General features: G+C 38.9%; 4 protein-coding genes across 13 annotated transcripts; 2 read left to right on the forward strand and 2 right to left on the reverse strand.

The window, feature by feature from the left end:
* Positions 1-1,832: 1,832 nt before the first annotated feature.
* Positions 1,833-23,075, reverse strand: IMPA2 (inositol monophosphatase 2). The gene is made up of 8 exons (XM_085052528.1): positions 22,941-23,075; positions 16,739-16,872; positions 12,227-12,331; positions 10,817-10,862; positions 8,486-8,594; positions 4,911-5,019; positions 4,650-4,801; positions 1,833-3,812 (listed from the first exon to the last, which is right to left on the reverse strand). The coding sequence occupies exons 1-8, from the start codon at positions 23,055-23,057 to the stop codon at positions 3,697-3,699; spliced, it is 888 nt and encodes a 295-aa protein (XP_084908654.1). The 5' UTR covers positions 23,058-23,075; the 3' UTR covers positions 1,833-3,696.
* Positions 23,076-23,151: 76 nt separating this feature from the next.
* On the forward strand, positions 23,152-51,875 carry MPPE1 (metallophosphoesterase 1). 8 transcript variants are annotated; one of them, XM_085052520.1, is made up of 11 exons: positions 41,476-41,490; positions 41,612-41,827; positions 44,205-44,582; positions 44,955-45,063; positions 45,295-45,398; positions 45,938-46,018; positions 47,790-47,898; positions 48,764-48,835; positions 48,946-49,068; positions 49,848-49,988; positions 51,396-51,875. In XM_085052520.1, the coding sequence occupies exons 3-11, from the start codon at positions 44,308-44,310 to the stop codon at positions 51,576-51,578; spliced, it is 1,197 nt and encodes a 398-aa protein (XP_084908646.1). In that variant the 5' UTR covers positions 41,476-41,490; positions 41,612-41,827; positions 44,205-44,307; the 3' UTR covers positions 51,579-51,875. The 8 variants fall into 8 exon arrangements, with proteins under 8 accessions (XP_084908650.1, XP_084908649.1, XP_084908646.1 ...); XM_085052524.1 differs by lacking the exons at positions 41,476-41,490; positions 41,612-41,827 and adding an exon at positions 23,152-23,272; XM_085052523.1 differs by lacking the exons at positions 41,476-41,490; positions 41,612-41,827 and adding an exon at positions 36,284-36,370.
* On the forward strand, positions 32,484-39,893 carry LOC146441843 (uncharacterized). Of its 2 annotated transcripts, none has more exons than XM_085052529.1 (7): positions 32,484-32,609; positions 33,542-33,681; positions 34,288-34,368; positions 36,280-36,370; positions 37,064-37,247; positions 38,130-38,227; positions 39,549-39,893. In XM_085052529.1, the coding sequence occupies exons 1-7, from the start codon at positions 32,577-32,579 to the stop codon at positions 39,675-39,677; spliced, it is 756 nt and encodes a 251-aa protein (XP_084908655.1). In that variant the 5' UTR covers positions 32,484-32,576; the 3' UTR covers positions 39,678-39,893. The 2 variants fall into 2 exon arrangements, with proteins under 2 accessions (XP_084908655.1, XP_084908656.1); XM_085052530.1 differs by having other exon boundaries at positions 34,288-34,360; positions 36,278-36,370.
* A 1,531-nt stretch (positions 51,876-53,406) lies between the features above and the next one.
* GNAL (G protein subunit alpha L) lies at positions 53,407-234,122 on the reverse strand. Of its 2 annotated transcripts, none has more exons than XM_085052517.1 (12): positions 233,412-234,122; positions 166,556-166,628; positions 165,650-165,704; positions 165,345-165,464; positions 107,931-108,028; positions 65,689-65,743; positions 63,191-63,264; positions 62,279-62,337; positions 61,910-62,030; positions 60,550-60,680; positions 59,202-59,269; positions 53,407-55,107 (listed from the first exon to the last, which is right to left on the reverse strand). In XM_085052517.1, exons 1-12 carry the CDS (start codon positions 233,875-233,877, stop codon positions 54,961-54,963), a joined length of 1,467 nt encoding a protein of 488 aa, XP_084908643.1. In that variant the 5' UTR covers positions 233,878-234,122; the 3' UTR covers positions 53,407-54,960. The 2 variants fall into 2 exon arrangements, with proteins under 2 accessions (XP_084908643.1, XP_084908644.1); XM_085052518.1 differs by lacking the exon at positions 233,412-234,122 and adding an exon at positions 166,954-167,652.
* Between the last annotated feature and the right edge of the window lie 54,236 nt (positions 234,123-288,358).

Below are 288,358 nucleotides of genomic sequence, written 5' to 3' on the forward strand. Positions count from 1 at the left end.
TTCCCTACTACCATAAAGAAAAAAAACAATTTAAACAGTCTTGGCAGCTCTAGGAAGTTACCAGGAAAAAGGTGTGGTCTGTGTTAATTTGATATAGTGGCTTAAGTCTTATTTTATTATTCAGAGATCCCCTTGCACTTCTCCTGTGCAGACATTGAACAGATCCAGCCTTGCTGAGGGAACAGCATAGCTCTAATTCCAATAGCAGAATGCCTACTGGGTAAGTGATATTTTTATTCCTTAATCGAAGCCATGGCTAACAGGAACCAAATTCTAGATGAAGCATGGAAAATGCTGCCTATGGGCCCCTAGGTAAGTGCTCCAATACATGTGTATTTTCTTCAATCTGATGAGATTAACTAGTATAATCAAGGGGAAAATATCAGTCCTTCACAGCACATCTGAAACATGCCAGGACTTGTTCTGCAAAATCTGACAAGCTCAACGACACACTGCAAAGGAATCAGCCACTGACCATTTTCCTGGAGTTCACAGCTATTTCCACGCTTTATTCTACCAGAAAGCACCATTTGAGAGCAGACCAGCAGACTGGAGGCTGCTCTCCACCAGTGAGCTGCTGAGGGATTCAGACATGAACTGGGCTAGCTCCAGGAAGCTGACCACCACTTGCTTACAGAGGAAGCACTCACTTTTTAGAGCACAGGCAGCTTTGTGCCAGTGTGCAGGGGAAAATCTTCATCTGTCTCGGATACATTATGTACTCCATAATGTGTGCAGTGGAAAACAGTAGAAGCATTTTACAACAGCTGGCAGGAAAAAGAGTCCACATGTTTAAGCATTTTGGGGGATTTAAGTTTTTGGCTGATGTGCTACACTATGAATGCTCACACTCACAGGGAGAGCTGCTGGGCACATGCTGAGCAAAGTTTCATTTGGCTACCGAGACATAAGGGAGGACAAACTCCAGGACAGTTTATTTCACTCAATTATTGCAGTCAAATAGTTTTAAGGCTGCATTTTGATGCAAACTCTGAACTGGGGTACTGTGGCACCATCTGAGAAGGGAGCTGTCTTGCTTGCCCCCTGCTACCCCCTTTGGTGCCTGAAGTCAGCCGCTCAGGGTGGCCAGGAACTGAATTGGCTTGGAAAAATGGTGTGCCTCGAACATAATCCCTTTGCTGTTTACTGGGGTACTTTGCAGGCAGATCACTTCACTCATCTGGTCCCCTGGAAGGGTTCAGAAATGTTTGTCCTGGCACACAGGCAGCAGAGGAGGTGGGGGAGATAGGATTGTTGCTCCCCACACACACGGTCAGTTTAACATACTTGGACTACAGCCCAAAAAAAACCCCAAACTGCATCCTGGGCACAAATTAGAACTTGGGAATGGGTTTCCACACTTCTCCCTTCCTGTCCTGCTTGGCTCCCAGCTTTGCAAATCGCTGGCATGTGCCATTGAAGTGGATGCACACATTTCCCTGCTTTGCCAAGCTCCGGGATGGCAGGGCACACCAGCCCTAACTGGGTCAGAGACTTCCTTTGTACAAGCGAGCTGAGCTGCTGGGAAACCTCGCCAGAGCCATGGAGCAGTTTCTCACACATGCTCCTCTCCCGGAGCAGCGGTGGGGGGAAGGGGTGAGGAGGGGGAGAGGATGAAGTGGGGCTGAGCTTCCACCACACTTGATTCCCTGCCAGCATAAGCTTCCTTACAGGGCTTTCAGCCACGGCACAAGCCCGAGCAAAGCCCCAGCTGCTCCCACGGCTGCCAGGGCTAAGCACCCTGGAATCAGAGCGGTGCCACCAAGCTCTGCATCTGCCACTCCCATCTCCTGTGCACTTGGGAACTGGGGGGACAGTGAACAAGAGACAAGTGAGCCCATTAGCATTTATTATTTGTATTATTAGAGCACCTCAGTGCCTAGTTATGGACCAGAATCTCATCCTATTAGCACTGTGAAAACCCAGAGCCAAAGCACTATAGTCCCTGCCCCAGAGGGTTTACAATCTTTTTTTCCAAACAGGGGTACAAAGAGATGGAGGGGGTAAAAGGGAGCAGTGACAAAGCATTGATCACTGTCATGGAAAGTGTTGATTTTCTGGCAAGAACCATCAGCTTTTAAATGCTTGGCTGGATTTAGATATTCCTCACAGAGTCAATATTTTGTATTTCTCATTTAAAAAAAATCAAGAAATCACACAGAACTTCATGTTATATTCAGTGAAAAACATTTTTCATTGCAAGAAACACACACAAGGTTATTTTTAAAAATATTGTTTAGTTTGTATCTTCTAAGCAGATATCTGAACATGTTTACAAAGTCTACACATGCAGTGTACAAAAAAGGTTAAATTTTTAACCAACTCTTTTGGCTCATTCCTTTATTCAATTTGCACTCTTACAGAAAAGAGATACCTTTTAATTAATTTTTTGAAGAAAAAATAGAAGTGATTTAATATCAACTGCTTTTCTCAACACACTTGTATTTTCCCTGTGCTCATGACTTAAAACACAGTCTAACTAGAAATTACTGGCTAGATAAAGGGATAAAGAACAACTGTGTATTTAGGAAATCTATGTAACAGACTTTACTGGTTTTTCTGACCAAAAAGTGTGATTACAACGTTGTGCAAGAAGGGCATGTGATTTACAACTTTTAGCAAGCTTTTCTTATGTGCATATTTTTAATAACTTGCCTGTAAGGAGCCAAATCCTGCCATTCTGTCCCAAGTTTCTCCAAAATCAGCAGCTCTTTGACACTGTGCTCTATTCTGCTGGCCTCCTACTGCTGTGTGTCATAGTTAATACTGTGAATAACTCAGTTTTGAGTTCAATATTCCTGGTTTTAACTATAATTACTCTATGGTAGTAAGTGTTTGGAGGTTTGAGTATCTTACAGAGGCCTACAGGACAGTATGATTTATGCCCATGCAGAGGGACGAAGGGAAACAAAACCAGCTGGGCAGTTTGTAAAACAATTAAACATTTTCCATGGTCAGCTCTGCTATCTGCCATTTGGGTAGCCCCGACTGGAATCACCTAAGTAACCTAAATCATTACCTGAAAATAGCTTCCAATATTAGCTTTCTTCTGTCTATGCATTCTCTAAATTGCTGTAAACATCCAGGATACCCATATATATACACATACACAGCTGGGTATGTGTGTGCATCCATGCATATACACATACAGGTGTAGATACACACATATATGTACACACACAGACACACATACAGGTACAGATATGGATACAGAGCTATGACGTCGTTAGGAAACAACAATGTCATTTTTATTGCATTCTTAAGTATCGTGGAACAAGGGTATTATAGGCACACATCTCAACTACTCCTCCTTCACTACAGTCCTAAAGCTCATTTACCTGAGATCTGCATCTGTAAAAATAAAGTTCCGTTTTTTTAGCTGCATGTTACAAAAGACAAAATATCAGCCCCACAGATATGAAATTACAACTTAATTTTCAGACTAATTTGCTACAAGTAAAATATTCTATCTTATAAAAAAGATACTGCTGAAAGAGATACATATTAAAAAGGAAACACAATTCTCAGAGGTTTAAAAATCTCCCTATGCCTTCCCACATTGTAATAAATTTATAAAAAATATTTGACACAGAAAATCTCCACAGAAATCATCCTGCTGAAATCACGTACCCTTTCAAGACACCCATCTTGCAAACGTTACATAGTTCAGGAGGGCAAACTGCACACAGTAAGTATCTAATTCTCATCGTCCCGTCTGTAGTGAATAGTTTGTATTTCCTGAGCTATGAACATGGCCATCTCTCTCGTGCCTGCAGCAATCACTCGGCAGGACATAAGATCCAGAGGTCCCCCTGAGGGCAAGAGGATTAACGAGAAGTGTCTTAAATATAAGCCATGCTGTAATTAGATAGGGTCAGAAACACTGAAACTACTTCATACAGAAGTATGCTTCGTACAGTAGCTCCTTTTGGGGTGGGAAGGACAGCCTAATTCAACAACTCCTACATGGAAATCTCCAGCAAAAAATTATTTTAGAAAATTCTAGATACACAGCCAAAGTATACAAGAGAAGCATAAAGTGCCTAGATTTGTTCAGTACCCAACAATAAACGCAATATTCACCCCTTCTAGCAATGGGAAGGGATAGTTGATTCAGCATACCCTTCTTAATCCACCAGATTTTTCCACAGTATCCAGGTTCTGGTCACCAGTAAACCATTACTCTGAGATGTGTACCATTTAAATTAATTAAGTAATAATCTGGAGATTGTGCTATCCCTTACTCCCTCTGAGTAGTTTCTAGTCATACATGTTCAAACTTGTACCTCAGAATCCTCCTTTCTTGGGAAGATGTCTCTGTTGAAATCTTTTTGGAATGTGCCTGCGAATCTCCTGGGCCAGTTCCTTACTGTAAATATGATGCTTCAAGGGAACTACTCAAAGTCATGGAAATACAGTCTGACTCAGAAGACCTTTGATGTGATGAAACCCCATGCTGGAATTACATCAGTGTGTTCCAAATAACCAGCCTGAGTCTAGTGGAGAGTACAGACCTTTCTACAGGATATTGCTAGAAATGAGGCAGAGCCCCAGTGGCAGGACTGCACTGAGGTGACACACGTTGCCCCAAGGGAGCCACTCACTCACTCCCCCAACAGTCAATGGAAAAACAAGGGCATTTTGCTCACCTGAAGTGTCTATCACAGTGCCACCTGCCTCTCTGATGATGACAGTGGCAGCTGCCAGGTCCCAGCAGTGTAACCCAAACTGGTAATAGGCGTCTGCAGCGCCGGACGCCAAGTGACACAGAGCCAGCGTTGAGCTCCCAATGACACGGACCCTACAGCCCACAGGAACACAAAGCAGAAAATGCTTTTGACTTCAACCTGTGTGTACAACACATGACTTTTTGGTCACAAATGTGAGACATATACTGCAAAATATCTTACCCATGTGCTTGGGCCTTGAGCAATCTCTCAATGTTACCAAGGAACAATTTCAAAGTCGCAGGGTCACGTTTTGGACCGATTTCTGTTAAAATTAAGGCCTTCGAGATATCTGCAATAGTAGGGAGATGTTTCCATTAATTCAACAACTTTCAGGTAGGTTCCATAAACTTGTTTTTAAATTAAACATTAATGGACTTTTCAGACAAAAATAATTTTCACATTCCTTTTTCTACCCCAAACTTTTTAATAGAATAAGCGACAACTTTGCATAAAAATTCAAGCAAGACTAAGTTTCTCCTATCAAATGGTCTGTTCTAATCACACTTAAAAAACCCAAAAAACAGGAGGATTAAAACCAAGAATGCATTCTTACATTCCTTCTCTTTCCATATATTTTTTTATTTCATTGACCAGTCACCTTTTGGCAAATTCACGAATATCAGCAGTCAACTAAAAATAATCCAGGAACCTTATAAATGTTAATGATGCTAATCTATTAATCTTTGAAAACAGGATAAATCTTGAATAGGGAATTTTAATTTAATTTGTTAACCAATTATAAACATTTGGGAACCCAGTAAGATGAAAGAAAATTTTCTCTCTAAATCACCAGTCACCTACTAATAGCTCATTCTGACATTTCAAAGACTGGAGACACCTTACAACTGAAAAAACCCCTTCTTATGACAAATTAAAGCAGTATCTTTATTAATAATAATCCATGAATGTTCTATTTTTCTTGTGTTCAGCAAAGGCAATGCTGCCCTAGAGCAGATGGAAATACCAGCCTCATGTACAGTCAAAGGAGAGACTCACAGTGACTTGAAAGGTGTTGGAGCAGTCCTCACGTGAGATCTGAATGCTGCCAGGCTATAACAAGCGTGTGCCAATGTAGGTGGAGAGGGTTGATCAAGTGTCCCTGCTTCTGCTGTGCCAGCTGAACTCAGAGGTGTTAAAGGGATGACAAAACTCAAAGGTTTAGTGGTTGAGAACTCACTAACTGGGCTGTGCCAAATGCTAGGTGTCACCTCCTACCCTGGGCTAAAGGTGGAGCTTTCATTAGGATAGGGAATGTCTATGTGGTTATTACAGCTGCCTGCATAAGCTGAAAGTTCTCAGCAGAAGGAGCAAGGAGGTTTTCAAAAGCAAATTAGGCTGGAGTGAGACACCATTTAATTAAACAGGCTACTAAAGAATTTAGTATTGCAGATGAACCTTGTGGATTCAAGCAATGTGGTAAAATGGTTGGTGAGTAACAGGTATGTAATTAGATTAAAAGATACAGGGTGTCACAAATCATAATTCTAGGAACATAGATTTAACTGCTGCTTTTTAAATTACTGTGTTAAAATAGAAAACACCAATCCAGGCATGCTCTAGGGTATTTGTTGCTTAGCCACTACTGAAAACTCTGGATGGTGAAAGCAATCTGCCTTAGATTATTTTGCATAACAAACCCAGTTTATAATTAGAGAACATTTAATGCCCATCTCATTGCTGAAGTGCACCAAGCATTCACACCACACCAGTCATAGTTAGGTTGTGACTGAGACAGTTGTTCTTTTGAGTGATTAAAGATATTTCTAGTGCATAAATGGATCTCTTTGATTTTCATCAAGGCTACAGTTAGAAATTGGATGAAGAGACTAAGGCACCTAAGAAGGAGCTCTCTGCTTAGAAAAAGGAGCTGGCTGATCATAAAACACTATGAGATTTCAGGAATACCAGATATGAGATAAAATTTACTGACTATTCCTCCTTCTGATAGAGGCAAAAAAATAAAAGTAGGCTTAGTAGAAAAGATTTAACAGTGATATGGATAAATTTATGAGGAAAAGATAAATTCTGTTGACCACAGAAGATGAAAAAAAGAAAATACATTTACAGTATTAACACATGTAAGGCCTGACATGAATCTGAGCATGAGATGAAAGTATCCCTCAATACAGCAGGGAAGATGAATCCTTGATTTAATTGTATAAAAACTGTGTGGACTCCCATACCAAACCTCTACAAAAATTGGGTGTTGACAAAGAAGAGAGTTTGCCTGGGCTGTGATTTCAGATGATTAAATCTGAACAATGAATGTACAGTGTAGATCATCGTCATACAAAAACCCCATTTCCTGAAAACAAATGGCAGGAAGTAACATGACAGCTTAGATCTCAAACACATCATGGCCACCTCAGTTCCAGTGGCACATACAGGGAAACACAGTCTCTCTTCCAGGGTTGGTTTACTTCACAGCCCTTACAGAGCAACTGTGATTTAAAACATTTAAAATACTGATTAAAGCAGTTCCAGCTTCACTGGTGAAAACTTCCCACCACCAAAGGATGTATCTCAAAACAAAAGAAAATTTCAAAGCATTTGGAAGAGCAGAAAGTCTACTTCCCTTGCTATGTTCTAGACACCCACACAGACTGGATGTCCAGAGAAAGGAAGACAAAAGTGACATGTGCCAAAATTGTTCATAGCGCAACTGGAAACCAGAACTCTCTGACTGCAAAAGCATGTGAGGCCATTTCAACAGTGGTTCATCCAGCCCAACTGGGAGCACCCCTAGTTGTTCCTAATAGTCTCTGCCAGTAAAGGCTTTTTTTGAATATGAGATATTTGAGCACTGATAAAAATACTTTGTATAATCAATTATTAAAATCTTAGTGCTCACTGACTTTACAATCTGTCTCTCCCAATAGGTAGATCCCAGCCAAACTTCCCAAATTTCAGGAGAAATTTTGATGCAGGGTCTGCTTGAGGCACTAAGGAAATTTACAGGTCAAGCTGCTTGAATTTACTGTGTTTTGAGCTCATTAAATCTCTCTTTGGGGTGAAATTTTTACCACCTCCTGTGTAGAGTGGTGTAAATTTTGGCATATGTCTGCTTCCACCTACAACTGAGTGCTGTTCTCTCCTCTGCATTTTGACTAAGTAAAAGAAAACTTCTCTAAATAATATCAAATTATTGCTTTCTGTAATCATTAGGTAAACAGACAGATCTGTGACTTGGTCTCCCAATAAAAGAGTACCATTAAAGTGTTGACAAAGTGTTGCTGGCTATTTGTACATGGAAACATACCTCACACACCAGAGCAAGCTGTTAAAGAACCCCTAATGAAGCATGCATCCTTTGATTTACAGTTAGCACAAATGCCTACAGACATCATACACTCTGTGACATACAAGTTCATTGCAAAATAAGTGAATAGCAGCCACCATAGTACTCTGAATTTGATTCACCATTCCCATTGCATCTTGCTTATAAAAAGTTATGCCAGTGCTCAGCTGAAATGAAACTGGTGAATCTACACATTCTACCTTATTTTAAACAATGGTTGTGAAGCAAAATAATTCAGGATCATTTAAATAGTTCATATGAAGATGTATATTTTAAAAAGAAAAGGAGGAAAGTTGTGATTTTTCAGAAAAAAACAAACACAAAACATCAAAATTATCATGCAGGTGAAATACTTTCCATCAGGATAATGACGTTCATTATCCTAATGATGATTTGCAACAACTCTGAAACAAAATTAACATATTCCTTTTAGAGTTCTAACAAAATCTAGACCAACCTGTCTCTTTTGATACCTGAAGCCTTTTGTCATTACAAAATGCCCCTTGACCTCTTCTACCAGTGTATAATCGTTCTTCAGTGCAGTGGTAAATTACACCAAATTCAAGCTTTAAGATTTTGAAAAGGAAAGAAATGAATGCAACTCAAATTACTCATCATAAATATACACAACTACTAATGGCAGAAAGATCAGCAATATTTTAATTGGTACACATAATAAAGATTATACTGATGCTAAAAAACTGGAATAATTTTACTATTACTGTGATACTAAGATATAGGTCATATAAAATTCAGTTTATAAAGAGAAGTTAATGCAATGTGTTCCTGATCATCTAAATTCTTACTTGCAGTTTGTTTCTGTTCACATTAGAATGGATTAAATACTGAGCTAATTTCAAATTCAATCGAATGTTTTTACTGAAAACACACAAGACCTCGGAGGGAAGACTCTGAATACTTTGCTTTCACTGGTGAGCAGTTACTCCTTGAAGCAACCCCACTGACTTCAGCTGGACCTCAAAGACTTGCAGCCCCAGGGTCAGTCAGGCATCCAAACTCAGGAGTCATGGCACCCTCTTTATTAACAGTGGATGCTTTTGTAGGCACCTCAACTTTCGTGGTGCATTTCATTTGCCTGCCTTTTCAATCAAAGCAGTACATTCTAGTCACTTGTTCAAATCTTTCTCTGCAAAATCCTTTAGTGAGAATCTCTTGAAGTCACAGGACTCCAAAAGGAGGAGTTTGGACAGAAATACCCTCAATGAAAGCTTAAGAACGTGCAACACTGGAATTTTTGTGGGAGATTCTGTTTATGAATGAAAAGAGGGTCAGAATTTAACTCTTGGTATTTAAAATTTCTATTACTTTAAAAGGCTCCACCAAACAACTTTAAAGCACTTTACTAACTTCAAGGGTCAGCTCTGAAAATCACCCTTAGATAAGCAGTATTAGCATTATTTAATTTAGGGGCACATAAAAATTAAGTGACTTGCCCGAGGTGTTGGCCACAAGGTCAAGAAAACATCTTAGATGTTCTAGACTCCAAGTCTTTCCCTGCTGCACTTGGTGTTCATCAGAGTCAATTCAAAGGGAATAGACTGTCCTGGCTCCCTACCTTGAGGTCCCATCTAAACCAAGGGGTTTGTTTTTGAGGAGCACACTATTAATAGACTCTTTCCCTAAAGACATCTGCAGGAATTTCTTCAGTACTGTTCAAGGCTTATAATCAGGCCAGTTCCCCTGTGTGTACTTTGGCTCCTTTTCAGTTTACTCTTTTTTCTGCATGTCCTATTTGTTTAACTAAGGGAGATTTAACATCATTCTTTACTTTTGTTTCAGCTTTGTTTAGTTTACATAACCCAAAATATGCAGCATCAAAATCACGATGGTGTTCTAGAAAACATAAATATTAGAGAAAGCTGTCTGGTAATAATATGTAGCGTTCAAAAGGACCTTTGGCAATGAATAAATTTCAGAAAAGCATGGAAGCATTTCTCTGCACTTTTCATGTTTGAAAAGTCTAACCAGAGAAGTACACAACACTATTCTGTTTAAATCAGTAAGAGGTACTAGCACATCTGAAAACCAGGTTGTTACTGCACAGAATTCTTGCTGGCTTCACTCAAAGCTATACATATATTTAAGATTGTAGAATTAGGCTGAAAGAAGCACATTCATTGGCAATTTGAATCACTAGTTATTCTGTAGATATATATCAAACTGTAAACCAGCACTATCTAGAGAAATTAGCACGAATGAGTATAACCTGGAAAATCAAAATGGCACATTGGAAGGCTAGGTACCTTCCCACCCTCACCATAAATCAAGCTCTCATGTAGTAAACATAGCTATTTTACTATGTTAAGAAAAATACAAAAGCAGATTAAATAAAATGGGCCCATAATTTTGCACTCTTCATAAAATCAGTTCTACATTGACTCATAGCAGGAGTTAGCTTTCACAGATACTGCTAGCAGGAAAGAAGCAATAATAATAACACAGGAACACTGGGAGATATTTTTAAATTATGAAGAGGCAGTGCTAAATTGAACTTATTATGATTTTGTCTAATTAAAATTGCTCACACTAGTACTTTCTCCAAATAAATCCCGTAATACTTACAATAATTCATAGAATTCTCTTTTAATTGCCAGTTTGTGTAAATAAGTTTTTCAGGACTACAATTTTAGATGAGTAGAGTATGACCAGATGCATTTCAAAAGCATGGAAAAACCTGAGTAGTGACTGATTTAAAAAATATTTTTATTTATTTAAAGTTCCCACATGGTTTTGAGACTTCTAGCTAACTCTCAGGTGCCCATCTTACCTCTTTGTTAACAGCAAATCCAATGCTCACTGCCACTGTTGGAAATCTGTGAAAAATAAGAAATGAAGTAGTACTGATGAAAAATCTCTCAACTCACTCCTTATGCAACCCCCTTAGGCAAAAAAACTCCACATGGAGCTCTGTGAGTTTACTTGTCAAAATGCACTTGACATTATACTATTTCTCCTTTGTCAGCCTCTTCAACTTTGTCAGTTCCTTTAAATATGTAAGTTAATATGGGAGAAGGCAAAAACTAAACACATGAAGACATCATAATTTTTATACTGAACATGTCGTATATGTTACGGATGTTTTTGCTTTAGTGTAATTGAATTACCCAGTATAAAATCACTAATTTTATAACAAGTCACTGCTTTTAAGAGCACATTTTGTTCAACCTATGCATCTGAGGCAGCAATTAAGTAGCATAGAGATACCTTGTAGCTGACACCATAAAAGCAAAACAGTTCCTCTGCGCTCTCCTTTTTCAAAATGATGATCATGTATTTAATTTGGTCCTTTTGACTGCAGTATAATTATTGCATTTTAAACAATGAAATAAATTAATTTCTTAAAAATACATTTTAAAAAGGCCTTCAAAGTCCAGAAAATATTGCTAGAAAGAGGAAATTTCACTTAATTGCATGAAACACCATCACATGACACCCCCCAACCTCCCTTAGAATTCCGTGTAATTACACCAAAAGTCAAGGAAATGCCTTTTTTTGGGTTGTTTTCATGAAAGCTGCAGTTATTTTAAGCTGCTACCTATAAGGCAGAGCATACTGAGGGTTTTTAAGTAGAAATATTATGAATAGTCATCAGTTTACAACTCCTAGCACTCAAACGGTGAATAAAAAGTCATAATTTTTGCAGTAATGACCCCTAGATTTCCAAGTCATAATTTTTGCAGTAATGACCCCTAGATTTCATTTTGTAGAGGCACTTTGGAAATTTAAACCCACTATCTCTATACAGCTTGGTTCTCAATGCTACTCTACACACACACAATGGTTGTGCTTCCCAGGGAGAATGAAGCGCTTGTGTGCGAAGGAGAGCAAACACCACTCCTAGAAGGAATGTGTGAAACCCACTGGAGGTGCTGGGCCAAGTGTCCTCACAGCACAGCCTTGTTCCTGCAGCTCTGCTCCAGTCTGTGCATGTTGATGTGTGGTGGTTGTGTGTGAAGGAGCTGAGAGCCAGGAGCTGCAGGCTGGGAGGCACCCAGGAGAAACTCCAGCTCACGCTCAGATAACAGCACCAACACAGCTTCCCTCAGATAAAGGGGTGACTCCTGTCTGAATCAAAGCAGCCAACCTACTGGGTAAAAGCACCTTTAAGAGGAAGGGAGGACTTGTGAGAAGCTACATGCTGGTTTTTGATGCGTTTCCCAGCCCGCTGTCCATTTACCTGTGCACAAAGTTGCACGTTCCATCAACAGGGTCAATAATCCAGGTCGGACTGTCGGTGAGGACACATTTTGAACCTGCAGCAGTGGATTCTTCTGCAATAAACCTGCATTTGGTGCAAGGGTAAAACAAGTGTCCCAGAATATTAGTTTAAATATGTGACTTGGAAAGTACACATCCATGTCTCTGGTTTTTATGAGATAACTTCTCTCTCTCTCTAAAACATTTCTGGATAGATGTAAACAAACACGTCACTTTTTTAATTCAGGAATTGGTAACTTTCATAGAGACTTTGAGGGAGAGTTCTTGACTCTACTGCATACTATTTTACATGGCAGAAAAAGTGCTCTACTTATGTTCACTTCCCCAATATACCATTAAGGAAGCCAGGAAAACTAATGCCGAAATGGATCTGAACTGGCATCCTTGGAACGCAAGGAGAAGACTTTTTAATGTCAATTTTAATTTTATGGATTAGGCCTGTCTCTTGCAGTAAGTAATATAAACTGCAAACTCTACCTGCTTCTCTTTTGTAGTCAAATTCAGTCAGCAGGAAATAATGCAGTCTTAGAAAATCCATAATCTTGCTCCTATTTGTATTTTTTACAGTAGTCTGTCTCAGGAAATTAAAAGGTTTACAAAGCTGGACTTTCTTTTTCCCATGACCCAGAAAAAAAATCAACAAATTATTTTTTGTTTGTTTGTTGTTTGGATGCACAAGGCACAAAATGAAATCTGAGATCATCTTCTCTTCTGCTGTTCTGTCCCAGTTTCTTTTAGTAGTTTTTTTTCTCCTTTTTCCCTGGGAAACGAACATCCAGTTCTTGCATGTTTCCTGTCGACCTTAATTATCCCTGCTCTCCCATGAACTGCCCAAGGTCTCTTTCTGTAAGAGATGTGCAGGTGCTACTCTCACAGATTTTCATAAAGCTCTATATGTACAGAAGCAGTAGAATCCAACTGCTAGTAATGAATCCTGCTGGTGGCTTCACACTCGAACAGCTGGTAGTGGTATTCAGAGTTCCTGCAAACGCTTGAAGGCAAAAAAGCTTCTCTCAAAGACACAAAAAGAAAAATATGGATAAAATAAAGAGAAAATGTCTTTTGTAGAAACAGTTGCTTCTCTAGCAGTAGAGTAGAAGCTATTTTCTTTGTGTTCTCAACCTGCACTTCACGATTCCAAACAACACTTGAAGCCATGAACTTAAAATGTTCTGCAGACAGTAGAGGAGGAGACTTCTTGAATTTTTCAAAACTTACTCTGCCCTGACCTAAGCAGAAACAGACTATTTTGTTAGCATTATAGACCCCCAGCTGGTACAAAGAGGGAATTAGGAAGTGTTTGTTACTATTTTCATCTCCATTAAAGTAAACAGCTGAAGGACAGTGTGCTAGTGCACAGCTGAGAAACAAGAAAGACTTGAACAAGTGTTTGAAGCTCCCAGTTTAACACTTTGCAGACTCCATGCTCTAAACATTCCATTATTTTGTCTTGTTGGTGATGTATCACTTGACTTTTGTTTTTACAAATCCTGTAATTAGCATCCAAACCCAACCATGCCTTGTCTGCTCTGCTGGATGCAGAGGAGGTTCATCTTGTAGGTGGAGCACCTTACATCCCACCTCAGATTATCCATATTCCACGTAAATTATACCTCTGCTTCAACCCTCTGCCAGCTCCTCCAGCTGGAGCTTGAACTGTAGCTGCTGTCTTGCCAGTCAAAGAGAAGTGAAATGAGAAGCCCTTTAAAGGCAGGAGTATTTGTGTGTAAGATGATTTGCCCTCAAGTATTATGAGCCAGAAATGCTAACCTGGAACTGGGGCACAGCAGTGCCACTGAAAAGGTCTTCATGCTCAAGACCAATTTTTCCAAATTGGGTGTAGGAGAAATTAGGTGCATGCTTTATGAAATCTGGGCTAATGGGTTACAAAAAAAACTCCTTTGCTGCTAGACAATACTGGGAAATGTGAGAGTCCTGCCAGGTCAACTTTGGGTGTGTTGCTCTGTGTCCTGTAAAAACCTGTAAACTAAGCAAAACACTCAGTGTGAAGTACTGGAGTAAATTCTAGGAACAGCTTGAGAAGTGGGAGGGGTAACCACTTTATTAAAACAGTTAATTTAATATGCCAGCCTGCCAGCTCCGCTGACCTCTCTTCAAATCTGGATTACAGTTTACTCCCACTGAAAATGAGTCTAGTAATTTTTGCCAAGCCTTAGACTACATCTGTTCATACCATGGTGCCACTCTGAAATTCATTGCAAGAACAGTAGGGAAGCTGTAATACACCATTGTCTGCAGCAGGAATGATATCAGTCGAGTGCAGGAGACTCAAACTGGGACTGTCCCTCACCTGTCTGCTTTCAGGGATCTGAAGACAGAAAGCTGGGAAGCCAGAGTTGGATGTCACCCTCTTAAACTGCTGTGTCCTGATTTTAATGTCTGCAGAACTAAGGCCACAAGTAACACAAAAGATGACAGCTTGTGTAATCATAGCAAGGGCAAATGTTAGGATAGCCTTTTGCAAGCAGTAGCCCCTGGTATTTTGGCTGTACCTTCCCACAACTCATTGATCTATCTGAAAAAATATCCTTTTGAAAAGACTCACTGGGGGCACATCAGAGCTCTGAAGAGTGAGCAAAGATTAAAACTTGAGTGAAGTGTGAATGAAGATGACACATATCACTTAGCCAAGAAGAGAGACGAAAAAAGAAACATGGGACAGAATTACTTTTGGAACAGATTTTCCTAATATTTCTCTTTACTTCTGAGTACATTTCCAGTATCTCAAGACTCCTAAGCACCTCAGTGCAAATGGCAGATGCTAATAAGATCCCTTTTAATTTTTCTAATTCCTAAAGTGACTTTTGATTCAGAGGACATAAGAATCAAGATCATTTAGAAGAAAAAGAAATAACAGAAATCTTCCATGCTGCTTTCAACAGCCAGGTTAGGGGAAAGACCAAATACAATTTAAATAATCTTAATATTTTCATTGTACTTTAATTTAACCCTTGACTGCTACTGTAGACTCCTCATTACAAGTGTTTTAATCTAGTCTAGCTGAATTTAGTTTTAATCTATTGTTTAATCTAAATGCATTAATTATCTGAACAAATTCTAACCAAATCCAACAACGAATATCAACAAAATAAAATTGTCTTGAAGAAATGGAAATTCTTTAATTTACTTTGTAAAGTCAGAAGTTAATAGTTCTGAGTCGAAAGTTGATAAAATCTGAGATTTTCCAGTTCCTAGGTCTATGTTGACCTTACAACTTTTGTTCCCATTCTGAGTAACTTGAGTGTGTCTGATGATTTGCATTTTATGTGAAATATGTATGTTTTATGTTCTCTGCCAGACTGCTCAAGGAAAAAAACTAACATAAGAGTGGAGATGAGCAAAGAGCACAGCCAGCAATAGCAAAAGGAATATTACACAAATAATAGGCTTGTAAAGCCTGGCACTCTCTTGAGAATTGCAGCCAAGAACCACACATTCTGCTGTACAGTACTGCTTCAATATGCCATCACAAACAACACATATTTAGAAAGCCATATTTAGTATAAAATATGCTTTCTGCTCCTTCTTACAGTGGTGCTTTTTTTGCCCAGCAGCATTGCTGACAATCAGATTAGTAGCTGAGCCCTCCAGATTTTCCTCTTTGCTGATTTCTGTGCTAGAATGCAAGACTCATCTCCATCACAGATGCCCACAGTTAGAAGGGAGTCAGGCAATATTTATGGGATACACAGGCTCTGCAGGAAAATTAGTTTTATCCACTGAAGTCAAATGTAGAAAATGATTGCAGAGTCTCTGCATCAAACCAAACCTGGCAACTAATACACACCCTCTCTCTAATCTGTGTATGCGCGGAGTTGTTATTTTCAAGTTGACCACAATAATTCAAGAAGAATTGACAACCTGATCTACTTTTAACACCTTGGGTTTGCACCCCATGTAGTAATTTATAGCCTGTTTATGAATAGGCATCAGATAATGATCATGACAATAAACAGCCCTGCTTCTCACTGATCTTCTCCCTATAGAACACAAGGTATATGTGATTAAATACACTTTTACTTGTCCTGATCTGGCAAATGCTTGTGTGTGATGGCAACAGGAAAGGTCTGCAGGTTGGGACCTTTGCTAGCATTTATTTCTGCTATATTTCCATAGATATCCTTAGCATAATTCTTATACAATAGGGAACAGACCAGTATTCTGAACATCATGAGATCCACAGGAAACCCTCATCCATGATGTCCCTACAGGGGAAACATTGCAATTAAATACATATATAAAGAGACATAACTATTAGAAAATATCAAGTACTAAGCATAAGGAAATGGTACTTTTTTGAAAATAGGAGTCCTATGAAAGTGTCCAACAGCAACTGGATAATATGTAAGAAAGACATACAGACTTAAAGCTCCCTTTAAATACCAGTCAGATATATAGCACTTAAAGAACAAAAAAAGGTCATTGATAGTTTCTTTCTATAGGAACTCACCTGTGGGAAGGAAACTTCTCTTTCAGAGCAGAAATAATTAAATTTTCCACAAAATGATCAGTTTCTGTCACAAGATCTGCTGCAGATGTCTTTGTGGACACTTGTTTTTCCTCTGTTAGAGCTTTCCTAATAATCTGAAACAGAAGTTTATAAATCAGATTTGTTGGGCATTCAGCCTGTGCATATTAAAATAATATCTTCACTGAAAAAAATATAGCTAATCCTGAAAAACAGCTGTAGGCCTAATTCTACCAGAGGCTGTTCTAATTTTTTGACAAAAAATCCTTCTGAGCTAATGAGTTTTCTTTGGGAACATGGCATTTTGAATCACTCTGCAAAAACCTCTCCTGACAGTTCAGAAAAGGATTGATTAAGGGATGCAACTGACGGAATAAAAGGATGATGGCAGTCATCACGATTTAGAAAATTACCAAAATACACACAAGGTAAGAAGAAGCCTCAAGGCTCAGCCATTTTTCAAGGAAACCCCTTTTTCTTCTCTCTCCCTCTTTTTTTTTTTTTTTTTTCCTAATTCACAGGGCAAATACCCCACTGCTGTCTTACTTTAAAAGATATGCAACAAGGCAAACTTAATAGGTTTCCATTTTGCCAACAAAGACACACAGTTTATTCTTCCTTGTGGGTTTTTGGAGCTTCAAGTGCTGACTACCCTCTGGTTCCCAAAGAATTGCCATGTATTTAACAAAAACAAAAACTGAAGCTTTCCCTAAATATGAAACCAATGATTTAAACCTGGATCCTCTTCTGGAAATGTCTTCATCTCATTCTCAAGGGTTTTACTGTTACAAACTCAAGTACAAATGCACATATGGGAAAACAGTTAATGAAAGATGGGAAAACATCTTTTCCCCATTTTCTTTCTGGTTTTTTTTTTCATTTCTTCATTATAAACAAAAAGAAAGGGGCAGGATGCAAAAGGAGATTGCTTATTTTTTAACCAGTGAAAATGATACATTATTTGAAATTAAAAAAGCCAAAACAAAGTAAAAATTGAGCACCATTTATTTGTTTAGAATTCTAGTATCAAAACCCAGCAGCAACAAGATCAATATCCCAAACCCCTTCTGGAATTTATATATTTCAATTGCTTAACCAAATTTCCTCTGATTAAAGTATTTTAAAACCATTGAGAAATATTTGATGACCAAAGAAAACAAAAGTTCTGCTGTATTATGCATGGGAAAGGGAACCAGAAACTCCCAAATGTCATCTCAGCTCTTAGTTTTCATAGCATAAAATACTATATTTGAAGGGTGTGCTAATTGTTCTGACAAGTAATGGATACTGCTGACTACTGCCTTAGTATAGAAGGTATCTGGACTAATGTTTCTTCTGTGTGAGCTGCAAAACATCAGTTGTGCCTATTTACTAAGCTTGTGAGGGCAGGTAGTACTTTTCAGTTTGAGGTCTTGCTAAAGTTCATTATTGTATATCAAGATATTAACCACACTTAATCTTTTCACTCCCCTCAATTCCCTGTATGGTTTTCTTGAAAGTTTTACCATAGAAGCATAAAAATGCAACTCCAGCAAGACCCTTGGGCTCCTCTTCAGCCAAAACACTCCAATCAGCCTCAGTTATGTGTTCTAAAAAACCTGCTATGCTGATACCTTTTATTTTATTTTCTCTTATTTACTTTCATATTGTCTATACTGCTTGGAACTTCACACTGTGAAAAAGATGAGGAATGTCCTCCTTTTGACAGAGAAGATTTTAATTTCTTCTTAGCAATGCCATGTTCTTGACTTCTATTCAGTTTTAATGCATAGCAGGTTGAGATTTTTGCAGCCATTTAAATCAGTGCCACTGCTCAGCAGGGCAGTGAGATCAAACCTGAGCCTGGCTGAAAGAGGAAAAGTGGAGAGGAAAGCCCTCTCCTGCAGATGTGCTCTGCAATCAGCTGATTTTGCTCCAGCACTTGATCTCTCACGTTTGAATACAATCTTTTGCACATCCCAGCTTCAAATTTAATATTTTTAATTTCTGATCCTTTACCCATTTGTTCACCATTTTTAACTTTCACCCTGTCTGTTTCTTTGGTGGCCAGCACGAGGCTCCAGCCACTTTGGAGGTGGGAGTAGCCAAGGGTGTGCCTGCACTATGAAGCGGTGGGTGACGGCCCTCTCACTCATCTCCTCTGCACTGCCACTCCAAGGAGCCAGGACACACATTTACTATTTACCAGCCCTACTAGGAGCTGCTTCTCCCCACCTCTTGTGCAAGCCATATGTCAAGAGGAGAGGAGGACAGAGGTCATGGTGCTGGGCTGAGGTCACCAGCCACAAATGGGAGGCACATCTCTAGAGGTTCACCCCCAGCACGCAGGAAGGACAGGTCTGATTCTGCCAATTCTTGCCTCTTACAAAGGGTCTGACTAAAGGGACTCATATGTGTTTGCTAAAACTTCTACAGGTATGCAATCCAAGCCAGAGTAGTCCCACACAAGGACCACCTCTCCTGCATAATTGACAAAAAAGCTTTTATTCTTTGGAAAACTATCAAATAGCTCAGAGCAGTGTAGAATTCAATTTGTGTTGAATAATCCCTAAAAGTCCCCTGCCTACAAAGGAGAGTTAGAGCCTGGTGGCTCAGAGTACTTTGAGGGCATCACTCAGCTCCTCTCCTTGCTGAAGCCTTACAAGAAGGTTTGTGGATACCTACTGCAATTGCCTGGTCTTTCCAGATGGACATGGGGCTCCATAAAAGTCTCACCCTACGGAACAGGTAGCAGGCAAGCAGAAACCAAGGGAAACACAGGATGATGAAATGGAAACAGCTGATTGCACCTTATCCCTATTGTACAATCAAACTGGCAACCAAGATGCTGTAATTTGGCTATAAACGTATTTTACTACACTTTATCCCTGTACTGGGGCTGTCTCTAGATCACAGAGATTTTTCAGCAATTTCTAAGTAACTGGTTTTTAGGAGCATGGTTATTTAGAGCAGAGCCATTTAACACTCTTAGCCCATGCTGCCTCTCCTCTAATGCAGATCTTATCCTAATACCCTGCTTGGGAGCATTTGGGGGGTTATGCAAAGTGAGGGGCATTTACACCATGACATGAAGACCACAGAGCAAGACCCAGGTTGTCCCTGCTCCCTCCTTCATTTGCCATGGAGCAGGGGAAATGGAGCCACTGGCACAGTCAGTACTGGACTTTTCCTTTTTCAATGCCTTTGTAAAATTTAGTCCAACGAAGCAGAATGAAAAAGACAGAGGGCCAAGATGCCTTTTCCTCCAATAGCTGCCAGGAGAGCCACCTACAGTAGTGTGCTCGTGTCAGATATTTCATTTCACCATACTGCTTGCACTCACCACACACTTCTGGGAGCTCCAAGATGGATTTGCTTGCTTGTAATACTGTCCTGAAATATTTGCTCACTGATAAAATCAAACACGTAGATAAAAAGCATAATAATTCAGCAATAATAAAAAGCAAATAATTCAGGAAATTCCAATCTGGTTTGCTAGAATATCTCTACATGTTCCATTGAAAATAGCCTAACAATTATCCCTGGGAGCAAACATGGGGGAAAGAAAATCTTGACTTTTTAGAATACCAGTGGAAATTTTGTCTTTTTATTTTTTAGTAGCATTCTGCTAGGTCTCTTATGCCTCACAAAATTATTTTCCGGAAAAAAGAGGAAAAAAAGAGGGAAAAATGAGGAAAGAAATAATAGTTTGGACTTCAATATACAAGGTTATAGTGTCAGTTTCTAACTCTTGTTTTCAGCTGGATGCATGTTTACTCATTTTAGAGAAGCTTTTCCAATCTGCAATTGGAGAGAACTGTGCAGATATTACTCAGTGCTCTCAGCAGCATCAAAGATAAACAGACTGGTTGTGCCTGCTTTTCTTGAGCAAAAAGTCATATCAATCCTACAGATGTACTCTCATGAACAGAGCAAGGAGGGTTTACTCACAGGAAAAAACAGAAGAGAAGTTTGAAAAAGTGCAGTTATGTGTGGCCTTATAGAGTGAATTTTAAAGCAGGTCAGAGATTACAAAACCGTGGCCATTCTCGTTATGAAACAGCCATATATATTAAATGAGAGCCTGTGATATTTCATAAAAATAATAAGAACTAAACAACAGAATGGGCAAGAGAGGCAATGATTTTAACCCAGTAAGAGAGATTACTCCAGCAACAACACTTTTGACATATATTCAAGCATCACTTCTTTATTGGCCTTTTAAGTTTAGAAGAAACTATTCCAGAGTATAGATGTCTAACTGTTGGAAACAGGATGTATTTTACTTACACTCATGAAACACAATGCAATACAAACCAAATAGTTGTATAAGCTAAAAGGGGAGACCAGAAAACTGTATCACTGGTTAACTTTTCCTATAAATCCAAAATCTGAAAGTGCACTTCTTTCTTCAGGTTGGCCTTTGCACCAAAGCCTCTGGTAGACACTTTCTAATGATTCCAACTCCTCCTAACCTGCCATAGTCCTGAGAAATGGAGCACCTTAAAAGAAAGGCTGAAGTGGCAAAATTTCATACAGGGATAGAAACAGGAGTTGGACCTGGGGAGACAGAGAGTGCAAACAGATTTCTGGGGGTGGAGGTGAAGGTGGAAAGGTCTGAGGTATGGAGGACAAGAAGAAGAAGAAGATTAACTTGACTAGTGGAATTGACTGTTTCTGGGGATCAAAATAACCCACATTTTTGTCGGTCAGTTTTCAACAAAAATCCAGTCCTACCAAACCCATGTTACACGGCATTTTGTGTCCTTAGCTCTAGTTTCTTTTGGCAATAGCTGGAAGCAGATTGACACTTAAATAAAAGATAGAGCCATATCTGCACTTTTTCTTCCAGAAGGATCTCCAATGGCTTTTGCAACCAAAAGGATTCCTTATCATGACAAAACTAATTGGGGAAAAAAAAAATCAAACCACTTTCCAAAGTCCTACTTAAACAACATCCTTGGTTTGTTTAAATTCGGCCCGCCAAGGAATCAGCTATTCCCTGCCAGCTGCAAGGTAGCAATGGCAAACTGTGATTCAAGATTCAAGGATTAGTCTACTGGGGTGTTTACTTCTTCCAGGAAAAGGTGTTCAGCTGTGATTTTCTGAGTGAGTGAAATGATTGGAGAAGGTTAAAGCTGTCTTCACAAATTGATATTTTGAGAAATTAGGTGTGGAGGTTTGAGCAAGCCATGAATCTCTCTTGTGAAATGGCTGGCAGAATGACTATGCTGGAGAAACTCCTGTTTCAAGAGTCTGTGAGAGCATGACCTGTCATCCTGATTTGGATTATCCATTTAGTCCCTGTATTATTAAAACAAGTCTCCTCTCCTCTGGCATTCTGTTCATCTTTGTGGGTGTTTTCTACTAAGGAGAAAATACGTTTAATAACACACACAAAGGAAAAGTTATGGGTCACGTACTCAAGATAGAAAAGGGGGCTCCTTAAATCATAGTGTACGGGTACAGAGTGTGTTTCAAAATAGAGCAGAATGGAAGCAAGATAGAAATACGTGAGGTTTGTGTTGTACCCAGTTTCTCAATCGAACAATCTGCTGATCCCATTTCTTGGCTGTTAGAGCTGGTGGAAGTTTTGCTGCTGCACAGAGCGGGGTCAGGCTGTCTCCTGGTATGTCTAACCTTCTGCTGTGTAAAAACACGGATCTGAAATAAGCTACTACAGACCATCGCCAAGCAGCTGTTTGTCCACAGCAAGATAATTTCAGCCACTCTGAAGACTCTGCCGTATGTAACAAGACAAAACCTCCCTGCCATGGTTGTTTTTCTCTGCACAAGCTGCTGAAAACAAACGCGGGCCCCTAAGGATGCAGCCCTCAAGGGATGAGGCCGAGGGATGGGGCCTCCCAGGGAAGGGTCCCCCGAGAGATGCAGCCCCCGAGGGAAGTAACCCCAAGGGCTGGGCCCCGAGGGAAGCTGCCCCGCGGGATGAGGCCCCCCAGGTCTGCGGCCCCCAGGCATGTGGCCCCGCTGCCGCCATCCCTCCCGCGGCCGAGGGCTCCGGCGGGGCCCGGCTGAGCGGGTGCCGAGCCCCGCCGCCCTCCTCCCCTCCGCAGCTCTGCGCCCCAGCCAAGCGCCCGTACGGCCCTTCTTGCCCCGGGCGCGCCGGGAGAAGGCTCCTCCGGCCGGGGGCAGCCCGACCCGGCCCGGCCCCATCCCGCAGGGCTGCGGGCGGCGCGGCTCTCACCTGCCCGGCGCGGCGCGCCAGCTGCACCGCCACATCCGCGCACTCCTTCCAGGGGTCCCCGGCACCGCCGCCCGCCGCCGCCCGCCCTTCCTCCTCCTCCTCCTCGCACGGCTTCATCGCGGCGGCCGCGCTGCCCGGAGCGGGGCCGGGGGGCGCGGGGGGCCCGGCTGCCCGCCCAGCAGCGCCCGCCGAGGAGGATGCCCTGGGCGCACACACCGCCCGGCGCTGTCACTGCGCGCCCCGGCAGCGCCCCGCCCAGCGCAGCGGGGCGGAGAGAGGCGGCCGCCGCGGTCAATGGGAAAGGCGGGCCGGCTGCTGGGCGCTGACTCTAGGTGAGCCCCGGGGGCGGAGGAGAGGCGGGGTACCGCGGAGAGCAGCGCCGGGGCCGCGCCGAGAGGGGAGAACGCAGAGGGCAGGATGCGGGATGCGGAGGGCAGATGTGCCGCCCCGCCATCGCCGTGGCTGTGCCCTGGCCGCCCCGCCTGACATGGCGCCGGGAGCGCCGGGCTGGGGCTTAGGCGCTCCGGTTTCCCCGGGCATGAGGAGCAGCCCCGCGCTCCCGGGCCGAGCGGCCCCGCCGGGGCTCCGCTGTCCCCCTGTCCCCCTGTCCCCAGGGCCATCCCGCGGATCGGGGGCCTGGCTGGCGGCGTTACCGGGGCCCTGGGGGAAAAGCTGACGGCTGGCATCGGCCATGTCGGGAATGAAAGGGGAAAAGTGGGGGAAAAGCTGCCTCGGGAGTGGGAAGGCAAGTTCAGGTTTTAAAGTTCAGCAGCTTGGGACTTCACGTGTGTGGTAAGAAATACATTGCCCTTTCCATTTTCCCCTTGTCTGCGTTGTGGATTTGTGAAGGGTGAGAAGAGAAAAATTCAGAGCCCACTGTTCCAGAATCCGTACAAGCCGAGTTGCCATGCCGGCAGAGTAGCGAGCAGAGCTGAGCGATTCTGGGTCCGCCTGGTGGAAGGAGGGCAGCCCAGGGTGAATGCATGCTTATGCAATAGAGCAGCCAGACTGTTGTGCCTGAAACACCGAGCGAGTGTTGGGAGCGCACACTCTATCTGTCAGAGGGAGGCTTTTCCAAATGAGTTGTTCTGATGCACACTTGGCATTGAATGGGAAAAAAGAGAGCCTAGGGACCGAGTCCGTCAGTGTAGCTTTTTGAAAGAGGCCTTAGGTACACAGAGTGCATGAAATTTATTTTTGTCTTTCAGCACCTGCTTTGTGGTTGAGAATTTGATTTTCAGGGCTAGAATAGAGAAGCTTTAGTGACAAACACATTTGCATGAAGAAAATTGTGTAACACCACCACTTACTATCTTTGAACACAAAATTTAATAATTTTCCTAGAGACTAGGCTGAAATAAATTGACTTGGGTATTCCATTTAATGTAACAGACCCTAAATCTAGGTCTATTTTCTATTATTGTTTATCTTGTAGGACACAGATGACTTTGGGATTAGAGGGACGTTTGCCACCTGTAGTTCACAAAAATAGTGGACACTTTAAAATAAAACACTTGGACCTTTTCCTTCTGAAGCAAGGGACTGAAGTTCATGGACTGTAGCACAAGAATTCAACTTCGTTCTTTAAATTTCTAAGCTGCATTCTGGCAGTGGCTGCCTTGACAGCAAGGCTGTCAGTCTACTTAGTGAAATATTTTTTAGTCCCCATTTTGAATCAGAAAAAAAATGGTAAGAAACTCTGAGAAGGTGAATTAACTACTAGACAAAGTGTAAAAGTTTGGTCGAAGTATGAAATTATTAAATTTTGTTGAATAAATCCTCAACAAATCTTTGTCAGTCTTTCTGCTGACTAATTATCCTAAGTCAGTTGTTTCCTCCAAACACATATCTTGTTTGTTCTTATGTAAGATCAGTTGCCTTAAGTGCAATAACCCTGCAAACATGCAATATAATTTGGACTAGTATAGAACAGAATTGCTCTGTGTTCTTCCTTAATCTTAGTCTCATCTAGGTTTTGGAAATTTGTGTTTTTTATTGCTGCCATAGCATGAGGTGGTGGTTTCAATACCTTCTCCAGAGAGTTTCTGTGCAGGGACAGATGGGTAAATGTATTACTTGGTGAGATTTGTGGACTGCTGAAATGTAGTATAGGCAGCTTTAACTTTGGTAAATAAGAAAAGGTACAGTTAACCATGGGTTTGCATTCTAGGAAGCATCTCAGACCATGATTAAGGTGTTTTCTGTATTTCTCTTTGAAATACAAAGTTTTAGTTACCAAATTCACCAAAAATAAAAGTCTGTACCTATTGGTGAAACAGGCTAGATCCTATTCTGATGTAGTGCAGATGGTTTCTTCCCATATGTCTCGGGTCTGCCTCAGTGCCTGGAGATTTGTTGTTATTAGGCTGCCACAGGGGCATTTGGAAGGCTGTTTTCAGACATGTTTTGAAAGCAGGCAGTGTGAATTAAAGTATAGTAGGCAGATTGCACAAGCCTCACTGAAGGTATCTACAGAAAGTTACACACACATCACAGAGAAGTACTGTTGCAAAGAGGGGGAAGTGCTCTCCCCAATATTTTTCTAAGCAGGAGTATGTCCTCTTTCTAAGTAATTTCTGGAAAATAAGTATTTGGACAGTAGTATTTCCCCAGCCTTCTCTTCATTCTGGTGGTAGCATATCGATAATAGGGTCACCAGAGGCTGAACTTGAGAGGCTAAAATATCTGAATGAACCTTCATTTTTCACAGATTCATTGCAGCTATGTGGCTCATTCAGGTAGATTTAAAACAGAACTAGAAGGCTAGCAAAGAATATTTCTTAGAAAATCAGTGACTGCAGCTAGTCTTTTAAAACCTTCCAAAATACTTTGCAAAAAAATACAGCTGCCTTTAAGGCCTGTAAATGGTAATATTTCTCTTCATCATTCTCCTCGTCCATGACAACTGTTAATTATTTTTCTGAAGTTTTTTCCAAGCCTTCCTTAGCCTAGACCTGCCCAGGCAATGTGAGCTTCCTCATGTGAGCTGCTGGCTGATTTTCAATATCCATTCACCTCTGAGCAGGTTGAGGCTGTTCTCTGCCTTGCTGGATCAGAGTCTTGGCACATCTTTCATAACTGCCAAGGTCTTTCATAACCTCTGATCTTTCATAACCCCAAACACTAGCCAGTTCCTCTCACATGCCTTTCATAACCTACACACATGCCACGTGTTTAATCTCGTCCACTTGGAATAGGCCCATCCTGATGAACCTGAAATACAAGTGTTTCTTGGGTGCTTTGTCTGCCTCAATCCTCCTGAGCCCCTGCCAGATTTGTGTGGATGTTGGACTTCCTTCCGTGAGACAATGAATGCTCGGTGGAGGGGAAAACCTGTTCTCTCTGACCTCAGAGGAGAAAACAGAGCCTAGTCATGGATTTCCTTCTCTCCCGGGGTGTGAAGCCCTAATTGACTTAGGGGTGGCTCAGCTGGAGGTGGCAGTCTCCTTCCCTTCCTGTCCTAAGCCGCTGTGCAGCGTTCATCGTGTGGCTGCTCTGTGTGCCACACGGGTCCCCACTGCGGTCTGCTCGGAGCAAAACCCAGGGTCACTCGGGGGGAAGCTGCTGCCGCTGGAATTAGTTTAATTCTGCCTCAGCAGACTGCTTGCTATTCTCTCCTTCGACAGTAATTGCAGGCTGCAGTGATGCAATAAAATGGGTTGTAGTTTTGCAGAGAGAGAGGGTTGACCTCGCTGTAGCTACCCGGCTGTCGACGTGGAATCCTCAGATGCCTTCCAGTGCGGATCTTTGTCACTTCATGGGTTTGATGGATGATCTTCTAATAGGGAAAAAATGGGAGGACAAGTGTATAACAGCTTTAATAAAAGGAGAGGGGGGAAGAAAAAAAAGAAAAAGGAAGAAATGTTTTGCAATTATTAGCCTGAGTGCGAAAGAGCATTTCCTCAGCGTGACAGCCAGAGGCTTGCTGCGCTGTTATTGAAGCACTTCGGTGGGAATCCATGCAGATGGCTTTTTTACCCAGCATAGGATTATATTGGATTAGTCACATAAAATTGTTGTTTACTGTCTCTAGCTCTTTTCCCCGGAGCTTTTATCAGGAATCTCACAAAGCATGTAGTTTGAGCCTGCCTGTAAGAGGTAACCCAGATGAGCAGCTTTTTGTTTGTGTAAACTGCTACAATGTTGTAGTTTAATGTGATTGTAATGTTGCAATTAGAGACTTTTTAGCTGATAAAAGAGGCTGTTTTGCCCAGATTTTCCTTTTGCCCGCAAGAAGAGAAGTTAGATCCTAAGGAGATGCTCTCTCTTCTTGCTGGACTCCCCAGAAGAGCTGTGCTGATCCCACTTCTCCATCAGAGACAATCAGGAATTCCTAATACTGGCACTATTTTTCATAATGCTTGCTAGTGAGTTTTTTGTGGCACAATGCTTGATTAACACACTGAGTGGTGTATGAGATGTTTCTTGTGTTCCCCTTCTGTCATGCACAGCTATACTCTGACCATCTTTCTTCTCTGTGTCCAGAAGGCCCAGGGATCACTGCTTAGACACAGTCCACATTTTCCCTCCTGCCACAAACAGTCTCAAACATGCAGTGCAAGGCTCTCCCTTTAGATCTACCCCGGGAGTTGGTTATAACAAGGAAATTTTTTTTCTCTTCAAGGCCTGACAGACAGCTCTACTGGTAGAATGGTGCCCTTCAGTTTTTTCAGGAGTTTTCAGACTGGCTCTGTCATCCTGGGAAATTTTCTCTTCCAGGAGGTATGGCTGAAGGAGCTTTCCTGAGGTTCAAGTGCCTTTGATTCTACAGCAAGAGATGTTTTCCTTCTCTGTAGGGGATTCTGTGACAAGGTAATACAGTCCCAAGCTGTTACTCTTTTCCCTAGACCATGTCTGTGGGTGTAAAATAAAAGGGTATTTTTTTCTGGCATTGAAAGGAGAAGCAAGAGACTGCCACATGCATCCCAGTATTGGTGTTTGATCCACTGGAAACATTGAACATTATCCACTGAAAACAACCTAGTGTTATAAATTGATGTTTCTGTCACTGAAGGGGATACAGACCTTCTGTCAGTTCAGCTGTGACAGGGATGCCTGTAGCCTAATTTTAATAAATATTACCTCTGCTTTTGTCAGCTTTAAGATTAAATTGACTTCCTCATATATTACGAGAAAGTATTGTTTTGTTTCCAGTTCTGCAGTAACCTTTAATCCAATCATGTCTTGGTGCTTTTCCTCTTGATATGCAGGGAATGTTCATGAACTGAACTCTGAATTTTTGCTTTTAGCACAAGTGGTTGTGCTGAGGCTTAGGAAATCCAGACTGCTTCTCCCTTTTCCAGAGAAGGTTCCTGAAGACAAATGGGATTATTACTCTGTGACCAAAGATCTAAACAAGATGGGAAAGGGCCCTTTTTCCCATGCTGGCCATTTTGTTCAAGGTTGTTACATGATTATTCAACTGGAATTTGTCTGTGAGACTGGCAGCCCTGATTATGCCACAGAACATATTGTGCAGAAAAATCACGTAAGTCTGGCCATCCTCCAGCCTGAAAGGGACTCAGGAAGAAGTCACTGCTGACACAGCTGGTGGATGGAGTAAGAGATTAATTTGGGGCAGGTGAAATTTGTACATGATTTACAAAGGCATATAGATTTTCATAGGAAAATTTTAACTCCTGGAAAATCAGATGAGGATGGTACCTCTCTCTGAGGGTTGAAAGGACACATACTGACCTTTAATCCATGTAGAAAAAAGGCTACACTTGGGTGTTATTGTAGGGTTTCATCAGGTAATTCCATGCTTACATATTTTGTGACAAATCAATGATTTTGGTGCACATGTAGCTGAAAAAGAGCGCTATGGGTCACATTCCTGCTGTTTGGCAGCAAGCTCAGCACTGCTGGAATCAATGACATTATCATTTGTGTGAGCCAGCATGAAATATGTCTTTGTTCATACCAAACTACATTAAAACAAAAATGCAAGGAAAAAACAATGGGTTCAACAAATGAGCTAAATAATAGTGTAGCAAAATGCTTCTGCTGTAATTGTTTACAGTGGAAAGTATCTTAGTGGCATTTCATACATTCACTGCCACAGAGAAGTTTTTTAACAATCATGTATTGTTAGGATCTTTGGAAACTTAACATGTTTCCTAATCAAGTACAATGAAGTCTTTTATCATTTGTATAAATGGTTTTTTTTGTATACATGTAGGCTAACATTAGCGTTTGATTTTGGATGCTTAGAAATCCGATGTCCAGTGCTACCCACCAGCTTTGGGACAATTTTACAAATTGATTGAGTATTTTTTTTTTGGAAGAACGGATGCTCATTTTTAAGTGGAGCCTCCCAAAGTCACTGGCCGTTTTGAAAATGCTTGATCATGATGTGCATGATTAAAGCAGCAAGACCTTCAGCTATAGCTTTTCCCAAGAGTTTTAAGGTACAAGTAGGGTTTTTTTTTGGTGTCATTTGGATGGATCAATGCTTGTTTGACAAAACGTTCATACACAGTGGTGGGGTCCCCTGTCAGTCATCTCAAGGCTGAACAAGCCCAACTCCCTCAGCATTTCAAGTGACCCAAGACTTATCATGGGCTTGTTTTCCCTGTTACTTCTGACCCATGCAGGTTGTTCTCTGAGTGCTGCCTTTTCCACGCCTGCTCTAGTTTCTGCAGAAACCCTGAATTAATCCATCTGGGCTATTTGTTTTACTGCTATACCCTTAGTATTTAAAAAAACCCCAACCAACCACAACCAAACACTTGGTTACCATAGGAGTGTAAGTCATATCGAGCCTTGCACATACTTTGTACAGTATTATTCCTTGATATTCAAGTGGCCTTGTCTTGTATGGTATAGAGTGATTATGACTAGTGACATTCCCAATATTGAGGAAAAACTGTTATCCTACTTGGACTGTCTACAGTGTGTAGGGTATGCTGGATTCCACTATCCTGATCTCTCTCCACCACTACAGCTTCTCTTTGTCACTGGAAAAATTATTTCTGAACTAATTTTACAAAGTTTTGCAAAATATCAGAATCTCTGTTATATCAGAGTGCATTTTCTTCTAAATCAATAACATAGATTAATTGAAATGTTGGCCTGGAAGGGACTTTTTGTCTATTTGCTCTATGCCACTGTGCTGTGCATATTAGGTGTACCTGTATTCAAAGTCATGCCTGATCATTCTCTGATGTGTTTATCAAAATATATAGGGAGGAAGAACTGCATGTATTTTTCTCTTTGATATCAAGAAATTTTCCCTCTCATCCAATTTAACTCATCTCGGTTAGAGAATAACTTTATTTCTGCTTGTTCTCCTCTGGAGGACACAGGAAACAATTACTACTGTCCTTTACAATAACCAAAGATAAAGTCAGTCAAAAGAATTCTGATTTCAATATCTCCTGATATGCTGTATTTTCTTCTATATGTAATTTTTATTCCTGTTTTACAGACTGCTCAGGACCTCACCTCAGGTCTTGTTTGTGTCGGATAAACCAGCATAGAACTGAGTAATTGCATCTCAGGGTATTGCTGCTTCATCTGAAAATGGGATTTCCCTTTCTCTACAGCACCACTGCATTGCTGGCTGGTGCTATCCCTTTCAATTTTGTATTTTCCTTGCTGCTCCTGTACCTAGTTACATCTAACTGTCCTTTTATTAAGAAGTGCCCTTGTGGTTTCCATAGTATGAACTGTCTGTTGCTAACTCATTCCATGTTAGCTGCTGATTGAAGTAGCAATTTTGATGCCAGGCAATTTGGAGTCAAGGTGACTTGTCACAGGCTCCAGGAATTAGCACTGTTGGATGGCTACTTCTTTGGAATCAACACAGAAGTCTTCACAAGCAGGATTCCTGGCAGCAGGTAACACGAGGGGCATGTCCTTCCCTCACATGGAGTCTCAGGTTGTTGACAGCCTCAGAGCTGGGATCTTGTGTCTGTTCAGCTCAGCACAGCGAAGGCTCAGCTGAATATAGACAAGGCTTTCACCTTTCACCGTGACCCCTGTGTGAAGTTCAAGAAGCTGACCAGGTGGGTGACTGGGTTGAGAGTGGAGGAGGAGAGATGCCAGGTTGTGCCCTGGAGCCAGAGGTGTGTGACAATTCCCTTAATCTGATTACAGTTCCCACTCACAGCCCAACCTGACCTGTCTCCTACCATGTTTTCAGTAAACTATGGACTCACAAGTAGGCAGTGGTGAGCTCCTGCCATCTCCACACCCTCTTCCCAGGCACGGCAGGCTGAGAAAGCTGGGACTGTTCAGACCTCACGGCAACCTTCCAGTATCCAGGGAGCCTACAGGGAAGCTGGAAAGGGACTCTTTGTCAGGAACTGTAGTGATAGGACAAGGAGTAATGGGTACAAATCGAAAGAGGGGACATTTAGTCTGGATATTAGGAAGAAATTCTTTACTGTGAGGGTGCTGAGGCACTGGAACAGATTGTCCAGGGAGGCTGTGGATGCCTCATCCCTGGAAGTGTTCAAGGCCAGGTTAGATGGGGCTCTGAGCAACCTGGTCTGGTGAGAGGTGTCCCTGCCCAGGGCAGGGAATTTGGGACTACATGATCTTTAAAGGTTTCTTTCAACCCTTAACATTCTATGGTTCTGTGATTGGTTCTGCGCAAAATTTGCCAGGCTCTGCAGTCAGGTGGGCTACATGGTCAAAATGTAGGGGCAGGTTGCATCTGGCAAAATTTTATGCAAGATTTTGTACAAAGATGGGAGATGCAGAGAACAAGAGAAGACCTAGATTTGAGACCTAGTGAATGAGAGAGGAACAGGAGAGGTTTTAAACTGCCAGTAACAAAGGCTTGGAAGACCAGCAGGCAATAAGTAGTGCTTTGGGTCAGTCTTGCTGTGATGGCTGGTCTTCCTGTGGCTGGTGAGTGCCTGCTGTTGGTGTCTGTAAGGTCCAGTCCTGAAGGGGGAGTGCTTTTGTCCTGGCTGTATGCCCTGCAGCCTGGTCTGCCAAAATACCAGAAGAATAAAAAACCCGAATCACAGAATCACAGACTAGGTCAGGTTGGAAGGGACTACAGTGGGTCATCTGCTCCAACATCCATGCTGAAGCAGGGCCATCGCAGAGCACATTGCACAGGGTTGTGCAGAGATGGTTCTTGAGTATGTCCCGTGAGGGAGATCCCACAGCCTCTCCGGGCAATCTGTTCCAGCGCACGGTAACCCGCACAGTGAAGAAGTTCTTCCTCATATCCAGCTGGAACTGCCTGCGGGTCACTTTCTGCCCGTCGCCTCTCGGCAATCTGCGGCCGGCAGAGCTCTCGATCCCCCCCAGCCGGTAGCTGTTAGTCACAGAAAGTCACAGAGCCACAGAGTGCGCTGAGATGGAAGAGACCCATCAGCATCATCGAGTCCAACTCGCGGCCCCGCGCGGGACACCCTCAGAATCGCACACCGAGTGAACCTGTGAATAAAACCAACGACAATTTAAGAGAGACTGGCGTGTTCTCCCGCCGGCTGCGGAGGCTCGGGGCCGGGGCACAGCTGCTCCCGGAGGCGCCGGGCGGATCGGGCAGGGCGAAGGCTGCGCTGCCGGGCCGCGGGATGGCGGCGGCGCTCCCTCAGCGCGCCCGGCGCTCGGCTGTGGCGTCACTGCCGCGGCCTGTCCCGGGGCTGTCCCGGCCCGCTGCCGCACACCGCCATGGCCGTGCCCGCCGTGCACCGCTGCCTGCAAGTGAGTGCCTCCGCCCGGCAGCGCCCGGGAGGCTGCGGGAGCCGCGGCTGGGCCCGGTTTGCCTGCGGGGCGAGCTCAGGCCGAGAGCGCAACGCGGGGCTCGGTGCCGGCCTTCCTTCTGCGGGCCCGGAGCGTCGGCTGTGCTCACATCCTGGGCGATAACCACATACAGTTCCATATATATATATATAAAATAGATAGAATAGTTTTTATATATACATATATACACACGTGCATACACACTCATATCTATCATATATATACGTACACTATCTAGTCTCTCTAGCTGTACACTAGAGAGACTATAGACTCTCTAGTCTCTCTAACTATAACCTATATAGTTATAGGTGTTATATAAAATATATATAGCCTTATAGATTGATATGTGTATATTATGTGTCTTGTTATACATTGCCTCATATATTACTATAAATATAATATGTGTTATAAATATATGACTGCATACTGCTGGGCAAGGTCCAGCAGACACGCACACAGTAAGTTCTGCTGGTGTGGCTCTCTTTTTGTCTCTGGTGAGGTTAAATCAAACGTGAGCACCAGCTTGGTTGAAGAGCTGATGTTTATAGTTCACAAGTATAATTAAAAACTTAGATGCTTTGTCCCTCTGTGATTAATTTTAAATGCAAAACCAGTTCACTACGTTCCTTAATGAATTATGAAGTCACACTAGACACCTTTTACATATATATATATATATATATATATGTTAAGGAAGCTTTGTTACAGTCAAATGTTCATAAAATGTGAAGCCAGTTGTTTTTCCTGCCATTTTCCTTTTAGATATTTCTATGGTTTAAGATAAATGTAGTAAAGCTTTTGGGAGAGGGTTTTAATATGAAGTGTTACCAGCTTAATTAATATTTGATTTGAAAGTGTTTCTTGCTTTGTCTTTTAATTCTCTTGCTTTCCAGCTCTGTGATGAAAATGAGCAGTTAGTCAAGAAGGTAAAAAAGCTACACATAAAAAATAAGGACTTGGAAAGGAATCTGGGTCAGATCCAAGAACAACTGCATCTGCAGCACTTATTGCGTGCTTGTGGCACAAGCAGAGAGTAAGAGTTGTCAAACGTTTCTTTTTTGCATCAAAAGAAGTGCAGCATTTCAGGACATTTATTTTCATGTTCTTAAGATGAACTAGGCTTTATCTGGTCTATATGTTTTAAGGAGCTATCTGTGAACAGGATGGTGGAGTGGAAAATGCTGGAGGCCTGTAAAGGAACAAAGGATGTCTGGGGCATCTTGTACAAAATTCATTGTAGTGAAAGAAACAGTTTTGATATCAAAAAGTACTCCTCCTGCTTAGCCATTATGCTCTCTCTGTTGAACTGCAGAGACTTTACACTAATTTTCCACCAAAAAGTAGTAAAATAAAGATAACTTGAATTGCATCAATGCTGTTTAGAAAGATTTAGAAACTGAGACCTTAGGATGTGAAAAACTGTAGTGCTAGTGGTTTGGAGAGTGCCCTTCCAGCATTTATGAACCAGTTTGCAAAAATCTTCCAACGTTTAAGTTTTGGTGTTTTTATGATCCTGCCTGGAAACCTCTACCATAAAATCAATCTGAAAAGTAACTTGGCTTTTTTCAGTTGCTTTGTTTGATCCAATTACATTTGTAAAATCTGTTTTTACTAAGCTGTTGTGTTTGTTTCAATGAAGTGTTCAGGTTCAAACAGAACCCCATTTATGGCATAAGGGTGGAGACAGCAAGGATCTGGTTCTAGAGGGTGACAGTGTCAGGTGAGTTCTTGGAAGTTGCTTCTTCGCAGAGTTGTTCTTCTCTGTAGTGTAGAAAATATTCATGGTTGAGTCAGTTGATTTTTTTTGTTAGCCGTTATGCAAGTGGCTTTCAGCCTTTGAAACAATGAGAAATCATTCACATTTGAAAAAAACTACAAAGTCCTGTATTAAACTTTAAAATAGCGCTGAACAAAGAACAAAATTGATTTCTTTCTCAAGTAATTAACTGAGAAAAATTTAATGAGCCAGGAACCTCCTTCATGTGTTTGTGCACACATGTGATCTTTTTTGTAGATTTTTTTAGCCCTGAATTTTGTGCTTTTGTCTTCTGTTTTGTGGAACCTTTCTCAGTTCATTTGATATTGCTCAGTGTTATATGCATGTAAAATTTATAGGCTGGTACTATTTTTGAGATAAGCCAGAGAAGCAGTTCTACTTTACAGTCTAATTAATTTTAGAGTTGAGCCACTGCTTACTGTGGTTTGCCAATTAATGATAGAATTAAACTCTTGAAACTGCTTTTCTGATGCAAAAGCTACAATTTTGTCTTTAAGAAAAATATACTGAAACATTTTAACAACTAGGCAAGCTACGTATAACATTGCTCCATCCCTCCATGACTTGCTTGTAAAATTGTAAGATAAACAGGCTGCTCCATCCATTCAAAGGCTGCTTTTTGTCCACTTACATAAATGGGCTGTGGATCTTACACAGATCTCTGTTGCTCTTTGGCCAAGTGCCCTGTTTTTAGTTTTTACTTTAAGTGGCTGTAGAAGACCCTTTTTCTTTTTCTTTTTTTTTATTTTTAATACTTCTACAGTGTACCAGACTCTCTTTGCAAGCTATATAACTGCCGAGGAAGGCTGGGTATCTGGCTCTGGGCTGGAATTGAATTCCTAGTTAGATGCTCATGTAGAAGAAGTCCAAGTTAGTCTTTGTGTTGAGTGCTATACCTGCCTTGTGTTAGATTGCATATAGATAACCTGACCTAGCTTTTTTCCTAGCATCTGTTTGTATGTTCTTTTACAAAGCTGTGCTGTGCTACAGTATTGCTCATCCTGCTTGTGATGTGCTGTCATGTCTTAGTATGAATGGCAGCTCTTATGGGAATTCCTAAAAAAATAGGAAAAATGTCTGCTCATGTCCATCACTTACATTGTGGGCCTCATATGGCCCACATATTCATTGACTGAATGCTGTGAAATAGGGTAGGATATTAGTACAGCAGAACTCGATGCAATTTAATATCAGAGGGAAAAATAACATCCCTAATCTGTTTATTTGACATTTATTTTACCCACTCCTTTTCACATAGATTGCATTCACTCATATCCTCACACCCACACACTTGGAAGCAATGGGATGTTTTGTGCTCAGAGAGCTGGGAACTGCCTCGTGTATCCTCATCATAGCTTCTTGGTTGGTGGTAAGAAACTAGTTTCTGGACAAACGTTTAAAAATCCTTTAGGAGTGTCCTTTTGCTGTTCCTGTTGTGCTAATGGGTAGATGAGTGATGGATGTGACCTGCTGCAAAGTCACTGCCAGCCTCCTGTTGCTGGTGTATAGGTCTTCCATCAAAGAGTGATTTGCACTGAGGTTTAATCGGACTGTGGCCATGTGTGCTGGACAAAAACAATGGTGTCCTGAGTCTGGCTGAGGAAAAAGGATTCTTTGCCATCCATACAGACCATTCTTTTAACTTGCTTTGCTGTTGCTTTCTGATGCTTTGTCTTTCTGTGTTGACAGTCACATTTCATTCACTCCTGTCTTGAATATTTCTATTATGAGTCTCTGCAGCAGAGCTACTGCCCAAGTGATGTCTGTGGGGCATCTCTAAGCATTTACCATAAAGGGTGCAGATTTTGTTGTCTTTTGAGGTTTACAGCAATTTATGCATTTCTTCTGTTTTAGACTACTTCAGATGTATAATGAGCTACAGAAACGTTATGTTAAAGAAACCAAAACAACCAAGGAACAAAGTGAAGCAATTAAAAATCTCACTGTGAGTAGAATTTGTAGGAGATGGTATCAAATAGCCAAACATAAGCTTTTAGGGAGACTGAAAAGTAATTCTTACATTTGTGAATGTAACACTATGCTTTTCTTTTTATACTCAGTCTGTTTTCTGTGACAGAGATAATGGAGGGTAGCCTGTAGTGCCCTTTAAAAGTGAACTCTGTCACTGGTGTGTCTGTAGGGGAAAGCTGTCTCCCCTTTCCTTGCTTTTTTCTTTAACCATCCACCTACCCATCCTTCCAATTGTGTAAGCACCTTGTGACCTCTCTTGCACCAGCCTTGGTATTGTTCTGCGCGTGTCATGAGCAGATTTTTCTCAGAAATCCAGCAGTAAACAAACCAAATGAAGGCAAAGAGTCTTCTTTTGGGTAGCAAGGTCTGTGGGCTTGCTGTACAAAGAGAGTGCATCATAACTGAAGTGAAGGTAGGGTTGTGTGGCCAGGAGCAGTCCTGGAAGCTTCAAGAGGGTATTGCCTCTTTAGGCACTGATCAAGCATTGCAGCTGACCAGTGAAATTTCCTCATTTGTGCTTTGTTTTTTTCTCCTTTCAGACCCTTTGGGTGAGTGCAGTTTTTAAGTCAGGAATTGAAAGCTCTGGGTTTGCATTTGGGATGTGTTTCCAGTTTTATTCAGTTGAACTGTGTTTTTCTATGCATTTTAAAAAAATTTGTCTTGACAGACTAAAATTCATGAGCTAGAGCATAATCTTCAAGAGCAGAGGCAAAGAATTGAGCAACTGGAATGTAAAACGGTTTCTTGGGAAACTAGTGAAAATTCTGGAAAAAGAAGTCGAACCCTAGAGGGAGGAGTAACTTCTCACAGGGACATTTCTGAAAAGGATTCCTGTTGCAGTAGATATTTAGGTAATGGTACAGTTAATTCTGATCATGTTCCTTCCAGTACGTCCAGCAGAGAGAATGCATTTAATTTCTGATCTGAAGGCCACTCCAGGCTGTTTCTTTTACTTCTTAGCATTATCTAAATTTTTTTTTTTTTTTTATTTTTGAAAAACTGTTATGTAAAAATGGCATTTTGGAATCTAGGATTCAGCCTTGCATTTGTTTGTGATAAAATGTTTGCTGTTTTCTTTTCCTGAAACTGGTCCATTGGTGTAACTGTGGGTGGGAGTGTGTGGCTGTATTTAGTGCTGGTATTTATTCTAGTAAGATGTATCTATGCAGATCTCTTAGTAATAATGTTTGCTGCACCATTCTTTGGTTTTCAGGCACTGAGACACAAAATAACCTGTTTTTAACCTTAAAAGATTGGACAAACCTGGGCAGTGCTGGTTTCAGCACATTCTTCCTCACATGAGTAAATGAAGAATTTAATCTTCTTCCACTTCAAAGCATAGAAAAGAGATGATGAGATCTTGTAATGTAGGCATAATGTTCAGGAAATGTGCTGTCAGCAAGGGCTGATGTGACCCTCTCATAAGTCAGAAAAAGGCAATCAAGGCATGTGATGTGTATTTTGCAGATTGTAAAGTAAAATAATCCCACATTCTAAGAATCTGGCAGATTCAGATTCCGGACTTGGCAGGTCCTTTTATCTTTCATAGTACCTGGGAGTGTGCTGGGCCAGTTCTTAAGAATAAATCACTGTATGAAAAAGGTACTTTAAGAAGCTGAGCCATAATTTTCTAATATCACAAAAGGTAGGCAGCTCTTCAGCTGTAATATGATTCATATGAGGGGGAGGTTGACTGTAATGGTTGAACTCTACGTTTTTTCATTTGAATATAGAGCTATTGTTGAAGGAGATTAAAAAGCTGAAGAAAAAAAATGGAAAGTTGTCTGCAGAAAAGAGAGCGCTAAAAAATGAATTAGCTGGATTAGACAAGGTAATTTATTTTAAGACAAGCTTAACAGGAGGTGATTTTTGAGAAACTGACTTTTCTGCCTGAGCTGAAACTTCCTTCTTTAGGCTGAACATATGTTGTTATCAAGTAAAATACATAAAAAGTCAGTGTATAGCATTCTGAGAGAGATGGAAATGAGTGATTCTGCGAAACATTCATGTCCTAAAAGGCTGCTTGGCTAAGGAAGACTGTTTTCTCTTGAACTTAAACGTGTCAAAGTTATGCCTCTGACAGAACTCTGTGCTTAGGGAGGGCAGAGGCTTTGAATTTTTTGTTAGATCAATAGGTGTAAAAAGTGAAAATGTGAACATTTGGTTAATTCTTAAACTTACGTAACAAAATGATGAGATCTCACCTAACTATAGAAGACTCAGTTTAATATACTGACATAAGATTTTATTTTCAGCAGCAAATTGTTTAAACTGGATTTTGATTTTTGTGTGTTCAATTCTTGCATGTTTTTATTGGTGGGGTGTTTTTTTTGGGTTTTTTTTAGAATCTGTTTCTTACCTTGCAGTCCTTTCTCCCATACTAAATGGTAGCTTTCATTGCAGGGGTAACATTAAAAGGGGGTGATATTTCACTGGATGTGTAACATGTAGAACATTGAGCCAGGGTGAGTTCTAGATCCCTGTGTTTGGGAATCAGGGACAGTTTGTGGCTGAGAGTTTCATCTTGCAGGAGAGAGATACATAAACCCGAGGTTGTGACTTTTTATCAGTGACCCTTTTTTAAGGAAGTTTTAAGTCACTGTGTTTAAGATGTAGCTGTTAATTAAAAAAAAAAAAAGCTGGAAGAATAGGCAAGAGAATATGACAAATATAGATGGCTGTACATAGATACATTGTCACTCTAGTACATAGAACATTCCAGGTTTGGTGAAATGGAGTCTTGGGTGATTATACTCTCCTGTCTGTTTATTTCTCAACAATTTCTGACTTCACGTACAAATGATCAGAATGTGACATCATTCCCTTGTCATGTTGGACTGTTGTTTTGTAGATGTCTGGTAAACCAATATTTTTTCCTTTTTTAAAATTATTCTTTCCTATTATTAGTCTGTATTCCAGGCTCTAACATAACTTGAATTCTGTGTGTTCAGGGCAGAAATTATTAAATTATTACCTAAGGTTGTAGTTGATTGCTGTATCTCTCACCATAGCTGTGTTTGCATAACTCAACCATACATTGATAAAGATATAGCAAATGTCTTTGAACTCTGGAGTAACTGAACTGCTGACTAGCTCTTACTGAGAATGTCTTTGAAAGGAAGTTTAAGGTGAATATTTTTGGGTTTTTCTAGGATTTTTTTGAAGAGGTAGAAGATCTAAAGCGTGCTGTACAGGAATCTGTGAAACTGAACAATGCGTATGGAAAGTGCATGAAACAAATAAGTGTAATGTATGGACTTCCTTTTACAGCATATTTGTAACTGCTGGGTAATTTAATGCCCAGTAGAGTTTCCACATATTTTTTATACTTACTGCAACATTTAAACCTGCCACTGCTTAAGTGGTACCACATTTTGATAATATCATAGATTCAGTAATATGATCTCAGTATGACAAGATCAGAAATATTGTATTTTGTAGCCTTCATTTTTTTTGTTTGTATGTTTTTAAATAAAGTGTGATCTGCATAACTTCCACTGAGTTTCAAACCTGTCTCTTTCACACTTGCAGAATACATTCATTGTAGAAGTGGTTGTGGGTGTTTATGGGAATACAGTAAAATTGTTTTATTTTGAAGAATTTCCCAATTTATCCTTTTCTGTAAGCTACATAAAATCAAAGTAGCTGTGTAGATTTGGCAGGCTTTGTAAATTTCAGCCCTAAGGATGTGCTAATGCAAGCAGAAATTAATTCTGTCATTAAATTATTGCAGAGGGGTACTTAAAAGAAAAATGCCAAATCTCTGTTTGGATTTTTTCTTTAATCACAATAATAAGTGAAAAATCGTGGATGAAGGAAGGATTTAGTGTTCAGAATTGGAAAGTGTATTCAGAAAGATGGGTCAGAGAGTTTTGCGTCATCAAAAGAGGAATTCATCAGAAGCTCTTATTTGGTTCAGGAGTGAGGTACTTGAAGAATCTGGTATTTGAAGAGCTGAAAAGGAAAGTGGGATTGGAGAAAGTCACAGTCCACAAGGCAGAAATGTGTTGCTTCAGAGAGGGCAAGCTTGGAATGAAGAGACAACTCCCAGTTGCAAGTGTACCTTGCAGAACCTTCTGAGATTTGAACCTAAACTGGTTTGTAACTACATTCTGCTAAAGTTTAACATAGTTACATTATAGAACTATATTTTTCTGAAAATTGTATATCTCTACCTTTGTGACATTGTGATGGGAAAGTTTAGTGAAAACTGCTTAGGCCAGAAATACTAAACTTGCTTATAACCTAATACAGCTTCATAAAAATACATGCACATTCCTGAGGAATAGGACTAGGAGTGGGATTAAAACTCTTGTACTCCACTTGGGTTTGTTAGGACAGTTTTATGTAGTTGTAATTCGATAAATTTGCCTCAAAGCATGTGAGGTGTTCAGAGTTGCATATTCACTAAGTGATAGAGAGGGTAAAGCTCCAGAACTCTTTGTTCCTGCTCTAACTATAGACCACTGTGTTCCCTTTCATTCTTGGCTCACTTAAATAAAAATTAAATTAAAGCTGGATAAGTTCTCAACAAGAGATGGAAAAGGGAAACAGAAGAGGAGCAATGCAAGTCTGCATTGCCAGTAAACTTGATGGAAGAAAATAAGGAGGACAGAGTGTATAACAGAAAATTTTAAGTGCAAAAATGTTTGTAACATTTGTTAATATGTAAAATAAGCATGAATACTTATTTTGCACATTAACAAGAAGGAGAAGGAAGCAGTGCTAATCACTGGAGCATTTTCCACCCCAGGTTTGTGGTATAAAGTTACACTTCTAGCATGTTTAAACTTTGGTCCCGTTGTTAAATGATTCAGTACTTGTCCAGGGGCTGATTTTTAAATGTCAGTCTTTTCCCTTAACTAAGATCTTCCAGCTCTGGTGAGGACATCTAGTCTGATGTTAATAACGAGCCGTGTAAGGGGGAGCGGCAGCAGCGCGCTGGGCAGCGACGGGCGGAGCCGCAGCTCCTCCTTGCAGCGAGTGTGCAGCCCCAGCCGGGATGGGATGGGCTGGGATGGGATGGGATGGGATGGGATGGGATGGGATGGGATGGGATGGGAGCAGCCACGGGCTGGCAGGTGGCGGAGCGAGGTGGGCAGGGATTTCTCTCAGCCAGTAGTCGGAGCTGTCTTTCAGCTCGATCTGCATCGCTTTGTTTTTTTTTTTTTTTTTTTTTAATTTCCCTTTCCGGCGCTTTTCCTTTCACTATCAGGAATGCCGGCAGTGTAGAGTGCAGATGGGACACCTCTGGCAACTTCCAATCTGCGGCACAACTCCCCCGATAGTAACAATTAGCAGCAGAAACGCCGGAGAAGGAATGTGTGTGGAAATGACCGGCTCTGTGGCATTGATTGTGTCTCTTGCTGCTTGTGACTTTTGAAAATGGCAGTTTTGCCTTGAAGATATTTTTATTTTCCACAGATTGCAGGTTTGACGGTATCATTTTGCTCTTGAAGATTTGATTTTTATTTATTTATTTGTTTATTTGTAAGACATGGCTAATGCAAGTTACCTTACTGGCATTTTCTGTTCAAATTAATACTGCTTTGTTGGAAGAGGAGACTGTCTCAGACTAACAAAGTCCACTTCCAAATAATTACTGCTTCCTCCTTTGCAGGATAAAGCCATATAAATCTGTGTGCTTTGGTAAGAATTTGCCTTTTTGTCCTTGTTGCTGTGCCAGTTAGCAGATACCTCTGCTTTAATCTTTTGTGAGATGTACAAGCAAGGTGTTGTTATTTTGGTTGCTAGTTAAAGTGCAGGTGAGATGAATATTCAACAAGTTAATCAGTCTGTGTGTGTAGTTCCACACATTATGGAATTGTGACACCTGGCCAGTGGCTTTCTCCTGCTAAACCAAGTTTAGATAGAACTGAATTCCATGCAATTAAGTATTAGTCATGCTACTGGTAGATAATGTGTATTAGAAATGTTTCATGGTGCAGCCTAATGATTCTTTGTCTCGAATAAGTACTTTGTAGTGCTGATATGGAAAGCTTGTGTTTGAAAATAAGTGGCTATTATCAAATAGGGGTTTTGGTTGGAAAAATAATATAATCATGTGTCAGTATGCAGTTTCCATGAGATAAATCAAATGGGCTAGTGCATAGGACAGTGATTTAGCAATTAAAGCAACTTGAGTTTGTTCTGTGTTCTGCATAAAACTGAGCCAGGATTTTAGAAATAATCCACTAATTTTGTGTGGCTCTGTAATTTTGTCCTAATTTTCCTAATATTTGGTGTATGAATTTTGAAAGGTACCGACTGTTCACAGCTGTAGTCAGATTTAGTCAATTCAGACGTGGGCTGCTAATCGCTGAATACTGTGTTCAGCAGTTGCTCACATCCTGGTTATTAGCCCTGTGTTAGGATTTTTCTATTGTAGAAAGCAAAATTGCAATCCCGCTGGTGGGTGGGGGACCACACTTGGTGGATTTTTCTGGAAGTTGTTGCTGAGCCTGTGAAGCAGCATCTCTCTATAGCTCCCCTGGAGTCTCTTTGCTGTGGCCATGCTACACAGTTTACCTTGAAAGAGCTGGACTTTCAGACCTGCAGAGCTCTTCAGACTGAGACCCTGAGAGGCTGGGCCTGAAAACTGAGGAATTTCATTTGACAGTAAGGACTGGTACCTCTGTCACCTCTGTCCTCCCAGCTGGCATACTTTCTTGTGGGCACTTACCCTGAAAAAGTATTCTTGCCAAGGGCTGTAGGAGAAACAGAAAAAAGTACTGGAGTGTAAAGGGGGTAAATTCCCTGTTTAAGGTACAAGGTATCCAACGCAGAAGAAAGTGGTAAATACAGTTACCTCACCAATTTAGGCTCATTAATTGTTTCTCTACACCTGTAGTGAAGTTTCTTTTTTTCTGAGGCTTAGCTGTTCCTTGTTTTCCTCGTTAGAAACGAAGCAGCCTTAGTTAATTAACCATGTATCTGTGCCTGTGTTCCTGGAAAGCTCCCATAATCTTGTTCTGGGATAGTGAATTGCACTTGGTTCTTGGAGATTACAATGAGCCATATTAAAGGTGGTAATGCTATTGATTTGGTGTAGTCATGTTCTGTAGTTGTGCCAGAAGATATCCCTGGGAGTTGCTCAGCCTGGAGAAAAGGAGGCTGAGGGGAGACCTTATGGCTCTCTACAACTACTTGACATTAGGCTGTAGCCAGCAGGGTGTTGGTCTGTTCTCCCAAGTAACAAGTAATAGGACAAGAGGAAGTGGCCTCAAGTTCTGCCAGTGGACATTTACATTGGATACTAGGAAAAATTTCTTTGCTGGAAGGGTTGTCCAGTATTGGAACAGGCTGCCCAGGGAAGTGGAGGAGTCACAGTCCCTGCAGGTATTTAAAAGATGTACAGATGTGGCACCTAGGGTCATGATTTAGGGGTGGACTTGGCAGCACTGGGTTAAGGGTTGCACTCAGTCTTAGGGTTCTTTTCAAACCTAAATGATTCTGTATGGATCCTAACGGATTTTTTTGTTTGTTGCTGCTGCTGTTCAAGCTAAGCTCTGTCTTTACCTGCCTTTGATCCCTATTCACAGTGTTTTCACTGTATAGTTCTAAAAAAACCATCACACACCAAGATCCTGGCTGGCTTTAATCTGGTTTCCTTGGTGCTGGTAGGAGTGACTGCAGTTCTGTGCTCAGCTGGCTGTCTGTGTGCCTGGAGGAGAACTTTACTCTTTAGGTCAATTACATATTCCCAAGCCTTTCAGGGTGACAAGAAGCTCACACAGTAGGCCTTGCATGGTAGCTTTCCCTAGGGAATGCTGGCTTAATGAATATTTTATTTTGTATTTTCTCCACAGGGATTTTGTGCTGACAAAAAGCCCAACGTGATCCTTTGAGAAGCCCAAGCTGTTTTCATCTGAGAGAGGAGAACTTGAGCCATTGTCTTATGCTGGTACTGCAATGCTGAGTTCGAGCTCGACCACTGTGAAGAATCCCCCTCTGAAGAGGAGGCTCTGTTTTCTGCTGAAACTTGTGTGCTTTGTCAGCTCAGTGTTAATATTTTGTGAATTTTTAATTTACTATGTGGTAATATTTCAATGCCGATGGCCAGATGTGAAAGGTGGAGCTCACAAGGGTGAAAAAGAGACTTCAGCCTCAGTTCTAAAGGCCATAATTTTAGCTGATACACACCTACTTGGTGAAATCAAAGGACATTGGTTGGATAAACTAAGAAGGTAATTATTATTTTTTTTAATAAACTCTACCCAGTTTTTAGAGTTTTTAATAGTAGCTAATGGGACAATAATTCACTGTTCCATTAAACAGCATTTCATTAGAGTTATTGTAATGAAAAAGTAAACAAGCTGGTATTACTTCTTCCATGTGTTGGTCCTGATTGTATTGTGGTAAAATTACCCATCAGGTAAGATGCACCTACTGTCCTTACACCTGATTTCTAAATATTTAATTTGAATTTCATAATGTATTTTCATATTTCAATGTGTAGGAGCCATTTTCCCATTCCCATTGCCAGGCTGTGTCTGTGTATTCAGAGTTGAGGATCCAGGGGTAAGGCAGGGGTAACTGGTTCTGTATTTTCCTTTCAGGGAATGGCAAATGGAGAGATCTTTCCAAACTGCTTTATGGTTACTGCAGCCAGATATTGTTTTTATTCTGGGAGATGTTTTTGATGAAGGAAAATGGAGCTCACCTCAGGTATGAAATCATCAGCGCTCTTATTTCCAAAAACGAGGATTTCTTGAACGAAATGGATGATGGAAGGAAGCAAATTAGATATGCAAGGCTTTGTTTAATATTGCTACAGTTGTTTAATATTGCTATTGGTAGAAATTTCTAGTTTTTTAGAAAGGAGTTGTAATGTTGTGATTCTCTAGATTCCCCTTTGATGCTGTGGAACAGCACTGATTTCTCCTTATTTTCCTGCAGGCATGGGCAGATGATGTCAGGAGATTCCAGAAAATGTTTAGGTACCCAGTTTCTACAGAGCTGGTGGTCATCGTTGGGAATCATGACATCGGATTTCATTACGAGTAAGCCTTGTCAGTGAAAGGAGTACACAGGTGCCAAGAATGAAGTGTCAGCATGCACATAATAACTGCTTTTGTGCCTGAGGGACCTATTTTGTGGTTAGATGGAAAGTTTTTGATCATGATCAAATCAGAAAGGGTTGTAATTTAGAGTAAGGCCTGTGCACAAAACAGGTTTATGCTCCTCTGACCAAATGAGGGTTGTTCAGAGCTGATGCTTCTGCACTGACATGGTGTTCTTGCAACTGCTTCTCCTTGTATTTGGCCTCCTCCTCAGAAAGATGTCTGAGTATATATTTCCTTTCCTGTTATCTCGGCAGAGAGGAGTTTGGGTGCCCTCACTCTGCTGGTGCTTGCACTGATGGGAAGGGCTGGAGGACACAAGGGGTGTCAGAGCATCCCTGTGAGTTTCCTGAATGATTGTGTGAGCTGGAGGATGGGAGCAGCAAGCTGCATGAATGGTCAACAAACTGTAAAGCAACTGTCAGACGAGTTCCAAAGGCAGTTTCTTACCTCAGTTGTATTTTTGCTCTGTGACACAGAATGACTACTTACAAGATAAATCGATTTGAAAAGGTTTTCAACTTTACTTCAGGAAAGCTGATAACTCGGAAAGGAATAAAGTGAGTATATTTGATTTTTTTGCTAATGAAATAATATGGGAATGCTTAAGTTAGAGCTCTTTTTTTTTTTTTTTAAATAATCTACCTTATGATGTGTTAAACCCCAAACACTTTGTACAAGCCTGTAGTTTGATACTTAGAACCAGGTAAATTTTAACAATTTCCTTTCAAATGGAAAATTACCACGGAGTCAGAATACATTTCTCTGGTTTGCCTTTATACTTCCTTGCAGCTGGTAATGAGCCATGGCTGTAAACATAGCAGGATTCATGAAGAAACACAAACCAACCCCCTCTGTGTTTACAAATTAGGAGTTTCATTAATTTTAATAACTTCTTTAGTCTGCAGAACTTAACCCTTGTTTGAGGAATTCGGGAACAGCAGTTGCGTGTCCGCGGTTTTCCCACAAGGTGGGGTAATAATGCAGAAGCTGGCGTTAGCTTCGAGCAGAGCTCGGTGCAGTTTGTTCTCACAGCTGTGTCCCCGTGGCTGCACTTGTCTGCTGGGTGCCCTGTCACCTCCAGACACCACGCAGGAACCCGAGGAGGGAATGCAATACTGGCTTTGTGGAAAGGTGTTTGTCTTTAAGTCTCAGATTTAGGAAGGGAAGGACCATTGCCACTCTGTTTGGCATGTGTGTCCTCAGGTTGTACTCACCTGTGGAAATGTCAGATTCAAAACCTAAAGGTTTACACCAGTTCCCTTAATAGGCAAACATTAAAAATGTTTAATTAAAAGTTCTGAACAGGTCTGGAAATGGTTGTGTCTATTTTAGGAAGATGTCTGAGCTTTGTGAATGCTCAGTATAAAGCTGTTGCTTATCATGCAGATGTGGGATTCTCAAGATACGTATTTTAGCTGTTTAAAAAATAATTATTAAGGAACATTTCCGTGTCTCCTTTGATAAAACAGCTCAGCAGAATTTTTGCATGCAGTTGCAGATTGTATGTCTGGTATCCATTAACTGAAATGAGCTATACTATTAATGAAACATTCCTAGATAAACTATTTTACAACAAATCTCTGGTATAAAAGCAGCTTAATTTGCTAAAAGAGAGTTAATTTTTGTTTTACTATTGACTAGTTTCTCTTAAGTGAGTGCATTCAGCTGATTTGTGTCCCTTTTAAACAGACTGAATTGAACTGGGGATGTAAATCAAACTACAAATGTGTGATTAAATGGGTATGAATCTTGTGGCATAAGTTCAAAGTTGATTTGAAATCTACAGAGAAACCTTCTATTACAAATAAAATCCTGTTTTGTGTGTCAGAGACTGCAAAGTACAAAACTAAGTTTGTTCAGGGTAGTCATGCAAATGCAGTACTGTTCTTTTCAGTTCTGAAGAAATCCAATGTCTCAAATTCTGTCTCTGAGGTTTAAACTGCATGGGGAGAGAAACAAGTTCTCCTTTCCCTCAGAATTTAGTTTAGTGTTGAACTTCTAACATTCCACTAGAATACAACTTAAGTATCCATTAAAATATAAAAAAAATTCTGAAGTGTAAACATGCCGCATGAAGGATGTTGTGCAGCCTAATTAACAACTGTCTAAAGGAGCCAGCCAGGCAGAGACATGGCTAGGGTAGATACTCAGAGGAGGTTTTATAGCATGTGATTTCAGGAGCTGTTGCATTCTGCTGTTTTGTTGAGCTGTGTCCAACTTAGGAACACTTGCATTTTATAAAATGAAGTTTATCCCACACTTGTGCTTGTACAACAAATGCCTTCCTGTCCTCCTCACTTCTGTTTGCTCACCCCTGGTATTTTCCAGCTTTGTCTTAGTGAACAGTGTAGCCATGGAGGGTGATGGCTGTGCTGTCTGCCGTACCTCAGAGGCAAAACTTGTGGCACTTTCTCACAAACTGAATTGCTCCCAGCAGGTAAGAGATTAGTAAGGATCTGATTACAGCCAGCGACTCCTCTGCCACAGCAGGAATACTGATACTGTAGCATAGTCAGGATATATCCAGACTCCCCTGAAAAAAATCTGCTTCCAATTCACATCACAACTTGTTAGCAAGTATTTCTCTCCCTTATTTCCCTCTTAATCCTTTTTCTTAACTATTAATTGTGTTGATTTGCCCTAATGGTGTTAACTTGTCAATGCTGCCAACAGAGTGTCATTTCCTCTGTTCTGGAGTGGCAGAAGTTCTGTAACCTTCTCTTTGACTCAAGATACATAATCCTGAATATATATTTATGGATATTATTCTGTTTTATAGCCTTCAAGCATATGCTTTTTGTTTCCTGATTCTACTACAGTCCTTTCCTCATAACCTAGTAGTGTTTTAGTTGTATTTTTTCATCAAATCCAATTGCTTCTTGTATTTCCTTCCTCTTCCCTTTTTCATATGCATTCACCCTACTGGATGCACAGTAGGCAGCATGACTGACTGGGCTGGCAGTCAATCAGGAAACCAGCTCCCAGTGGAAAAACTGCCAGACTGTATCTCGTTTGGGCTGCCCTCAAACTCCTTTGCCCTGTTGGTGCAGAGATCCTGCTGCTGCTTTCTGCACTCAGAAAGAGCACAGCTGTATTTACAGCATATCCACCATGGGGAGTTACACCAGTCCACAGTAAAACTCTTAGAAGTCCATACAGTGGGTAGTATTTCAACACTACTCTGAACTAAACTGCTTAACAAAAAACCAAAGCAAACAACAACCCTGCCCTCCCTAACCCCTTAAAACCTAGCTATTGCTTAATTACCTTCACCCCTTCTTATGGCTTGATTTCATTCACAGAAACCGAATCATTCCAACAAAAGATGCAACGAAGTGGAAAAGCTTCCAGCTTCAGAACCCATCCTTTTACAGGTGTGTTAGAGGTGGGGTGAGGCACCATATTGACATGTTTTTGTGGATTTATTACTGGTCCAGACAGGCTGGATCATTAACAACTGATCCTTGCTTTTAATTACTCCCAGCATTACCCTCTCTATCGGAAAAGTGATGCTGAATGCACTGGAGAAGATTCTGCTCCTCCGGAGGAAAAGAACATCCCCTTTAAAGAAAAATATGATGTGCTGTCTCAAGAGGCATCACAAAAGGTTTGATTTATTGGGAACTTGAGTGTGAGTGAGTGGGTGGGTAAGGGGGGCTCATGAGTGTAGATAGATTAAAAAATTGTGGTAAGGCTGTTGGCTGAGACAAACAGAGCATGGCTGCTCCTCTCTGAGGCCTGTGAGAAGCTGCTTGTTAGAGCTGCTCCCCTGAAGATCCTCACCATCATGGCCTTGGTCCTGCTGGGTTTCCCAGGTACAGCTAAGTCCTGGCACTCTTTAATCTGCTGTGGTGCTTTACCTCCACTTCAGCATTCTGTACTGTGTAAACTATTGACACACCTGGTAGGAAGCCACAGTTTTCCAACACTTTGAAAGCATTGCTTTTGCTGAATTAGTAACTACAAGAAAATGTATTCTCTGAAAACTTAATGGTCATTATTTCTTTCCTTCTGCACAAATGTCTTCACTCAAGATTGCTGGTACAATATTCTTCCTTAGATAAGAAAACAGCATTGCTTTACTAAACCCAAAGTTTTTCTCTTTGTGATATTCAGAACATGCTGTTGCTTTTGTTCTTCTGATCTTTATGGCAAAAAAAAAAAAAAAAGCGCCCAGTATTTGGTATCAGGGCCAAATGGGTGTGATTAATATTGCAATACCAACACATTTCTTACTGGAAAACAGAAGTTTACAGAAAACACTTTGTAAGAATATTAGAATTGCCATGATTTCACTCTGTTCAAAGGAAAAAAAAAAGGGGGTTTTAAGTTTAATTTCTTTTTAGCTGTGACTTAATTTTTGTGCTTCACCATTTTGTGTTCTAGCTGCTGTGGTGGTTTCAGCCCCGTTTGATTCTCAGTGGGCACACTCATAGTGCTTGTGAAGTGCTGCATGAGGGGAAAATTCCAGAAATCAGCGTCCCGTCATTCAGTTGGAGGAATAGAAACAATCCTAGTTTCATCATGGTAAGTTTTAATTTTTTTTTATTTTTGTCAGATAACTTTCATAAATAAATCAACATGGCAGTCAGCTATATTTTAGAACTGATTCTACCTGTAAAAACGAAAAATAAAAAAAAAAGTTGCCTACCCACCCAACCCACTCAGTACACTGCATCCACTTTATAAAGTACATCTGTGGGAGCCACATGTTCTGTGTGGTACAAAGCAATGCTGTTAAAGACCTAATTAGTATCTGGGTACATTTTTGTAGAAAGAGGGTGCATTGTAAACTATTGACTTGTAAAAATAATCAGTATTGTGCACTGAACAGTAGAAAGACCAGTTTGGCTTGGCTGATTTACCAACTATAAAAACAAGACTGTATCCACCTCAAACCCTTTTGCACGGTGGTGATGGTTTTCAAACATGTGCATTAATGCAGTGAAAGTGTTTGTGACGTGCCCACAATCTGCCTTCTCATTGCCAATTCACATTGTATACAGTGTGTTGGTTATGCTTGTGCAGGCAGTTCCAGTGCTCAGTATATCCTTAGAGGTAAATCAATTAGTTCCCCAGTTCAAAGATAAAACAGAACTCCTAGAAACTTGGAGTAAGAAGCAAAACCTACCATCTGTTTACAGAATAGTCTGTGAATTGGAGGGGGAAATCTTTCATGTATGTTCTACTGCTGTCGAGTTTAGGCTGCTTAATACTCTGATAACCCCAAACGTTTAAATTCATTTTATGCAACTATTAATATTTGTTGTTGAAAGTAGTTCTGTTTATTCCATATTCCTGAGAGTAGCTGCCTCCAAACTACACACACTCTCTGCACACGCCAGACAGTGCATCTTCACTGCAAAACAAGAGGTTGGCTAATTAAAGTTGCATCCTCTTCACTACTGTTCTAATTCCTCAGCCTCGATCCGTTGTAAACTTGAATTTAAACTGCAAAGTCAAGCCAAAACCCAATGAAGTTCTTTATTGTTGAAGTTCATATTTCTAATTTGGATTAGCCAATGTGTTTTTTTGCAGCATGTACTGGGTAAGAAGGAGGGCTCGGGGGAGGAGGGGCACATTCACAAAACCTAACTTTAGCCTGGAAAGGCTCCTTCCAGGTGGATTTACAGCAGCTAAAGTTAGGCTTCTCTTGAAGGCAAATCAGATGAGGAGCCCAGCTCTCTGTTTATGCTAGGTGGGAAGATTGGCCTCTGGGCTAATGTTGGCCTGGTTAATGTTCCAGTTAGTGCCCAGCACCACAAGGTATGGACTCTTCAGCCCCCCGAGAAGGCACTGGTACTAGGAAACTGGCCCCAACCCTTGCCACCCAACACAGGATTTAGAAATTGGAGATCTGACAGCTGTGGTGTTTACTCCTGATTCAGACCCCACGGTAACACAGCAAAGTGACAGTCTTCATTTCTTTTCCAGGGCAGCATAACACCAACTGACTTCTCCCTCCAAAAATGCTTCCTTCCATTTGAGAGCAGAGTCTTCACTATCTACTGTGCAGCAGGTGCTCTGCTTGTGATCCTGGTACTAGCTCATGTTCAGCTTCTCACTCCACCGTTTTATTTTGCTCAGCGTTTAATCAGTAAGCATAAAGCAGTATGAAGAGCCAGACATCTGCATTCAGTCACTGAAATACCAAAGCTGAGAACAGTCAAACATCAGACTATATTCATGCCAGCAAATGACCTAATTTGATTGCTAGTCTGAAGGCAGGTTGCATTTACACATACCATAGAAGTCCTATACAGCTGATATGACTACTACAGGATAAATAATTAACTGAAATGAACGTTTCATGCTGTACAAAAATACTGTATTCGACAATCAAATGAGTCCTTTTCCTGCTATAATTTTTGTATCAAATATGTATATTAAAAGTGTAACTGTACATTATGTAAATCCTATAGCCTCATCACTTGTCTGCACTTGTGTCTTACCCTGGTGGAGGCTGAATCTTGCAAACTGGAAACGTTTCTCTGTTTTATTGCTGCATGGCCCTTTGAATGTCATACTTGTGTTTGTTAGGGTCAGGCAGAATCTGGATGCATCAGCACTGAGAGATGCGGATTTCTGTAACCTTTTTAGGGTGTCGTGTGTAAGGGAGTGTGGTTTGGGACAAGAAATCTTCTGGTTCCTGACACAGTGAATTGCTAGCTGACTACAATTTGCAGTTATCCATCTACCAGACAACAAGGGGAAGAAGCTCGAGGAGCCAGTTTGCTGATACACACTTGAAAACTGCTTAAAAAAAAAAAAATCAGGGTGACACCTCAAGCTGCTGCTTTCAAAAAGATGTGCTATGATGAGCTTAAAAAAGAGGGCCCTATTGCATCCCAGAGATCTGTGTGGTGAGGGGCCCTCCAGTTGCTGAAGAAAGGTCAAATACAGCTGCAGTAACATTATCTTATGCCTTGGCCCTCAGTCTGCAGACAGACAGGGATAGGAATGTGCATTATTTTACATTCCACAAGTTCTGTTGACTTCAGTGTAGTGTCACATTTTGAACTGCACTAGCTCCTCTGTGGGGAGGCAGAGGCCACCAGCTGTGCCACAAAGATAAAATCTGAGCTCAGCATCTTCACTGTGTGGGGGAAGGTGGGACAAACCTATTGCTGCTCCCCACCCACCCCAGAAAAACACAGGGACTGCTTCACACCAGGACCACTTTTCCTGCTGATGTTCCTGCAGAGGCTGGGAGCACTAACCTGAACTCCTGGGCTGGGGCTAGTTTTTAAAAAAATACTGTCTTTTGTTTTCCTATTACTTTCTTTGGCATGTGAAATAAGATAATTTTGGGAATTTTGTTTACTATTAGCTTATTCCACCCAGCCTTTCACTTTTTGGGAAATATGACTAAATTGAACATACAGATTTCTGGGAAGAGAAAATGGTCATATCATAGTATCTAAAATGGGACTGCTTTATATTCAACTGGAAACAAGTTCTCCATTGGTCTGTAGTCTGAATTTAAAAAGATGACTGATTTGGGTTTATAACTAATAACAATACAGTAAAAAGTTAATAAAACCTGCTGATTTATATGCCAGTGTGGGGACTGTGTTAGCTCTTCATCTCTCCCTAAATTTAAAATGAAGTGGGGTGAATGGTCCGAAGTGTGGTAAAACACTCTATAAAGCAATGTAGTCTAACACTTCTCTAGATTTCTGTTATTGCAACTGTAATTTTAGACATTTGTACAGGTTATCTTGGACACAGGAAAAGTATATAGTCACAGACATAAAACACCTATGTATAAAATATAAAGCAGTGTTATAGTTACTAAAAAGGACATGCCTTATTGCTACAGCAATTCTTGCTTTTTATATATTGTACTGTACCACAACTTGTTTTGAGAATGTCATTTGCATAAATTATTCAAGTTTGAGAAATATTCACACATTTTGATTCTACAATATTTAAAATAAAACAATTTTCTAATGTGTCTCTTTATTAAAAGAGAAATAAAAATGTCATCTTGTAATTCTCTTAGGCCAGACACAAGGGTTTATACACCTTTTTTTTTTTTCTTATCTTCTTTCTCGCTATTTACTTGCACAATGAAAGCTGCTGTTGGTACAAAGATTGAAGAGCTCTATATAATGGTGCTTTACACATTCACAATCGGTCTGTGCAATTGTGAAGTTCTATGAATGACCAAAGAATTACCAAACATATTTTCTAAGTATAAAGGACAAAATTAAAAAAAAAGAAAAAAAAAAGAAAAGAAAAAAAGAAATCCTTGGTTGCCATTAAAACAACACCAGGTTGCAATTTGGACACTTGAATGAATTCCAATGTTTTAAAGCTGAGACTTCAAAAGAGAAAGGCATGTTTGCTGCAACATCCGGTGACTGTAATACCTTACTTGGAAAGGTAAGTGGTTAATTTGCATAATTTATAATTTTTATACTAAAGAGCATTTTTATATAAACCAGAAAAAAACCCCTAAACTCTACAGATAAAGTTCTTACCTCCAGTCACTGCTGCAGGTAAGGTTGACATCAAGCTGTACAGCGCAATCAAAAACATACTTACATCTTAGCTCATTTTACAGGTACAGCCATAATCAAGGCACAAAGATCTTCTACAAGTATTTTTCTTCAATAAAGTTGTACAAAATAATATTACATTTTACAGTCTGTACAATATAATAAACCAGCAGTAAAACAAAAAAATATATATAGGGAGAGGACTGTTGTCCAAGAATGATCGGAACTAAAAGGATCATTTGTGGACAGCACAAATAACATAAGTGAGGGTGGTAAATTTTCTGCCTAGATGCAACAGGCTGAAAAGTAGCTGTAATTCAAATGCCTGAGGTGTGCAGAGACACTTAGCTCCAAAACCCCAGAAAAATTGCTTTGTCTTCACTATTCCTCTCATTATCTACTCTACTTCCTGTGCCAGTAACGGCTTAAAAGAGGAGGTCACTTTATCAGTTGACCTGCAACTCAGAAATGCTAAAAACTGTGACAGAGTAATAAATATTGTGGTGCTGCTACATTGTGTGTCTACTTCCTCAACAGTATTTAATAACCTGATACAAAGTGCATTAATCTTTTTTTCACCCATCAAGTACTCTTCAATGTCATGTTAAAAAGGAAACCCACACAGAGGGATAGGTATGACTTTAGTGTCATCCAGCTGACATACCGGTCTGAACTGAGGTTAACCCGCTGGAAAAAATTTAGCAGGTCACGTTCAGTTTGAAAAAAACAAAACCTAAGGGAACAGAGGTAGCCAAAGGGCTTAGTGGAATGACGAAGAAGTGGCATGTCAAAATAAAGCACAAAAATAGTCCCGAAAAGCATGAAGGGAAAACAACCCAAACTTGCTTCAAATCAGCTTTAAAATTAAACAATTAAAAGTAAACGAAGTGAAGAGACTGACATTTCTATAGTATCTTCCACCCTGTGTGGGGTAGTATCAAGAGAAAGAGTAAGGAGCAAAGAATTTAAAACCACAGGTTCCACGGTGATCCCCCTCACAAGAGTTCGTACTGGCGGAGGTGCATCCTCTGAATGATGTCTCGGCAGTCGTTGAACACTCTGCGGATGTTTTCTGTGTCCACTGCACATGTAAAGTGTGGGTAGCAGTAATGCCGGCCGTCCCCACTCGCCGTACTTATCCTCTGTGCAAAGAGGGAGGCAAAAAGAAAAAAAAGGATCAGGGGCCATGCCATGAGAAGTTTCACATCTCAGCAATCTACAGACTTAGGGAAAACCAGGAACCCTGGGAAATCTCTATAGATCACTGAAGTAAGTAAACAAAAAGAAGGGAGGGCTGTAGTCTGGTCCAGTCTGAATGACAATTTGAAATAAGACTACAAAATGTTATGGATACTATTATGGGGTCAGTACAGGAGTCCTTTGGGGGAGCCATCGATGCCATCCTCAGCAGCACAAGCTGTCGCCATTCGCACATCACTGTGCAGCTCAATCCGTGCTGCTGACAGCTGTGCAGCCTGCCGTGCAGCTGTCCCAGGAATTACTTTCTCTTCCTTTTTTGGTGCCATCATGTGGCAAATTCTTGAACTCTTGTTTTAAATCAGCAACACAAAACAGAAACCCTTCCAGTTGTGGAGGCAGCAGTGTCAGAGAACAGCATTCTACTGCTTCTGCTTCTTGTGTGAAGGGCCCTTAAGTTACCTTCCCTTAGAGCACCTAGTAAGCCAGCTGAAGATTTGGTATCATCAAGGAGCCCAGAATCTGGTGGAATTATCACCAGAGTGGCTGGGCTCACATAGAGCAATACAGCATGCACAAATCCAGTAAACATCAGACCATGCAGAATTACATTTTCTCAAGGCGACTGCACAAATTTTTAGGTTCTAACTTAAAGCTCCGGCATCACCCTGCCCATTGTTATCTTGCTAAAATTCCTCAGGATCTTAAAAATTATATTTAAAAAAATCTTAATCTTTGTTCTGTATTACTGTAAGAGTGATAAATAAAAATCCATTCTAGATCATTATCTTGCAGAATATAGATGGAATGTCATGAAAGCAGAAGGTCAGTTTTTAGGAAAATAATTTTTATAGCTTTTTTCTAAATTTTATTATAAATTGCACTGGCTAAACAACAAAAGACAGTGTTTTATCTCACTCTGGCTACACTATATATTTTTAACACAGAATTTATTTTTCACGTAGATTTGACCTTTTAAATATCTGCAGCTACAGATCTGCAAAACTACAGACATTTAGAAGCCATGATTCACATAATTAGATCAACAAGAAATTGCAGATTTTTTTTCCAGGTAATTTAGGTAATATTAGACACTCATCACTGATTACACAGCAGTGTTCCTACAGAGTCTAAAAATTATTTTCTTACCATGCTACTCTCCATACCTAATTCAAGGCTTACCCTCATGAAAAATACTAATAAATGTCTGCTCGTGTTTATCATGCACTGATTTCACTCATGTCTATGGCAATAAGCTGCCTGCAGTGTCCTAGTGACACCTGGTTACATACACAGTATGCCAAAAGACGGATTTTCAAAATATTAGGGGTTTGACTATTTTTGTCACCTGACAGCACTTGCAGTCCTCTCATTTGAAGATAAACGCAGAATTTTCACCCCTACTCGAAACTCATTTTGAATAGTAGTGTGTTACTCAGCACCAGTTCACAGGGGGAAAAAAATCCCCTGGGACACTGATGAAAGAACATTTGCTTTCCAAGTGGGAATATCTAATATTGGCATCCCTACACTGCAGGGGTCAGGATGACACACAAATCTGTGGAAGCCTGGTCTGTGTGTTTGAACAGCAGCTCCTTCACTTCCCAGATTCAGGCTTTTTAAAAACCAGCAGGAATCAGAGGGGCCATGCCACTGTTGTAACAGGGCTTACGTTGGGGATGTATTCAAACAAACCACCAGCAACTGGAGAGCCCTGTGTTCAAAACACCAAAACAGGGCTGGGAGCAGCCTCACCAAGGAGCACACAAGCACACTGCCTGCAGGAACAGTCTGGGAGGAGAAAGGGTGTGCCTGAGCAGAAAAGCAGAGGATTTCCTACAAGATACATTTCCAGGACCAGGAGATGCCCTCGCCAGCCCAGCCCTGAGGTGTGGGCACTGGCTGGGTTTGGGTCTAGCCATTCCTCCTGTGTTGCTCCCCAAGTGAAACCCCACAGATCCCAGCCCTGCTGCCCGACCCCGAGGGGCCACAGCCCCCACACCAACCCTGAAACCATCAACCATATTGTGCCTTTCTAATCCTCATATACTGCTGTGTAGCAAGAGTTATTGGAAATGTGGTCAATTTTAACCTCCTACTAAAATTCCTCCAATTACAGGCTTTAAATTCTCCACAACCATTCCTACAGCCAGGCAGAGTTTTAAGGAGTGCAGCGCCATGGTGGTGATTGTCACACATACCTACAGCTTATGCAGACATGCTACCATGACAAAAATCACAATAAAGCATAATAAACCCAGGTTTCTCTGAACCATGCCCGAAAATTTAACGGAGTGGGACATGGAAAAGGTCATAAATCAAGAGACTTGGGGAAAAAAGCATAAAGCAAAGCCAAGGCAGACACAGGTAGAAAATACAGGTTTCCTGGCACCTGGCTAAGGCAATCAGATCCCTGCCAACCTGTGTTTCTCCTGTGCCCTTTATCACCCTCTCTCTGAAACCTCAGCCTTTTGTGCCTGACCCCATGGAACTGGAAGTGACCATTTCTACTTGGCCTTCTCCCACCTCGCCCTCTCCAGGCATGGCCACGTTTCTGGGGGCACACAGAGCCTATTCTCACCCTCCGTGGGAGGGTTCACTTGCAAGACTCTCAATTCCAACAGCCCAAGAGTTCAAAGCAACTGCTTGGATGACTCCATCCTTCCGTTCCATCACATGTGCAAACCAAGCACAAACGCAGGGGACAGATGTGTTACAGAGGAGATGCTCTCTGCCAAACCTGCAGCAGTTGCAGGGAAATGAGGGAGAAGCTGTTCTGGCCCCACACCTGAGCCCCAAGGACTGCCTGGCAGCTGGGAGGTGCTGGCCCCAGCCCAAGTGCTTCCCTTGCCCCCAGCACCCACACTGCTTCATAGGTGGCCTCCCTCCATAATGGCAGTGAGTCACGGCAGGGTAAGGACCTCGCCCTTGATGTGTATTTTTAAATAATGAAAATAGATAAAGGTGAGATGTTTCACCCTAGATTCCCAATAACTTGGATCTCTCAGAGCCACCCTCCTTCCAGACTGGAAACAGTCACCTGCTTCACAGCATTTCAGCATTCCCAAAGGAGAGATTTGTCTTGAAGTGAGTTTTTTTGGTAACTCTTACATTAACAAAGTGCAATCTGACATTTTTCCTTGGGATCCGGAAGGCTAAGGCAGCGACTGGAAATCCCCAAAGTATGAACACAGTTAATTGCTTCTTTCTTGGTGCGTCAACAGCTGTAAATCCTAACAATGCTCGTAAATGCATAATGACTTTAAAATTCTTAATTCTAATGACTCAGTTTGTTATCTCAAACACACACATATAGTTTCTACCAGTAGGGCATGACGGATGAGCTTTGGTTCTGGTCTCTGTTACTGCTCTGCACTGTGGGAACAACTCAGAATGAGTGAAGCCTCAAGTGATACTGGATTAAACTCTCTGTTTCTGACAGCAGAGATGGGCTGTGATTGTGTGCCTGACAACTGCTTTCACCTTCAAAATGTAAACAATACCTCTTCAGCTCCAGCTGTAGAGGAAACCTTAATTGCAAGAAAAATGTGACCAGACAAGGAAACTTTCTTATGATGCCTCAGTAGGGCCATGACACCAGTCTGAAGGTGAGGCAAACCTCCTAACTGGTATACCAGAAATCGTATTTAAGCATAAAATCATAAAATCTGCTTTTTTTTTTTTTTTTTTAATCCCTGCTGTCAGCTGATCACTGCCAAAGTCTTTGGAGGAATGCAGGATAAAAGTAAAAAAGCCTATTTTGTTTATGCATGGACTGTATATGACCATTCTGAGCACTAGCACTTACTCACTGTGTGACAGTTTGCATGGCAGGTGACTTTATATAAAATGGGCATATAAATGTGCAAGCACTGAGGAAGGCTCTGCAAGATGGGCAGCTGAAAAGAATTAGGGAATTGCCAGACATTGTCCTCTCCTTCTAGCCTTCTGCAAAACCCCATCAGTTTTCCCTAAATAAACTGTGCCATCTGTCAGTATTTCCTATGATGGAATCACACATAAGATGAAAATTACTCACTAAAAACTCATCCCGGATGAAGAACTTGGCTCTTGTGACTTTGGGGTCTTCTCCTGCATCTGGTGTTGCTGTTCAATTAAAAACAAATGACATCAAAAACATGAAAAGCAAACAATCATCTAATTGTTGTAACAAAAAAATTTAATAAGGAGGAAGTAGCCCTTCACTACAGAAATTGAAATGTTAAATACTGACAGGAGACTCCCAGTAGGTTAATTCTAAAATGAAGAGTACTGTAAAACTTGACTATGCATACAACATATTTTAGGAACCTGAAAATTACTGAAATCATTGCAACAATGTCATTGGTCATATCACAAAAAGGCTTACTCACATCCACAAGTTTGTTCATATAGATATAAAACAAGTGGGAGTTAGGGTTTAGCTTTTATCAGAAAATATGACTAGAAAAAGCAGCTGAGCTATTCAGTTTCTGCAGCAGAACAGTGTCTCCTCAAAAAAGCTTCTGCAGGCAGGAATGTGGGTTTAAAAATGGTTAGTCCAAGATGACAGCTGGAAAAAAAATGATAGCATTGAAAGACCTTTTGATATATATTTTATTTCCAGGCCCCAAGTCAGCAGAATACTTCAGATATATTGTCCATCAAGGGGCCTTAGGCTAAATTCTTGTTGAGCAGGAGACTTGTTGGTCAGTATTAACTGTTTGTTGGCAGATGAAGTTGTCACTATCTAGGCCATGCAATGGCTGTATTTACTGTAAGTGTAAAAAACAATACAGTGAACAGATAACGTATTTATTTCCTTTCAGTGTTATCTCTCATCTAGGATACCAAAATCAGATGCTTATAAACATAATATTGTATAGGGCAGGATTTATCAGAATATGAAAATGTATCTTTCATCCATAGTGCAGGGGGTAAAAACAGAGCAGCAGCACAATCAACAGAATACTGGAATTCAGTGCTGCTGCCCTTAAATAATGTCAGCTGAAATTGAAGAATAAATGAACAACTATAGGATAAAAATAGAGCACTGCTTTATGTGTGAATATTCTGGATCACTCTAGATACCCACTGTGAAATCGCTCTGAGAAATACCAAAAGCTACTTTTTCCTGACAACTGGCTTATTATAAAAAAATGCTGACAATTCACTCAAACTCTATCTATGTGGCGTATGGTTGAGAAGAGGAAATTTGGGTGATGGAGGTAAGATTTCTTCTGAAATCTCTTAGCATTACAGAGCAGGCACCGGATTTTAAGACAGTTCAGATTTTAGGACAGTTTATTTATCCTCTGTGCCTGAAACTCAGAATCCCACTTGTGAAGTTCCAGGCCTCAATGAAGGCTGAAAACAGCTGATCACCATGTTCCCTTCCATAACCTTACCATCCTCAGGTACAGTATAATGCGCGTATTCAGGAAAGTAATCTTCAATTTTTGATTTCCCTGCCAAGACTTTTTCAGCCAGCATGTCCTGTTTATTCAAGAATAAAATGATAGAAATGGTCCGTAACCACCTGTCAAAAGCAAACCAAAAGTTCATGTTATCCCTGACATGTTGATCAACAGAAACATATCACATTGATAGAAAATTTACTGTCTATCCCTGTGTGGATAGAGAGTGAAGTAGTGTGGAACACGCTTCAACAGAAAAAAAAGATAACCTAAATGATTGTTGCAACTGGATTGTACCTGTGATGGTGGGTATATTTTCTAAGGTCAGTAAATACATTCATAAAAACTGCACTGGACATTGCTGAAGGGAGCAGTTTTCAAATTTTTTCTTCTAAATTCTCTTAGATATCAAGTTGGGAAACTGATGACATTTTCTAGAAGCATCACAGTTCACAATCAGACATTACTGTCTGTTTTATTTGGTTGTGATAAAGCAATTAAAAAAAAAAGCTAGAAAGCTGTCTTCCCTCAGACTGCTAGGTCTTAACTACTGCTCATCCACATGGATATACCATCCTTTAGGGTGGCCTGTATGACACCTGATGAATGAAGAGAAAATAATCTCTCTTTTCTTCCTCAATTAATCCATCACTCTGACAACGTGCCTTGGGACTTGCAGTTAACATTCTTCCTTCACTCTACCTTCAATCACTTCTCTGTGCAGAGCGTCCTCACAGGTACATGCTGAAAACTTCACTACCTTACTTTGCTCATTGTTTTAACTTGTTCTCTAGCAGGAACCCATTTGGGTTGCTACTTGGTTATGTACCTACAATTTACAGGCACTGTGGCAGAATGGCAATTCAATGGCAGTTACAGCTAGGTTAGATCTGAAGCATCACCCCCAAGGCAGAGGTACTCTGTGCTCTCAGACATGACCCTTATGAGAGCAGCTGCCTGCGTAAGGAACAAGCACAGCGAGCTGCTCCTGATGCTGTGTGAGCAGGAGACCAAATGTTCCTCAGAGGATCTCGGTCTTAGCCAAGCAGCACAGTGATGGCAGGAGAGGGTCTCCCCTGCCTCCCTCACAGCAGCCAGCCTGGGGGTTTGCCCTTTCCAAGCTGTCTCCAGGCCCTGCATAATTTCTGGCAGGAGTGGTGAAATGTCACATGACTGTCCCTGTGCCACAGCCCCTGCCAGGGAGGGGTGCAACAAACACCCTGAGAGCTGGCCCAGCCTGGGCATTTTCTGAATAAACAATCTGAGCCTACAGTAAGAGGAATCCTATTTTGTAAGGAGTTGAACTGTAATTAAACTGGGGAGGGTGGGTGGGAAATGAGATTTGTTTTACCTATTATTCCAGATACTTTTGAAAAGGTCCAGGGATTCCCGTAGTCTGTTTGTGTTATTGTCTTCCCTTATTACCATGTTGTAGCTGCTGCAAGCCACAACGAAGATGATAGCTGTGACATCTGGGCAGAACACACAAAAGAAAGAAAGAAGGAAAGAAAGGAGAGAGAATAGAACATCTCTGTTATCCCATCACATACTCCTCAGGGTAACACTGCCATTACTCACCAATCTGCCAAAAATACTACAAAAAAGTTACCTGTAACACTGGACTCCTGTACTAGTGAAATACTTTGTGTGGATATGAACACTAAGCTGCTCACCCCGTAGAGACTAAGTTCAAAATAAAACATGGAATATTTTTACTTACCATTAAAGCATTGGATCCATTTTCTTCTCTCATCTCTCTGGCCACCTACATCAAACATGCTGTTAAAAAGCCATAGGATGTTATATCACTTATGTGCACTAGGGAAAAATCACATGAAGCATGCACAGCATGAGGGTTCAGTTTAAAAATCTGACAGCCCCAAGGACAGAGGCAGTAAAATATAGCCTGAAGAGGAGAGAGACCTGCTGGTGCTGTGCTGCATGTCAGAGACAGCTGCACTGCTCCACCTGCCCCACTCTGCCACGAGAAGGCTACTGAACCCATAAAATGAGAAATACACTGTTCAAGGACAAGTGCTGACCTTTCCAGTCCACAGAAGTGCGTATGGCATGTAAGGCTGGACTTACTGTGCTATAAACAAGGACAGGTTTCAGGATATTTTGAAGGGTGGTGGGGAGAGGGCATCTCTGTATGGAGGACATGGAGGCAACTTGGCCCTGTCAGCACTGTCACCTTTCTGGGCAAGAACTGGTGAGAGAAGCCAGTCTGACTGTGGGTGTTTTACAGAGACACAGCAAAAAACTTCAACAAACACAGAGGTTGCAGGCCACTGGAGGAAGGAGGATTCACACTGACTTCTGTGAGCTCTTATCCCCAAAGGTATTTTATGGTTTTACAGTGCTGTACCAATCCACCAGCTTTTACAAACAGCCACACACAACCCCACTAAAGAGCACTACCAATATAAATAACTAATAAAAGCTCTTTTTGCAAAATATGAGGTAATGTTATTAGGACCTATGGAAAGAGAGCTAAAAAGCCAAATCAAACAACTAAAAACCATCCAGTCCCACCCTAAGCCAACTATACCATGCATACATGAGCAAAGCCATCTGAATGAAATTGTTAAAAATTAGTACGAAATTCATAAATCATTACTAAGAGACTTACTGGAAATTTACTTTATCTACTTGAAATCTTGTTTCAAAAATCCCTGATGTCAACACTCTGCATCTTAATAGGTCCTGGAAATGAGAACACAGAAGCTGATTAGTAAGGCTTTTTACCTAACCTAATTTTGTTTTTAAAAGCTTGGAATAGTGTTTTCCATGAAAAGTCTTAAATGTTTCATTTAAAGTTCAATCAGACCAGTTGGTAAATCGGTGTTTGTCTGTACTGACACGGCAGATAAACTTGATCATGATCACTGCATTTGGTTTGTGCACAATCAGAAAGCAGGAGACCCCATCTCTGTTCTCCTTACTGCCCACTGAAACCTGTTCTTGATGGTCATACACCTTGGTACGTGATGTGGATAATGAATTCTGAAGTTACATAAAACTAAGAAAAATGTTATTCATGTTGTAAAGTCAAGCATTCAAATGTTAGAAAACTCCAGATTTACAGTTGCCCAGGCAACCTTAACTCTGCCCTCTTTTGTACTGAATGAGACAGGAACCCTATTGAAATAATAGCTTATAACTGAGTAATTAAAGCTCTGTTACAGAGCACAAGGGAACAGAATTTAGGTTGTACAGAAATGTGGCATTTCTTTCTCATTTTTCAAACTAGCGATATTTTACAACTTAACCAACTCTCTTTAAATAATGAAAAAAATAATTACTTCCTTGATTATCAAGGGGAGTAGGCAAAAGCAATTTAGGAAGCCTCATCCCTGAATGGAAGGAGGCAGCCAGTGGTGCAGACTGCAAGCACAGCTTACTTTTTTTCCCTACCCTACCATCTACCTGCTTCTGGTAGCCAAGGCAAACCTTGGCTGCTTTGACATTTGTATGCACTCAGTTGAAGGCCACTTGTTTAATTCTTTGAGTTATTTGATATGTTACTGTCATTTTCTGTCACTTGCGGACATTTATTTGTTGTGGTGCAAAAAAAGAAAAAAACAGAAAGCAAGGGAAAAGAGAAAATTGGAGATTTTTACCAGTTAATTCAGCAAGACTACTGACACAACATAACAGGATGAAAACAAAAGCAAAAGAGAATCTCACACTCAGAGCAGAAGTTTTCCACCTGCCAAATACCAAGTGCCCTTTCTGATCTTTGGAGATACAGGACGTTTCTTCCCAGAGGAAACATCAGGAAAAATTTCTAGGTGATGAAAGACTGCTTCAGGTAGAGAAAGGCCTCCCAGGAATAAACAGGCCAACACTAGCATAAATAATGAAAGCAAAAATGAGGCTTTGCTTCACTGACTTTTCTCTCCAAGGTGAATGGTATTGTTGCTTAAACCATGAGGTCTAGATGGAGCAAATCCCAGTGCTACTGCTTTGGTCTGAAAATGTCTTGAGTGCTTTAATAATCGATCCTATATTGGGCCAACTAAAGGACATGCTTGTGGTTATGGACCTAAACTAGGCCTGAAGGAACAGGCTCTGCTCTGCATGCTTCCTTGGGTGATCTCTGGCAAGTCACTTAATTTCTCTGAATTTCAGTCCCCGATTGCACACTGAGATTTGACAACTCTGTTTTTCTTTAAGGGCATCCACCTGTTATATGCCTTGCATGGTTTGGCTGAATTATCCAGTGCAGGGATTCTCTTCTGCCACCTGTATTTGCAGTTTATGATGTGGCCCACAATCTTGGCTGAGACTGCTAGATGACAGTGGGATGGCAGCACTGAAAAATAACAACTTCAGAATGTTTACTGAAGAGACATCCAAGGAAACCACACAGCCTGAGCTCAGAGAAGGCAGCTGAAGCCAGGCAATGTGGTGATGCCTTCTTGAACCTTCTTACTTCAAGGCTGCACCAGTTCAGCCTTAAAATCAATGTATTTGTCTCTAGAGCACTCCATGTATTTGTCTCTAGAGCACTCCATCAAGATGTATCACAGCACCTGGGAAAAAATTGTACTGTTCTGCAAATAAGGCTTAAATAGAAACTCTGTTGCCCACAGGAGATGGGCATGAACTGGAAAGAAGGAATCTGCACACCCACAGAGAAGTCTGCAAGGTCTGCTGCTGCCACTGGTGCTCTCCCCTGAATCTGGACACCAGATCCACTGCAAGCTTTTGCCTCTGAAGGACCCTTCTGATAGACATGGGAAGTCTCCCTCTGGGATCATCTCCACCATTGAAATAAAGCATTGCTTCTGTGTGGCAAAGGCTGGTGAGGGAAACCATAAGCTTTTTCATTTATGCTTTCTGTTCTTTGTTCCCTTCACCTTTTTTTGTGGGACACAGAATCGGAAAAAAGAAGACAAAACTGATGTATTACAGGAATCACCAACCTAGATGTAAAAAAGTAAAAGACAAGTCTGCACCACCAAAAAGCCTCTCCTTTAATATCCATTACTAAACTGCTAGACCATATTTTGCTATTTTGCCATATGCCCTATTTCAGCTGCAGTAGGGACTAAAATAAATTACACAGGCAATCCAGATGAATGGGAATCTTGGTTCAGACCCTGCCCCATTACTTTTACTAACCTGATCTGTGGGTGTGTAGTCATCCATGCTGACGCTGTCAATTCTTTCTAAAAAGCTAGAAGAAAAATAAAGATGCACTTAGATATGCAAAATACCATCTAGTAAAAGACATTTCACTACCTTTTCTAGTTTAGACTCCTGCTGCGAAGTAAAACACAACTTGAATGGCAAAGTTATGAGCCTGATGATTTCCTTATATGGCTTTAGGTTACATTTTATAAGCCATACAAACATTTTACCCAGACTTTGTTTCAATACAGCACTTTTCCAGTTACCATTATGCAGTAGTCACAAGTGGTCCAAAATGCAGTTACAATGTTACAATTTTGTGAGGTCCACTAAAAAATACTATGACTAACCATATGGCATAACATCATATGGTTGTTAAGACTTAAGAAAGATTTTGGGGTTTAATACAGAAAATGTGGTGAAGGGGTGCCTTTATTTAGCACAATGCTAATCAAATATAATTTTTGTTAATTATGGTCTCAGTAACATTAGCAGAAACGCTGGTTGGACTGACTTGCTACCCTCCAACACTGCAACTAAAGCACAGAAAGTAGAGGTAAACAAATCTTATTCTCTATGTCACCAAAACTCAGTGAGATGTACAGAATGAAAGACAGACCACTGCAGGGAAGTGCAAGAGAAAAGAGAACCAGAAAAACAGGGGGGAACTACATTCCATGATTATTTAAAGGATTTTTCAAGCTTTAATTATTTCCTAATACACAGAATGGCAGCACTTAGGGACATAAAAATGTGATTTTATATTCATTGCTAAAAAGAGGCAGGTTCTCCCCTCTCACTTCCACCCATTTCTTATATCTGATGTGAGCCCAGCTGGCTCATTTTCCCCAGACTGCCTATATGACTTAGAACTTTTCTTGAATTTCTGCATTGTTATTTGGTATTTGGCAGTGAATATCCCACTGGCTGACACATCCCACTACAATATTATCAAGATTCTTTATCAAAAGGCAAATTTTCCTCAATTTTACTTGAGTGTGCATGTGGAACACATGTCCCACTTAACTGCAGTGGGAAAGAAAAAAACAAACAGTGAACTCTTGACTTAAAATGTAACTCACTGTTAACACAGGGGTCACCCACACTGACCAGTTGAAAAATAGCCCCCTAAAAGCTGCTTGTAATTCTCATAGCAGTTTCCCATGGATATGAACTGAAAGGAAAATACTCTGCATATGTATTTACTTATAATATTTTTCCTTTTCCAACCTCCATTGTTATAGCAGGGAAACAAAACATTCCACAGTTAGAATATTCAGCTTTTCTTTCTGGATGATCAAGATGTGATAGCAAAGTACAGGGTGTTAAAAAAGCATCACTGTTCAGCACAAACAAATGGGTACCTGATAGCAAAATTATATGGAAGAAACTCTAAAGTAAAAGCATATTTTCACAAAACCACCTTCCTTGCCAGAAGCCCCATATATTTATATAAGGATATAAAAATACATTTTTACAGTCAGTTACAGTCACCATGGGAAAGCAGCTGTATTCAGGCTGAACCTTTTGGTCAGATGATTTTCATCACCTTGAGAACCTTGATCAAGCAAAGTTTAACTTCAGTTAAACCACAGTTTATGCAGACACTGGAGCAGAGCAATGCATTTTTAAGTGGCACTCCAATTACCAACAGAACTCTCATCTCACACTTGAAGTACAGGACATGAAAAAAGAAGGCAAAAAAGACCAAAGCAAAAAAGCCTCCAGGCTGAAATTTCCTGAACACAGAGTAATTTTCCTTCACATGGCTGTGCTTCTACATCTGTTCCAAAGTATGGACTATGGCTGACACAGAAAGGGCTCTAGTTAAGAGTGTGGACTGAATTCAGTGTTTGTGAACAAATACAACTCACCCGGTGTGAACTGGTGGCTTTTTTTGCAGAAGCAATTATTGTGAAGGTGGTTATAAATCAGAGACAACCCATCTCGTCTCCACAATACCAGGACCATTTTGGCAGAATTTATCCAAAATGGTTAAACATAGTATTTAGTGCTCAGTCACACCTTTCTCTTCCTATACAACAAGTACTTAAAGAAGGTTATTGGTTTTTAGCACTTGCATGTTTCAAACAGGCAAACTGTGGTAAGGAACAGAGGAGTCAGGAGTAATGCAGATACACTACACACAATCCATGACAGGCTGGGAATGGGAAAGAGCTAAGTCTCCTAATTAGATGTCCTACCTAGCAGCTAAAGCCATCTTCCACCTCCTCACAGTAGAAGGACCAGTTTTGAATATCCTAAACTGCAACATCACAGCTAAGAGAAAGCCAGCTCTGACAAATATAATGTGCTTAAAAAATATAATTTGACAAAGCAGCTTTACCATTCTATGTTTGTAAGGTTGCTGTCTGCATGTAGTCTGTATTAAAATAAATGCAATGATTTACAAGGTTTTACCTGTCACCTTGCTGTAACAAGCTGGAATGATATCACTAGCATCCAGTAAATCTACAGGCAACTACTATTAGGATTAGGATAAATTTTGTAGCTTTGCAGAAAAACGAACCTTTTCAGTGTGTGATAGACAGGCTTCCTAAGATTTCGTTTGCAACTACATCCATCATTAACTGTGCACTAGGATTTCTAAGACAGCGAAACACAGACAGTTACACTCTTACCTTTTCAAAAGAAAATAAATTCTTCAATATCCTTCATATGAACTCCTTACCTGGCTAACTAGCACCAAAAAATAGTTCTGACAGGTAAATGTACTTACTAGGTAAAAGTAACGGATGCCAGACAAGATGAAGAGTCAGTACTGCCTCATTTCTAAACACAGTAACTTCACTCTCATTACTGTATTAAAATGGCAAAACAAATTACTTTTCTAAACTGCTTTCCAGAGAACATTAACTTCACCTAATCCTAATTGCCTTGAATAATTATGTTCTGACAAAATATAGGTTATTTTATACATATATATATATATTTACAGATCAGCAAATTTTGAATTTACATGACTGAAAGTTCAATTTAAAGAGCTTGAATTACAAAAAGATCTCTCAACTGTGGCAATGCTAATGTCTCAACTCAAAGAATCAGCGTGAGGAAAACATAATACCACAAGAATGAATAAAAATGGACACCAAGCATCACTTACTCTCTTTTTAGATCCTGGTTTTTTCAGTTTAGGGATGTAATTATTTTCACAGAATTATGCCTTTTTACAATACAGACAGGCCTTCTATTTATGTAGCTGCTATAGAAACCCATACTCAAGATTTATGTTAATTCTGCAGTGACTGTTTTGCATGCATGTGCAATGAACTTTGAACTCACACATTCAATTCAACAGTGAATAAAACAATAACATGATACAATTTTAGTATTTCTATTTTGCAATTGTGGTTTTATACAAAGGATTCAGTCAGATATTCAACAACATTTAGGTTCTTAATTTTACAGTAGAGTGTTTTACATTTCCTTACATGGAACAGCAGAAACCACCTTTTTTCTTAAGAAATTAATTAGGCAAGGTATTGGAAGGAAGGTCTCCACTGCTCAGTTTGGAAATGCAGTGGCTTGGTTTAGCAACAAATTAAAGCAAAGTAAAATGGACTGATAAAGTTAAAAAAAATCAGGAGCTACTGACATTATTATATCTATTATTAAGCTGATCTGTAGTTTTATAAATATCTTCAGTGAGTTTCCTAGGAAACTCAGCTGACACTTAGTTTGACAAGCAATCTCTAAATTTTATATTATGCAAGCTGTGAACACAAAAGTACAGGTTTTAGATGTGCCTGCCAGTGCATGTGGGAACTATCAATAAGCATTATTCTCTTTAAAAACCATGGCAATTTAAGCAGCAGTGGCAGCTATATAAGAATTTCTGAAAAAAGGATTCATAAATGCACAAATAAAGAGGAGGCAATCGTACATGAAAATCCTTTTCTCACTGAATAAATCACTACATGGCTCTGTATAGATATTTTGACTCCACAAACAAGATGACAATTAAAAGAAAAATCGTGTCTTGAGAATAATATGATAAGACAGAAAACCCATGCTATATTTGTCAGTGTACTTTGACATCCAAAGAATTGGAAATATGAAGTGCTAAATTACAGATCAATACAACAAACTAGGCATTTTAATAAATCCTTATCTACTTCAACCCTTTTTAATGCTCTCACCCTAACACTTCCATGGCCTTGTATCAAAAAAATGCCGTGGAAAACAATAAATCAAACCCACATTAAAATGCATGTCTCTTTAAAAGAAAAAAGTATCACGGCAAATCTTTAAGGTTTTAAGCTCTCAGAGTGAAGAATCTCAAAATTATCTTCAAGTAAGATGTTGGGGTCAACAAACCTTTACAATTTGGATGAACCATTAAGAGCTTTGCAAACTCTTCAGTCAGGCTCAAACAAACACATATATGTAATCATCCAGGACTAGGATTTTTAATTCCACTCTCCTTGGATATGAAGCCACAGGTAAGGCAGACATTTTACAAGAAAAACACGTACCCCAGGTTTCTAGGGAGGTGAAATGATTTTTTTTTTTTTTTTTTAGTTTCTGCTGCATTTCTCAGGGTCAACATCAATATTGAACTATTTTCCCCCCATCTTATATATGTAGATACTTCCTTTTTTAATCAGCTAAGGCATTATAATCCTGTTAATTCTTCCTGCAACATTTGAAACAGGAAACTGTGGATTTCTGTTTTTGAGAATACCTTAGTTTCCAAGGCTGGGCTTCAAGCAAACTCACTCTGTTCCAATATATTTCTGGGTAACTGAGAAAGACATAATGAAAACAGCCTCCAGTAACATTCTAACCCCTAAAGGATTCATTTTCCCAAGTCATTTGCTGAAAATATCAGCAGAAATCCCTCAGAAGGCTTGGCAAAATTTAGCGGCTAAGGATTTTCCTGCCAAACTTAAATCATCACTATATTTTAAATACAGCTTCCATGTGATAGAGGAGTCCTTCCCTTCCCTCTCCCCACCCCACTCTGCAGTCACGTCCCACCAGGAGCCAGCACGGCTGCGAGGGCACAGCGGGGCACAGGGAAAGGGAGAACCAGACCTTTCCGGCATCCACCCTGGCTCACGGATGCCGTGCCCCACTTCTGAAGCACCAGTTGCCGCATAAGCTGTTACGGGAGGAAACACCCCAAACAAACACACACACGAGTACTAAAGATGCTGCTGGAACAGAGCGCCGCCTCCAGAAAGGCTGGGAAGCCTCGAATGGGCGCTGCGCTTGTCACACCGCTCTGGCACCTGCCCTGTGTGCTCCCGGCTGTACGAACTCTGTGTTTCAGCAGCACCCCTCCAGCCGCGGTGACACGGGCGGTGACACGGGCGGTGACACGGGCGGTGACACGGGCGGTGACACGGGCGGTGACACGGGCGGTGACACGGGCGGTGACACGGGTGACAGCCGGGAGGGGGCGCTCCGTGCCCGGCTCCGCTGCCGCCCCTCGCTTCCCTTCCCTTCCCGCCCCTTTCCCGCAGGCGGAGGGAGGCTCTGCTGCGTCTCGCCCGGAGGTTTTTGCTCAAACACAGGTAAAACGCGAATTTAGTAAAGGTTTCCTGAATTTCCCTTGCTTATCCCTTTGTTCAGTTTTCACTCCCGTACTTCCCCACGGCCTGCCAGCCTCCCAGCCAGACTTCATGCTGCGCTGCCCTGGGCTAGCAAAGGGCTGCGTGGGGATGACCAAAACCCGGTGCGATTTATCCGCAGAAATGCACCTTCATCCATGTGCAACTTCCAGCTCGCCAGCCAGGAGAGCCTGCTGGGTCAGGAGATGAAAAGGTTAAACAGGGAGAGCAAAGTACAGTCATGCCTGGAAACCGCCAGTTCCTTATCCGCCCAGGGCAGCTTAAGGATCTGTGGTTCAAAGCATCTGCCCAGCCCTCTGCTCCGGCCAGGGGGGACGCAGCGGCTGGACGTGGGTCACCGCCAGCCTGCTGGGGACCACGGACAAGCCATACAATTGTCCAACCTTTGGCAAAGCCACGTGTTTCCCCAGAGCAGCACCAGCCACTGAGCTTGCTCCAGAGGCAGAGGGGCAATAAGACTGGGAAGGGTCTCAGCCACCCATGGTGATCTCTCCTGGACACTCAAGCTTTGCTGCACGAGCAGCTCGACCCATCTTGTTTTGTCACCCCAGCCATGGCTCCTGCCAGCTGTGAAATCTCATGACAGCAGTGCTCGTGATGATGCTTCACTGGTACCAGCAATCAGTGCTCCCTAACGCATTGCACGATTCCTAGTGATTGCACAAAGCAGGGAAACTCCAGCTTAAACCCCATTTACTGATGACAACTTTGGCCAAGACATTAAAAGCAAAGACAGATGATGGCTGCAACCAAGGGCTCTTATACCATTCATCATGGTATATGAGAGGTGACTCTCTCCTCCTGCAAGGAGCTAGACTGCTGGTGGCAAGCAGGGGCACATCTGGCAATGAGAAAGAAGGATGGCCAAAATCCATGGTTTTCCTGGTCCATGGGCTTGGTTAAGGGAGTTTCCTAGCAGACATCCATTTTAACCTCACTTTCTCCACTGCTAAGTATGTACTGCAGAACATCCCTAAGCTTCACAGGCTTTGGCATGTGTCCAGCTATTAACCTAAACAAACGCACAAAGAGTTCAATTGCATTAAACATTTCAGATATATGAGTAATACCCCTTTCTGTTTAATAAGAGCAACCTCCCTTTTAACTGAAAATACATGAACTAAACTAAAAAATGAATAAACAGTATGACTTCCATAACTGCTTGCCCCCACTGGTTCCCTAAATTTGTTAAGAAGCAGTGTGAATTTTGGGAAATGCATTTCTTCCATCTAAATTTAGCAAACTAACCACTTTTTGGCTTAGCAGATGTTTTTGCTTTCTGAGCGAGAGGCCTATGGGGATCATCATTAACCCTCTTCTTAACATAAACACTGACTAAGACTTAAATCTGGAAAACTGTCATTCACACAGAAAGGTTAACAGGCTCCAGCAGAAATGAGGCTCATCATCTGCAACTTCTGCCACATGGGATCTCAGAGAAGAGGAAAGAAGACAGGCAAAAAGAGAAAAAAGAAGAAAGGTAATTTATTTACTCATTTTAAAAGGGACATTATTTTTCTACCGTGTGTGTTCAGACATTTTATTCCCAGGGGTGTACATGGTGGAGCTGCTGCAATACACAGATTAAAAATGAAGCACTGATAAAATCTGAAGCTTAGACTGGCACATGCAGATCCTCCTTCTGACCACATTTACACCAGCTTGAATCCACTGAATTCAGTGTACCTTCTTCTGCCTTGTGAGTGGATAATCTTAGGCAGACAATCATTATGTGCACATTGACACACTCATGGAGTGTTTGTACACACACATATTCGAGTTCTGCAATGTAAAGGCTACACAGAGCACATTCTGCAATTATTGATGCAATTTTGAACAGAGGACCCAAAGATAATAACCTGAAAACAGAAAGCTCATATTGTGGTATCCAGAGAGATCTGGATCCTGAGTGCTTTGTGAGCTGATGTATGGCAGATTAGGATCTCTTTATCCACGGTCTGAATGAAACAACTGTTTAACATCTTCCAGCAGCTACACAGACTGGTGCTGGAAGGGAGGCTGAGAATACCTGAAACATCAGATAAGACACATGGGCAGAATGCAGCTGTCCCATCACAACCTGCAGAATGTGCCTTTTGACAGAATGATAGATCAAACCCTTAGGTTTATGTCCCGCTAACTGAGGTGCACAGAAGACCTCACCTCCATCTCTTCTGGTACGTTTTTCACAAAGAACTTGGACTTTTATGTTCAGGAAACTGAGCTGTGGGGAAAAGCCTTGATAATACCCAAAGCTATAAAATGCATCAGGTTTACAAGCACCAGAGACATACCGTAGCATTGCCAGGGGATGTCAAAAGTTAACAAAATGTATTTTCACTGGAGGTTGCAAATAAAACTTCCCCTCTTGCTTACAAGCTTATCTTGCTGTCATAATGGAAAAAATATTTCAATGCAAACTTAAACATTCTGGTTCATGGTTTTGTTTTCAAAAATAGTTGCACTGTGGATATCTTCCTAGTTTACACAAATTCACCAAGTACTGGGAGCCCTGAAGAATGCCATATCCAGGTTAGAAACAGCACTGGTTGTTGGAAATTGGAGATAACTTACTCTGGTGGAAGTGGTTTGGAATAATAAATCTGTTATGGAGACTGCCAGAAAGGAAAAACCAGTTTGACTGGAGTTTTCTATAGAAGAGAAAGCAGAAAATCGCCAAACAGGAGAAGCAAAGGTAACAAAACACAGACTGAAAAGGAAGTCACGAGAAGTTTGTGTTTACCTGTGGCATCAGTCCAAACTCAGTACAAGAGAGCTTGCTGCCAAAAGTTCTCAGGCCTAAGATCAAGCCAGATGATTCCAAAAGGAGGATGCTAATACTCTCTTGAAAACCCAGATGAAGAACAGTGAATTATTTAAGGTGGCAAACGCTCCTGGCCAGGAAAAGCACATACGCCTGTTTATTACTGTTTTCAGACCTGTGCATTTTTGCTGACATGTAAATGAAAGAAACGGTCTGTTAGAATCCTGAGCAAAATGAGAGTGTATCTGTTTGCTTTCACCTATCATGTGTTTGTCAGGCGTTGACACGACCCAGAGAATTGACATGGCTGAAGTCCAAGTGAGTGCTGGGGTTAAACAGGAGAATGGCAGTAGTTTCAAGGCTTAACATTTGGATCACAGGATTAGCTCTCATGAGAATGTCTTGGAGGCTCCAAGACATAGGCATGATCTGGAGCTCCTACAGGTAACAGCCATACAAGGAATATGAGGGCTCCTAACAACCATCAAACCAGAGAAGCAGCTGTCTGGGATTGCGTGTAAAACCTAAAGTGTGCCATCAGTGCAAACTAAGAAAACAGAAAGATTTTTCTAAGGGAAATCAGGAAGGTGACCAGCTTCCTGCACAATGGGAAAAAAGAAACTCTTAATGCCGACCTTGCAGAATACCTGGTACAATTTCTTTTTCCTTACTGCAGCTTATGAAGTGCAGTGACAGATCATTTCTCTTCTGCACGCCTTAATCCTTGTCCCAGCTTTAACAGTGCACGCTCATACCTTTACCTTGTGTGAAGGACATGCTTCACAAAAGGTAAGGGTCATGCTGGACACAAACTCTATGAGTAATCCTTTAATGTGCCAGGCTGCTGTGTGGTTCACCAGCTTATTCTCAGAGTTACTGAAATAGGATATTACCCTGTCAATGTTCAAGGCAAGAAAACTTGCACAACAGGGCAAAAATTAATGGCTCAGGAGTAAAAGGTCAGAAGGATGATGAGGACTGACATTCTTCCAGTGGTTCCTGAGCATTCAACCCCCAAACACCAAACAGAACCACTTCACCCATCATTCAGAGACAGACCTGTTGCCTTCCCTTTAGCAATCCAAAGAGACATGGCAACTGTTCACTTTCAGTGGGCAGGAATCAAAGCTTGCTCTTCCCAACCTTGGTTATGCCAGGCACCAGAATTTATTAGGGCTTCCCTAACTGTAGTCTAGAGACAGGTTATCCTTATTCCCATGCACAACACACTCTAGAACTGTTAATGAAAAACAGTATCAGGTAAATATCTGCTTATGATCATCTGCCTTAGAAATTACCAAGTGAAAGTAAGAATATCAAGCAGAGGTCTAACAGTACAGATACAAATGCTACACATAACCATTAGAGTCATAAGAAAATTCCTGTATCTTTGCAAATGCTGCTGCTGAGACGTTTTCATTAAATCACCATTATCCTGCCCATTTTAGAACAGGATATATTTAACCACTGAATGTATTCAAGCAATTGGTCACACCACCTACGGCTCGGCTGAGTGATTACCTCGGGTAGCTGGAGGAAGGCATGGAGCTAAAGCAAGAAGATGAATTGTTACTACAAAAATGGAAGGAGAAGAATGCAGTGACTATGTCCAACTTGCTAATAATTGGCCTAATTCCTTTTAACAGCTATAAGCTATTTAAACAAGAGCTATAAAACTCAGTGTTAAAAACCAGCCCTACAACCTTGCTACCTGTACATTTGAGAGGAAGTCAGGTTAACACTGTTTACTATTAATAGAGCACTTTGTGAAAATCAGTCCTAATGGTGCACTCCGTGTATGTTTCTTTACATTCTCATCAATTTTCCTTGACTTTTTCAGTGCACAGTGCATTTGTACTATTAAAACAACATACAATGAGTTGACTTTGAGGAATGAGGAAAATAATTACGCAACAACCTGATTATGTCCTGCTTCCAGTTACTTTAAAGATTAAGTTATGCTTCTGTTTTTAATCTCTCTACCCTGTTCCCAACAGGTGGTTGTAATTTTGTGGGTCTGGTTTACGAAAAGCTGGAGCAACAGGGTCTTGGCTTGTGGCTAAGAGAGCATTTAGCATCACAGGCAATCCTCTCTGCTCCCTGCATGGCCTCCATGCCAAGACGTTGGCTGCCAGTGCTCACACACCATCTACAGCCCGAGGTGGGAGAGCTCGAGAAGGAGGGAGCTGAGCAGCACTGGACACGCTGGGCTGGTGCTGCAATACAGCAGCGTGGCTGATCCAGCCTGAGGACCTGCAGGGAGCCACCTGCAAGCCTGGCAGCTGCAGCTCCTTGCAGGATCATGGCCAACATCACCTCCCCTGAGGGTATGATGGTGCCACTGTGAGAACAACTTTGGCCTTTACAGCTGAAAAGTCACACTGCCACTTCCTAGGAGCCATAGCACATTTGCATATGCAAGAGAGGGCAGAAACTTGATAAAAGCTAAGTTACAAAAAAAAAAAAAAAAAATCCACTGAGGCTGACTTCAAATCCTGGAGTACTTCTAAAACTAACAATAGGCACCGAGAAGGAAGTTGAACTTCCCAATTTTTCTTCACCCATACAGTTAGTGGAAAAAACATGGAAGATTTATGCAATAGCAGCTGGAGAAGGCTGAAAAGGAATATACAAATAGGGCATAAATGTCAGAAACCCAAAGCTACTTGTCAGTTAAAATCTCAAGATGTTGTCATTTTCTCTTTTTCTTTTCTTTAAAGAGAAGACTAAAAATACCATTCCCAGCTTAAATGTAACCTGTGGAAATGAAAACCAGGAATCATTTGTTCTCTAAATATGGAACCATCACTCGTGTTTATGTAATGATTTATAGCTGGCAATATATAGGCAGGTCATCCTGTGGTCAGGCTATGAGGGCAGGTGCAAGTTTTGTATTTTCAGGGAGAAAAGTAGATGCCTTTTTATCCTTTTGCTTCTTCTTTCTCACTTGAAACACGAGGATGCCTAGAACAAAAAATTCCCTAAAAGGTTCTCTTTTCCCCCATCAAACTGTATGCATGACATTGCTGCTCAGATGCTGGGATATGCTCTGAGAAGGAGCATGCCCAGCACCTGTCCTCAGGGTGAGAACAACTTTCGTGATGGCATCTAAGGATCTGACCTTCTTTCACAGGAAGTCTGAATTCAACCAAATTTCTAATATAAAAGCTCTTCAGGCTATTGCTCAGGAGAGGTGGATGCCCTCAGGAGGTGGAGGCAGAAGGATGGTGTAGGGTGGGTGTGAAAAAGAAGGACCTTTATTCTCTGATACTTTAGCCTCTGGGATCTCAGCTCCGCAATGAGATGAAACTCTCAATCACACAGAGTTGGACATTTTTCAAACAAGAAATCTGGGAAGCTTCATTAAGTGATACCAGACCTAAACTGCGAAGTTACTGACAAAGCTTCAGTCAGCCCTGTGCAAAGGAATATCCTATTGAATTATTGTCTTTGCCCAGTACTTAAAAATTGAATTTTTAAATTAGTGGTATATTATTTTAAAAAACGGTCTTCCCTCCCCTTAAAAAAACCTTTCTTCAAAAGAGCTTTCAATAATAAGGTGTACTGCAATTCAGTGAAAATTAATTAGAGACTAGACATTGTATTGAAATCATCAGAGAAACAGAATCAAACCACTAAGTTTTGTTGTTTGGTTTTTCTATTTCCAAACAAACGGGATTTCTGATCCCAAATACCAGAGCACAGGTAAAGCAGCCAAATCTACAAGCAGTTATTTTAATCAAATAAGCACACAGATAATTGCTAATCTTATAATCCCTTCAAATTGTTAGTAACCTCCTTAATTAGATTACGCATAATCCAGTCCTAACACCAGCACTATAAATACTGATCTCCTGCCCTTAACAAATGTCTGTTCTGCAACAGGGTATCACACGTTAGATGTCAAAGCATCCAAAGTTTACACTTCCTTCAGAAAAACAGTAACTTTTCTTTGTGGGTGCATTGACAAAAGTTTTAAGTAAATTCAAAAAGTACAGGTTTACAATGTAAGTGTGATATTTTGAAAACAAAAGCCATTTGTTACCTCAGCAGACACTGACACTTCATCCGGTTTGTGAGATGTTTTTTTGAGAAGGTCTCAGTGCAACTCACTCAAGAAGTGAAAAATAATAACACTCATATTTAAAGGAACTGTTTTCATCTATGGTTTTTTAATTTCAGTATTTTAAAAAGTATTTCTAATACCTTGAAAAACCCCCCAAAAAAAGAAAAACCAAAACCAAAACAACAACCAAATCAAGAAGTGTAAGTAAACAACCACACATCTTTAGGACATACATCTTCATTTATTACTTGCGTATTGGATTTGGAGCTGCTCTGACCTAAATTCAGCTCAAGCACTGCAACGCACTTCTGAGCAGATTTGGTGGCAAAACATTGTGTGGACAAAAGCCAAATCAGAGAAGTGAGAAAATGGGGATGTTTCCAGCCTTTTTTAATGCCTTGTGCTTGTGTTTCTTCCCATCTCAGCACTGAGAAATTGTATGACACGCCCCACCACCACCCTTCGTGGATGTCCTGGGCCATCTCTGCCCCTCTAGACAAGACATGGGCATTATGCAGACTGAGCCCATGCCAGTAGGAAAGAAATGATGACCAAAATTAATCTGGAGCATGCTGAAAGTGCACTGAAAAACTGCTGACCCTTTCCTCGAAACTGACACCATCTTCAAGGTGAGTTGTTTTCTCATAGAAGCTATAAGAGGGGATTTTAATAACTATTGAACAAATGTAGATAAAATAAACATGAACAAATGGCAAGATATTGACTACATGGCAGTTTTGAGCTTCCCTCCACTTTTTTATGTCAGAATGATTAAGCACTTCAGATATACAGAAGGACTAAGAAGTTCAGTGCAAGAAAAACTCTGATTCTACCAGGACTCACTTACAAGCATAGGTTTAAGGACGTGAGTAATCCTACTGAATGCAACAAGACCTTGGAATTCAGTGGGACAGCTCACATGCTTAAAAAATCAGTAAAATGAGCAAAATTTTGGATATCTGGAGCCTGAATGAAGGTTTTTCCCTGAAAACAAATGAAGACCCCACTCTTTGCTCACTGCAGCCCAACTCCAAACCCCACACTCCAAACTGTACTGCCCAACACCACGTGACACCACACAGCATGTCTCTGTACTCAGAAAGTACAGAGGTGGCTTTTTATTCTGGGGACTGATCATAACTATGTCATTCTCCAAAAGTGTAATTATCTTGCTATTAAGAGTAACCTGTAATTTTTCCAAAATCCAGCTTTAGATACAGATTGTTACCCCTCTCTCTTATCTCCCAGTGCTTAACACAGGATATAATAAATACAATAAAACCAGTAAAACCACCCTACCCAACAGTGGCTTTGCCCACACGTGATCCAAGGGAAACATCAGTGCACATTCCAATGCCAGCACCAACAGGCTCCTCTGCAACCTCAATCCAGCCACCAGGAACAAGCCAAGCCAGGCCCCAGCTTTATGTCCTAGTGGTGGCATGTTGTATTTTAAATACTTCTCCTCATTATAACATGGATGATCCTATGAGGACACTGGAACAAAGACCCAGCCTAGGTCACTTTTTAGGAAGTGCCTGCTGTCTCACTGGTGACTGCCATGGGCAGTATCATTTGCCACACCATAACAGGGGCTGGTCTGCAAGCTGAGGGCACTGCTTTATAAAGCAAGACCTGCACATTGATTTGTTGAGAGAGCTAGGAAAACTAGTACTATGCTTAGGCCATAATTTACCATCATTAACACCAACTTGCCTTTTGAGAAGAACAGCCTCACAAGTGCTACGGAGGTTTTGTTAACTATGCATGCAGAATTTGTTTTCCAGTGTAATTGATTTTCTTCAGGAGTTCACCTTAAAATGTTTTCTGTTCTGGCAAGGAGTACAACATCGTGCAACACCCGTGCTCTGCTTAATTAAAGCAGAAGAACAAAAAAAGACTGGAAAAGTGAATTAAGCTATAGAAGCTCAGCACTTGACTCATCTACCCCACCTCTATCCTTTTATACAGTGTTTTTAAGATAAAATTTGTTTGCTTTGAGAATCTGAATGACTATGGTCTTTATCTTTAAACGTGACAGAAGAGAGAGGTGCTGGGAGTAGAATACAAGAGAACAGCATTGGTGACCCAAGGAGATTTTTTTTTGTATTTACTGCTTCAAACACAACTATAATGATTATCACCAGAAATCCGGTAATAAGCTGGCTACAATTAAAATTTAGTATAGATACCATATAGACACCAACAGTCAAAGCCATGCCCACGCATAACACTGAAAATACAATTCGGTACCATAAGGGATTTGTAGTAAGAGTTTTACAAAGGAGCCAGTGCACTGTGGCATCATGATTTCTACTAAAATGACCAATGTTATAACATTAAACATGATCTACAATTGTTAAAGCAAAGAATGGAATGAAAGATGTAATGAGAATGCAACGTTTTAATAGTAATAAATAAAAATAATAGTGCCAAACTACACCCAAGTGAGAAAGTGAATTATGACATGACATGAAATACAGATGCAGTGTTTTGAGGGAAAAAAAAAGCATTTCCCATAAACCCACAACCAATAATTTTTAGGCAGTGCATATTCCCTGTAATTGTTACTAAACCCATTTACCTAGATGAGCACCAAATCGAGACAAGAAGTCTTTTATTCTGAGTATCCCCCCAACACACATGCAAGTGATCAGGACTGCCCCAGCTAGCCAAACAGCAAGTTTAGAGTTTCACAGATATATACTGATATACATTTTTATCAGTGTTGAAGAGCTTTGTTCTGTTATTTACATCATCTACTGAGTATCTGAAGGAACATCCCTGAACACAGCTGGATGAAGGAAATCATGGAATGAGCAATTTAGACAGAAATGTATCAAAACTGAAGCCATGAAAGAAGGAAAGGTTTGCATATTTATAGTACAAAAGAAATTCCATTTGGTCAGGCTGTGTTTTTTTTTTTTTTCTTTTCCTTGTAGAAATTAAACAGGAAATTAATTTCTCCCCTTCCCCCTCTTACAGAGCAAGGCATTTTCACTTATGATGCCAAAAGCTTGGTATTTGTAGATTTGTCTGTCATCAGTCATTAATCAGCCTCATACAGTTTATAGGTAGAAGGATATTTCCTGACAGATATAGAAAACAGATTTAGAACCAAAGCTGAAAATTATATAAAGACAGATATATAGATACACATCTTAGCACCCTGGAGTACATTTCCAAAAATAAACTAGTCAAATGGTTATCTTCCTAAAAAAGCTGATTGCATAAGCATAATTACACTAAACACAAGTACCTGCACTATCTCTGTGCATGTTATAAATAGTTCAAAGTTACATTATACAGTCTTATTCTAAAACGCTATTGTTCTAAGTTCATGCCTTCTCTCACAATCCTTTCAAAAAAGGCCCTCAGCCCTCACCACTAGCTCAAGTACTATTCTCTGTCACTGCTATATAACTTGTTAGAATCAAAATATGCTATTTCCACCTTGCAATCTGCACTCATTATCCAAAGAAAAGTTGCTTGAGCATATCACTCTTTCTCTCTTAAAGACCAGGATTCCTCTGCTTGCTTACAGAGTCTTAATCTTGTAGCTCAACAGCCTTTTGTCATCTTGGAAAAATCAACTGGGAAAGGTGTGTGTTTCAGGATACAATTTATTCAAGATCCTCTTCAGAGACCTTAAGCTGAGACCACTGAGAAGGATATTCAGTTGGATCCAGGGATCTGAAAAAACCCCTCCTGCCAAGTACCAGATGAGGGAAGCACTATCTGCTGGATGCACATTGAGGAGAGAGTTCTGGGGTTTTTCCCCACCTGTCTTGCTTTGTGACGTAAAATTCTACTTACTGGATTTGTGGCAAAAAGGACTGAATCCCAGTCTAGCAACAAGTAGAAAGTGAGCATGAAAAGCACCTCTGAGAGGAGGGAAATGAACTGGCAGTGCCAAGCATTACCACATAGCACTGTTCATCAGTGCCAACGCAGCACTCAGACAATCACCACTGTAAATAACTACAGCATAGGTACATTTTTCACTAAAGTCATTAAATCCATCAGCAATAGGCAGCTGCTTGATATAAAGTCCAACTTTAATTCATCTGTGATTAGTGGGTGAAGATCAGGGGGCAAAACTAACCCCAAGGATGAAGTTCTTTGCCAGCAAGAGCAGTTTCACTGTATGACGCAAGCATGACAACGCTGTGGGATGGGATACTTTGCATGATGTTTTGCTGACAGTAAAGGCTTTGTTTTGGAATAGGATACAGATGAGCTGTAGTTTGTACCACTGATGACAATTCAGAAAATATCACCTCCTCAGCTCCATTTTTGCATGGTGTTTATGCAGTAGGTAATTCTTCCTGTATGTGGTGTATAATGATGAATGTAACAATTAAAAGCAAGCCAGCTGATAATACTTAAAGTTACTGAAATAACTACATATATCTGAGAAAATGCACAGAGACTCAAATAAACAAAAGACAATCCACAACAGCAGAAAAACAGCTGTATGCTTCACTCAATTATTTTACACAAAATAAGGATACTTCTGCCTTCTGATGGGTATTTATAACAAAGTTTTTTTGATGTTTAATCTCATAGGGGCAGACTTCTTTTTTGCACTGTGTCTATCTTATGAAACAGGTGTCTACCCATGTTTCAGATACCGGAGGTATTAAGTAATTTCTTAGCGTGGTCAAGCATTGAAATAGGTTGCCCAGGGAGGTGGTAGAGTCACCATCCCTGGAGGTGTTTAAGAGGTGTCTGCATCCAGGCCTGGGTGATGTGGTTTAGGGTTTACAGCAGTAGTGCTGGGTTCACAGTTGGACTTGGTGATATTAAACATCTCTTTCAACCTTGGTGATTCTATGATTCTAAGTAAACATGCAGCTTTGAGCTTATTCTAATCCCAGTGGAATTCATGCAGCAACCTGACCTTCTTTCCTAGAAGGAAATCAAGCACACTTTGCAATTTACCTTTGAAGCTCAGCAAGGGGTGTGGAGGCTCCTAAATACATCACATTTGCTGAACAAGTAAGAGGGGTTTTCCCAATGTGTTAAGAAACATGATTATTAAAATCCAGTTCATTATTTCAAATTATGAGAGTTGAGAGTAATGGTGCAAGATGTGGAAATGAAGAAAGAAAAAGAGATAACTATCAAAGAAAAGACCATTTTGATAAGGGAAGAGGAAATTCTGAACTAGAGCTTATGAAACTCACATTACAGGAAAAATAAAGGAAGACACCCACAGGATAGGTACATAACTAGGTACTTGAGAAAATTATATCTCAGACATTATCTTCATGGTGATCCACAGGCATACAGAGAATCACTGCAGACATCTACTGAAATTTAAATGAGCTAGCTCAATTATGGATAGCAGTATATCTGCTATGTCAAGGCTTTAGCACTCGAGCCTTGTATTTTAGAAACCTGGCTGTATTTAAGCTTCTTTTTTCTGCGCAGGTGCCCAGACTGGTTAGGTTAATGGCAGGCTGGGTGTGTCCAGACGGGCAGCAGTTGCACCTGTAGTCTGTGGCAAAAGATTCAATGCTCCTGAAAAGGAGCTGGCAAGATAAGAAATCTGGAAAAAAACTTCTGAAATACATAAATCAGTGGAAAATTAAGACTCATGTATTGCAGCTTCTTCACCAGAGACTGTGGAACAAGAAAATTACAGCTATTACAAGCTGTTTACAAATATTATGTCCTTGCAAAGGTTTTGCAACTATATATAATGCCAGCTTTGATCTAGTTGTATTTAATTCACTACCCAATTAAAGCAGTTCTATCTGCCAAAGTTAATTTAAGCAGTCATATGTTAACCCAGCATAATTTTCAAGAAATCTTCTTCCTTTACAATTATATTGCCGTATGTTAATATGCTGGCTTTTAATAGATTTTTTGTTTACATACATGTCATAACTGACCCACTGAAAGATTGTATCCTAGTATCCAAGTAAAGGAGCATCTGTTCTAAGTTCCCCCGTAGCTAGCAGATTCACAGCAACTATTACTCGAACTTGCAATTTTTTTTGCATCACTAAGAGTTCAGTGCAATTACTTCCTAAGTGTGCCATCTCTGCTCTATGCTTCATTCAGTAAAATCTGTTTTATGGCTGTTTTAGTGGCGAGCTGAGCTGTAGAAGCTATAATTTGTGAGCTGGATGTGACGTACGGCTTGGCTTCACGATGCCTCGCAGGCACACCGATTTATTTATTTTGCTTACTACTGATAACACTGAGGTGTGTGTCTGAAAGGCCAGCATGGCATCGAGTGAGCAGGAGATTCCCCACCCTTGCTGCCTGCCTTGGTTTCCTCCCAGGGCTGGGACAGGAAATGCGGTGGTTGCAGTACATACAACTCCCAGCCCTCCGTAAGCAGTGTCAGCCCTGCAAAGGCTACTTAGCTTGGCCACAAACACGTAGGTGATTAGTGACTTCTGTTTCGGTGTGGCAGTTCTGCTGGGAATAAACAGCAAGTTATTTGTTACAGAAAGCACAACGTTGTTCGCTAGCATCGGCCAAATCACAATTAGCTCCTGCTCTCCAAAGTCTGTTTTTCTGAGGCCTGAACACACCACAAAAATTCTAGCTGACAACCAACTACTTTCCTGTGATTTATAGTTACTTCAAATCAAAATGTTTTCAGCTTATTTGTGCTTTGAAGTTACAACGGTAGAAGCCATTCTAGCAAAACCAGGCATGAGAATGTGTTGTTGCTTGTTTTTTAAAGAGGAAGAGATGGGTACTGGAATAAGGAGGCAGTGAACCTGTGCAAGGGAACTGGCAAGAAGCAAGTTCAGGGGTTTATTCTGAGATATTCATGGCCATATCTTCTTATTGTAGCTTACAGTAAGGCAGCATGGGACACCTGGATTCCTAACTCTTGCAGCAACTGTGGATTCTGAATTCAGCTGGATGTTCCCTTGGTTTGGCTATGGGCATTCAAAAACATTACCAACAGAAAAGTTGTTTTCTTTTTCTATAAAAAGTGATTTCTATAAATCATATAAAATATTTTTACTATCTTTGTATAAGAGAATGTTGAACATATAGCAATTCCGGCCCCCAAAGTCAAAACACTTTCCTTAAAAAAAAGAAATACTAACATCTGAATGAACAGTTTACAAACACTTGGCTCTAAGTTCACAACTTTATCATTACTGAATGAATTTAGGGTGCATGAAACATTCTTTAACAATTTACTGTTTCTACTCTTTGTTTTTTAGCCTTTCCTACTCTCAACATTACATTCTATGGCAATTTTTTTTCCTGGCTGCAACTTGCCTAAACCAAAAAGTAAGCAAAAAAGTACAGCCAGTGGGTCAGATGGGGCTACAGCTCCTCCTTGACATCAGTCTATTAAGCTCACAACTCCAGGAAGATTTGCAGCACCTATACAGGACTCCTGCCATGTCTGATGTGCCTAGGAGCCTGCATGACTGTTCCTTCCAAACCCAGATGTCAGCTTGAGTGACTCTTCCCCCAGCCCAGAGGGAAAACCCAGTCAGGAGCAGCAGGGAAGTAACAAGAGGGACTCACTGCTCTGAAGAGTTCTTTTGCACCGTTAGTGACACAACTGGCGTTGATATTTGCATTTGTCTTGATGTGCCTATTGTGTATTAATCTCATCTAACTCTTTTTTGCATAGGTTGCTATTGTAGGAAAAACATATAATTCCACTTAGGCTGACATCCTTTTCCGTAAGTTTTTTTTCACAGCTATTTGCATTTACTGTAAGAGCAACAATCACTCTCCCATTTCCCAGGCTCCTGAAAGAGAAACCCCAACAAATTCAAGCCCTGTAGTTCCTTTAAATATAGCCACCTGCAGGACCAACAAAAGATGCATCACCTGAACAGATGGTTTTCAGGATGAAGGGAGGCTGCCTTGGTTTTTTTTTTTTTTTAACTATCAGTTGAAAATTTTCAACACCTTTTTTAACCTCTATAAAGGTTGTGCATTAACTGCCTGAGCAATAATAGGCTGATGCTACAGACTGACTATAAGCTTTCACAGCATGGCCTTGGCAAGTGATTCTAAGTAACAGACAGACACTCTTGAAACTACTGAGTTAAAACCTATTTGTACCTTTGATAGCATGCAGACACATGGAAACCAAAGTAAACTAAGAAAAAGTTAATCTTTGAAAGGCTCACTGAGTATTTACTCAGGTTAATGTATAATTTCTGAGGAGAGATGCATTTCACGCAAAAATCCCACAAAATAAGAATACTAATTATGAATGGAAAGCCTCATAGAAGAATATGTCAATCCAATTCATGCGTAAGACGGAAGTATTTACTGATACTGCTCTTCTACTTCCTGAAAAACAGCATCTCCCATGCTGTAAAGCAGTGCTTTCACAGCAAGGACATCCCCTGTGCAGTGGCTCTGCAGAGAGCTGCATCTGGCTTTTGCTACGCTCATGTATCTTCAGACAACGACTGCACTCTGGATAAAAGATAGAGAGAAAATTACTACATAAAAGAGAAAATTTCTAAACAAAATGCCTAATGGTAAAGACTGCATCGACTGAGACAATGGGATACCAGGAAACACGGGATTCTTATTAGGCTCCCATGTTTGCAAAATAGGAAAATCTCCTAAGAAACAGGGCTGGTGCATTAGCCTCTCGTGTGAGGCTTTGATTTGGGCTCTTTCAGTACCTGAAGCTTGTTTTTTGACAGCGCCCTTGTTTTGTTTACAGCACATTGCTGGGATACTCCCTTTGATTCAGCCTGACACACGTGACACTCCGCCAGCTTCTGTTCTGCAGTGCTGCTGCTGCTGCTGCTGCACTAAAAATAGCTTCCGCTTGCTTTGGCTCCACATCTAATTTATGGAAACTCACAGAAAAAAGGCCCCTGTTAGTGGGTGAGCGACGTACGATGCTGCAGCTTGTGCTGCTCATCTCGCTCGGCCTCCTGAAATGCATCACTGAAAACTGAAAATCGGAACCTGCAGTTAATGGTGCTTAAGGGGAAAGATGAAAATGCTTCATATGCTTAATTTATTTTTAAGGTGCTTTAATGAACTGAAAATGTCACAGCTGGACTATGCTATGTAAAAATGCCTAGAACTTAGAACAGATATGTATAAAGGGCTACTAGTTTGGGCTACTAGTTCCCACACTTGTTTGGGGAAAGTGTGGTAAGGATTTTCTTAATTAGTTTAGAAATCACAGTAAAATTACAAACCTCCTATTTGCTCTAACAGCTTTCACATGTTCTATACGAACTATTTCATTGTGCCATGAAAGTCATCATGTAAGTATGCCCTTAAAGAAATGCTGATTTTACAAACTTTGCCACAGAACTTGACTCTGTGCGAAACATTTTGCATCAACATAAATCTGACATAAATCTTCCTCTGAAAAGCATCCAAGCTTATGTTAAAACTCAAAATCAAAGTTCAAGCAAGTGGTTACATCTCATCCTACAAAAGAATGGGTTTTAATGTTCTTGAGCGAAATTTTTCACATGTTCATTCATAGCACCATGTCTAGGAGTGTCACCAGCTGAGCTGGAGTTAGTTTCAAGGGAAAACCAAATTAGAAACAGGGATGGCAGAAGTCTGGTATCTGTATTAATACACTGTTTTTTTAATGGTTTAAATTTGAAGCACTGAAGTAATAACTAAAACTTCCAAAACTGAAAAGGAAGGCCTGTTTTAAAAGTTTTTAGAGTGAGTAATGAAGGCTGTAAGGAAATTTGGATTCAGATTTTATTTTAGATGCAAACTTTAAGCTAAGGAAAATTCAGATGGCTATCAGCAGCTTAAGCAGAAAGAGATTTCAAGGCTTTCTCTAGTAAAAACCAGCAAATGAACTATCTGGCTTTGTCCAGAAAGGCTCCCTGCATAAATTTAGCAGTCTGTATGCAAGCTATCAATTTAAGGATTGGTATCTAAACTGTTATCCAAGTAGGGACATTACTTAGCAACTACCACAGCTAAAAAGGAATTTTCATAAGTCTCAAGGGAGGTTATGAGTTATTGACCAAAAAATTTCAACAGAATCCTGAAACCAGTTTAGGCTGGCTACAGTTAGCTGCTTATGAGTTACATGACTAAGTAATAGTCACAGTGAGTCTATATCAACCTATTTATGCAAAACATACTGTGCTGTGTTACCATTAAAAGGTCTTTAATTGAACAGGCAATTATTAACTTCAGTCAATCTTTTGGGGCAAACCCTTTTTTTAACATCCTGCTGTGGCGGGGGGAGGAAGGACAAACAAAACCCCTTACATGCATATGTGTTCAGAAAAAGGGTATAGTCTACGAGAAGAATGAAAAACAGCGGCTCTGCAGCAGAGCTTTTTGTGTTCAACTGTGTGTGATGGAGAGCGAGAGGAAGAAAGCAAGGAAATGGTATGATTTAATGCTTGCAGGAGTGTCATTTTCCTTTCACCCTAACCACTGAATTCTTTTATTTCTGAGGAGTTCAAACCGGAGCCTTAAAAGACTCTATTTTTTTTTTCTTTTTTAAATATGGGGCATATAAACATGAAATTCTGTTTACATTCTTAATTATGAACATGTATTGAAAATCCCTGGTCTATCTCCAACGCCAAGTCAGTTTGATAGCATTCAAATCAATGTTTACCGTCTGGCACTTGTTGCCTTTGCAGCCTCAGCTCCGAGCCTCTGTGCTGCTGATGGAAGTGTGAAGCATTAAGTCCCACTGCCTTGCACTGCAATTGCTAGAAAGCAAATGAGAGATGGGATGTAGATCTGAGGTCTTAAGTTTAGGAGAGAAGAGAGAGCAGGGGCAGCCATCCCTTTAACCATCTCACAGCCTGCTCTGTTCATCTCCCCTATCAGCACCAGGATAACAGCATGTGAATACAAAGCTTGGCCCTGCCTTAATATAATTCTGAATGTTACTTGAGTGCTTGATAAACAAAGCAGACAGCTAGAAATGAGATAACCTAGCCATGTGTATATTCAGCTGACTACTCACTTGGACTTCTAGCTCATATGCTGTGACTGTGACAAAAGGCAAGAAAATGGCCATAAATACCAAACTCTTAAGGCATTTTCAGTCCTTTTAGGACAATGTAGTTTTCAACACCATGTGCAGGATAAACATGCCAACATTTTACATATAGCCAGAATACACTTCTTATTTCCTTTTCCCTCTCCTGCTCCTAAGGAGTAAAATGATTGGCAACACAGGAAGCATTTCAAGACCATTTTCTGGCCTAGCCACAGCGACACAAGACAGGTCACATCTTTTACATGCACCTTTAAAAACATGCTAGAAACTAAATGGTACTTCTTGGCTTTGTCAGTTTAATTCCAGGGAATAGTTAGGGTGGAAGACACTATCTAAATGTCCCACAGTACAAAATACAGGTGCGGTGTTATGGAAGATCCCAGGAAAAACCTCAGACGCACAATCTCTAATGTACACCACTCCTGGTCAGGTGAGAAACACTTAAAGCGATGTCCATTGCATCTCTTGTTTTACTGATGAATGAAAAGAAAAGCACGAGGCTGTGAAAACAAAGGCCATGAAAATAAAAGTGACCCAGCCTCACACTGATAAGCAGTGATCAAATTTATTATGTTTCTAGTCAATTAAAAACAATTTTAAAAAAAGTTTACAGTACCTTTAAACAAAAGCATGCTGCTCCAGAACAGCAGCTAGAAAAGCCAGGGAAAGGAAAGAAAAAATGCATGGAAAGTGCTGATAAAAACCCCCTAACAAAGTGAAACAAACCAAGAACCCCAAATGAGAGTTTAAACATAAGCTACACTTCTAGAAATGTTATCTTAGCTGTACTAAAAATATACATCAAAATGCCCCCTACTGCTATCTGAAGCTCCCTTCTGTTGGGCCCTCTTCCTCTAGTGCAAACAAAGTCGTAGTAATAGTCAGCTTTCTTCCAACTTCCCCTGCAAACAAGATCTGCTGGTGGATGTAAGCGGTCAACCACTGCCACCAGTTCTACAAACTTCCACATTTCTCTAATCCTAGTCATTGTCTTGCCTCATAATATTTCTAAGTGGTTTAAACAGCACATGCCAGTATTTTTCGTAACTCCCTGGAGGGGTGCCTGTTACTTCTCACCATCACCACCTCAGGTCAGACAGGAAGCATTGTCCAAACACTACACATTTCTTATGAAGTCCAGAAGAAAAAGACAATCCTGATCTTTTATATTCAATACGATTGGATTTGTACTTTCTCAAATGTTACAACTTTTTAGAGCCACAAACCATTTTTGGCTGCCCTACACTAAAAAAGGAGAAGCACATTCTCCCATCTGGCACATAAGACAGTGTTTTTCATGAACACAGTTTTCAGGGATTTTTTTTTTTAATTGGTTAATAAATCTAAATTTTTATGCATGTGTCTGATGCAACTGATGGAAGGAAATTGCTTGCCATGAGATTTATCTTGTAGCTACAAAACATGTCCTGTGGCCATCTGGTCATCTGCTGCAGAATTGGGGTTGATGAAGCAAAGGGATACAGAGACATGTTTAATGACCTCTATCCTCTGGGGCCAGAGAAAGACTTTACTGACCAATTGTATGCCTTGGTTTATCTCAGGCCCAAGCATGGGAAGAAACAGAGACAAAATTTATCTATGCATGGGACCTTTTGAAGGATTTTAACTTTTCTCAACTGAGAGAATGTAATTTTTTACTGTAACTTTGGGACTAAGTGTTAGGGTCCAGTTCCAGAGGAACAGGGACCACTCATCAGAACTAGAAAGTCTGGCAGCAGCCACAACATGGTTGAGAAATTGGCTGTTGCAGCAGATGCACCAGGCAGGCCTGAGGACTTTTCTTTCTGTCCCCTCCCAAGTTCACACACTGCAACCAGTAAAACAAAAGAAAGACAATACAGCATGCACAGTGTATCATACTGTGAGATTAAAAATAAAACGTGGCATATTTGTGAATTACAAATGTTTGGTGGTGCAACTCTTCAACGTGCAATCAGCACTTCCCATAAAGAACTAGCGTGCAATTCAACTATGTTGCCATTTGTGCTATACCTTTCAGTCCTCAGAAATTATTCTCAATTTTTTTTCAATTTCCAGTAATACGTTCTTTTAGGAGGACTAGCCGCTACACATGCACAGATCTGCACAGGCAGAACCTCCTAATATCAGCTGGAAAATCCACATTAAAAATAGCAACTTTGGTTGAAAATCCAGTGACAACTCTGGGAACTGCTTAAATGCGAACCTTAAATACAAACATGATTTATGTTGGGACTACTCATTGCATGACAAAGAAAACAGTTTAAGCCTCACCACTGGAAAACAAGTTTACATTAAGAGTTGTTATCACTATTAATTGCTTTCCTTCCCAGTTCTATTGGATCACAAATAAAATATGTAGATCTTTTTCTAACAGCTTTCAACTACCAAGCAAAGCAACTAGAAGAAAATATTTATTTTAAGACAATGAAGTATTATATATGAAAGTGAATGCCTACACTGTTTGTGCTCTCATACCAGGGTGGGTTCCCCTATAAAAATCACAGCCACTCAAGAGAGATTTTTTTAAAGGTCGATCAGATCAAGCAATAGACCTAATTAAAAAAAAGTAAAGAAGACCGAGCCAGCTTAGAAAAGGATATTTATGAACTACAAAACAAAGAAAATAATTTGAGCTTTAATGGTAGGCTTTTCAATTCTTCTGAAAAGTCTCTTTACTTTTTGCAATTCTTCTTTAACTGCAAGATTTTGCTGCACTGTCTGCAGTAGATGGGACAAACAGCAAAGAGTGGCTGCACTGTCTGCATGAAGAGGGATTGCAGTGGGGCTGCTTTCCTGCTAAAAATGCTAAAAGTCATCCCCACCACAGCCTGTGGATGGAGGAGATTACTGAGTATGTTCCCCTAAAGCCTTTCTGGAAAACCCTCTCAGGAACAATCCTTGTATCAATGCAGCCATGTTGATTAAGGGTGTGACTCTTCTCAGGCTCCTCTTCCAATAAAACCTCAGAAGAGGCCAAGCCTTCCTGTAAGGCACAGTCCACCCACCTCTATTGCTTCACATGCCTAAAATGGCCAGGTGGCAGATGAAACTGTAATATAGTTTAATCAACAGGAAATAATCTTAGCAGTCAATCCTACAGAAGGACACTTCATTCAAACACTGCCTACCTGCACTGTACTTAGTAAAAGAGATGCCTTCCTGTATCTATTCTAAATGCAACAGACACAGATTACATTGAGTTCCCCATTTTAGAGACAGATTATTGCAGCTAACAATTCAGAACCCTGAATGGTCACTTCCTCCCTAGGCTGATGGATCACTGGAAATCCAAACAGCTCCTGCATGAACTCTTCTAACTGATAAAATGGATATGCTGGTATGCTGCCTTCTCTGATGCTTCTGAAATGCAGCCTGAACTAACTACCACACAACCTTTTGAGGACAATATTCTTTGGTGAGTTAAACACATGTAGGCTCTTTCTTATCATTTAGCTTGGCTCCCCTCAAGCATCCTCCATGTAAAATACTCTTTCTATTAAGAGGAGCATCTGACATTTGGATGGCTGTATTATGTTTGTTTTACAGAGACTAAAGCAAATAACCCTCAAAGTCATTACTGGAAAATATCTACATAAATATCTACATTGTTCCCGACAGTTCTACAAGCATTAATGTTGGTCATAGACTTACCACATTTAAAAGCTCTTTGGTGTCTGCATTTCCCAATGAAAAACTCAGGCTTTGTCTACATTTGGCACACAGTAAAAACACACTGACTAATGAACACAGTTTAACTGTTATTATAGACAGGGAAAATAGTTCTTAATGACGTTTGAATTGGTCACATTTTACACACTGGTCCTTATGCACATTAAAGACAAAACTATGAACTAATCCTTTTCCAACATGGTGTATTTTACCAGTGTGGACCCAGAGTTGAGCTGGTTAGGGAAAAATGTTCCCCAATCACTTTCTAGATTTTCCTCTGCTCTTTAGAGGAACTTGCAACAATCTCTGCATCACAGATTAGATAAAATGGTTATGCTGCTTTACTTGTGTCCTTAATTCTAATGTGAATATTTTTCTAACAACTTGAAAACATCTGCAATATTAAGCAAAATTTAAAAATATTTGAATTATAAAGTGGAACTAAAAGATTTTGGCCGCATTCATTTTACTTTCACTAAATCTGACTATTAGGATTCACATCCCAGCTTTTACAAACTTTTAATTTGCTCTCATCTAAAGCTGTAGTGAAATGGAGCAGAGTTCATTTGATGTGCTGTACAATGAGAATTGAGAAGGACCAGACCTGTATCTGTACCACACCAAACAGCAGGAAGTACTAAAGCTGTACTGATATTTTCTAGACAGAATAATGATGTCTTCAGCAAAGAGTGGCACTAGCAATTATTTCACAGCAATTGGAAAGACAACCTGATATCTATGACTACACTGTACTGAAAAAGCATATGACTCCTCCACAGTAACCTTTAATATCAAACACAGTAACAGCTTTTACAAGGTCTTAAGAAAGGCACTACCCTTTTTATTTTCACAGATAGCTGAGCTGAAAGACATGTATATGGTACCCAAGGCCAAACCAGGTAATGCATTCTCGATTAAAGCTACATTCCAAAGCTCTTCTTCCTGATCTAGTTTGCCCTTTTGCTTCCCCTGTGTAAATAAGGAAGACAAAAGTCATAAGAAACTGAAGTAATGCATAACAGATACCACAAATCAGCATGATACATGATTACAGCCTGCTGTGAGCAGCTCACAAATTGGAGAATTCAAACAATAGCACATGTTCTGTGATTTGGACATTGAGAATTCCCTTGACTCCTTTTCCTGTGAGCAAGCTATTGAGAAACACTGACATTTGGGCAATAAAAAACACACCAAGAGAACACTGCCCAATACAACTGCCATTGTAGTTTTCCTAGCTGTAAACCGATTCCTCCCCCTTCATCTCCACTGCTGATTTGTCACAGCTTCTTTAACCAGTGCTGACAACAGGCCATTCACATCACTGTGCATTGTATCACACACAGAGTTTCAGATTCATCCTTAGAAAGGCATCTAACTGTATCTCAGACTACCAAGAAGAAAAATAGAAAGCAACATGTCATAATTTGCAAAGGACAGCAAGCAGGGCATAAAAGAAATCCAAACAGCCAAAAGAGGACAAATGCTTTCAATTTAGTCCCATTCTTTACATAGAGCAGAATATTACAAACAGAAGAGCCAAAAGATCCCCACATCTGTATACTTTCACTACCTGGGCTTAGGAATAAGTCTGCCATAAAACCAACAAATGAGATCAGTGAAAAAACAGTTTTCTTATAATTTTATCTTACCATATTCAAATAACTTACACTGGCAGAACAAAAATCAACCTTGAGCTCTGTGAACAGAACACAATGCAACATGGGCACAGTCATTCCAAGAAACGAAAGCCAATTTACTCCTAATTTCATCTTGCACAAGAACCAGAAAGTCATGCAGTGACCTGAAAGGATTTTTGTTTTTAAAATGGCAAAACACTGCTGTTTGTGATATTCTAGGAATATACACAATACTGGACCATCATACCTTGTTTCCGAGTCTGCAGAATGTCTCAGGTATGATCTGACTACAGTGTGAAGCTGCAGATTTGGCTCTATATACCACATCTCAGCACACTCTTCTGAAAGGCATCCCCCCCCCAGTAATCCATGGAATATTTATTAGCTGTGCCTTGGGGAGAGAATGGTGTAGGGGAAGTGATAGAGGGGACTGGAAGACAAGATGAGGAATGAAGAGGCAGAGCCACATTTGGTGGAGGGGGAAGAAGGAGGGGAGGAAGTTTGTTTCCAAAGTGCCCTTACCTTCTCAAGTTGGTAGCAGATCTGGAAGTCATGACTCTGGGGAGAAATACTGTATTACCTGCACATGTGTAACATGTGCACTATTGCTCACACAACTACAGATACAGAAAAATTTTTGCTGCAGAAAACTGCATCTGGTAAGTCACTTCTAGCTCAGAGCACCAACCAAGGCATGCAGATGAGTGAGTCACAGATCTGAATTGATACCCGCAACTGTATTCCATTTAACTCAGATGAGATACAGTTGAGAAAGGTCTTGAGTTTAAACATGTGAGCAGCTCCTGGGAAGAAATGCAAAAGCCGAACTGGGACCCCAACATGGCACAAAAAAGACAATGAAACAGCTGCAAATAAAGGGAAGCCTCTCTTGGCACAGCCAGTTGCCCCAGTTGTGCTGCGCAGTCCCCTGGCACAGCCCATGCCACTCAAAACCTTCCACTGTTGGTGGGAAGCATTTTTATTGCTTTTCCTAAGTATGATGAAACTTAATACAATTCCATATATTTCCTCTCCTTCGCACTCCTTACTGTCTCCAGTGCACAACAAAGAGAAGATTAATTTCAATGCCCTCTTCTATTTTCATTTTGAGAAACAACTAGGATTTGATTATTTAATCTTTTAGCAAGGGGGAAATAAGTGAAGAGTCCCCACATTCCTCAGAAACGAACACAAATGCTTCATCCAACTAGGCACTTTAGAATTTAAGGCCATACAACTGGAGAAGAAATGCTGCTTTGTTGAAAAGGTAGCTTCTTAAAGACAAAGAGGACTTCACAGAAACAAATATTTTAAAGGATTATGGTTCTAGGAAGTTTGTATCCTGAAGCTAGGTTCTACTTGTTACTTTATTTCTGTCATCATCTGAGAAATAGGTATGTTAACTACCTATTTATAAACTACTTAAAAGCAGAAATGCATTTAAAGTGTAATCTTTGATTTGTTAATAGTTTTAATATTTATGCACAACACCTGGAATTTCCAGCGTACTTCAAAAGGAGTTTCTGATGGACTCTTTTCACTTAAGAATCATGAAGGAAAAATGAATTTACTAAAAAGATGAAAACATCTGTTCTGAAAGAAATACCCATTTCTCCCCCTTTTCTCCTGCTTGTATGCTTTGTCTGATTACATTGATACATAAAATAGAAAAGGATGAAATGATTAAAAAGACATCAAAGGAGGATTGGGAAAAGCAGATAGATAAACCAACCTTACACACTCAAGTAGATATCCAAGACACCTCACTGTGACTGACAAAAATGACACATTACCTTCTATCTCAAGAGGCCAGAGGCCCAAATCATAGCAAATGGTCAATCTGACAAGAATAAAACAATGAACAAACAAAGCAGGGTAAAGCAAAGCAACAGATCTGATGTTATTAGTAAGTGGAGAGCAAAAAGGGAAATATGTCAGTCACCAAATTTAGATCAAGAGCAAAATTAAGTCACAGGTCTGTGCACTGAAACAGAGGAAAAAGGCAATGCAAATAAAATCCAAACATGCTGGATTCTGCTTGGAAGACTTTCCGCCAGTGTTGCAGTCACACATCTGTAAGGTGGAAAAAGCTCCAGAAAATAAGCAGCTTTTATGCTGAAATCTCTACAAAAGAGTGTGATAGCAAGATACGTTATCACATGTGATTCCATTTTAAGAGAGAAAATTGATAAAACATCAATCATTCTGAACTTTTCAAGGGCTGGAGAAAGTCAGTAAGTCCCCTGAAGAATCCATGATCTTTTGCACAAGTTTTCATGGATTTCTATGGAGGTACAGAGAATTACTGAGTGTTGTGCTCACAGAGCACTGTTCTTCACACTTTTGTAGGGAACTTCTTTTCAGGCAAAGAGGACAGCAGCATTTGCTAAAAGAGAAGCACCTTCCCCAGTGCCCTGAAGTCCACACAAAAATTTAGACAACTACAATGAATCCTGATAGAGGCAGAATGAAACTGGGACTTTTCACTTGGAAAGCCTTTCCGATTTTTCCTCTGGAAAAAAGTGTAGTTGTGCTCCTCGCCTACTAGTGTAGACAATACCCATCTTCTAGAACAACGAAGATGAGATGAAGAAATCTTGCCTTGCTAGTGAAGCAAGAATTTGTTTTAAGCTCATCCCACAGGCTGAAGGGTTCGGACGAATTAAATATTTTGCAACTGCTCTTCAATTACTTCCTTTGTAAAGAATGCCTATACTTTGTAAAGAATGCCTATAGAAGATTACTTTTTGCAAACTTTTTCTCTTTTAAAGACTTTTTTTTTCTGTATTTCGGTTCTTTTGGTTTTCTATAAATTTCTGACAACTTCACGGCATCCATATTTATCTCATGTTTATTGTAACTGACTTTCAGCCAGGCTACCTAATTGCTCGGAATCCAACTCTGTATTTTTCAAGTTTCTGAACATTCACCTGTGCTGTGCTCTTCAAATGGTGTGCAAATAGAAGATTTCACTAGCAATGTCTCTCTTTGGTTGTTTCCAAGCTCTTATGTGGTGGTTTTTTTCCTCTCCTCATATCCATTCTGCTCATTTCCATCAGGACATAGGCTAAGCCCCTTCAACATTGTGCAATCCCATACATTTAACATTTGCTGCACTAAAGAGACAGATTGCACTCCTGCCAAAAATATTTGGTGTTTTATTACTTTTGCTTTATTTGTGAACCCATGTTTATTATCTTCACCCACCTACAATCTTCTCTTTTCATCCTCCAAATAGGTATAACTTGTTTACAACTTAGCAAGAGCATTCCTAAAATAATTTTTAATCATCATTTAATCATTCTTTCAGCATATTATATGTTACGATGATCTCCCTGACAGAGGTACAGAATTGTATATTTATAAATCATTTAAAAAATTCCACAAGTAAGCTTTAATAGAGGTCTCACCCTTATTTTTACATAATATAGTTTGCTGGTTACTACTTTGGAAGCACTGTCAGGTCAAAACCCTAAATTTTGCCTGTGTTGGTTGTGCACTCTGCTGCACAACCTCCTCGGGAGAACCTCCCACCTTGACGTCAAACCTTACTCACATGAGCTGCCTACAAACCACAGAGGAAAGGGGTGACTAACCAGAGCACAGCACATGCTAAAGCAAAACAAAACGAAACAAAAACACCAAACTCCCAAAAACAAACAGAAAGACTTCTATGTAGTTAAGAGAAAATGAAACTTGGGAAAACTGGTGACTACATTTGACCCCTTTTTTTTTGAACAATAGTAACAATGCTGATGTAATAAACTGTAGTTTACTATGATTACTTCAGTTCTGTATAATGTAGCAAAATGTTTGTTCCCTGGCACCTGCCTCTTTAGAGAAGAGCTTTTCAAACCCAGGATGTTTGTGGTGAAAAGCAAGTTTTATGGCAAACTTGCTGGAAAAAAATGGTTTTCTAAGATCCTGACAATGTAAGGAAATAGGACAACCAACTGAATGAATATAGAAGTCATACTGGACAAAGAAGTTCCTTTACACCCTCCAAGCTTACTTCTACATTGCCTAAACAGAATAAACCCTCAAGGCAATACTGCTCTTTAACAAACTGTTTTTTAAAAATTGCTATAGTAGTGCTGGCAATTACACATCTGACATAGTTAGGCCAATAAATAGGTGGAGGCCAAGAAATTACACCCATGCTGACCATTAAGCTTCTTCACAATGTAGTTGGAAGGAAAATTAATAAAGAATAACTATCCAAAATCTGTACCACTGGACTTTCAAGATGCTAATGCCCAGAATGCAGATTTTCTTAAACTCACATTCACAACCAGAAGAAAGGTAATGAATCCTTCTTAAACAAAGACAAAAAACAGCAAGGAGGCAAATGCAGGCAATAAAGAAATGTAGCAAGAGGTTTTGGTCAAAAAATGTTCGTAAGGGTTGTTTTGATATTCTGTCCAATTAATTTACACAAATGAATACCTGAAAAAAAAAAACCCAAAAAAGAAAGCTCCCAACCTCCCTGCCATTTTCATGAATGAAAACCAAAACTGGAAAGTTGTTCTCAGAAAATCCATACAACTGATTCCAAGAGTCACTTTTTCCTGCATTAGCACTTATATGTGAAAACTCCTTAAACTCATCTCTCTTTTTTGTTTACAATTAATGGAATTATCAGGGGAGTAGTAAAAGGAGGAACAACTAATTTTAAAATCAATTCTAGAATTAATGATCTTCCAGAAATTTTATTATTTGGTATGTCCATTAAACAGGATGTCTACTGATATATCTTATAATTATTTTCTTTTCCACTGCTTAATTTAGGCTCAAATTAAACTTTGTGTAAAACCCCACAATGTAACAACAACTTCTAATTAAATCAGAAAGAATACTTTTACAAAAGACACAACTGAAATGGTTTCTCTAAAGTCAAATAAACCTTTTAAAAATTCTGGCAGCATCACTGTTGTCTTGTACTAAAATGAACAAAATTAGCTTTAACTTAATTATGAGAAGTAGAGAGACACCCTTGAACTGCTTAGTTTCCCAGTCATATTTGTCTCAAAATTCGGATTACAACCAAACTGATAAATACCATGACTCTATTTTGGTTTAGTCTGAGGTGTAAAATTTATTTTTCAAGCATAGATGCTTAGTCTTTAGACTTCTTAGTCTTTAGACTTCTTAAACACAGTATCAACTGCATTTTATTTTCTTATTTCTTAACTTCTGCATTCCACCATATTTCTTTTTCCAAATCTGTCAGTGCAGCATTAATTTAGAAAAACACCACCACCCAGACCCTGGCTTCTTGTAGATCCTAACATAAACAAGGCTGTGTACATATATTAGTGCAGAGGAGCCTGTGTATGCAGAGTGTGGCCAGTGAGCAGTTTCTTAGGGAAGAAATATGACTCTTGGCCTTTCTTTATCCTGTCATGTGAAACTGACTACTTGAAAAAAAGAAAAACTGACCATCTCTTAGTGAAAAAATGCATGTGGCATTTAAGGAAACTCAAACCTCAAGTGGAAACAATTTGACAGTATCCCATATAACATGCCATTACATTTTCAGTGCTCTTCTTTCTTTTTTAAGCATTCAACTTACAGTTATTGTACAGTTGTTATGTTAAATTTATTATGTAGACATGCATTTCACAGTAGGTTAGGTATAAAGTAGCAGAATATGGAACACACTTTTTCTATAGAGCATAGTAAAAAAACCCCACAGACAAAACTTAAAATACATTTGTGTTACATAATGACAAGCTTATTAATAAGGTGATGTATTCTTTAACCAACTAATCTCTGCCACTGAGATTCACTCACTCAGCGAGGAACTGTAAATGAACAGACAGAATTGAATTCTGTATCAATTCACATATGATGGAGAAATGGAATAAATATAAGTGACTCTCGATGTTCCCTGCAATATAATGAAGCTGGCTTTGGTCATAGTTTACTCTTTCTCCCATGCATACACTGGAAGAGTCCTAAACCAAGAACAGCATATAAATAACACTACAACTGACAGAATGACCCACAACTTCCTTCTGAAATCCACTCATAAATTCTGCATGCAGATTCTAGATAACTAACATTGGCAGTTTTACTTCATTTGAAGACATTTTGAGATGCTGAACAATGATTCATAATCAGGATTTCTGGAGTTAAGCTGTATCAGCATGTTCACTGTACTCTTTCTTTCACTTGCCAGTAGGAATACACAGGTTTTAAGGTTCTCTTTATTGGCAGTTATCTGTACTCTAGATATGACATAAACTTTCACAGCAACTTTCAAAGTATGCTGATTAACTTTGCTATTTTCATTTCCTATATTTTAATATGACCACATATGATTTCAATATGCAAAATTCAAGCAAAATGTTGCTCAGTGCAGTCCAGTCTTCCACAGAAGCCTTCCCTTCCTGCTGCTCAGTATCCCACAGTCTGGTCATTTTCTCCAGTCACACTGGCCCACTGTGCCAATTCACTGATTCAGCCCTGTACCAGTACCAATTCATGTCTGTCCCCCACTGCTCTGATGCAAAATAAACACAGTCTTTTCTCTTTTACTAATAAATGAAACAGAAGGCTCTTTCATTGTTATAAAGGATATTGATGCTTTAAGAGTGTATATGCTGAGGGTGACACTGAGTGTCTTGGTGCTTCAGCAGTCTTTTGCTCAGGCTCTAAAAGCTCAAGTACAAACGTTGCACTGCGAACACAATTGCAAAGGCCTGCAGTTTAACTCTGCAGAAAGGATATGGCAAAATGTATCTCCAAGTTAAATTAGGATACAAATAGAGAAAACTAAATGCAGACAAGCTCAGCTGATGGACCTACTTGCAATCCTCCAATGTGCTGATTGGATCACATTTCCAAATTAGGCTGAGTTGCTGTGTTACACTAACATGTCCTGCACCCATTATTACCTCGTGTGTGCAAACAGTCAGGAAAAAATTCAAGAAAAACATTCATCAGTTGTTCAGGAAAAACTGAAGAATTTGATGACTAGGGGAGGAAGGAACTGTTTCCTCAACAGAATAAAGCCAGCTTTGCTGTATTTTTTCAAAGGAAGCCAACACTGTCTAATAAAACATCTTAAAAAAAGTCAAAGTGTACTTTCATGCATCTGTCATAACTCTGGTCTTTAGATTTTATTTAAATGGAGGTTAAGGAATATTTTATGTTTTTCTGCCTTCCCCTTTCAACCTTTTTCCTTGTTCTGAAACCACAGGAAACAGACCCAGTTATACACAGAGAAGCATGTGGGAAAATGTATGGTTTAAATTTATGTTTGAGCTGCCCATCTAGGGCTGCCTAAAGGGTTCTCCAGTGGTAATTAGTTAGTAAGAAAAAGTATTTGTCACATTAATTTTAAAAGGCAGAGAAGGTGCTGTGTTTATAAAAACTATCTTCTATCTTATTTTTATATTTGAGAAGTGTTTTTGTCTTCTCTAGATCCGGAAGGCATTTGTGAACTGAAGTGGCTTGAACAGGGGGTACATGTGTGTATGCCATTCTGGCTATTTGTGAATGGTATTTTCACACTGCTTTGTCCTCCAAACTGAAAATACAAAAGCATTTTGGAGGTTTCTCCAGCTGCTTCTAATTCCATATTTTTGTACTTCTAACTACTAGTACTAAAACATGGTACTATATATATAACATATATAACTATAACATAATTGTCACGTTTTGATTACCAGAATTAAGATAGAATTGGTAAAATCTAATGATTTTTGTTCCACAAGTGAAGGCAAAAACGGGAATAGGAACAACAACAACAAATCACAGCAACACATGAAAAGGTTATTTCATAGAATTCCCGGTGCATATTTGAAGAAACCACAATTCTGCGTCTCAAGAGTGTGGTCTATTAGTTAGTAAACAGTGAAAAATGCAAGCGTTACACACTGGAGAATGACTTCTGTCCTATCTGGCAACCACCTCTGTTTAGAAGACTCGCCAGTAAGGCTAAAGTGATTACTCTATAAAGATAACCTCTCTCTTTTTTCTTCTGCCATTAAATAACAATTTACTGGTTGGTTAAGGGTTATGGTTTAGATCAGGTAAATGGAGAAAACTTGTTCATGAATTAACCAAACAAAATTTGCTTCTAACTTAAGCAATGAATTTTTAAGGTTTGAAAGTGATACTGCATGAGAAATCTTGAAAAAATGAAGAAACTTCATCATCACAGTGAGTTGTTTATATATGAACCAGAAAAGAACTTTACATGGAAGAAAATAATGTTATGGTTTTCCTATGTCACCATAAAAATCTAGTTAATTAAACATTTAGAATTAATACTTTTCCCTTATTTTTCTAAGTAAGAAGTATTTGTTCTATGTTCAATAAGCAGTTACCAAGTGTAAAAAGAATTGCTGCTTTAAAAAATAATGTTCACTAGATAACAACAGCAACAATAATGGGAGCTTTTAGCTTAGTTTATCATAAATCCATCCACATTTACTTCACCACCCCTTATGAAGAAAGAATTTACCAACACACCTGACTGCAATGCCACACTAGACACAAGAAGCAGAGAATGCCAAGGCAGCTTTTCTGACCTCAGACTATAAGAGGCAATTTAGTGATGACTCTGTGCATGCCATCAATTAAACCTTATGCCTAGAAGAGCACAAAGTCAGAAATATGCTTGGTTTGAAGAAGTGCTGCTGTTGAGGAAACAATTACCTTTTTTCTCACACTAAGAGTTGAATCTGTAGACAACACCACAAAGAGCTTTTATTTTTTTTTTCAATTACTCCACCTAATACTAGGATAGACATCTCAGAAATTGGCTGAAACCCTTCTCCAGGACAGAATAACTGCAAAGAAAAAGAACATGTGTGTCTTTTCCATCTATATCAGCTCAAATATAAAATCGATTTTCTTTGGCTAAGCTCACATCCCTTGTGTTTGCTTTCCAGAGAACTTGCATAATCAAGTTTTATTAGCCCAAATGTTTGCACAGAGACCAATTTAGGCTTTCATACTTAAGCATACCAGAAGTGGTGTATTTTATCAGGGAAAGAAGACTGATAGACAAAGTGGAACAAAGTACTGGTTGAAGGCAGGGTTCCCTTAAATCCTTGGTCTGCTTTCTATTTCAAGGAACTCAGTGAGCTGAGTACAACCCTTCCAGCCACTCATGCACACACATGCTGCTATTTCCATGGGAATACAGTGAGAAAAAATTCAACTCTGAAACCTTCTAATAAACCTGAAAGGAGGTGGTTTTTTTCCCAACAACAATGCCTTGAGCAAACTGTGTGGCATAAAAAGCGAATTGGACGTTCTGCTGCTGTCTTGCTTCTCCCCTTTCCAAAGTGTCTAGTTCTGCCTGTCTGCTCTTGTGCTCTAATACCACCTCCTTTCCATGACATATCTGAGCACTGTAAGCATCCCCACACCTTTTTTCTGATCACTGCAAATCATTTTACCAAGTCAACTGACAGCTGAGTAACCAAAACTAAGTTAGTTCAATGCTCACTTTATTGAAATAACAGGAGAATGTCACCAGACGGGGGGTGCCCAATATCCTCCAAGGATGACTGATGTTCTGAACTGAAAGGAAATTTTATACCTCTTCATTGCCACAAAAATTAACTTAGTTAAATTTATGAAGTCTTTAAAGACACATAATTGACTCACCAGCTTTTTTTTTTCTGGGTAATTTTTTAAATGAAGGCCATTACACCTGAACCTTTATTTGTTTTGATCTGTTCTACATTTATAGAACTTTTCTTTGCGGTTCCCTTCCATGGATACAATAAAATTTGGGTATTCAGTAACCAGTATGAAGAAACTGAAATGTTAAAAATGGAGTTGCATTCCTGTCGTAAGAAACTAACTTTTAGAAAACTGTCCTAGAATCAGAGGAAAATTTCAATTAACATGTTTCTGGCTATTGTTTATATACTAGACCGTTCAATGCCCAAACTGCACTAGATCACAATCTGAACATTCCTTATAGACCTAGAATTTGCTGAATTTAAATTATGTGAATCCAGACAAAAATCACAGTTTGAACAGAGTTCAAATAAGTTAAAGTTAGATGTGAGATTTATCATCATAAACAGAACAAATCTGCTGAAATGTGGCTAAGTCAAATCGGGACACTACTAAATAAAATCAACTTTTCAAAGTAAGTATTAGTTTTTGAGATTAAACTTGGAATTTAACTTGTAAGAAATACTAAATCAGAAGACAGGGAAAACAATAACCTGTCAGTTTTATGATAGTAATCTCAAAGAAATATATGAAGGTCATTAATGAAAGAAGATGTTTGATGGCCATGCAGTAATATCCCCTCCAAGAATTACATAAATGTCTTTGTAGCTGATGATGAAGAACAACCCTGATCTTTGCTGACCTCTGGCTTGGTCACAGATTCATATTTGTTACAAATATGACATAGTGCATCAACATGGTGTGTGCGCTAAATGTATTCCTCAACAATGAAAGAAGTGCAGATACATAAAGGCTCATGTAAGAACATTAAAATGATGGGACAAGCAGGCCCTCATTCTCATCCCCGTGAAAGAACAGTACTCTGGAAATTTGAAAAGGCATTGAGGATCAAGGAAAATTAACTTTCAGGCATAATGTAAATAAAACATTTGCCTCTGTGTCTTTCTACTACCTCTGATTCCAGCAAAATATTTCTCCCACAGCAATAAAGAAAATTAGGTTAAGTTTTAAAAATACAGAAGCTCTGTACTGCAGCCAAATTAAACTATTCCAAAATACACTGTATTTGTAACGCATTTAACAGTCAGCAAATTTGGCCGCTGACATTATAATTTGCTAATAATGCTTTTCAGTATTTTTAAGTCAGCTACCCAACTTGTAGTCCAATGATATTTATAACACACGTTGGGATTTTTTAGGCTTTGCTTTGTGTTTTTTTAAGCTGAGAAGTAAGTGGTGACCTACTGATAATGTTCTTCCTTCACCACAAAGCAGAAGATTAGGATTTAGCTGATGGCGTGGGATGCATTCTCCTAAACCCAGTGTAATGGAAACACTGCAGATGTTTCAAAATCCCACAGTAAGCATGTGTATCAGCATTACACTCCTTCCCTTTTCCCCTTCACCAGTTAAAGATGAACATGGACAGGTTCTGAGAGAAATGCCAGCTTCTGCTGAGCCAGACAACAGCACCCTCACCCTCAGTATCTTCTGAAGTGCATGAAAGAATTAGTGTGTGGGTATCAGATCTGTATTTCCAACCTCTTCCCATACGCTGTCAGTTATGAGGAGGATGTGACCCCACCACCCTGACAAACGTCCATCCCGTGCTAACAGAGTAATGTTCTTCTGGGAAAAGCAACTACTGTTGTTGTGCAATACCTCAATACACATGTGCAGCAAAGACACAGAAACCTTTAAAACTCTTTTTCATTGACTGTATTAGTATAATCCTAATTTTCAAGGAACTATGGAGGGGCAGATAAAAGTCGGCATATTTTTAGCATCTTTCTTTCTGTCAAGATTATACTTCAGTGTTTTAAATAATCAATACCTGTGAGAAAAAGGCTGTTTGATCAGATCAGTGACACAGCTGTTCCTGAGTTTCAAGTTTCTGCTCTAAGACTGAAGGTGTGTAAACAAGGATAAGTCACTCAGCTGTTACATTTTCAGGCCATCACACCTGAATCTTTATTGCTTCATGACATGAAAAGCACAGATATACTCAAGGAATATTTCAGTATCAAATGATACTTCAGAAAGGGTCATGAAGGTGAAGAATTATGCAAATGTAGTTACTCCCATAACAAATAATCTCAAAATAAAGAAAAAGCAAGCCAGTTAGAAGATATGGAAGGAAGAGATACAGAAAAAACCCTATTAAACTTCCTTTAACCTTTTACAGAAAGAAGTAGTAGGATTTGGTTTTATGTTCCAAGACAGTGGATTTAATTCTAGATCCAATCTTTTTCCTTATTTGTCTTTTGGTTTTGGACATGAGACCTAACATTCTTCCTGTCAAAGCCTGTAGATAGACATAACTTTTTTTAAAGGGAAAACACATTACCATTACCACTATAATTTAGTGTATTCCTGGATTTGTCTGGCCCTTTCAGTACCATTTTTCAAAGCAGGATTGTGAGATACATTACTGATCACTGAAGTAAGGTTCACATTCACTTATTTTAAATATGTGCCATTATTCTATTTTCTTGGTCTGATGTCTTATTTGAGTAAGGGCAGAGATATGATAAACAGTCAGTCTGCACTTTTCAGCAAGCACAATTCAGATCTGTACTATCTATGGTGGTGGTGGTGAGTGAGGGCAGAGAGGAAACCCACTGATTACAATCTAGGACAGCTGTCTAAGTCTCTCTGTGTACAACCACTGCTTTGATTTCTAGCTACTCCGGACGGTGAGCAAATGCCCAAGTTTTGGTAAATGCACTGAGGTCAAATGAGTTCCTTCATACACATATCTAATTTTCCCTCGCTTCCATGTGCTGATGAATCATTTTTTCCCAAAAATGGTCTGGAAAGAGGGAAAATAAACTATGACCCACAACACCAAAACTCCCCACTGTGGGAGAAGCGCGACAAGTCCTTCAGAGGCATGGACCTTTTCCTCTGCCTCATGCTCAGCACCAAGAGCAGAGTGGAGAGAAAAGCAAAACACTGAGTGCTAGAACAGACTTGTGGCATTGCTACTGACCATACTGCCAATTAGACAAATCCTAACACACTAGAGCATGTTCTCTGAAAACCCTAAATCACATAGCAACTGTATGAGTATATATTTTCGTAATAGCAGTTCCCATGAAATGTGTATTTTTGGTGCAAGTCTAATTCAGACCTGTGTTACTACTGAGGACAGCCGAGTTTGTAAGCACTTGCAGCATTAAAAGACTGTTTTTTGATTAATAGGTTTTCATCACTGTACTATGCATTATGATTTGCACCTTCACAATCTACTACACTTCTCAGAACATTTCTGACCAGACTGAACCAGTTAAGAGATTTTTGACTGTGTTATGTACATGTATGCTGCTTCACTATGAAGGACAGAATACCAAATGTACTACTGTCTTTAATTAAATACTGCTTATAATTTTTTTCCACCTAGGAAATATATTAGTAATGCAGGTATGCATCTGCTTATGTAAATGTCACAGAAGTTTTAATGGAATGTGAAAAGACAGAGCAATTTCAGCACTGTCTGGGTCTCAGAATTTTAAACAAAGCATTCTCCTTAGATTGACTCAACATTTTTCAAACTTAATAGTTTCAATTGAAATGATTTTATGTAAGTCAATTTTGAGTGGAATAAAGATACTTAAAGTTATTTGATTTTTCATACTTTATTACGTGTGAAATATTTGAAGCAGAATATTTAGTTGTGTAATAATAGGAAACTGTGATAATCAATTACTTTTGCTATACATGCTCCACATATACAGAGAATGAAAACATTAATTCCTACATTGCAAAACTCCTGAATCTCACTGATATATTTCCTAACTTGTTACAGATAATCACATGATTGGCTATAAATTTCATAAAAAGAAATACTTACTACTGTGCACAGTCGATCAGTTGATATTCGTTTGACCTCTCGAAGCATGCCTTTACACCTTCATCATCCCAGAGCTTTTTTGCATGTTCAAAGAATTCCTGAAAATCGGAAATGCAATAAGTAAGAGAACATTTCTCAATTTTTTCAATCTCCAATCCGCGTTGCGCCTTCCCCCAACCTTCTTCCTTTATATTTTGCAGAATGATAGATTATACACTTACAGAAGAAAAGCTATAAGCATTTATTAGCAAAATAGCAATAAAATATACAAAGCATAAAGCTGCTGAGAATTTCCAGCACAAGATATATAATGAACGCCGTCTTCAAAATTCATGCCAGTCCATATATAAACTTTAAGTACAAAAGTTACCTAGAAGCATGTTCACTTCATTTTAAACTACATTTATGCTTCTGTCATGGAAAAAGCATAAAAAATGATGCAAAGAGCTGTTCATCTTACAAACATTAGCTTCCCAGAGAAAGAACCAGCCTGTAGCTTTAAAAAGATTGCGCAATTTTTCCTGAAAAACACAACTTTCCGCTATTTGGTATTTTCTCATGCAATATAATAACTTGATTGCAAGACTTTCAGTCTTTGCTCAACACCACTTCCTCCAAACAGCTGCCTGGCACAACGTGTTTTTCCTAGCAGCTATCCCAGGCTACCCAATCCAGAAATATCTGCCAGCAAGTATATTCAGATTTATTTGAAAGAGGAACCAAAGCCATCCTTGGTGCTGGTGAAGCCATAGCTCTGTTGTACAAAATGCTCACATACAGAAAGGTAGGTCCAACCCTGCCTGCTGGCTCCTTTGTTTCTCCAGCTCCAGCTCTAGAGACTCAAGGATCCAGCTTGTTTTAAAAATGAGAGTCCATTTTATGTTGTATCATTACTGGTAAGTAACACTGTAACAGAGTTTTCCCAGCTACATTGTTCTAAAAATCAAATGAAGGGTGGTTAGACGAATTAGTATTTCCTTTATTATGATTCTTTCCTCTCTTGAACAAAATTGTTAAAGCAACACGTCAACTCAAACACAGAAGTTGTTTTCTTAACACCTCAACACTGCTAATAAATCACCAGAGTCCTTTGGTTAGTCACAAATTTGTGAAACCTAACAAATTGCTTTTCCACAGTTCAATTTGGCTCTGTGTAAAATGGGTGTAATACCACTATTCACTTCATGATCCTGTCAAAATTTTGCATAAACATCTGAATTCTAAAACTTTCTGAAATTGCTTGCCAGTCTCTCCCCATATCTTTTCAGGATTAAAAATTTCTCTCTAGAGACAAAACTCACAGTGAAAGACCTTGGCAACACAGTGAGCTCACTTTCACTCTGTAGGGGTTCCCAACCTTGCATGCCACCCCTGTGAGGTGTCCCAAAAGGTGACACTTTGCCCATCAGCAAATGCCTCTGACCTGCTGGTGACATTTTCTGGGAAAAACAAAACTACAAGACAAGATTTTCAGAACAAACAACTACTGAAAATTTAGTTAGACTTTGAACCTGGCTACAGAGGTCCTGAATGACCCCAGAAATGCTTTTCCCCCACCAACTATATTGTGTATAATGTAGAGAGAGAGAAAAATCCATTCTTTAAGAAGTTTTCAAAATGTTAGAGAAAAGAAGATATTAAAGCAGGCATGAAAAACCTTTGCAGAAAATCTTGGAAGAAGAGAGGAGGCAAAACTAGAGATTAGCAGATGCTTTTACTGCCCTTAAAATTTATTTTTTCACTTAGTGAGGAGATGTTTATTTAGTCTTTGTTATTTTAATGACTTATGTAATGATTGTTTTAAACACTGCAGATCCACCTTTTGAAATTATGCTACAGCTGTTATAAACTCTGTGTTCCAATAGCAGAAAAAAAGCAAAAACAAGCTCAAGAAAGGACAAGATATCAAACTAAGTAAGTAGAAGGAGAAAGCAGACACACATAACACAGAACATGACGACAAGAAAGAACTAGAAAAGTCACAATGATAAATACCAGAAACCATGGAAAATTCCTCAAATATGAAACTAATGCATGATTGATACTTGGGGCATCAGCTGAATGCATCTCACTCACTAGCATCTTTGGCAAAAGCAAAGCATTGCCTTCTCAATGGAAAGAGTAAGCTGTGGGTAAGTGTCTGATCCTGAGGCAGAAGGAGCCAGCTTTACATGCCCTCAAACGGGAGCAATGTCCAACCTCAGCCTTTCCTCCCACAGGCACTCACTGTTGCAGGTGTGGGGTCTGAGCACAATGCAGCTGCCTTCCACTCCTCCCCATCCGGGGGTTGGAATTCACACCCACCTGGAAAGCCACCTCTAAGGGGAACGAACATGTGAAAAACAGTCCCATTCAGCCCCACAGAGACTACAGGAAGGGGAAGGGATGAGGAGAAGGATGTCAGTGTAAAGGTATCCTTTTCTACAAGCTGGGAGGCACTGAGAGATCAGTTGAAAATGTAAATAAGGAAGTAAATAAGGAAACAAATAAATAAATAAAGTTACATAGCTACAGTTGTTTTTAAGTTCACTCCTGTTTTTACAACCTCTGTATGAGCTTTATTTGCTCTCAAAAATCTCTTCTGAAAAAGAGGCAATCATTTCAGCTCACCTTCTTGAGACCCTACAAATATGTTGTAAATACAGGGTTTCCATATCATATGCTTCAAATATTTCCACCTGACCATTATATCTCAAAGCAGTCTATTTAAAACGACTTCCAGACTTCTAGTCCAAAGCAAATCCTATAAAACGGAGCAAATATACTTCCCTCATTAAAATGTACCGATCTACTGCAGAGGAGTACACTTGCCTGCAAATTGCCTCCCACACAGCTACTCGATCCTTCCTTCCCAGGTGACTAAAGCCTTCCAGAAAAATCCTGCTTCATTTCAAGATGCCAAGTACCACGATCCAACTTCTCACACTTGTCTTTAACCCCTCTCTCGTCTGCTCCAAGTTCTTCAGTATTTTTTCTGCCCATCTGCATAAGGCCCCCCCATTGCCAAACACAGAGGAGGATTCTGCATATTCCAAATGTGTCTCGATGCCTGCCTCCTCTCTATCACAGGACAATATCCAGCTGCTCTGGGGCTGCAGTATCCTTGGGGTGGCAGCCACAGTTGGCAATTCCTGTCACGGGGAAGAGCCAGGGTAATTCAAAGGGCAGAGAATTCAGATTAGCTCCAGCTGATAAGGGAAGATGGCCTAAAACATTTAAAAATGTTATCTTAGGTCAGGAAAACACAAATAAGGCTTTTAAGGGTAAGTTGTGACCTTAGTAGCTTACATTCTGAGTTGGCCAAACTGAGACTTTCCTAAAGGTCTGACTTCTGTAAAATGGCTTTTCAGTTCTTGGAAGTTATGAGGCAGGTCCTTTAAGAAACCCCAACTGGGACAGAAGAAAACAGGGACATGGTAAACCACTCTGGTAATCTGATGCACTGTACTTGCAAGCACATGCAGTTGACTTCTATCAGATCAAAGTCACCAAAATCTACTGAAAATGTTTAGTATACTGAAGAGAACCAGGAAATAACATACTGTGCCTGAAAGCAAAAAACCACCTACATCATGACCAAACAGAACAGCTGCTTCACCCAAACTCTTCCTTAGGGATGGAGGCATACAAATAGTTGCATCTATTAATATATGCATAAAATAAAACAATCCACATATTTTTATGTAGTATTTTAATTGCAGCATTTAAGGAGTAAATGTTATAATGCTTTAGGTCTCATGAGTTATAGGTATCCTAAATTACAGGTACTTTTTACATTGCATGCATTAATTTACACCATTTGTCTAAGAATTCATAGCAATCATTAGACCATACAAAACCTTGATGTGATACTTGGATGTCATCAAAATGAAGATGTGACATTCAACATCCCAAATATTTATTAATATAGAACTACTGGAAACTTTCCACTCTTCCTGAGACAATGCAAAACCTCAATCTCACATTCCCGAGCCTTCTTCTCACTACCAGAAAAATTTTGCTATAAACAATCACACATCATCTAAAAATCATGACAACCCAAAAGCAGGTTATGATTACTTTTTTGTTTTCAGAAGAAAGCAAACTAAGTACACAGCCTGAGCTGATATCATGGATATAAACAATAGGCTATTTTTACTGTGTTTTAAAAGGGTCTTGTAGGAATATTTTTACTCACCTAATTCAGGGAAAAAATTCTAAATTTAATTTATTCCCATACATAGCATTCCAAGAAAACAATACAGGTAACAAAGGCAGTGTATTACACCTAAGCCTCAGGGCACTGTTTTTCAACTTTGTCTTAATAGAAATTACAGCTTGTTCTAGAAATTCAATTTTCCTTATTTTGGAAATAAACTTATTTATTGGTAGGTTGCCTTAGAAACCTCCTCCCCCTTATAACTCCTACAAAAAATTTTCAAGTAGCTAAGAAATGGACTTATTTCACTTTTTAGATGCCTAAATTCGGAATAAATAGTAGTGATGATTAAACAATGACATATCTATATGAACAGATTTTTATGTATTTTGGAAAAGGAACTTTTCATCTAACTGCTTTACAAACCACAGAAGTTCATGTTAGGTCAGGAACACAATTTTTATTCTACTAAGATTCTTTCTTCCTTTCTTCTGGATGGAGCATACATTTAATAGCTATCCTGATGTCACCTTTCAGTCTCCCAGAAACTGGAATGTGGAAGGCTCCACTGTATTTTCTACTTCTGTTAACATGTTGTACACATGAAAACAACTGCTTAGATCAATGTGAAGTCAATCTCCCTCAAGCCAAAATTTATGCTCTTATTCTTCTAAGCTTAAGGACTGTAAGACAATTTCTCATCTAAAACACCGATTAAACCTGTCTGATTACCTGACAACCACTTAAAGAAGTGGCAAATGTTACACATTTTCATAGTTCTGCCATTGTGGGTGTGAAATGAAGTCATCACTTCTATTCTGAATTTCAGTTACTACTTCTTCTCTCGTGTACTTCACCAAACAAAAAATAAATCACACAATGCATTAAAAATTCCCACCTAACACCTCCCCATCTCCCAATGACAACTGCAGAGCAAGATGATCCAGATAGTTAATTCACACAGGAAGGGAGCTATGTGCCTCCCTACCAGGCAGGGAGGGAGTCCTCCCTTGTACTTCCCAATGCACAGTGCAGGGGGTATTTGTATATATATACACCTACAGGCAGTCCCAGTCTCCCATCCACTGAACTGTGGAAAAAATTTGTGGAATAAAAGAGTGACAGCTGATAGGGAACACTGTAATACCATATGGATAACATCCAGTGGAGTCAAATGGCGTACAGGCAAACTGTATGCAGGGTTTTCTAAATGTGGCATGTTTGACTCCCAAATTGAAACAATATCCTTTGAAGCATCCTCTTCTGTAGCAAATCTGTCAATATTGAACCAGATCCATCAGCCTGCAGCCCAACTCATGGAATATGACAGCAACAGCAAACAGTGGGACGCTGCGCTGTTATGGAGGAGGATGGACAGCAACACGGTCTGGGAGAGACTGACTGTGAGGAAGAACTCTACCACTTTCATCACTTCCCACACAGCTGTGAGGAAGCCTTTTTCCATGTGGTGCCCAAGGATAGTCAGTGACTGCATTGTGGGTGAAAGGAAGCTCAGCTGAGCTCCCCCTCATATTCCAGAAAACTTCATGGCTCCTGAGGCTGTCCGCTGCTGCCCTGGCAGAAATCTGATCAGTGTATTCAGTATTCTGTTAGGTTTTGCAGGATAAGCCTTGTAAAGTAACAGAAGAATGGCAAATTTAAAAGGTTATATTTGAGCCAAGTAAACACCTGGAATTCACAGTATGAAGCAAAAACTACTTTTGTGGCTCCAGGACTCTCTTGCAAGCCTCTACAGCCTCTACTCACAGTAGAGAGTCTTCATTTTGAGAGCCTGACTTTAAACTTGAATCCTAATCCAGCGTTTAACTGAGGTGGTTGTAAACTTATGTTCCAAGAATCCCGCAAGACACAGCGAGTGACAATTTGCCCCAGTGACTCCAATTATTACTGGTTTGCTTGTACCAAGAGTAGCAACTAATTTTCTATTAAAATTGCTCTTCATCCCCAAACATTTACTGAGTGCAAGTGCAAGCTGTGTTAACAAAAAAATTTTAAATGGATTTAATGACTGGGTGAAGTACCAGGTGAGGCACCCAAGAGAGAAGCAAGCCTGCTCAGTTACCTCTTCCACAAACAAGTACAGTCTCTCGATAATCAGCCTCTTGTTTACGAGTTAAAAATGTCCCTGATGGCTCAGTCAGCTCTCCTTAATCCTTTATGAAATGTTCTGCCTAACAAGGGAGCTGTTTTGCTGTAGGTATACAAAACGCAGCTGCTCAAACTCCGAATGCCCACAACAACGACAGGCAAACAGTTATAATCTAAAAACAAAAGCAGAATACATTACTTGAATTTCCCCAACAGCAGCGATGTCAAAACCTGCATTAGCACCAAACCAATAGCATGAGAAACACTGCAACCACATACGGAGGGGTGGTCAACACAGGGATGTGCTCAACAGTAGGGTTCAGATGTTTCTGAAGAACCAGCACTTACAGTAGATTAATTATACAGAATCCTTTAGGAAAAGTACAACCTCCACCCCCTGCAAAGTATTTTCTGTTGTAATTTGTGGGTGTGCAATAATCAATGCAATTACTTTGCTAGTTAGTGACTCATTCTGATAGGCACAGCAGCAGTTTGGCCTCTAACCCTCCTCCAAAACCTAACTTTGGATCTGTCAAAGAGAATTACACAATAATACATCCAGATCTACCTTCTATTCCTTTTCATTGGGCTTATTCTGTCTTTTTTTAGGCTGGATGCAATAGTCTTCAAGCACGATCAGTCTGCACTAAGCATAACCTCAGTTCACTAGAGCTGAACATGGGAGGCGAATACCACCTTCACAGAACACAACCTCTGTTGGAGCATCTCATATTCCAAGAAAACAAAATTAGGTTTTTAACTCCTAGGAGAATCTTATCCAACTTGCAAGTATAAGGAAAGGAGCTGCGGCAACAAACGGCATTTATAAACGTATAAAAGCACCATTTTCACATAGCCACCACATGCCACCGTGTGACACCAGTGGACAAAATGCACCAATTGTGGAGCTCGCTGACAGTGTTCAAAAACCACAAGTGCGACCAGCAGAGATATATTCTACATCCCTTTCTAGAACTATTTCTGTGACTTCACTTTTAAGCTCTTACTCTACACTAAATTTCCAAGAAGTGTGTGCAGTTGAGGTATCAGCCTGATCGCCCTTAGCAGTTCTATTTTTGCCTGCTAGAAACATGTTCCATCTGCCATCTTATTTTATAGAAATCAACAAGTTCAACTTTCATAGATCACAAAACACATTTGCAAGGTCTGAGAAATATATTAACACATGCTTTAAACTTGTATCTGTCAAATACTAAAAAAAGTCCAAAAGGTCTTTAGATCATACTAGCAAAAATAAAAACATGATTTTGTGCTATCGTAGTATTTTGAGGCTAGCACTGTGCTTTAGATAGGTTTTGAAAATAAGAATGCATTATAAGTCAAAGAACATTTCCATATTTTTCCTTCACTACCTGTTAAATAGTGGTGCTTTTTTTCTTTGTTTTTTTTAGAAAACAAAGCATTTATCATACTAAAACCAAAAACACTCTGATTCAATCTTCTAGTTTCCATTTTAACTGTGTACTTTCAGTTTTAGTCTGCCATCACAAATCCTTGAATGTTGTTGCCTACCTGCTATTTTAAGAGGCCACAAAGCTCTCAACTAAGAAAAGTAGGAGAGATAATTTAAGCAAATTACTTAGTGTATATAGTGTGAAAAAATGTGTCGAGGATGGAAGCTCACACCCAATTTTTTTCCTTGAAATTATATTGGTTTTGGAGAGTCAAGACCTCTCCCTGAGTGTACATAAAAGCTCTTCATTTGAAAAAAAGCACCACCTCTCAAATTATTTGTGAGAGTAATTAAAGGTGCGTTACACAATCCTACAATGTTTCTGCACTTTGCATTTCTGAAATACTTGTGAAAAGAAAATGTAAGCACTGTTATAATTCCCTCAAGGAGAATTTTTTTGTGGACAGATGATGACAAAGCATGAAATTAATTTGCAAGTGCTGAACAAGATGCAAGAAGAATGAAAAATATGTAATGACTTGACAAAAAATTGGAGCAGGTGGTTTATCCCTGCTATCAAGATGCTGCTTACACAGTTGTCCTCACAGAGCACTGAGCCTTGAAACTGGAAAAATTACTGAGAAACACATAAACTGTATTACCTGTACTGGGAATTGTTTGCTTGGTGTTTGTTTATTAAAAGCAATAATGGCACCATGAAAATGTACAGATTCTGTATGTCAAAATTTGTACGTTTATCTGACTAGGTAAGACTAGACAGAGCACAGCCTATGTGGAATAAAGGAGAGCTAATCAGCCCACAGCACTTTTGTTACTGCTTCTGGTTCTGCAATAATTCAACTCCTGGGCCTTTGCAATGAACACCATATTCAATTTTAAGTCAATATAACATCCATTCAGTGAATATGTACAAACCACTCCGCAATCCTTGATGAAGGGAGTGTTATGGAAGTGAGAAGTGCTGCTGTAAGATATTTATTATAAAGTGGTAAACTTGAGGCATTCCATGGCAGGGAATAGTAACAAGATTTTTATTTTCAAAACACTGGCCAATAACAATAACTTATGTGGCAGAATTGGATCTGAATCCTCCCTAATTTTAAATCTCAAGTAGTATTGTATTAGATCACATTTTTTATTAGCTGTATAGTAAGGCAGTTGTCTATTCCATGCCACAATGTATTTGGGCACAAATCCGTACCCAAGAATTGAGATCCTCCAGTGGATTGTTATTTCACTGAGTAGTGAAAACCACGAAGTTAATTTTCACCTGCTGCTTTGAAGAGATAAATCTAAATGTGCACTCTGTCACCTTTTGACAATGAGAACCTGACCCCCTGTTCAAGTTCCTCCTGTGTGCTCTCAGCCTTTCTTACAAGTCTGCTTCGGTTGTCATTACTCAGAGGGTGGAGAATCCCGCAAAGATGTCAAACGAGTGGAGTACAACGCGGAGGGAGGCAGCTCTTCCCTGTCCCCAGGCAGCTCTCCTGCCCCTGCCCATAGGGAACCCCTGCTGCTTCTGTAAATACAGCTTCAGAGTGAAGACAAGCATCCAGCGAGCTGTAAAAACACAGGACAGCAGCCTGTAATTCTTCCAGTACAAGAAGTTTCTACTACTCCCAGCCTCAACTGTTTTCCTTAAACCAGTTTTGAAGGTCATACATCAAGGAACTAGTTCATGCTCTAATATGCACTTTATTTTTTAAGTGATTTCCTACTAGACAAGTGGTTTGCAAGGACAGAGAACTCTGATTTCCTTTATAGATTTGATTCGGAAATAAATGCTGGCAACACCATGTGACAAAAGGGCAGCATCCATAACTTGAGCAACTCTCATAGTTGCAGCAGAAAGTAATGGAAAAGCCAGCCTGCTGCTGTCAGATCTATCCAGCCTACCACTCCTCTGCCCAAGTTTTATCTAAATTCTTCAGCATTAATCTCTCTTCTTTTGACACTTGTTCCTGTCCTTATCCATGTGCAAAACCTAGCTTCAGCACTCTAACTTATTCATTCTTAAATATTTATAATAGTAGGCAAAGGAAATACAAGTCTCTATTTCTCTGTCACTAAACTAAATTGAGTATCAGGAAACTTTTTTTATTAAGTTAATAACCACAAGTGCAGATATATGTATATGAATAAGGATTTCAAAGAGAAAACTTTTTTGATTCTTCTATCTGATAGCTGTTGCCTTTTAGAGCTATTCTGGGAAATGACTGGATACAACTGCAGGAACTTGTAATTTTGACTATATCTTAAAGTTAAGTATTTTAAAGGAACCCCATCGTTTGAAGATGTGCTTACAACGTTTATGCATGCAGGATCACCCTGTCCTTTTATTCAGTAAGATTAAGATTAATAAAGCTCGGAGTAGTAATACAAATATATGCAAGCAAATCTTGGCTGCAATTTATATAACTTTCAACAGTCTTCTAATGACAGTTCCCACAAATCTGGTGCTGATGAGCCCCAGAAACCAACCCTATCAGACTAATTTAGAAGAAATTTAGCTAGCAACTTCAGAAAAGTAAGATTTGTAATTCCTAGTATTTGGTTCTCAATTTCCATTCTGCATAGTATATAATTGTCAAGAACTATGATAACAACTATCCTATTATGCATAATATGGAAAGAATGCATATAGAGTAACAAATGAAATTGTTGAGGCATCAGAAGCTAAGTATTTTCTGTTAGCCCATAAATATTTTTACAACTCAGAAACTATTTAGAAGTCAACAGAAATCTGTATTCACAGGAATAAAAATCTGTGTCTTTATGAATTTAGATGACTAGAGACAACGGCAAACTTGATGGGAAATTCTGTCGGAACTTCAGAGCTGAAAATCACTAAGGGGGTCCACCTGTTTGGGATGCAGATGTTTCTAGGGTACCTGAAAAAAACCCCAACTTTATAGAGCCCAAGATAGCTTCTTCCCTTCTCCCCTTCTTCCCTTTCTTCCCAGTCTTTTATTTACTATTTGCTGCATGATTATTTCTTACTTCAAATGTAATCTAACATGTAAGCTGCTGATCAATATTGTAAACAGATGATTAGTGTCTTGTGACTGCCAAAGAACTGTTAATGAATCTCAATACATGATGCTGAAGCAGGGACGTGAGGTAAAATAATTGAATTGAGGGAGATAATAAAAACAGGTAATTCCTTCAGTTTAAAAGGCAAATATTGCCAGAGCTCCTTAAACAGAAAGAAATTATTTACACTTGTCTCAGAAATGGTAGGAAATTAATTTCTTTGGATTAATTAAAATCAAACTGCCACCAACTGCAGCACTGCCTACTGAAGCAAAACACAGAAGTAATGAGTTTGAGGTCATTGATATTGGACCCCTCCAACCTGCAACAACTGTGACCCCCAAGGAGCCTCCCTGCGCCTTCTCTTCCTTCTCTTTTCTTCAGATACTACTCATGCTGTAGAGCCTGCCAGGGCCACCACAGGGCCATCAGCAACCTCTCTGCAAGAGGAGTGGTTGCACATGAACAAAAAGCCCCTGCTGGATGTTGCATCTGGTGAAAGAACTCAATTCAGCTGGATCCAGAGGGAAAACCTGACATACATGTGCCAGTTGTGAGCAAGGCTTCGAAACAATGCAAACACAAGTCAGTCAAGGACTTTGGTTGCCTTCTGTTACAAGATCAAACCAACCAACTTCAGAATGAAACAAAAAGAAATACTGTCTTCCAGCAGCAAGCACTCTGAATTTCTAGGGTAACTCCATTCCACAGACATTCAGTCTTTTCAGGTCTGTTGCTTCCTGTGAATGACCGAAAGAGATGGCTGAGCAACAAAAGCACACAGGTTATTCACAATTCTCTAAGTATCTCCTTGAAGAAGGCCAGGAACAGGTGCATTAAACACTATAGCTTTCAAGCAACCATAAATTTTTGAGAAATGAAGGTAGTAAAATCACCAGTGGTTACTTTTAATTAAACAACCAACCAAACACAAGCCAAGTTTCTCTTCCTCTCTACCAGCCCACTGATTCATAGGTTATTAATCCATAGCTTTTTCAATTTTTCAAGTTGAAATACACTAGTGAGGGAAAGAGCCTCCTGCATTAATTTCATCAAAGACTTTCTTGGCAGTTAAACCAGAAAATGTATGTAAACACCAGAAGTAAAATTCTTGATCAGTGGTAGCAAGTCCAAACCTTAACATCCTGAAATAATCAAATATCTGCATTTAAAGCAAACAATAAATATCTGAATATAGAAAGGAAAAGCTGTTTATTTCCAGGAAAAAAAAAAAAAAGGTATTGACTTGGAGAACTCAAGACTATAAACATTACTTCTATCTGTCACGCTGGGTGTATGACACATTTGGTTAAACATAATTGCTTTCCTGATATGGAGATGTTTCTGTTTTCAAGCTGTGGCTTTCTTATCTACCTTTTAATGATCAAGGGTTATTTTTAATGCAATATAATTTGATTAAACAAACATTTGATATACATTTTTAAGCTATTTATACAGATAAGTTCATGATAGATTCAGTGTGTAAGATGAGGAAATTTGTGTAAGAACATTGCTTTCAGAATTTGCCTTCTACAGGATCACACCTTGAAACTGTATTTACACTGCAATTAAAAAGGGAACTAAATAATAAAGTCTTCTGCCTAGTATACTTTCGTTACTGTGATAATTTTTTCACAAATACATGGAACTACAATAAAATGTGGATAAAGAGCAGAGTGATCTTCGCAAGAGAACAACAATCCACAAACCAAAGTTTTCTGACTTTTCTATTCAAAATCAAAGGACACCCACACCCACTGTATAAGCTACATTTTTTTGTTGCTCAGACTCATTATAAAAATCCAGATTAATTCTCTAACACATTCATCGACTTTTAGAAACCATATTGAAACCTGGCAATAAGCAAGTATTTTAACTTGCTGGATCTTCAGTGCACTGTATTTGTACAATTTCTACTTCTTAATGTTTACCCACACAGCTGAGTATTTAGCACTGTCCTTGAGTGCTGGATGTTTCCCACACAAAATGACTGCGCTGAGCACACGTAGGCTGCAGCAAATCTCAGCAAGCTTAGAGGACATTTTGCTTTTGCACCCCCAGGCACTTGGTGCAATGGGACCCTGATGTTAATCTGAACCTTTAAAGTACATGAACTAAACTCCTGTGCAAGGCTCCAATGGTCATCTGCATCTTCAGACACCCCAGAGGGGCAAGACTTTAACCATTGTTAGCCCTTGGTGAGCAGGTTGGCAGAGCTGTACTCTCAACACAGCCTGAACAGCCTGCTGCTACCTTGAACAATTATTAAAAATGTAGAGAAAACGCTGACTTCCTAAACCAGCGTTTTAGTACAATGGCAGTTGCACTTCTGCTAATGGTGACTGTTGTAGACAACTATGAATACCTTTTCCCAACATTTTTAGTAGGAACAAGCTGGCAAACGCACTGTCCTGGCTGATTAACAACAGCTATGGGATCCATACAGGTACACCACACATGAAGATGAAATGTAGGTGTGCAAAGAAACCTTAAAATAGCAGAAATAAACATAGTTCTGTTGTCAGTAATTGATCTGTGATCATCATGTTTATTATACACTTTTACATTACAAGTCAACGCTAATAGTCCCTTGATGCACAATTATTATCTGGTTCACTACTACATATACTTCTAATGGCACCAACCAGTAAACTAAAATATATTTGTTAACAAGAGAATACTGAGAAGTGGTTTTCCTTTTAGAAGCAAGCAATGAGATAAACAAGATAAACTCATCTGCTTCTACTGAAGTAAACTGGCTAGCAGGATTCAATAGACACTTCAGGTTTTTGGTAAAGCAAGAGGCAGCCATAATATGTATTGCTGTATTTGCCATGTTTCAGTTAGATAAATTATAAAGACTCATTCTAAAATAGATGCCAAAGATTAGACAGCTATCTGAATGGACTTAATATAGTTCACCAAATATGTTAAGTGGTTCCTGTTGCTCCAGGTAACCTGACTGAACTAAGTATTTCCAAAAGGAAAGTTGCATTAAGTTCCTAAAAATACAGTAGACAACAATTTGCAATAGAAGAGGACAACAAAGGTATGATGGAATATCATGAAATAAATGTGTTCTTTGAAATAAAATAGGTAACTTTGTTAGGTAACAGCCACAATAGAGTTGCTGTGTATTAAAAAAAAACCCAAGAATTTTTATAGCAAAGTTGTAAATTGTTCTGATTTTTTTTTTTTGCTTAGAGACAGATATGAGTTGTATATCACAGAGTTTTGCTAGATTAATTACACTTAATCAGCATGTGAGAAATTCAAACCTGTGAATAGCAGCAGTGTAACAGCAAAAACCTAATGTGAATGGAAGTATTTCACAGGAGTGAGCTTCTGATAGCTTAATTGCATCATTCAAAAAGAAAGCATGATTACAATGGTGGAAAAATTCCTTAGGTCAGAATACATATGATACCTTGATAGATCAATGCAGATGCACTGCATTCATATGCTGTATGAGTTTAAGAGATGTAATTTAATTGGCACCACTTTTTCAGATATTATGCTCCCATGGCTAGAACAAAATGGTTATTAAACCTTTTGGTGAAATTGTGACATTCATCAAACTCACTCATCAGTTCTACATCTTGCAATTTTAATTTTATATTTATATATTGTTTTTATATATCAACATATAAAACCAACTGATTCTTCTTAAATTTCAGTTCTCAAAATATATCTCTTTTCAAACATAATCCATACCTATCAGTTTTTAAATGTTACTGAACTATGTATTTGATTGCTAATTTAAAGCAAGAAATTCTAATGGCAACTTCTAGAACTATTAAAACTTTCTTCTGAATATATAAAATTATTCTCCACTAGTGTAGTACAAACCAAAATGCAGAGTCAATCCTCTGACTTTGAAGTTTCCTGTTTGCAGATTTACAGCCACATCAGTAACTACGAAATGTCATTAAATACAGATATAGATACTGCATTTGTATGTAGCAACTGACACTTACCTGCTCATAATGAAGATTTCCAGGAACAAAGTTAGAAAACTACTGATTAGCTAACACACCTCCCAGAAAACAGCTGCTTTGTGACCATATCATTAGATTACAAGTCATAAACCAGGTGTATGATTGTATGTCATAAAATATAGACACAGACACATCCATCTTGGAGTCCTTTAGTTGGAACACTAAATCAACAGATAAAGTGTTGAAATCTGAAAGCATTTCTCTCATCATTTCTATTTTGCTACTCATCTCAGACCTTAAGAAAAATCAGAAATAAAATGTATTGTAAAATAAAGTTAGCACATGCATATTTAGTACAACTATTTGCATATTCAGCATCCAGATGCTCTTCCACACCCAGAGCATTTAGTATCAGCACTAACAACTAACTAAAATAAGTCTTCTAAGAAAAGCCTGCACTTTATTTGTGGATGCACTGACTTTTCCCTAATGGCTTGCAAAACAAACCAGTCACCTTGTCTAACTCAGGGCTCCCATGCTGTCCTGCCAAACCGACATTGCCCAAGGAAACACCAGCTAATGCACATGCACAGAATGTGCTTTAATTGACTTAGAGTTAAAACCTTTGACAGAGATAAATCAAACACATCGCTGAATAATGGGACAAGAGATCCCATTCTCCTTGGCTTTACATAACCACTCAGAATTCTTATGATGCATGAAAAAAAACCATCTATTTTTAGTATGTTATTAAAGTCCTACACTGATATACCACGGAAAACAAGTGTTTTCCATATCTCTAAGTATAAACAGTAAGAAAAAAACTTGTGCTCTTCCAAAATGACTCAAGCACAGGTCACAAAGTACTTCAGCTGCAACTGAAGCATGTCATAGCTCTATACTGAATCATTACACTCACTTTTCAGATGGTTAAATTTATCTGTGATTATATATCTTGCTTACGCTACTCAGAGAGCCAGGGCAACCATGTAAGAGAGTCCAAACACTTAATTTCCACCATATAACTCAATTCTTTGCTGAAAGAAATACAGTATGCCTTTGCCTTTTCTTCCAGAGTTTCATCTTCTTTTTGAGACTTTTGTTTAAAAATGATTTTTAAAAAACTAGTTATCAGTCTTACCTGGATCACTGCAGAATTATAAAAAGAGGGAAAACCATTGCTGTCCATTTTATTAACTAATTTATGTTAGCTGGAAACCACTAAATGTTCTGTCAAGGCAATCAATTCCAGTGCTGCATCTTACTTTTTCTGAACAGTTTGGACAACGCAGTCTATGAATTTACGACACTACTGTTACAATTAAAAAAAAAATAAAAAATTGTAACACTCCTATTTCAGTATTTAACATAAATAACACTGTAATAAGCCAATTATGCTGCCAGAAGTACATTACACTACTGGCAACACCTGTTCATGGAGGTGATTTGGACTGAACGACTGGGTAATGCTTTGGACAGAAGTTCTACAAGACCCTGTGGCACATTCAACATGAGCGATTTAAGTATATGGCTAGATGTTGTGTTATTTTTTGCAGTTCAAGAACAGTACAAATATGAACTGAGAATATTTCTCCCATACAAACAGACAAATATAAAAAAGAAATTATAGACATATCAGTGATGAAAAGAAGATGAAATACAGAATGAATGTGAGTTTGCATGTAAATTTCCATGCAATGATCCTAACAAACTACCTGTGAAAGTTTCAAATGCAGCAATAATGGCTTTTGGAGATGACCTGGAAAACAAGCTCCGCTTATGAAACTCCTTTTGTATTAAGCTTTATATATTTAGGCCAGATTCCCCAAACCACTGAAACTACAGGCAACAGGCTAATGAAAGGGAATCATAACACTTAAGACTGTGGTGTACTAGGACAAAAACAAATAGCTATTGCCAAAGATAAATCAGTTTTTCTAACCCAAACATCCCGGGGAGCAGAAGATTGCCTAACTGGGGATTTTGCCTGACAAAATGCGTAGATGTTGTAAAGAGAAGTTTCTCACTGGCTTCTTAAAGAAAAAGGCAGGTAGCATATGAGAACCACCAAACTAGAAAGGCACTGCGGGGGAATGATTCCTTCCTTTCTGGAGGATAAGCCACCAACAAGGGCAGCAGAAGCAGCAACAGCTTTACAAGCATTTGCCTTTAGCTGAGCAAATCCTCCAGAACAGACAAGAACATGCGATGGAAACGTGCTCACTACAGTGACTGTTTTGGTCCAGGGCTGGTTCCTTTCCTTTTTTTTATGCTAAAAGTATAGGTTGTGGGGAAAATTCTTCATAGATCTACATATACGCCCTCTGAGAAATTGCCTGAAGAACATGGCCGTACTTCAATTTATATCTGATGTAACATTCCCCCATTTAGAAAAAGAGACGTTTTTGAAACACTCCTCAAGAATATGCTTAGGTTCCACACTCAAGCAGCACTGAAGTTTTGAATCAGTAGCACATTTTACCCTCCAGAACGTTTAATTTCTCTCCTATTTGTAAAGCTCCTATGACATGGATGAGATCTAGCCCATGACTAGTTATTTAAGAGATCTTTTGTACCAGCTAGTAAGCAGGTTCATATCATTGCCTAGTATGAGCTGCTGTAGCTTCATGGGCCCATTTCAGGAAATGGGATGCTGATACAATCTGTCTGGTGCCCAAAAGCTGATGGACCAGGGCAGGCAAGAAGCTGACCCACATGCTCTCCACGCAGGGAGCACAAGTAAATCCTGAATGGACTAATCAACAGTGCTACCACAGGGTGTGGAGAACTAGGCAGGCTCAGGGTAACATCTCCTTCAGCTCTGCATGGGAAGGCTGTGGTACATCATGATAGTGAGGATCTGGGGAGAAGCAGGTGTATATTCCTGAGAAAAGAGACTCTGACCTTTGAGTCAAATTGCAGAAAGAAAAAATCACTGGAAGTCTCCTCAGGTGGGGAGCTCCCTCTCCTTATGCTAGCTCTCAAGCAAGATACATGTTTTCAACGATTTTACTTGATGTACTGTTAAAAACCAGCTCACTCTAACATGAGGAGTAGACGGGAGGTTATTTTTTAGTCTAAATTGGTTACCTATTCCACTACACGGCTGGGAGAAGGAGAAGGGAGAATTTGGAGAGAAATAAAGCATTCCAAATAATCTGAATAGGAGAAAAAAAAAGTTTCTAACAGAAAATTAAGCATTCTTAAGAGGAACTTTCGAAACTTTAAGGAAAAAAGTCAATTTTAACGACTAATTTCTTCACTTGACAAGAATTCACAACCATCACAGCTAACCCTCCAGCAATTATAAAAATGCCCTAACTGGTGCTTGTCTTGTGACTTCAACAGTATTTTGCAAAAAACTGTAACATGAAAGAGTGATTTTTAATTATTTTTCTCTGGCAGTCTAAAACCTTTACTTTCTTCATTTGATTTCTGAGATCCTAAAGACCTCTCATTAAACAAAGAGTTTAATGTGGAAAGTATTTCACTTGAGCCCCATCAGTGTGTGTAACTCACTTAAAATCTACAGCAGACATTCTGGTTATTTTAAAGGGCAGGGGAACAAATACGTAAATTTGGTTATGATGGTTTATCTTCAGATTTTATCAATATAAAGTATTGAGGAGAAAATAAACAAACAGTAAGAGACAAACAAAAGCTTCTCAGAAAATGTCAGGAGTGGATGTAGTCACGGAAAATTTGTTTTTTCTTTCATCACAGTTTCCAATTGGACATCCCATGAATCTGATAGAGAATGTCATAACTCTGTTTCCTTGCCAATAAAAAAGGAGAAAAATTGAAGTAGTTAACGTAGAGAAAATAAAAAAAATTGTAAGCATTCTGTTATTTCCAACATTTATCATGGAAATAAATCTCTGCTCTGTAAATCAGCCTCAGCACCTACCCTATGCATCAGCCTTATAGTAACTATGGGAAAAATACTCATAGGACCCATTGGTCTTCTGGAATCAGCATGGCTGGTAACAGGAAGAATGGTGTTGGATCTTAAGGATTTAGCACTGAAGCTACCTGTCTTTCTAGTTCTCCAATTGTAAAATAGCAGAAAACCAAATGTTATTAATGAAAGCACTCTAGTTGAGAGGGACTAAAATATCTACATTCATTTCTGCCTATGACTCTTAACAGTGATCACTGTGAAAAAACCCAACAACCCCAAACATTGGTACCCATAGCGTTCTGCTCTCCCAGTGCTGTGGGTTATTTAAGGAAGCTTTATTTCACCTTAGCTTACGTATTTTCACGTATCCCCATTTTGTCACTTGGGCTTTAAGGTATTTTTAGACTTTCTAACTCATATAATCATTAATCAAATTTAAAAAACGATCCTTGATTTTGTAACAATACACATAACAGAGAATGACTTTACACAATAGTCTGTGTTACTAATCCTAAAAGCCAAAATGTACCTATTATGTTTTCTTTCTACTGCCAAATTTTATCTCGCTCCTGAAATACTAATTTAAAAATATTCATTAATTATTTACCATTGAACTATTTCTCCCCTTCTGACTTGCCATTTCAAAAGTTAGAATTATTTAATACAAAATAAATTGAAATTCAGCTGTGGCTAAAAATGACATTTTTCTCAATTTAGTAACACCACTGCATGAGAAGAAAGTAAGCAATACCTTGATTTCTATATATGCTTCCATAAAGACAAGGCAAACATTTTGTAAAACTTTCACAGAATACTCAACCCAGCAACTTCTAATTATCCTAAATGAACTGCAAAAATGCACTCAGTGGAATGTACACGTGCTTACACAAGTAAGATTATTATGAATGCTATCAGTAAGAATGATAATTTGCAAATGATTAAACTGCAGAGATAAATAGAAGGTCAATTTTTATAACTTGATTCTGGCTTTGCCCAAAAGGATTGATGAGAAGCTGGTACAATTGTCAGATAAATTCATGCATCCCCATTTTAGGCATCTATTTATTTCAACAAAATTCCTGAGAGATACTCCGTTTATAAGACTTAATATTTTCTACGGTCAAGGAATTTTGAAACTATTCTTTATATGAACATCACTTATTTATTTTTATTCAGTTTCTCACACAAGACTTGAGACTTTATTTATGTGGTAGTTTTATTTAAGGCTATGTTTTTCTTGAGATTCAGAAACAGGAATGCTCTTACATTTTTTCACATTATCCTCCCAGCATACCCTAGATCCAACACACATAGCCTCATCCTGAAAAATGAACCATGACTATTCTACATCCCTGTGTAGATGTTCTTTTGCTCTTTTAATTTTCTAACTTCTCTGTAAGAATTAAGTCCAGAAGAGTTGTTTTTCACCCCTCTCTTTACAAGTTGTTACAGTACTTAAAAGAGTAATACATCAGACTATGGAATCACGTATGGAAGTATGCAGCACGTAAATGATTACAAATCAGCACAACACATCAGCATCCAGCCATGCAGCACAGGAGCCAAGACCCCACCCTTTTCCAACCACAGCCCTGGTGTGCCTGGCTGTGACTCTGGGAGGAAACTAGCTGAGGGCGAAAGTGTTTCCTAGCAAGTGAAAGGGACGAAGAGTGGGATAGCTGACCTTGTTATTTCCTGGTTATTGCTCTTTGTGCAGAGGAAATAGGCATTTTGGCAACATCAGCTCAAGTGAGTTGAGATTGTCGGTGTTTTAATGGATTTAGATAACTTTTTCTTACAGAGCAATCTTTGTTTTATGTTTGGACAATAAAATCACAACACCGTGATCTGCTGCTGTGTTTGTTCATTTTTCTGGCGGCAAAGTTTTCTAAGATACATGTGCTTAAAAATCCAGTATGTGCATCTTAACATACATCAGTTAAGCCCATATTTACTATCTAAAACAAAGAGAATTCCTGCAATCCAGTGAGTTGGTGGTCCTGTCAGTCCTCTGGGAAAAGAGATATCTCATTCTGCTCTCTGACTGAGAACCAGGCAGAGCAGAAATCCAAATTTCCCAGAAGACTGCTCTGAGTGTCTGCCTTGGAAGCTCTCCCTGGCTGCACATTTAGCTGACAGTTTTGTTAGGAAACACTCTTCCAAGTTTTCTCAGATTCTTAAAATCTTTTGGTTTCAATGACTCAGCATTTCCAGAGGAAAGGCTGCTGCACTGAAAAATTAATGAGCAGCTGTATTTATAATAACCACTGAAATTACATTTATCAGTTTTGTAGTTCTGACTGAAGAATTAGCTATCTATTAGCTAACTTGACTGCTAGAACATGCCCTCCCTTCCCCTCCAAACACATTTAGAACTTAAGAAAGGTAATTAAGAAAGTAATTAAAAGTAATTAAAAAAGTAATCTTATTATCTTACAATCTTATTGATTCAAATGAACTGTTTTTTCAAGAATGTGTATTCTTATGACATTGATGTATTTGTGTCACTATGGAAAAAGCGGAGAACTACAACTTCAATATGTAATCAGTAGTTTCCTTATGGCTGCAAAATAAGGGACCTCACAGAAGATACCCCACTGCAATAAACAGTCAAGGTATATTTAGAATGACCAAACTGTACTCTTTAATTTTGTAATGTTTAAGTACAGGTAAACTGTAAGGGATTTAAATGATTAGAATATTTCATTAAAAGTATATATACTTCTTGTTGTTGTTGTAAATCGAGATCTACAGAAGAATGCTTACTCATAGTTTTCTCACTAGACAGTTTGAAATGTTTATTCTGGATATGGTTAGCAGTATTTTCTGATCATGTCTAAAGGCCTATGTAAATATTGAAGATTAAAGCCTGAATATAATTTTTTGTGGACTTCAAAATACCATTTGTGGACTGTCAGAAGACCCACTGAGACTGTGTTAAGGCATTCATCCTTCTGCTGCTTTGAAGATCCAGGCAAATACTCCTGTTTGCCGCGGCAAGAGGGCAAAGCAGTGGTAATGTAAGTGGCAGGAAAGAATGGACACCTCCAAACATGAAACAAACCCACATCTTTACACTTGCAGCTCATGAAACCTATTATTTGTCCTAGCATTAATTCAAGGAAAAAAAAATAATAATTTCAAAATACTTCCTCAAGATCAATGATGACTGGCATACAGATAATACATTTGGTACTGCCCCATCCACACTGGATACACAGTAATTACCTGGAAATTGGTCAGTGCTTTACGTGAAGAACACAGTAAGTCACTACAGTATCACTTTTCCATTGTTGCTAAGACGGACATAGATAAGCACAATCCCTGGTAATTTGTAATTGCATGTGATACATGCATTCTGACATTACCATAGGAAACCAATTCCTTAAACAGCAGTAATCCTTTTAAACTAAGTTAAATCAGGCTATAGTAGCTAAGTGCAGCTTCTATCTCTGAAACATCTGTTATCACATAACTTTAAAATATATTTTTTAATTATATATTAAATCAGAGTATTCAGAAACATGGAATACACTACTACAAAACCAAAATCTGTCCAACACGTTTCTATGGAAAAAAACCTTTTAAACATAAATATTTATTTTTACACTTCACTTAAGAGGAAAGAAAAAAAATAATATTGTGTCATGGCACATAAACACACTTTTGCACTTTCCCATATGACTGCCCTCTCAAGACAGCACAATGTTTCTTCAGCCGCTGAATTTCTGAAAGCACATGTAGGTACACAAAGCCACAGTTTCTTACAAAGGTTTCATTACTACTAAAATAGTCTCATGCAGCAAAATCATGTTCAGGTTTCAAGTGTCCTCCTTCAACTGCAGTGGTACATACTGTTTTTTATGAAGTATTCTCAAAGCATGCACTGTCTGCAAAGCACAAGTGTGACACATAAGTCTAAGTGACATTCAAGAAATGCCCAGTACCCACACAGAAGATACAAGCTTACATGTTATATTAAGAAAACAATGAAAAGTCATTTAGAGAAGTACCATGGCAAAGTCCTGTAGTTTTTCACACACACACACAAACACACACACACACACACACACACACACACAAAAGACTTGGTTTATTTCAGAAAGACTCAGGAGTATTTCTTAAAACTCCCTCCTATCCAACTCCTCTCTGTTCTGATAGATGTAGCAGAAAAAAAAGCACATGTATGGTATCACTCTCACTGATCTACCTTCAATTATCAGACTGAAGCAATTATTTTAACTCCTAATCTTACATTATCTCAGATTCCTAACAGATTCCCTTAATCAACGTGAATACATCACCTGATTTTCAAATGATCCCACAGAATACACTTCAGTACTCGACGGATTTCTGTGGAGAAGGGATATTTGAAGTGAGCAATGTGATTTTCCTGTTTTTCACCTCCCAGGGAAGTTAAACTTGCAAAAATTTTTGCTCAAATCTTAACTCTTTCCTTTGCAAACTGTCACAGATTAATTTTCCTCAGTCTTAGTTCCTGATGTAGCTTCATACTTCATTACATCGTATCTGTACTTGGCCAATAATGTTGCAACAAACAGAATGCAAACTAAGAGATTTAAGTTTCCATTTTAAGGAGAATGAATACAAAATATTGTTCTATTTAATTAAACCAAAGCCCATCTTAAAAAACTGAAAAAAAAGAAATATTTAAATTGTGCTGGAACATTAAATGATTGCTAAAAATTACTATACCCACACAGACCACCAAAGCAAACCTTTTCACAATCAAAATGAAAGTTGAAGAATTACTCTTCTTTGGCATCATAAAGCAGTTAAAATAAGATTATTTCAGGTGTACAAAACCAAGTGAAATTCTCAGTTATTAATTTTCAAAGCCTAAAAGAAATGGTTCTGCCCAGGAGAAAGGGAAAGCAAAACGAAAAACTGCGTTAACACTCTTGAAACTTAATCTGTACCAATTTCTAAAGAAGTCTACCTTTACTTAAAGGAAAAATGAAGGAAGCAACCCACCCAAACCAAGCACAGTGTGGTGCTTTTGAAGTCAGATGACAAAACTGGCTAGCCAGCTTCTAGACCAATTCTGAGTACAGAGACTCCATTTCCCTCTCACTGTGAATGCCAGTGGTGAACTCTTGAACCTGGAAGCAGCAGAAGCAGCTCTGTGTCCACGGGCCCCAGCAAAAGTTCACAGACCTCCTGATGAGAAATGCTACCACAAACTCTGCTCCAAACAGTGAGATGACTGCACACTCCCCAATATTCATGACCCCAACTCAATCTTGCCTGATTCCTATTTGAAGACTTGACTAAAATATCTTTTGCCACAGCTGTAACCCTTGTAGCATGTACATCTCATGGGCATGTGGGCTCACAGTCAGTATTTTTTCATTTTAATAAGAAGGACCTAAAGAAGATCAGGGAAAAGAATATAAACACAAAAAAACTGATGCAGTTTTTTATTGTCTGTGCCACTCCATGTGACTGTGCCCTTCAGAATAAACCTAAAATTTCTAATTACATCACAGCTTCTGCAATAATTAATCTATTTAAATAGTGTTTGTTCCACCTCACTCATAATCCTAGCTTTAAAAAAGCGTGTAAGTCAATGAAAATAAAAAAATAACAATGAAGAAGCAGAATGTCCCTTTTCAAAATGTTAGCATTAATACAGAGCTATAAACTGTCTCAAAATAAGCAAAACTCTTCTTACAGGTTTCTAATGAATTCTTAATTAAAATCCACTAATTCACAAAAGCCTTTGTAAGAAAGCCCAGCAAGTTCACTTTCTCTTTCCTACAGAGGAACAGACTTAAGTACAGAAAAATCACTTGAAAGAGTGATATCTGAGGGATAAAAAAGAAAGGCAGTAAGAGGCATGTAAAATACTTTGCCCATATTTTGTCAGGAATTCCAAAGAATTAGATCAACTGAGTAAAAACTGAGAGAACTCACACTTCCACGTGTGCAAAGGTGTATGTTAGACAACACAGCAACACTGACAGTATCTGTTATTGATATGGGCATCTTATGATTCCCTGTGTACTTGGTTCACAAGATGTAGATTCCACCCCTTGAGGAGTGTACTATGTCCAGCACAGCTGAGTGGGGGACACTCCTCCCTAACCACTTCCATCATACACTGCTATCCTGGGGTTGCCGGCAACAGTTCAGACTCTGCAATGGCAGAGATGAGGGAGAAAGGTTTGACTTGGCAACAGCTTTCTCTCAAGCCCTGGCCAAGCCTGGAAGTGTTGAGGCAGGAGACACGAATAAAGTAACATTTATGATACAGCTGGGAAACAACTGTGTCATCCTGGCTCAAAGGAAGTGACCATCTGACTCCACAGATGCAAAGTGCCACTGAAGTCCAAAAGAAGGAACTTATTATCAGAAATCTGTATCATTAAGAAATCCTTAAAAAACATCCTCTTGAAGAGAATCACATCTACTTGTGCACAGAGCAGAAAGCCATGCTGAAAAAGAAGTTAAGAGTGGAGAGCAACTGTGACTCCTTTCAGGCTATGCCTAACTCTTGTTTCTGAGAAAGGAATACACAGTTGTCTTAGATGGTATTTAAGAAATCTGAGTCAGGAGCTTAAAACTATGACAACATGTAAAGGAATAATTATGTATCTAGTGAGAAAGGAATGTATGAGGGAGGGATACTCTGTCTGGGTGCCAGCACCAGTGAGTAACAGCAAATGGTTCAAACTGGAAGGGCCTTTCCCTTAAAGAACCAGTTGGTCTCCTTTGTGTGGAGGATCCCTGAGCATTTTGCAGGTTTAGGTTTTGGCAAGAATCTGCTCTGCACTTTCCTTAGATATTGTCTGATCCATTACAATTCACTGAATCCTGCATCCTGAAAACACCTTTTTTTTAAAAATTTTTTTGGTAATACTTAGTAGGCATCTCACAGAACTAAGGGGAAATGTACTGCTGTGGAGCTGCAATTTTTTTTACCTCATGCATCTTTACACCATTATACGTCTTCATTTTTCATAGTGCCTAAAAGAGTTAAAAAATACATCTATGTTCATCCCTCACAGTAAATGAAAATTTATCGTAAGGTTAAACATAATAAACTAATATAGTCAATGTTTTTCTTTAAACAATCACCAATACATTTTACCTTGCACTTATTTCCTATATGGACGGAAGTGATTAAAAAAAAAAAAATACTTGTATTAGAGGTGGAGCCTCTTTTCCCAACAGCTCATGCTGATAGTCTGATTACTGTTTCTGGGCTTTAAACACTAAGGTCCGATAAACATAAAATGAAACACATCCATACAGAAGTAAATAAACAAAAACATTCCAAGTAAGTGTTGTCTCTGATCTTTGTATCTTTCTTTATGATCTGGGCAAAAAATTTCTTTTCTTTTTCATAATTACTAAAATAATAATAGTCTTAGATTATTCAATTTCTCTCCTTTCTGTTCAGTTGTAGGTGATCTCTACTTCTTTCAAGTTTTGTTGAAGCAATGCCACGAGGTGCATGTATGACCTGAGTAGTGGGAAATTTTTTTTTGAGAACTTTATTTTAGATTTCACTGACAGTTTTCCTATGCCTTCAAAAAGCATCTGGAGACTGATTTTCTGTCTTCATGGGCACCTATCCTTTCACTGGGTAGTCTCTCTAGACAGTCCAGTTGTTCAACACTTTTGATTTTAGAACAGGAACTTCCTCTCCCAGATCATAAAAAGATTTTTTGCATTCCCTCACCACCCAGTTCAGATTACCCCCCATAGCAGGAGGCATCCTGAACACATTGAGATGAACTCAGAGTTTGTTTTCTAGCTGTTTAACTTCAAGCTAACATCATATTTAAGCACTGCACCAGCATTCACTCTGGCTGGAGCAATTCTGCAGAGAGACCCTCTTGATGGCTGCTGCAGCCCTGTTTGGCTAGGTACTGCTGAACTTCTTTCTGTTACTTACAATCATTATTCTTTAGATATATTTGACAATATTTTATAGGTTTTCATTTTTTTCTAATGATTTTCTTTGCATTTGCTGTTCAGATCATCTCCATCAACTGGAACTTCTTATAGCTATCCTTAGTTTCTGCAAAGTAAAATAACTTCACAAAAAGAGATACTAATAGAAAAAAAACCCTCAAATCCACCACTTACACTATAAAACACCTTACAGGAATCAGAAAACTTTGAAACACTTTGAGGGCATCTTGTGCAACAAGTCCACTAGAAAAAAATGAAAGCACCAGCTAAATTTCTTTTGCTCTGTTCTACTGAGAGTTTTGCATTGCCTTTTCTTTCTTCCTTGACAACATAAAATATAATTCAACAACCTGAAGATTTGATTTGCTTCTGACCAATACTGTTAGTAAAGTACCTTCCTGTCCATAGACTTCTCTACACAACAGTTTAAATTCTAGTTGCTCACCTCCCTCTCTGAAGAGTCACACACATCAACTAGGGTCACACCATTTGAGGGAACTAGAAACTAATACATTATATTTGGTGTCATTTATCTGTGTTCCTGATTACTTTTTCTACATGTGCAGGAGTGAAAAAAGTTGGTTTCCCTCATTTCTTGTATTTCTCCAGAAATAAAAATGTGATGTTGGTGTTGGAATGAGAAGCCAGGATCGCCTTGACTGGCAAACCTTGGAGACTGAGCCCTGACTCCATCTGACTTTCTTTCCATTTAACCTATAAAGCAAGGGAGGTACTTCAAAGGGAGGAGGGAAGTGGGACTTCTTTTTTTTAGGCTGCTTTGTCCTTTAAGTTAGGATGACCTTTCGTAGCATACCATCGCTGCCTTCCCACAAAGAAAGGAAAGTACTTCTAAGAAGGTTTTTTAAAATATTATTATTTTAAGTGAGAAAGATGTGGAAATTGGTTTGTTTTTCAGTCTGATGAGAGTGCAGTTTCTCATGATGAGTTAATAGTATTGGATGGAGCATCCTCATTTGTTGAAGCATGGTCAGTGGAATCCCTCAGATTTTTGTTTTCACATACAGTGTGCAAGAACCCTTTCAGACGGGAGATCTTGGAGATCTCTGGAGATCAATAATAAAGAAGAAAACATGCAAAAAACTGGATTATCCCTGTTATCTTCAAGGAAAAGAAGCAAAAAATTTATGAATGTGGCAGACCTAAGTAAAGAAACAGATTCAGGAGACCTTGGTGTCAAAACCTCTTTCCCAAACAACACTTTGAGCTTTGTGCCCTCTGCTCAGGAGTTTCGTGAACTCAGCATTTTCAACAAAGTGTTCCCATTCAAGCCAGACTGCGTACAGAGGCCTCAGCTGCCAAACAGAACCAGGCATTCTAAAAAGGGGAGTGAGTAGCTCTTGACCCTATAAAATCAGGCACAGAAGGTCAGTCGCTGAAGAAAATACCTGAAACTAGGCTACTAACATTTCTCTAGAAATAAAACCTCACACTAACTGGTGAGTCATTAAAATCAAAGATCTCTGCTTAAAGCAAAGAATATTTGAAGGTAAAGGTTACAATTTAGAATCCTTAGGGTTTTGGGTTTTTTTTTTGCACGAGATGTTGTAGGAAGAAACCAATGAGGTTATAGTCTCATCTTCTTCCTTTACGGACTCAGACTAAAAATGTTTGTGAACAGTGAAAAGTAAGGCAAATAGGGCATGCATGAACACATTTGTGTAAAAACATGACAATTAAAAATGCTTTTGAAAGGCTCTGCAACTAGGATCATGGAGAGGATGAGCAAAAAGAAAAAAAAAAGAAAAAGAAAACGCAAAAGAAAGAAAATAGTAGCCTAGATGCCAACTATTAGTTATCTGCACTGCTAACACAATAGGTCCAGTGTTTTTCGTGGACACTGTCAATGCTCTTAGTCTTAAATTAGAGCAAGCAGCTGTTTTAGTGTACAGCTGAGCGTGACATAAGCCTGTGTAAACACTTTTCTCTGCCACATTCTTCTAAGTAGATGAGGGTTGTATCTTTCTCCCTTCATGTCGAATGATCCTCTCCTCCAGAAGTTCCAAATAACTTGTAAATTGCACTTCAATTCTACCATTAGAGCAACCAAAAGATCAGGGGGACAATATAATTTGTCAGGTGGGTGTGTGTATCATGCATCAAAATGTCTACTTTTAAGGCTAGCAAACTTGACAGCATTCCACAAACACATCATCCTTGCTCTCTTGAGCCTACATTTTCCAATGTCAACACACCTGGCAGATTCCAAAGTCAATTCTGGTAATAGTGATAGGAAATCCCTACCTCTTGTTCCTATGGGTTTCATATATAAAATAATCATAGAGCATGATGATACATGTCTGTACTGACAACGAAACACTCTGCAAAAAGCAACTGATTTGGTTTCAAAGAATTCCTTGCAGTCCTTCCATTTTAAGTGGACTCAGTTACTGCGGATTATTAAAATCCTTAAAATTGCACAACCAACACTGGTAAAATTTGAAAATCCTGGTAGAGTTTTCAATAAACATCTCTTTCCCTTCTCCTCCTCCTCCTCCCTTTAGTTTTCATACACTTTTTGGGGCATCTAGAGGTCAGCAGAGAAACTTGAGAACCAACTGCAACAAATGAGCAACAATTTGCACAGTACCAAAATTATTAAGTTGAAACCATGACATTGATTTGCATGAAAAGGCAGCTGACGTCCATCTCATGATTATTTGGTTATTTTTAAACCAAATGAACTCTGACAGACAAAGGCAGATAAATTGCCCTATCTTCCAATTTTCAGTTAAAGCCTGTGGAGATGGAAGAACTCATAGCAGAGTAGCCTAGCTCCTTTACTGTAGAGAGACAAAAACAGTGGTTGAGGACAACACCAGCCAATAGATAAGACCAAGAACTCCTGGAAAAGTTTGAGCAGAAGTAACAGATCACTGGGAGATCTTGCTAATGTGGAAATTGTTAAAGCAGCCAGTTTAATACTCAACTCTCACTCTTACCTTCACATGCTACATTTTTAAATACACTATCCTTTGAAGAGGGACCTGTAATGTCTGTGGTATGTGATTACTATATTGTTCTGGCCCTGCGAAACTGTACATCTTACTTCTAGGTGAGTTGTCTTCAGCTTGTTAAGGATGGTGGACAACACCTTTGCAACAGGAGGGATGATGCAAGAAATGTGCTTGCAGTGGGAAAGAGTTTCAGCCAGGCTACCAGAAACAGGGGAGCAAGTCTTACATCAGTAAATGCCTTTTCTTTCTGCTACCTTACACCATCACCACCCTGGCCACTTCTTCACAGGTGTACTTGGCTCTCGAACAACTGGGATCTACACAGCTGACTTACAACACTTCGTCTGATCTAGATGCTTTTTGTTGGTGATTCCATCCATACAACCTGAATGTTGTTTCACAAGTGCTCTTTCTCTTTTGCCAAGTTCAGGAAAATTTATAAACCAACAGAACAAGCTCCATCTTCAAGTTGTTCAAGCTCTAAGTTTAGGTGAAAACAAACAAAAAAAAATTCAGGCTGCATACTGCTTTAGACTTCTTGACTGTGTGACATGCATTCTATATAGCTGTATTTTGTTTGCAAGAAAGATGTATATAAATCTCACTGGTTACAGGTGCTGGTTACAGGTTACAGTCTGCCACCCCACAAGAACATGTCTCTGTCATGAACCAGGTATACGCATAGAATCACAGAGAAATTTATATTGGAATTTGTTTCTGGATCACCCAGTCCAACCTCCTTCTCAAAGCAGGACTCATATCACATTCACAGCTGAGTCTTGAAAAGTCTCCATGGATGGGGATGCCTTTCTGAGCCACCTGTTCCTGTCTGGCCAAAGTGATTTTTTTTTCCTAATATGACCTTCCCTTGTTCCATGTAAGTCTGTTATCTTTTGTTTTACCCCTGTGCACCTCAGAGGAGTCTGGCTCTGTTTCTGTAACTCCTTGTATCTTTTAAACAGAGGCTGGTTGTGATGAAATCCTGCCTTTGCTTTCTCTTTCCAGGCTCAATCATTTTCCTCACTAACTTTGTTAGTGGTTCTGCGGCTGGACTTGCTGCAGCTTTTCAACATTTTGGGGTGGGTGCAGAATTGGACACAACCCCTAGACAAGGTCTCATGATTGTTGTGTAGAAAGGAATAATCCCTTCTCCTGACCAGCTGAGACTCTTCCTAGTGCAACTCAGTATGCACGACACTGCTGACTCAATGCTCACTGTCTCCCTCAGACCTCCAAAGTAACTTTCAGTGGAGACACTACTTGGCCAGCTGGTCTCCTGTCCACACTGATCCTCAAGGTTTTTTTTTTAGTCCCAAGTGCTTGACACAGCACTTCTTGTTGCTGAACTCTTGGAGGTTTCCAGCAGCCCAGCTCTGCAGAGTGTACCAAGGTCCTTGTGAATGGCAGCCCTGCCTCCAGCCAGTTATCTGCTTTACCCAGTTTTGGGGAATACCAGTCAAAGGTCCATTCCTCTCAGCTGGCTCATCTGCCCTGCAGCAGTGAATTTGCTCCTGCAGCTAACTGTGTGGTTTTGAAAAAACTATTTTTTTTCCAAAATACTGGTAGCACAACGATGGCAGCACTGTGACTTGAAGAAAGCTGCTGTTGGCCAGCATTTAGATTTCTGCTACTAAACTTGCCAATAGAAGAACAGTGGCACACAAACGTTAGTTCAGACACTTATACACGAGGCACATGTTATTGCATAGGCAACATTGTGAAGAACTGAACAGCCATGAAAACCCTCAACAGAACAGATAGAAAAAGAAGGCATAGAAACTAGGAAGTGAAGAAGTGATTTAAGAGAGACTAGAAAACAGTTTGTTTTGTAGTCATGAACCTCCTCTCCCATCTGGTATTTATGCTACACACACAGACACACAAAGCCACAAGTGCATGCATGTGTATTTCTAGCCTCTGAATTTCAAGGCACACAGAAACAATTAAGTCACCCAGATTTTAAAAGCAGATAAAATATTTCCTTAGACGCTTTTCAGACATCTGCAGGCAGTTAATCAGTTTGTTTTTTTTCTTTAAATCAGATTGTTTGCCTCAAGCATACACATAAAAGTCTTACACTAAAAAGTAAAAAGCTCATTGAGATGAAAAAAGAATTGCTAAAAGCAGTGGCAAAGAAGAGATTGTTCTGCCTGGTAAAACCAGAGAACCTGCAGAGTAGAGGATTGCTCAATGGGGCCAGCTACAGCATTACCTGCCAAGTCAGCCACTCTCACAGACTGGGAACTAGCAAGCGAGAGACACAGCCAGTTGGCTTTGGCGGAATATTTATGGAGGATGCAGAGGCTTATTTACTGAATAATCTGGAGACCATCTGGTGGTATCCAGTGACAAGAATACTGAGCTGAAAGTAGAAAAGCCTGAGCTCTATTTCTGTCTCTGCCAACTATTCTCTGTGACCTCTGGTGGCTCCGTTTGCCCATATAAAAATCAGAAAAAAAATCCACTCTCATCTCTAGGAAATTTTGATACTCCAGTAAGAATTCACGCTTACTACTATTTCAGTATTATGACTATTTATTTACATTATTAATAATCACTTCAGAGTTAATTGCTGGAATATTTTTTGAATCTGAGTTTGCCCCCGTATTAACAAAAAGATTACACCAACATCAACCTCCACATAAGGTGGAGTTAAACTAAAAGAATTTCAAAACAAGCTGAACAGTTTTCTTAATTGAGACATTTCTAGAATAAAGTGATCTTTTTTTTTTTCTTCAGAAGAAAATGCACATCAACCACATGAAGGAAGGATCTGTACATCTTACTGGACCTTCCCCATACCCAACCTAATGCTCACTACCATAACTGAGCTGAAAAAAGGATAATCTAAAATACTCCACAGTATTACCATTACTTACCATTTTGCTGAGTCTTTAACTTATCATCTGTAGGGAGCAAAGGCAACTGAGTAACCAGATCAATACCCACATGACATGCTGAGTCCCTTCACCGCCAATCTACTCTTTTCAGAGTCCCACAGACTTTCAGACTGATAGCAGTAGGTGGGCTTTCTTAGATATATTGCTAGATTTGCTTCCTTTTCTCCAAACTCCACTGACAATTTACCATGCAGGTAATGCAAAATCAACACTTTGGGGAATAACAACAGAAAAAAAATCCCACCAAGGGACAAAGGAACAGTAGCTCTCTGAGAAAATCTCCAGAGGACTAAAATCTAGCGCTAATCCAGACCCTGATTCAAGTCAAAGAGAAAATTTCTGCTGCAAGCAAGAACCTGCTATCCCCATTGGAAGTGTTTTGTTGGATTCTTCCATAGGTGATAACACAGTGGAAGGAGAGAGTTTCTGCCTACCAGGAAGATTCCCATGCAAACAGAACCCAGAAACCTCCTACTTTATTCCCACAGAACTGGTCAGCCTTGTCTAATCTCCTTAAGTCATCTGGTGTCTCACTGGGGAAGTTCTATCTAGGACAAAGAAGTCTGTAGGGATGCTGGCAAGAGTGGAAAGTGAATCTTGTGACCGAGTGCACTGGGGTTGAGCTGCTCAGGAAAATGATAACGAAGTGAAGGAGCTCTGTTTTTAATGGGGGACAAAGGCAGAAGAAAGGTAGCAGGAGGACCTGACCTCCCTTGGTGGGAGGGAGAGGAAGAGAGAGAGGAAGGAAGAAATGCACTTCTTTTCACAGATACACGGGTCAATAACTAAACACATAACAATGAAGTTTAAATTTAAACACCAAGTTATTTTTTCAACAATGGTTTTGTATATGATAGCTCCACACTAAGACCTTTCTTTCCTGACGCTGGAAGAGATCCAAGATGTTTCAGGAAGAAGTTGGGTCTTCAGGTAAGTAGATTAACTTTTATATCGTATGTAAGATTTTCCAGACAATGTGTGGATTGGAAAAAGGCTTGTGTCAAGATCCACGTTTCTTAGGAAGTAGAATAAAAATAACCAGAGGCTGTAGCAACTAAACCAAGTCCTGGAAAGTCAGCACTAAACTTTCAAAATGAAAATAATGAATACTGCTTGGAAAGGATTTCAATGGGAGAATAACACAAACGCATAAAATCGAATCTCTTTTCTTGTATTGCAATCATAGGACTGCCCGAGCCTGCATGATACTATGTATTTTACAATGTTTGCATCTCTGCAATCTTATGCAGAGAGTAACAATGTATAGCAGGATATACTTACGAACTATTCAGGCAGCTTTACAATTCAACCAACCCTGATGACAGGGTAATAGGAAGGGGGAAATCACTTTATTATTCACTCACTGGACAGAAAAAAGGACTGTGTGACATGGAATGTCGTTAAGAGGATACTAGGGACATACAAAAAAATTTAAACTATGTGCTTGCTTGTATTCTTTTTCTAAAGGACTTCTAAAATTCACACATTAGAAGTCTGTTTATAGTATCATATTTTGTATATATTACAGTAAGATCATATTAAGGAAGATGACAGTCTTTCAATGTATTTATTTTCAACTCTGCTAAACTAAGATTAGTGCAATAGATTTTTGTGTATGTGTAAATCCATCTCCATGTTTTGTGAACTAATTCTGTACTGCAAAAAAATAAGGCTACAAATCATTATTCACTTATTGTCGATACAGTATAAGGACTCAAACATATAAACCCCATACTTTTCCTTTTTCCATCTCTTAGCTGAAATTCCACTTTCCACCTTGAAAAACTGTTACTGCCAGATTTTCTCACATTTTCAATCATTATTTTCACTTTTCTAGCTACACTGAATGTTTTCAGAATAAGATTTGCCCATAAGAAATATAAGTCTATGATATGAAAATAGAAATCATGCTGCAACTTTTAATGAAGACCTATCATGTTTGAAGAAAGCATACCTTCAAACTACCTAGCTATGAACTGAATAATCTCATCTGGAAATTCATTAAGTGCTCAGTAATCTGAAAAGCACTATATGCTCGTGTCTTATCTGCAGTAAGGAAAAGCAGAGCTCTGTTGTAATTCACTGAAACACAGCAGTATCATATTACACTTTTATTTGTAAAATGGCTATTTACTTTCACATATAAAAGAGTGACCTTAAATTACAAATTAAAAAAAAAAAAGTAGTATTAATGTAGTATATCACGCATCAAACCAAGTTTTTAAACACTGTTCAATGTACTTAAAATATCAAACCATCAGTACCATGCAGGACAGAAGTCTAACAGCACTGTCAGGAACTCTGTAAATTTCCCTCCAGCAACAACAACTTTCCCCTACTTTGAATAACACAGCATGAAAACATGGCTACACAACCCTGTATTCTGTACCACCCGCAATCACTTCTGCCAGCCCAAGGCAGGGACGAATTCACACTAGATGAAACAGACCTGTGACAGTGTATCTTTTCCTGGATGAAAACAGAGCTTGGCTATGTTGCAAGTACATTGATTGGCTCCTGATGCCACCGGCAGTTTTGTCACTGGAAGGCATTGTCACAGCTTTCCAACTAAAAGATGTGGCTGAACTGAGCTTCAGCTCAATGATTTTTCAAATAAAAACCTGAAGCATGTCTGTTTAGCCATTAAGCTCTACTTAATTTAGAACAGCTATTGAGGGTTATTTTTGTTTTAACACACCGTAAGATCTCATGTTTTCTGTATTTTGTAGTAACAACTTTTCACAATAGATATCCTCTTTCCCTGTTACATTCATTTTAAGACTCACTAGAAAAAGCTACACTTAACATTTCTAGCTAGCAGCACACACTTTGACTGAGCAATTTTTTTTTGGTGGATGTATGTGTCAAGAACTATCTTACTGTGGACTCAATGATATGACATTAAAAGGGACACCAATTAAGATGTGGGAATTCATAAATTTGTAAAACTAGTTAAAGACCTGTCATTTTACTGTTTGAAAAGTTGTTACTGTCTGTAGTGACTGCATTTTAAAGGTAGTTTAGAAGTGATGAGACCTTAAAAATGAGGCAGTCACTACAAATCTCACTGGCACTGGTGATGATAGATTTCAATGCCAAATTGTCGCTGTTGAGCAGCTAGCAGAGTAATGAAGGCACCAGTTCTCAGTGGCAAGAAGGAATGACCTTTATTGTTTTGATTTCATCACATATATAGAGTTCTCAAAAGTCACCCAGATCGGTCAGTCAGAAGCCTTCCCCCAGGCCTGATTGGCCAGGCCTGCACTGTCCAAGTTCTGGGACACTGTTCCAATAACATCCAAACTTTATCTTTATTTATAAAATACAAGAAGAATTCTCGTGGGAAAAACCTGTGCTAGCCACACCAAATCCTATGCTGTTCTACAGCAAATCATGCTCTTTATGTTGATGATACTGCAGCTGTAAGACAGGATCTTTTAATGAAGTACAGGACATAGAACATCTTCTTCCACAGCATGCTCAGGGAAATTAACTTCCTCATCTAAAATATACTTAAAACCTGTTTTTATAGTTAAGAACTATTCCCTCTCAAATTAGGCGTGTACAATTTGAATGTGCATATACTTCTGAAAATTAGTGTTGTGCTTTGTGCACAACTAGAAGGACAGAAATTGAGATGTGTTATGCTTGACTTGAAGCAGGCCAGCACAAAAGTCCATACAAAAACAAATGAAAGGACTGAAATGAAAGCTTAGGTAGCCAATACAAACATTTTACAACTTGTTGAAAAGAGCAAAAAGATACATTAACAAAGATGACACAAGATCCACTTTTGTACTGAAGGTTATTTAGAAGACTCTGTACATCTAGTAAAGACAGACTTGTGCAGCAAAACACTGGGGCCATGCTGCACTCAGCATTTTGCACCTGGATCCACCACTCCACCCACCTGTTTGTAAGAATTAATTTATTTAAACTTATGAGCAGAAAACCTTCCATTCACCTTGAGAATGAAAAATATTATGCAGCACTCCACAATTCTTAAAAAATATACAGTCTTGAAGGAGAAAGGTTATTGGTAGCCATAAGCATAAAATGTGACCATAAGCACAAAATGTAGATGTCACATTTAAATTTCAATTGTAGCCTAACTTACCAATCTGTTTTGGCCCTACTGCCAAGGTATGCTGTCTCCTTAGCTTTGTTTCCTAAAGAATAGAGACTTACACTGTTGGATCATCTGTCTGACAATCCACCATGCCTTTCACCTAGCTCTGCAATCCACCGGCCCATTCCAAACAAATGCCACAAAAAGGCAGAGGACTCAAAGAACAACTCCAAGTCTAAGAATACTGCCTTTGGCTGGAGGAAGGGGTTGGTTCAACACCTCCTCACTGAAAGGAAGTTTTTAGTATGATCCTAACAAGTTACCTGTTAGTGCTGAATTAGCTGCTGATGGACACACATGGTCTGACCAGCCAGCCAGCCAGCCCTTACTCACAGAAAAATGTCCTGACATGCACTGCCTCTTGTCCACTTGGAAGGGGACTGGGTCTGCTCCGAGGAAAATCAAGCAATAGACCTGAAGCAGAAACGGGCCATTTATTGTCACTGGAGAAGTAGGCTGGGCACTTACAACATCCGCAGACAACCAGAATTTATTACCTCCATTACTTACGGAACAAATTACACTCTACAGGACTGAAAAGAAACCACTTAGAGCCCCTGGTAGAGATCAAAAGCAGATTATGCCAAGCACATACCATATTCTGCTCTAGCTAGGAAGAAAGGCAGGAGAAGGAATGAAAGAAATGAGATTTATGTTACTTGCTGGAATTGTACAAGAGAACTGAGCTGACTGCCAGAATATGTTTATTTTTTTCCATGAAGGACTATCTACTGACTCAAACTGTAGTTTAAATGCTAGTACCATGTACCACGGGTGGCAATATAGAACTATGTTAGCTCATTTTTGTAACATCCATATATAGCTATATTGAGTCACTCTTTAGTACTGTATATTACAATGATATTATATAATATATACTACGTAAAACTTGCAGAACCTTCCCCTCAAATCTAAGAAACTTTTATGATGACCATCATAATCATCATAATTCCACAGAACAAATTTAAGATAGAAACCACAGGTTTTTCAGCAGCTTCAGCAACTTCAGAACACAAGAGATGTTTGGGCTGGCTACTTAACAGAAACCTCTGTAATCAAAGACACAAACAACATGGCAGTGTTTTAAAGATCTAAAGATTAGATTTAAAGTTAAAATTAGATTTAAACTGGATTTCAAAACTAAATTACCCACCAGAGATATAGCAGACTTATTGCTATAATGTAAAATGTTTGAAAACTGCTTTTCTGGCAGCAAACATTTATTAACTGGATGGAATGTTCCCATCCCATGAAAACAAGTTTTTGTTTTAGAGCGTTCAAGAGTCCAAACCACAACATTAGTTTTATGCTTAATGTCTAAAGTCAATTAATATCAGAATATCAGAAGTTAAAATTTAGTTGAGTCCTAATGAACATGGTTTGCTGCCACCACTTGCTACCAGTCATCAGAATTTTCAAGATATGTAGTGAGTGAAGATAAAAGGGGTCCAAATAGATCAACGACAGAAAAAAAAGGTGTCATTTACACACCAGAACTGCTAATCATTTTGAAGTCTACAACTATGTTTACAGGAAAATTAAAGCTGGAAGTTATTCAGTTGCATATTACATCTAAGGCTATCAGTTTACAGTAAATTATTTAAATTGTCTTCTTTATGACAAGGTGTAAACCAGCATTTCTAAAATTCATCTAGCAGAAAAGCGCAATTTCTTGACTAGGTAAAAGCATGATTGTCTCTGTAAATGTGGGTGATATTTTTTTTCTAGTATCACAGCCTGCTGTTTGTTTGCTATCAAGCTGTTTTGGTTTTTTTCAAATACATTTTGATACTTTTAGACACGGGACATGCCTCCAGCTCCGAAATGACCTGCAGTGCAATTTACTGTAGTGTGTACTGTACAAAGTTCTTTGGTATCCACAGGAACAGTTACCAACTGATGTGAACTTCCTTCCCTAAAGAGCTTGTTTTGAATAACAAACTACTCCAGGGGGAAATACATTATCTTGTCTAATCAAATGTTCAAGTTAGGCTTATTTAATTCCAGGGTTTTACTATGCATTGTGGAAATGTGTGTGACACTGACCTTTAATTAAATCTCAGCCTTAAAGGAAGACAGTAAAAGCTTAGCAGCCCAGATTGTGCATATGATTTCAAAGCCACATTCAAATGGTTTAAATACTTTATCAAAATCTACTTTTTTAGTGACTATGTTTTCTAAGATGTTGCTTTTATGTAATCTGTATAAAAGGTTTTTGTAAATACCAGCACTTATTTGTTCTTACTTTGTTCAACTAGGTTTAAAATACAGATGTTACTGATATATGGTTTGTATTACCAACATGCTTCCTTTTATCGAAGGAATTTATCCAGTGCTTTCTGATTAGCTGACAGTGTTTCACACTGAGAAACATGTACTTTAGACAGAAAACAATTCAACAGGACACTACCACATACATGTAGGGCAAAAGTTCATTTTTAACGTCAGAGAGCTTGCATCAGGTAAAAATATAACTTGGCCTCTCATGATGTCTCCCCAGGTGGCACGAAGCACAAACAGTCAAGCCATTCCTGAGAGGCTTTCTGCTGAGGAGATATCTTTGGGGGAGTCTACTGCCCAGCTCCCACCAGGGAAGGAAAGGACAAGTCAAGGATAGGGAGAAAGAAGAGAAAACCAGGGGAGATATTGGGGTGCCTTCTTCGGCATCCTCTTTCTTTCACCTCAGCCACTCCAGAGCAGATGTCCCTGAACAGGAGAAGAGAGTATCTAGCATGCTCATGGGGAGTTGGGAAAGCAGAGCAGGAAAGCCTTTCTGATGCTGTGAAAAGCACTAATACGTATTACTCAAATATGCAGTGTTGATTATGCATATCCACAGAAAAAAAAAAAAAAAGGAAAAAAGCCTACATAATTCCTGTTGTTAAATATTAATGCTGAAATTTTTTACCACTTCTCTCAGACTACTGTCAGAAAGACAATATAATAACACTATAAATAAAATAAGCAGTATAATAAACAACATCTCAAAAACTGGTGGAATGCTCAGGTGCATACATTTGCTGTAATGGTCAAATACCACTTTTACAGTAAACACTTTAATGCATACAAGTATAAAGGTCTTGGAAAATCAGAATAAATCCATTAAGCCCCAAATACTATTGTTTTTTGGATTTTTTTGCAACTGATACAAACCAATTGTATTATGTTCCTTGAACATTCTCTACTTGCAAAGAGTCACAAGTTTCAGGTATTTTTAAAAATGGTGCTAATGATTCAGTTCCAAGCTTTATTCTGTTTGTTTTTGATGTATTTTTCACACCCATTCACGTAAATGGGAAAACAAGCTACTTACTTCTCTTCTTCACTGCTAATTTTCAGTTCTAGGTGGCTGCAGAGGTTAATTCTAAGTTGGCTGGCTTTCAATCATGTTTTCTATCTACCACTTTGTAAACTTTCTTGGAAGCTTATTCTGATCTTAAAAAAATAACAACATAATAAAACCTGCTTAAATTAAACCTGTAACTTTGGGTAAAATGTCATTATTCTTGTTTTGCACTTACTTTGAAGAATAAAGTAACAATATTGGCTTCTATTGATGTAACATTGTACTAGCTTTGAACACACTGTATATTTATGTTTTGGATAATTTACGTTTAGACACAGATGGAGAGTGATTTTATTCTAGTCTAAAGAGATTTTATTTTTTTTTTTTTTAACGAACTTGGTGATTAACATATTCATGCCAGTATTTTACTCCACGTAATAAAAAAGTGAACTTCCTTCCCAAGTGTCTCTTTACATGCTCAGGAAACATCACTGGTACATTTTCCTTGTAGGAAGAGAGGATTCAGATTTTGGAGAACTGAACACAGACACTAAGGTAAAGGATAGCAGTAATACAATTTAAAACAAATTATAAATACTGCTAGATGCAGAGAAGCCTTCAGCTTGCCTCCACAGAGTACTTGTTATTAAGTATTCAGCTTATAATAATTAATAATAACAAGTATTCAGCTAAGATGGCATCTGTATTTTTACAAAGACTGATATATTCCCTTTCCATTTTTTCTGGTTACATAAATCCAGGCTGAAATGCAAAAGAGGTTTAATTTTTCCTGCTTTTTCCTCCATGAGAAAAGAGAAGAAATACTTTAATGCTTGAGTTAATACAGGCACAGATACTGGAGGTCATATTTAACGTTTTTAGCAGGAGTTGAAAAGTTCAACTGAAAAACTTCACTGGACTTTATGAAGACAAAACATTAGATCGTATCGTATTTGCTCTCCATTTATCTCCTGAACAACACAATTTAGCTTAGCTAAAATCTGAATTGACCCTCAGGCTTTTGAAGTGTATACATTGTGAAACTTCAGGAGCCTCCCTGCTCCTGTTGAGAGCAGTTTGCCTTCTGGATAGTCACTCACGTTATCAGACAACACCTTTTACAAGGACAAGCTGGTAGAAACGATTTGATCATTTTCTGGTGGTAGAAGCCTCTTCCAGCTCACAGAAAGAAAACCATCATGCATTCTGGCAAGAAAGGCAATGTGGTCTCTCACACTTGCTTTGGTACAACTGGAAAAATTAAATAAGGGTTAATAGGGGAATCTCACTGGCATATAAGGCAAAACTTTCACCTGATCAACAGCTATGATTCATTTGTTCTTTTAGTTAACCTATTAAAAATGAATCAGCATAGTGCTGATATGGGATATATTGGAAAGAAATCTCTTCTGGAAATGACTTCTTAAATCTTATATCAAGAAGGCTTCTTCAGGGTCACACCAGACTTTTTTCTAGCGCACTATCCTTTTTCCAGCAGTGGATGCCCACAAAGAGATGGGCAAGGTCAGGACAAGGATAAGTAACAACAGTCATTGAAGACTTCTCAAGAATCTAAGCCAAACAGGCTTTCTACATACTCAGAAGCTCTCAGCTGCCCTCTGCTCTGTTTTGTGAATTCTGAACTCAACCTATCTCCCCTAAAAGCCATGTAAACTTCAGAAAATAGCTTTGATTCTACAGACTATCACTGACATGGCATGCACTGGAACAATGCTCAATTCTCACTTCACAACCACAGGAACACTTACGCTGCCTGATCCAATATAATGGGAAAATGTAAATGGGAAGTTAAATGTATCTATAGGTACCCTCCTCTGCCACACCTTTTGTGGTCAAATGACCACTCAGGGGATTTCTGCATACCAATCTAGCATATTTTCAGTAAAAATAAGAGAGTAGTAGAGTGGAAGTGGCTTGCAGTTACACAACAAAGCTAAGAGAAAAGTTCTTGTGATGTAAGGCTCAAACAGCTATGTAAGTCCTTTGTACACTCAAATTCATGTGAGTCGATTGCTTTTGAAAGGCATCAGACTAAGCCTTAAAGCTCCAGTCCACAAAGTTAAGTTTAGAAAAAACTGCAGTGAATGTAGCTGTGTTTACTTATCCAAAAGGGCAAGAGTGAGCAAGACAGACCTGTTTTTATACCACCTAACCTCTGCAAGGAATGTCAATCTTCTCATCAGAAGAAGCAAAACCAACACACTGCACTGGGTTCTTCTGACACACAGATTTCCAGTGGCTTTTGGTCTGACTCTAATCTCTGCCTGTAGATACAGAGGTGGAGGAAGTAAGCCTGCTTGTTTAGATATCCATCACCTTCCCATTACATCCTACTGCTTGTTCCCATCTCCGCTTTCTTCTTCTCCGTTTTGTACCACCCGCCCTCAGTTAAAACCACGGAAATGATCCGCACTAAAAATAACCTCTCCCTCCACCTCATTTGGTCAGGCCAAACAAACAGCTTTACCAGGACACAGCTGAGGGCACAGTGCAGGCATAAAAATGGGAAAGTGGAGTGGATAGTGATGGGGGAGGGTTGGAGGAAGGAGGACAATGGCTTAGCCTGGCAGCATTGTTGGAACAAATGCACATGAAACTAAACGTAAGCACTCCTTAGCCTGCACTCTCAGAGCAGCGATGTGATTCAAAGACTGATGACTTGCTTAAAATACAAAACCCGAGGAGAGAAATAATTGATGTAGAGACATGAAAAGGGTATCACATGAGCATAAGCATCTCAAAAAAGTTTATGAATTCCAAATTCACTTGGCCAGTGATATACCCTACAGTTTTGAAGCATCAGGTCCCAACAAGAACCCAACCTTTCCACACTGGAAAAACCCGCCCAGAAAGCGTATGCACTGACACAACTCAGGCAGCCCTTACCTACAGCAAACAAAGAGTGCTCAGAGCAAACTGTGCTCTCTTGCTAGGAGCAAATGCCTGGAATTCCCCCCAAGTCAAACTGACTGTTAAGAGTCAGGATTTTCTCCCTACTACATCCTCATGTTCCACAGAGCAACCCTCCATAAAGTGCTTAAACTTTTTATTTTAAATTTCCCTCTTGGTATCTGGAAGCATGCAAAACAATATGTTTTTTATAAAAAAACCCAAAACAAACCCACCTAATTATGCTATTTGCAAAGATGTTTCGTTATTTCTATTTTGGAAAAAGTAAAAGAAAAGAAAACCTTGATTTACTGCATACTTTTTGTGTCTGTATTTCCCCCAAGATTCCAACTGCTGAAGTTTAAGTATTTTCACATCTCTCATGGATCAGGAATGGTATTAGCATGACATGTGGCTGTACTTACAACAAGCTCACCACTCCTAACAATTACAGAACCAAAAAAAAGATATGCCTTTCAATGTGACAATCCTTTGAGTCTACAACATTGCAAGATGCATGTCAGCATTTTTTCCCTTTAAATTCACTCCATTAGGAAAGTAGGAACTAGTGCTAGTGGGAATATTAAATGGAAGTTGTGTCTTTTTTCAACAGATTTTGCTATCACAACCAGGAGAACTAATAAAACCTGATATACTGTGATCTGCGTCTGTAGTTCTTAAACCTCTCACTAGCAAAATCAACAGCTTTGTCTTAACTCTGCTCTCAAACCCCTCTTCTGAAGACAAATGCAAAACACACATCTCCAAAAAATCTGCAGACTACCAAGGATGGCACTTGCCACAGAACTCTTGAGTTCACTTCCTTGTGGTGACAGCTGGGAGTTGTCATCAACACTTCAAAGCTACTCACCTGCCACCCTCCACCTGAAGAACTTTCTCACTGATGCCACAGACTTGAGACAAATTTGTTTTTTTCTTCAAATTCTGTTTTCATTTCCACATGCTCAAGAGGCTGCAGCTAACAGCCTCTGAACTGGATTTTTCACCCCACTGTTAGCCACCAGATGTCCTAGTTCTTGAATAGATTAGGAAGACTGTACAGAAGTAGGAAAAGTCTCATACTTAAATGCACATATGTATGCCAGTGCACACATGAAAACAAAAACTCTTGCTTGCTGGTTTTAATTGAAAATATCTGAAGGCATGCTTTTTGAGCCTTTAGAGATAATACTCCTGACTGCATTACTTCCCTTAGCCATTTTTTTCTGCTTTTAGGGAGGAAAATGTTAGGCCCTGTCCAATTAGGAAATGTGTGTAACCTTCCACGAGAAGAAGTGAATCATGTGCATCTTGTCAGGAATTAGTTTTAAAACAATCAACGTGTGGAAGCACAAGAGAGTTTTGCCTGTGCTATGTTATAGTCTGCTACACTGTCTGAAATAGCATCCTGGAAGAACATGCACTATTTAGGAGAAATTATCACTGTCTGTTTACACAACATAGCCATGACAAAATCAGTTAGATAACTAATGAAGTCCTAGATTAATTCAAGACATGATTACAGAAGATTTAGTTTTGGAAAAGAAGTCCCAGAGGCTTTCAACCAACATGCCCATAGAAGCTCTCTGAGCAGAAAGTGGCAAATGTGAAAGACCAACTGACACAAACTTGTGTCTTCCAAAGTTTCCCAGATTTTAAGAAGTTTTTAACTTCTTGAGCATGAGGTAATTCATGTTACTGAAAATACAGACATAAGTGCCTGAAACTGGGCAGTTATATCTCAGTGTATTTGTGAGATTGTGATCATTAAATTCACTGCTGCAGAGTATTCCAAACATGTGGACTACCATGCACCACGGAAAAGAGGAATTTTCTCCTCTCCTCAATTTAATTTCCTCCCTCTGAAAAGACAGGCACAAGAATATGTAATTACACTTTTTAAACACTAAAAATTGTATTTGGCTCCCTTTCCCCTTCAACTTGGAGCGTTCTCTTTCCAAGAGTAAACATACCCAGTTTACTTTGTCTCCTCTTACTCTTGATGCTCTCCTCTGGACTCCATTTGTGTACTTCTTTTTAAGTTCAGTTCCCAAAATTAGACACAATACCCCAGCTGAAGACTCACCATTGCCAAAGAGAATAGCATAATTACTTCATGCTTTTTTGTGTAACAGACTTGTTAATGCATCCCAGAATGAGTTAACGTATTGTTTGTGGTCTATTACTACAACAAAGAATTTTTCCTGCACTACAAGCAGTTTCTTTGCATCCTGTATCCTCTTCCATTCCCTTCCCTAGAGACTTTCTGTTTATTCCTGAGAGGCTACAAGAAGGGGATGACTGGTTGACCTGCTGGAGACAACCATGTTTGACTGACTTTAATGTACAGGTTTAGTATTACCAAGATCCTAAAACAACTTGTTCTTTATTCCTTGTACCGCTAAAAAAACCTGAAAAGTGAAACAGAATTGAACTATTTTCTTTGAAATTTACTAGTCACAACTGAGAGAGAAAATATGATGAACAGAGGTACAGGTTTAAAAATGAAGAAAGTGAATCAAAAAAGGTATTTTAGCAGTAAAAAGATGCCTTCTCTGGTAGCCACTCCTTACTATTTTTGCTTCTGTAATCACAATCTACAATACTTTTTCCCACAAACCACAAGTGCTGAATCATGTAAGACCTACACTGACATAAAAATAACAAAATTCTGCTACTTGCAGCGTTTCCCCAAGGGAGATCAAAAAGTTCAGACCATTTTCTCTCAGTGACACACAGCATCAGAAATTGCAAAGAAAAAAAAAAGTGGCATTTTGTATTTTTAAACATTTTATTTCTCTAATGAGAAAGGGTCCAAACAATGGTGTTCTTTTCTGCTAAATCAGGCAAACTGTAATGAACGATTAAGGAACTATGAGCAGATTTGAAAGCACAAATGTCCTTTGTGGTACTGTAAACATTGCCTCTCCAAAATCAGGCTGAAGAGCAATTTATTTTCCATTTTAAGAACAAAAATAAAGTGTGTTCTCCGTCTGTACGGAAGAAAATATTAGTCATGGTAGGTAATTTTAAAAATGTGTCTTCATAAGTCATACATGGCAGTATAGCAAATGAGAGGACATGTCATTACACATGAAAGAATGAAAAATTGAAGGATTTTTTTAACAGACTAGCCAAAATGTATGGCAGGTCTGAAAATACGCAAGATAAGGATAATTATCATTAACAGTACCCTTTGGGCTCTGCTAATGTTAGTACAGAGGCCTTCATGAATATTCCTCCTGCAACTGTGCTCAAGTTCTCATGGAATTATAGAATAATCTAATCATACAAAGATATCAACTCAGTGTCAAAAACTCCCCAAACCCCACCACCAGCAAAATAACAACAAAGAAACCCACCCCATAATAAAAAAGACTAGATAGTGAAGAAGAAAACATAACACCTTGAACACTGTTTGTAGTTCTGGTTTCTCACTGCCAACAGGGTCCAGCATAACTAGAAGATATATGGAAGGGCAACAAGAATGAGCAAAGACATAGAACAAGCCCTGTGAGATAACCAGTTAAGGAGACTCTTTAAGTGAAAAGACAAATATTTGAAGGTGTAGGATGAGAGGGGCAGTGCAGAAAAGATGAAATATTTCTAACAGAGAAACTAGGGAAGACTAATGGGCAGCGGGCAGCAGGGCAGCTCTCCCACAGAGGGGAAAAAAACCCCAACAAAACAGAACAAACAAAAACCTTCAAATCAATCAAGTGGCACTTCCTCATACAACACATACTTAAACTGCACAACTCACTGCTGTAACTGAAAGCTCACACAGGTTGGAGGGGCAAAAAAAGAAAAAAAAAAAAATCCTGGAGGAAAGATCTACCAAAATTATTAAATCCAGAAATACCACTCCCAGTCAAAAAATACCTCAGCCATAAATCTGTAGAGACTAGGACAACCAATGTGGGAAACATTACTATGTGTGTGTCCCCTTCTAAAACTCTTTTTCCTATTTCACCGTCAGTCATGGTCAGAGATGAGATCTGGTGCTAAATGAACCCGTGATCTGAGCTGGTACAATGTTCTTATGGTTTTATTGAGCTGTGCAAATCAATTTAAGGTAAATTATCTAAGACACTGTGCATAAAACCTTTCCTTCTGCACAGAAAGTTATGCTGCTGCAGCCTACTGTTCACCAAGCCTTTTAAAGATATTATTATTAAAAAACCCACAATATGAAAATGAATCACAGTGATTGAAAAGACCTACTGTTCACAGCTTAATAGCATCCAGAGAACTGTCACTTATCTGAAAAAGATTTTGCTTATTTCAAGATCTGTGCCAATCTCTAACCTACACAACTTTACCCACCCCCAAGAAAATCCATAAAAGTGCTCATCGACCTCCCAAATATAAAATTAACAGGGAAAAATTATTTGCTTGTTTTGTTTTTCAATTGAAAGTATTTATGATTTTTATATTAATATCACTGTATAACTGGAAGCTCAGCTGCATGAATGCTCTGCTGGCAGTACTAGCTGTGCATTTAGGTCCATATATATCCAAATGTTTAAGCCTTTGCAAGATTAGACCCTCGGGAATATCGCTGCTTAGGATGACTTCTGTATTTATGGAATATAATAGTTCTTGCCAGCCTTTCATTCATCAGTGAGAAGAATCAAAACCTGCTCTGTAGAACTGAAAGCCAAGGATGAAATTTAATCCATTACTTCTTCAAAATCCAGTCAAAGTCCTCTGTGGTTTGAATGGCTGGCTTTCAGAAATGTCAACAGCCATCTTCCTCTACTGACATGATTCTTAGTCCCTAAAATTATTTTAAAATTATGATCTCTCACACATTCCCTAATTACTCTTTTGGTCCATGGTATACCCACACTCTGCTGTTGGTGAGCATGTTAAATTTGCTGCTGTTAAAATCTAGGGAGAAGTTCAGCAGATAACAACAGTGATTAGAAATGCTAATTCTAGGGGTGGGAAAAGAAAAGCTCTACCGTTCAACTCAAGTATGCTATCCTAAATAAGTGAGTCTTCTCTTCCCAAAAGGAACGGACAGCATGGACATCCTGAGATGGAAAGAGAAGCTAAAGTTAGAGGACACCTGCCTACCTGAAAGAATATTCTCACTCAAATTTTACAAGCTACAAATCCTACCATGAAGCCTCACTCTGCTGTGATACCTCCTGGAAATCTAACAATTAATGACATGGTTTCAGTAACAAGTGATGACACCTGACCTCTTCCTCTAGTGACCATATATTTGTGGCATAGTGTTTTCATTCACATATCTCCTCCACCTTTTTTTTTTGTTTTGTTTGTTTTTGCCTGGAGTTGGTATGTCCTCAGGGAGCACAGTCTGCACTCTGGAGCTCCCTGCAACCAGGTCCTGCTGCAGTTTGTGGTGAGCTGCAGGTGCGTAGGCAAGGGGCAGTTCATTGCCTGCACGGAGGGCAGTGAGGACAATGCTTTCCCCTATTTTAGTTAACTATTCTTTGCCTTTTCTTGTTTTCCTACCTGACAGTTCTTAAATTTGGTATTATTTAGCTCCTATGAAAGAAGGTATGTGGGTGTATGTTAAGAAAAGAATGATCTGCACAGCTCTGTCACTTAACATCCTATGGAAGTGAGGGTGGACGTGATCAAAAAGCATTCACCAAATTAACAGAGATAAGAGGGCTTGCATATCTTTAGCCTATTTTATCTTGCTAAACAATTTCAGTTCAAAACAGTGGGATGATTATTTGCATTAAAATATGTTTAAGTCCTACTGACAGCACCAAGAAAACTCAAATGTAATGAATTGGCAGAAGTGTCAGAAAATGTTTACTTTTAAAAGATTTATAAGGCAAAGTTCATCTCTAACGTCGACGTAACAGAAAAAATCCCAATATTCTTCTTGCTTAAGGATAAATATCCTTTCAAAACATTCAGCATAGGTTTTTAAAACAAATACTAGTAGATTAATTACAAGAGTACACTTTAAACCAACCAAAATTAATCTACTGATTTAATGCAAGAAACCATAATCTGCATGCTTCATGTGATAGCTGGCATGCTTACAACCAGAGGTAGCTCTGTTCCAAGAAATTGTTACAAGTTTCCAAAGTAAAAGGCAATACAAACTTGAAACTGTGTTGTACAAATTACATTCTCCTTCTCACTCCTTTGAAAGCGAAGGCCCTGAAACTTGAGTATCTTTAACTACAGAAAAACAAATTATGTGACATGGGTGACAGAACAAAACCATAAACATTGTATGGAAACTTTTAGCAGTTAACTGCAAATGTGCATTGTTCTTGCCTTTTATCTGCTTTATAGGAGTCCTATTTATATTTATTATAAAGAGCTTCTTAGGTCCTCAGGGGAAAAAATTGTTCATAATACTTTTTGGTTTGCATCCTATTTACTTCAGTGTATGCAAGATACACATAGAACCTCCTGTTCACACTGTTTAGCTTGTTCTCTGTTCCTCAGCTCAGGTTGCTACCTTCTGGAAACAAAATATCCTGTCTGTGTATGCAGTCTTTGTTGACAATAAAAAAGATAATCTGCTGTTGACAATAAGTACAAGCCATGGATGAAGCTATGGAGGTGATGAAAAAAGCAAGCAAAGGTCTAAGCTGGCAATGCTCAATACTGCTGCAGAAAGAGAAGCTGTGATCTCATCCAGGGCTGAAGAAAGGGGAATGCAGCTCTTCACTGCTGTGTACATGAACACTCACTTCTTTGAAACTCTAAAGAATTACACTAATATTATCTGAGTAGGTGACAGTCTCTGTTCCATAGCTCTCCTCTGGCTTCAGTGACAAGATACATATATGTGACAATTTATCCCTGATCTGTGCACTTTTATCATGGCCACTGAAGTAAAAAACAAAGATTCTCCCTGACTATTAAACATATTACTCTTACAGAACACTCAAAAATGGCAAAAGCAGCAAGTCAACCTGTTATTTTTGGCTTAGATATTAAAAGAATTAACTGATAATAAAGACAATTCTGAAACATACTCTGCCATGTCTACCTTTTCTTTGGTTGTGATGGAAAATCTGTTTTAATGTAGTTTATAAATAATGGCAATACATAAAAAATTTCAATACCCTTCCTCTGAAAACTGTCACTTGTTAAAGTCTGAAATGTCATTATCTGTGGACTAAATAGACCGTGTGTCCTCTTTAACAGTGTGGCTACTTCTTGCACTTATTTACATTTACTTCTGTTATAATACAGTTTGATTTACATATAAGGGAAAAAGCAAGGGAATTTCTTGCAATCATTTGAAGCTCATGTTAAATCTTAATATGGAAACTACTAAGTAATTAAATCTTCTACAGAGGTTACAGTGCAACTCAACAGTAGTGGTAAAAATTACAAGAATTTCTTTTGTTTCTTCCCTGAGGAAAGACTGGAAATCAGGATCAGTTTGGGATTCTGGCCAGGCTACTACACCTCTGTCAAGCACTAACCTAGGGATCAATGCTACTCCATCAGCTGTCTTGCCAAGCCTTACCTCCCAGGATGGCACAGGACTGCTGCCACCTCTGCATCGCAGCTATCCAGGGGATACCCTGGCAGCAGCCACAGTTGGGAAGGAATTCAAAACAGCAGATCCCCAAAGCAACCACCGTTTAAAATAAACCTTCACAGACCTGTGGCGAGTCCAAGATAATGACAGTACAGGCTTTAACCTATTGATTCGGCCTTTCTCAAATTCAAAATTAGGGTGTATACTGAAAAACACCTCATGAACGAAAACATTCTAATGCTCAGAAATGATCCTTTAATACATTTTTGGTTCTGTGAGGAGAATCAGTCACTCCTACTTAAAATGATAATTCAAGCTATTAGTCTTCCTGTTACCATCAAACCTAATATCCAAATTTAGATGTAAAAATATTTTTATCTTAGTAAAATGCAATATAAGTATATGAACTTTTCAGCTCAAATTGTGGCAAAAAAGGCAGAATGTGACATTCATTATTAATAATTTGCAGTAGTTGACTGGTTGCTGGACAGACTGTCAAAAACCCTCTAATTAATTTTTATTAATAGGTCCAAAACTTGGAAGTAATACCAGAAAATGTCAACAGGTCTGGAGACTACAGAAATAACTTAAGTTTTACTTAGCAGCAATAATAATAATAAATGACAATATCTTTCCAGTTTCACAATGAAGGTCTCTGTGTTGTGTGATGATAATAAATAAGGCAGGCTGGATAAAGTGTGAATACCACCTCACTATCTGGGAAATCAGACTCACAATATAAGATAACAAACATTTAATTTGGTGTTACTATGATGATGTAATATTTAATGTAACATTGAACTTGATTCACAGGCAGCATTGTTTGTAAGACTTTCTCAAATAACTGCCTTTTCAGAATGAAATTAATTATTTTACAATGTGAGCTATGAAAAAATATACTCTAAAAAATGCAAAGTACTCATGAAAAAGGTGAATCTTTTCCAGATATTTTAAAGCTGAATCTGTTCTTAAAAATATGAGATAGGAAGGCTTAGAAAAAACCTCAAAATTTAATATATGCTTATTTTAGTTGTTTTTCTGAATACGACTTCTATTTATTAACCTCAGATTATTTGTGATCATGTACAGGATTTCCTATGGCTCCCAATCCCAGTATTTCTACTGTTAATTGTTGAGGGCCTAATTAAATTCCTGATCTCCTTTCCTGTGATACAAATTTAATTCTTTACTTATCATTGGTATAAACTGTTGTGGGTCAGTGTGTTTGGAACAAGGGGAACAAGAAATATGTTCCACTTTTATTACAGAATGATGTTCCACTATAGCAAAAAACTTACTTTATGCTTGAACATCAGGAATTCTTTTGTCTAAAGCAAGCACCATCCCAAACACAAACTGTGCACCTTAAGCAGAAAATTCTGTGCTTCACAGGAGCAGTACTTTACACAAACCTCTCCAATTTTAAGCTCCAGTTGCTTTCAGTAAAGTCAGAGTATTTATTAAAGGGATAAAATAAAGGAATTAAAGAAAATCATGGTACAATTATGTAATTTAACAGTGCCAGTATATACTATAAATTTGAGAAATATAGATTTTTTTGGGGTTTGTTGGGTTGGAGTTTCCCCTGCCACCCCCCTCCACAATTGTCCTATACTTGTTCATAGTATGATACCAGTTCCAGTCTTGTATTTTTGAAACTACACAGTTAAAATAATTACTGGTTATTTCTGAAAGCACTACTGCTGGATTGACTGACCCACCAAAAGCAAACTCAGTGCTTACAGAGAGTAAGAACAAAATAAAAAGTAACAATGAACTATTTTTCTGATCTCATGTATGACATGCTTGTAACTTTAACACTGACTAACAGGAACATTTAGGACTCAGTTTGCTGATTTAATGAAAGGCAGACACATCTGCATGTGAACAGGTATTTCATACGGAAGGGAAGATATTTCTGGGCTTTAGCAGAATCTGCTCTTCACATGAAAAGAGCTCAAATTCAGTATCTCCTGTTAATTCATAGTGTACAGCATGAAACCAACTACTACCACAACAAAGATACTTCATGGGTTATGTGATTGCTTCTTCTCCCCAACACTCACTACTTTCCAGCCTCAGTTCTCCTGACAATTTTAACCTTTGTATGAAGACTAAGGAGCTGCCAACAGCTGTAACAGTATATGTGTTTTCAGTAGTCCTTCTCTGACAGCCATCTTCATTAATTCTTCAGGTGTTATTAATTCAGGGCAGTAATAATGTTGTCAGATCTACACAACTTTATCATTGTGTGGCCTTTCATACACTTTCTGTGTTTATTTAAATAGGAAATTATGTACTTGTATAAGTATGAAAAATTACCAATGTGCATCTTAGACCACAAAACACCACAAATGACTTGATTTTTAAAAGTCTAATTGATTTAAAAAAGTTAATATTGACCATAGCAATGTTAAGTGTCGCTATCACAGGTAGTTATAAAAACTTGTGTTCATTCTATGCAAAATGGTAAACAAAGCCCTAAAGTAAAAATTTGGATACAAAGAAAAATCAAGTGAAGCTATTTGAGTGGCAATAGTCGCTGCATTCTCTGATCTATGTTATTTTCACGTAAAACATTGTATATTTTCACACTCATGAAGAAATGGAAATTTCATGAGTTATTTGACAATCAAAAAAATGAAGATGATGCTATTTTGTAACTCCTTAGGGCTACATCAACCACATTAAAGGGAAACTTAAACAATTTGTGGTCCAATTAAGTCACAGTGTTAACTGCACAACCCAAGCAAGTTCAACCATATATGAACCATACTTACCAAGTTGTTTTTTTTTTAATCCAGGATAAAGATTTTCTACAGCCCAATACTACACTTCACCTGAGCAATGTTTTCAGTAGCTGCAAACACTGAGATGCACACTCTGAAAAGCTGCCATCACCAGGCATCAACACAAGTCTGAATTTGAATACCAGGTATCATAAAAATTTGAAATTCCTAACAAAAATCTATGCAACTTCAACTCCTGAGCAAAAGTATTTATCTTTCTTTATAATGTCTTTATATTATGAATACAAAGTCCTGATTTTTAAGAAGAAAACCTTAAGGAAAATTAAAGTCATCAGATAGAACTCAAATTGCAATATCTGAAAATGTAAAGCAAACTGCAGACCTGATTAATCTAAATGCACACATGAACATTTCATTCTCAAGAGCTAAATTAAAGAGCTTGCCTGACTAAAAAAATAGCTGTAAAAATTATATTTAAAACACATACTAAAATCAGCACAAGGGTTTGCATCCACACAATACACCACTTATGAAGTTTCCAAAAAATACTTTGCCTTCCCAAAACATTCTTTGCAAAGGAAGATGAATCTTTTGAAAACTCTCCCTGCTCCCTAAAACCCATTAAGTGTTTACACATCCTCTACAAAGCAGATGATTCACATTCACTGGCAATTGGTTCGTATGGCCAAACATTTGCCTGTGCAGTCCAGCGGCAGGTAACCACTACCTGCGATAAACCCACACGAAACTGAGCAGACGAGCTTCATCCAAGACGTATTTTATACAAAGCAACTTAATTTGGCTGCATTTTTGGGGAAGACAGAGGGCAAAGGAATTATGCACCAAGCAGTTTTGTAGTGGCCACAAAATTCAAAAACTTTAATGAAGACAACTGAACTTGAGTAAACACACACTTACATAATGCACCACAGCTATCAGCATAATATGGCCTTAATATGTTCACTCTGATTCACAAAGGACAAAATGAATCCCCATCAATAAAGGATTATAATTGCAGCAGGTCAATTCCAAATTCAACTTTAGCAAATATCAGTCAACATGTTGCCAAAAATAATTAAAAAAAAATTCTTTCTGATAGGGCTGCATGATACAATTCCAGTGCTAAAGCACTTCTGCTGATTCCACCTTTGAGCAAAGATTATGCCTAATCTAGTTGGACAAAAATTTCTCTTGATACCTACCACGACTTCAAGGAAGAAAATACAGTGGACACTTGACTGATTTCTATTTATTAATTTTGTAAAAACTCTAGCTCTAATTCTTAGGATTTCTAGAATTAGACCGCATCAGTCAGCCAGGAACTACTTTGTAAAAATTGTACAGTCTTCTATAAAAGTAATGAAAGACTACATAAAAATTATAAAAGAAATCCAGAAAGCTTTCATTTTTTTTATATCATCTAAATGAATCATCAAGGTAACATAACCAAACCAGATTAAATAATGATTTTTTTTAAAGTAAGTAAAACTATTGTGGGGGGCACTCCACAGACTCTTAAAGTAACGTTAAAAGGCTGTGAAGAGAAAACCATTGATTTTAAAATTTGTATTACTACTAAATAAAATGTCCTGCTTACATTTTGTAGAGAGGTATGTAATTTAAAAAACCAGACAAACAAAGCCCCAAAATGCCTTAGAGGCTAAATATGAAGTCCCCATCTTTACTCAAGTTCTTGGAATTTCAGTTGTAAATTGCAATCACGAGTATGATTTCACCCACAGGAAAACAGTATTTTCATATGCACTTATTTTAAGGATAATTTTCACGATTAAATGTGTATTAGTTAATTTGTATGCAGTTTAAGAATGTCTGTCCAAGCACATCCAATATGTCACAAATACGTTTAAATTAGCACCCCAGGAGTATTGGTGATATTGAGCCATCAGTGAAATGTCTGCATTTCATCAGGGATCTCTCTTTAAAGACTCATGATAAGGTACAGTTATTTTCCCCATTTGGCATGCAATGTATCTGAAATCCATCTTCAACTAACACACATTGATTTTATGACAAAGATTACATGGCTAATGTCATCCAAAAAATGACACATCTGTAATTCAAATTGCAACACTAAGGGTCTTTAACAAATCATTACCATTCATACTGTTACAAACCCTAAAATTGCCTCTTCCCTCATTCAAAGACGGGTAACCTTTGTCACTTCATAGAACGTGCCAAAATTTGCCCCAAAGCTGCCTAAGTCAGCATTTTTTCCTTTACAACTATTTTGAAGTAAGGATGACTAGACCTAAAGTCCTGAATGTCTATTGCTAAATATTGTATCGGTTTGGACTCACTGCGTTATTCCATACATGAGCTATTAATTACAGAATCAGTAATACTTAGCAGAGGATGCCTGACTGATTACTATCCAAGTATTTATTTTTGTATCTGTCCTTATCCAAAAATACTAAATGGGTCAAAAGTTATTTCAGCTGGAAACCTAATTTTACTTTATCGTTGGCTTAAACTGGAATCAAATTCAGCCCTGAAGCACAATAGCATTTTTTTTTCAATCTGCCTTGTTCACAAATCCTCCTGGAGATAAATAACATTCTAAACCAAGAAAAACTCAAAAGCCCCAGAAAATCTAGGCATACTCTACATTTTACAAATATTAAACCTATGAATTGAGCTGAGAAAAAAACAGAAGGGAAAATATGAAAGTGACGCAGAAATATATTTACTTCTAAACCAGAATTAGATTTCTCTTCTTCTTTTGAACTTGTAACAACTTTTTAATTTTTTTAAAAAAATATTAGGATTAGTAATTGACACTATTTCAAATAACATGATGGTATTTTCAAAACACCTACTTCATTGAAAAACACTTATTAATATTTTTATTTTAAACCAAAATGGACTCTGAATTGAGATTTCAAATGAATTATTAATTGTTTCAAAGTCCACTGGGTCCCATTCTTTTCCCCTCCAAGAAGGCTAAATTTTCCTCTGTATAAAATACCAAGTCATGAGCCAAATTTGACTAGATATAGCCAGCTTCTGTGAAAAAAGGGAAAATTTGAAAGCAATAAAAATAAAAAATATCTCCATCCCTATGGGAAGTCCACTTTAGCCTTCTTTTATTCCAGAAACTCAAAAGAACAGATGTACTATAGAGAACTGCAAAGTATATGTAGCACCAATTTTTTATACTCAAACATCTGAGGGTCAAAATTCGAGAAAAAAAACCCCAATCTACATAAAATGAGAAACAAAGGCCTCAGAACTGCAACACCTGCATAAGACAAATATTTCACGTCAAGCTCACATTCCATTTCTAAAAGAGTTTCTCATTTTCACTAACTTACATCCACCAATTGAGCAATTATGCAATATGTGGGTGTACCTTGCAGTCGTTTTTTTTTAACATCTGCATTCTGTGTTAAATTCTAACTGTACAAGATGTCTGATAATTTTTCTTTATCTTGAACCTTCAAAGTGGTGGGTTTACCAGAGGCAAAACCACACATCAAGAGAATATGAGTCACATAATAAAGAAACGACTCTTCCCCTTCTCCCCCTTCCACCCTGAAGCAATAATAACCTAAAGACACTCTATTGTAAATGGCTTTTTTGTCAGTATTGATAGAATGTACAACTTGCAATCATTTAGCCAACAAATGAAGATGTTTTTAAGTCCTTACTGTATCCATAACAAACTGTTTTCCATACCATTTTAAGGCAAATTAAAAACTGTGCTACTGCAAAAATAAAATTCAGAATGTCTGTGCACTTGCTTTCATGTCATGCATAAAATATGAAACATTCTATGCACGTACCTATAAATAATAACATTAGAAGACAGAAATGATGTAAGATGCCTATGCAAGTTAATCTGAAAAGTATCTCTGATTTGTCTACAAAAGACTGGCTTCCACGCAGAAATTCCACATTGATTCCATATCAAATTAAAGCAACATTTACATACAAGCAAACCACTCCTCATGCCAACGACAATACATGAGGAAGCAAAGCACCTTATTGATCACTGATTATGCAGGTTTCCACTCTGAAGTGCAGTAAGTATGGGAAACAACACTGAGGCCACTCTAGCCTTTTACTTCCCTTTATATCCTTTTCTGCAGGTAGACAGTAACTCCTCAGACTAACATCCTGCATCTAATTCCACATAGGAAATAAGCTTTCAACACAGACTTATTTGATGTGTCAATATGTATGATTGCATCAGATAACTTGAAGAGAACTAAATGCAGAAACAGCATTGACACACAGCAGCAAATAAATCCATAAAAACAAAACCCTGCACCACTAAAACAGGTGCAACCACCACAGTCTTGTAAGAAAGTTAACCAGAGGCGATGCTGGCATAAGATCTTCCCATGACTATCTTCCAGAAAGTAAAAAACCCCAATGTTTCAGTAAATCAAAGTGAAGCAACACATTCCCCCTTGAAGCAGAATAAATCAGTGGTTTCTGTTCTTACCTGTGTATAGTCAAAGTCAGAAAGAGGAGCTATACTCTTGATGTAGTCCATTCGAAATTGGTTTTCTGGGTTGGCCAATGGAACTGGGGGTATTAAAGTGCTCATAGCTGAAACTATCGTCTACAATTGGATAAAACAAAAAAACAAATACATTAATCTGGATAAATCTAGGATACAGGATCAATAGAAGATAATCCAATCTGATCAGCAAAATGGGATTTCTCTCATCACAATCTTGGAGAGCATAATCCTTATAATTTCCAGTACAACCAAGCATTTAAGAACAATATAAAGTGTATTCTTACCACAATCGCATCTTTAACATTTTTCCGAATATCCAGTATTTTCTGTTTCTTTTCTCTGCATTAAAACAGAAATATTGACACTTTGATTTTTGATTCCAAAACAGTTCAGTCACTTGTATTTAATTTTTTTCACTGATCGCTTGTTTATCTGCTCTTCAATCATTAAAACATACTAACAGAAAAAAAGCAAGGCAAATACATTTTCCCCTTATCCATTTTCTTGTATGGATGAAGAGCATCCATACAATGAAGAGCAATGCACATTCATCCCTAATATATTTTTTTAAATCAGACAATCATAGCCACATCTGCAAAGCCTCCCCTGATGGAACTGGAAGTCATTCTTTCATTTCTACAGCATGCTGTAAACATGCTCTAAATTAACAACATGTAGTTGAAGGTCAACAAATATCTAAAATTATGCTATGGATTAATAAGGATTTCTGGGAAAGAGTTCTTCAGAGAGAAAATGATGTAGCCTCAGAAACAGGATGATTTCTAGCAAATAGGCAAGATTAGTTTCAGTTTTACGCTAACCCCAGCACCGGAAAAACAGCACACAGTGTCATCCTGATTATGACTTGACATGTATTTTTGTATTACAGACAGATGCAATATTTGGTTATTTGCTTCTATGTAAAAAGTAGTCGCCATGTTGTTGCTACATAGGGGCCTGTCAAGCGCTGCAGTAGCAACAGTGTAAAATACAGTAAAGGGGCCAGAAGGAGAAAATGCAAACATACAATAGCAGCAATTTCCTTATTCTCACTCCCCTCCCTCCCTCAAAACACAGTGTCAAGCCACCAAAACACAGGGGTTGCGAGGAGAAATTTCCTAGCATATTGGGTGTTAACCTATTTCCAACATTTAAGGAAAAATAAGTCACAAAGTGCCAATAATTCTTACTCTGAATTAAATCCATTGACATGTAGGATTCTCATTTGTTTCACAATAGTGCTTTTTCCTGACTCACCAGCCCCTAAAAGAGAAAGAAGGGAGAACATTGTGATACACGGTTCAGGCTGGGGGGGTCGGAGCGGCTTTTTTTTCTGTTGCTGTTTTTGGACGCGACAGCATCTCCCACCTCGGCAGCATTTCTGTATGTGTGCATCCATGTGGCTCAGGCGCCGAGCTCGATCTGTGCTCGCCTGGCTCATTGCTCAATCCAGCAGCCTACATTTTCCATAGCTAAGGCGCACGCCGCATCTCCCGTCTCGGCTGCGCCCGCCGCCCCGGCGGGCTGGGGCTGCTGCCCCTCCTCGCCCTGCTCGCCCCGGCCCCCACATCTGCCCCTTCCTCCTTACCCAGCAGCAGCAAGCGGTGTGTCGCTTTATAAGCCAGCCTCTCTTTCTGCAACTGCTTCTCTATTTTTTTGTTGGCTTCTCGCTGCGCTTTCTCATCGATACGCTGATCCTCCGTTTTGCTGTTGCCCAAACACCCCATAGCCGCTGCTCAGGGTGGATGTCAAATCGCTGCCTTCACAGATTTAGTATTTACAAGGGGGAGGGAGCGGGGGGAGAGGCAGAAGACAAGTCTTTATATCCGTGTGTGTCCCTGCGACGGTTTCTCTCCGCTGCTTCCCACCCGGCAAGCTCACATAAAATGGTCTCTGGCCGCTTTCCGATCGCAGCGGAGTTGGCTGCTTCGCTCCCCACCAGAGATGCGGAGAGCAGGCGGCAGAGGTAACCCTGCCCCGGCGGGGAGGGGGTGGGGGGAGAAAGCCGTGCAAAAATGCCTAACATGCAACGAGAGGGAGAAAAGGGCTCCTCCTGGAAACCAGCCGGGTGCCGCTCTCCGCTCTCCCTCCCCACCGCGCACACAATCCCTATATTTCTCTGTAAAGGTCTATTTTTGTCTTCCTAACTCAGCACTGCCTCTTTCTGCGAGACCAGGAAACAGCCCCGCTAGCAGCCCTACGCGCAGGAGGGAAGCCGAAGGAGAAAGGTAAAAGCCGGACGGATCTACCTGGATCCTGCGGGGCCGGGGCCAGGCGGCTCGGCGGGCTCCGCGCCCCTCGCCCGCGCCGCCCCCGCCCGCCCCGCTCTGCCCCGCTCTGCCCCGGCCGCGCCGCTGCCGCCAAAACGCGGAGCTGCCATCGCCTCGGCGGCCCCCGCGGCCTCCGGACCCCAGCCCGCCCGCCCGCGGCCTGCCGCACGGGAACGGAGCTGCGGGACCCGGCGGGGCTCTTCCCGATCTTTCCCCGCGTTCCTCGGCGCTACTGGAAGAGCGTGGCGGCTACCAGAGCACGGGTTGGCAGTCCCGGGTGTGGAATGCCAGGCTGGCACAGGTGATGGCTGCCATCGTGACCGACCTGCGGAGCAGCCCCTGGCACCGGGCTGCGGAGCGGCCGGGGTCTGCCCGCGTGTGCTCCGACACACCGAGCCCGCAGATGCACAAACAGCCCGCCTCGACTTCTTCACAAACAAAATGTCCCTTGCAGCAAGTTGTCACGGCAGCACATGGGCCGTTTTTTCCATCTGAATATTCCAAATTCTATCAGCTGAACCAGAAAATGAAGCTGTCCAAACAGCTCATGATAATGTGTAATCTGAACACGATAACATGTCTAATATCACTGCAACAACAAATGCCGACAAGAAACCATATCTCTGGTCCTTCATTTACCTCCATTTTAGATCCTAAAATGAAACTTCAAGCCAGGCAAACATATAGGTATTCTTTTTCCGCTTCAGACCCCATGCTTTGCAAAGTGGCACCTCAGTGCAAAAGCAGCAGTACAGCACCTGGCTCTTCCCAAACCTGCATAGAAACCACCTGCATTGCTTGAACAGGGTGCTTGATACATTGAGGCACAAGAACACGAGAAAAAGGATGGCCATTACTCTGGAGTCCCAAAATACTTTTCAGCTTTTATCTCCAAATATTATTAGTCCCCCATAACTTGTAAAGATGGCTTACTGAAAAATTGGTGTTTAGATAGCTATATACGTGTGCAAAATCCTGGTCCCGACTAAAATCAAAGAGATTGCCATCTTCAATCAAACAAAATAGCATTTTAATCTGAAAAGTCTTGAGATGTGTGTGTCAAAAAGAAATTAGATTTTACAAGCAGAAGGATTTAGTTTAGTTGGGGTTTTTTTTTCAATGGCTCCCTCACTCCGGTGGGAAGTGCTGAATCAAGGAAGAGAAACTGGTACTGTCTACTTTGAGCACACATCAGAGGAAGGTGAAAAAGGCCAGGACCCAGAAGAGAAAGATGTGCTGCTCCACCTGTGGTTTGGTGTGTGGAGTTTTCAGGAGACTATGGAATTCAAGTGCCAGATATGTAGTTTTATGGTACTGCTTGATCTTGACTCTGGAAGCTGTTTTCATCTTCCATCTTATATAGGTGGAGGGAGCTGGGGGGAGAGGTAATACACTACAGGATTGACAGGATCTGCCAGGCCGAAATACGCATTTTTTAAGTGTTACTGAGCTGCATTTTTTTAGGACAGACTGCTTTTTTTCCTATTGACATTTTCCAGTCTGAAGAGGCAAAAAGCACCTCAGATATGAATAGGTTTGGAAGCACAATTCAGGGTATCTGCTGTTTTTGGAGGCTGTCAGACACAGGATATATGATGAATAGCTTTTTGAAGAGCAGTCATATTTGCTCCCTGCCACAGTACTGTGAGAGCTCAAAACTGAACAGGCTTGGTTAGAAATAACTAACTGGGCCTGAATTTTCATAGTCTTTCAGTGTCAGAACCTGTAATTTATGATGCACAAGATGTGTGTAGCCATATTTATTACCCAGGTAAATATCTCAATTTGATACCTAAGTCGCAAATGTTGCTAGTGTCATTTGGTCCTAGGAGATAAATCTGCCTTGTTTCTTCCCCTCCTCTCCTCAGAGGTTTTCCTCTTTCACATACTTGCATTGGGATTTTTGGTGCAGACTTGTTCCCAGCTTTGGAACGGCTCAGTGCCAATAAACAGAATTTTACAGGATCCTGGTATATCCTGCTTTTACCTTTCTCCAAAAGAGGGAAAGTGTTTCTCATTTCCTCTCCCCCTCGAAAAACCCCATGACCCTTTTGGGTCTCTTCCTCTTGAGAAAAGATCACACAGTTCAAGAATGACACGCGCAAGCAACCTGTGCCCAGAAAGAACTTTTGGCTGTAATTATATTCCCAACCCTCCCTTTGCTTTTCCCAAACACAGCACTTATCCCGACATAATTGAACTACAAAATCTTAGAAGCAATAATAAACAATAGAGAAATTTTCACCCCCTTTGGACACAGCTCTGTTTTTTTTCTAGAGGGAAACCATAGCTATAGTATGAATATGTCTCCTCGGCACACAGAAAAATCTGGAACTATAAAAGGTTGCAGCAGTGCTGTTTCACTAAACCAACTTCAAGTACAAATTGTACACAGAAATAAAAACAAAATCCCAGACAAAGCAAAGAAGACTATTCCTGGTCTTCCCCTCTCTTTTGAAGTAACCAATGTGGGATCCTCCTTCAGTTCTTAATCCTCCTGAAAAATGAGGTATTTCACATTGCCTCTCCCCCTTCATATCAGGCAACATACGTACACATACCTATATTTATATATGCACGTATATATAAATATAAATACACACTGAGTGGGTATGTGTGTGTGAAAAATGAGATTCGCCTTTTACTTTTGTGCTCAAACTTGGTACTATCCCACTGTGAAACCAGGCAATACAGCGTAAGCCCTCCTGGATGGAAACTGGAGACACCTTTATTTCCTGCTTTCCTCTGTGAGTTTCCACCTCAGGGTGTACTTTTTGTGAGCCTCAGGCTGAATGCTGGGGAGCCCAAGCTGCTTGCATGAGGCCATGTTTGCATTCTTATATGGAAGAGGATTGACAACCCAGCTGAAGCCATACTGGGTGCCCACCCCTGCCACAAAGTCGGTCTTTTTCTCATGCCTGTTCTGTTTGGGGTAAGGAGGGACAAAACCCCAATAAGAATTGATGGGGAGATCCTACAGATGCAGCTGAAGACACCTTGTTGCCCCTCCAATCCAGAGCAGGACTGATGCAGAGCTTTTTCTTGGAAACACTAGGTAAAGGTGGAGAAAATTTCTCTACCGAAACCCTGCAGCCCATTTACAGCCCATCTTCCCTTTACACAGCCTCTGTTGTGGCTTTGGTTCTGTTTTTTAAAAGAAGAACAAATGGAAAGACTGAAGTAATCAAAAACCTAGGAGGAATCTAAGCAACCAATAAAGAGATTCTTCCTGCTTGCCAGGCTTCCTGCCCCAACTTTCACAAGGATCTCTGAAGTCTGACACCGTCCTCAAGTATGGGCACTGAACTAGGTGGGTAACACTCTGGTGACCTGACCTCTGCTTCTCCTCACTGACCTCTCTTTGTCATGTAGCCCATTGCTGCAAATCAGGATATGCAACTCACTAGTAGGTGAGATTTTACTCCACCTCATCATCAAACTTGGGAGAAAAATAAAAAAGAAAAATAAATTGTAACTGCATAGGTATTCAAGAAAAAGAATTCTTTTTCCTTAGTAATAAATTATGGGTAAGTTTCTCTCTCTGCAGATGTCAAATATTAACACAAAAATACACACTCCCTGGAAGGCTACATTTGGAGTTTTATAAGATACATGAACCAGGAACCAAAAATATTATGACTCTAACTGTATTAAAAATACTGACTAAGGGTTTAGAAAAAAAACCAGCACATACTTTGCAGAGAAATGGATGTCATGCTAAAAAAAAAAAGAAAATTAAAAAAAAAAAATCTAACTTCCATCCTTTTGTTTAAACCACTAATGTCAAAAAAGTCATTAAAATTTTTTGAGAGGGGCTCATCTGTTTTAAGAAATGGGATGGGAGAGATGCCAGAAAAGATGAGGTATGCATTTCCACAGCGACCAGGGACCTGATCCCGAATCGCCTTCATGTCCATGGATTAAGGACAAATTCACTGATGCAGAAGAGGGTCAGGCAGTGCTGAGGGGCCTGGCAATGCTCTGAGTAGTTCCTTGGCTCCTTGACACAGTTTGCTGTTCCTATTCCCAAGCCCTACTCCTTTACTTGGCAGCTACCACCATGTAACTCACCTCACAAACCAACTTCTCCCATGCCCACAAACCACAACACACTCTGTCTCTGTGCAGCACAAGGGAGCAAAAGGGAGAAAGCAGCAAATGGGAGAAAGCAGGTGATGTGATGTGGTAAAAGGCTGTGGGCTAAAGATAATAGTCTGAAGAGAAGGAAGAGTTTTCTAGAGAAAAAACTGCAGGCAGCACTCCACAGAAATGACAATGATAGCCTTTAGCCCTGAGAAAGCGTTTGTGAAGGGGAGGATTAGATCTAAGCAGGAGCCAGATGCTCCTTGGGAAGCCTGTGTGGAAAAGCATCAGGTGAAAAGCAGATTTGCAGTATGATTGCACTAAAGAAAGAGGACAATCCTCTTTCATCCAAGCTAGTTATTCCTCATCCAAGCTAGTTATTCCTCATCCATGTCCCGCGAGAAAACAGAGGGAATATGGAACTTCTGCTATGGCCATCCCCATCAGCTCAGGGTTTCCCTTTAGACCCTGATTAGTAAAATAATTCTGGTGTTTATTCCTGTCCTTTCTGACTAGAAGTTCCTTATCTATGAAGAGAGACTCACATGGCAGCATTCCACACACGTCCATCTGTTGGTACCAGAGGCAGAAGCTGCTGATTGAAACTAACATAAATCCAGCAACGTCCTAGTAGCATTTAAAAGACTAAGTAACCTCCTGTGGTTTAAATATTCTTACATATTAAATGAAATAACATTGTTAAACAAAATTACATGGATGCTTTTGCAATAAGCAAAAGGGACACATCATTTGATGAATATGCAAGACTGTTATAGGATATGTTACATTTTTGGCAAAACAGGAGGCATTTTCCTGTCAGTATCCCAGTTTATGAAGAATTTCACTTGGCTGGACACTCCAAGGGCACTTCCCCAACTTTCCCTCCTCCCCTTGAACAAAGAAATACATTCCCATTTTAAGGCAGAGGAAAATTGGTTCTAATCAGTTGTTTAGGAGAATCCTCAGGATTACATAGATTTAAATAAAGCCAGGAATAACATGCTAATATTGCCCTAATTTAGAAGTGCATTAATCAATAAATAAAGAAGTCAGCTGGAATTACAGCTGAAATTACCACTTTCAAAAAAGGAGTAAAATCTATACAGGATACATGTCCTGGATTCTCTGGATTCTCTGCAACATGCTGACCAATATCTTGCACAGCTGTAACAGCAAAGCCAAATAATTTGTCTGCAGTTTATAAAAGGTTTTGTATGTCATATAAAATTTTGCATTTAATAGTGAATGCTCAGTTCAACTATCATGATCTCCCTATTTGGACAGGAATAAAAACCTGGAAAGCAAACTAACCTGTGAGATGCTGAACATATGTGTCATGTGCCTTAACCTCACCTGTAACTCCAAGGCACACCTCTCAGCAGGACACTCGCAGTCACAGCATGCCTGCCTCCACCCCTGGTCTTTAGACAACATTCTGCTGAGCCAGATTATCTCTACATTCACCCCAAACACATCTGGGATTTACTTGTATTACCCCTCTATCTTGATATAAATGTAGAGATGCATTTTAGTTTCTCCTCAGATGTTTTAACTTCTCTGCTAGAGAAATTGTTTTAGGTGGGAAATGGCTGATTTTCAAACAAAAAAGGAAGTCTCTACAGTTGAAAAGTTATGCTCTACTTCTTTTGAGTGCCTGCATGGTGAGTGGTATGCCTCAACAGAAAATTCTTACAAATACAGAAGATCATTGCATACAACTACCTTAGTGTGACTTGAGGAATTCTGTCACTGTTTCCTAACCCCGTTAAGGATCCCAACATGCAATTACACACAAGAGCAATCATTAAAAATTCACTTCAGGAAATAATGTTGCCAATAAGTGGGTAGCCTCATGAACTTACAACCTGATTTAATAATATGTATCACAGAAATACAGCTTTTGCTTGACTGCATGACTAGCAAATCCAGATAAAATATCAAAACTTACTGAATAAACAACACTCTCTTTTTCTCCTCATGCATTTATTTTTTTAAACTATACATCTGCTTGTAGCAAATACCTGTTGAGTCATGTTCCACTTGGCCTTTTGTGATATAGATCTTAAGTTTCCAGTAAGCATTTCTATGGTATATTTGTACAAAGCAGATGATCCCTGGATTAAATAGCTCTCACATATTTGCTTGTAATTGAAGAGACATGGCTTGTTGACCCACGTGGTCCTTTCCACAATCAAGTTTGTGTCACAATTAAACTTCAGCTTTCATAACATGAATTTATTTATTTCTCGAGATAGAGAAAATGGTCAATATAAAGACTAAGCAGATATATTACTTATATAAATGACTATTCCATCTGGGAGGGGGGGGGGAAACCGATCTTAAAGTGTGATAATCTCTTGGAAAGTAAGTCTACCTTTTTCTCTTTTTCTTCTGTTTGCTTTTTTACTTTATTCACTGATAGTCTCAAATGCTATTATGATAGAATGAGTTAAAGAAATTCAAACCCATATGATTTTACTGACCTTATTTTTACTAAAGCCCAAAAGTTTTTTTCAGCATCTGCCAGGCTGCTTGTATAACATGGGCTAGATTCTTTGGAGCAAATATTTCTCACAGGATCATTTCACTTGGGGTGAAAGGTGATAAAAGCATTGGTGCACAAAGGAGAAGGGGGAAAGGTTGAAAAGTCCACAGAACTTGCAGACATTTTGGAACAAGCCATTTAATGAGTTACTCAGGAATCTGTATTTTCTTACATACTTTGGGAAAGAAAAGGTTTGTTTTTACAATAAAAATGCATAATGTGAGAAAATTTCCTTAACTATGGCAACATTTTCTCTGAGTTTAAAGTTTCAGACTTAACAATGGTGCCATGTTTCTGTACAATCTGCATAATTGCAGGCTTGGTTTCAGTTGTTTGTTGGTTTGGGGTTTTCTGGTTTATTTGTTTGTTTTTTATGGAGACCCATTCTAGCCTGCTGCCTCACACCCTCCTCAAAATTTTAAATCTTAAGGTCCCAATGATGCAGTGCAGTGCTATGCAGAACTATCACAGCAGTGTCTGAGGTTAGCAACAGTAGAAATGCAAAAGGGGTCTAATCCAGCAATCTCAGCTAATGCAGCTGTTCACACACTGCACTGTCTGTTTTAAAACATTGAGAGGGTTTTAGAAAGCTTATGGCTGCTTGGAATATTTAACAACTTACAACAACACTTACATCGTCAACCAATTTGCCTACCAATCCTAAAACATTTAAAGGCCTTTAAACCTACCCATATGCAGACTCTTCCTGCTCAGAATCAGCTACAGCAATCTGCCACCCACATCACTAAACACAATGACAAGATTATGCTTCTATGTCTTTGCAGCCTATTCTTCACAGTATGCAAATCTTCAGGAACTGCAGTTCTGATCCCGATGCAACAGCACAAAAGCTATTGTCGTAAGAAATGGTTTAACCTGTCAGCAACACTGTCACCACAATTACTACCACTAATAAAGATATGATCATAATCTGCCACTTAAGGATCATTAGAAACATTATAACTATTGTATTCTTTTACATAGTTCTTTTACATGGACACTAATTCAGAATACTTGATTTAAATAAAATCAACCAGTATAAATTTTCATTGACAAATCTGTTCTTAACCTTTAGACAGTGTAGAGTGCTGCTTGCTCATGCAGGGAAAACCAGCTATTAAAAAGGCTAACCCTGCAAAACATCTATCAGAAATACAGACCATTGTAACACTGTATACAAAGAGGAGAGCTTGGAAGAAGCACACAGGGATGCTCTGTCTGAACATGTAAATGACTTACATTAAGCTAGGTTAAAACTCCTCAGTACCATTCACATGCTTGTGGTCCATGCAACAATTTATAGTGTGTTTGGGAATGGACAGCTGTACATTTACAAAGATTCAAGTTTTATATCTGGAAAAAGCACAGAGGGCATAACAGAAGTATATTCTATGTGATTATTTTTATATAATTTTATTGAGGCTGCAGAAACTATGAAAAATATAGCAAATACCTAAATACGAGTTGTATGTGCATCTCAGATACTGGTCTTTTGCTGCATACTGTATTTATGTATACCATCACAGAGTCCTCCTGTTTGAAAGCTTAATATCTGGAAATATTTCATCTCAGAATGACCATGAGCTGTCAGAGTGACCATGAAAACAAATCAAAACTGAACAAGGATATGCCCTCCCTGCCCCACCAAATTGAAGGCCCAGAACATATCAAATAAGGTATTCCTCACAAAGAGAAAAATACTAACATAATAGGAATCTGTGGAGAACAGGATCAACATTGGTCACCTCTCTTCAAGAGAAACGAACACAATTTCGCAGAGGTACAGAGAAGAGGGATGAAGAAGGCCAGACTGGATGGCTGGTATCAGAGGAGACTAGGAGCAGCAGGATTTATCAGACAGGGATTGCTGTGGTTGCCTGCAATGACCAAGTGAAACACTTAGAACACCATGGCTTGCCTTGCCATCCTGGGCACAAGGGCTGCTTCCTACTACAGCAGGAGCACTGCCAAGGGCTGTTGCAGGCAGTGTTGTATCCAGAACTGTGGGTCAGGGCCACTGGTTTTGCCTTACAGAAATCAAAGGCATTTTACTGCTTTCCAGAGAAGTACAAGAGAGCTTTCCCTTGACTAGAGGAAACTATTTAATATATTCCAATCTGAACGGTTTCACCTAATTGAATAATTCTGGCCTGAGATGCTGTGAGCTATGTGTAAATGAGGCAGGGAAAAAAAAAAAAAAAAAAATCAAGAGTTTCAAGCTGCCAGTAGAGTCTGGATCTGGTAAGAGCATGACTGGAGCAAACACCACCAATATCCAGCCTGGTCCAGCTCAGAGAGAAGCCCAACTGTGCAAGGAGTGAGAGGGCACTAAGGGAGCATGGAGAGCTCCCTTTCATTATGCTTCCTCTTTGTCATGGAGAGCTGCTGTTTCTGCCGTGGAAGTCCCATCCAGTGGAGGGAAAGGAGGCAGAAGATGGCAGAGGTCCACACACCTTTTGGAACCTGTTCCTTCTATTGTGTCAGCAAACAATAGCCTCCCGCTAATCTGTGAATCTCCTCAGGCTCCCTTCATGCCTTTACCATACTGCTTCCCCAGCCCCAGTTACCTTCTCTGCTATTTACAGCTCTCTGAACCGTCAGATTATTTCTCTGTATGCCCTGCAAGAAGTTAAGTAGAAAACAGAACAAAGATGTCACTGAGTCAAGTGCCTAAATTTTCCAATTGAACTTGGATACTTTCCATATGCTATCTCTAAAATTTTATGTGATTTGTAGCATGAGCCAATGGCTGTCTTCTGTTAACTGCACAGAGCACGCAGCCAAAGATTAACAAAAAACTGGTGCTGTGGCAATATAATTCTAGTACTGCCAAATTCTGTATTTCTTAGTAATATCAATTGCCTATGGGAGCCTGAATTAGTGTTAGTATACAATGTACAATTTATGGCATGTTGTTGCCATGAATTTGGTGAATGGGTATGGGGCCATGAGCAACCTGGTGCAGGAGAAGGTGTCCCTGCCCCAGGCATGGGGGTTGGAACTAGATGGTCTTTAAGGTCCCTTCCGACCTAAACCATTCAGATTCTTTTCTGTGCCTTTTTAGAAAATACTGAATGGATAGACTGCACTTTAAAAATTCAAAATATCAACAGACATAAAAATACAAACACTATGTAACTATTTAGGGATTTTTTTTTTCTTTTATTATACTATCAGATTTTAAGAACTAAATCTTACCAGATGATCGTTCTAATTGTTCGTTATTGAAATCATCATGATGGTAACTTACAAAGTCATTCTTTATACTGAGAAACACTCTGAAAGTATTTGGAGTACTTATAAACTAAACAAACTGATGCTATATTATCCATATACAATATGAAAGTAATGTAAAATTTTTTTGCAGCTTTATTCCAAATGTAGACTGTGGTGTTTTTTTTTAATTTGATTTTTTTTATTTACCTGGCACATGAAAATCCTGACTCCAGATTGAAATATTTTTATTACATATTCCAAGTTTATGCTTGGAATTTGTTCACTTGAGTATTTTGGGGTTAACATATCAATGATAAGTAGAGAAACCTCTGCTATGGACCACAAAGAAAATCTGCTATAATCATGATAGTAAAGACATGATGTTATATCCACTAAGAGTTAAAACTGTGCACATTATGCAAAACTCTATCATCAGTAACAATTTTAAGCAACTGCAGCAAAAAGGACTGAAACTTATAATACAGTAAGTCAAATGTGGGGTGCAATGCCACAACTAAAATCATTCTAACACAGATGTTTAAAATCTAATTACAAAAAATATTAGATTATTATCTGGTCAATCTGTCCCTTGAAATGCCTATTTCTCTTCACAGACTGTAAATGGATTCAAGGTGAGTTCATCTAGAGATATAATAATCAGTGCCCAGATATCACTGTGAAATGGAAGCAAAGGTTACTAGCAGGAAATACAGCTGAGCAACTGCATTGCATGGCAGCAAGCCAAAATTAGTGTATTCTCAGTGATGTGTTAATAACTTGGAAAATAAAGGTGCAGAGCTGGTGACCAGTCAAACCTGCTGGTCACCAGCAAGTGACAGTTTTTGCATGCAGTTTAACAACTCTGCTGATGATTCATAATTTTTAGTGGTATTAATGAATCCACTTTTTTTCTTAAGAAGTTAATGCTAGTATATTTTAATGCCTTTCTTCACTTAAAAGGAATAGTTCTTTCAATACAGTGGTGTTCGGTTTGGTCAATAAGCCATCCAATGACCTTAGGCAATGAGAAAATCCATATGGACAAGCAATTAATAGCTTCACATCTCAAGAAAAGAACCCCAACTTCAGTGATGCTTCACAAGGATGAAAGAAGAAAAATGCTTCAATTGTAAAGTACTATGTATCTATTCACTACAGGGATTGTGACAATGCATTATTCTTTGCATTATGTTTTTGTCTTTTAAATTCCTCCCCCTCTAAATTCTACCACAGCTGCAAGCTAGTACAATATGAATAAAATGCCTTATGTGCACTGATGCCAATACATATGAAAATTAGCATTTGCCTATCAACAGACCCAGGTAAGCCTGAATTTCCCTTAAAACGAAAATGAAAAGCAAGCATATAAGCAGCACATAAAAGTTTCCCTCTCCATGTAAAATTATGTAGTTAAAAGCCTAAGGTAAATGGTATGTTTTTGGTTTGTATGTATACACACAAAAATTTTCTGTCTCTTGGTATGAAGTTACCTCTCCATTTAAAGTTAGTGTTACAATTAATCCATCAGCTTTTTCATGGACTCCCCACCATCCAAATGTGGTCAGAGTAGTCACCTTTACTGGCTGAATTTCTGTGACAGTCTGATGAATGTACCTGAAACTGCCTTGGGATCTAAGACCTATAAAGATTGCTAACTTCAGAATTTTTTTTCTCCAAATGACCAAACCTTTCATCAAAATACAAGACAGAGACTATTCCAAATCTGCACATATTTATATAAAGTAAACAAGATAACACATATGTCTAAATTAAACTAAGAGAAACATCTGACTGAAACTTTAGAAGGATCACTGTAGAATGCTGCAATGAAGGTACAATGGACATTATGAAATTTCAGCCATTGTTCTGCAGGTATACCAGTTTGTTTCACATTTTTGTTACTTTCACAAAGATTTCACAAAGTTGTGTGAGAACTCATAACCACCATAAAAGAACAATATAAACTTTGAAAGCCCCTTCCTCCAACTTTTCATGCTTATAAGACCTGTCAGCAGCAGTCTCTTTTCCTTTGTGATACAGATGATACACATTTCAGAAGATTGCACTGAATATGTAATTACATAAAGATAGGAACTAGCCCTTTGAAACGCTCCTTCCTGATTTATGGGGCATAAAAATCTCTCTCAAAAGAAGCAGTAAAGCTCCTGTTTCCTGAAAAACTCCTGCTCACAGATCAGTATATAAAATTCTAAAGTGCCACACCATTTCTCAGTGCACCTTTTAAGCAGCAGATTAGGTTTTGAATGATTTTGAACAACAGAAAAACGGATACACCCTTCCCTCAAATAGACTTTTCAAAAAAAATTTGATTAAAGCTGGTGAGGGAAGAACTTGGGACATTGTGAACAGAAACAAAGGTATATACTGTGCAGGTCTGATGTTAATAGACAGAGCATGTTGTAAGGTATGTACTGTTCCTGAAAAATCAGATGTGAAAACATGAAAAGCAAAGCATGTTGATCTTTTTATCCACAAACAAATATATATCCGTTATAAAAAACTTTGTCCATTGTTCAATACGTTATCTATATCTTAGAAGCAATGATAATCAGTGTGTTTCTGTTGAAGTACCGAATGAGTAACCTTCAACCTAAGGCTGAAGGCCAAGTGACCAACCTTAGAGACATATTTACACTGTTATTTTTTAATGCACTTTATGTCATATATTTCATATATTTTTAGATTTCAAAATTTTAGATTCCAAGTGTTTAACAGGGAAATAAATGAAACATAATAAACATGACTTATGGAGATGACCTCAGAGTTAGAGCATAGGAGGGACTTGGCTGTGGAACAAACAACTTCTGGAGATGTTCCAGGACTACAAACTCCCTTTTTTTCAGCTAGATGATCTAACAGACCCCGTGATGATCCAGCACAACAAACAAATTGTCTGAGGACATGCCAAGTAGTAAAAACACTAAAACATGATTTTTGCCTCTTAGCACTAGGAATTCACTCTCATTAAAAAGGGGCTCTTCTGCAAATAAAATCCAGTACTGTAATATACAGCACTGAATTCCACACTTTGATTATAAGAAGATACTCTTGTCCTAAAAAACTTTGCTTCAGGACATTAGGAAGTTTAATATAGGGACTACCCTTCATCAACAGAGTGTAGTGGTTAGCAGCCTTCCAAGCAGTCCCATTTCAGTGTTTAAGAAGTGTTTAAGAAGACAGTCTGAAACCAAAATCAAAGCAAAACCAAATCCTAAACAGGATTATCTAAGGGCTCATCGCTGTCTAAAAATAGCTCATGTGTTTGATGCTCAGTCATGAAAACACATTACAAAAACCTGGAAAAAAAAAAGATGAACATATACACACACATAAACACTTTTCTGATGGTAATCACACAAACGTAGACTTTAAAACAACAAAAGATATCCAGCACAGACATAAACTAAAAGGTGAAAGAAACCCACAAGAGATGTAACTCATGAGAGAAGTAACGGCAATTTAACAGTGAGAAGACAGTGCTTTGGGGGCCTTAGCTGGCTGCTTGTCTCCTGGTGTGCCCCAGTGCACAACTCATGTGTTTGGAGTGCATTTTCCCCCATTCACTTTCTCAGCTGAACAGCTAATCAAGTCTCAGCAAACAGACTTAAGTTCAAACATCATTAAGTCTGCTATTAAGGTATATCACTAAGAGGTTCTCCCACTTATATAGTTATGAAGTGCTTGGCAACAAGGACATTTATAAATAATTTCTCTAAAGAAGGAAAGACCAACCTGAATTTTATTGTAGATCACTAGCTGTGATATTCTTTACAGTTTCAAGTCCCAGAGCAATAGCAAGAAGACGACAGATTCCCCTAAATTGGTGCACAAAATGCTGCCAAAATGGCATCAACTATTTTGCTATAGGTCCACAACACAAAATGTCTCAATCATTCTTTTAAAGCATTACTTATGATAAAAATTAATGTGGGCCTTCAGACCAGAGCAACATCAGGCATCTCTAAAGCTGTCTAAAAGCAAAGGTTTCAGTGAAGCCATACTAATACAAGTATGGTTGCTGAATTGCAGGCAAAGCACATCAAAGGGGTGACTCCTCTACAAGCCTAGTTGAAGACATCAGACGGCACCAGCCTTGAAGCCCTCCTCTCTCTTCCCCGACAGGGGAGCAAGGAGTGAACCAGGAAGGACCAATCACCCCTTCTGTGCAGTTACCTCCCTTCTTCTTCCACAGTGACTCCACTACCATGTGTCTTATGGGTCCAAAAATATTCCCCCACCATATGTTTGGCACACTTTGGTTAGAGGACAACAGCAAGCTATTACACATTTCCTTCACAATACCAAAAGCATATCTAGTAGGAGACACAAGAGCCTGCATTTTGGCCAGAGAAGACATGTGCCTGGTTGTTTGATGAGGAAGGATTATACTGTCCAAAACTCCTCCACAGACACTTCAGGACATGTGGCCTGCTCCAGCTGGAAGATGAGCATTACCATTCACAGCAGTGTGGTTTCTGAGGAACACATGAAAGGGGCTTCAAGCTGTAGATCATATTAAAAAAACTGGCATCTCAAGGTGCATGCAATGTTTTTGTTTTCTTGCTCAATCTTCCCCTGCTTAAAAGTAACTTATTCAGTTATAATATTAATTATAACTGAATAAAAGTAATAATAGAATATAATAGTAAAAATATAATAGTATAGTAAAGGTGAATACCATGGAAAAAACTGCAGAGCAGCAAATCATTGTTCAAAGGTGCCATTAATGGTGTCCATTGTGGGTTCTCAAATGCAAAAAAAGTACTGGTTTCCACAACAGTTACTACCTAAGGTCTCTGCCTAAATGAAAGAGAAAAATAATAAATTGCCTTTTTTTTTTTATTTGGCCACCACCTTTAGTGTAATGTGGATGCCAAACATGCTGAAAGGTTGAGGAATGCAGTGTTGTACAGCATGATGGTTTTAACTGATCATCTTGGAGCTGTATTTCCATATTCCAACTCTTTTCACCAAAGAAGGTTTCCCAGTGCAGGCATGAGATCATGCTGTGAGGAAAACCTCAACAGTCTGTTTAGAAACTACAAGACTTTGCAGTAGTTGATGCTGAACATTTAGTTAGTTCTGGTTTAGTATGGTCACCTTGACAAAACAGTGATGGTAGCTGAAGTTCTGGTGTGAATAAACAAAGGTATTTAGCCTTAGGACAATGACTTCTGTGAACACAGACCATATTCACTGCATTTCAGTATGCTTGAACTTGTGGCAAACAGTAGCTCACTACCTAACCACACATCCCCTACAGCACCACAGAACTGTCAGGTGTCCCCATCCCCCTCACTGCATCACCACTGAAACCACATATGCACATCTTAAGGAGGACACTTCTCCTACCCCCTGCTGCTGCTTCTCCATTTCCAGTTCCTCCTACTTTCCAGAGAAGTCCTCTGACCCTGACATCAATGTATCCACCTCTCACAAATTTGGACAGTATATCTGTCATCAATGCTCCTACCAACATGCTGCATCTCTTAGGGTTTATCCTTTATCTCCAGTACTGAGTGTCCAATGATGACAATGATTTGGCAAACTCAGAGTTGACAGGTAGGTACAGACTTCCCTCTAAGAACATAAATATGATTTTTTTATTGTTTTGAATTTAGTTAGGTCCTCTGCAAAGTTTTCTTCTGTGACTAAAAAAACCCAAATGCCCCAAATGAATGAAGGTGGTAATTTTCTCAATCAATGTTCAGCTAAAAACCAGGTTATGATCCACTGCTCCAGGTGACTTCCTTTCAAACAAAAGGGCATTAAGAAGCAGGAGATTGCAGAAGGAGAAAGAACTGATGGGTCAGAGGTGACTTAAAGCAGCATATGAAGAATCTCATGCAGACTTAGGGAGGACAAGTTAATAAACTTGTCTAAACATAGACTTATTGATACACAGATCCTAGAATCATGGAATCACTAAAGTCAGAAAAGACCCCTAAGATCAAGTCCAATCCTTGACCAGTCACCACCTTGTCAACCAGACCACAGCTCTAAGTGCCACATCCAGTTGTTCACTGAACATCTCCAGGGATGGTCACTCTACACCTTCCTGGGCAGCCCATCCCAATTCCTGATCAACTTTTCTGTGAAGAAGTTCTTCCTGATGTCCAACCTGGACCTCCCCTGGCACAGCTTAAGGCTGTCCTCTTGCCCTGTTCCTGATGAAGTGCATTTCTCTTTCCCATCTCTTTTTAAGACATAGCTAGCCCACCTAAAAATTTATTTTGAATCTCTATTTGGAGTACTTAGTAAATTATGCAATTCTGACTAAGATCTGAATTAGAAAAGATGAAAGGTAAATTGGGTCATAAGAAGACAACCAACATTGCAATCAATCAAGGTTTCATAATTTAAAAAAAATGAAACCATTCATCAGCCACCAGATTTTTTCTCAATCTCTAAAGAATATGCAACAGCCATTGAGGCTGGAGGTGGCAGAATTTTTCCCAGATGCCTCCTGATTCCATTTAATATTTTATTTCAACGTTCTTTTGATCTCCTTTCCCAAAATAGTATCTACAAATACCATCTCTACAATCTCTAGTACTGGCATGAAAGGAAGTCTCCAGACTTTCTCTCTCAATCTATGGATACATATGTATTGAATTTTAAACTACTGGCATTTTCAGAGGCATCTCTAATGTATTTACTGATTCTTTCTTTCGGCTCTAGCTTGCATGTTACTCAAGAGCACAGGTAAGAAGGCAACTGCTAATATGCATTGAAGGCAAAATTTTAATTCCAAAAAAGCTTTGGTAGGTAACTGGGTAACATTGGGATGGAAGGAGGTTTAATGCAACATATAAAGAAGAACAGAGACTGAAGAAATATGCACCTGACCAGGCCTCAGAACTGTATTAACTGAGGAAGATGTGCAACAAGTGAGATGCTGAACAAGCAGAAGTGGAAACACTGTTGTGAGGGAGTAGCTGAAATGCCATTGGCCACACATGCCAAAGTTAAAATTCTTCAACTGATGATCAGCATAGATAAACAAACCTGAGATCCGCCCAAAGCAAAGCAAAGCAAAGCTGTGAAGAGCTGTAAAAAGCAAACGGAGTTACTGAGAGAAGAGCTTAAAAATGGTATCACAGGTATTTGAACTGCTTTTGAACACTAGAAAGAGAAAATCTGGTACTTTGAAAAAAATAAAAAAAACGAAGTGCAAGTATACCAATACATGTCTCAAAGGCAATAAAAGAGAAGTCCTTATTTTCTGTAACTGTGCCAAAAATATAGGCTTTCCAATGACAAAAATGCAGAAATCTTCCAGCTGATTCCCCTAGCTTGGTCCCTTTCCAAGCTCCTCAGCCTTTTCTTGATTTGTGTAGCCAAAATAGTTCCTTTGCCTACTGACAGATATATAAGGACATAAAACTTTCTCATAAATCCATTGTTAAAACAGATAAACAGACAACACATTATTATAATGAGAATACTCTGTCAGTCTCCCTGTGACTGTTTCAGTACTTAGTTGACACCCCAAATAAAACGTGTGAAAGGCCTCTGAAACAGGAAGAAAATTCTTTGCTGTCTTTGCTTTACTACTGCCCAAACACATTCAAAGAATTCTAGAAAATGAGTGAGACCCTATTTCCCTTTGCAGAAACTGTGCTGCCAAGATGAGCCCTTACCTCTTCCAGAGGAGCAGACCAGCACATCTAAACTGGAATCTGTCTGTGTTAATTGCCTGACCAGAAAGAATAAAGAATCATTAAGTCTATTACACAAAGAGAAACTCTGGAAATTGTTCTTATTTAGAACTAAGAATGTTTCTACACCAGAAACTTAGCAGCTTAGCAGCGGCCAACCCTCAAAATGAAAATGCCTCCTCATTGTCTCCACGAAGTCAAATTTCCACAGTGATATGTAAACAGATAATGGTCTTGTATGTAAAAGGGTACTTCTCCAACAGATCAGAAGCAAAATATACAAAGCAAAATATATGGACTGTTTTGTATTGCCCCAAAGTTTGGCACATTTGTGGGGACTGAGCCAAGGAGCAGGAGAGGAAACTGGTAACATTGATGCTCTTAACCTGAGCATCTGTAATTAAATGCATGTGTAAATCTGAGATACAGCTAAATTTTTCTTTACTCTCCCCAAACTAACTTTTCTAAATGTTGCTATTCTTTTCCTGAAATATGAAGGTGACTGTTCAAACCATGGCTCAGACTGTGGAAACGTTCTCTGTTTCAACACTTTCCCTTGGATTTAGAGTATAGTATTCACCGTACAGTCAAAAAAGCAAAGGGAAAACAAGATTTCAAGACCAAATGTTAGCCCAGGCACATATTTTGTGCTTAAAAGACAGGATATCTGAAAAAATTATATATCCAAATTAATTTCTAGCTGATTAGTTTTCACTTGAGGAGAGAGGATGGAAGAGACAGGCTAAGCATTGAATTTAAACTGCGCTCCAACAATATCAGTTTATCTAACATGACTGGCAGAAAATGGAAAAATGGTAAGAAAAATGCTACAATTGGCATTTGTATGCCTTTGTTTTGAAGAAATGTTAACAGAATTCTTAAGAATCAAACTACTTTTGAAAAGAAAAGCTGTACACATGAATGCATGATTGCATGGCCAGGAAAACTAAAGAATGAAGAAAAGAGCTAACAAAAAAAGGGGACTGAAGGTGTAGTGAAAAAGGATGGGAATAAAAGGATGCTGCTCAGTAGCAGCAAAATTTAGTGCAGGTGGAGAGAAGAAAGGAAAAGAGAGAAGATCCTTATCCAGATGCAGAGAATCCAGATGACAAAGAAAATAATATAGGTATTTGACAGAAGAGGAATATTAGTGGGAGGAATGCTTGTCAGCTCCATGTTCCCTTCCCTTGAATTCAAGACTGGAGTAACCCTTTCCTTTAAGCTTCTTTAAGATCACCTTCTTTGCTCTCCAAATGTGAGTGTCATACTCTTTGTTGCTGGTAAAACCAGGAAAGAGAGCAGAGCTGGTGGTTGTGGTGGGGAGAGGGAATATAAGGAATTTGGCTATTCTTTAGAAAAGCCTTGACCCTTACATAGTTTTAACTCCTTCCCTGACTAACGTGTTTCATGATCTAGGGCAAATCCAAAGAAAACCCTGGTGCTAGAGTCTCCTGGTACTCAGGGACTACAAATCTAAATGCTGTCAATATGTACTGAGTTCTTCCCTTGTGGAATGAAATACCTGACAGATTCCACAGTTTCTTCACTCTTATGCCACTAACAATAACTGTTCACTAACGTCTCATTAAGCCTACAAACCACCATCACCTCCCCTTCACAGCTGACAGATTTATGAAATCACATCTTCCTCATAACATATGCATGATCTTCTGCATCACATTACAATTCCAGCTCTGCCAACATATTCCAGTTGTTCTCTACACCATTCAATAGGGCTGGAGGATGGCTGCAGTGTTCCCACAAAACTGTCCAAACTGCTGCTGGCACTTTTTAGGGACAGAGCAAAGGTTACATGTTTATGTGTCCCACGTGTTTCTCTGAGAATTATATAAAACTCACCACTCTGGCAAACCATGAACTATCATCACAAATCTTCTGAATGCTCCCCATCTGGGCTGCAAATTCTGGGCTATGACTCCTTACACATAGCACATCTTCACATTACAGCTGTCAGATCAGAAAGAGGTGACGAGCCTTGAGATTTAACTGTGTTAAAGATATCTAAAATATTCTAACCATTAATTTGCAAAGTGACCCCAAAGATGCAAGATCTGACTTGGATTGAGAACATCACATGTAGTAAATGTATGAGTAACAGCTTGGTATGAACTAAATTAAGGCTGTATTAATTCCAACTGCATATGCATGTATTCTTTCTGCCAAATTTGTTTGCTGCAGATTTAGAATTTTGCTATTTGAGTAAAGGATGTGGTTATTTTCTTCCACATCAGCAGCCTGTAAATTTCTAATACAGTAATTTGAATAGAATTCCTGTCCCCACTATTTACCTGAATTACATAAATACAATGTATTGCACAAATTATATAAATTGCACATATAGAAATATGATGTATTACATAAATCAGTGAACTATCCAGCTAGGAGTATTACTGAACCAGCAAAGATGATGCTTTAAGTCACTAGTGTTTCAGTGGTTCAGCAGATCACTGTGAGAACTGCCCTGTTGAAAACCTTGGCATTTTGGTGTGGGGGCAGGAGAGAAGAGGTGTAAGAATGAGGGAAGGAGAAGGAGGTTAAGCTAAAGAATGAAAAGAAATAAAATAAATAATGCAAAGGCCTTGCCTATAGAAAATTCTGTGCAGGTTTTGTGAGGGAGAGGGTGCTTATCTCAGACAAAATCTAGCAATTAAATTCTCCTTAGTTTTCACCTCTCTGAGTAAGGACATTTTCTTGTTTCCCCTATCAAAAATAAGCCATGCTAACCCTGTCACATTTCACCAGAGGGCAATATCAATATATTTCCCTCCAAAATTTTTTGTGATCCCTTATTACACTCATTAATACTGCCTTAAAACAGTATTTTCATATTTATGATAAAATCAGACATACTCTTAGAAAAGCACACGGAATAAGTTATACAATGTATTCTTAAGACTAGGAAATATTGATGCTCTGCTCAATATTGGAAATTGAAGAAAGTAATGCCAAGACCGTGCCTTGAGTAAAAATTGAAATCACTTACACCACTTAACTGGATGAATCAAAGCCTGGAGATGAGCTTAAATTTCTGACAAAGTTTAGTTCAATCCCAGCCAGAAAAGCCTCAAGCAACTCCACTGTTCTGAATTGTTTTAGCTTTTCTAAACAAATCAGAACAGCAAGTGCTATTGGAGGCATAAACAGATTTCCTATTTAAAATGCTCAACTTTAAGGCTATTGACCACATTCCCTCCCTTCCTGTCCCAATTTAAACTTGGCTTTCACAGCTCCTGCTGAAACCTGAGGTGAGCCAACTTTGAACCAAATTTAGTTTTGTCTGCTTTTAATTTGATTGGACTGGCTTTCAAAACAAATCAAGCAAACCCTCACAACACTGGGATTTCAAGTTGCTGAGCTTCTTTTGCATAATCTCCCCCTTATTATCCTAATATTACTAATATTATGCAGGACTGAGAAAATATGAAAAATACAGTTTCAAACTGAGGTTTTTCTTTTAGAGGACACAAACTATTTTAAAAAATGAAGGATAAGAATTGGAGATTAAATCAATGTGCTCATCAACACTTGAAGCACCACTCAATATGTATCAGGGATGTACAGATAGCATGGTCCTAAGCTAGCATTGCAAAAAGCCCCCAAACTCGTTGATAGCAGAAATAACCTCAAATCAAGCAGCTTTTAAAGGCATCAGTATGAAAAAGGTGCCTTTTCCAAAGCCAACTAAATGGCATGTTCTCACAATCTTACAGCCCTGCTCTTGGATGTGTCACTGGTTTATCCTCTACCTGCTCTTGTCATGTTTATTAAATCTTGTTAAAAACATCCCAGTATGATTACCAAGCAGAACCCAGGCAGCTAGGATACCCCTACTTCTGTGAAAAGCTCAAACTGATTCCTCCTGAAAGGGAGGAACGTCTTACCCACCACACAGAGTTAAAACAGATGCTCTGCCATGGTATGGACTCTTCATCTGAACATCAGCTTCCTGCCCTCCCTTGCAGGAAGTTGTGTAAGTTTAAAACAGAAAGGAATGAGCTACTACATCATTCTTTTTACACAGGAAAAGAATTTCTAAGTCACTGAAGACTGAATTCTTACTCTTCTAACTTTCAGGGAAGCTTTTCCTGACTAATGATCCTGCTTTCTTAGATCATAAGATGCAAGAGCAAGGAGGCTCAGAATTCCTGTCTAGAAAAGTTAGAAAATGGACTCTCCAGCCAGTCTTTCCCACAGCTTGCTTAGATTTATCTTATGCTTAGATAAATAGGATCCATAGCCCAAGACAAAGAAAAGCTTCTACTGACCACAGTGTGCCAAGATTTTACTCTTACTACTGATCTATTTAGAAAACAAGGAGAAAATAGCATGTTTTGAAAATCAAGTTTTAAATTACCATTCTCTCAGCTGAGTATCTAAGGCAATCTAAACAAAGAAGCAGCTTTGAAGAAGTTGTTACTTAAAGCGATAGGCTAATTATATAGTTTGAAAGTATTGTGTCCCACATGCAGGTAATAGAATAGCTATATATATCTATACACCTGGGCTAGCAGTAAAAATATTACAAATATTTGCTTTCTTATATTATTCATAATATACTTCATTGCTCTGGCAGCAGTGTGTTAAAATCAGACAAATAGCAAACCAGTTAACGATTAATCCCTGCTATTTCTACTACTGCCAATGAGTTGGCTGTGGAATACCACCAGCACTCCTGCAGAAGTAAAAGTTAGTCCAGCTACTTCTTTTACTGTTCCTACTTTCTTCAAGTGAGTTCTTTCCTAAAGTCCTGTCTTTTTATGGTTTTAGCTATTAGTCTTCTCCAAAGCTGCTTTTCGCCATGTGGCCAGGTTTTAGTTTACCCAGGTAAAAGTACAGGCTTAAGGTTGTTCTGTGCTACACTCTGTGAAATATTTTGTTTTCCTTCTCCAGGTTCAGCATACTTTTGTTATTTCTTTCCCATACACTTCACACAGGAACAATTTCCAGCACCAAAATAGCTCGTCCACCACTGGGAAAAGAGAAAGTAGACCCATTTTCCTGTACACTTCTTGAAATGGTCTTCTTGCCAAGCATTGTTTCTCATCTGTTGTGGAACATGACACCCTATTTAAATGTCAACATGAGTTCAGCTGGGGCAACCAGTGTATTTTTGCAGTGGCTGTACTCCGAGCTTCTTCCCTACTACCATCAGGTTCCTAAGAGACCACATTTACAGTCTCTGGATTAATAATAATCCCAATGTGCATGTTATTTTAACCTTTATATACACCAAAATTAGAGGAACTGTTAAATGAAGAATTTCTCATCTGTGCATAGCTATTGGTACTCTGCCATCTACATGTCACACTGCACCTCTAAAGCCACAGTCACTAAGTAACTTGGGTCTGTGAGCTAAAATTAAGTCCATAGCTAGTATAGATTCACTTAAAAAGTGAAGGGATCTAACACAAAAGCCTGCATCTGAGCAGCAAGGCTCCAGATGTGCATTATGGATGTTGAAAAATGAAAAATTTACATTAAAATCAACACACAAGAAAGTATTGTTTAGGTAGTCACTAAGGAACTACACATTTATTGATTTCACAACACTGAAACTGTGAAAAAGCTCTTGGTTAGCTTCTAAGAGAAAGGCAAAACATATAAACCCTCATAAGCCCCCAAAATCATGTGTGTAGTAATATAGCTTCAGAAAAATGTGTCCATTTAAGATCTCCAGATACTTTGTCTTTTTATTTGTTCTGGTTTTCTGTTTTTGTACCATAGCTGCCAAAGAGAGGGCAAAAGAGAGGAAAACAAAAAAACAGGTTTTGTTTCTTTTAGAGTTTCTCTGCCTAAGAAAGCACAACTCTCACAGACCCATATTCTTGAAGGAAAAGAACAACAGCGTGTCAACTGATAGTTGCTGCAAAACAGTTGTTGAGAAGATTAAAGTAGATTGACCGTTCCAAGGGCGAGCTTGCACTGCCACCTCACTATCTCCAGAGTATTTCAGAAACATCTTTGAGAAGAGGATTTCCTGTTACCCAAGCACACAGCCAAGAAGAGTCAAATTCTAGGAAAAAGTTTCTTGGGATGTCTCAAAAGTACAGTACTTGGTCACAGAGGAGACACTGATAGTGTCAGCTGCAAACAAGCCTAGCTTCCAGACGCCAAAGTACTTCCTACATTGAAATCTCAGGATTTTGGTGACATTGCAAGTTGTCCAGGAGTTATTTTTCAGATAGTGTTGATAATGACTACTTTTGTTTCAAAGTTAATGTTTAAGACATCTATATTATGAAACCATATAGCTAACACTCAGTGAGGCATTTCTCATAAGTGTGTCAAAGCTTGTTTCAAAACAGATGCCAGAAGTCATAGAAGTACCTTCCAAAGAAAATATGTATAACATCTAAATCTTGAGCTCACAATACAAAACCAAAATCTTAATTAAGAGCGTATACCTTAGAAGAAATACAAAGGTTTAATGGAAGGGAAGTGTACTGGAATAATCCAATTTATTTGACAGTCAAAGGTGCTAGAACAGGAACAAAAAAGTCTAAACCAGTCAATGCAAAGTGGAATCAGATACCCATTCTTCCCCACAAGATGCTTTCAGGTCATAACAAAAGCTAAGCTTCTGAAAACCTTTACAATTCATGACTAACAAAACCAGAGCAAGATAACTGATAGCTGCACACCTAGAAAATTTAATACAATACAGTGACTTGCAATTTGTGCACACTCTTCCACTTTTCCTAGGAAATATTTAATTTGTTCTCCCAGACAAAGCAGTGTTTGGTCATCATAGATGACTATTAAATTACAAGAACTATGCTCAAATAACTATGAACTCTGCTAAACAAAGCAGCAACAAATAAGGATTATAAAAACAAAGAGGATGCCAGAACAATCTTATTTTGGTCCTTAGCATGGACAGGAAGATCTAAGACTATAATTGAAAGTTGGAGTATCAACTTTTCCGTAGGTCCTTTCAGTCAGCAAGCCAGCTGCTTTCAGTGTGATTCAGGGCAAAGGTAAAGACTTTTCTCTGAGTCCTGCTTCACCTTCACAGAAGCTGTGTGAAACTGCATTCATATAACGCAAGGACAGCAGCAAGGAAAAGGCTACAAAGCAAGGTCCTGGTCAAATAACACAAGTGAACATGTAGACAAGAGAAGGACTGTGGATAGACAAAAATAGCTTCTCTTATTTCAAACATTTGAACATTGTTTTGGACAACTGGAGTCTATCCTCATCTCTAGATCCCTTTGTAAGTTTGTATTTGGATGGATGGATGTTTGACAGTGACACTTGGCTAAAAATAGTCTGGCTGAATACCTGTTTGGTTGTTTCTGAATTTAGAGGTAGCATCTAAACACTTGCTCCATTATTAAAATATTGTAAATTTGCTAACAAAATCAGCAATCATTAATGCTTGTAGTATGCAACCACCTCCTGGCTCTGTAACACCACATACTAGAAGCCTCTTCCCTGGATATTAGCTCTAATTAAACAGTAAATAATTTCATGCATGAAGAAATGTTAATGCATTTAAAACCTCATGTAAGGTCATGCACCTTACACAGTGTGATCTCCACTTCTTTTGTGTTATGTATCATCAGAACCACAGTGATCTGAAATTGTTTAAAAAATTTCTGAGAAAAGCGCAGCTGAACTTAACACACATCTTGTAAGAACCAGGAGTTGAAATTACCAGGACTTATGTCAATTCATTATCAAGAACTATGAACTTGGTATTCTGCTGTTACATGTACATTTCACTCATATTCAAGGTCTAAATTATTTCTCTCCCTCTCAGAGGCTTTAGTTAATTTTTTTTTAAAAACCCCACCCTTCACTGGCCTGCCTGTGTAGACCTAAAAGTGCAAAATGTCTTAACATAAATAAATGTTCCTAGTCAGCAGAAACCAGTGCCTGTGACCCACAGGAACAGCGAGCACTCACAGCTACAAGCAAAGCCAAGGGAAGGGGAGGGGAGAGGGAAAGTTGGCTGAGGGGGCAGGGAAGGAAGCTGTGCTCTGAAGATATGGTGGAAATTTTGTAATTGTTTAAAATTTGGCAAACAACAAACATCTGGCAACCTCCATAGCAGCACATTCTGAGTCCTGCCTATGCTTTGCTCCCTCATGCAGTGCAGCAGGAAGACAGTCACACATTTGATATAGCCTGAAATCACACACCATTTCAGTAGTAATAGCTATTAATAACTCCACTGCTTCCCAGGCTAGGAGGAACCAAGCCTAAACATACAAGAACATCAGTTTTGCTAGCTTATGTGCCAACATGGAAAATCTGGGCTCAAAGAGTCTCACGAAACTTGAGAAAGCAGACATATGGGTAAACTATGTCTCACTTCTGCATATTTAATGAATATTTACCTTTATGCACAGAGATTTGAAAGGTATCTTTTTCTCACTGGAATTCCATCTCTAAGGAATTTAGGTCTACTTAAGCTTTGCTTTCCACATTTTTCTACTTATTTAGAAACTATATATATAGTCAATAAATATAACAAGTCACATAAAGCATAAGGTGTACCAAACTATCTTCTCTTTTCATTATTTTTAGAGTTGGCTTAATATATTAACATGGTTAGACCACGGTCAGGTAAGGGCAGCTCTCACTGCAATAAAGAGAGCAAAGTTTAACTTAAGCTCTAGGTATCATATCTTCTATAAAAAGAAGTTACTCAATTTAGTATTTTTAAATTTAAATATGGAGTTTGAACTCTATTTTAGGGCTGGTTTTAGGCTTGAATGAGTGAGTATTTGATCCAAGACCCTTGGAGCTTTAAAACACTTCTGAGAATAATTTTCTTTAGTGCAAAGGATATTTCTTATTTAAGAAATTATATTAAATATGTGTCTGATATTACAGCCATCATAAAAAAGCCCCTCTTTCTCATGGATTTTTACTCTGAGGACAGTTTGGTTTTGGAAATATTTCAATCAAGCTGTGTATCTCCATCCTAAGATTATCTTCAGAAAACTCATTCATTGTCTCCCCTTCATTCGAAGCTAATGAAAGGCCTGAATGTTATTTAAGGGGTAGCAAAAAAAAATATTGGGAAGTGGTGGAATATAAGGCAAAAAATACACTCACCACTTCTGTGTGAATGTGACAGACTGCAAAGTGCACCAAGAACCATTTTGCCACGTAAAAATGTCATTCTACTATTTGCATAATTTAATTATAGTCTATTGACAGAAAACATTTGAGGACTCTTATCTTTTTGGCTTTTTTTTTTGAAGATGAAGAAACAAAGTTTTTTTTAAAAGATGAAGAAACAAAGTTTGCTTCTTGTCACAGTTAGAGCAGACGAGGCAATCTTCAAACCCACACCTCAACAAATCAGCTTGTTGAGGGTTTCCCCACTTGCCAAAATTAATCTCATTTCAGGTAAATGCCTGGCACCTGTTTCCATGCTATATTTCAAATGTCCAATTTTTTTTTTTTTTTTTTTAAGTCTCTTTCCTTGAACAGGAATTATTTCATGGATCACTTCAGGCAATGAGCAAGACATGGTGACACAGTGATGTCTTGTGATATGTATTTGCCAAAAGTTGTTTGTAAAACACAAGGAAACAAAAACTGCAAGAATAAAAAAAGGTAATGGGGTGTGTACAGCAAATCCACTGTTCTTTCCCCACTTTCTATCAAGAAAGAGAGAAAGAAATGTATTTCTCCACAATTTAAGCAATGTAGCAGGTGAAGTAACAACAGCTTAGCACAGTCCTTTCCCAGCTGGTGCCAAATACCAAAATCTACCACAAGGTCATTTCAGGATCTCATCAAGCCAGTGCCTGGGAGTGCTCTTCGTGGGTGCCTGTGCTTGCACTACCTGTCCCTTGTCCACAGTAAGGGCACAGAGCCAGCGCAGTGCCTCCTGGGCTCAGCCTTCTACAGGACCAGCAAGATAAGCATCATTATTTGGCCAACCAAAACTTCCTGCTCTGGGAAGCTGCTCCAAGTCCCAGGTGCCTGCAGCCACCTGGCCAGGCCAAACCAGCCTGCCTGGGATCCACACTTGTGACTGGGCAGACAGGAGGAGGCTGCCATGGGATACAGGCAGTGCTACAGGACATGGAGCTGTGCCACCGGAGCGGATAGGAATTGTGCTGGGACCTTGTTTGCACATCAGTAGGGAGGAGCAGTGCGGGAGAGCAGAGCAGGTGTGTGCTAAGCAGACATGAATTAGATGGGAGTGGGAAAGGGAAGGAGGAGAGCAGGTTTGTGTTTTGCTTTGGAGAGAGCAGGACCTGCAGTGGGAAGGGAGGGAGCACGATGTTAGAGTGATGTGTGACAGAGCACATTTGAACAGGGTTCAAATTTGGAGAAGCCAGAGGTAGGAAAGCATAGGGCTTAGGATATAGGGGCACCCCAGATCAGGGAGATGAATGGGATCCTGAAAAGGACCGATTTCTACTTGGGAGAGGAGAGGTTGCATGAGTATGCTGGGCTACCATCCTTGTCCAGGATTTCCTGGACAGAAATAAATGCACGTGGCTTTTCCTCCTCTGCTGGTCTTACTGCAGCAGTACCATACTGCTGATTTACACCCAGGCACAGAAACGCCTGGAATTGTTCAGCTTATAGCAGCCCGATTAGAAGTACTGTATCATAGCTTGAGCAAGCTTCCAAAAGTTTGGAAGTCCCTAAGGAAAACATTCTCAAAATCAGGCACAAATGCATACTTTGAGAGCTGTTGCTGCTGACAGCAGCAGCTAAGCAAACTTGGTCTGGACATTCCACATCCATCCTTCAGCCCAAAGGCATAATTTCTACATGGGGAAGAGTTTAAGACGACAATACCAGGCATGTCAACATAATTACACAGCAAAGCCTGCAATCTCCAAAACAGCAATTGCTCTCCAACCATCCAGCCCCAGAACACACACAGAGGACAGATAAAATGTCTGCTACAGCAAACAGGGCTTCACATTGTCCCTGAAGTGATTTTGATCCCCTCAGAGGATCAGCAGCTTCCAAAATTTATTCTCAGATATTTGAAAAAACTAAAGCATGTTTGAAGATGGGATGCATTTCATAAACGTAATTTTTATTTTGCAGGAAAGTTATATAAAGTGCATTATTATAAGCCATATTTAGTAAACCTCTAAGGAAGAGGTGCAAATCCATTCCACACTACACCAAAACGTTTCTAATAAAATAAGTTTAGAAGACAAAGATAAGTTTACACTTAATGGGCCAGCCCAGACAGATTTCAACCCTCTACCTAAAATAAATAAACAACCTCTCCCAATTTACATTAAAAAAAAATAATGGGGGAACATTTAAAGGATTCTGCTATGGTAGCCACATATAAAACCAGGTACAGCCATCAGTTCTGTTAAGCACATTCCTATAATGCAAATTAGGACTGAGTTCCTTATTTGAAACACTTGGGCACTAACACAAACAACTGAGATTCATAAAGACACACCAAGTGAAATCTAGAAGAAAAATTGCGTGCCAATGATAGTAATGCAAAAAGTCATCTCAAGCTTCAAACGCAAGCAAAACTTCCTCAAGAAAGGAAACATGATGCCTTGTACAGATAAAAGTAGCACAGTAAACAATTTACCAAATATAAACACACAATTATTAGTTCACAGAGCTTAATGGAAGGTACTGCTGTGCATTTGATAAAACTGAAGCCATCTGTTCAAAACATCTACAGTGGGAAAACACAGATGAGAAAGAAAACCCCACCATCAAAATGTTTCATTCATGGGTAGAACTGAGAGCAAAATTTGCCAAAGAGAATTTTCATTTTGGAGCCAACAGTTACAATATCATGGAATATCCTGAAGGACCTACAGGGATCATTAAACACCAAAGCCTGGCCCTGAACAGGACACCCCAAGAGTCACACTATTTGCCTGAGAGTGTTGTTCAAGCATTTCTCAAACTCTTGTCAGGCTTGGTGCTGTGACTTCCCTGGGGAGCCTGTTTCAGTGCCTAACCACCCTCTGGGTACAGAATCTTTTCCTAATATCCCGCCTAAACTTCCTCTGACACAGCTTCATGCAATTCTTTCGGGTCCTGTCATTGGTCAGGATCCAGTGATCCTGAGAGACCAGTGCCTGCCTCTCCTGTTCCCCTCATGAGGAAGTTGTTGCCTGCAATGAGGTCTCCCCTCTGTCTCCTCCAGGCTGAACAGACCAAGTGACCTCAGCTGCTCCTCTTATGGCATCCCCTCATCTTTGTGTCCCTCTTCTGGATGCCCCTCCAGTTCTCTGTCCTTATATTGTGGCACCCAAAACTGCTCACAGGAGTCATGGTGAAGCCGCACCAGCACAGAGCAAAGGAGGTCAATCCCTTCCCTTGCCCAGCTGGCAATGCTGCCTCATGCACCCCAGGGCAGTATTGAGGCTGATTTTGCTGGTGTTGCAACACAGACAGCACACTGCTTAGAACAGGTTTGAGAATACACTCGAAGAAAACTGACCACACATCTATGGATTACAGTAACAGTAAAATAATTAAATTATATACACATCTTGGCTGAGGAAAGAGCCTAACTTCAGGCCAGTTGGCAAGAGTGTTCTGGCACCCAGTGTATGTGGCGATTCCCCCTGTATGCCTTCTCTCGGTGACAAAGAGTGAACTTTCTGCTGAGGTATTGCAGGATGGGAAAGAGTGACACAGAAAAATTAAACTTATATTGCTGAAACATGTACTGCTTTGAAGCATCCACTTCAGCTGCTTCATAGAAGCTGTTGCTTCATGCTTAAAAAGTTGTATCATATTATAGGAATCTAAAATTGAGCACTGTGAATACCTTTAATCTATGATTTTATCACTAATTATATAAAACTGGTTCTGTTAATTTAACACATTTACTGAAGTTTTTCTGGAGACAGATATCTATGCAATGTTTTACTAATTTCTTTTTCTTGTCATGCTGAAGTTCTTGCTCAATTCTCTGCCACAGGTGTTCTTCAGCAGAATTTTCACTGCATTTCATATTCCAAGTTCTTTCTTTTCTAGACATTTACTTTTTCTGTATCAAATACCTGCACAACTTGACATGAGCACATTTTGAAGATTAAGTCCGTCTTAGATACTAGAAGAACTCCTTCAAGTTTGCTAGATTGTGATGCTGTAATGGATACAGCCTTGCCTCTTACTAATGCATTTTAAAAGAGCTTAAGCTCATTTGACCTCACAAGTCTAAAATTCTTAGAACACAGAATTAAGTTTCCTAACATTGTTTATTATTATTTATTATTCTCTTCATATATCAATCTAGTTTTGATTATTAATTTCTTAGATTTTAAGTATTTGGTATCATGACAATCCTGTACTTCAAAATTAAAACTGTGGAACCCTTTGAACTGACTCCCAATTTTAATTTCCTCTTAGAATAATTCTGTTCCATTGAAAAGTAACTTTAATGGACAGAAAAGCAGACAAACGGCTATTTTCTAATAATCCAAACATTATAGTTGTACATTTTACCATACATGTCCTGATACTTCTTGATGGTTTAAACTGTGATTTTAAAGTGTTATGAGGACAAGTAAGCTACATGATGACTTAGAAGCCTGTACTTACTAGGCTGGCTGAGGAAGTCATCCTCCAGAGTTCTGGCATACTTATTCCACTTCAGAGTGCTTTTGTTCAAGCAAAATATGGTTTTCACCAAGTTAGTCATTATGGTTTGGAAAAATATAGAAAGGACTTTTAGTGTTATCCATTTTAAGGAGTTTAGCATGTTTCTGTACTAATTTAATATGTCCTCACACAAATCTTTTCAGGCTCCATTTTACCATATGCTAAATACATTAAAAGCCCATTATACATAATATTTCCTCATTGTAGTATTTTTGACATAATTATAGCTTCTTTTAAAAATAGACAAAAACATGTTTAGCACTTTCCCCCAGATTAAAAGCAAACAAAAAAAAAAACCCTCTTCTAAAACCACATGACCTTCCAAATGAAGTAGAATGAGCAAGGACAGAAGCCTTCTAAAGTCTGCTAGGCATTTCAAGACAGATATTAACAATGTAAACACAGTCTGAACTGAAATAAATTTCAAAGGTGTAACTAAGAACAGCCTATTCTGGATTTGAGTTTACTTTTTATTTTATTTCAGCCTAAAACTGCAGTGCTACAGTATCTTGTGAGATCCTTACATTACATCTTACCGGGAAGTATAGTTCATACTGCATTCAGGAATCCAAATATTCATGTTACATTTTAAACTTAAAATCAGTATCCATTTGAATGTGACATTACAGGAAAGAGAAAAAAAACCCTACAAAATTTAAATAAAACTATACTTCTGGACATGTATTACCATTATGCAAAGGCATCATTGATCCACTGGCAATAAGAATGCCCACACCACAATACATTCACGTGACCATTTCTGATATTCAGAATCTAAAGATCTGGCCCTACTATAGAAGGACCATGCTATGCTTTTATGGTCTAAGTTGGTATCTAAAGTAGACTCTGGACTTCAGCCCTCTGAATGGCATTTCACCACTCTCCATCATCAGTTGGAAAGAAAAAGGTTTTCAAGGAATATGAATAAGAAGGGAACAATGCCAAGTTCCTAAGAATTTTCAAGCAGCAGCTACAGCTAGGCTCCTAAATGCTTTTTGTGAAACAAGTCCATCCACAGAGAAAGTCACTGCTCAGTTAAAGAAAATTACTTAAAATCTTGCTTTTTAAAAAAATATGGTGGACTATTTAGATTTCAGTCAGAACATCAAAAGAACATTGAAAGTTCCAGATCCTTATTAGGTGGGGGGGAGTGGGGGGTGGTGGTGTTGAATTTTTTTTTCTTTGCACTGGCATGAAATGGCAGTATATTAAAAATGTTCTGAATAAGTAAATTTTCAAGACAGACACAGAGTAGATGAAGATAGAAGTGCCCACAGGAAAAAAAAAAAGCATAACTCTAAAAGGAAATGGAAATCAGAGAAAACCACCTGCAGGGACAATTCATAAGCATGATTAGACAGAATCTCATAGTGTCTCAAGGAGCAGAGGACTGCAAGGCATGAACAACGTTACAAGCTCATGTAATCACAGACAATCATTCAAAGGCAATTAGCCCAGAAGAGTCCAGAGTACACTGGTAGTGCTTGCTCTGCTCCACAGGCCATAAAACTGACATGCTGATCTATGTGAGCATGTCAGAAAAGAGCAAAAGTCCTAACTCTCACGTTGTTCCAGGAAGAACAGCGAGGTCAAGGGTATCACCGGTGCCTGAGGTTCCTGCCAAGACAGGAAATGTGCTAATGAACTTGCAAGCAGCACACAGCAGCTGGGTACCTCGAGTAAGGCAAGAAGCCACAAACAGCAGCACATTAGACAATTATTATATTTTTGTCTCTAACTAAATCTTCTGCATAATCATGAAGACTTCCTTAAAAGACAAAATTACATGCCTGAACTCCAATTATGTACTAAGTGTAATTAAAAGGAAAGAGAAGTTCCCCGCACTCCCCTCCGCAGTCAAGAGTACTGAAACTGAATTAATGTCAGATAAATATAAGGACTATAAAGTAAACAAATGAAAAGTCTTACTACCTTTCAAAACTCATTGGCTATGCCAGCACAGATAAGGATCCATATCACAGAAATGGGTTTTTTTCCTCCTAGGAATTTCCTAATCCATCATAAAGGGTTTTGCGCAAGCTTGATAATATAAAGTAATTCAAGCTCACTGTGAGCTAGACAGCTGTCCCCATCAACACTGTTCAGGTGGGTAAGAAGCTTTCATTTTCTATCCTGCACTTACTGTGATCAGCCCACTTACAATTTCTCTAACATGCCAGTCAGAAATTAAGAGTCATAAGAGCCAAGAGGTCAAACCACTGTTTACATAGCATTTGGATGGTCTAGGTAATACTGGAGGAGTCATGTAGCAACAGGTGGGATAGTACCCAGAGTTTAATCCTGATTGTAAAATACAGATTTCTAACAGAAAGGAGGATATTCCAGTAATAGGTAGAGGACATAGTTCTTTAATACACTTTACAGGAATTACTAATATGAATTCATGGGATTTTCTCAAATCAGTTCTGGAGTACAGTGTCCAAAAACTGTAGGGTGCACAAAGAACCTCACCTGTAAAGAACGACTGAATGAATTGCGTTTAATATAGAACAGATTAAAATGAAACAAATACAAAATACTTTTTCAAATGCAGGATACTATTGCAAAGAAGATACTGGTTAGCTCAGTCACAGAGAACAGGAAATATTTACCTTAATTTGTAGCAAGACAGAATTCAACTTGATACCAGGAAAAAGCTTCCAAGAATCACATAAGCACTGTGACAGGTTAATTCAGAAGATCAACAAAATCTTTAACACTGGAGAATTGTCAAGAACAAGTTGGAAAAATGTTTGTCATGTAGAACTTAAACATAGCTCTTTATCAAGGAAGTCCATCTGAAAGGGCCTCTCTAACTCTGTATTTTTATCATTTTAAGGGACACCTTATTTTACTCTAAGTCCAACCATGGCAATTCAAATGTCTTTGCAGAGCATACCTTGAATTTCTTAATAGTGTATGGTATATGTCAACCAAATGGAACTTTTCAAAGTTGATTAAGAAAGCCCATCATCATAAGCCTAATCTGCATTTCTCCAACAACAAACCTGATCTTTCTTTTGTTTTGATGTATGTAAGCTCAGGTTCAAGTTTATTATGATGATAATTATTTTAAATACTGACAAACACCTGAAATTTTCCAAGACTGAATTGCCCTTCAGACAGGAAGTTGTGTCCTGGCTTAAAACAGTTCAGACTGTAGTTCCTAGACTAAGGAGGATATGCAGGCTGTCATTATCATTGACAAGTTACAGCTGACCTCTCAACCCAAATAGTGTCTCCTTTTTAATCCAGACTTCCTAACAGTACTGCATGAAACATATTCATCATCAAACTACAAAAAACAACTTGAAAATTCCAGTGAACTGCCTAATAGCAGACATCTAAAAGTAGCTCCTAAAGTTTTTATGGTCTTTAGTCTGTCAATAAAACCTTACTAATGTTGAGGCTTTAAAAAATAGACAGACAACTACATTACACATCCATACTGCTGCATAAGCAGTGTAACTGCATAGTTCAGTGACTGTCATCAATGACTAGCTACCTAAGTTTCATAGAGAGTATCTATAGTGGGGTAGTAAACACATAGGCACCTCAAAGAGCTCTTAAGATGGATCAGCAGCAGCCCTTCCAAGCTTGTCTATTAATAAGATTGTCTGACAACTTCCATTATGAGAGCCTGCTATCAACTGCTGGTGACTTCACCAAATGCTAGCTACTGTGCAAAAATGTTCCGTGCTGAGTCACGTCAGACTAAACTTTTCTGGAAAATTTAGCCAAAACAGGTCATTTCTGTGAACAAAGAGAAAATTTATTGCTTTGCCTGGTTTGATGACATCTGACGATGACTCTGATGACATCTTAAAATCAAAAAAAAAGCTCACAAACACCATATAATCAAGTCTGAGCATCCATATGCTTTAAGTCAAGATTTGGAAGTTTGCAGGGCAATGTAAACTTTAAGATAATGGGACCCATCTGCTATCCATGTGAAAATCTGCCTAAATGAGTAAATTTCCCAAGCATTTTCTTTTTGTAGTCAAGAAGGAGAAGAATGTTGCACCTGCTTGGTACATACTTGCTTTCCCTAGATGGAATGCTTCAATCCCTTAGAAATTCTGTATTCACAAAACTGCAGTTGACCTCGATTTAGGACCAGGAAAGTCTAGAAAAAACATACACTCCTCATGTTTTCTGTGCAAAGTTCAAGCATCATGGACTTCGAAGTGGCATTGTCAAAATGCAGAGCAGGAGCAGGGACTGCTAGAAGAAAAGTTACTGAGAATGCAGATTAGTTGGAAAGGGTAGAGAGAACCTAGAACTGATAACTGTGGAGGACAGATCAGGCAGGAGTGATGTCAGCCAGAACTTGGTTGAAGAAAAAGACAGACTATTTCTGAAAGGAGACTGAGACTAATGGAAAAGTGAGTGGAAATGAATCTGATAAACTACGGGCTTGAGACTGGCAAGAATCTTGATAAACAGTGAACATCAGCTCAGGGAGGTCCTGTGAGGCTGAATTTATTTGTGGCAACCACAGACACCACAATTCTGGAGGAGGTTAGAGGAGTGGAAACAGAAAGCATTTTGGTCACACTGACATGACTGTGCACAATATATCAAGACCCTTCCCGGTGGCTCATGTCAAGCTGATGTAATATCTAGCATGTCTCATAAGCTTACTTTAATACAAATAAAAGAACTAGTGAGACACAGACTCTTCTCAACTAAGGATACCTGTGCAACTCTAATTCCCTCCACAACATTCTCCCTCATGAATCTGTTTTATGATGCAATGTCCAATTAAATGACAGTGCCCTGTTTTCCACAGCAGGATTCCTTCCTCAAGCTAAGCACAAAGCTGACCTCCTCTGGGAATGAACAAGTGCTATGCTGTAAGGGATACTTGTTTTTAGGACTTTTGACTCCTTTCTTGCAAAGCTGTAGTGAATGAGATCATAAACTGCAAAAGTCATTAAAGCAATTGAAAATTTCCTCAAAACAAAACAGAATGTGAAAAATACTCTCTTCTAATTTCACAGGATGTGAGTGTGAATTTAGGCAAGTATTTTAAATCAAGCATTCATCTCAAATCTATTTTTGCTTTGTTTTTGTTTTGTTTCCCAGTTGCTGGACTAGGCAACCGTGCCACTAATATATAGGTATCATGAGCTCAATACATAAAATGTAACATATAATTCAAAGCGCTTACCAGAAAGCATGGGAAGTCTTAGGAGCTGTGAACTAGATAAATATACCCCACCCCAAAAAATCGCCAAACAACTCAACCCATACCAGAGTTTAATGAACAGTTGATAACTAGAGGCTGTGAGATTCAGTTTCCAGGTGCCTATGCTACTAAAATCTCCTCTCAATTAGCTGCTCTGCACATCAGTTTATTGGTATTTGTGAAATCCACATACATGCTGGTGGCAAGTGCTCTAAGCCTCAGAACTACAAATCAGTCTTCAAAGCATTGTTTAAATGGTTCCTAGCACCACATCCCAGCCTTCCAGTCATGCAGGCCACATCCCACCTTTCCTCACCGAGTAAGTAGGACTGCTGCACATATTCACCACCTTGGACCTGGGAAATGTGAGCAAGCAGTGGTGTGCAAAGTCAGAGAAGAGCTCATCCTAAGTCAGCCCTTGCTCATGCCAAAGATCCCCCACAAAAGATGATGCCTGAGGATCAGACTGCCAGAACTGGAGCAATACAGAGAGCTTGTAAGCAGTTTCCTATTCAAAGGGCAGCCAAGAGTGGATTCAGCAGTAGGCCTTCAGGCCACAGGCTGCTTATGCCAATGCACAAAAACAAGTACCCTTGCAGGCATCAACCAGTAACATGAATAGTCTTCATGTGCTTACAATATTAACAGTTATGAATGACCTAACTTTGCTTTTGCTTTTAAAAAAAGTGAGAAAATGTCATTAACTTCAATTTATGAATGGGAAAATGAGATAGGAAGAGCTTATCCATTGCCCTGAGTATTCACAGCAGCATACTGGCACTCTTCTGCTAAAGATGTGCTGCCTCTCAGGGAGCTGTTTCTCACGCTTATGATCATTTGACTTTTCAGATGAGAACAATTGTACTTATTTCTGTTCATGAAAGTTAAGTTTTTAATGCAAAAATGATTAAAGAAAGACTTCAAAGATGTTAAGTTGTTAACTGACATGTGAATTATGACAGCCTATATAAACTTCTAAAGCAATCTTTGGGAATTGTTAAAACACATTTCCAACATTTGACAAAAATAGCTTTCAGACCAGTGATATTTGCTAAAACACATGCAAATCTACTGCATTAATATTATGAAACAAAGAGTCCAAACACAAGAATTCTTTGATATCCCAGACACAAAAATATGAGATTCCCAGCCCACAGCAAAAATCTAATAGTCTGCCTTGCAAACCTTATCTGCAACCTAATCGATGCAACTACCAATCGGTCACATCAGGTCAGATCCCAGGATCTGAAAATTTTATTTCCTCTCCTCTCTTCACTTATTTTCCTGCAGAGATTTCCACAGCTCTATAAAGCAAATGCATGCAATGTTTTGTGAATTCTAAACACTTAATAAAAGATTACACAAGCATTCATAATGACAAGTTAAGTAACCTTAACTTAAAGCAGACCTTGAGCTACGGCACACTAAAAAATATATTTGGCTTTTACAACAGCATGATTTAGCATTTGAAAAACAAGATTTAAAAATTTTTAGGTGCTTTGCTAGGTCAGGAGTTAATTTTCAGTGATACTAAAGCATATTGCTCTAGCACTCATTTCCATTTACCTTCTTCCATCCTCATGTGAGTTCATATTTTACTAAAGAAGCTCTGAACCCTGAGACCTACAAATGAGTTCTCTAAAGTGGGGACTAATTTGCAGGTGCATAAACATATCTGCACTGCTTTTCCTATGCTTCACAGAAATTTCCTGTGTTTCAAATAATAAAAGCAAACATGGCACAGTACATGGAAACAGCCCTGATGTTCAAAAATGGTTAGTAGAAAGACACTTAGGAACATAAAACATGGGTCTAATTTTTCTGGTTTTTGGTAAAAGAGAAGATACATTAGAAATAAAGACAAAACCTACTTTTCATAAGAAATCTGTTAAAAATTGGTGGTGTATTTTGATAGTTTGCTATACCTGCAGAAGATGGGTTAAGGCAACCACTAGCTAATCCCTACACGGAGCCTTTACATTGCTCTTAGTAGAAGCAAGTGACTTAAACACATTATTTATTAGGTAACATTCTAATATACTTGGCCATCAGCTCTCAGCGTACCCTGTAAAACAATAACCAATGCTCTAAAACCTTTTTTTTTGTTAGAAACTGGCTATGCAAAAAAAACCTGGACTAAAAATTAAAAGATCTAGTATTTTTCAATCCAGAGTTATTTTCTTTAAACACGTTCTAAGAGAAAAGAATGCTTGCATTCATTCCAAGTCGCATTAATAAAAATATTAAAGTAGAACAGATTTCCCTCACCCAGGATAAGTAATTGAGGATCACAAGGTCAGGAGTTCATGACTTAAATCCTCTTTTGGATGCAAAGACCAACATTTCATCATATTTCCTTCTTAACTCCTTACTATTCCCTTATGGAATTCACAGTCTAAGCAAGAAAGAACTTTGGCTCCCATGAAAATAAATCTGTCCCATTAACAAATACACATTAACCCCAGCTATTAACTTGGAGGACTATTAGCAACTTCTCCTTTGCAAAATATGACCATAAAGTCTGTAATTATTCAGTCTTTATAGAAATTATTGTTTTTCTAAGTGACACTTTGTAAGACTCTGAAGATGAACCTGTCAGAGTAGAAATGTGTACCAAAGATAATTTTATTTCCTATTGGAGTATTAGCCACAACTGATACCATACTTTTAAAAGCTGATAAAAACACAGCATTTGGCATATCACATATTTATTCAAGGCCTGCAACCACACACCATTTCCTAAAGAAGCAAGCCCTAGCTTTATTAACATTAATTTTCATACTACTTCCATAAGACATTTTCAGCCGCTTTTTCAAAATGTGGTAAAGGATTGGTACCTGAGAAGATTCCTTCATAAACAGAAAATTTACCATCATTCTGCTAACTGGACATGGCTCCTAGATTATTTTCAAAACTCAAAGTCAGTGACCATACCAATAATAGCTTTCTCATGAAATTCATGGAAAGATACCACTCCAGTTTCATATATTGTGCAAATGCACAGCCATTCATTAAAAGCTACAATACTAATTTGTGGCAGAACCGAACATTCTCGGGTGGTCAGGAAGTCTTTTCGTCAGTAAAACATTAAAGCCTAATCACAGACCAGTACTCCCAAATCATGGCATCTGTCATGTAGCGCAATGGAAGCCCCTTTTCTAGCTGGTGCACAGTTACCACACGTTAGTGCCTTTCTAAAGGGGCAGTGCTGATGGCCAGCCCTCCACGCAGTGAAGTTCCTCACAAAAAACCAGTTATGAAATCCTGATACAGATGACCTAATGCCATTTTTGGTTGTTAACCCCACACCCCCAGGCACTTGCACTCAAGAGTCATTAATTATCCAAGCCTGGGAATAACTTTGTTGCTAATCTTGAGCTGTCTCTGGGAACTCAGGGTAGAAAGTAGAGCAGTTAAGAAGAGCCATCTAAGGCACGAGTTTCACAGAGGGGTTCTCAGCAGCCCTTAGTCACTGCAGTTTGATGAACTGCCTTGGGTCTCCCATGACCTTTTATAAATCCTCTTACTACCTACCCACACATACTATTCCCTCCAAGGCTGTTGCAATCCTTAAGCCTTCAGTTTTGCATCACTGGTGCTGAGCTCTCTGGAACATAAAACAGTTTCTGGGCCTTCTTGCAATATTTAAGCTATTCTTATAACAGACCTACTTCCCCTTCAGCTCCAAGAACGCCTTTAAGCTCCCTAAGGATCAATCACCCCAGCTCTCTTGCAGAAGTGAATGCCAGAAGATCCTAGAGATAGGAAAGCTTGTTCTGGATATCCCTTTTTATACCCCTGAGGCATGCTGTAATAGTGGAGAAAGTGAAGTAAAATGGTATGGGAGTGTATTTAAAAGAAGGGGGTGTACACACACACACACACACACACACAAAAAAAAAAAACCAACAAAAAAACAACACCCTGTAGCTATGATAAGACACTGCTAAGATTTCAGGAAAGTACATTTAACTGTCATTTAGTCTGGAAGGGAAAACTGATCCATAGTCTGAATTCCCACAGTGCTGGTTACAGTGCTACCCTTGTTGCTAAAAACATGCTGCTCAGCTGCATGACAAGAGGAAGAAGGTGGGTAACACCACCAGCATTCACTGGCATAGATTTTAATGAAGAGAAGCATTATAAACTGCACCTTTTTGCACATTCACAAACAGGTTTCAGCACATGCTATCTTCCAAAGGTCTTAAGTAGGCAGGATTTCATCCAACTAGTTGTTTAAAGAGATTAATTCATTTAGTCATTACCATGAGTGTCACATTTCTAGCAAGCACAAAAAAAGGCCCAAGCTGTAGCAGAAAAAAGAGCTCACTTTACTAATACCAGTGAAGATGATTTTCTCTCAACTACAATGAATTCAAGGGTTGCCAACCGGGATTTTTAAAATACCATTTTTAGGCAGAAGAGACTTTCCTGCTTACAGTTCACCTCCTTCTCATTATGTGAAGAAATCGGAACAAAGCATATACTTAGCAATATCCTGGGAAAAAGGCAAGACTGGCTTTTTCTGGTTTTAGCATTACCTACGTGCCTCTCAGTTCATTCCTCTACTATCATTTTATTTACTGTGACTTCTGGGTCTTTTCAAGACCAAAAAAAGAAGCACCCCATCAACCAACTGAAGAAACACTGCTGTCTCCTACAACCCCAGGTGCTCCTAGAACATCTTCCTCCTCCCCACTTCCCCTGGTCCCAGCCACCCGTGCCGGAGATGGACTTGGGGATGCTGCTAGAGCCATATGATGAGAAATCAGTAAGTGGGAACTATTTCATTGCTGCTACCCCAGTGAAGCTGAAGACAGCTATAACAAATAATTGTAAAGGGGATTTTTATGTTTTAAATTGTATAATATCTACCTTACGAAGGCGTTTTTACTGAAGATTGACAAGTGTGGGAAGTGTGAATAGTGCAAGTGTTCACAAATTATAAGGATCCAAAAAAAGTTGAAATGCATGTGTTATAATATTGGGGAGAGGGGAAGAAAGTGGAGGTGTCATAAAAAAAGGAAAAAAAAGGAGGCATTTTGTGAAAAATTTACCTAGAAAAATTAAAATGGTACCATTTCTTCATTGACTTTCACATTTTGCTGTACTGCATCTGCAGTGTTTTTCATGTATTTATGTGAATGTTCACTCTACAGCCATCAAGTCTTTAAAAATATCTTTTTGTAACAAGCACTAATAGCAACTTCATGATTACATAAGACAAATACAGCACTCTCGTAACACGTACAGTTTATCTAACAAATTTATCTAAGGTCTATAGCCACATAATTAAATTAAAGATTAATTCGCCTACCTCACTCTTTCTTTAGAAAGTACAAAATCCTAGGAAATTTTAAACATACAGCTATTATTAAAATACGTGACTCAACATTAATGAGAAATACAACCCGACTGACTGCTTTAGTATTGTCATAACTGAAAAACACCAAAACAAACATTTTAAGGAACCGTGCATATCATCCCCTAAAAGGTAAAGCTTGTGTAAATTTTGATAGATTACTTGAATCATTCTTTGTAGCTAATTCTAATGATCTGTCTTACAGCCTCTTATTCTCTAATGCTGTAGCCTGCTCACGAGACTAGCAAAATGGCTTACTAAATACAAATATTCAAACACAGGCGAAGGAGTGCCAAGGAAGCTGCAGAGCTCAGTAAACCCCTGTTCTACCTCCAGAAAAGGGCAATGTGGATTTGCAAAAGGCACTCTTCCAAAAAAAGATTAGAAAGCAGAGTCTGGAGCTGAGAAGTTCCTTTGCAGGTAAACTGAAATAAAATTTAAAAAATAGAAAACAGGATGATTTGCACTGATTTGTAACAAGCCCCAACAGATTTAACATGGAAGAAAAGGGTTGCAAAGGGAAGCTGTTTTGATCTCTCCAATCCAGAAGAGAGACAAGCAGACTTGTAGGTATGTTCACGGTTTTAAAAAGACATTCTCCAGGGTTTTTTTTTTCCTTTGTAACAGACTATGCTGTGCTTTTGAAAGATTCTTCAGTCAGGGGTTAGGAATCCTCTTTCTTCTACAAGAAACATAGTCTCAAAAATCTGGATGCAACACAGACATGTTAAGAGTTGCAGTTTATAGATCCAGCATTTTAACTGAGGGAGAATTGACCGATCCCTCCTGGAACCAAATGGATGACTGGAGTTCATGAGGGAATGATTAACAAAAAGGAAGGGGAAAGGACATGAGCTCAGTGACTGTGACACAGATAACCTAAACCAGATTTCTTAATGTTAGTCAGTATTTTTTTTTGTCCTTCAAGAATGATGCAGCTAGATGGCCTTGTAAGGATTTTATTACATTTTTAAACAGAAATTAGTTTACTATATCCAGTACACTTCCACATATACATCTTTTACAGATTTACAAACTAAATTTATCAGTACCACAGGCAAAAGAATATTCCAACTCTAAATCAAGACCACTCCCACCTAATAAAAATATTTTCACTTCTTACACTAAAGTCCTGACTTATCCCTAAAAGAATCTTAAAGACACAGAAGACCATATGTTTATACAGAGATTTCAAAATAGACCAAAGTCTTTGTTTCCTTACTCCAACTCATCCTCTCCAAAGGAATAGACTAAGAAAGTGATGGAGATCTTTATAGATGCTGTCAAATGGCTATATATAAAAGCATCTTCTACTTAGTGATGGACATGCTGCAGAAGGATGTAATTTAGACCTTTATTCCCCAAAGCTCTCAAGAGCTGAACAGATTTCCTCTCCATTCAACACCATATAAGAAAGGATAATATGTTCAAAAACTTATTTTTGGACACAGAGAGACTCCACAAAATAAAAAGTGTCCATATTCACTTTATTGTACAGTAACAAAGTGGGAAATCATTGTATTTGTCCTTAACTCTTTGGTAACATACCCTGTAAGCGATGAAAGACATAACATCATATGCCAATTAAAATGGATTTGCTTACTAAGTCTGGAAAGTGAATCTTGCCAGACTTAGCTGCCAATATTCTGTACAGAACTCTTTTTGACTCCACCCATAAGCAATATTAGTCTTTGAATGCAGCCAATACCACTGAGACATTGTGGTTAGAAAACCACGAAGTTTTAGATGCAAAACATGTAACAGATGAAGCAACCAGCCTGTTTCTTAAGCAATTACTCTTTGTGTAGTATATACCTACAGTACTTGGAAATTATCTGCTTCTTATCTGATCCACGTTACAAATACTATGAACCCATGTTGTCCAACAATTAGAGGTTACATATGTTGCACAGGCTGAAAAAAGCAAAGGGCAATAAAGTCACATTTTGATGCTAGTCAAAAGAAGTATGTAATCTCATAGAAAAGGCTGAAGTGCTACGGCCTGTCTACAGAAAACATACAGCTTCCAAAGACTATACAGACACAAGTACCTATAAGTGACTGCAGCAATTACATCTTATTTTCTGCACCTTTTAATTTTGCATGCAACACCAAACATTCATTAAAACCCCCACTCTTTGAAAAGTATACCAACTGCTAGCCTAGTTTTAATGCATCCACAAGGGCCCACCATTCCCTTTCACCCCCAAGAACAACGCAGCCCTTTCTACAAAACAAGTAATCCATTTCAGTGTATGTACCAAGGTGCTTCACAGAGAAGTCAATTCTCCCAAAATTCAAGTACTAATTACTCTTCTGAATTCCTACATGTTGTTCTGCCTCTGAATTTTAAATCTAGGTCATTGCATGCCAGCCCTTGGACAGGGCATTTTCTATTACCAGGTCTGTTCTTGAAGGCAAACTTAGGTTGCTCTGCAGGCAGAACCCTACTTTCTCAAAACTCTCAGCAAGAAAAGCAAAACAAACAACATGCTCAAAGAAAAAAAAAAAATCCAATATCAAGTAGTTCTCCCTTTTCTGATCATACAGAAAAAAAACCCCACACTCTTGCATTCTTTCAAAAGTGGTTCAGCTTTTGCAATACATTGGGTTGTAGAATAAAAGCAATGCTCTAACCATAAAACACAGAAATCCTTATGCACACAACAGTTTGCCCACTTCCATCTATCCCAATAGGTCTAATGTAAGTTCTCTTCCCGCAAACTTGCTTTACACTGTGTAATTAACAGAATGAACAAAGGAAAAGAATATCCATCTCAGTCACCAAGAAAGAAAGAGTACTTTATTTGTACTCTGTTCCACAACCACACTGCATCAAATAGTGCTTTTTCAGCAGTTAAGGTCAGTAGACTGTATTATATTTATATTTACATGAAAGGGCAATCCCATCATTAACACTTACAATACAAGTAGTGATTTGGGTAATGGAAGTTCATAAATCTACCACATTTAACAACATAAAACAAGGCTATCGAGCTTCAAAAATTTCCTTGAATGAGACAGTGGCAAGAAAGCAAAATAAGGTGATCTGCCAGTTGTTGAGTAACACTGTAGTTTTAAGATCTAACACTGTGATTTTCTGGAGAATTGCTGGGTTAGCTCTTAAACTTGCATGACTGCAAATGAAAAGCTGCACACATAAGCCTGTCCTCTTCAGCATGCAGCTTAAGTTCATACAGAAGTTCTCATATTAGAAAGTATGCTCCTGTTTCAGTTGAGTTGGGCTTGATGCATGCTCCCTGAAAGACTGATATGAATATAGAGAACATGTAGCTCTTTTTCCTGGTAGTATTTTAATGCCATTTACAGAATGAGAAGTGAAAAATCCTTGTCTTGATTCTCATACATTAACAATTTATCCTGGTCCTATAACTAGTTCTGCAGAGATTTCCACCTTGAGCTCTCAAATTTATTTGAAAAAAAGACTTCAAATAACAAAAATAAAGATGCAAAGGTAAAGAAGCAGATGTCTATGGGCACAATGGTCTATCCTTTTGATTTTTATTACTTTTTAAATGCATTTTATCCTAAACAGCTCAGGAAAGTAAAGCCATTGAACTGGCCTTTTAGCCCACTTCTGAGATAGTGGAAATACCCTAATTTAAATATTTAATATCCATTTTCCAGTTCTTGAATCTTCTAACTGGAATACAGTACAGACAGAGCATATTTTCATCCTTGCTTGAGTGAGGGACACCTGCAGTAGTTTTAAACAATTTAAGGTGAGATATGAGAAGCAGTCCTGGGAAAAGTGTGTACAGACTATATTTACCTGTTTTCCATATACACTGCTGGTTTTTTTCCTATCTTATTTCCTTCTTCTAGGTATTTTATGAACTTCAGTGATATTAACTTCAGTTTTAAGAGTTTGATATATGATGAGAGTTTCACAGTATGCCAAGGAAATACAGAAGACAGTACAAATACCTGACAATTTTGGTCAGGGGAAAAAGATCTCAAGAAGCTGATGTGTGATTCCGAGGATAGACAGATGACATGAAGTAAATCCATCCCTGTGCTGGCTTACAAACCAACACTACTACCCTGAAATAACTGTTCACTTACATTATCAAGTAAGAGTACTGTAAGTAATTTGCCTATGATGTTCTTTTGGAAAAGGCTGTTTCAGATACTGAAAGGTAGTTCTAACTGCCTTCTTTAATTAGCACAGTACTAAATCTGCAGCCAACTTTTCAGTGTATTAGTGATTTTTCATTTCAGTTATTCCGTTATCAGTACCTCATTACTAACATTTGGTATTTCTGTCTTTGCTTTATGTTGATAGGTTTCACTGGATGCCTGATACTCTCTCTGCTTCCAACAGGAATACATCAGACAGACCCTGACTTCGTATGCAAATTTAGGAAAGTATGGCAGTGTAGTGCCTAGAACAAAAAGAGTCCTGGCACTTGTGCTGGGGTTAACAAAAAACCTCACCATTCAAAACCTGAAATGGTCTTTGGTAACATTTTGTACAACTGAAACTCTAACCCTGCCATGTAAGTCTTTTCAGCAGCTCAGGATCTGCACGAATGCTGCTTTTACCTGCTGGTGTGGGGGTGGAGAGGAGAAAAGGAAAATTTCTCCCAACTAAATTGCTCTCAGATATTCATACAAACTGAAATCGCAGATGATGAAGTCCTGACCTTCTGTTTTTGAGCTGCCCCACTGGAAGCAAAAGCTAAAAATATAAGTACTAGCACGTTCATTTTCACGGTAATTAAAAGCCAGGTCAGCAACACTCGGCTGGCTCCCTTTCTCTTGGTGTGTGCTGCCACCACGAGGATTAAAGACAAAAGGCAAAGAATACAGGAATTCCTCAAGAACACCTGGTGAAGAGCAACACTCGACTGCAAACCTTTCTCCGGTCAGTCCTACTTCTGGCTTTGTTACCCCATTCCAGACTATCACTCTTACTCCAATCTGAAAGGCCTGAAAGGGTGAAAGTAGGGAGAAGTCAGGTACAAGGCAAGCAGGGAAACTCTACAAACGGGTGAAGATGTCCTAAGGTGAGAATCTACAGCTGAGATTTCACACTGCTCTCACTCCTCCTGCCATATTTACACACAATTTACACATCCAAGTTTTATTGAAAGAGAAGGCCTCCTCCTAACCTCCTCAGTGGTCCACACAACCATAACAATTTTGGTAAAGAGTCCAGTATTCCTAGTGACAGTAGCACTGTACTTCAGTAACATCACACCATTAAAATCTCATGCATGGTGCTTTGATAAACAAATCTGTTCACAAATTTACAACAACAACAACAAAGTCTCAGTCAATCAGTCATTAGTTTTCTCAAAATTTAACAGGACAACCACATCTTACCTTTTTTTAAATCACAAGAACAAAGCACTGGTAATTTTACAGATTATCAGGGTGGACAAGCTTCTCTTAAATTATTCAGCTACAGCTTTTGATAGCAGAACAGGACTGCATCAGAACATTTATAATGCTTTTAAGTTGGTATACACAAAACTGTAGTAGTCAAGGATGTGTGGTCTCCTGAGAAGACAAAAACTTGTAATGACAATATTCATTCACGCGTAACAATACCAAGGAGATCATTGCTTTCCCAACATATTTAAGGAAACATGACATCCCCTTAAATACTTGTATTTAAACCTTCCTAATCCGAGTATCAGTTATAATACACTATCCCTTCTGCATCAGAAAACGAAAGGTTTCTCTGCTTTACTTTTTCTCTCAAAACTTGACATCCCTTTTTCAGTTTGAATCAGTTCTAATTCAAAATTCAAGGTAAAATTGTGTTTAAAGAAAACTATTTAGGGAGATTCCATGAAGTTAGGAACACCCACCATGACACTGAAGACCTGCAAGTTTATTATTCACTCATTATTAATGAGTTTCAAATGACTGATTACTGCAGTTAATATGCATGCCAGTACTGTAATCACACTGTAACTGCACATCATATTGCTCAAAAAGAAAGAGGATGAACCTATGGGAACACTTATATTTGAGCTTTTCTCAAGCTCAACACATTGCTGTATACAGAAGAGTAAAGCCATGTGTCCTGAAAAGTGATGTGATTTTAGAATCACATCTACCGCATCTTGGCGAAGATTTATTGAAACACAAAGTTTAACAGATGGGAATCTCTACACCTCTAAAGAATGCGTAACTCCTTCAGTGAATTCCATCACTTGTATGAGGCTTCAAATCAGAAGGGCAGCTCAGGCACCAGTCAGCAGAAGGGTCTGTTTGTTTCATCAACTAATTTTCCTGATGAGTAAAGGTGATCTCACCTATGTCTGATGCATTCAGCAACCCAAAAACTGGAGAAAAGTTCAAGGGATGAAAGGTGAACAGCTTGCAAGGAAGAATCAGATGTACCTTGAATCAACACAAGTTTTGTCTAGGACTAAGTAGATTAGACTTATTGCTTTACAACAAATAGGGTAAGGCAATTATGACCCTGAGTAACACTGGATGCTGCCACCACTCAAACCATTTCCACTAAGGCCAGGACAGTCACTAATCATCCTTCCTTCCCATAAGGCTTCAGGAACAGCAGTTGTAGAAAACATGAAGGGTATGAGAACTGGTTTTAACACTCTCAATCTCTTCAGAATCTATCCAGAGAAGATTCTCCTTAAAAGAGGTTACTAAAAATAGACAAGTTGGAGAAACTGTGAGACAAGAAGGAAATAATCGAATTGCATGGCTGTTATCTGCTACCCAATAATCTAATATAATTTCCCAATCAATACAGAAGTGCATGCATTTCATCCCAAATGTGGTGTAAACTGGAGGGGGTCATGGTGGGAATGGGAAACTGAAGAAAAGTAGATCAAAAGCTGTAATAAACTTTGAAAATAAGTAGATCACAAGCTGTAATAAACTTTGAAAATATCAAAGCTGGTGTTTCCATGTCTACAGTTGACCAGTAATCACTGTTTAACCACAAAGCCTGAATGCATCCTGTAGAATACATCTCCACTAAGACTATTCACAGTGGTCTTTGCAATCACTGTTTTAGTGGCAATGGGTTCATCTGGGACTTGAGCTGTGGATGCAAAAAACAGTCTTCCTCAAAATTTCACAAAATAACTTAAGAAATAGTCAAAGGAGTTAACAGTCAACATATGAGTATTACACAATGAGATATTATCAAATGTAAGGTCCTAGGCATTTGCCTTCACATCCCTGGATATATAAATACTGCACCTGCCTTTCTAGGGGAAACCCACAGTGCTCCATTATCTGCCTCCAGCGTAATACGGTGTGATGAATGAGTGCCAATCCAGTGCACCTCACTCCATCAAAGTGCTCTTAAAGACCACTTGGCCTTCCAAAAGGAACTATTCCCTTCCATTAGTGGGGAGAACATTTTGCAGAAGTTTTAACTTACATCTGGCAGAAGATGACTGAAAATGTATGGGCCTGAAAAATAAATAACCATAAACAAAAGCTGACTTTTGTATATTCTCCTTCATAGGCAAGATATGGAAACTGATACTAAGACAAGATGTGGAAACATCTACTAAGCCATGTGAAGGTTGCAACTCTTTACTAAAGAGTCATTAGAAAGCTAAGAATTTACTTCCATCTGAAATAAAAACAATGTTTACCATTATGAAAATTCCAGACCAGCCTCTGTCTTGTACAGAAGTTTCATCAGATTATGGTATTTCACGAGCTGATCTTGAAATTAATGACCATGCACAACCCAAATTAAAAAAAAAATTAAAATCCATTCTGCCTTTATAATAAAATTAGGTTTTCTTTCCCAGTTTACTTCCAATTTATCAAATTGCAAAGACAGCATTAACAGTTCTAATTATGCTGTGGGATAAGCCACGGAAGTTCAGCTACAGAATCCTGTTTCATTCACTGCAAAGCAAATGGTGACTAAAGAGCAAATAGAGGTGATACAATTGCACTTATAAACTGGTGTAAGGAGACATTTGGCACAGCTAAGAAGCTGCTAAAGTTTTCTTGGAGAAATAAGAAGTGTATGTCTCCTTTTGCCATGGAGAAGTTTGCTTCAGTGCACCAAAGATCACACACACAAGTGCCTTCATATGCAGCAGCACCATTCTTCACACCTGAACCAGCAGGTAACTGGGAACACAGATGAAGACAGCTTTGAGTGTCACAGCCTCTTTTTGAGTACACAGTATCTGTTCAGATAGTCATTCAAATTCTGCCTAAATTTATTCCACATTTTTAAACAAGTTACTGAACTTTCTTCATAATTCCTCTAGCTTTTTTTAGAGCAACCAGCACTAGCTGGAAGTTGCAATACCCTGTGACTCAGTTACTTCTGAATTACTGACATGGTTTATCCAACACTGACCTCAGCTTCGATAAGATCCCACAGGATTCACTAGTTCTGGCATAGTACTGCAGATAGAAGAAGATAAAATTGCATCGTGTTTTGAATGGGTTTTGGATCCCAGTTTGTTCCAATAAAAGAATACAGGAATTCCTGTCTACACAGTCACCAAGCCCACTGATGATATGTCCAATAACTTATACTGCTCACAGAAATATTTTTGAGGCGTTACTTTTCTAAAGCTACACATTTTCTAAAGAAAAAAGGTAGACCTAATAATTATACAGAAGCCTGGTAGCAAAAAATGTTAACACTATATGAAGAGCTCTATGACCAGAGGTGGTAAGCCTAAGTCATGAGCATGATGCAGGAACCTGACCCTACAAGAAAATCCTGGTAACCTCCAATTCATTAGCTAGGAATCTGCTTCAGCCTGGGGTAAATCAGATTACTGACTGCAAGAATGAGCTGCTGCTTCATTCTTTTCTCCATGCACTCTTGTCATGCATTAGCAGCAAGGGGCAGGGACAGTTTTCCCTCACAGAAGTATGGTTGTCCATCTGTCCAGGCTCAGAGACCTTTGCTTGGTGCAGTAAGGGACTCATTCTTTGCTTGTACTCTGGCTCTCAAAGCTGGTCAGATGAAGACTTTTCAGTTATGGAAATCTGCAGCAGGAAGGAAGTCTGATATGGGAAGTCACAACATGGGGCAGTTATCCCAACCTGGCATGCTGCTGCCAAGGCACCCCTGACTATACTGCATCTCATGCTTATCTGAAGTGAGACAAGACAATTATCAATAGTTGCTATCAGTCACCACTTTTCACTAGACTAGAAGTGGAGATCACATACAGGAAAGTCAGGAACAGTGTACTTTAAGACTTGAAGACATTCTCATGCTGTCAAGACAAGGAACCTGTCTGACCAGTATCTGAGAGGCCCAGATCATTGGCTGGCAGTGGGTCATAAAACAGTACCAGAAAGTTCAGCTTCTTCACAGCTGAGCTTTCATGTCTTGGATGTTTAGGCATCAGAGGAAGCCATACAGCTGCAGCATTGCTATGTTTCCCCACTTTCAAGATTATTTAATTTGAGAAGCGGTTTTCAGAAATTCTAGTAAACATTAACATAATAATTTGGACACCAAAGGTAGCAGCTTATTATAACAGCTTTCTAAAATAATTCTAGAAGTAGGCCAGGCTGTAGACATCTAAACTAATAACTGAAAATTAGATTATATGTACCTTTGAACAAGATCCACATCTATTTTGATTTTCAATCTGAACAAGAAGTAACATATCAATGGTCCACTCCTTGGAAAAATCCACACTAGACATTAAAGACTTCTGTATACAGTACAAGAATTACTCCACAAAAAACCTGAAGATGACATGCTGTCAACATGTCACATTCATTTGCTGTTATTTATTCTATACTGTACATGCTGTAAGGAATGAGAATACTATGAGGAATGCAGAAGGGAAGCAGTCAGTCATTTAATCCAAGACAACATAACACATGTTGAAATAAAGCACATGTACCAAAGTTTGGACAGATATCCTTCATGCTGGAATGCCCAACTCTTGCATGTATATTTAACTGACTATAGTTAGAATCAAACCCTACTGATTGTTACAGCTGAGTCTTCCTAATGATATTCATTATATGACACTATTCAGCTGATTCCATTATGTTTTAACTTCTCAGCTTAAAGTTTTCCATCATGAATACCAATGGACATTTTATGATGGAAAATTAAGAAAATAAGCAAAAAAGTGTTTGTCAGTATTTTAATAAATCTGCTGTTGTGAAATCTGCCCTAATTTTTTCAGCACCCGGCTGTTGACTCAGGGGCTGCACAGTGCATTTTACAGGCTTCACGAAAGATATTGCATTTTCAGTTTTAAAGCTCACTTTTTTTTTTAAGGACACTTTTAAAAAGTGCCCTTAAAAATATAAAATCAACTCAAACAAAATAAATGAATGAATGGTTAACATCGCTGAAATACATATTCAAGGACTGAACCAAGTACAAAGTGTCAAAAATACCAATAAAACAAAAAGAATATTCTTCTTGAGGGAATTGATACATTCAGACTATGAAACAAAATACTTTTGTAAGTCTTCATCAATGCTGACCATTCAACTCCAAGTGAAGTTGGTAGAAGACAAAACCACTCAGTACTTCTGAAGCACATTTGATAACATCTGCTATAATCAAACTGAGAAATCAGACACTCAAGATTTTTTTCTGCCATGCTTCTGGGTCTCAGCTCCCTCTTCCAACTTGAGCAGTAAATTCCAGACTGATGACACCGCAAAATTAAATTCAGATTTGGGATTCCTGCAGTCACAGCAAGACTTACTATGCTTTCAGTGTAAGCATGTGTATTACACACTTTCACATTACACTGACTTACAAATTCAGATCTTTATATACTACAGCAAAATCAGAAACACAACTGCTCCTATACTTACAATTTTTTCTCCTCCACAGTTTATGCTCACAATCTATTCTGGAAATTCCTTTAAAAGAAAATGCATGTTTTCTCCACAGGAAGGGTCCCTGTGTGGAGAGTTAATTTAAATGCTGGAAGACCTGGCTCCAGTTAGAGCATTTATCAGAATACCCACAGAGGAAGGGTTACCCTTTGAAATGTTAAAAACATTGTCAACGAGGGATGGGGGTCAAGAAAGATTTTCAAGCCATCTGATGCTCTGAAAAAAGTGTGTACACCTCAGAATCAAAACCCATACTGTCTGTGATGGGATGACAGACTTGGTCAGGTTTTTTATAAATTGAGATAATGCATTTAGGATGAGTTAAGGAACAAGACTACCCCAATGCATTCACAGAGACTTAATTCACCAGTCAAATACTTATTAATAAAGAAGAGGACTATGAAGGTAAGAACTCTTCCTTTATATTAGTAAAATGTTAGAATAAGAGTTGATTTCCAACATGTAGCCCATATAAGAATTCTGGCAATAAGCAGCTTTTGTAAGAGATGTTAGCCTTTCTCACTACTATTTAAAAAAAAAAAAAGCCACCAAAAACCTGACCTAAAATAAAAGTGTTAGTTTACTAAATTTACTTGAATTTAAGAGCTTTACACTTTGAGTTGGACTCTTTCATGGGAAAGATTATTTCAAAGCCTAAATAAGTATCCAGACATAAAGGCGGCAAAAAATAACAAGAGTTAGCTGATTTGAAAGACACTGTTCATAAAAGATCCAAGCAATTGCCTGCAAGATCTAACATAGTACAGAAGACACTTCTGGACCACAGCCAGTAACAAATAAAAGAAGAAAACCTCATGATGTTGTGTTTTTTGTTATCTTTTTTCTCCTGTGCTGGTCCGCAGCAGCAGCAGCAGCAAGTATTTAAATGGCCTAGTACTTCCATCTTGATAAAGCATTTTCAGCTTGTTGAAACTATCAATTTAAATAAGCAGCTGGTTTCATTTTAAAGAAAAAGACACAGAAGTAGACAGTTTCAAACACCCTAAAACTAGACTATATAGTAGAGATGAAAAGGAGCAAGTAAAGCACTGCTGTTTCCAAAGTATCTCAAGTTCATAAAAGTATTTGTTTTATCAGAAATCATAATAGCAGCATCCTCTTCTGCACCATGCCAGACCAAGATATGGTTAACCAACTTCATTGTTTAACAAAAACATTCACATTCACCTAGAAATATCAGGTCAAGTTCTTTACCTTAAAACAGTAACAGCAAATAATTCCCTATGTGTCAACACAAGTTAATTCTTTAAACAGAGTTTCTTACCCTCTGTCTTCACAATGTGATCTAATCAGTTATTTTCTTAATATTTACAGGATAACTCTCTACATGGAAGGATCTGAGCATGTCCTGCAAATCACAAGAGATAAAGGCATAAAGACCGTCAATCACATTTACTGCTACTCTATGAGATACCCTGAGGGCATCAGAAAATCAAGGTTTTTTCAGGTATGAGATCCCATTATTTAGATTACACACAGTCTGAGAAAAATCACATTCCATCAAGCACAGGTCTGGTATTTACTATCTAATGTCAATGAATCAGTAATAAGTTATTTGCTTAATTAAAAATAAATATTTGAGGGATATTGATAGCAAACACAGTTGATTAAGTTGAAGGCTTATGTCAATATAAGACATTTGATATTACAAATAAGCAGCACGTGTATGCCTGACGTTATTCTGGAAACGATCAATACAACACATTATAAGTGAATCAGGAATCAGATAATAGATGGATTTCAAGAACGAAGTGTGAATCATCAACTAGTTACAGTAAACTTTTAGCCACTGATTAAAATACCACAGTGAATAATGCTAGCTTATCAAAAGACTCAAGTATGGGCAAGCAGCAACATTGGAGAACAGCAACTCTGATAAGCCTGGTACAGTCAAATAATATTCTTCCATGAGCCACTGCAAGGTCATATCTCTAGAAGCAGGAGACACAAAGGTTTTTATAGGCCAGTTTCAGATAGACTTGGATATCTACTAATAATGAATTGTTGGATAAACAGATTCAAAAACTAAAATCGACGCTTCCTGTAGAAAAGAAATACAAATAAAAACACCATTAGAAGCGGGTACTGCCCACTTCTGACATACTGAAAAAACAGTCAGACAAGAGGAATAGGTGATGAGCACATTTAGCTTTTAAAGAATATTTTCCAGACTGTTTTCTTTCAAGGAATGGAGTAACTATGTGAGTTACAGCTACAAACAAGATGGGGAAAGTAAGTGTAGTATGAATTCCAACGCAGTAGAAGCTGAAGTTGATGGGTGGGACAGCATGTGTCTCATTCTGACTAGAGTTCAAAACAACAACACTGCTGGAACATTTAGTAGAATATTCACATTAAAATTCAAGCTACTTATTAGTTTAGTGCACAGAGACTACGTGGAAGTGAAATGATTTCTTGGTTATATATATAGTCAAGTGGAAAAATGTTACTAGTCACTTCTGGACTTCAGTCTAATTATTCATAAACTCCTAAAGTCTGCTCCACTGTCTGATTGCTTACCTCAAGCTGATGAAGCAGTGACCAATACCAAAGTTTTTATCAGTCCAACTTTAGAGAGAGCTGTGTTAGGGAATAAAGGGCTGAACTCAAAAGATGCTGTCAATTTATTTATGTATGTGGGACTTAATAGTATCTTCAAATAGCTTTTTTTCTGACACAAGATTAAGAGATTAATTCAGCATTTCTTTGTACATCATGTAAACAGCCACTTCATATAATTTCCTAATTACTCTTTTTATCAGGTTATCTAATGATCCTCTTATCAGGATACAGAATACATTGGAAAAAAGCCCTCACCAACAATCCCAAAACAGTGGAAGTTCCTGCTTTTAGGAGTAAGGGTAGGAATGGAAAAAACTAAAAGAAAACTTTTCCTCCCACACTCATCCAGCCATCTCAGCAGAAACACTGCCATTAAGAAAAGGTTGCATTTCAGTGGAAGTCAGCATAGCAGGATGTACTGATGTTATGCTGTTTTGGCTTGAGAAGGTCATGTATTTGTTCTGTCCTGCACACAATCTACATGTACCAGAACAGGAGGTGCTGCAGAACCTCGGCAGACTGTGACGCTGCTCAAACAACCAATGCTCAAAACCCCAGATAAACTGTGGTATTAAGATGAATTGCCTCCCCTAGAGCAGAACAAGGCATTAACATGTATCTGCTCTTAAGCATTGTATAGTGCACCAGACCAAGTGCAGAACAACTGCACATCCTGTTTCAGAGCATCAGAGCCCCCATTCCTTTTCCCTGAAACAGCTGGACCAGGAGCACTAGCAGTGGTACTTGTTCACAGTAAAAAGCACCATGAAAAGATAGTCTCATCTTCCCTGCCCATCCTCCAAATCCCTCTCTAGCATATCTGAAAGGCTGGTTGACCTTTTACTGCATTGCTGTAGCTTTTCCTGACATATTAGAAAGCATTAATTTAGTCTCTGGCAGATAGATCACATATCTGTGAATCTGCTTTAATTAGACAATGACTACTGCCAAATGGGAGTCGATCTGGAGTTGAGTGCTCTTCAGGTGATCCTTTCAGCATTAAATTATGAGCAAATTAAAGTATCAAAAGACTACTCTTTCCATTTCCGCTTTTCCATGAAACAGTTTTCCTTTCACCTCTGGTAGTTCAAAAACATAGCTGACATACACCTGGAGCCTGGATCCTCTGCATATCACAGGCCAAACACCACTGCAGGCAACCTTTTGGGTTTTTTCCTGCTGAGCCAACATTTTCATCTCTATGTATAGAGTTAAGAAGTAGAAGGTCCTTGGGGTGAATAGGTAGACCACTAAAATATTATTGTAGTTTCCCTATTTAAAATACCCAAACCCTAAAATGAACACACCAGCTGTACTGTTTCAATGGTAATCAAGTAGGAAAGACACTACTGAATAAACAAGCTCATGAACTCAGATGTCACATCAAGTAGAGTACGAAAACCTGAGCCAGCAGCCACAGAATTTGGAATAACATGTACCTTACGCACCTGGGGTGCATGTGGACCCTCATGGAAGAGAGACTGCTATGGCTCCTGATCTAGAATCAAGACATCAAGTTCAACTCTAGCGTTTCTCTATTTGTCTTCCATTAAGACAAAATAAATGCTTTACAACACTGAGGAATCACAGCAAGTGTAAAACTATTCCCAGAATTAAGAAGAAAAATGTATTTACCAAAAGAAACAATACATGGCAGTTATTTAAATACAGCTTGTTATCCAGTCTTTCTCCAAGTATCAAAAGCTTGTATTCCCCTCTCAGTGCTATTTCATCTGCAGGAACAATCCAGATCAATATGAATTTGAAGTACAGCTCTGTTAAACAAAACAAGGTCATCAGAACTTACATGAAAAATGGGTGGTTTGTTGGTTGGTTGGCATATTTTTGCCCCCCCCCCCATCCCAAATATGAGAAAATACTTAAAAGAATTTGAGATTTCTGCATTTCTCTCGAAACGTTAAATCAAAGGAAAAACTACTCAATCTAAACCAGAATTATTGCCCTGCAGTTCCCATCTGGTTTTGTTCATGGAAATATTTTCAAGGATAAAAGTAAAACAGTTTGAACAGCTATTCTTCTGCCTTAAGCTATGCTCACAAGACAGTAGACCCAATGAATAAAAGGATCTGAAAGTCATCTTAAGTTATAGCCTGTCCTTCATGCAATTTTTCTGGTTGTTCATACATGACTAGGTTGCACAGCATCACATGTAACAGTACTATACTTAGAGTATACTATGAGGTTCTTAACCACAGCTGCAACAGAAGAATGTCTCAAACTCATCAAGTAATTTTTAAATTTATTCAGTTTTTAATATTAGGTGATTAAATTACTAAATTAAAACAGACACATTATGAGATGTAAATACCTTCCACAACATCTTGCCACTTAAAGGAAAATCTTCTTACCTTTTTTAAAATTAAATGAAAAATAAAAAGCAAACAAACCAAACCCTACCAAAACCTTAGAAAACTCCCCCAAGAAAACAAAACCTCCCTCAAACTCTTCAATCATATCTTTTCAGATTACAAAGTGGTTAATTCTGCATACTTTCTTTATACAAGTTATTATATTCTTCTGCATTTTAGGTTTATCGTTTATATAAGAACACAAAAAAAGAAACATCTTTGTAAAGGCTGACACATGTTAAGAGTGCTTAATATCATGTTCCTATCTCTGCTAGACAGTGAATTAGACAAATACAGGAAGCTCAGAACAGGCAGAAGATAACACCATAAGTCTATTTTGTAATTCAAACGGCCAGTGAGTCAAATGATGAAAAAAAGCAATCTTGTTACAGAATTCATTACACTTGTCCTGTGCTTATGAAGATTTAAGGCCATGACATGTGCCAGGACATAATCCAACCACATATTCTTGAAGGTTGGTTTATCTCACCTGCACTCCTCAGACCAGTCTCCTGTGTTTTACAAGAACTTCAGTGGCCATGTGCACACACACACACACACACACACACGTACATATCTACCTGAAAAAACATCATTTGGGATAGAAAATGATTCAACAATCAAGATAAAAAATTAATTCAAACATTAACTATGAAGGAATGCTCTCATTATCTTGCTTTTGTTGTAGTTTAACTCTCCACATGTGAGGAATTCAGGAAAATAAAGATGATTATGAAGAAGGCACTGCCTAACACCATGAAGTGCATTCCATATTTGCTCCAAAATACAGAATGATTAAGTCCCTGTAGTTAAGAGAATTGTAGCACAGCAGAGTTGGCAATGTCTCAGCAACATTCACAACGGTTTTCAATAAAAGATTAAGTTGCTTAATCTAAGTTACACTTGCATACAATACTAAGGATCCATGTTCACCCACACTTTTGGCAGTTTAACATAGCCTTCATTCTTCATGATGGAAAAATACAACTCTTTCTTATCCATTTTAATCCATAGATGACAAATTAAACACAGAGTATATTACCTGTATCTAAAAGCAGGTATTTTCAAATTAAGAGAGGCTGAGGGTGAGGAAATGATACCCACAGAGAGTGAGGACTCAGTTTATTGTCAGGTTTTTATTACAGATGTTTTTCAGCCTGCTACTTATCTCCATTGCATGCACTAATCCAAATCACAGAAGGAATGTTCTCAGTTTCTGAAGACCAACAAGATAATTTGCTTGAATTGATTGCTGAGAAGAGCTTCTTTTTTGCCCTTTAAAGGAATTAAGTTCTCCTAAAACAAACTGTTAAGAGTGCATGGTCTATCATAGAAAAAGTGAAAGACTTTTCAATTGTTTTTCTTTTTGTTTTAAATACTTGGAGGGGAAAAAAACCCGTTTACTTTTAAACAGCTTTAAGCTGCAAAATGCATGTTGTTCCCACGTGATGTAAATTCCTCTGTAAAATAAAAGTAACAACATAGAATTTAAAATTCTACCTGGATCTGACTTACTACAGTAACGATATTTTGAGAAGGAATAATTTATTATTCTTGAAATTTAACATTACCTTAAATATAAGTAGAATTTATAATTCCTCAAACTAAAGTTTAAAACCAAACAAATGTAAAATACCAGATTATGAGTAAGCAATTCAAGTTTTACTTCAAAGAGATCTTATCAGCTAAGATGTTCCACTACAGGTATTGATGTTAGGTCTTACATTACAGACATTAATTGACAGCTTTTTTCTCAGATTTTTTGATCTTCTGAACATGAACATATAAAAAGAAAATAATAAATACTTTCTTAAGTAGTTTTTACCTATTCTAGTCCCAAACAGCATGCATTTCCTTCTTTCCTTCATACAGCTTATTCAGCAAGGCTTTAAGATCTTAAACTTTTATTCAATATTCATGTGCAGACAAATCACAAGATATAGGAATTTCACACATACATTCATGCAATGCTACAGGGATGAAATATGCTAGTCAGTGTACTTAACATGCTCATCCACTCTTGGAAAAGGCATAAATATAATGTGCACAGGCCAGATATAAGGCTGCATTTCTTCCAGATTCTGCACTCCTGGGTACTTAAAAAGCAAGCAAACAAACACTACCACCTTAGTGATTTATGTTATTATCAGTTAAAAGAAAACATCCAAAGTATTAAAAACCCCCTAGAACAGTTGTGCGGCAGACAGTTGTAAGTAATGGCACAGTAAGACAAAGCTTCTGCCTAGGAAGTCAAAGCTGTGTTGATGACTGCAGCTCAACAAAACTCTCACAGAGCTGAATAACTACACAAGGATGCAAATCTCAACCGTAACTAGCTGATTTTAACTATCTACAAAAGGCATTTTTTAACTGAGAATACAGTAAGTAATAATCACTGGTATACATTTCCATCTCTAAAAACAGATCTGTAGCTTTGATGAAGGGCCACTTTGGGACTTTCTTGGACCATGGCACCAGTCCATTGACTGAATACTACTGTATTATTGACTGAAAACTACTACTCTGTGCTTATTTTACTAACCTGTTCAACCCATCAAACACCTGCTTTAAGAAGAGCCTCTTATTGGAGATTACAAGAGATCCAAACCACAAAGAATTTAAGAACACACTGAAAGGTATGGTCAAGACTTTCCCAGTGCAAAATGGTAATTCTAGTTTCTATAGAAACTCTTAAGTTTCTATCTGCTTTACAGGAGAGAAAGCAACAGCTCTGTTATCTTATTTACACCATTTTGTTTCTGTACTGCTATTCAAAAATCCACGGAGAAGAACCATTTCCACACCATTCAGCAAAAGCAAAATGTTTCTAGAACAGATATAACTATCAAATAAGTTAAACTTGGTAAGCAGAAGGCAGGCCAGGTTTCTGCCACAGCTCAGGCAGACTGCTGGATTAAAAAAAAAAAAAGAGAATAATTTAAAAAATATTTAATTCAACTTTACAAGCTCAAATGGTACCTGACTTGAAAAAGTTGAGGGAAGCCATGACTTTACTAAAAAACCTCCACCATGAAGTACTTTCCCAAATTTTTAGTCGTACTGTGTCAAAAAAGATTAAATGAAAGAAAAAGAAATTGAGTGCATGAGTTGGGCAGTGGAAAGGGATGAACATGGTAACCATGTTTCAAATTGTATTTCTTCTAAGCAGTGGGGAGAAAAAAGCATGGGGAAATGGAAAACCAATATTCAAATCCAAGAGTTTTACACACCCTTTAAAATTTCAGCAGTCAAGAAGTTACAATAATAATGGGACCTTGAAATGATAAAGAGCATACCTGCGAAGTTTGCTTAATTAAGACACTGCATTCCAAGAAGCATTCATGGAATTCACACAAAACTTGCCTAATAACTGAAAGTTCTAATTAACAGCTGCAAAACCCACCCTTCCACAGCAGTTAAAATCTCCCAGTATTACTACACATAACCCAAAGAAAAACATGAAATAGCTGTTTTTTTTCTCTTAAATGGTTAAAGATAAGCAAAACCAATCAAAGAATGGAAATAAATTAAAACACCTAAATATGAGCTAGATGTAATTAGTTTTTAATTTACAGATAAAAAAAGCTAAGTATTGTAAATCAGGGATTGCTTTCAGTACACTTAAAAAACCCCAAAGTTAAGAGCTGATCCCAAAATGTCCTAATGACTTCTGCCTATTGGTTTCCTCATCTGCAAGGAGTGCACATCCCACTTCCTGTGATGCTGTAAGTTACAACAAAAGCAGAAGAGCATTTGGAAAGACATGCAAATTATGCAAAGGATTAGGGATTAAGAAGCCCATTTGCTTTATTATATTAGTCAGTATTTGTAGCCCAGTATTTCAAAATACTGAAAATATCTGTTCCTCCCAATTATGTGTGCATTATCTCCATGTTAGAACTAGGTGGCTGTAAGGATCCTCAATATGCCAAGCTCACTTACAGACCAGGAAGGGAGTCATCCCTGGTGGTAACAGAAAAACACCTCAAGTATTCAACCTTATGCAGACACAGGGAAAGTATCACCACATCAAGCTAAACTATAGTCATGTATTTATCAAAAAGCATGACTTGACACTATATTGAAGTCAAAATTAAAGATTTTTCTAAAATAAGGTTTATTAGGCTTAAGATTTAAAACTGGCTTGAGGATATATGATGAGCCTCTGGATTTGCTAATGTGGGACATATATGAGACAGCAATTTTACTCTAAAAGTCACTGACAGACCAAAAACCCTCTTTGTAACAAAAAGTTTATTTCTGACAACAGCCATTAGGTGCATAGTTAAGAAAAGAAAAAATCCCATTACTTTTATTATACACCTCTGAGCTTTCTGGGATCTCCTACATAGGAGTTTCCCAAGCTTGACAAGGCATCTTGGTGTTCGATTTCCATCAATTCAGGGGAGCTACATTTCTTAGTAGGTTTTTTATATTTTTGTACACGAACAGCAGCAAACATATCTAAATTTCACTAGCAAGTCAGTACTTAAATATCATGTAAGTAGTTCCAGTACCTTTTAAGTGAAGAAAATTACTATCTTTGTTGCCCCTCCCTCAATCCCTATACCATTAGTTTCAGTTTCTGTTGAACAGAAAAGCTTTTACTCAGAACACTTTCAGTTTCAGTTTAATAGGGATGTGTAAAAGAATGTGTTCTGCTTGAGAAAGTGATCCAAAGTTAGGCCAGTAACCAGGAGTCAGGGTAAGTGGAAATACAGGAGTCAGAGGTTAGAAGACAACAGTTATCTAGGAAAGAAAAACTTCTATCTATGGCTTACTTAAACATTACATGAGTCTTAATTATACCACAATGGTTAACACTGTTTAAAGTCAATTCCCCTTCACCCCACTTACTCACAAAATAGTTTAAAATATGAGACTGGAAATGAGAACATAAATTGCTTCTATAAAGTGATTTTTAAAGTTTTTACAGCTTCTAGGAAATCAGCAGCTAAAACAGTCTTGCAGAAAAGAGTGACTGCAATTTTCTGGGAAAAAAGACCGAATAGAATACAAGACAGAAACCAAATCTAGAAAACTCTGATCAAGCCCTGGAAATCTGTTCAATAAATATGTATGCTTAAAAAATCCTCACCTCAGCGTTAGCAAAAGCATCCTAATAATTCTGAACAGATGAACATTTCACTTATAAAAAGGAAATACCCCCTCCCCCCAAAAATATACAGCACCCAATAATCAACCAATTAATCATAATTTTAAGTGGATGTTAAGCAAGAAACAGTCGACTGTGGTCGAAAGCCAGTTTCCATTTTATGTGTATTCTTCTTCTTTCAGAAGAAGAAAAACAGATGGACCCAAACCATGTTTGCTGTTACTCCAGTGCAGCAGTAAATCCTCTGCATCACAGCTACAGCCACCTGATACTCAAACACCTATTTATGTGGGAGACACAGAGAGCTGATCTTGAGGACTTACTGTACACCCTGCCTTTCACAATCACTGGTTATGGCAAAACACATTAAGTGCTTCCAAATGTAGGTTAGGGGAGAGTGTCAAAACATCACGTGCACCACAAGATATTAGCTGGGGGGAAGCTGTGACAGGCAAGAACAGGCTCTTTGAGAGATATTTACTAACATACACTAACTTTGAGACTTCATAATATCTTGGTAACTTACATGCACAGCTCATCACAAAGCTGATTGTTTCATTTGACATAATAAAGGAATGACTGTGCTTTTAAGGAAAGGTCATTTTCAAACATTTATAGAAGCTTCTCTTCTAATATACTACTTATTTAGACTCTAGAGATTCTTAGTATTCTTATATTAGTGCATTTATTTGCATACTTTTTTGATATCTAATAGTAGCTCCTTAAAATATACACCATATTTTTCTCTAAAATTTCAATAATATCCTCTAAACTTGCCCTAGTAAATGCAAGAGATATACGAGGACAAACAAAAATGAGGCTATTATTTACAAACTTGTGTTTAAAAAAAGAAACACAAAGCCTACGCCAACGCTGTTGCTCAACTTTGTTTGTTCTGTGACGGTGCTCTGCTGTCACTGCATTCACCATTTCGCCTCTGCTGTGCATTTCCTCCATGTTGATCTACAAAAATATTCCTCCTCTCTCTAGCAAAGGTATGCTTTTCAGGTTCACTCTGTCAGGAATTCCTTAGGGACGGGGATCCAGTTATTTACGACTTGAAATGCTATTAAGTATCAGGCTGGTAATAGTCCTTATTCTAAAAGACCTTTGTGTACATTCTAAGTATTTTTCTCTGTGCAAGACTGAAACCTATTACCTTGTGCAAAGCAATCTTGCTTTACTCTTTCTCTGACAAATAAACCCTTCCCCATCCTAAATAATTTCCTCTTAACTAGAGCAGCATTTCCACTATTTTCACACAGCAATACAAAGCACCTGCCGCTCTCCCGACACCCAAATGAAACATTTAAGTCAGGCCCTGATCTTCCAGGCCTGAAACAATAACCCAACATTTCCTCCTAGCAATACAGAGATCAAGAGAATCCTCCTTTATTATTAAATGGATTTTATACAAAATTCTACACAGGGAGTCTTAGGAGTGTTGAGTTTCTTTTAGGGTGCCAAAGGTCAGAGATGATTTATTTTTCAAATGGCACTGTTTCTGAACAGGTGTTTACTGCTCTGGTTTACTATGACAACCACCCATGTTATAGACTACACACAGTATCTATTTGTTAGAATTCTTTTGTTCAAGCAATGACAATGCTTTCCAGAGGAAGGCCACCAACCAGGATCTCTGCCTTCTTGCAGCCATACTAGTCACAACTCACGTTCAAATGCTTCAGGAGGGAAAAATATTAAAATTTTTAATATTTCATTAAAAAATGTCTAGTTAAGACCTAGGAAGAGTTAAATACTGAAACAGTTCAAGAATCAGAAGAGACATTTTACTACTAATAATAATTCTATGGAGTATGAATTACATCTTCTTCCTCCTTCCTTTTTACCAGCTGCATTAGTATCCTACAAGCAGGTATTTAATAGATAATAATAAAGCCCATGATTTGTTTTTTGGAAATGGAGAGTTACAGTTCTGGCAAGCATTGCTTATACCTTTCGTGCACTGCTGTATTTCATATTTTTTCTTCTCCTTGCTCACCAACAGGAATGAAGGAATCCAGTAAAACAGAAACAGAGTTTCATAAAGATGTAAAGACTACCCCAAATCTGGAATGCACTTAAAAAGCACCAAAACTCCCTACCATGCAACTTTACAAGAACAGGCATAGCAATGCAAAAGCAAATCAGTATTTTCATGCTAACAGAAAACAGAGATTTATGACCACAGCTTAGAGGCCAAATAAGCCCTCTGCTCAGACCATAAAAAAAAAAAAAAAAAAAGCCCTGCAGTATGACTGTTCTGTTTCCTGCAGGAAATGAGATGCTTGTATTAGATACCCCTGTGGTTTTCATACTGTAAATGTATCAGCTGGTACAAATCCTCCGGAGAGGACTATTAACTAATGCTTAGAAAGAGCAGTGGCAATAACAGACCGCACGTAGCACCTCAGAGAAGAGGGGACAAAAGCTGACAAGTCATCCCTAAAAAGTCTGCGAGCCAGCAGCTGAAGAACACATCTTGTAGTAGAGGCGATGTCTGAGGAACGTGAATACCAACACCCGCTTATTTCCCCTTACTCCGCTCACTGCATCTTTAAATAAGGAGCCTATTGCTCATCACCACTCCTCTCAGGAGCTTCAAGCCGCTGCTCATTAAACCATCCCTGCTTACACGCGGCCACCGGAGGACCATCCACAGGCTACACACATCCTATGCATGGCCATTTTTCCTCCTTCAACGCGCTTTTTTTTTTTTTTAATAATTATCACAATATTTTTTCGTTAATGTTTCCGAGTTGCGAGGGCGCTGATCGAAGTTCCCGCCGCGGGCGATGGGGTATGCCCCGCCCGGGCACAGCTCCTCTCCCGGGAAGACCCCGCTGCTCCCCCATCCGCATCGCTGCCACCCGCCCGCCCGCCTGGGTGGAGCCGCTCGCCCTCGCCCGACGAGCGCCGATCGCGTTCTCCATTGCAAAACCACTGCCAGGGCCAGAAGCGGGGAGGGGACGAGGGGGAGGAGGAAGGGAAAAGAAGGTGTTAACCTGTATGGGGAGAGCCCGGGGACGGACACGGCCGGGGGGGCGGTAGGGCACGGCCGGGGGGGGCAGCGGGGAGACAAAGGAGGGATGGAGGGTGCCCAAGGAAAACAGGGGAAGCCGGGGAGGGGGCGCTGCCGGGGAGCCCCGCGGGGCACCTGCCCGCCCGGCACACCCCCGCACACACACACAGACACGTACCGAGCAGCAGCAGGCGGTGCGTCTGCTTGTACTCCCGTTTCTGCTCCTTCAGCGCCCGGTCGATGCTCTTACTGACTTTCCTCGCCTCCTTCTCCGCCTCCCGTTCCTCCAGGCGCAGCTTCTCCCAGGTCCTCTGGAGCGCCGGCGGCTGGTGCAGCGCCTGCTGCCGCGCCGCCTTCCCCCCGCCGCCAAGGCCGGGGCCGCCGGCCTTGGGCAGCGCCGGCTGCCGCTCGGGGGCCGCCCCATTGCCGCCGCCGCCGTTCTGCAGCAGCAGCAGCGGCGGCCCGTCCGTCTCCCCGCCGGGCTTACCGCCGGGCCGGAGCGGGACGCCGAGAGGCTGCGGCTGCGGGGCGGCGTGAGGCTCCGCCGGCGCTTCGGGCTCCGAGGCGGCGCCGGCGCTGGAGATGGAGCCGCCGCCGCCGGCGTCGCCGAAGAGCCGCGGGCGCAGGCTGTAGCAGAGCCCCATGGCTCGGTGCCCCCGCCGGGGACGGGCTGTGGCGCGGCGGCGCTGGCCTCAGCGCTTCCCGCCGGCCGGGCGGGAGGCGGCGGCGGGCGGGGAAGGGGCGCCGCGGAGCCCCTCACGGCCCCGCTGGGCCATCTTGCATCTTCCTCCCGGGCTGTGGCGGCGGCTCCTCGGCGCCGATCACCTGACACCGACCGAGCTGCCACCGCCGGGTCCACGTTACCGTAAATACCCCAGCGCCAGCCCACCGCGCAGCGCCGCCGGGGGAAGGGCGGGGGCGCCGCGCCGCCACACAGGCGCACACACGAGCGCAGCCCCCCGCCCCCGCGCCATCCCGCCCGAGCGGGCCGGGGGCTCCGCAACTCCCGCTCCGCTCCCGGCCTGCGAGACCCTCGCCCCCTACGCCACCCGCCCTCCTCGCTTTCTCCCTCCCTCCTTGTTTCCTCGCTGCCTGCAAGGGCCGCCGTGCCGCCCGTGCGAGCCCCGGGAGCTGCACGCCCTCCCACCCCTCTCCGGGGCTATGCCCCTGACAGACAACATCGCCGCCGGCATGCCGGGGGAGAAGCCGAGGCGGAGAAGGCCTCTCACTGAGAGGGACCCCGCAGGGTGACAGCGGCCCCGGAGAGGCCGAGGCAGCCCCCGCCAGCCTGGCATCTCACAGCTACACACGGTTCTCAGCCCTGTGCACACACACGCGGCTCCTCGCCCACGCGCTGACTAAGGATGCCGTGGGAGGAAGGCTTTGGGTGCGACGGTAGCAGAGAATAATAGGCAATGTTGGGGTTTGCTCGCTGTCTCAGTCAATGTTGGCAGCAGTAGTACTCCAGCAGCGTGCTGCTGTGGGTTGTGGAGGCAAGGCTGGTGCTAGAAAGCCAGTTCCAAGGCGGTGGCAGCCCTCCTCAAGAGAAGACCTGGAAAAATTCAAGTTACTTGGAATGTGTCTCAAATAGGCTCTCCTTCTGCCTCATGCATTTCCATGTTCTGCATAATCTCAGCAGTCCTTTTTCAGGGGCACGTGGCTAGTGGATGAAACAGTGCGTCTCTGAAGCTTAAAGCAAAGGTCATGTCCTGTTCACTATTATGACCGACATGTACCTTAGCATAATTTAGAGACTCTTAAGTCAGTAACCTTAACTGAGTTCATGAACCTCGTTATTCATGCAGCATCTCTTTAGATTCTGTAATGACCTGTTGTATTAAGTCATTGGTTTTGTCTCTTATTTTTTTTCAGTGACCAGTGTTACGTTAATAGATGCCACTATTTATGTAAAGCAGTATGAAGAAACGGAGGGAAGTACTATTCCTATACTTCTTTACAAGTAATGAATTAGAACAAATTGGGCACAGTTTTTAGTTCCTGGATATGGGAAACAGTACTGGTTTTGTGACAGATCCATTTGTGTCAAATGATTTAACAAACATCCTATGAAATATGTATTTACCAAGCAGTGAGTTGTGTGTTAACATTCACTGGAAAAAAATCCCCAACACCCTACACAGGTATAAAATAAATAGATTCCTTTTAACTGAAAGTATCAATTGTCTGTGATTGCACCACACAAAGGAAATTTTGCCAATGAAAATATTAAGAGGATCCAGCACACTGTAGATGTTGTTCTCTTATAACCTTCAAGATGCTTTAGCTCCAAGAAACCACCCTACAGCTTTTGCTTCTACTGTATGTTTTAATACATGACTCTACAGTGTCCGGGTTGCAATCTTCTTGCAAAACATGTAAGCAGTTACAGCGCAGCAGAGGATGTTTCACCACCATTACAGAGCTGCTCTGCCTTGCCTGAAAATCTTCATGGACCATAAGGATGCACCATTTCTTAGGCTGAGAGTGAGGATTGCAGCTTTTGGCTGAAAACAGACAGGAATTGGGATAAGAGTCTAAATGGACTGAATAGCCGGGATCCTGGGATTAGTGGCTGTATACTTTCCAGTGTAATTGGATCAACATAGGATAATTTTCTACTCATCCAACAATATAATAAAACCATGAAAAAAACACACAAAACAATGGCCAAAAACCCAAAGCAATTTTGAAAATTAGGGATTTAATATTTGGGGTCCAAATGTCAATGGATATACTTCGTTTTGTGAAGGTGATGGTTAGGGCTCAATGCATACAACAGCATTTGCAGAACCACAAACTGCTTTCCAAATAGTAGAAGAAATGCCATAACTTGCCCAAATGAGTCCAGATTAGGTAAAATTTCTCCTGCTAAAGTGCTCCTGGGCATGTACAGTGGATGCTCAGTGAGTAACAGGGAAGGTGAATGATACATTCACGGTTAGAGAAGAGACCTGGCAGAAAAAAATGGCACTGTAAAATCACATGCTTTTTAAATAATTTTGAAATAGCAGCCCGTGTGTTAACAACTATGTATAGGCAGCATCTTTAAAAAACTGATCACTCTGCCAAACACTGAAATAGATGTTCTACCTTATAAAGTATGTTCACTGAAAGATCCTTCAGTGACCTACAAGAGCAAAGTGGTCTTGAGAAAGAAGTGTTCTGTAATTCTTTTCTTACAACTTCTAATAAAGAACAATAAGCAGCCTGTCTTCTCTCTTTCCCCAGAGGAATAGTGATCCTCACTGCTTCCGGATTACTATTGACCGAGATTTTCAAGAATTTAAAGGGAGAAAGTCAGCATGATGCAGTTTTCTGATCTGAATGCTCTTTGAAGAATCTTTCATGGAATAATGCTCAGCATTTTTGAAGGTTAGTCATCCAAACCAGGACTTAATGACTGGCTCAGTTTTTCAGTAGCACTAATTAGCTATGAGTTTCACTGTATTAACTGAAATTAGAATCATAGGACCATAGAACAGCCCAGGACTGTTCTCTGGGGAAGGGATCCTCAGAAGTTCACCTGGTCCAACCTTTCGTGGGAAAGGCAGCCTAGATGAGATCATCCAGCACCTTGTCTAGCTGCATCTTGAAAACCTCCAGCAATGGGGACTCTGCCATGCCCCTGGGAAAGTTGTTCTAATTAATGGTTGCTCTCACTGTAAAAAAATATTTCTTCTATTGAAATGAAACATTTCCTGGTGCAAATTGCACTCGTGACTTCTTGTCTTCTACACGTGGCTTCTTGTGGCATTCCTCTTTTGTCTTTATGACCACCCTTTAAGTACAGGGATTCTGTGATGAGGTTCCTCTTGAGTATTCTCTTTTCCAAGGAGAAAAGAAGGTCACCCCTGAGCCTTCTTCAGGGAGAAGAGATCTAACTCTTTCAATCTCCTCATGGGGTAGGCTCTCCAGCCCTTGGATCACCTTTGTGGCACTTCTTTGGACCTTCTCCAGTCCATCCACATATTTTTTGAATTGTGGAGACTGTTAATGAATGTGTATATTTAGATCTGAACTTATAGTAAAACACTTTAAATGGTTTTCTTTTTTTGCTCCCAGTGTATAGTTCCATCTAAGAAACAAATAATTAGAGATAGTGTGCAGTCATATGCAGGAGCTGGGTATGTCCATGAGATGGCTTTATTTACTCCATGGAATAATACAAGTAAGTAATAATATAAATAGTATTCCTATGAAAATGTGTCTTTACTGTTTCTTAAAAAGAAGTGCAAGTTATGCGTTTCTTGAACACTCATGAAAATAATTTGTGTTGTTTTCCCAGTTTTATAATACTTTTGATTTAACAATATTTATCTGTACTATATTGTTTTTTTTGATTTATACAATGTTCTAAGATTTAATGAAGTAAGTGTTTGTGATTAAACTAAAACAAATGTAGTAAATACAGTTGCCTTGAAAATGTAATTGTGTGGTAATTAAAGACACTCCAGCTAAACGAATCTGCAAGAATTTTGATAAGGCGAGGATCTTAAAGGCAAGGAGAAGCTGTTCTGGGGCTGGACATTTGTTTATGTGCTTTTTGCTCTGATTAGTCACTGTATTGGTAAATGAGTTTATCCATCTTCTGATTACAGTTTTGCCATATTGTTTTTCTATTTCTTACTCAGAGTATTGCTATGAATTCAGAAACTATAAATTCAGAACCTGCAGTGGGATATTATTTCTAAACAGTTTTGACATTTTCCTTGAGATTTTTCAGAGCCTCAGTGATGATTAGTGAAAAATGCTGCAAGATTTTTGGGTTTATTAAAGAGGAAAGCTATGTGCTAGAAGGAAAAATAAAAGTAGAAAATCATGTGCCATGACAACCACTAGATATTTGCAAAACTCCTGTTGAGGTTAATATTCCACATGGATAAAGGGTCTAGGATTTACACAGCTGCCATCAGATGATGAACATTTCTTATCTTTGTTGATAGGTACTTTCAAAAACCTACTTGCTTCTTGTGGAACAAATACTATTATCCTTGTTCTTAAAGTTTACAATAAACACTAGTGTGCCTGTGCTGCCCTACTGTATCATTGCTGGTATATAGGAAGAGGAAAATACTCCTCTTTGATATATGCTGTGCTCTCTAAAGGCTGAAATCTATGCTGCTGATAGAAAACTTGCTAGTAAGCACAGCTACAATAACAAATCTCTATGTGAAATGTGCGGAGATTAGATGAGTCTCCTGATCTCCAACCAGTCTCAGTTTGCCCAAAGACAGAAGATCACTGAAAAGACAGAACACTGTATCTTTTCCCTTGGTCTTCTTCACAGGACATTGCATGATTTATAATTTGCCCATCCTACACACAGAGACACAGAGGCACAGATACAAACTCTCTCCCCATCCTCCCCACTCTGTTTTCACAGAACTTCAACTTTCACCACAAATTTTATGTGCCACTTTTACTGGTTGCTTGAAGATTTTAAAAGGGGTAAAAAGCAAGCTGTATAGTGGGAATTCAGCTACAACTGTAATAGTTGTAGAGCAACAGTGATTCAAACCTAATTTTATCAAATCATCTCTCACTCATCACCATGGTATTTTTTGCGCCTTGTCATATCTGAGCATGATAGCAGTAAAATCATCTACCACTTCTTTTTGGAGAGCTCCTTCCATGTAAACACTGTAAACAGTTCAGCAGCTCTTAAAGCATCCTCCTTAAGGTATCCTGCTGAAAAACTGACATAGGTTTATTAATAGTGCCACCAGTATTAAGGTTGCCTTGTACCTCCCATTATTAAATATTATTCTTCCTTGCTTAAAACTGTACAAAAATAGGATTTGGCTAAATTTCAACACGTGCTGAAATCTGTCTCAACACAAATATTTTTGTTTGTTTGAACTTCCAAAATACCTCAGCCAATTTCACAAAGAGTTTAATGAGAAACATACAGTTGCAATATAAAAGCATCTTACCGACTTTTAGGACCAACAGATTATCATTGTTGTATCAGTCATGGTAGATCTTTTTGCTTTAAGAGAAGTGATTACCAGGATATAGAAGACATTTTAAGCAATGTCGGAGTAGACAAGCTTAAGGGAATTTACTGCAAGTACCAAAATAAGATAAAGTAGGTCAGCTTGCTTGAAAACTAGGTTCTGAGCAAATGAAGTAAGAAAACAGTTAGAGATTTAAAATGCAAATTGTGGGATAAGGTAATTTTCTGTGGTACTGCATGAACCAGGGAAGGGAAGAGTGGTAGGAAAACAAAATTGAAGTTTTTGTATGCTTACCAGATAACATAATGCATTATTGTGGAGGCATAACTGCTGCTGTGTCTGTAGCATTTAGTTTGTTGCTACTTCTAAAGGAATTTGAATAATAAACTTACAAGGCTTTTAATGATCTCTTTTAAATATCATTGTAAATATTTCTTTAAAAAGTGCTGACCCATGACGTTGAATCAGGGGTTTGCAATATTTTTTGTGTTATGAACAGGGGTTTTTGCTCTGAGAAAATCTGATCAAATCTGACTAAATTGTGACAGTTCTAAAATGTGACTTGCACAATCTGAAATACAGAGCAAAAAGCCATCACAGCTCTGTTTTACAACGAGGAGCAGTCCTACTTGCTACAGACCTGATCTAGGCAGAGGGAAAGGACATGGCTTCAGGAACACTTCTATTAAAAGATTCTGATCCTATTTTGCGTGTGAATAATGTATGTATCAATCGCGTACCGAATTTCTTTTAAGTCAGGGAAGCATGCTTTATCTGTGCAACCTCAATTCATTTCCGTATAAATATTCATCATGATGCAGTCTTCAACTTCACACAAACAACTTCTCCAGACTAAGCTGTTTGTTTTGGGGACTCTCTGCTCTTGATGTGAACAGCCAGCAGATCTGTAAAAGAAGTCTTAGCAAGTGATAGAGACTTCTAGAACCTTCTGAATAACTGGAAATATTGTTTTATTTTAGAAAACCTTTTTAGATTTCTGCTTTAATACAAAAACTAAATTAAGGCAAGAGAAGAGAAAACAGATGAGCTGAGGCATATATGCATTATACAGACTTTACTTTCATTTTAATAGTAAGCAGATTATTCTTTTCATTTCAACTGAGAATCAATATAAAAATATACTGAATAATAGAATAATGGAAAAGTGCTGTTTGGATGGGAACTCTGGGTATCGTAGTTCAAATGTGAATTTTGGAAGCTAATACAAAAAGAGGACAACAATATAAGCAGGAATAGATGATAAAATTTGGCTCATAAAATATTTCTTTTCTGCAGTGCATTTTTTGGTGAAAATTGACAGAATTGTTAAAATCAGAATACTCAATCAAAAAATTAAATCAGGCTACGTCAGGATTGACAGTTCCTTCCAAGACTAGCCACTTAACAGGACTGAAATAGCTTACACTTGGGAAAGCAATGAAAATAGGAAATAATTAATCAATGCTTATTGTAGAAATCAGAGAGAAAAAGCAGGAAAGAATATTAAATGAAGAACAGACTTTATAAAAATATGTTGACATGATGTTTGTCTTAGGTTAAAAATATTGAAGTAGTTTTAACAGAAAATGAGATAAATGTTCTTGGATTTTTATGGCCAGTGAAATTAATTATTATTTCTTTTTAAGAAATCTATTCAATGGTGGAACCCCCAGAGCAATTTTTATAATTGTAATAATAATTTCTTTGTCCTGTGTTTTCTAGATCCCCTGAACTAATTTAATTCAATTAACATGGAAGAAACTTTCCCATTCCTTTCTTTCCTTGTCTTACCCTTATTCATTTTTTGATTCATTATCAAGGAAATAAACTGGGAACCTGAATTCTCAGCAGCCTTCCCACACTTCTCAGGACTGACACAGCAGAGAAGTTTGAATACCTCTGGATTTCTCTTTGCTAGGGAGAGACTTTCAAGCAGCTTCATGCCAAACCCAAAATCTAGAGTGACACAAGCTTTCCTCTCCTCACAAAATGTAAACAGAGAGGATCATCTGCTTTCTTCATCTTCTGCTTTTCTCTCCTTTTAACTTTCGTTCTCTTCTTTGAACAGAAATACCAGCAGCTTTCAAGAATACAGAAGTGTTTAAAGTCAAAGTACTACTAAAAATAGTCATACTGCCTTGTTAATCCCCTATGCATGCCTTGTTGTTCCTCAGAACAGCAGGCATTCCCATGCATTGCTTAGCTTCATGTGACATCAGTGTTGGATTCCTACACTTTCTCATGAAGGAGAAGTTTTCAGCCTTAGAGAAGATCTCACACAAATGAAATCCTGCAAGTGACAGCCATTGGTAGCTGCTTTACAGCAAGCTAGGATGAAGCCTTTCACCTTTAAAGTTCTCATTTTAAAGAGGTTCTACTCAGATGATACAAGGAAAGGTTTGGTAGCTTTTTATTAAATTTTTTAATTAAATCTTCATGCTTATTATTAAATACTTCCGCAACACAAAGGTTCTGCTGTGTCCCTAAATACCACAGTTTATCTTGAAAAGATGCCTGCTTATGGCAAAAGTTCATTAACACAAACTTATGTAGCTACTAGATAATATTTATTTTCTATGTTAGTAGCAGAGATGCAATGCTACTAACATAGAAATATGAAGATGTGAAAATATGCACAGAACATTATTCTTAAGAATACACAAAGGTCTTATATCTTTATATTTAGAAAAGAGAAAGAAAATTACAAAAAACCCAATTACACATGAGCAGCTTCAGAGGGGCATTTAAATCTGAAAGGATGATAAATGTTATCAATATATAATTTTAAAAACTCTACATATTTCTACCCTTAATAATGGCTTCTGTACATGAGTTTCACTCTGTTTTAAATCACAGTGTCATTAATTTCTATCTGATTTCATTTAAGGTATATTAAAAACCAGTGCAGTGACAGAGTCTCCCAATTGTATAGCTATGGACTTATGATTTCTGTTAATTAGTTTTCCTCTAGTGGTCATTTTGAGAAACTTTAAGTCTGACTTGAGGTATATTTAATTAGGCGTTATTTAGTTTGGGCCTTGCTGTAGTAACTTACAAAAAATTATTCCATTATTCACTCATTAATGTCCTTAATGAAATGTAAATGCAAATGTAGAATTAAGTTGTTCTTCTCTAAAAGGGACATGTTTTTGTTCTTAATGTAGGGTGCATAGCTTTCAGAGCTGTTCTCTTGTCCAGCATCATGCAGGTCAAGAGGCAATCAACACCCCAAAACCAGAGTGTGCACGGAGGGAAAGGTGGGTGAAAATAGTGGTATTTGCATGGGCAGGACTCACCATTTTATTTCTTGTATTGTGGCTCTCACAGCCATACTGTACTATCACATTTTCTCTTCTATAATAGTCATGAATGGCCAAGCCAGCATTGGCAGGTGTCTTAAACATTTTTAACTTTTAGCACTAGAAAAAAACTCAAGAGAATTTCTTGAGGTGTTAGTGAAGATACTGCATATATCAGTTTCAGGTGAAATGTATTCTGTTTGTCTGATTAATTTATTTTCTTTATTATGAATTAATATTGGTTGAAAAAATTAGGTTATGATTATTACTTTCTTTTTTTTTGGTAGCAAGGTAAAACCTGGCTGTTAAAAACACAATTAGGGAACAAAGGGTCCACATCTGTTGGTCTGCTGCCTGGATTATGCAGGCAGAGATGGGTCCTAGGGCTTTTCTGCCACTCCTGCCTCTAGGATGCGTTTCTAAAGCTGCCCAGCTGCTTGAATGGATAGCATGCATTGGCCAGGCTTGTTTCATGTCTCCTCAAGGCTGTGCTTGGGCATGAGGGTGAGACCTAAAGTTCATACAACTTTGCAACTCTTCATAGAGCCCTCAGTGCCCATGCAGGGTCAGAGGAGACCGTGGGAGAGGGTCTCATATTTATGACTGTGGCAGGTGCACCCCCCACCCTGACCTGCCCCTAGATTTGCCCCCAGCCAAAGTGTGGGGGCTGCCAGACTTTCGTGCTGGTATTTCTGCCCTACAGCACCACTCCATGGCTGTGGCACACAAACCATGACCTCCACTTCCTAGCCCTGTTCCCAGCCAGTGGCAGGAATGAAAAAGGCAGGAGCTCCTGGTGAACAGACAGGGTCCCCATGAGAAGCCTCTGTCCTGAGAAATTTCTGGACCATTACTACCTGTGACCATGATCCTTGATGCAACCAGGTTATAGAATTATAGACTTGTTAAAATTGGAAGAGACTTCTAAGGTCATCAAATCCAACCATTAACCAAACACTGACATGTTCACCACTGAGCCTTGTCCCCAAGTGCCACATCTACACATTTTTTTTTAACAATTCCGGAATGGGTGGCTCTACTACATTCTTGGGCAGTCTATTCCAATGCCAGACCATCCTTTCAGCGAATAGGTTTTTTCTAATATCCAATCTAACACTCCCCTGGTGCAACTTGAATCCATACCCTTTTGTCCTATAACTTGCTACATGGGACAAGGAATCCAGCCCCCACCTTGCTACAATCTCCTTCCAGGTGGCTGTGGAGAGCAATAAGGTCTTTCCTGAGCCTCCTTTTCTCCAGGTTAAAGAACTCCAGGTCCCTCAGCTGCTCCACATAAGACCTGTGCTCCAGATCCTTCACCAGCTTCATAGCCCTTCTCTGGACATGCAGATAGGGCCCTGCCAAAAACCTGCTTGTGGTTTTCCTTGGAGCAGTAGGTTTGTGAGGGGAAGCTCTCCCCTTGGGATGGGATGCTACCCAAGGAAATTTCCTGGCCCTGAGTGCCCTCACCCCCACCATGCACCCCGCTACTGAGTGACCATATTACTACTGTATACCCCTGAGTGATTCTTTAACTCTCTGGGGGAAGCAAACTGAACTTCTGGGTACCCTGGAGTGAGAGGCCTCTGTGGTGTGTGTGTGAGGGACTGTGTGCGCTTTGGATCATCTTTTTTTTGTCTATGTAGTGACAATATTCCCAACTGGTATACCAAACTGGGAACTTGTTATATGTCATTGGTACCCTCTCTTGTTTGTTAGTTTAGGCCATTGGTTTAAGTTGCAAATTAATGTTTATCTGAGTAAAGTTGTTTTCTGTGCCTCTGTGGCAGTGATAGACTTATTTTTGCAGCTGAAGACATTGTGCCAATCACTGTAGTCAACAACTTTGGTTAGAATTATGTTGGTCTCTTTGGAACTTGAAACTACAGGCATCAAGAGTTTTAGGAGTGTTGGTGTTGGAAAAGCACTTTAATTCACTATCCCTCCTGCTTCTGTGAAAAACAGAGTCATAGACTCCAAATGAGGAAGTCAGAGCTCTTTTGCCTTCTTTCTCCATCATTTTGGGAGTCTGGTGATGCTTGTAGGAAGAGAGCAGCTGATGCTATTTCTATAAGAGTTTCCAGATCTATAAGGGAGACTTGGTAGCATTGGAAGATTCTGTTTTCCTTCTCCTTTATGAAAAACAGACTTTTTCTTTTTCCAGTTCTTATATAATATAGTTTCTCTGGGCTTCACTGAATTATCCATTTCCTTGATCCTGCAAAGAGTTGGGCCTTTGAAGAAATGGATGTATATGCAAGTTATCAGTACAGAGAACCTAGTACTACTCTACTAGATTTTGGATACTGAATGAGGGAGGATACTATCAGAGTCCTTGTCTCCAAACACAGGACCAAAGAAAGAGGAAGGAAGATAGAATACAGAAAGCAAAGGTGTTCTGGAAGGTTGTGTGGGTACAGTGATTTGGGAGGCTGGAATACAGGTGAAGGCTCTGAAAGCCATAAAAATAGTGTAGGTCTCAAGACTAAAGTTACATCACTTGCCATAATCTTGCAGTGCTTTCATACATATAGATATGTTTCCATAGTGAGAATTAGGAAAGAGTTCAAAATCAGAACTTTATAAAATCCTGGTGTTTTCCTTTGTACTGCGCTATTTTAAAGCTTGTTGGATATCATTTGAATCCTGATTGTCAAAGCCAGAATCTTCCATTACACTGTTTCATGTGTGATTTTCTGTTGGGGATAAAACCTCAACCAAGCCAACAAACTCTCTAAAACTACATCATCCTAACTGACAGTGGCAATTTTCTATACTGTTATCGTTGTATTCTTCTTCAAAATAATGGCAGCTTGGAAAAAAGACCTGTGTAGAATGAAGGAGGTAGGATTATACATATGAATTTTTCTACAGTGGGATGGTGACTAAAGCTAGCACAGTCAGTGCAAACTGTGAATGGCAAGGAAAGTAATTTCCTTAGAAGGGTGGTATGTTCCTACTTGAAATCCCTAGATAGACTGTACTCTTAGCTGGAGATTATCCTTTGTCAGAGGCAATGAGTCCCTTTACTTTAAACTACCAAGCTGTCCTTATCTCTTGTTTCTTTTGATGCATAAAAAATTACATTATAGAGTGAAAGTGCCATCTGTGGGATAATTTTCAAAAACATCTACAGAATGGCCCTTCATGTTCACACTTTTCTCTCATTTTGATCACATATCTTATGCAGCATGCTGCACAACACAAATACACAGCCTTTTCCAGAACTGTGCCCATGGACACCATGTAAATATAATGTCATATTGCACTTTTTAATTGTGCGAGTTAGAGTTTTGTTTGTTTAGATGGATTAATGGGCTGCTTAATTTCTCAGCAAGTATCTCTTCTTGACAAGTGCATTTGCAAGGTAAGTCTTGGGATAACAGGACATTCTGTAAAGGATATTTCTGAAACATCATTAAGATATAAGTAAAGCAAAACAGTGTTTTCGAATCTATCACAATATCTCTAAAATAAGGGGGAAGAGGTCAGTTTATCCAGAATCCACTGTCACTCTGAAATGACTGCTTGTTGTCAGAAATCTGATATATGTTAATACTATTCATATATCTGTGTAAAGTGGCATTGTTGTGTTGTGTCCTTTCATGCAAGTTTATATGAAATGCAAGAAGTCCACAACAAAGGGTGAACATTTCTCAAGTTCAAGACTAAAAGCACCATGCCACTTGAGGACTTAATTTTTTGTACTGGATTTAACCAGTGTGGCAATAATATTGAGTTCCTATTTGGTAAGTGTCACTCTTAACAAGGCCAAGTGACTTCAACATTTCCAGAGTAGGAGTTGAATTGATGGGTTAGGTTAAATGTAATGAGGGAGCTGAACCTGAACAACTAATGAAGAGTCGATCTGGACCATAAAGTCAAGAAGGGGCATTTTGTGCTGGCTTTCCTTTTATGAAGGCTGGCTAATGGTGTTGAAGGTACATGAGGAGGGTCCAATAGCCAGGCAGAACCAGCCAGTGGCAGCTGAATTTGAAGGAGAAGAGAAAGCTGACAATGAAAGGCGGAGGTGCAAATGTTGCCAGGCATTTCTGTCAAGCTCTCTTTTTGTAAACCTTTGTGAGCTGTGCTGTTTACTTTGAATTCAAAAGCTTCCTCAAGGAAAGGGATGTCTCTGCTAAGCCCTGGGGGTCATTTTGTACTGGTGACAAAGGAACACTGCATAATACCTCTGGAGGCACCTCGGGTAGGCAGCAGAATGAGGAGTACAACTAAACATTCCAAGTATAGAGAAAGCTTGTGAGAGAACCTTGTTAGAGAAAAAAAAGCCATCATCCATATCTCGTTAGACACAATATGTTATTTTTTGGATCCAGCCTCTGATAAATAAAACTCTGCCATCCACAGTTACCAAGGTAGGGTACATGACAGTTTTTCCTTCTGTTCTTGTGGATTAAGTTGAGGGGCACAAGGCTGCCACAGGGAGCTGTAAAATGTATGTCTGTGTTCCTGTGTCTGCAATGTGGCATCTTGGCCTCTGATCACTGCTTAAGAATAAATCTCTTCTCTGTGTGTTCATTGCGCAGCTGTGCCACGGGTGTGAGTGACCACATCCTCTGAGGTGCCAAACTCTGCTGGAATGATTAGGAACCTCTGCTTTGGAGTGGTGTCACAACAGCAATGGGATTGCTTTTGACCATTCCTGTACTCAAATAAGACATAGAAAACATTCTCTGTGTTCTTTGGGCTGTCTTTGATCAGCTTCGTGGAAAATAATTATAGCTTGTAATTTATGCAAAGCGTCTGGGGACAATTGCAACAATGGGTGGAAAACCTACTAAGAATAAATGTCATTTTGTATACAGCATATTTGTGGTAAAAATAGGTATATGGCACCTATGGACACTGAGGATTTTGGGCCCAGTTCTCAATTGATCCTGTTTGGCACACCACAAAATAAAAAGAGGGGCAGTGCTCTCTCTTGCCATTTTTTCTTGTTTGCAGCAACTTAGCTGAGATACTTAGACATCGTCAGGGCACAGTACCATAACATTTAGAATTACATTAAAGAGCAAACAGTTTTAAAATATGTAACTTAAAAACCCTTAAAACATAAAAAGCCAGTTACTTTAATCAAGAAGTAATGTTAATATTGGTCAAATTAAACTTATTGATAATATCAGTGTACATTATAATATGTAAGATGATGCAATATCATTAATTACAGCTATAAGTAATAGTGACATTTAATATATTATTATTTATTAACTGATACATATTCAAGTATTATAAAACTCCAAATATTTAATCTATCTGGATGCCTCATTTTTAAAATTGTTTTTGTAATAGTGTGCAAGAACAACCATTAATCTGGGATTTAATTTCTTCAAATTCAAACAGATGTGCAAGAACAAGGCACACCAACATACACTGCAAAAGGAAGCAGAGTATCATAGCTGCAAGTCTTCAAACCTTGAACATGCTGAAAGCTGGTGTCAGAAAATGTGTTTATTTTTATTTTAGGGAGGAAATTAAAAAAAAAGACTCCCTGTTGTGCTTTGGCACTTTGCCTCTGTCAGCTTTGATGGAGCGGCAAGCACCCTGCAGTCTTCCTGGAGCAGCAGCAGGGTTCCAAAGTCGGGGGTATGATCCTACATGGAAAAAGGCTGCTGGAATTCTCCTGGGGCTTGTTTTAGTCTTGCTCTCTTGTCTTCCTGTTCCACCCAGAATGGGAGTTTTGTGTCAGAGAAGCCAAAAAATCTGTTTTGGGATGTGCTGTTTGGCCACCCTGCATGGCTGGCTGTGAGTACCGTTCAGGACATTTCTCTGTCCCAGTTTTCCTCCAGCTTTGATTATGTCACCTTTATTGAATTGTCAGCTTCCTGGTGGCAGGCCTGTCCACCTTGGCTTTTGGCACTTAATGTTGTCTGAGGGCAAAACTAAGGGATTGTATTGTAACATAATATGCCATATCACAGCATCTTATCTTAGCAATCACTCTGTTACTGCAGTGAAAGAACAGGGTTAAGCATGCACGTCATTACCCCTGTTGCTTCTTAATTGACTGAAAGAATCAATTTCCATTTTTCACATGTGTTTGTTTTTTACAACTCATTGATTTCATCATGCTCAGCATTTTGATCTGCTTCTGTTTTAAAATTATGTCTTTTACTTGGTGCTTTGTAGCTTCAGCGATATGGTTATTTACAGGGAGTGTAACTGATACTCTGACCTAACCCTGGCTCTAAGAATAGAATGTACAAATTTACAAAACATTGGGCTTTGTTAACTTAGTGCTCTATGCTGCATTCAGGTAGGGTACATTCATCTCCAGTATATTGGTGTTCTGTTGCTCTCTGATGAGGTATGCTAAAAAATAGCAATCGTGCTGAGGTGAGCTATGTGAGTGAGAGCAAACAGAACGTACTAGATACACGTGCAAAATTTAGAGTCCACATTTAGAATTAGGTGATTAGCTGAATTTTTTTGGTCATAGAATTCCCAGTTTAGCTTGAACATCACGGTCATGTAAATACATCAGTTTCGTGATGACAGTATTCTGCATGAACTAGTTGCAAGGTTTTCAGAGTTTCTTGGTAATGTCCAAGTGATTTAAAAGTAGCCTTTGAGATCCAACATCTGCCTTTAGAGGCTTCAATAATGTGATGGGGGATCTAAGCAGCAAAAGAGGAGAAACTAAGCAGGAACAATATTCATAGAATGACTGGCAGCTGATATTATTAAAGAACAAGTGGGGAGAAGTAATTATTTAGATTTACTTGACTAGTGGTAAGGCTCAGGCAGCAGGATTAAACCATAGTCCCAGATAAAAGTTATTGTGTACTTATTTACTGGATCAACTTTATCCACCCAAATTGTCAATATTAATGTACTGTGAATGGTATGTCTTTGAGGATGACCAAATATAGACAAGGAAAAGAACATATCAGTACATTTGCAGTAAAAGCAAATTCAACCCTTCCTTTCCCTTTGTGGATTTAGGAAAAATGTTTGCTGTTGAACTCTAGGTGAATTACTAGATTTTTTAATTTACAAAAGTGACTACAAGTCAACTTACTTTATCTTTGAATGCCTAGGAGAATGCTCCAGTTTTAAAATATGTTACAAAAATTCAGATTTCTCCCATGTATTATAATGTAAAATTCTCTGTGTTTTGGGCTGGTGCAATATATTTTGGTCCTAGCTTTCCTATTTATGCAGATGAAAATATACCAGTAATTGCACCAACTGAAAATATCTGAGATAGAGAAGATTTAAAACAATTATGATCAGACCTGGAGAAGCCTACTGTTGCTAGCTAAATTAAATCCACACAAGCAGGGTGAATAAGTTTTATTAAAAATAACCCAACAACATTTGGTTGATGACTACATCAACTTCTTAGAAGAAAGCAAATGACTTTCTATGGTTTATTGAATTTTCAATCTTTTAATTTGCCTTTGCAGTCTAGTTAATCTAGAGGAACCTTGGGTTTTTTGCTTTTTATTTCTCGTGTTAAAAGAGACAGGGTCCCTTTTTTTAGGAAGTTTGTTGATTTCCTGGCATCTGTAGGAAGAAAGTGGAAAAAAGTGGTCAGGAAAGTTGACATTTAATATCTATTATTATTAAGAATAGCTCCAGCTACATCTTTTTTTGAATACTTTGAAATATTTATAGACTTTTTTTGGTGGAATACTTGGTATTGGAGACTTTGAGCCCAGCTCAATTTCTTAATATGTTAAACTAAAAGAGGCACAAAATCAATATTTCCCTTCTGAGTGGTAGCATAGCTTTAGCTATTGTTGTCCAGCATTAAAATATTGTTTCTAAAATATTCAGCCCTTCCTTTTTCAACTGTGAAATCTCAAAAAGTTTTCTTTTTCTTTTCACTTTCATATAACATCTGTATGGATTCCCACTGTTGTTTCCTCAGTATCTTTACATAGGTCATTTGATAGTGGACCTTAGAGATACATGCAAAAGCATAGGTGGAGAAAACTTTTTCTGTGCAAGTGGTCTTTGAAGACAGAGAATACATGTGATCTGGAAAGGGAATAAGTGTTCACGAGTAGGAAATTTTGTTCTAAAATTTCTCAGTGGTAAATTCAAAGAACGAAAAGAATTACTAAAATTAACTACACGCTAATAAGCCAAACCCTTTCCAAACTTCTGAATTGGAAAGTTGCATGTCTTGGCTCTTTTATAGCACAAGGGGGCAATGTTGGCCTTAGAAAGAGAATTTTTCTCTTGCTGTCAGTCTGAATGGCGAACCTAAGTTACAAGTAACTATGATTTCATACAGAGCTAAGAACTGCTTTTTCGTAGGGCTGCCTCACAGGATGGGTGATTTTTCATCAGTTTACTTAACTAAAGTTATAAGACTATCAGATGATGTAGAATGAATTTTTGACCTTGATTCTTGCCTGAGGAATGTTATAGCTTTTATGTCATATACAAATGCTATAGCTTTTTAAACTTCACAGTTATATCAGAAATGTGAAGTCATCTGGAAAGAGATTTTTGAGATTTATAGTCTATTAGGTCACACTTTTATGGTTTATAATTATAGCTTCCAATTCAGTCCTGGATTCAATGAGATATAAACCTTTCCTCCATGAAGTGCTAGCATTCCTTCTAAGAAACAAACAAACGAAAAATCTTTATTTTTTTCTTTTCTTCTGCACTGTTATGCAGGTATAGCAGACATTTGGATGAAGTAACTACAGCTATTTAACAGAACCTTCCTATGTTTGACTAGATTAAAAAACTGCCATGTCAGTTCTCAAGAAACATATTGTTCCATCAAACTAAAATAAAGCTACCAAGGTGATAAAAAATAGCTGAGCAAATAAAATCCAAATGTAGATCATATGTAAATAATAACAAAAAAAAAAAAAGAAAAAATTAATATTTGTCATACCTGTTTGGTACTATAAAAATTACAAAAATAGGCAGGGCTAGCCAAAACTTTTTGAGATTAATAGACAAAAAATATTTTTCCTTTTTCATATTGCTTCATGTGTGTTAAACTTAGGAGGCTGTGCTGAAGATGTGCACATCATTAAAACAAATCAATTTGGTTTTGGTGAAAAATAAATTTTGTGGTGTAACTAGAATTTTTTAAATGGAACTTTCAGAATTTTTAGTCTGACAATATTCTGAATAGTGGGCAAAAAATTCACCACTATGGAAACAATGAGTACCATAGATGAGTAGTTAATGGAATTATTTTCTCTATTAAAAGTATGATATCCTCAATATGTAATGAAAAACATTTCTTCGATTATCTAATTTGTGGATTAATTTGACATACTCATACCTACTTCCAGAAAACAGAGAGAGATGGACTGTTATTGATCTATCATTAGGAATATTCAATACTGTTTTGAAATAAAATTATTAATTTTTCTTAAAGTTGCATTGATTGAATGTCTATTTTTTTTTTTTAATTTCAAACCCGCAATAGTCCTTCAGACAGTTTTACAGCTGCCTGCTCTGTGCCTCTGACTCACACTGTGCAAAGAAAAGGAAGGGGAAGGAGAAGCAGTTGTGCCTTCCTCTAGCTCTTGGCCCTATCTGAACATAAAAGCTACTGGAAAATTGTTCTCTTAAAAGAGGAGATGATACAAAAATTCAGGAAGACAGTGCATGAGTGTGAGGAAAGCAAACAGAACTGATTCCAAGAGAAACCCCCAGTGCTGTATAGAGAGGGTGAAGGAGGTTGCCACTTCATCTGCAGAGGAAAGGAAGCTCAGGGAGGAGTGGGTGCAGAGGGATCAGCATTAGGAAGAACTGGTAGGGAAGCAAGAAAAAAGAAAGAAAGAAGCAGAATCATGAGCAGTGGAAAACTGAGCTTATTTGATTGATTTTTTATTGTTAAGCTGCAACATTGGAGTGGGATCTGGATATTCTTTCAGTGGGGTATCCTGTTGAGATCCCCCTGTGGTGTAATATTATGAGGACAGGGAATGAACCATTTGTGCTTTTTGTCATTGACTGTGAGCAGAAAGCCTAAACATTAGCCTGATATATTTTGAAGTGTCTGTTTTAGGATATTACTGTAAAAAACCCCCCAGAATATACCAAGATGAAGATAAATCCCCATGAGGCGCGGTGCTGGGAGGGTGATTCATGTGGCTTTGGGGGGAGGATTTCTTCCCTTTGAGCCCACACAACTCTGCACTGAGCAGCATGCTGCCGTGGGAGGTGCTGTGTGTGTCAGAAGATGTGTTAAAACCAAGGTCTCACAGCTTCATCAGAATTCCATGGCTCTTTTCATGGCACTGGGTGTTAACTCTGTAAACTGGACAAGTGTGTATTTGAGTAATTATACTCTGCCTTCTGCAGAACACGTTCCAGGTAGTTCGAATTGGAAAATATTTTACTGTTTTGTTTTGTTAAATAGAGGTTTCTATAAAAGCCTTGTAAAAATTGGCTAAAAAAAATCTGTTCTCACCCGGTTCCAACCAGATTTCATTGATAGGGAAATGATCAGTCTCAGCTTTCATTTATACCATTATTGAAGTACTGTGTTTAATTCTAGTTTTCCTTATTCTCCTCAAACGTTTAATATCAGAAATTCCTAAGCTATGGTTTAGAGGTTGCATAGAATTGGTCAAAATAAGCACCAGAAAATGCAATTAACATTAAAAATGAATTCAAGTGTATAATTTTCAAGAAAATGAAACAAGTCAATATGTGTTATAAAATTACTGTATCATAACACCTAATGGAATCCAGGAGAATTTTTGATTGAGAAGAAGCTTCAGGACTTGATCTCTTTGAGTTGTTTTCAGCAGCATTGTCAAGGTGTCTTGCACTTTTCATACAAAAAATACATCTTTGTCCCTTGGAGCTAAGACAATTTATTTTTAACATGACCGCTATTATGTCTCAGGATATGCCTGAAATAAGTGACAGGAAATTTCTGGAAATAAAATGCCTCCTACACCATCAGCCTCTCGGTGTTTTTTAGATTTAGAACAATTTCCAAATTGTGTCCACATGTTCTGTGAATGGAGATAATGTATAAAAAAAGATGTGTAGTAGAGTATGCTTAAGTCTACAGTGTCTTTTAATAGTGTTTTTAAGACTGAGGACAAGGTTTAGAGCTAACTAATCTGCAGACTATCTGCACTGCTTATCTGTTGGGGTATTTCTTAGCAAGTTGGTTCACTTAGGGGTAAAGCCTCCAAGCATGTCTGCACTTTGCTTAGGCCAGATTACTTCCAGCCTGGTTGGGCTGTGGCTTTCCACACCTGATGAGCTGTTGTGCTGGTGTCTGTCTGACAGGACTAGAAAACAAGATATCAGGTAGGCAAACAATCCAGCACCATTTCTTGAAAGGCCGTGGTGTTGTCTTCAGGAAAGGAAAATAAACACCCTGTGAGCGCATTGATCCTGGCTGGCTGCAGGGCAAATAAGAACCTGGAAACAGGATTTTGGGAAAGCTGTTTTTTAGGTCCCTCCTGGCAGCTATCAGATAAAGTACAGCATAGATGTAGACTGGGATGTTATAATGCAGCTTTCACTAGATTTCACTAGGATTTTTGCCCACACTTTGAAGTTTTTTCTCACTGTGCCATAGAAGCCTCTTGAGAAGTAATGCAACGAATCCTGTTTTCTGTTTCCCCTTGTCATTCTCTTAAATGTGGAAAAATGTGCAGCATTTTCTTGTTGATGCTCTGGTGGTTTGACTTTCAGATGAGTAAACAGTTACAGTGAACACAGAAGGGATTGTCAAGTCTAGCTTGTCACATGTAACAGCTCCTGGGAATTTAGTCATAGTTGTTTTTGCAATCTTCTCAAAAATACCACTAGACCACTTCTTCAGTCCCTTAAACTTGAGATTTTAGTAGATGAGGGAGTCTCAGAAAGTCTAAAAAAATCACTCTATGTTGCCCTTTAAAAATGTAATTTTAGCCATTGTATGGTTTACACCTGCACCTATCTGCTAGTGAACTGGGGAACTACATTTTGGAAATATGTACATGTTCTCTACTAAAAGGCTTGGCTTCCTCAACTGAAAGTAATTAATAAAATAGTAAATCTGAAATTTTACTTTTAAAAAAACCATTATTTTTGCAGGGAACAAAATTACATCATGGCCTTAGTTCTTAACAAGGAGCAAAAACCATTCAATTAAGAGGAATTTAAAGAAATTAGTTGAAGTCTAAAAAATTGACATTTTTTTCAGAAACATGTGACTAATAGAAATATTTTCTAGATTTAAGCCATTCGTTTGTGTACTTTAATACAGGAATCCTCTTTAGCAGGAAGATTTCAAACTGATACTCAGATCTGCTATGTTCACCAGTCAGGGACTGTTCTTTCATAATGTGCCAGTGTACCAATGGCAACTGATTTGAGGCTTCAGCTGATGGTCAGTACAGTCTCCCTAACCATAGGGAGTGCATAAGACTCATAACTTCTGGTAGCTGTTGAGCTGGAATGTGAAGAAACAAAGTTGATAGGTGCTATAATAGAGAGAAAAATACACTAACAGGTATGGGAGATGACATATTTAAGGATGTGTGTGTGTATTTGCTTTAGCCCAGGAATGTTTTGGAGTGCAGTAGCCCCAGTTTTGGAGGTGGCTTCATTCCTAAGCATAGATAACCTGTGCTTATGAACTTGTCTTCAAAATCTTGTAAGCCTTGTATTTTTCCTATGCTGTAACTTCATCTGTGTGACACACTTTGAGATGGTGAGTTTTCATGAGAAACAAAGTCCCTTCATTTGAAAAGCATTAATGAGGCCTTAAGTATTTTTTTACCCTCTGTCAATACATTATGCTATCCTCAGGAGAAGGTGTATTATCACCTAAAGCTTTCCACCCTTTCTCAGCACACTGAAAACATTTGCCAAGCATAATTCTGTGGACATCAGTATCACAAGCATGGGTTAAATGGCTAAGAAATAAGCTTTATATTATTTTTTAGCTCATTGTGTTTGCACAGCACAGGTGGCCTGCAGATGTGGTAAATCTGATCCTCCAGTGACATGTTAGACACGTAGTTCATGCTCAGGCAGTGGGAGCACAGTAAGTCCAGTGCTTCCAAAAGCACATGGTGTGCAGTTATGTTGGAACTCTGAGGTTTCCTGAACAAATTGTATTTATGAGGTTTGTTCACTGTAACCCCAGGCATGCCAGAATGTGTGGTAAGAGGTAGGAGTTACTGGGCTTGCCTACTGATCCAATTAGGCTATGACGTGTAAGGAAACACTAAGAACCCCCTAGATAAAATTTGCAAGATTCCATCCAGGAAAATCCAAGAAAATCCCTCTTGGATTTCTACCCTGAGGCTACCCTGAGAATCATCATGGATCTCTTACTACTTTTTGTTTCATGCTATTCTGCAATTAGCAGCACCTATGATTTGATATGCTGATTAAAAGAAATGCATCCTAGTCACCTGTTCAGGAATCAGAAAACAAAAAGAATGTCAACTTCCTTGTTATGTCTTGTGCTTTTGGAAGGAACTTTGCTCTAACAGTCAAAGGTGTAGGATGTGAGATAGAATACAACCCGAGCTTAGCAAATGGCTGAAAAATGGCATCAAGGCATATGTATGTGTTAACAATGATGTAGTGTAACCTTGAAAATAGCAATAGAAAACAGGGGGAGAGAACATGTAGAAAATATTTTGTTTCTGATGGATTCATACCTCTAGAGTTGCTTGACTTTTTGGTAGTTCTTAATCTCTGCAAAGCCCATTAGGTTTGCATATACTTAGTTCTACGTTTCTTCCCAGCAGCTGAGTGAAGAAAAAGGTCTTTTGCTTCAAATGCCATTTTAAGATGTATTTTTTTTCCCATCAGCACTGCTTATCAGTGTCTGTACTTCCTTCCTCAACTGCAGCCGCCTTGAAATAAACTTTGAAATAACTTAGAATTTGAAAAGTACCAAAGGAAGCCCTTTGTTTACTACCAAGGCTTGTGTGAATCAGTATGCTGATAGTCTTTTGTGCAGAGACTCAGAAAGGTGTCCCACAGGCAGACTTTGAACTTGACTCCCTCTTTCTTTGCCACTAACTGATGTGTCACATGTAAAATGTACAGATTATGATGATTTATTTGGCATTTATACTGCAATTGTACCAGGGGCCTCTGACTAGATCAAGGCTCTCTAGGTTAGTACACAGACAAAAGATAGCTCAAGCATTTATGTGCACTAAAATAACCTCAAGGTGTCCCTGAGGAAGCATGATAACCCTTTATTTCAGCAAATTGACTTGGAATCTTGGAGCACATGTTTAACTTGATGTAGCTCTGTTGTGTGAGCATTTCTTCTCTCTCTGTACCCTGTGGGACAGTGTTTTGTGGCACTGTGTCGAAATAGTTTCAAACACATCATGGTCATTGTTCTTTCCAGCTGTTTTTAGGTTATTGTCTTTAAATCCATTGCTGCCACCAGAGCAGTGGCACCTGGCAGTGCTGGAGCACACAGTGCCAATTGAAATCTGCCACTGCAATATAGGAGGATGACAAGCCAGCACAGCAAATACTTGCATGTCAAAAGCCAATATCCCCTCTACACAAACCCATTAAGTTGGTTAGGAAATATTGTCAAACGAAATAGTTTCTGGGTTTGTTTTAACCCTGATTGCTTTAACACTGCCCATGGAATCTTTTGCAGTCTACGGAGATTGTCTCAAACTAGTTGAAGAGGAAGTTTCAACCACATTGCTTTAATTTCTTTTACTTTGACTTTTTAGGCTAACATTTGCAAATGTGCTTTTGGAATCTTCACACATACACTTGGGAGATCATTTTTCCTAGGAAAATCTTTAGGGTCAAATGAATTTTCCATATGGGGATTCTAGTCCCTAGAATCATCCCAAGAAATAAGAACTATCAAACTAAAGGGACCGTGTACATTTAAAATAACGTTTTTCTCCCTTAAGCGGTGAACAAGTGCTACTTCCTGACAGCACCTTGCATGTTGAAGATATTGTGCTGTGTTTGTTCTGAATTCTTTGAAATTAAATCAGTTGAGCAGTTTCTGATATGGAAAGGTTTGTTTCATGCTTCTTTGAAGTTAGTGATAAAAATTTGGTATAAAAATCATGATGAAGTCTTTGCTGTAGTGACAAAGACACTAAGTCTGGAAATGTAGCAAGAAAAACAACTCTGTGAGACCTGTGGAAATAAGCCTTCAGTCACTTGTCCACATCTTTCTCTTGCACCCTGTCACAGATGCGCCACAATGTACTTCCAAGTTCAATATCGCCTTATTGTGGAAAGTGATAACAATAAATGTCCTTTTCCAGCTGTAAAAGCAGATACATTGATAAAGAGGGAAACAGATTATATACAAGGAATTACTTTTTTCTCTGTTTATCTTTCCTGACTTTTGTTGTGGCATCCTGAAAATTGTAAGATAGTCCTCCTGTTTTGGTCTTTAGATCCTTATGGTGCCTGCTGAGTATCAAATATACATTTCTGTGCTCTAGACAATATCTGATCTACTTACTGGGACTCTTTGCAGACAAGAGAAAGGAATAAAAATTTTGGGGGGAAAAATTGTCCCACACAAACACTTAAACTGACCAGATAAATCTTATTACAGGATTTTGTATTTCTCTTCATTGCTCATCAAGTTAGACAACTAGCTGATAAGGAAACTCCTACCACAGAGGTTTAAAGTTAGGTGCAATGAAGTCTTATTCTAGGAATTTCAATATGATCATAGGAATTAATATGCTAGCACTGATCTTTCCTGGTAAATATCTAAACATCAGGGGAGGGACAAAAGAACCATAATTTAGATGTAAGTTTTGGTGGTGACTGTAATAGAATTTGGGTTTGGCTTTTCCTCATTTCTTCTACCAGAAGATTTCATTTTGATGAAAAGAACCTACTAGTGTTAACTATAAATATTTTCATGGATGGTTTATTATCCACTTTCTCTTGGACAAAATTCTTCTTTACATGGTATTGTCTCTCTTTATTGTCTATCTTTATTTGACATCCTTCAAACCACCTTTATCTTTTTGTGTTTGCTGCCAGTCTTCGTTTATCTGGTCTAAACAAACTATTTTTGTAGTTGTTGTTCTGGTGTAGCACAATCCCTAATTTCCCTAACATGGCTTTCTGTATTCCAACAGGTATCCTGAGACTGGATACTGACTGGATCCAGTGGATCTTCCTTTGCTATATTTTTTTCTGGTGATGAGATCTTATTTCATAACATAAATAGTTGCCATTATTTACTGAATATTATTGGATTTCTCTAACTTAATTTCCCAAATATGTATTTTAATGTCATTGTGAAGTTGTGCCCTATGTTTTCACTAAAGGTTAACTTTTTTATGGGTACATTTAGCTAGCTATTTTTTTTTGCCAGAGTGATTACTGCAAATATGAAATAGGCACCTCCAGAAGGCCATTTGTAATGTCCTCACATTTTAACAGTTTTTGCTTTCAGCACAGTTCATTGCTCTTTTCCCTTTAATTAGTTTCAAATGCATTCCAAGTGCTATTAACTCTTCCAATTTCTATTGTGTTTAGCTCTACATGTAGACCAAATTTTGTCTTCCTTATCAAGTGCAGTTATCTCACTAATTTTACAGTTGCAGTTCATTTCATTTTTCTTTTTTCCATATTTTTATTTAATTTTCTTTCTGCATATATATTATGTCCCCCAGCAGGCCTGCAATTGAAATTGTACCACCTTACTTTTTTTTTCACCATACATTTACTTGAATATTTAAATTCTTTTTAGAGACCTTCATGGTTCTTACGAGGATGATAGCTTGCAACATTATAAGACAACTAAACTGCAAAAATAAAAACAAAGAGAGTGAAGCAAAAGATTGCTTGTGAGGCTGCTTGTGGTACAGGGTCAATGAATCAGACACTTAAGAAACCTCATTTTGTTAGTGTGTTTGTATTTAATTTTCTTTCAATTATTTGTCAGAAAGCTCTCTGAGGCAGGTTCATATCATGAATGTGTGAACAGTTTTTTTTTAATGGTCTGGATTTTTTTATTTACTGTTTAGTTAAAGCTGTTCTTCATTCCTCTTGGAGGCTGTGCCATTATCTCATATGTAAAAATGTCTTTTTTATTATCAGTGAAAGCACCTGGTGTGCTTTTATAGCAGTGTGAGGCTTATGAATGCAGCTTTACAACACGGTGTTGTATTTATGAACAAGCCAAGTTATTATCCGCAGAATTTTACTGCAGAACAATTATATTTATATGGTATAAAAATATGTATCACTGCAGCCTGGCTTTTGCTTCCAATTCTCAAAAATGAAATTGCATCAAATATCGGAAAGGGCTAGACTTTTTCTTTCTGCCTTCAGTCGCTTTCTCCAATGAGTTGGATAAGTACACTGTAACTGGACTCTTTTGGCTTCTTTTACTGCTGAACTAAAGCCAGATCTATGAATTAATTCAGCTTTTACCTCTTTTAAAATGGATGAAATCCCAGTGAAAGTCCCTTAATATTAAACTATTTCATAAATAGCAGATTTAGAGGCAATATAAATACAATTATTTGGATGATTACATCTCTTCTTGGTAAAAGAAAAGAAAATACTTTAAAGTGAATCACTAACTGCCCTTTACAGTCCTCTGTGTGGAAACCATTCTTAATAGTCAATGACACTTGGAAAGAAAAAAATCATAGCAGTAAAATATAAAAGCTCTTTGAGTAGGATTGTCATTCATCAGTTAAAACCAATTAGAAAAAGGTGAAAATACCTGCCAGAAATAACGCTTGACTTAATCATTAATGTGGCAGTCTTTGATTAACCTAACCATGCTATAAGACTGTTCATGAAAATCACATAAGTACTTAAAATATAATGGAATAAAGGAGACTGGAAGGGAATAAATTTTCAAATTGCTTTCAAGGACTGGCACCCTCTCAATTAAAACTGTTTGGAAAATGCACTAAACCAAAGGATATGGCGCTTTAAATCCTCCATTAACTTGTGAGCATATGGAAATACAAAGAGATGAATGAAGTAGTTCTACTGAAATCACTTTGGTACTTTATGATATTTAGATAAAGTTTGCTTGTAGTGTCATAACATTCCTTCTGCTCTGTAGTGCTCTATCATCTATAATTTGATAACTTTATTTTTTGTTTTTAATGCAGAGCAACTAACTATGAAAACTTATATAAAGACAAATCCACTGTAAGGTGATTAACTAGTCAGGATGTAACTGCACACTAGTTCTGTAGTCATCACAGGTATCTTGCTGAGCTGCTGTGATGAATTTTAGCTAACATTGTTTTCACTAGCATTTCATACTGAGTATTAGAAGCTAATTTTAATATCACTGTTTAAATCACTGTTAGCAATTTAAAAAACAATATATGTGTATTTTAAGAATGCTTTGCTGCAAGCTAGCATTGGAAGTTATTTAAAAGCCCATTAGCAATACCCAAAAGGGCTTGCTTTAAACTTTCCAATAAGCATGTATCTGATAAAAATACTACCCCTCCCCACCCTCTACTTAAACAATCTGTTAAACAAATGATGTTATCCTGCTGAAAATGTTAGCTGCAAGATACTGCTTAACCATGGATACACTCCTTAGGACAATGTTTTCAAAATCATGTTGAAAAAGATGTTTAATACAGATTTAAATTTTTGTCTAGACCAATGATAAGAACGTGCATGGCCCAAACCAGAAGGGACAATAAATCCACAGTCCTTGGTGTAGTAATGGGTGCTTCAGCCTCGCAGTCCTAGAATATCAGGCATGGAAGGTGTTGGATCTACCTCATGAAGTTCTGTTTTTCCATGTGCACTGCCTTCTGCTGCCCTGGATATGGCTTTCCCAGTCTGTGGACAGTCTTCCTATGCTTGGACTTCCGAGACAGGATAAGAAGTTGATGTTTTAACCCTCACCTCAGTAGTTACTTTTCCTCTGAAACTGCAAGGCTGTTTTGTTCTTTCCATTTCAATTGTCTTCTCCAGGGCAAATGTTCAAGTTGAGTGGGTGGGATACCAGTGTTGCCTTGGGGAGGCTTTCACACCTTTGGACAGCTTCTTGTCAAAAGCATTGCCCCCAGTCTTTCTCCATCCTGATTTCTAATTGTTCTATTTACACTACACTGAATAAATGGTTCTCCTCAAAGACAGTCATTATTCTTTTTACATCCTAGTAGTTTACACTCAGAAAACCTAATTGCATCTGTTTTCCTTTGCTGTGGTTTTTTTAGTCATATTATATAAATCTTTCTACTTGATTTTGTTTTCAAATGTTAAAAAATTCATCCTTTTACCACCCTTTAAAAATTTCTTCAATTCTGCACAAATTTCTTGTGTTGTTTTATTAAAGAATCTTTTGATTCTGAAATTTATTTACAAGAGTCAGAAAGAGAGCATGACAAAGGGGGGCAAAGATTAAATGTGTAGATGACAAGAATCCTCTATATAGTGCAGACTCAACTAATTTTCTCTTACCTTATTTCATTACAAATCCATGTCTAACTTACTGGTTTGTTGATTCCTCTAGAATTGTTTTGTGGATTTTTTTTTTTTCATTTATTACCTTTGTTTCAGGTAAGATTATTTTCCCCTGATAATGTTACATACATCTTGTTTCCATGTTAAAATTTTTCTTTGCTTGTTCTACCCCATGGAAAAATTATATAGACCCCACCTCTCTCATGCATTTTAAGGAAAACATACCAGAAGGTTGTAACTATAAGTTACTGGTAACTGCTTAAAAAACACACAAGAAGACAGAAAGACCTCTGATTCTATTCAAAATGTGGCAGAGGTGATTTGGATCTCAAACAGGAACCGAGTCTTCAATTGGAGGGTCACCAAAATGAAAGCCTGGTGTCTGGCCAATTTAAACACAAAGGAGGGTTTCATAAGACAAAAGTAGCACAAACAATTACTGATAGGAAATTAAGAAAAAAAAAGGAAGTTTAAGGCATTCTTCCATTGCTTTTAATTTCAACAGGATTAAGTAGTGTAATTATTGTGTCTCATTTCACCTCCTTTCCTTGCAGTCAGTTCTGTTGTGACTTGGGAATTACTTGGATGGTGCCACACTGGACTTGAAAGTTCATATGGTCTTTCCCTCATTGGCCTCATCTTGTAGTGTCCAAGGTGAAATCACTCATGTTTTTTGCAGGAACAGCAGGTTTTGTTCTTTCTTCAGAAGAGGGAATATTTAACAAAATAGTTGATCCATACAGGGCAAAAATGCATTTTCTTTATAATGTCATTTTAAGCTTCACTTATCCCTGCTGCAGTGAGAGGGTTCATTTTACAAGCACATTGGCTTTGAGAAACTATGTAATTTGGATTTCATTAATTCTAAATATATTTTTTAACCTTTCATAGAGCTTTAAGTTTGGGATTTAGAGTGAATTGTGCCCAAATTGGATGATATAACTTTAATAAAGGGAAATACAGCCAAGCTACATGAGAGTGTCATTAACACATTCATTATGTTACTGAGAACTGAAAAAGAACTCCCAGGAGACTTCACAAGTTAGGAACACAGCTAACTTATTTAAAAGATCTGTGTCTGTATAACTATGCTTATTTAACTATAGGCTTGAGATCTGGACTGTGTGAAAAGAGTTTTTTTATTCTTGTAAGTCTAAAAATAACATTAAGTATGAGTGAAAATAGGTTTCTTTCAAACCTTTTCTTTAGTCATCCATAAACCTGTCTAATTCCCTTCTTTCCCTCTTCCATGCTTTGAGCAATGAAGAAAGTTAATAACTCTTCTGCTAGCAAGATTTACTTGGAGTAAAGGGTGTGTTTTATGGTGCTGAGATCAATTTCACCTGCAAAATGTCTAAATGCTGGAGATGTTTGGCTAAAACCTATTTAGGAGCATAACTCATTTTAGCTAGATAAAGTGCTGTTCTAGAGACCCCCCCAAGGCAGGAGGGACTCCTCATCAGGGAGTGTAGGGATGTGTTGAGGGGTAGGAGATTTAAATTGAAAGTGGGTAGATTTAGATTGGCTATTAGGAAAAAATTCTTGACTGTGAGGATGGCGAGGCACCACAGCAGGTTGTCCAGAGAAGCTGTGGATGCTCCATCCCTGGAAGTATTCAAGGCCAGGTTGAATGGGGCTCTAAGCAACCTGGTTTAGTGGAAGGTGTCCCTGCTCACAGCAGGGGAGTTCGAATTAGGTGACTTTTAGGGTCCCTTCCAATTGAAACCATTCCATGGTTCTATGATTCTGTGACTCTATAAACTCATGGGATACATTCCCTTTCAAACTCAATTTTCTGTAATTCTTAAATTTTATTATTAACTGGATCTCTTCTAGAAAAATATTTCATAAAAATTGTCAGCTGTCCATTACTCAGCTTCTTTTATAAAATAACTCTGCAGTTGCATCAAAGATTTACTTACAAATGACTCTAGACATTCCTCTTTCCTGTAACTAAATCTTTGGGTTTCAGAATGCATCTTTAAAAGTCTTTAAACTTGAATGGCTATAAAATAAATCATGGCCTCCTCTTTCTTCCTGTGGATATGAATCTCTTCCCAAAAGATGTGGTGTAAGTTAAAGATACATGGATAAAAAATTTTCCCCATCAATTTTAGATTGATTTAAATATTCTTACATTGCAAAATTACTATGGAATAAATTTTTATAGCCCTGCACTTCAGTATTTCAACATTTGAAAGGAGGCTTCAGCCATTTTAGTAATTTGTAGCATGAAAGTTATTAGCAAAGGCTCAGTAGTGAATATGTTCTTGTTAAGTCTCAGAAAACTGATCTAGAGTCTTTATGAAGTAGATAATTTTTAAAAGGACAGCTTGAGGATAAAATATGGGTTTAAAATGAAAGTATTTCCCTTGAAAAGGTAAGTGACAGAGATCACTTACGACTTTGTGAATGCCCTAATATGTCAGTGAATGCTAACGCCTAAATGCAATAATGGAGCAGCTTCTATGCAGTAATAGCCCATCAATGTTAATTATATGCTACACGTCTGGTTCACTGCTTTGGAAGAATTCTGAAGGATGTCCGTATATGTTAAAGGCTAACCAAAGAAAACCTCCCTAACTGTAAATCTGCTTATTTTTCTGCTGATAGTATAGTTTTCAATATTTAAATATTAATGTCCTTTGGCAAGTGCATTAGGACTCAAGTGATAAATCTAAAACATACAGTTGCTTGTCTCAAACATTAAAGTTAGGCTGATGGTCTTCTGAGAATTGGGGATTGACCATATATACATTATTCATCCAAGATTGTTACATGTCATTAAGCCCAGACTCATTTTTATTTCACTTCTTCTTATGCTGTAGGCAGCAAGACTAGGTATATATTGACGTTTGCAAAGTATATTGCAGATCAATATGATACACTTTAAGGTAATTGTCCCTGCAGAAGGTTCTCACAAACATGTGAGAAAAATCTACCTTTCATGAAGGGGTTAGTTTTGCCTCCATGTATACTCTGAGTTCTGCCCTTTCTGTGGTATAACAAAAAATAAAAGCTGTCTATTTTGAAAGAATGGACTAAACAACGTTTCTTTATTTCTCATTTGTTTACTTTGTTGTGCATGGTAGCTCCTTTGGTCTTTCTGAAATCAGACTGTACTTGTTAGGTACAACTCATCAGTTTGCTGTGGCATCAATCTGGATATCTGTGGGCTGGAGCAGAAGGAGATCAGCATGTGCTTCGCACTAATTTTCTGTTTCTGGTCTTTAGTGTAACACTGAGCAGTAAGCTTGGTATGGTGTCTTCCATGACTGCTCTTCCTGCACCAATGCTGTGTGTCATAGAGCCCTCATGCTGAATGCAAAGTGGATTTCACACCACCTGCTTGACTCCTCCGTCCTTATTTTGGGGTGTAGGACAGCAGAATCAGACAGTATAGTGCAAGAACAAATTTTTACAAAAATGCATCTGGTGTTTCAAGTTTTTCTGTGTCTTTGACCTGCCATAAAGAGAACATGCCAGGTTCAAAGTCTGGCATGGAATGGTTTATAAAGTTTCTTGGCTTCTAGCTACTGCTGGGCATTCATGACTGTTTTCTTTAGGAAATGAGGTCACACTGAGTGTCGCAGAGCAGGTAAACATACTTTACCTGTATCTGAAACACAGAGGAAATCTAAGCTTATGCATATGCTTGCATGTTTGAACTATGATTAAGGACTACAAAGTTATGCTTCCTTGCTCTTCAGATATTTTTTAGAAAATATATATTTTTTTAAGTTAATACTACAAAAATTTTTAGCACAAGTGATTGGAGGATTCTGCCAGGTAGTTCCTCCCTTCTTGGCACAAGGGATGCCCTATGTGACTGTAATGATCACATGCAGCATGTTGTGATGTTAGCATTTTGTTTATGAAAGAAATAGATGACTTAGGTCTTCTTTCAGAAAAGTTAGTAGGTGACTGACTTGCTATCAACATGAGGAGAATGAGGATTGGGTTGAAATTCTACAACAGAAAATATATAAGATCTCCTTTTTACTTCTCACAGGCACTTAAAACATTCATTTTTGCTTAGATAAAGAATACTTTTGTTTATAGGAGTACCAATATCAAGGAAATTTCCCAGGAAAATTTACTGATTTTATTATTTATGAATTGTAGTATAAGTTCTGCTGGAAGCCTCTATAAAGATCTGGAACCATGAATACATATTAACAGTTCCTGCTCCACGGAATTAAAATTCTTATGAGACAAAACAGATGGTGGATGTGGAGAACTTGAGGCGAGAGAGATGAAAGTGTTTTGTTAATGTAACCTTCCAGTTGATTAGTAACAATGGGAATGGAACTAAAAAGTCCAGTCCTGCCACTTCAAAGCAGCAGAACCCACCAAATCCTGCCTCTGGTACCTCTCAGCATCTTGACTCATTCACTTCAAGTGCCTGGAACCTACAGGCACCATTTTTGTTTCTGACTAAATGCCCTTCAAGAGAAAGGCTCTCTGTATTGATTGCTTTGGCAGAGCAAGTTCTGCCTCTCCCTACTGGGGAGTTCATGCATGCAGCAAAAATTCCTCTATCTGTAACACATCTCCTAAGAATCATCCAAGTGACAAAGTGCAGGGGATAGTGGAGAAATTATTTTAGAAATTGTTTTAAAAAATCAAACCTGTTTATATATTTTTTTGAGTTGTAACTCATGCTGTGTTACTGGACAGCCACAGCAGAAAACAGTGTGGTAATTACATTTCTAGGAAAAGTGTCACAATTTTTTTGTATTTTTATTTAGAAATAAATATCTTTAACAGGGCTTTTGGAATAGATCCCTGAAGGTATGTCCTATCTAGGAAGTCAGTTTGTCCAGTCATCAAGGGGAAATGATGAATAAGTATGATTTCATAATTATAACAAGATTAGGTGGGCCACTCATGAACAGAGATAAATGTGTAGGGAACAGAATTCGATGACTCGACAAGCAGTGAACATCTGAGATTTCTAGGTTCTTCTGGTGATACAGTATTGGGCTTATGCATTACACTGTGGACCATTTTCCAGGGTAAAAGGTTCATTGGCCTTGAGGCCATAAACTGTGACCAATTTTCAAAGCATCTACTGTCCATTATGTCATGGGGCTCCTATCATGTGAATAATATTCTAGTTAAATATAACATAAATCATTTTTTTAAAGTCCCTGAACACCAATTTATGTGACATATTGTAAAAGCTCCAGAAGAGCCTTTTTCTGAATTGTTACAGTCAATTGGACTCTTAACTGGTCTGGTAAGGAGTTGAGAATCTGAGAATTAAACTGCTCCCAATTAGGCTGTAAAAAGTATTTTATAAATGAGAAACACACTAGTGATTTGAAGCCAACTTAGAAACAGAGCACTACTGTTTCATATACAGGACTGAGATGGGAGGGTAAAGGGCAATTTTGAGAATAGCAATTTTATATTTCATATGCTTCTATGTCCAAATAAGCCATTATGCTATTTAAAATCCACTATAATGATTGTATTTGAACTGGGTAAGGACATGACAACCCACCTCAGCCACGAATGTCCAAATATACTCAGTACCTGGCTTATTTCTGAGAAAGTACATCCAAATGTTGCCTTTCTCAGGGTCACCCTCTCATTTTGTCTTGCTGCAACTGCTAACAACTCTCTGAACTCTCAATACATGTAGAAGATGCCTGAATTATTTCAGTAATTGTTGTGTGTTCCTGAGTATTTGTTCGTAATGCTTGTTGCTCACCTGTCAACAATCAAAAGCCAAAGCCAACCAAAATCGGTTAGGAATGTGCTCAGCTATCCAGGTTCAAAGGACTTTGAGACACACAGAAGGTTGCTGAGCTCAGAGATGGGCCTTGCTTAAGAGAGTTTATGCTGAAGGTCAGAAAAAGTCTCCAGTGATGCAGCTGTTCCTCTGGCTCGAATCTGATGACTGCATGACAGCAAACAAGGCATGGAAAAGATAGATCTTAACTAAATTAGGATTGTGGCCTGCAGTCTGTCCTTCACTTAGCAGCAGGACTGCATTTTCTGTGCTCCTGAATAGATCTTCCTGCATGGTTGTCTCATGAAAAGAACCCTACTTTGTGTGCTTCAGGATGGCTTTGTAACATAGTCCAAAGGTTTGTCTCCTTTTGAAAACTTCTTTTCCCGTCATACCTTCTTGTCACTGATATTTTATTTGATAGAGCCAGGGAACCACTGACACAAGATTATGTTTTGTAATAGGTCTCCTGTTACTAAACACCATAGATAAATATCTTATTCAGAAAAATAAACCAAAAAATGCAGAAATGATCCATTTCCATAAAAAAATAAAGACAAAAGAGCTGCAGTTTTCTCCACTACATATTAAGTAGCATAGATGTCTGAAAACTTTCTTTCTGTCTTCTACTCCCTTTCATATTCTGTATTATCACTGAAATACTCATAACCTCATTCTAGCAGCAGGTAGGCACATTATCAGCCTATTGATGCTCTTGTGCAGGTTGAACTGTTTCTTCTGCCCTTGTGATGGATGTAATTTCTCTGTGTTCAAATAGTTTGGGGCCTATTTGGAATGACTGTCTCTTGCAGCAGCCACAGCAAAAGGCATTAACTAGACTATTTTTTTGACTTCAGATGCTTTGTATTTCATGTTTGTATTTCCACAGTGCTTCAGGAGAACAAGAAGATGTTGGCCTTGACATGTGAACTCTCACAGGCAGTGCAGCTTTGTACAAAGGCCATGCTGTAGGTCTTGGGATGTTCTCAAACTGAGAGTTGGGAGGTCACAGAGGAAACAGGCACCCACTGGAACTACCAGGCACATGAGGATGCTTCATTTGCCTTGGTAGTGCATTTGGACGGTTTTATGACCCAGAGAATCACATTGGGAAGTACAGTTAACAAAATGGGCAATTAAATGTGGCTACAGCAAAAGAGTGTTAGAAATGATGAGCATTAGTGTAGCTCCCCTGCCCTCTGTGATTTGGAAATGGCTGACCTCCATGACCATGACAAAAAACTAATTTTCAGCATTACAGAGATGTGTTCCCTGAGTACACACATTCTGTTCTTTAATGCTTGATGTGGTTTCACATCAGCTACGACCGAGTGCTTCTCAAATGGCTGAAATGCAAAATGAAATGTTCATTATTATCTGCTTTCAACATCTATCACTTATTTTTCATTTATTGATGGTAGTGAGCAAAGATCATAAGACCACACCACCAGAAAACACAGATGTCTACGGATGAAGACTTAAAAATATTCATATTCTGATCTGGAAAAAAAATTCAACTTTTCATGTTGGCAGAATTGCTTACTGACATGATAAAATTTAATAATTATTTGTTTCAATACTTTTAAAATATAGTGGCTATTTTTATTTTTAAATTGTTACAGATTTATATACACAAAATTTTTATTCAGGTCTCTGTGTCTGATTTTTTTTCACTTTTGAAAAGTGGGGCTGATAAATATCTTTCAAGCAGCAGCAGAGATTTTTATTAAAATACTGAAATATTGTATAAACATCCAGTTTTTTCCCATTGAGATTGGGAATACTGAAAGTAGAATAGAAATTAAAAATACAAAGCCTGAATTTTCATTGAAGAAGACAAGAGGTTCTGAAATTTGGGGTTGTATAAAACAGAATTTCCCAAAACATTAATACTGTTTTGGTTTACAGTATAGTAGATATTCTAACTTGGATCTAATGACTTAAGTGATTTAGATCACATAGACAAATGCTTTGATGCAACTGAGAGAGGTGCATTAGTAATACCTCTTTACAACTCCATTGGTTCAGTAGCATTCTCTGGACTATTGACATCTTCTTGGCAAGACCATGGCAAATGCAATATATTACAAAAACCCAAACCTTTTTCTGACTCTTCTGCATCAAAGGCAAGCTGAAAGAGGCACCTGTTCACAGCAAAGGAAATATGAGGACACATAATGACCTTGATGTCATTTTTCAAGTCTTCTTCTGGAACCAGCCACTTAATGAAGCTTTGCCCAGAAAAATCTGTGTTTAAAACTGGCTGTGTGTCCCTGTAGGAAAGTCCATGGAGATATGTATCCATCAGTGTAACTGTCTACCTTAAAAGCAATGTCTTTTCTCTGAAGTCCAGCTAGAGGTGAATTAAGGGGACAGTAGAGACCATTCCACTGCCACCCTCTGAACTCTTTCTGATCCATGACCTTCAGAGGACGACAGCCTCATTTTGGTTCAGAGCCTTTTACAATCATAACACAAACTGCAATCACTTCTGAAGGTTTACATAAAATACTTCTAAATGTGGTTCACTTTCAGAGAATATAAAAAACAGCTTGGGGTGTGATAGTCACTTGTGAAAGGTTGTGGCTCTTTAGGGACTTACACATGAAATGTTCAACTAGTAACATAACCACTCAAAATAAATATAAATGTTTCAGCTGGGAGAAATATTAAACTCTTTCCTGCATTCAGTTCTTGGAACAAGAGAACCACTGAATGTGAATCAATATTCATTCTGAAGTGGAAGTGTCAACCAAAATATGTTTTTTTTCTTGTGTTTGTTGACTAGAGAATTCCCTAACTGAAAGTCTTATGTGTCAGGGTGCTGTACTTGGGATGTGCTTGGATGTAAAATATTTACTCATGAATCCAGTTAAAAGTGATTATCAGTCTACATGAGCTGCCTTATGCAGAAAGATTCTGCTTCTGTTGCATTTATCTCTGGGTTACAGTAGTGCAGAAATGCCCTGAGAAGGACTCAGATATTTCTGTCAAAAAAAAAGATGAAGCAGAGGCTTTTGACCCCTCTGATTTATTTTTTTTTCCCACCTGGTCTAAGATTTGTCCCAGAAATCATGCAGGAAATTCTTGAGGGCATCTTTTTATACAGACCTTATTACTATAGATTATGATCCATAACAGTAGGTGTCACTTGGAGTAGGGGGAATTTTCTGGGACATTATCCCTGTAGTTTACACCTACTAAGATAACTGGAAGTAATAAAGCTGACATAAAATCCTCATGGTAAAATATACTAACAGAAATATTAAGAAAAAAAATTAAAACAAAAATAAGAATATTAGAAACTGTTATTGAAATAAGTTTTTTCCATGTCTTTAAAATAGGATGTTATTGTTTCCACATTAGCTGTTGAATAGTTTCTTTCCTTTTGACCTTAAAATAAAAACACTCTTTAAGTGGTTTTAAATGGAGATGTCTTAGAAAGACAGGTATTAAATTTCATTTATTGATCCATTTCCTTAAAATTGGTTGTTTATCCGTCCAGCCAGTCGGTGTATGGCAGCTAGAGACAAGGATGAGGGTCAGATAAATCTATTTATTAGTTCCAGTCTGCCCGCGGAGCACCAGCAGAGGGTGCGAGTGTCCTGCGCGGCCACAGCCTGGCGGGGAGCGCCTGGAGCTGCCGGTGACATCGGCAGGGAGTGACTTCTCTGGAACATCGAGGAGAGCAGAGGGACTGAGGGCCAAGGAAATGCACCCGTGCAGGTCGCGGTCAGCTTGTTCCCCGCCGCTGGGGAGGTTCCTGCACGGGGAAAGTGTCCGCAGGGAAGAGCTGCTCTTTCTGGGCTTTGTATCCCAGAAACCCATTACGAGGAGGCAGAGGGAAGCTTTGTGGGTGGGTGAGAATAGGAAAAAATGGCTTGAAGGATCGCTTTCTAGGACATTCTCCCACTGGAGGCAGTGCCCAGCCGGTGTGTAAACACGCTGAGGTACATTGTGACCTGCAGCAGTAAAGCAGGGCTATCCTGCGGCCAGACGGTCAGAGATAACACTGATGGGAAAAGCGTTTCCGATTCGGGAGTCCAACAGTTTCACAGTAATTTCTCAGTTTATTATGTTTCTCTTATGTTTCACTTATGTGAAACAACCGAGAGAAGTGACATCCAAACTGAGAGGGATGAGCGCCTGTGTGCTCCTCAGTTCCTGTGCTTCAGGGAGCCACTGTCAGCAGCTACTGCAGCACCTGTGAGCTTCAGACCTGCCTCCCTGGCCCTGCAGGAAACTAACCCAGACAGAAGTTTTCTATTCTCCCTATTTTTTATGTATTCGAGCCTTTTTTTTTTTTTTTGTTTGTTTGGGTTTTGGTTTTGTTTTTTGGAGTAGTTTTTCTACTTGATAAGTACTTCGCCTTCCCATGCTGTCTTTCAGTTCCAATTCCTTTTACGAAGTAAATTTCCCAGTTCAGTCTTGCTGGGTTTAATATTGATAAAGCCAGGAATAATTGAAAATCAGATGGGAAATCTGAAGGATAGACAGGGATAAACCATGAGCTAGGGAACAAACTCTAAGCTAGGCAATGGCTTTTGTGTGCCACGTTCTCAAACCCTCTTCTCTCCAAAAACAGAACCAATATTCCTTCCTGGCTTTTAATAAATCACATTTATTCATACATTTTTGCAGATACAATGGAGAAGTTGCTTTATATCTGGTCTGTAGCAAGATTTTTTCTCTATTCACTCTTAGACACCACAGGACAATATTTTTGGTGAAAGCTTCTGGAATTTAGTAATCTAGTACTGGAATTTATTTATATAAATGATTGTCCCTAAGAATTGTATTTCAAGCAAAAGAATTAAAACCAATGTAGGTACAGAAGTCCTCTGAAATGCTGATAAATCAGTAAGCAAGAAATGTAGCTCTAATGAAATACTGTTAATCTGTGAATCTGAACCCCATACAAGTGCAACTCCTTAACGTGGCATGTATGGAAAGGACAAATTTTAATCCAGGCAGAAAATCAACTATTTAAGAGCTCTGATTTTAGTGGCATGATTAAAATGTTTCTTAAGAAAACAAAGGGAGAGCTCTGGGAAGTGTTTGAAGATGGTTGCAGCTGACATTTTATCTGATGAGAAATCCTGCTGCGTAGCTGACTCAATAAATACATGGAAGGAAGGGGTTTTCCTTGTCACTACAAGCAAAGGCCAGAAAAATGAAAGAACTGTGTAATGCAGATTCAGAAATGGCTAGTATTTCCTTTTGAACAAACTAAACCATTCATTTCATTGTTGAAGTTTCTACATTAAACAAATATTGAATCCAGCATAGACTTGATAATGGTCACTTGACTAGCCACAAAAATAGAAATATTACAACTGTCCTGTGTTAAAATTCCATCCTGATCATCAAAATGCTGTTGCATACATTTTATGAGCATTTTCATGTGAATATTTTAAATTTCCCTTTTTTGGGAACTAAGAATATCCCACAAAAAAAAAGGTAATCTGAAGTCAAGGTCTGTTGTAAATGGAAGAGTAATGAGTTTTCCAGAATTTGAAGGCTTTAAAAATAGCTGTAAATATAGATTTAAATATTACAGTATATTTTTCCTCCCTAACATTGCATTTGCATCACTTTTAGTGCATATTTACTGGCACTAAATTTTTGCTGGTAATCATACATTAATTTTTGTTATACTTCGCTTTTATTTCTTTGACTGAGACTTTATTTTATTAATTGACCCTTTGTGATGCTCCACAATACCCTTAGGACTTGCAAAGTGATGAGATTCTCCATATTGACAAATGCAGACCTCACGATATGCTTTCCATTAAATCACTCATAATCTTAGGCATCTGGAAAATATTTACTGGTTGAAGAAGTGTAGGGTAAGACTCCACACAAAAATGTACCACTTGCTTGCTCCACTCCACAAAAAATGTATCATCTTGCTTGTGGAAATGATGATGATGATGATACTGTTCTTTTTTCAAATATCTTTTAGTATATTGCATAATTTTACTGTCCATTAAATAACATAACAAAAAAATGATACGACATGTTGTCTGCTTATTCAGAACTCTCTAAAGAAATAATTAGATTCACTACAGAGGTTTTACTTAGTTGAAGTCAGTCAGACCTCTCCTGTAGTCCAGTCTCAGAAGACTCTGTGGCTGTTCATGTGCAAACAAAGGTATTAAACATGCATGAATTTGCTTTATCTTGTCATGACACCGTTGAAAGAAGAATAAGCCTATTTTGGGTTGCATTTGAAAAAGTGAAGTACCAATGCAGACACATGGCAGACATATGGCAGACCTATATGTAATGTGTAATCATATGAATATTCAATCCTTCAGTATCCTGGCTAAGTGTATACACTAACATGAAACCACTCATCTGTTTGTAGGTTTTTTAACATCTGTAGAAATGTGACAAGTTCATGCAGCTGCCTAGTTATCCCCTATTTCCATTTATCTGAGGATGTAACTTCCTAACATGTGCTCTTCCTCCCTGTAATTCAACTTGTCTGTTACTTTGGGATAACAGACAAATTGAGATTGTTTTAAGAGATGCTTAAGTTCTTTTTAAAATTTTCCAGCTTTTTTGCTTCCTTCCTTCAGGTCACTCAATGCTTTTGTCTTATTTTTGTTAATAGTCTACCAACTTTCAACCCCTATAATTTATAGACTCAATTTCCAAGAGTGCTTTTTTAAACACCATTGAAGCAGTGGAAACCTAAAAAAACCCAATCACCTTGTGAAAAGAAAGATAGAATCCTGTTCCTTTGCTGTTATTGCTTCAAAATGAAGACAAATTGATATAGTCCTGTGTAACATTCCAGGAATTCTGGTGGATTTTAAAAAAGATTCTGATGAGAATTTTTATACTGGGAGAAAATGCTCTGGCCACCAGGCATATGATTTCTTACTGATAAACTTGGAAAAAAATAACAGAAAGGCTGAGAATGACCCAAGTGATTTGAATCACTGGACTTAGAAAAGTCAGACATCTAGAAATAAGGAACTCTGGCTTGTGTACAGACAGAAATGAAAGGAATATGGAAGTGGTGGTAAGAGTGGGACCAAAAAATTGAGCTTGTGGTGAATCAGAAGCTCCTGGAGCACTGCAGTGGAGAAAGGATTAATGTAATCTTTAGATGCACAGGCAGGTGGATAATGCAGCATTTGGGAAGCTTTTTGGCTTTTAGCATAGCATAACTGGCATCCTATCTCAGGTTTTGATATCCACATTCAAGGAAGGCTATTAGTAACTATAAGAATTATTAAACAATTGGAAAACATGCTTTGTAATAGTGAGTTTAAGGTGAGTCTGCCTATCAAGTTTTTCTTTCTCACTGAAAGAAAAAATATTTAAAAAGACAGATATAAAGGGAAGATTTTGGAAGGTACATGAGGAATAGAAATTTAACAATGGTCTCTTCTGGCTTGTAGGCCAAACTATAACAGGATCCAGTAGGAGGAAAAGGGAAGCAGTCTAATTCTAAGTAGAAATAAATATTATACACCTTCAGAAGAGTTAGAAGCACTTGAAGTGGCCCAGACTTTGATTGCTTGTACAAGATAAAATTTTATAGTCAGTATACCACTACAATGTTCAACAGTACTACTATTTTCTACAGGGCCCCAGAGTTTTGAAGAGCGCTGGGACATGCCCAGAATACTCTTTTGAACCTCACTCCACTGCCCCTTGGTGGCTGCAGCTGCTTATGGTCCTTTGGAGCAGCCTGTGCTTGGCAATCTTCCCTTATTCCAACTTCATTTATACCAGTGAAGCTGACAGCTTCTCGGAGGTGGCCGCTCTCAGATGACAGCTTGATAAAATTATTAAGAAAGACCTGCCTCCTGTTTTAAAATTAACATGTGCTCCATTTCTGTGTGTTTGAATTTCATTAACTAGCTTTGTAATTTCTCAGGCTTTCTGAAAAGTAAAAATGCTTCTCACAGAAAAAAAAAAAAAAGATTAATTTGGAAAAGGAAGTAAACTTAGAGACATTTTCCATGTAATTGAGAACATTTGCTAAAATTTAAAACCTGCTTTAAATGAAACAAGGACTTAATACTAGCTCCTCAACAGCTATTTGGCACAGAGGTATGGCTCAGGAGACAGTTCATATAGGTGTAACAATTGAGGGAATAAGCTTTTGGGAGTCTCAAAAGGCGGAAACAGGCTGATTAAGCAAGTGGAAACAGAACTCAGAAACAAGCAAATAGAAATTGAAGAAATGCATAATGAAAAAGTTTTACTTCCTGATTTCTCATTAAAAAAAAAAAAAATCATTACCCTGCAGTCTGAACTGGATGGGCATGACTTCACCCAGTATTTAAATGGCTATGGATGACAGCCCACATTTTACTAATATTGCACAATTAAATGGCAAAATCGACTAAGTTATGACAAAACTGTTGAAAGCAGTGGCAGTATCATAGGAGCAAGGTGAAAAATATGTGTTCTAGAAAGTTTCAGGGCTATGAATTTAGGAATTCTTCCCAAAGCCTTCATATTGAGGCAGGTAAGAACTTACAGCATTCATTAATTTGTTGCAGCTTCTCAGTTTTTTTTTTTTTTTTGTGATTCATGAAATAAAACACCATCTTAAATATTTCAACATTTTCACAGACAACTGTGGAATGAGAAAATATGTTACAATTCATTGTTAAATACGATTATCCTACCTTTAAGGAAGTATAGTAACAAAGCATGCAAAAAAGGCCTTTTTTATAAACACTTGGTGATATTTCTTGCAGTTAGTACATTTGAATATTCACTGAGGGTATTCAGAATTTTGTCCATGAGGATTCTTCCTTAGGAAACATCTGGCGCTAACTACAGCTTGAAGCAGCTCTCTAGAACAGATGGACCACTGGTGTACAATGATGTCTTTGTTCTCAGTGGGTAAATTTAGGCAGATGAAACAGAGTGAACACAGGGTGAGGTCAGGAAGCAGCATGTCTCAGAAAAGTGTCTGCTTGCTGGACAGAAATTTGATGTTGCAAGATGTGAATCAAAGATAAATGAAAACACGGAGGAGAAGCAGTCTCCAGTTTTGTACTAACATATGTGTGAACAAAATGATTCCCATGCTGTCCCCGTGGATTCCTGTGATCTGCTTTGCAGGGGATGATGCACTGTTCTGTCACCAGTTCTCACCCCAATACAAAATCTAATCCCATCTGTGACCGCAAATTCCACTACTACCTGTTTTTGGAAAACCTTTGGGCAAACCTCTGTGCTGCAGCCTCGCCATTGTCCACTGATGGATTTCTCCACCATTTCCTTTAGTAGTTTGGATGCCAGTCTGAGACCAGCATGACTAAATAGGCCTCTCCATGATAGCTCAGGCATATCTAGTACACTCCTAGGGCCCTTTCCATCATGGTTATGGTCACAGTTTTATCCCCTCAGGTTTTTCCTATAGAATTGTGCAGCACTCTTACTCATTTTTGGTGTTACAGCCCTAGGCAGGTCTTAAACTCTATGTTAACTTGAGCATGCCGTCAATTTGGGCCAATTTATAGTTTATGGGGAGATGCAGGGAGGGGTTCTAATTTAGCGGCCTCAGTAGGAGGGAACATTGTTGCTTGTTTTTACTACCCCTTGCACTTAGCTGCTGTCTTCCCTGAGAGCATAAACAGAATCGGCTGCAAACCTGTTCAATTTGCTTTTTATAAAAATGTTTGTAATTTTTGAAGAGTTTTGAAATTGTTGCAGGTTAAAAAGCTGTTGAACTGCTGTAATGAGGGTTCAAAGGACAAACAGACTGTTTTCAGGTAGTGATGAGTGAAAAATCTAGATCTGAGCTTACTGCTATTACAGACCTTTATTATATTAATGTACTGAGCAAGCATCAGAGAGAAGAGCTTCTCCAAAAGGGGAGAGGCCTCTGTATTTAAGTGTATGGTCTAGACTGAGCTTGTGTTCAGTGGAGCTGAGATTTCCGCTTTCAAAAGGCCAATTGCTTTTGCTTTATATTATTTTTTTAAAAAATGCAATATTTTAAATTTCTCAGTCAGTTTCCTTCATCACTTGGATCTCAAAATCCTTTCAGGGTTTACTGTCTACTCTGTTCTCCTTGGTCTTTTCTTTCTGCTGTCTAATCCACTGGCTCTTCAGTGGCATGCTTTTTTTTCTCATGTTTTTGGCAAACAACAAAGACAGGTGTCTTTTTTATTCGTTCGTAGGAGAGGTTTTTGTGCTTCTGTATTAAATTGCCTTTGATTTAAGGAGCAAGGAACAACTTTGTAAGAATTTATCTTTTTTTTTTTTTGGTGCTGTTCTGCAATGATATAGATTTAGTTTATATGAAAAACTTTAGCTGAAGTGATTTTTGTGTTTTGTGATTTCTTACAATATGAATTCTATTTCTTGCAAAAAGAGATTTGGGGAAAATTTTTTAATCTTCTGTTTTCATAATCAGTGACCATATAGGCAAATTGTCTCATTCTAAAAGTTAAGCTAAGCACTTTTGGAAAAAAATACTGCAGTGACAAATAAAGATTTTGATATCTTAGCTGTTTGATTGTTCATTCAACAGCTTAGCCCCAGCCTGAGGTAGCAATTTAGCAATTGTCTTCTCTAATTATTCTGTTGCTGGCTAGTGAGAATAATAATACAGAATCTGGTTGCATTTTCACAGAATATAGACATGAAATTTATGCCATGATTGTTCCAAAGATCTGACAAAGGTAGATTATACTATAACTTTTTCTGTTTGGCAATTTTGGGGTTTTTTAAAACATATTTGTGGGTAAAAACAAAGCACACTCAGTGACATTTAAGGTGGGATGCAGTAATATTATACTGTACATGTCTAGTACTGAGATTGTCTTCTTGATTTCCAAGGTGAACTGGAAGAAGCTGCCTTAATTTAAGTCACCACTAAAAATATCTACTTTAAGACAAGATATTATGTCTAGAAATACCTGTCTTTTGAGATGGCCACTTTTGAGCAGATTAATCTTACACTGAATGTCTGACATTTCCAAGAGCAGAAAAGATTTTTTGTGAGGTGACTACATACCTTACCTTTTGGGGGATGTTTTTCATTGCATTCAATTTGTGAAGAGGAACAGTGTCTTTGCTATATGCTGTGGTGGGCTGACCATAGCTGGATGTTCCTCCCTGCCACCAAAGCTGCTCTATCATTTCTCTCCTCATCTGGATGGGAGACACTAAATATAAGAAAGGCTCATGGGTTGACATAAAAATAGGGAGAGATCACTCAACAACTACTTTCACAGGCAAAACAGACCTGATTTGGGGAAATTAATTGATTTGATTTATTACAAATCAAATTAGAGTAGTGTAATGAGAAATAAAACTATTGATGAACTTTGACAGTTTTCTGGGTTGGGGACTCCACTATGTTTCCTGCAGCAGGTCTCCTTTCAACCATTGTTCACAAAAGTTCTGAAAATGTTCTGTTCTCACACTGAAACGTCATATATATTTAAAGTAAAATTTAAATACCATTGTGTGAGGCTATTCTTTTTTGGTGACAGGGAACTTTCAACTGATGTTTAATCAATTTTTGAATTCCCAGGTTCCAGGTGCTCTGTGAAATTCATTTTGCAGCAGTTGTTCCAAGTATTGCATTGCTAAAGACATTGTGTGTTGCAGTTTCCTATGCAGTCATCCTATATTTTTAACTTAATATTTTCTCTTGTTATTTTAATGTATATTATCAGATTTCCTAAGAAATAATGCACATCCCAATACTAGTTCCAGAATCACATGGTCTAAGTTTGAAGCCATAAAAATTGCTCTCTCAGTGATTCCATTAGGCACAGCAGCCATTAAGGAATGAAGACTCATTATGCCAAAATTTATTTAAATGAAAATAATTGCTAGTGATAATAAAAAAAACATCTCCTGTAAGTAACTCTGTTCACCAGCCATATTCCCTCCTTGACACAATAAAATGGAGTAGATCAGAGCCCTTGATCTTTAATAATGCTGAGCTAGATGGAGCTACCATTATGGTGTTCAATAAGATGGGAAATATGTTCAGTATTTTGTTACTGTTATCACCTCTTTTGATCCATTATATTGCATACCTTGATTAGGTCATGTTGGCATTTTTAGCTCCCTCAGTCGTACTGTTAGAGATATGGGAATAGTGGTGTGGATTGATGACCTTGCATTTTAGAAGGCACTTTATTGCTATCAAAACAAGAAACAGTTTGCATAGTAAACTTCAAGTGTGGCAGAAGGAGGAAAGCTTAAAATCTGAGGCTGGTCACCGATCCCACATATCCACTAATAGCTCATGGCTAAACTAGCTGTCACTATCAAGGTACTTTTTTGATTATGCTTTTAACTTGTGGGGATTCCTCCATTCTCAGGATGGCAGCTGACTTCTGCGCGATATATGGAAGGCAACTGTAAATTTCTGGCTGTGCTGTGTTTTCCTAGCTCAGTATATTTCTTAGGCTAAGAAAATTTACCATGGTAGTCAATGACCTCAGGTTAGATCATGACTAAATTCAGGCTTCTTCCTAGGGTAGATAAAATGCACTTTAGTAACCTTTCAGGATCTCAAAACCACTGCCACTACCTAGACTGTATATTGTATATTGAAAAATTGGAATATGCCCAGCTGCACCTCTTTAACGCATATTTATCTACATTTTATGTTCCTGCTGTGCAACTTAAGTAGAGAGTTTATATTTGCATATGTAGTTTTCAGCTTCCAGTTTCATCAGATCCTAATAGTGCCAGAACTCTATGCTGTGATCAACAGCATTAATTAGTACAGCTCCTATGAAACCAGGGGTCTATGGACAAGATGTAAGACTAAAAATACGGCTTAGATATTCCAAGGGCACAGTCAGCAAAACATGATTTTTAGATTTCACATGCATGATATTCAAAGCTAAAGCAAAGGAAATTGTCAACTAAAAATAACTCCAAGGCTAATATAGCAGCTGTAATAGTGCTGTGCTGCCTGACCAAGCCCAATCTACTATTTTCAAAAAATTCTCTATGACTATTTTTATTATTATTTTGTAGGCAGGAAGAGGAAAAAAAGAAATATATACAGTGAAGTGGGAACTAATATAGGGTATCTTTTCTTGTTAGTTTTATTAGATGTTATATGTATTATTGAAAAAACTCAAGGGGTCACCTGAAGTGGAATTTTCTGTTCCTTAATATCCTGCTGCAGGGTCCCTGGGCTCCAGCAGGAAAAGGCTTGTCACAGAAGAGACGCATTCATTAGAATTTCATATTTTATCGTCCTGAAGGAGCTAAAGACTTTCTCCTTTAAGCAAGATCCCTTCATCCCTTCATTGTTCCAGAGCCTGGTGCTGTTTAACATCTAACAACACTGACAGTGGAGGTGAGAGCACCCTTGGCAAGTTTGCACATGACACAAAGTGAGTGGTGCAGTTGATTTTGGAAATGGGAATGCCATCCACAGGGACCTTGACAGCAGTGAAGGGTGGCCCCATGGAAATCTCATGAGGTTCAACAAGGCCAAGTGCAAGGTCCTGCACATGGGTCAGGGCAATCCCCAATATTCACAGACAGGGGAATAAATGGATTGATTGCAGCCCTGTGGAGCAGGATTTGGGGATATCAGTGAATGAAAAACTGAACATGACCCAGCAATGTGTGCTTGCAGCCCAGAAACCCATCCGAGTCCTGGGCTAAATCCAAAGCAGTGTGGGCAGCAGGGCAAGGGAGGGGGTTCTTTCTGTGAGGTAGGTTGTATAGCAGAGAAGTGCCTTTCAAATGCTTGAGGTGAAGTTCTTTGCCTTGAGTCTTGCTGCCAGTCTCTGGAGTATGAGACCCCTGAACTTAAATCCACATTGAACATGTTTCTTTTAAAAAACTTCTCTACAATTAAAAATAATGTTGATTTACAATTAGTAACTTTACGGTTCACATGTAGCTTGAATTCCCATTCTCCATCTAAAAAAGTCAATTAAGCTGTCAGTTACCACTTCTCAGACAAGATGGCATCAGTTCAATTTCTTCAGGTCTGGGGAATATGCAATAGCTGTAATTGCTGGCTACAAGTGTTTACACCAGCCAAAGAACTATTAGCCTTCTTTAATTGCTGGTAGCAACTCAGTTTCCCCATTGCAGACAATTAATACAGTCTGTTCTCACCCCACAGCAGTCTGTGACCCACTTTGAACTTTTTCATGGGCCATTAGGGGCTGTGTTTGTGAAACACAGAGACTGAAAGGAGTGAAAGGGTTATTAGGGAAGAAAAAAGAAAATGCTCTACAATGTATTCAAGCAAGTAAAGAGGTATCCCAAACTGCTGCAACCCTTGTCTCATTTTCATTAGCTAGCATTAGGACAGTCCAAATAAAAGATTTAAAATCTCCTCCCTTGGTGTGAGTACAGGACCCAAGACCACAAAATAATGTGTCAGAGATTCTTTTTCCTCAGCTGCCACGCTAACTCCACCAGTGGTCATGTGTGAATGACATTCTGTTGTGAAATAGATGGCTGCTGCTTTTTTTTTCTTTCTTTTTTCTTTTTTTCCTATTTTTCTTTTTTCTTCTTTTTTTTTTCTTTTTTTTTCTTCGCCTATGTTGTCTGGACTGGAACACTTTGCAAACTGTGAAGTAATTAAAGAATGAATGGGTAGCCAGTGTTGACAGGATGATGCAGGAGTAAGTTTGGTCCCACCAACGTATGTTTGACTTGTGCAAATATACTGGAGGAGGGAGGGTAAAATCAAACTGGCCTCACTGTTCTCTTCAGCTGCTGCCTGTCACTGTGCTGTCCTCTGTGACACCTCAGCATCAGCAACATGCTAAGTGCCAGCTCTTATTTCCCAAACAATGAAGCGCGTTTCTTCAGACTATAAAGATGACATTTTTATCTGCAGTAGGGCAGAAACTAAATTTTTTTCATTCACACTTTGTTTATTTTTAGAACTAGTAAGTATTGTGATTATTTCTTGCTCTTTGATGCTATTTTGGAGGGCAATGGAGGAAATGGGAATATATTGTGGTGTTTTGAATGGCGATTTTGTGAAAAGCTTTTAATTCACTGTTTCTTTTTGAATTAGCTTTACTTTTCTGGGACCTGTTTAAAAGCAATAGATATAAATGTAAAAAACCAATACCCATATTCCTCTATATCTTATTCTCTCAGGGGCAGAAATCAATCTCTGCTCCTTAGTTCAAACCTTTGATAATAATGCAAGATAGACATAAAAGTGGCTTGATCTCTTATTGCTTTCCTGTCTCTGTCTAGCTTTCCATCTGGAAGAATATTTAATAATTTTCAAAACAGTTGTTGAAAGTCTCCCTTGATTCCCTTCTACAGGTGAGAGAACTTACAGATGAACTTGTCAGACTGAAGTATCCTTGTGCTGCTATCAAAAAAATTCATCTGATGCAGCAAAATGCCAAAGTCTTTTGGCTGCACATAGGGAGAAGTTTTTGTATTTTTCTTGTGAGTTTATAAGGGATTATTGGCCCAGGTTTGAGAACCTGGCAGGGTGAATTTCTATATTCTGGATAAATGTCAAAATAGAAGCAGATCTCCATACAGCATACTGTAGATTCCTAATTACTGCTGCTGGCTGCTACTGAAGCTCATTTTATGTAACTGTGACCAGTGAAATGATTCCAGAAACAATCTAATGCCTCTTCCCCCACCACACGTGCACCCTGGAACTCACAGCAAACTATTTGCTTTCTATGACAGGCTTTACATAGGCTTTTTTTGTAATGGTCCAAGATGCATGAATCAGATTCTGAGTGGGAGAAATCTCCAGTGCAAATTAATTTAAAAATGGCCATTTATATTCAGTTTAGAAATTCCTGTTGAGTGTTTATGTATTGGAGTTGCTGTATTGTGACTTAGTCGCAGGAATACACTCAAACTTCTGAGGAAGTGCTCATGGTTTAGCCAGTGCTGCACAGTTGTCCACTAAAACCAATATTGTCACTGCTAGTAATAGACTACAAGTTAATATTAATCATGCCAAGCCTCCATCCTGGCCTAGAATAGTAGGATCATGGAATGTCCTGTGTTGGAAGGGACCCACAAAGATCATATGCTCCAACTTCTGGGTCTATTATGTTATTTTATCAACTTATATGGACTTGCTCTGTGAGCCAAGGGCTTGATAAAAGTGTCTGTTGTTATGGGGTACTGCTTAAATGTGGGATAATAGCAAAGGTCTTGAAAATATGAGCCAAGGATGGAATCAGGTCTCAAGAATATAAGTAACACCCTGGTAGTCAAGCATTGCACACTGAGAGTATCCTTAAGAGCTAGGAGGTAACAAGGGAAAAAATGAAGCAGTGAAACAAGAAACTGTAACTGAGCAATAGGACAAGGCACCTGATGCAGTTTGGGAAAGCAACACCTTCAGGCATCAGGCAGCATGAGGAGAAGTGAATGGAAGTGTCCAGAAGCTGAAACACTTTGTGGAGAGACAAGACATCAAGTGGTGGGGGAAATGATTCTGCTTGGAGGGCTGGGCTGCCTGCTCTGACTGCTTCTAGCATCCTGGGGCTCCTTCTGTCTGTCTGCTCACCCCAGGAAGCCTGCTCTTCAAGGTTAATTTTGACTTGCCAGCTGGTTATTTGGGGCTTTGTACATCAGCATTATGGTGCATCTGCACATGTGTTTCTTTCCACAGACTCTGCTTCACAATGATCTAACCCTCAATAGAGCATTGCTGCATATAAACTTCATTTTGCTAGTTACTCCTAACCATGATTTGGGACTGAACACTGAGTCCATACAAGGGAAATCACCATGGTGGTAGTATGTGTGTAGTGCTATTCAAAACACTATTCATACTGAACATTTTCCCCTTTTGTTTTAATAAACTCCAAGGTTTGTCTTTGCCACTACGAAAGCAACTTCTAAGAGCTTGGTTCTAACTCATCTTGTCTATGCCATCAGCTCTGCAAGCTTTATCCTGAACGTTGATTTGGTTAAGAGTCTGGAAAAGATCAGCATTGACAAGAAAGACAATATGACTAAACATATTTGCACAATCATTATGAATTTTCAATAGGGATGCTAGAGCTGTGAAGAATCATTGCTCATTTTCAGTTAGTTTTTTGTGTGTGTGTCTTGTTGTACTTGTGTCACCACCCAGCAGCATCTAATAAAACCAGTGCTCACACAGGAAAAGTATCTCTGATTTCCCTAAAAGGAATTTTGAGACACCAGACAATTTTGGAACCACAATTTTTTCATGCAAAATGAGATTTGCAAATAAGTAATTTGCATAAACGAGACAAAACCTTCCAGTTTTAGAAAACAATTTCATAAGAAAGTGTTTTAAAATAAATTTTTAAAAATAATACATTGTTTTAAAACTTTCATAAGAGTGGAAACAGTTTGGAAAGCTACAATGCAAATTATTAAGATTAATATCTGACTACTTCAGTAGCTGTGAACAGTGGGCATTTTTCCAGGTGGACAATATAGCAGATTTGGCATGTCTCTAATAAAAGGAAGTCATGAATAAATCTGAATAGCAGTTGTGGTAGAAATCTAAAGAGCAGAAAGGATAAGTTTATTAATAGTTTCAGTTCACAGTTAAAAAACTTTGTAAGTTGGACAAAGAATTTGCTTTCTAGTAATGTCCTATGCACTAAAAGTGACCATTTCTGTTCATATTAAAAAAAAAATGCCAGGAGGAAATTCAAAGTTATAGAACATCTTTTTGCCAGATTCTATTATTTTATTAGAAACAAAGACTTTACCTCCCCATGGCTCCTGTCTGGATAAAATTTGGTGCAGACAGATGAGTAATCCTCATTTTTAACAGTCTTGGTGTTGTGATTATAAAAGCATAACCAAGTACTTCACCATTCAAGATTAGACAAAAAAAAAAAAAAGAAAAAAGTAGATCTACTACTTGTTCAGTTCAAAAGGGATTCTATTGTTCTACTCATGTATGCAGGTGATAACACTACATAGGTAAATTGGGTTTAACTTACAGAGTTAGTTTCTTGGCTGCTAATGAGGGGCATATGTATATAACAAAGATTATTTTTTCGTTTATGAAGTTGACATGACATTTGTGCCATGTACAATATGCTTTGTACCTAATTGTTTTGAATTTCTTTCAACCATTCCCATGCTGTGTAGCTTGTTGGCAGAGAGCTTAAGCAATGTGGTAAAACAATCATATTCCATACCTAGGTACCAAAACTAGAGAAGTGCAATCCAAATTTCTTATGTTCAAGTATGGAAAAAGTGTGTGGCATTGTATACTCGGGTGTCTTCTAGCAAGATTGTGGTTTGGCTTCTGCTTTCTCCCATTGCTGGCTCAGCCTTCTGATTTTAAGATTGTATTTAAAAATAGTTTTTACTATATTTTAATTAGGTTGTTTAAAGATGTTTTTACTTACTGCTTGAACTTTTAGGTGGGCTTATTTTATAATAGTTTTACATTTTAGTTCCTCAGTATTTATTTTAGCTTGCGTACTATTGAGAATGCTGGTTTCCAACAGCCAGGCCAAGTTTCCAGCAGTGTTCAATAGTTTCATGTGACACAATTTTTGGGTGACCTATCTGAGATACTTTATTCTCAGAAACATTTAGGACCCTAAGCTGCTCATGAAACCAAGTCTTAAGGAAGTGTGTTAGACCCAAGTTTGTCAGCTCACTCTGGATGTCAGAAGGGTTCCTTTAATTTGTTGCTAAACACTAACCTACTCCAAATCCTGTTCCTTGACTGTGTGACATTGATTCCAAAATCCTGGTAATACTTGACTACTTAAGAAGCTCCCAAAGGTTCAATCTTATGTCAACAGACCATCTCAGCAAATACAGAAGACTGATTGATTTCTCCTTATCTTTTTATTTTTCCTTTCATGTGTACACATACTCCCACCTCCACTCATATCTACTAGAGATCAGTAGACACTGAACTATTAACTGTTACTTAGATTGTGGAACAGACACTCATTTTTAAAATTCATTGCCAGTAGAAGTCAGGAATGTGCCAACATTGGGGACTTTTAAATCTAAATTTAGGAGCTACTTATTTCATTCACCATTTTTAAAATATTTGTTTTGGGTCTAGCCTGTGGCTTGGCAGTTCCATGTGGCATGCTTCAGTGTAAGGAAATCAAATCTCAGAAAGGCTAAAATTTACTGGATCCCCAGAATTCCGTTTGAGAACTGAACTTGGGTTCTAAATTAGGATCCCCAGCTTGCTCTTTTCTTGGATTGCAGGGAGCCCATGCAAGCCTGGGGTTTGGGGACAGCCCTGGAAATTGGCTTCTCTTAGACAAGCCATCTTTCTCCCCTGAAGTAAGCAATGCATTTCCAGAGTGTGTTAATCCTCATCTGTGGTCAGTTTTCTTGACAGTACATTGAATGTGTAGTTTGCTTTAGGGTAACTTGGATTGAATATGCAGAAGCAAGGGGAGGGAGGAGAAAGGTGGAAAACTACCTTCTAGCTAACTCAGAAACAGCCGAACCTTCCTACATCAACCAACCCAGCTTCTGTATTATGAACAGCTGCTGTATTAGGAACAGTGATATGTAAAAGGGACACTGTAAGACTAAATGCAAAGGCTATTATAATAAGCTATTAGAGGACACACCACAATGATCACAGAATGACAAGAAATTGAATAGATGGTTTTGAACACAGTAAAACAGCAGTACTAAACCTATTTTTTATATATACTGGATGCTGCAAATAGTAATATGTATGAAATTGCAAATGTATTTAACACACAACACGCATGTGTCTTAATTAATATTGCTACTAAATATTGAATTTTTAATACAATTCTTACTGGAATAATTTCTGTTCTTCTGCTGCTGACTTTCCTTGTAATCTCTTTCTCTCCTAAGCTTCTGGAAGTCAGTTCAATACAATGGGTTATATGTCCTTCTTGAGGTTTTCCTGAGCTGTTGGAATGAGGTGGTGTTATAGTTCTTTGAATCAGTCATATCAGTCCCTCCCATATTTAGCTGCATTGTGAAGATATATCAGTGATCATGGGTGGGCAGGACAATGGTGTCCACATGTTGTGACAGAAGCTGGAGTATCATGGGAAATAGAAGCAATTTTCAGAATTTCAAAATGATGTAATGCTTTTTGTATTTTGTACAATGTACAATGTGCAATTTTGTACAATGCTATTGTAATGTTTAGCACATGTTCTGTGATCGACTGCATTCACATCAGAGCATATCCCTGGCTAGGAAGGAAGCACATGCTTGTTTTCATTAGGCTTTGAAATGGTTTATTCCCAGTGTGCTGTCAGGTTTTAACACAATGAAAAAGTAGTAGTCAGCTGCCCTGGGACACACTGCTCTCTTAGGTGAAAACAGGACATCTGGAAGGAGAACATCTGAACAAGGAGCAGGTGCTGTTTAGCTGATGCAGCAGGATTTTAGTGGTCAATAGAGGCCTTGACACACTTCCCTCCTGGGCTGCTGGGTCATGGCCTTGCTGCCGGATGCCACCAGATAACGTCACTCTTGGCTCTAGCTGGAGTTAAGAGTAAGAAGCCTGTCTGACACAATCCATGAGGAGCTGGGTGCATGAGGGGGAGGGGTAGACACAACCAACCAGGCTACATTTACAACAGACCTTATAAAAACCCAACTCAAACTGAAAACCTTCATCAGGGAAAGCATGATTATCACTTTCTTAAATTCATGGTCTTTGAATCCATAATATAGAATTAATTGCTTGATATTTTTCACTGAGGACATTTTCATGTACTCCTGGAATTATTATTTTTTTTGAAAAACCCCACTCTTTAATAGCTGTGGTTTTCTAAAGAGAGTC

Source organism: Lichenostomus cassidix, chromosome 2 (genome assembly GCF_008360975.1).
Source record: "Lichenostomus cassidix isolate B80296 chromosome 2, HeHo_3.0, whole genome shotgun sequence".
NCBI lineage: Eukaryota > Metazoa > Chordata > Aves > Passeriformes > Meliphagidae > Lichenostomus > Lichenostomus cassidix.

Excerpts from the sequence above, each read along its gene's own strand:
- IMPA2 (XM_085052528.1), bottom strand. The coding sequence starts at position 23,057 with ATGAAGCCGTGCGAGGAGGAGGAGGAGGAAGGGCGGGCGGCGGCGGGC. Across the intron at positions 8,595-10,816 it reads GATTTGCTGTTAACAAAGAG|CTTGAATTTGGTGTAATTTA; the intron begins GTAAGATGGGCA and ends AAAATCTTAAAG. Across the intron at positions 5,020-8,485 it reads TCAGGTATCAAAAGAGACAG|ATATCTCGAAGGCCTTAATT; the intron begins GTTGGTCTAGAT and ends CTACTATTGCAG.
- GNAL (XM_085052517.1), bottom strand. The coding sequence starts at position 233,877 with ATGGGGCTCTGCTACAGCCTGCGCCCGCGGCTCTTCGGCGACGCCGGC. Across the intron at positions 166,629-233,411 it reads GCACCGCCTGCTGCTGCTCG|GGGCTGGTGAGTCAGGAAAA; the intron begins GTACGTGTCTGT and ends TTTCTCTTTTAG. Across the intron at positions 55,108-59,201 it reads TCATCCGGGATGAGTTTTTA|AGGATAAGTACGGCGAGTGG; the intron begins GTGAGTAATTTT and ends CTCTTTGCACAG.
- LOC146441843 (XM_085052529.1), top strand. The coding sequence starts at position 32,577 with ATGGCCGTGCCCGCCGTGCACCGCTGCCTGCAA. Across the intron at positions 32,610-33,541 it reads CCGTGCACCGCTGCCTGCAA|CTCTGTGATGAAAATGAGCA; the intron begins GTGAGTGCCTCC and ends CTTGCTTTCCAG. Across the intron at positions 34,369-36,279 it reads CTAGAGGGTGACAGTGTCAG|ACTACTTCAGATGTATAATG; the intron begins GTGAGTTCTTGG and ends CTTCTGTTTTAG.
- MPPE1 (XM_085052524.1), top strand. The coding sequence starts at position 44,308 with ATGCTGAGTTCGAGCTCGACCACTGTGAAGAATCCCCCTCTGAAGAGG. Across the intron at positions 44,583-44,954 it reads TGGTTGGATAAACTAAGAAG|GGAATGGCAAATGGAGAGAT; the intron begins GTAATTATTATT and ends TTTTCCTTTCAG. Across the intron at positions 45,399-45,937 it reads GACATCGGATTTCATTACGA|AATGACTACTTACAAGATAA; the intron begins GTAAGCCTTGTC and ends TCTGTGACACAG.